The sequence below is a fragment of the Sinohyriopsis cumingii genome, chromosome 9 (genome assembly GCF_028554795.1).
Source record: "Sinohyriopsis cumingii isolate HCF-2022 chromosome 9, ASM2855479v2, whole genome shotgun sequence".
Lineage (NCBI taxonomy): Eukaryota > Metazoa > Mollusca > Bivalvia > Unionida > Unionidae > Sinohyriopsis > Sinohyriopsis cumingii.
Window position 1 is genome coordinate 74,927,882 of NC_142969.1, and position 288,358 is coordinate 75,216,239.

The window sequence follows — 288,358 nt, forward strand, 5'->3', positions numbered from 1 at the left end:
TAGTGTTAAGTGATTTTTGAACAAAAAATGTTGTGTTTTAAAAAAAAATGCCTTTGTGGTTTGCTTGGCTATAAGAATGTTTGATTGATGCTCTTTAACTTCTTACTATCCCTCTCATGACACTCATTGAACGTTGCGGCTCGAAAACCGTGGAGGGATGTTTTCCTTCACGTCCGCGCTTTGACTTTAAGAACCGGGGCAGTTTTCCAGTCTAGCCATCCACTGTCGACTCATCCTCCTACGAAGATGTGCTCCAAACTAGCTAAGCTAAACGAAGCCTACTGGAATTTGCATAGGGTCAGACACAGTCTGATACCGAAGCCAGAAGAGATAGAGAATGTGAGAATGTTAAAAGTCACTGAAGACCTGATAGAAGAGCTCTTCAGAGAAGAAGTGAACAGGGAGAAAGAAGAATGGACAGAGAAGTACAGACTTCAGAGACAGCAGCAACAGCAACAACAACAACAACAGCAGCAGCAGGAACCTGAACCTGACAGAGGCTTTGTCGATTGTCGTATCGATACCAAAGAGTTCTTCTTCTCTTTCCGAAGAAGCAGACCTATCGCCAGAAAGTCTATCCTCAGAGGACATCGCATTCTTAGAAACTAAAAGATTGCCATAGCAAAAAAAAAAAAAAAAAAACCAGCCCTTTTCAGGGCTACCCCCAATACTCTAGAAAAGAAATAACCATCAATTTGCCAATGTGTGTAGGTAGAGTAGTGTGAATATAAACACTAACTCTTTTTTATAGTGTGAGGGTATGTGTTTGTGTATAGGATTGTGTGTTCGTAAGTGCTCACGTACGTTGGTGTGGATAGTAGAATAAGATGGGTATTTTTTGGCTGTTTGAGGTGTGGGGAGAGTAGATTTGGGGGTTTGATTGGATTTCTTCGCGTATGTGAATAGTATATTGAAGTGATTAATGAAAATTTTTAGAATAGGAATGGGTAGTATAAAAAAGTGAGTGAGCGTTTCTTTTAGGTCCGCGCGTTGTTTTTTGGTCATGATCTAGGTAAGATCAATTTTATGTTTTTAGGGGGATGTTTTCCTTCACGTTCGCGCTTTCACTATAAATTGAAACTCGTTCGGCAGTCCAGCTACCTTTGTTGATTGATCAACACGAGAATGAACACCAGACTAGCGAAACTGTTGGAACTTCATGTGCATCTGGAATATGCCAGGCGCCTGTTGAACGAACTGGCCGCGGAGGCCATTGTCGAAGAGGGAAGGATGAGAGAGGAGGAAAGAAGAAACAAAGAAGAGGAGGAGAGAAGATACAAAGAAGAGGCGGAGAGAAGATACAAAGAAGAGGAAGAGGAGAGAAGAAACAAAGAAGAGGAGGAAAAGGAGAGAAAAAATTTCAGAATCCCAGAAACAGAAAATTGGGATTCTGAAGCTATTTATCCCGCCTCTGCTCTCACCCCCCAAAAAAGTAAAAAGCAACTGGAGAACAAGATGTGTATGTGGCGCCAGGCCTGGAAGGTGCCATCATTAACCAGGTGTCCATGAAGTTCCAAAAAAACCAGCCCTTTTCAGGGCTACCCAATACTCAAGGAAAGAAATAACCATTAATTTGCCAATGTGTGTAGGTAGAGTAGTGTGAATATAAACACTGACTCTTTTTTTATAGTGTGAGTGTAAGTGTTTGTATTTGTAACTGCTCACGTAAGTTAGTGTGAATAATATATTATGGGTTTCTTTATTGTTTCTTAGCGTATGTGGAGAGTATAGTTTGGGTTTTATTATATGAAATGAGAAAGTGGGGGATGTTTTCCTTCACGTCCGCGCGTTGTTTGGTCATGATCTAGGTAATATTAATTTTATGTTTTAGGGGGATGTTTTCCTTCACGTCCGCGCTTTTCGTATAAGCACACACAGTATTCGTCGTTCAAACCATTGTACAAAGAATAAAAAAGAAGATGGCTTCGAACCACCTTGACAAAATGCAAAAATTACAAGACGTTTTGGACAATTTAGGAATGATGGAGCAGATGTTAGTGAGACTCAATGAAGACCACTATTCCTATAGTCCCCATCGAGTAAAGATGGAGATCAACAATTTAAGAAAAGTAAAGGACATAATAAGTGGTGTCATGAAAGAGATAAAGGAGGAGAAGGAGGATGAAGAGGAAAGGATAAGGATAAGAGAATGGAATGAAAAAATTGAAAAAGAAGAATAAAATGAGAAGAGGAAGAAAGAAGACGAGGAAGAGAAGAAGAAAGAAGAGCAGGAGAAAAAAAGAAAGAAAAGAAGAGAAAGAGTGTAGGAGAGAAAATGAGAAGTTGGTTGAGAAAAAGAAGAAATTAGAAGCAGAAGAAGAAGAAAAACAAAAGGCCCTTTTCAGGGCCACCAATATTTCTCGAAAAGAGAATGACTTTCCATTGCCTACCCCTTTTTTTAAAAAAAATTTTTTTTTTTAAAAAAAAAAATCAAAAAAAATCCCATATTCAATTTCCCTTGAGGCTAGACAGTCCCACGATTTTTTTTCTCCATTTTCAATTCCCCTTGACGCTAGAGTGGCCCAGGTTTTTTTTCTCCATGTTAAATTCCCTTTGACGCTAGAGTGGCCCACGATTTTTCTCCATGTTAATTTTCCCTTGACGCTAGAGTGGCCCGGGGTGGGTCTGTAATACTAATTCCCATTGACGCTAGGGTGGCCCTATTCACTACTTTGGTGTCTACCAAATTAAAAAAATAAATTTTATGGATAACGTTCATTGTGTTACAAAACTCTCTTTTCACTGTTCTTTTATTACTGTTATGATCATTATTCCTATTATTATTAAAATCTATATTATTAAGTTAACGCTCAGTTTGCAAGTAATAGCAGTCAGTTTCGTATGTTTAATACTATTTGAAGGCGTTATATTCAATTTAAGTCTGTTAAATAAACTAAAATGCATGTCCGAAACTGTTTGTGTTCTGAGAAGGAAAATAAATGTTGAAAACATAAATAAAATCGAAAACTTAGTTCCCGGCTAGATAACGGAATGGTATTAAGTTTATCTAAAATATCTACTTTTTTTCTTGATCTCGGGAGGTATTTACATGCTGCTATTAATTAATGTATATTGTATCTTTCTCAATATCAAAGCATGCCCCAACTAAATCGTTATAGTTGTTTAAATAAATAGATTCGTGCTTTCAACATCAATCACGAAATGCACTATATAAAAAACACGTTTGCACAATATATGTTTAACACAATGTTAATGATAAAGGAAGAACGGGTAATAAAATCACCAAAGTAGATGTGTCTGAAACCATACATACATATATAAATACATGTATTATTTGATAATCTATGATATATAATAATTTGTGCGAGTAACTTAAGTTTCATGGAACAGATATTTTCAATGGAGGACCTGCCTGGTACCACAAGTGAAATTCTAGCAATCTGCCATTTCTAATACTTAAACAACTTTCCTTCACTGCCCAGTGAATAACATCATCGAGTGATGCAAGAACATACACTAGTTTTGAGATGTTATAGCTGAGACGAAGATTTAAACGTATGTTGATTGTTGTGCTTTTACGGGTTTTGTTTTTCGTTCCTTATTTGATGTAATTCATTTTAGACCACGTTTCTTGTTTGAAAATTATATTTACAGTAACAAGAAACATCATATATTTTGGCATCGACACTTTGCTAAGGAAAATAATTTCCTTCATCTTCCCTGTGTTCATTTTTAATTTCTTCCAGTTCTTCTTAAATTGTTCAGTGTCATTCTCTTGTTTTTCAAAACCACTTTTCTCTACATTTTTCAATATGATTACTTAGTTCAAATATTATGTGCCTGAATCATGCTGTATGCACATGGCATATTTAATGAACACAAAATACAGTAACAATGTAGTTATGGCAATATAAAGGGTGCATCGCAAGACGTATGTCGGGAATTATAAGAGTTTTTGACATAGAATAAAAGCTCCATTCGAAATTGATGGATTTGTAGGTAATAACAAAAACTAATATCAACTGTAGAAAACGCATGGTTTCTTGTTTATTTATTTATAAATCCAAGGGATAAATAAATCAATATACTGCACAGGTCTGGTTGTATTCTCATAGTTTGCGGTATAAAAGTCGCAAAAATGTGCATACAGAAACGAAGCGGAAAGAGGAAACATATGGTATTGTACAACTTTAATGAGTACGCATCTAAATAAAGCTACATATTGTATTATATGCAAAAATACAAATCAAATGCAGAAATAGTGTATATTGCGTACACCAAGAAACGTAACGAAACATCTTAATCTTAACGACAAGTGCGTAATATGAAAACAAAAACTAATGTTACGCTTCAGTTTTTTGAGGTATTTGGACATATAATTGAAGTCATTTGTATTAGTGCCTGTAACATTCTATCCACATCCACAAGTCCTACTTGAATATGTGAACACTGTATAGGGAAAATGATAACACTTTAAATCTCTGAACACTTTAAACAAAATGCCAGAATCTCACTGTTTTGCCGGTTTTGTTAAAACCTTTTTTGTCTTATATTGTTTGTTGTATTTGACAATAGCCTATCTAAAAGATTTTAATGATTCAATCTTAAAGCCAAGTAGGTGTTCGTTTTATAAAACATGAAACCTGTTTACATGTAATACATTTTCTTGCAATGGAAAATTACGGCAAAGAACATACACTCGGTATTTGCAAGCTCCTATACATCTGCTGATTATGTCTTTCCATTTTTTGATCATCATACGGTGTACATTACCGATTGAGATATATTGATTGCTCTGGCAGGTACTCATAACAAGTAACTAACCTAGATTAAGAGACCATCTGCTTTCAAAATATATGTAATTTCCTATGAACAATATTTGATGCAACTATGGCAATTACTTAATTTCTAAATTCTACTATGTTATTGTCGATTCAAAATATTGAGGAGGCATTGTATCCTCTTACATATATTCTTTGTCGATATCCAGGTCATTCGCTGTAGATATGTAACTATAATTTGTATCCAGACCAAATACGAGATATAACTTTATTAAACCATTCATATAATATATGCTCGGGATTGAAATGTTCTCTGGTGTTATTGTTTCTGCCTATACTCAATGTCGTCACTTTTTTCGACTACGTTGCCGTATCCATCCAGAAAACAAGTGAGTGCCTAGTCCATAAGGTAATTATAGGTTTTTGCATTTATATGGGAAAGAAAGAACGAGATATTTGGATGGATATACTGCATGTCCTTGCGAATGCAGTATATCCATCTGACAAAACGAGTTTACACTTTCTAAATGCAGTAACCATTTTATTATATGTTCATTTTGTATTCTACCTAAAGCACAATTATAGATTAAAAAATACACTACAAGACACAAAGTAGCTGAATTTATGATGTGTTACAAGCTAAATACACAAACGCAAATTCAGCTTTACTTAACAACACTATTATTAATGTGCACAAAACATGACACCACCCATATAAATTTGAACGTATTCGCGCGTTAATTTTCAAAACATTTGTGTATCTGACTGATTTAAAAGGAATTCGTTCTAAGTCAAACATAATTACTTAATCAATATTTCAGATGAAAATATAGAAAACAGAGAGCCTAAGGATATTCACGTACCATTCTGCAAATGAAAAAGCCAATGCCGAATACACCTCTCATTATGGTCAGTAGACCAAAGGCACTGAACATGATTTATTTTTGTTTCGAACATGATTTAAATAAAACAAATTATGGCTAAAATTAGATACTAGGTTTTTCCATAGGATTTTACTACAAGATGAGGTTATATATAGACAATAGGGGTTTTCCAAAAGATTGTCCCATAAGTTGAGGATATAAATAGATACTAGCCTTTTTCTATTTCTCAGTTGCCTAGAGAAGATAAACTCTTTCACTATTACCTCCAAACAGATTGTCTTTCAGTTGTATAAGTATTAGTGCGTGCTAATGATGCGATTTCATTGAAATAATGTATTCAATTGATGCTTTGTAGGATATACTCTAAGTACATATATCTTGATAATAGGCATGCAATACTCGGGACACAACTGTTTCTAAGCGAAGTACATAGTGAGATGGGCAGTTAGGGATAAACTCTCTTATCTGCTGAAGATGCTGAAAATGAGCTACGTTTGGCGTTTAGAACGAAAGTCTTTGGGGAAATGATACCACCTTCATAATTAATAAAGAATGCTATTCTAAGTGTAGATGATTATATTTTATGTTTCTCATCTGTGCCGGAAGGCATGAAGTTTGAGCACTTCACTTATTAAGGTGTAGGCTTCATTTATTTATCGTGTATAATAATTGTACCTGCCGGAGAATTGTCAATTTTTGCAAGGTGTACACAAAATTGTTAGCAGGTTTGTAAATTATGGCGAAAGTGGTCTGCCATTATTTATAGGAGCAATTTGCAGGGTTAAGGTCACACACTCTATGCTATCAAACTCATTTACTTTTTCGCTGTCTGCTTTTTTTTTGTTGTTGATTCGGTTTATTCAGTTATATCAAACTATTTTTATGCTATTTATATATTACTGGTTTCATAACAAAAATGATTTTGAAAAGTTGTGCCACTATTTCAATTAAAATATAATTTTAAATGACGCAAACATATGTCCGTGTGGACAACGTTTTTTAAATTGTTATCAAATGAAATATGTTTACATTTTATTTGACTTTTCTCATTTAAGCAACCAGTAAAATATTAACGATCAGGGATAGTTTTCAACAAGAAACAGGTATCTTCTGGAAACGTCTATGCGGCGTAGGCTCCACATACACCAGTTCTCATAATAAATACTATAGGTAACATATTCCAAATAGAAATTGGTCATAATAAACTGTGTGAATGAACATTTTTAACGTTCTTAACAAGCATCATCCAACTGAAAATATCCGACTTATGTGCATAGGTGACTCCATTTTATATAGGTTTAGGTGATGGTGTGTTTGATTCCGTTTAATTTATTGTCTTACTGAGTTTATTAAGAGACACACTGAAATAACTGCTTGATATGCCTAAATATGTAACAGTTTGTTTATGATTTCATTATTATACAAATATCCATGAACGTCACGGTAATTATTTTGTACAGAACTAATTATTAGAGCTTGTTTTGGAAGACATGTTCACATACAAAATAGCAGTCAAAGTACGTATTGAGTGTACAATGTGTAAGTAGACAAAAACAACAACGAGCAAGAATAATAATAAAAGGAAGATCATTATGATGGTCATGTAGAAAATGATTGAAGGACAACTATTCCCATCAACAGTAGCCATGATATAAGTCCAGCACCTTTTTCCTTTATAATTTATCTACAACAACTAAAAAAACCTCTGAGGATATATTATATTTTAACCTAAGAAATTTCAGTTTAGCTAGACAACCTCAGAATGCAGTTCACAATGAAAGTGACAGAAATTCAATGCAAGTTTAATGTTGATGCTAATGTTTTACGCGCTAACATGTACTCTAAAAGTATATAGAATTACAGGTTAATTTTTTGCTTTTAGTAAAAATGGAAACCAATTAAAATTTGAGAGGAAAGTATTTCATCCGGTTTCATGTTCAACCCTCTATACTTATTAAATGAAGCGTGTTACCAACTTTCATTATATATTTCTTAGTGAGCTATTGCGATATAGTAGTGGGACACAAATGCCATTGCCACAGTGGCCATGCCACTTGTGCAGATGCTCGCTTTCCCAATATTCCCTTGTACGTGTCATTCAGACCCATATTTCTATATTTAGTCCTATTTCATATTTCTCTCTCTCTCTCTCTCTCTCTCTCTCTCTCTCTTCCACATCATGAGTGTACATAGTGTAAGCTGTTGGCCTTCTTTTGTAAATTTATGTCAGCGATGAAATTCCCATAAATTAACTACAGACAGCGACAAGTTGAATCTAAGTATTTGCGTTTAATAATTAGGTTTCTGTTTGAATTATGGAAATTTGACAGAACTTAAGTGACCCTTTGATACTGCTATTGTAGCATATCTGCATTTTGCTTTCCCCTCATTGTTGTCAATACAGGTGTATTTGGCTAATAATTACTTGTTCATTTACGAGACATATAGTAAAAAGCAAGCTCACAATGATTCATTATTAATTTATTAGAAATACTTCTGAGTATCGTAATTAGATAACATCAGATTTTATCGGCTAAGTACGGTTTGCAAGAATTTTTAGAATACAAATTATGAGCGACTTCAAATATGTTGTAAAATTTCAATGCACAAGAAGAAACAATTAGTGTTATCTGTATTTATCTTATTTTGTGATATTTACCTTTGTCGTGATTTAGGATTACATATGGAGGTTTTGCATATCTTGCTTATTCCATGCTTCTAAGATGTAAACAAGATGTTTAATAGAATTCAGTTGAAGGCCATACATTGTCAACGATTAGCCAGCTTTTCGAGTTGGAATGATTCATATTCTTTTTGCATCGTTTCTGTCAGGTGAAAAAAATAATGTATGATCAATTGTGTTGTAGTTATCAGATAATGCACGCATATATGTATGTGAACTTTTAATAGGATTGTTTTGATATCATTCAGAATAATGTCAATATCTTTGAATTTTCACTTTGTATTCTAGGAAAAAAATAATTTGTTGATTTTTATTGAAATAGAGGGTTTCAATTGTTCCTTTTTTGTTACATTGTTAAATGATAAAATCTTAACAGAAACATGAGTTCCAAAACCTTTGCACATATTTGGATATTTCTTTTTCATTTGTTTGTGAATTGTCATTCATACAGATTATGGATACATAGACTGGGTGTTTGCCTTCATTAAAACAACATGGAAGAGCAACAAAATCAAACGTTCGAAAGGACTGTGATGCATTGAGCTGAGAACTTATTATGAAGGAAAACTTAATCCAACGGAATCAAAGATATAACGATGATACTGATGTTCCAACGGAACAATGCCTGAACATGTAAATCGGCTAGTGATGATATATCAGGTCGTCTGAACAAGGCCCGCCTGGCGAGCAAATATACTTTGTAATGACGTTATTAATATTAGTACTGTGGTGGACACTCACACTGAAGCTGACAAACAGCCGTGAGATGACGTAACTAGGAAACGTCTTGTACTCAAGTCATAGATGGAATATGTTGACTCGATGTCGCAAAAACCGTTCGCGTTTGCTTGGTGATAATTTCGTCTACCATAACTATCATAGGCATGCCTTTCAGATAATCTGTCGGAGGTATATCTAGAGCAGCTGGTGGGCTTTGGGCTGCAGCAAAAATAATCTCATTACGGCTACATAACCGAATACGTGTGATTCCAGGAAATAAAGGAGACTGGATAGGTCAATTATTAGCATTCTTGTTTGGCCTGACAAACCCGATACTGCAGGATGACTTATAGTTGCACTAGGTTCTCCGCGATGCATCCAGTGGAAGATTTCTTCCGAGTCCCACTCCTCACGTTACAATACGATTGTTGCACACTGAAAGCGCATCGCGATCAGATTCGGACCTGTGTTTATTATCCACGGGTATGTACACGCTGTGCATCCTCGCTTACTGCCAAGATAAAGTGATAGAGGGGTAGAATGTATGTACCACGGATTAGACTGCAACACGATCTCAAACTTCCATAATGGTACTACTGCAATAATGTGTACTTGTATGTATTGTACATATTTGAAGGTAACGTGCCTCTGCAAGATGGGTTTCTTATAAGTACATCAATTCAAATAATTCCGATGCAGTTTTAACACGAACGGTCAAGTGGACACTTCGGATATCACACTCATCTTTTTAATGCATTTGATTTTAAACTTCGAAAATTGTAGAAACAAATAAATTACAAATGTGTATCTTTCTTATATCTTACATATTTCTTTATACAATATTATACGATATTTTAAAATTATACTTCTGAATTCCAGAGAGAGAGAGAGATAAAGAGACTTGGTATGATGGTTTCAATATATTAATTAGGTGATGTTCTGTACATACATGTCAAGAAATAAAAATTATAAGAGCCCAGGCAGAGGCATATTTTGAAGATATGGGTCTGCTTATATTCAAGCATTTTATGTCTTTTGGTTTCGCCTCACCTGAGAAGCCCTTGAGATGCCATAACATTTTGAATGTGATGTAGTTAGGGACCTGATCTCAATATAAAAATGGTGATATATAATCACAGTTCCATTCACATGAACACTTCCTAATAATATTTTAAATTAAGATCATAACTGATTATTCGCTGTTTCTCTCTTGGGTACCATGGTGACATAGAACATTGCCTGCTAGATTCTCGACTGCAATGGTACGGATTTGACATATTATTAACCTGGACACATCCAACATGTAATATTCATGTATAAATTTCGGGGTGGGGTACATCAATCTTTTAATCTATGAATTTCCACTGACTTTGCAGGTCACGTGACTGGCATTCTGATTTATATTTTGTTTTAGTTATCCCAAATATGGACCTTTTTGACCTCAATGAAGTATTCATTTTAATTAATTGCTATATTCGGCAGATCTATGCAACATTAAAAACTGGCCGTTGCACCCAATAGCCTTAGTACTAAATGAAGTATTATGCTGCTGCCCTTTAAATACCAACACTAAAATAATGCCAGAAGATGCTGTATCAGATTTCGTAGCGAAATGAGTCATGCTTTAACCGACATTGATCAAATCAGCGCATTGTGGACGTCATCGAACCAGGTATATGTCGTTAGGTAATTTGCCTGCATACCAGGAATGCATCTCGATTGTTCTATTAAAGTTTGCATGTTTGCTCTACAAAGTCACACCTTGTCATCAACTGTCCATTGCCAAAGTTCCCCGGTGGACTGCAGACTCTGTATTTTGCTGATGATGCGAGGATGTTAAATGCCTGATAAATAAATAAATAAATAAGTACCTTATATGCCTGTCCATCGTACACAATAATTTTATTTGTTTCTCCCAGCAATTGATCAACAGTGTGAAATACGATGTCTCAGATAACGAGGCAGTATGCCCCTTACATCAGCTTTCAAATGTGTACATATGTCGATGTTATGTCGTCAGGTCACTATATTGTGCACATGTTGTGTTTTGAACTTCAACGTATTGGTCATTATTTGAACTGCATTTGTCTTATGCTCTTAACCTGTGTGTGTGTGTGTGTGTGTGTGTGTGTGTGTGTGTGAGAGAGAGAGAGAGAGAGAGAGAGAGAGAGAGAGAGAGAGAGAGAGAGTAGAGACAGTAAGAAAATAATGAATTCAATTAATTCCTTGGGAGCTGCTCTGAACATATCTGTCAAAATCCAAATATAATATCCCGAGAAGAGGTATTTAGTTTATTGCGAGGGACTGGAAGGCGGTAGGCGGGTTAATTGGCAATATATTTTATTTTGATATACATATTATGCAATTTAAAACTTTTATGCCAGTATTCAATATGAAAGAATGTGGGTCTATGTGTTTTCTTTTGTTCTGGTAATTTTATTGTTTAGTTTTATGTTATTTTCTTTTTTACCGTGCTGCGGAGTGGGGTGGGTGGGTGGTTCATTCGTGGATGTCATGATTTATTTGTGCCTATTTCCCTGTCATCGACCAAATCGAAATATTTATTTTCAAGTGTGTACCTGCTGGCCGCAAAACACATACCGTTCTCATTTAGTATTCATTTGTCAGTTTATGTTGTTATTGCTACAGTAAATATTTTAAAGGTATTTCGTTTTCTTTAGTGTCCATTGTCAAAACATAGGATTTGGACTAAATACTTTAATCTGCAATAAACATGTTCAATTGCAGCTGTATTAATGTAAGACTCGTATGTTAATGTTCCACATGGGTGGTGAGGGGTGGTGGGAAGGCGGGTGGGGATAATATGTTACTATAACCAAGGTGATTTATAATTACAGTTGTTTTCAACCGGAAGCTTATCATTCATATTCCAGGTGAAAATGATTACTTGTCACTTTGTCTTCTTCTCTGGGAACAGCATTGGTTCAGTGTTTAGTGTGGGAAGCAGGTAACGGATGCAGCTGCTCAATAAAATGGTCCACAATTGTTTGTCTCCTTGTTGCAATCTCAAATTAGCAATGGCTACACCGATGACACAATATACCACAAAGATTTGGCAGAACCAGACGATTTGCGTTTTAGGCACACGTTCTCCACACCACACCCACAAAGGTTGTTTCTGTAAATCTTGCAGAGAAGAACTGGGTGAAAGAGTGGTAGCAGTAGGTGATTCTGTGTGAAAGGGCATGATGGTCACTTCTTTTATAGTCGATGACTTGCGAAGCGTCTATCCAAGAATCAAAATTGGGAGGATATACATTCCAACGCACTTTGACTTCTTTGACACAACGTATGCCCACTTTACCGGTTCTGCGTTCGTGAATGCTTCCGATGTCGTACACGTCGTCTTCTTTTCTGGTGACATGTTGTAACTCGGGTAAGTAAAACGTTCCTTTTAACACTTCTCCGTTCATGTCTTCCAAATTATAGACGGCAGGGTGAAGGCCATGCACTCGTCCAGTGACATGAAAGAATTCGGTGGTCCAGTTGGGCAAGGAACCTTTGTCGAAAGTGCGTTTGGTTTTGCCAATGCACACCCAATATCCTACGGCCAACACTTCACTTTTCTTGGGGACAGCCACCGTCGGGGACGTACCAAACAGGCGATCAGAAACCAGCGCTTCGTTGTCGGGAGCCACATCCTGGGGGCCACGTCCAATGCCTCGATGGTAAGATTGGTTGTACGCTTGCACCAGGTGTGTTAAGATGTCGATGTACTCGAGAGTGTGGTGATGCGTAAAAAATATTTCTACATGCGTTCTTTCAAAGTGCGTTGAAAACGTTTCACGATGCTGGCTTTGGTTTCGGGATTTTCGGTTGTGACAAAATGAATGTCACGTTTCTTTAATTCTTTTTGGAAAGCTTGATTCCGAAATTCGGTGCCTTTGTCCATTTGCCATCGAAGAGGGTGACGACCGCTTTGTTTCAACACCCGTTGCAGAGCGCGAACTAACTCGCCTCTCGATTTGGAAGTCAATGGCACGACCCAGGCAAATTTGGAAAAGACATCGATGACACACAAAAAAATTATTTTTAGCCGCGATTGTAAGTGCTCAAATGAGAGACATCGGCTGAATTGGGTTGCCATTGATAATCGATGCCTTCCACTTGGGTGCGACTTCTGGAAAACATTAGTCAAATGGGTTTGTGTAAAGTGTGGGTAGTTTGTTCTTGTTACCATCGTTGAACTTGCAGTAAACTGAGACTTTTCAGTCGAGTTTTGGCAGCACGATACAATTTCTGAACTCCTTCGTAACCTGTACACTGGTATGGATCGTAGTAAATGCTGGCTAACACCTTCTCTTTTTTTTGTTTGCTAATAAGTCACCCACTCTTCGCTGATGCTACTTTGGACGGGGCGAAAGGGTGGTTTGGAAACGGATTGACGTGTCCGATGGGCCACGGGAATAGAAGTTGAAGCTAGTGGTGGAGGTGGTAATGAAATGACTTTGGTCTTCTTTTCGTTTTTAACTTCTGGTTTTAATACTCTTTTCTTCACTTCTGTCGAAGGTGGATTGGACATCATCTGTTTAACCCAAGCTTTCATTTATTCTCGTTGAGGTGTGGGGAAAGGGTCAAAAAGGACCCTGTAATATTACTAGAAATGGAATCTGTTGACGGTCTTTGAAAAACTTCTCGGATCTCTTCTTCCTCACGCTTTCTTGGGGTGACGTCTTTCATGACCACTGGGGATGGTGGTGGTGGTGGTGGTGTGGGGGATGAACTGTTCATTAAGGTCTTAAAATCTTTCAGAGTGGGTAGAGCGGTTTCGTCTAAAGCTTTCTGGTGAAAGGTTTGAAGTTGTTGCAAAAGTTGACCGTACGTTTGCGATTTTTCTGTTTCGGACAAATCGTGGCGATCCATAAACGACTGCAATTCGTGTTGTAATTTGGACATCTTGGTCAAATTGTAATTGGGAGGCAAATGCGGGATTCGTTGTTCTTGCCAGCGATGGGATTCCATCCATCGTTTGTTAGACACTAAAGCTAGTTTTCGTCTTTCCTTTTAATATTAAGGGTCATGTCTGAGATCTTGGGACTCCAGAGGTCCTTTTGATCTTGCACCCACGAGTCCTCTCAGCATGGTTCCCAATACTCCTTTCAGCAAAGGTCCTAACAATAGAGGCAAAATTCCTCCACGTTGGACCAGTATCTTCATTTGAAGAATGGGGATTGCCTTTTCAACAATTTGGCAAAGAACATGACGATGTTTGGCTAAGCATTGTTTCTGGCGTTTCGACAGAGGGATAGTGCCTTTCAAGACCTTCAAACAACATTCGCACACAGTATCGATGACATCTTCGGAGGCTGTTTGAATGAATTTTTTTTCGCGTGAGTGGAGAAGCTTTCGACAGGACAGGCAACATGTCCCCATGTTTGACTTAACGAGGAGGCAGTCCATTCCTTTTGTTTCTTTTGGGTTTAGCAGAGAGCACAACAACACTGAAATTCATGCTTTGTCTCAGACCTTTTTTATACTGGAACGCGTCACCACTGATTGTTTTTACGTCGTATCAACCTAATGACAGGCATCATGGCTTCGTGGAGGGGTTTGCAACGAACTAAATCGAACCAGTTCTTGCTTGGACAAATCCAGTAAACAATGTGGCATGCCCGATCTCTCGTGGACTTTGATTTTGGGAGCAGGTACTTTGTGAATAGCTGCTACTGCTGCTAAACAGGAGGAGAGTGTCACTGCTGGAAAAGTTCTTGGAGACATGGGTTTCCATGGTGTCATCAACGGAGAGGTGGATGAACCTGAGGCTACCGGAGACGCGGTCACCGTTGCTGCAGGTCGTGGATTGCAATGTAAGGTTGCGTCCAGACCGAAGTGCCTCTCTTGTGGGTAGAAACTGTTTTCTGTGGGCTTTTCTTTTTCTGGAGACTTCTCTGTTTCTTTTCATGTGGGCTTTTCGTTTTCTGGGGTTGTGACCTAGTCTTCACACCGTTGTTCGTTTTCTTCTTCTGGCTTCGTTTCGCTTTTTTTTGGAGTGGCTTTTTTCTTGGGGAGAATTTTGGGGGAATTAGGATCAGAGGGAGCGAATGATGATACCTCATAAAGTACCCCTCCCTCCAGGTTTCAAAATGATTTGCTTTTGGGTTTGGTTGTCGATACTGGGATCGGCCAGTTGTGTCAAGGCTACTTTGTTTCTATCACAGAAGCGTTTGGTTTGATGAGGAATCTGAATGATGCCTTGCAGTAATTGACTTGATGTCACCGTAAACCATGTAAGACTTCTTTGAGACTGGCTTCTAAGACACGAGCACGTATTTGTGGATTATTTTCGCGGCTGATGCCATTCAAGCCATGGCTCAATTTGACGGGAAAATGAGACCGAAGGGACGTCATGATGTCGGAGTGTGAGACAATCGAAAAATGTTTCAAGGTTTTTATAGATTTTTTTGGTTAAGTTGAGGACGGAGACATGAACAGGACAGGCCATCCGTCTTTACACCAGTGGTGAAACAAATGGTAACGAAATCGCAAATAATCGGGGGTAGTGGGTTTCAAATCGACGAGTAAATATGCGTGTGTAGTTTGAGTGGCATCGTCGTACGCCTGAGTTTGTCATGGTGTTCCTAACTGTTTGGCTAAGACTTGCACTTGCGATTTATGTCGAGGGCTTTTAAACATGACGACGTAATGAGCATTGAGACTGGTGGTGCGATGGGCTTTACTTTGTTGAAACAAATTTTGAGTGATGTAAATGACTCTGGTGATGATGATGCCCTTTCCGCGTAAAACACAGTTTAATTTCTTCTTCTTCTTCTCCTAACATGAAGTCGAAAATCACCAGATGGGTTTCCCGGGGGTCAGACACAATTCCGTTGTCTTCGATAAGAATGCTTTCCACAAACACGATGGAATCGCCTTGACATTCTCGCAAGAGACTGTACGCCGATTGCCATTCTTTGAAACACCACATTATTCGTTGAGGTGGACGATTGTCTCAAATGATGTTTATGTTCGATCAAACGTTTGACAAATTCGGTTTTGCCTGAACCGCTAGGTCCAGCAATGAGCATGTTAAAGGGATAACGAAGATACAAAGCCTCCCAACTGGCACGATCTAAGTGTTCGTCGATGAATTTGGAAGTGGAAGAAGTGAGAGCAGAGACATCAGAGGTAGTAATATTGCAAGGAATGTCACTTGTGATACGAAGATAGACAAAACAAGAGTTTATATACATTTTTCAGGACACGTTTATTGATGTTTCAAAAATAAACCACGAAAGACTAAAATACATAAAAGCCAAAGGGTTACGTACAACGATAAAATGCACATCAAAACGATCAAAGTGAAATAGAAACAAGTCTCTGTACAACATGTTTTGGGTAACCAAGATGTCCTAGGGACAGTGTGTAATGTTCTTATAGTCGGGTAATGTCTGGTTTTTCAAACGACATGGTAGGTCACTTCAATGACTTGGTCCCACTTAAAGTAGGTAGTGACAATTCGGAGACCATCGAATATGTTCCAGGTATGCTGAATCTTGTTGTTTCCACTGGCAAAGTGACACACCGCAACTGAAGCACTTGACTTTATCCCTTCGCCCAAGTAGAAAAATCCGGATGAACTGTCGATCTTGGACATTGTGCCTTATTATATGCTGACCAATATCGATGTGACCGTACGGCAAAGTGAAGTGGTTGGGAAGCCTCACTCGCTTCTCGTACACGATTTGATAGACTTTCTCCAAGGGTCGACTGACGATTTGGTGAGTGGGTAAAAGTACAATCTTGTTCGGTTGGTAGGTGGTCACTTCAAAGTTTTCATCATCTCCAGACTGTGAGGCTTCTTTCACTACGCCAAAGTTCACCACTCGACTGGTGCGATAATTGAGAGTCATTTCTTTCACTTTACAGTAAGTGTGCACCTCTCCTTATTTGTCCCGGTATTCGTAGCCGTAATTTTCAGGGCCGCCACTAACGAAACTTAAAATCTTCTCGTCGGGATGCTCGTCTGTCCAGGCTCCTAAACGGTCTCCTTCGTTGACCCGGGTGATCGATGTAGATGCAACTGTCCGTGTCAATGTACAGGACACGATCCCTTAACAGTTCTAAAACTTCGTACAATTTTAAGCGAGTATGGGCTGTCACATAAGCCGCAATGATAACATTTCCAAATTCGTCGGCTTATACAAAGTCCAGATCTTCTTCGTAATTGACTAAGATCAAATCCTCTCGAACGACATCCACGTGTTTCATGTATTTGGTTCAGTCGTGAATCATCTGGAAGTAACGGGAAGTTTCTATCAAATATTCTGTCATGGGTAAAGACGGTCGTTGTGCCAATTTGCCCCACAAACAATTTAACATCACTTTGGCAAACGATCGCCTGCCGTCATTTTTTTCGATGTGGTCTAAGTAATACCTTCCTGTTCCCAGTATTTCTCTTTGAATGTATTTTGGTCTTCGGGAGTGTGACACCAAGAAGGATAGCCGCTGGCTTCTTGTTTCAGTTTCAAAAAGGCACCCACGTAGTCTGCGGAAATGCCTTTCTGAGTTGAGTCACCCTTGTGGTATTGATATGTCTTGGGAAAGTGGTAAATTTCGTATACTTCTAATAGTTGGTATCCCATGTCCAGAGCATTTAACAATTCCACGCTGACCTACGTTCGGGTCAAGGCGCGTTCTTCCTCGGTGTGCTGATGAGGCTGGTCTTGGTTGCACATTTCGGCACAAGTACGGCACAAGTTAAACATCAGTTTTCCTTGGCAATGGTGAGGTAACACGGGCTAGTACAAGTCTGTGGGAGGGAAGGCTTTGCACTTGATCAAACCTTCGTATTGTGGAATGTGGTCCAGGTCAGTGTGTTCCGTCAGCAATTACGGGTGCCCTGCAGGAAAGCGACAATATTTGCACACGTAAGGATACATCGAACACACGTCCAAGTATTTGATTTCGTCTCCTTTCTCTTCGTTGGCGTGATACAGCAAACATGTGTCATTTGTCCGTCCTCCGTACACACTATCCCTCGGGTTCAGTGGGTCCGTCAACTTGTAACTTTCTACGATGCGTTTGTACTCGGGATCGGTTTTCAAACGGTGATCGCATTCGTGTTCCCACATTTCCACCACTTGTTATCCTTGCTGTTTTAACTTAAAGCGCCGCTGACAAGTGGCCTGGTACAATTCTTCCATGGTTAGTTGTAAAAACTGATTTTTACTGCCACGTTCAGGGTAGCAGACGGAAATAAGCAACCGTTGAACTCGTACACAATCTTGGGGTTTTCTAAATCTCAGCCATCTACCGAATACGTTCCGATGGTCTTTCCTCCCCGTCCGTTGCGGGCATGCTGAATCCCTTTGTCTTCCTTGTCGCACAGGTAATGTAACCAGCCTAGGGTTTTGACCGATTATTGACGTTTGACAAAGGTGGTCGCTTGAGGAATGATGACAGCCAGCGTGTTTTCAGGCATGAATTGTTGTCTGTACAATAAGGAACATGCTTTGGCAATTGTGCAAGCTTCTTTCAAAAGATCGAACCCTCGGTGTTCCATGACAGTTCTCGATATTTTCCAAAGCAACGCCGTAAAATGTCCACGTCGGAACGACAATACTTTAACATTTCTTCCTGACAATCGAAGGGGTCCGTTGCGTGAGCCTGTTACCAAGCTTAGAAAGCTTCTCGTTGTTCGGTACGCATGTTGTCGGGGTCGTAGTCTTCAGCCTCAGGCAAATCGGGTAGGACGGCATGTTGATTGGCTTTGGTATTGAAAAAGTGTGAAAAGTAGCCTTTGGCCAATTCTCTCATGCCAAACGTTTTAGGCATTCGACGCAAAGGCATGGCCAAGTAGCTCATCGAATCTTTAAACTGTACTTGTCCCACTTGCATGGAAATGATTTTGGCTCCGTTCAAAGTCACTTTAGGACGTGTGGTGCCTTGTCCCCTATAGTATCTGAGAAGAAACCGTCCATCGTATCCCGAGAATTTGTGAGCCATCACCGTGGCATGGCGATGACAATCTCCATATGGTTCAATGTCCTCTTGGTTCCACGTCTCGTCGATGGGGTCTAAGATCCATTGAGCGAATGTGGCTAGCGTGTTCGGTCCCCGAAAGATATTTTGACGTCCTCCAGGAATCTTAATGCAGTGAGGGAGATGACTAAAGATAGGTTCTTGGATGCACTTTTCGCACACTCGATGAGCCACGCAGAAATTAGGAATGTGAATGCCAGTCTCTTGCATGCATTCGAAATCGAAAAAGATGAAATTGGCTTTCTTCTTGTTCGCATCATCTTGCTGTTGGGACTGGTACTTTTGAATGTAGCATTGGTGTTCCAAGTCCACAATTTGGTGACAAATGTGACATCGTTTCTTTCCTGAACAGGTGTGCCTTGGTATTATTGGTACATCTGACTTGTCCACACGTAGTGCACAATCTCAGGAGTTGACAAGCACATTTCTTCTGTGAACCTTGTATGTATGTATGTATGTATGTATGTATGTATGTATGTATGTATGTGCGGACGTGGCTGCCAAAACATAACCTTCTCCAAAACATAAGCAAGGTTAAGTGAATTTCATAAAATTGCATGTTTACTTTATATCCAGAGGGATTTATTTTTACTCATGCTACAGCGACTAATATTACACGTCCCTTGTCCACAGGGAGGCAAAAGTTGAATGTGGGACCCCTATTTTGCCTCGAAGTGAGACAGTTTCAAAATGGCAACCATATCCGTTCTGCATTCTGCCTCCACTGCCAGACTGAACAACACGCCGTACTCATATCAGTTCCGTTCCACAACTTTCTCAATGGACTGAGTGATTTCGATGAAATTAAAAATATGAATATCACTACCACATCTGAGCTCTTCATCCTATTCACGTTTGTAAAAGCTTGCCTGAGCATCATGTGCAAAAGAATCTTTTAAAATATAGACTAAATTGAATCCAAAAATATATGATAATAGCTAGTCAGAATGTAATGGCTTTATAGATATGGGATAGCGTCAATGCATTATATCAATACAGGCGTACCAGTGTTATGTTATTATGTGAAACTAAAGTTACAAATTAACTGATAGGATAAACAATCACAGTTGTGTACGTTGTCTATTCATGTACTATGTTTGTGTACGTGTACCAATGAACATGTCAGTAATTATACGCATGGTTATGCCTATGTTGGAGTTAGTTGTTGTTGTTGTAGGGTTTAACGCCATTTTTCAGCACACGACAGCCTATGCATGGCGGCCAGTATTAATGGTGGAGGAAGAACCCGGGAAATTCCCAAAAAGAACCATCATCCTTCGAGAAGCTACTGGCAAGCTTTCGCACATACCCACATTGGCCGAATCTGAAACTCGAACCTAAGCAGACAGAGGTGAGATGGCAGTGATCCGTAACGGAGAGTGCTTTAGACCACTCGGCCACTCGGGGCCCTGTTGGAGTTACAATAGTTTGTAAATGAAACTGACAAACAATATATTAAATACACATTCAAAATGAAATTGTACCGTAAACATCATGTATGTTTAGAAAACCTTAATTCTTCCAATTCTTATCTACCTAATATATAGCGTTAAAACATTAATTCTTCCATATCTTATCTACGTAATATATAGCGTTTATTATAGAATGTTTTAGAAAAATAGGTTTTTGCAAGGCTTTAAAGACTGTTGTATGGGCCAGTAAGGATTTATGTCCTATCCGCTACACAGGAAGAACTGTATAAGGCCCAGTAATAAAACTGCTTTCTCATGTTCTGTCATGGGCTTTCTACACTGTATTGTACTAAGAAGATTGTTAACTGGCCTAAAATAAATTTAATTTCAATCCTAAATTCTGTATAATGAAGGCAGTTTATTTGGAGTTTCGTGGTCAACTGCTAATAACAATGACTATAGTCGTCTTTTATGGACGTCGGTTACCATATAGCCTGTAGGCAGACTCACTGCAAACATCTGCCAAATATTTCCGTCACCGTTTCTCAAACATTCCAAATTATATTTTTCTTTAAAAAAAAATAGCGGTGGAGAGGAAGCCACAGAGAAAACAATCTAGAAGTTATAATTATTGCACTCATGGTTTCCAAATACATGAAAATATCTAGCACTGCTCTAGCCCACATGCATATCATTGCTCTCTATCCCACAATGTTTTGATTGTGCATTTTTATAATTGCTGTTCTTGATTAAACTGCGACAAAACGTTCAAAAAATATGGGGATGAAATTTGAGTGTTGATGAAAGATTAAAATTGCTAGTAAATTCTACCGGAATACATTTATATCTGACCTTGATTACAAAGGCTACATATGATGCATGTTGACATGATTATTAACATTAGGTATCATCACACAAACCAGCTTATCCGATTTCAGTTGTCATAATCAATATTGAAGTAAGGAATCTGGAGAAGTGCATTGACATCAATGACTAGCTGCATGATTAAATACCACTTTTAATTGCCAGGAAACGATATTTTTTTAGAGACAATACTTCAGTGTCAAGAAATGGACCCAGGAACTGTCTTCACCCTATATTGCTTTGATAATTAAGCATATCATTTCGCGAATTTAATCTCCTATTTATAGATTAAACGTACTTGTAAATTCTACCGGAATACATTTATATCTGATCTTGATTGCAAAGGTTACATATGACACATGTTGACACAATTATTAACACCAGTTATCTTCACTAAAACTTGCTTACCCCGATTTCAGTTGTCATAATCAATGTTGCTTTTGAAGTATGAAATCTGAAGGAGTTATGCATCGACATCAATGACAATTTGCCTGATTAAATACTACCTTCAGCTGGCGGGGGACAATATTTCATAAGAGACCATACCTCAATGTCAGGATATGGGTCCAGGATTATTCTTCACCTCATAATTCTTCGAGATATATATATATATATATATATATATATATATATATATATATATATATATATATATATATATATATATATACATACATACATACATATATACATACATACATGCATACATACATATATATATATATATATATATATATATATATATATATATATATATATATATATATATATATATATATATATATATATGTGTGTGTGTGTGTGTGTGTGTGTTTCTGTGGGTTTGTGTATGGACGGTAGTGCAGGTCGCATTTTCTGCCTGCCTATAGATATGTCACTATGGTAAATATTTGTTTGTCGCGATCCAGTTACCAAATTATTGCTTTTTGGATGTTACGTCATCCATTCTCCCGATTTGTATACATGTAATATGAACCTATATCAGACCCAAAATAACTAAAGAGCAATGGGCCTGTCCTGGTAAACTGCGTGAAAATGTTTTGCGAAACATCTGTTTTAAAGTTATATTAAAGTTTACATTATTTAAGGATATCTGTAAACCTTTCATGCTTCTCCCATTTAAATATAACGATCTTGCGGTGCAGCTCTGAAATGTAGACTAAAAAAAATAGGGTTCATTCCACATATATTTATGCTTCTCCTAATCTTCTTCGTCGAGTCAGTTATAATAATTGTACGTCAAAAGTAGCATATAATCTTATATATATATATATATATATATATATATATATATATATATATATATATATATATATATATGTATGTATATATATACGTACTCGCATTGTATATCAACCTCCATTGAGTTATTTGTGTCTACGAAAATATGTTTAATGCCTTTTCATATTGTATGTGCTTCATTCGCAACCCAGATACATTATTTCTCCCAATTTCATCGAACAGCGCTATTTTGAGCACAACTCTGCTTATCCGGGGAGATAATAGGCGCCCGAAACAAGGTTACTTCTGCTTGGTATAGTGAAAAGTCATATACCCACCCTTTCTACGATAGGGTATAATAAGAAGGTATCAAATGTCAAAGGTATTTGCACTTTTTCTCACTATCAGCATCTACTTGCTAGTTGATTCACACAATCTAGTTGAATTCGTCCCAACACGAACAGACTTCAAAATATACGATATATATATATATATATATATATATATATATATATATAAATATATATAAAATATGTGAGCTACGAGAAACATCAGGTTAACTGAGGGGACGTTACATGCAGATCTATGCATACGTCTTGCTTTTAAGATGCCTTTTTGAACTTTAAATTTTGGTAGCAGGATTCTGATAATTATTAAAATCGTTCTAATACATTTTTTCTGATAATTATTACAGTCGTTCTAATAATTTATTTAAAATACCGCAGGTTTACAATTTGAGTAAAACACATCATTATTTCGTTGTGAAATCACCGTGAATCATTCTCCCCTTGTCATTCTATTGTGTAAGGGAATTTATTTGTATTTTCATTATTTATTTGGTGTGGACTATGTTAAATGATCCAATATTTGGATATTATTCTCACGTATTAATTATAATTCTTTTCTCATTCAAGTCATTCGTCATTAAAATTGTATTTATATCACCATCAAAAGTGTTATGTTGTAAATCCGAAATCCCACCCGGTTATCTTGTTACACCGTGATCACAATAATGTAGCATGTGTTGTTAATATATGCTTACTTCATTACTGTCCAGTTCTTTTCTTAGGGGAGGGGGATTTTTCGGGGATCTTGTTTTTTTTTTGTTCTCTCGTATTTTCCATTTTTCAATAATCTGTACTTTTTAGTATTCGAAGGTCAATAGCCAATCGGATTCCCATTGTCTTAATTGGTGATAATCTTCTGTACTCTAAACATGCAGGTATGCAATAGTAATATAATGTATGCTTCAACATAGACAATATTTTCAACCAATTCAAACAACATTGCATCTGTAATAAGATTGTATTTTCAGCGGTACGGTAGAGTCGAAATGCTTACAACAAAGTAGTTACTCTTCATAAATACATTTCACTGAGCTTGTTTTTGTTTTTTATCTTTTTATTACATGACATGTGTAACATATATTTAACAGTCCTTCCAATGCTTTATATTTGTTTTCAAAATTTATTTTTTAAAGAGCATAGAAGGTGACTACTGAGGAAGTGTTATACTTACACTCTCTATGTCTGTCTGTCTGTCTGTCTGTCTGTAAATAACCTTAGAAAATCCCCATGAGCGCATTTATCCACAGGTTACACGATATCCTGATAAATAATACCTTACCAGCAAGATCATCAAAAGATGTAAAATGCTTCAAGTTTACAATACGGGGTGTATCTCTCGAACATAATAGTACCCATTGCTATTGTACTTTTCTTTCTTCTCATTTTACTATCAATGGCGGAAAGTTTCGACCTTTTACCACCTGCAAATGATTGCGTCGGACCTATCCGTATCCCAAAGCTTGCAGGGGTTGTAAATATAAAGTACTAGCAGATAAGAGAAGATGACAGTAAAATACATTAATATATTGACAAAAAGAAACAAATCGTTTACACCCCATGGAGTTCTTATTTATTGCAATCGATTATTCTTGTCGATGTTTATCAGTATCAATATTCATAATGTTAAAGTTGTTGCTTCAAATCTTAAGGCCGTGTGTTTCCTTTGATCTCCTCTCTGTGTTTCAGAACATAAGAGATATAAAACAACAATGTTTGACTTTCTTGAATAACATTAAACGAATATAAATCAACATCACATTTAGTGAATATAATAACTGGACTTCATCTAACCCATTATCTGCCTCTGGTAATAGTCTTTCTATAATGATTCCTATATGCTTTGAAAGTTGCACTCCATGCAGGATCGAAAAATAGGAATTAAAATAAACGTGAAGCACATGGCCCTTTGTAATTCCTACACTGTAGTTGTAGTTATTATTATTTGGTTTAAACATTTTTCCTTGCCACATTTAGAGCACACGGGTTCGGGCTACAATTTCTCGCAACTCAGCAACAGCTTTTCTACCAATACATAAATAGGTACAACACAAGGATTAACAGTACGTGTATATACCTAATCGTGGGTCAGAAATACAGTGCATTAACACAAATATATATCAAAACATTAATCATGCTGGAATCGATAATGCCAACTAAGTGCATAAAAATACATTTAAAAAAGATAATGTGAGAGAATGTGTTGGAGGTAGGTGGGGAGGGCTATAATGGAATCATGTGGTGGAGACTGGAAGGAGCTAATGCCAGTAGATAATTTGTTTGACGTATACAATAATTTAAATTTTATCTTCAATATATGTCTGTGGATTTCGTAGATGTGAGTGTTTTAGTATTATTGCCAGCAGTAATAAGTTATAATTATAGTATTAATATTAACTTTTCTCCTTTAAATCAATAGACGTGTGATCTCAAATTGCCACTGAATGAATATGCATATATAATTTACACCGGTAGATGCTATAGCGTTTGAACACACTTTGAATGAATTGTAGTTTGTGTACCCAAAACTATTATACCTGAGGTTTACTTGTATAAATGCCAGCGTGTTGTAGCGAAGTTTAGTCCATTGGAGTAGTTGGAAAGATTGCAAACTCATTTTGCTCGCTTAATGCTGCAAAATATGCTGTGATGTACACATGGAGCCTGAAGCACATTCATCTTCACAGACAAATCTGAATCAAGTTCCTTTCTATCACTGTTCTAAACTTTGTCTTGATTATATTTGTTTATTTTTGATTAAAATATTAGCTGTTTATTCTTTAATACTTATGAGGAATATAGCTGCGTTTCCTAAAACATTACTATTCAAGGGCGCCCACCAATAAGGGAGTATCCCAATATCTGGCCCAGACTTACCTATATGACTGTCTAGTCTTTTCGAGAATCAATAACATGTTCAGTATAAACAGAAGTTCAAGTCCAATCCTCTATCATTTTCTCTTAATTAGAGCTCATATATAATAACATAATACTAAATCATACAGGACCATAAATAAATATGTTAATCAAAAACATAGCATAACATACACTTATGCTACAAATACAAATTTAATAACCATATGAACAAAATAATACCACTATTGACAATACAAATCGTACAAGACAAATTATTGTAATGTGTGTGTCCTTGTGTATGGATATATACATATACATATATATATATATATATATATATATATATATATATATATATATATATATAGAGAGAGAGAGAGAGAGAGAGAGAGAGAGAGAGAGATAGCTACCTACGGAGAGGTTAGATAACGGGTGGAGGCACAAACTCGGGAATGCAACTGAAACGATCTTCCCACTAGGGTATATGGGTCGCAGCGAGCAGACCATTCTCAAAGTCAAGGTGGAAGGACCTGACCCACCCGCTCCCTGTCAATCAAGATAACAACATATTGATTTAAATTATACAGTTGGTTATAAATTACCTATTTATTAACTCGTTCTATATTCGAACGAAAAGAAATGCAAGCGCTTTTCTCTCTCTCCCTCTCTCTCGTTCTCTATCCCTCCCCCCCCCCCCACACGCACACACACACAAACAAACAAACATAATCTCCGTCATAGTTAGAAGGATAGTAGCATGGGTTAATTGCCTGAAGGAGGCAATGATTTCAATATTTTATACCTACACTATACAGGAGTACTGCTTAAAAAAATAGAAAATAGTCGTTAATCCTGGCTAGGATCTGATATTCAATATATCCATTTTCTCTACAAACTGTACTATCTTCCCGCATAAAGTACAAATAATGTCTGTATCAAATTTAGATGCAATACATCATCATTTGAGGTAAACCATTCCATCTCTTCCACTTTCCTGACTTGCAAATTAATGAGCAAGCGGTCATACATTAAATTATCAAAGGTCGAAGACAGACAGGATCTGCTAACCCAGCGTTCAGTCATCGTTCATTAAACCATCTTCGAATGTTAAGCAATTAAGTGACACCATGGTTTATTGGCACCTAGGCAGGTAGCACAAGATCCAGAAGACCAATGTCACCCAGAACAACGTCTTCATACCAATTGTGCAGTATTTAGTAGAAGATGTCCTGCGCGAAGCAATCATCAACGGGAAAGATGAAGAGAAACAGAGAGTATTGCAGAGGCAGCAACAGTAAAATCAGAAGCAACAACAACATGAAGGAGGAGACGGGGTGGAATGCAAAATAGAAACGTGATATGTCTCATTCTTCCTTAGAAAAGAAAAGGTCTTGTTATGTGGTGAGGCGTTTGCTGAGACTTGACCGTTTCACACACAACACGTTAAAAGCTAGGGCCATTCCGCGAACCAAAACGGCCCTTTTCATCTTCACACACATCCGTAGAAAAGAGAGATAATAATCCTTTCTGTTTGTGCATGTGTATGTGTAAGTGTGTGTTTGTTTCCTTCCATATATCTGTATCATTCACCACTGAAACTAAAAACTCCCTTTTAACCTTTGTCTCTTCTGTTAGCATGTCTGTATGTAAGGGTATATTATTATGCATATAAACACAACATAACTTGGACTGTACACAGTTATGATGTCCTTGGATCGTAGGTATTTGTGCTAACTCGTACACCAGAATTTTTACATTTCATATTTCATTATTTATTTCATTATTTATTATAAACACTTTTATCCATATAAACACGTTTTCCTTATTAACACTTCTGTCACTAAGGCATTCCCAGGATAAAGTATTAAATCACTGTAACAAATGATTTCCCCGTGTCCCTGTATTGCCAGCCTCTCGCGTGTAGGTCTATGGAACATTTTAATATAGCATTCACCAGTTTCCCAATAATGTCCACTCGCATGCTGACCTAAGGCGAAATGTTAATTCCGTTATGTCCCCTAATTGTCCCCAATAACTACTAACATATATCCTATACATGTATAAACATGTCCTTGAATGTAGCTGGTACAGTCTACTGTGTCTAAACACACGTTGAACATATGACGATTGGTAGGTAAATATAGTACATTCACAGGCTTTCCTGGGCTGAAGGACATAGCCATATCTTTTTCTACCCAGGAAAATGTTTACCTTTTTCAACAACGGTGTGTCTTTTGAAATACATGTAAATAATTTAGCTTCTGTTTCTCATTTGATAGGTAAAACTAATGTGATTTGCTTTGTTAATGGGCATTCGTGTATGGAAATGGATGTCGGTGTGTAAACGTTATGCAATATTTACATAATGGGGAGGGGGTGCAAAGTCAAGACCTAAATTTAATTCATTTTTTGCTCAAAGTGTAAAGCTCATCTAAATGTAATCAACTTTGTAACATTTTGCTGACCAAATGATACACGCAGAACGGGTCGGCATACAAATTATCTCAGTGAGACTTTTAGCCAGATCGCAAACCCGGAGAGTTGCTAGAATTGGTTAAATGCTTTCAAACGTCGTATAATGACCCGACACAAGTCTTTCATGCAGCATGATAACGGACAATTCATCAGTCGGAAGATTATATAAGTCGCTAAATGCTATAACATAAAGCCCAGTCAAGAGACATTCAATACTGGTATAGGTGAAAAGAAACGAGCAGTTAACATAGTAATTGAGACTGTGTACAAGAGTATCAAGACGAAGCTGGCATAAATGTAAAACTGACGGCATGTGGAGCGAGAATGCATTATAGAAACGTCATTGATTTGCATCTTTCCGTTTATCTAGTTTGCAGCTTCGGTAGCTATGTGCTTACAGCGTCCGTCTAGGATGCGAGAAGTCGCTGGTTTGAACCCCAGCTGAGTCATACTAAAGACTTATAAAAATGATATTAGCAACTGCCTCGCTAGGCTCTCAGCATTAAGAGGTTAGTGTTACGACCTGTCGGCTGAGTGTCAGGATAATGTGCCTGGGGCCTGGGTGAGACACGATGCTGAATGTCTGAATTAACGTGCCCTAGTCCTATGCATCACAATAAACTGCCACACCGTATACATCGTAGTGATATCACTGAAAAATTGATACAGTTACATAAATAATCCAAATTACACACACACACACACACACTTGAAAATTGCATTTCAATACATTTAGTGGGTTAGAATTGCATATTACATTTTTGTGCCAATTAACAATTTTTACTTCATTACAATCAAGAAAAAACTTGTATAGAAAGTATTAACCCATTTTATTAGGACAATGCAGACATACATACATACATACATACTTATTATTTACATGCATGTAATGTCTGCATTATAGTTATGTAATATATATATATATATATATATATATATATATATATATGACAAGCAGAGCAAAGAGTATTGTTTCTTGGTCCTACAGGCGGTCACGAGATGATATGAAGTGATATTGCATACGGAGATCAAATTTTGCGTACACTTACAATTCCTCCCTTTCCGAAAATAAAACGAGCGTCCGTGAGGTTTGGAAGCCTTCACTTGAATTTCACGTCGTTGTGCAACTAGATTGGTATCGTAACACTCACTCCAAGATTCGGTTAACACTAAGTAAAGAATTAAAAAGGGTCTGGTCTGGCCTGTATTATCTCTCTCTCTCTCTCTCTCTCTCTCTCTCTCTATATATATATATATATATATATATGTATGTATGTATGCATGTATGTATACATAAAAGTTACAAAAGATATCATAGAAGACAATTGATTAATTCATGAAAACACTTAATGTTAGGTTTGGACTCGGCTGCAGACCATTAACCTGGTGAGAAACTGTATAAACTCTGCTTCGAAGAAACTCCTATTAAGCACATTGTCGCCAACACAGAGAAATAAAAGAGAAATGTATTAATTACGAACTTCATTTTACGTTATTGGAGGTTATGCAGTTATATATCGAACATAACTTTAAAATGAAAATCTTGCTTTAGTTAGTTCGTGTAACATGTCACATGGATCGGAAATCCGGAATCCACAGAAGGCTTCTAGTTGATACTAACGGTGCAGTTTCTCGACATCTCCTTCTTTTTACATTCCAGTATGTGGTTAGTGTTTAATCTGATGGATGTCATTTGGAATTTTGGGGGTTGAATGTGTGTGTGTGTGTGTGTAATCTTGGAAGAAGCAAAATCATATTAACTGAGCCACACAATTTGAAGTTCATAAAATAGTCCGTTATAAAAAATGTATTTCTAGTACTATTTTCGTTTTCAAAAAGATAGGAGACTGTTGGTCAATTATTCCGATAAGTGATCAATAACTACTCGGTAAACTATAATGCTATTGGCTAAAAAAAATTGCTGCATATTAACTGGGACACTACCTACCACTTGCATTCTACCAGCGGGCAAGCTCACGGTTACGAGTGACTCCCATTTTCCTCCTTTCTCGTGTAAGATATAAGAAACATTTGGATGTGAACGGTAGGTGACAAATATGACGTTATGTTTTGCCTTTTCGTTTTGCCTCTACATCCTTTCTGTTTTTGTTCCTATTTCCGCCCATCTTATGTTTTTTTTTTTAATATACCAATCTGATCATGTATTCTTAAAACTGTAAATGTTTCAAACATTCCCAATTGTTTTTTATTTCTTCTTTTTTTCTTTTGGATTTTTATTTAATTTCATGAATTGATTATTGATATTTTGCTGTTATTTCACATTACTAATTTACAATTTAGATTTTATGTTGCGATTCTCTTCGTCGCATACTCATGTATTTTAAGTATATGTTGTATTTGTCTCCGAAATGCGTATATCTTATTCGCTCATGGTATCTAAATATCTAAGGTTCTAAACGTCACAAGAATAAACCTTTAGACAAACGCAACATACACGAATGAAATCATTCACAGCTAGTAACTCTCTTTTAATATTAAATTCTCTGTAATTTCTAAATTTCTTTCTCTCAAATCAATCTTAATATTTAATTGAATAAATTTTTAGGAAATTAATTACTTTAACAAACTTAAAATTAATTACAAGACCGTATATGGCATAGTTCCGAGATCAGGGGGCAGGAGAGTAGCACACGATAATGCATTCATTTTGTCCTTTGTTTCCAACAAACAGGTCATTGGTAATTTATAACGTCATTTTCGAATATATTCACGAATCAGAAGTTTATATTTTATTTTTATTTTATTTTATTTTTGTTTTTGTTTTGGGGGCGGGATTTTTTGGGGGGTGGGGTGAATTTTGTTTTCTTTGTTTTGATTTTAATATTTTGGGTTGTTTTTTCATTCTAGAAAGAGAAAGGAAAATTGTGGCAGGCGTGGATTCTAAGTCTCGTTGAATACTGTGTAACCATCATAGTAAATATCACAGAAATTAACCATTGCAGTGGTTTTATCTTAGTGATGGTACTTATACAATATCGTGGTTTGATATAGTAAGGTGCAAATGCATGAATACCAAATATATGCACCAGTGGTTTTCCACGTGACTGATTGAGCTAATTTTTAGTAAATATTTGAATAGATTGCTTGTGTAATATGTTACCAAACTGCAGAGTTAACGATTCTTTCAATTCCTTGTATTTTATTTTATTCTTACCATGATCATGTGTTTCCCACACTGATTAAATTTTGGATAAGGTATTCACATTTGAAAGCGGAAGTGCATATTTTAGATGACGTTTATTGCGATGACATACCTGTATATAAACAGCTAGAAATTACTTTCTGATTGATACGGTGTCTTCAACTGTTATCCACAAATCACCCGGATGGCCGTCTACGACATCTACCTTTCTTTAATGCAAGTACATCGCGTACTTATATCGTTTTCAAACAGAAGATTCGTTATGGGTTTATGTCAATCCAGGTTATGTCAAGGTTAACACTTCCGTAGCTAATGCTCGCATGGAATCGCCATGCTCTGATTTCAGTCTGCCTTTACACTTTATAAGACCTTCTCCATTATTGGTGAACTGTTGTAGCATGTATTTACTTTATTGTTTATTATGCAGTCAATCCAATCCTTTCTAGGACGTATGAGTATAATTATATTAATGTCTGAAGAAAAGAAATATTTAGTTCTAAACAAATGTTTACTTTCCAATATAAACACCGTCGTTGGATCCTGTTATATGCTTTTCTTCTTTTTTTTTTTTTTTTTTTTTTTAAAAAGTTTTTGCAAGCTCAATAAAAAACAGAAACAATTGGGAAGACATATCTGGCGACGAAAATGTATCTTTTTACTGTAAATTATTGTACTGACATACATTTCAGGGATATATTTGTCTCGCAGATATAGCCGAGAAACTCCGAATTTGAACGCTTTAACAGTGTTTAATATGAGCGCGCACGTTCCGTAGCTAGATAAAGATATATATACAGTGACAGCTAATGTAGTATTTCCAGTGTGATTTTCTTGACTCGAAGCTCTTGCGAAATGCAGGAAAGTGCATTAAACTTTTTATAGTCACAAGTTCTTATGGCATTGGGCACTTAAGTAGCTACGGATAAACTATAAAATATAATTTTAAAAATACAAAAAATATGACAAAACCTGTTCTTATCACCTTATTGCCTTATCGCTTTTTTATAGATCGATCACTCTTGTCCCCATGTTAAAGTCGTTACTTTAAGATATCAAAGACGCGTATTTATGTTAATCCAGATTATATCTCTACTTGAGAGGAAGCATATTTGGGCTTTAATAAACCCAAACACTACTAAACGAAAAGAAACCTAGCAAAACATTGTTTTGTCTAAAATGTTTGACTTGCACCTGACTCTTGACTTGCCTCTACTAATAGTATCTAATTCTTCTGAACTGTTATTAAGATTTTAATTCCTTGCAGTGTGAAAATAATATGACTCCCATTACAAACGGCCGCAAATGGCTGAAAATAAATAATCGTACTGTGTACGGTTTTTATCGTCTGTTGGACATTATTATTATTATTATTATTATTAACTTCTCTCTTTGATGTCGATATAAATGAGCTCTAAACGTGTACGAGAACCAACCTGTATTGATCATTTACATGGTTTCAATACAAGTTGAACTGATGTTAGTTTGCGCCCAAGTATTGTGCAATAGCTGACTTATCCAGGCTGAATTACGTATTTATGGTTCTTGGTAAATAATAACGAGTCTCAACTACTTTTTGTATGTTCCAATAATAGGAGATAAATTTACTGATGTAAGTGCAGGAAGTCTTGAAATGCTATGGCAAGTTAAATAGCTGTCTTTAAAACAAATTTAATTTCTAAAACATCAAGCGCATTCCTCATTCAAAGTTTTAAGACCATCTTGATGAAATCAACATTGGAACAAAGAAATGAGAAATCCATGAATGTTTCATGTTTGACTGAAAGGAGCAATGTAAAATCAGAAGTTAAATAATGGAAACTAGAAAGAAGCAATAACTTATATATTCTAATACTTACATTTATCCATGCTGAACGCAAACATTACAATCAAGTTAGAATTCCTAGTGGTAACATGGCCATTTATTGCTCATTACACGCGCCAAAACATATCGATGTTTCCCAGCATAGTTAGTTTAAAAGTTAATCAAAACCTGCCGGGATCATATTGTCATTTCCGCGTCAATCAAAAAGTAGTTTCCAACCATATCTCACACTTACTTTACATATGTGCTTCCAGCACACTGCTTTCACAGCCACGACAAAATGCATCCAAACAAGAATGACTCTTTCGAAATTGTTCCATAACAGACAATTAGTTCCTTTCATGAGAATTTCACAATAAAGGCGCTTAAAACAAAATCACACATTTGGATATGTACTGCACCGTGCGGTACTGAACATCAATCATTTATCTTTCCTTGTTGACCCGTCATTTTATAAAAATCTTGAATAAGCATTGACTGTTTGTACATAGTTATTTGTTAAGACCGTCAACCTACGCTGTTCTAATCATGATTTCTTCATTGGAATCCACTCTAAAGAAGAACTTAACTAGATTAAGATGAATATATAGTCACCCTTCATGAATTAAGATTAAAGGTAAACTTAGTAAAGAAAGTCTATGCTTTTTACATGTAAAAAATGTAAGGGAAATAACTTATTCAAAGGGAAATAATCTTGACATTTTGATGAACATACAACCACCATTCAAGATTAAAAGTAAACTTGGTAAAGAAAGTGTTTACTTCTTAGATGTAACAAATGTAAGGGAAATAGCGTATTCAAAGGGAGATAATCTGGACACTAAAGTATATTTCAACAAAATTGATAATCTTCCAATGGTGCATACAAAATAGATTTTATCCACGGCATAGGTTCAAGAGCATTGATAAATCTCAAATACTGAGGTTCCACCGAGCCTGTGAAAGTCATCGTGACTTTCATAACGCGTGTTCCTCGCTTTTCGCAGACCTTTACAGAGAGGTAAATATGCACCATTCGACCACATCGAGCCCAACATGCTGTCAGTGCATGTAGCATGAACCGAAATTATTTATGGAGACAAGCAGCAGAGAGATTGAGCCCACCAACTATTTCGTTTCAACAGAACCCTTATCGAAAATATTTCTGATAGAAGGTCTTATTTCACAAAATAAACCCTCTATTCAGAAAACTATGATGACTAAATCCTCTTTTCTGGCTAGAAGGGTTATTTCATGAAAAATAACTCACTATAAAAATTATTTCTTGACCGGGGTTACGTCGACGAACTTCTCGTGGGGCTCAGTCTCTCTGCTGCTCTCAGCGAGAATATTTTTTAACTAAATAGTGCATCAGTGGAATTAAAAATTTAAGTTAACAATAATGGCTAACATTGGAGAAGCACATTCTGCTAGACTAGTTCGAGAGCGACTAGAAGCAATAAAAAATTTCTTCCTGTGCGAGATAGTGTCAGAGAAAAATTACAAGTGAGACAGCAAATTCAGGAAGGTTTCGCAGAGACCACAGGGGAATTATTTAAACCTATCACTGCATTCACTGGAAAGGTTTTAACTGCTATCAAAGGAAGAACTCCCGAGGAGGTTGCAATCGAGGGTGGAAAACCAGAGCAAGGTTTGCTTCAAGCAATAGAACAACTTAGTGAACAACAAGTAGCAGCCGCAGCTGATCCAGGTGCAGTAGGTCCACTTGCAACTATCAAGGAAACATTTATTAAAAAATTTACCGAAGATGGCATCAACGAAATAAGAAATATTCCACTGAGTAACGTAGAGGAACTTAAACAGTTTTCTGTTTGGATTGTTGATAATTTTCATCGCGGACATAAATTTCTAAAACCAGAAGCTGCTACAGGTATATCTCAAGCTGAGTGGGCTGATTATGTGTATAAAATAAATCAAGGCCTTTCCCGAATATCTAAAAATGATAATACTTATAATTTTACAAAAACAGGTATAATTGGGTATAATAAAGAATTACAAGATAAAAAGGAAGCAGAAAAACAAGCGAAAAAAGAGAAAAGCGAGCGAAAGAAAGTTACAGCACAGAAACATCAACCACTGCCTGAACAACAACAACAACCTAAACGACGTGGAAGACCTAAAAAAGAGAGACCAGCGTCATATTACTCTGCTCTAGAAGTAGAAGAGGTTCCGGAAGAAAGAGATGTTCTTGAAGATCTTGGGGTGCTGGAACCTAAAACTGGATCGGGTTGTATTCCCTGCCCTGGTAATATTCTCAATGATGTATCACGGTTAGAAGTTCTCATCGGAGGAAAACGAGCCGGAAATAACTCTCCGGAAATAATTAATGAAGCCGCAGATATCTGTCAGCGACTATTTCAACGTGGTATCATGGATACTCACATCTATCGAAAACTTATTGATGAACTCGTCGACAGCGATTAGAGAAATAACAATTAAATAAAATGATAGTACACACTTCTCATCGTAGACCAGTCATGGTCAGGATGATAAATTCACGAATACCTGTATACAGAATGACTTATGGAGACGGATTCGGCGATGTTGTTCAGGGTTTATTTACGAGAATGGCACCTAAAGCAATACCGATCGCAAAACAATTATCGATGAAAGCCATTGATGTTATTAAAGATAAAGCTATTAGCGCTGCTGGTAGCGCTGCCGGTAAAGCATTCACGGTAGTCAAGGATAGACTAGCACGACTGATACGTAGAAAACCTCCGCCGGTAAAATTACCAGCCACCGCAGACATGTCAGAGGATGTCAGTAAAGTAATAAATAAAGCCGCAAATCAAAAGCTAGCCGCGCTAGTCAACGAAATTCCTGAACAAATAAACACAAGTTTGGTCGTGGGAAGTGGTCTTCGTTTTAGACGATAACTTTTACAATAAAATGTTCAAACGTCAATCCGACCCAGCATTCGACATAAACGAACCGGTTCTCAAAAATGAATCAGTGCGTGATTATCAGTATTACTCTTATGACGCACGAGAGCCAAACAGACGAGGACGAATTGAACTTCAGGTTCAGGATACAAGTAGATATTTCCTGCCCGCTGAAGCGTTTATTGAAGTAGAAGGTGAAATTAAAAAAAAAAAACAGATAACACAGACTACGCGGCTGCATTTAAAGTCGGTTTTGTCAATAACGGAATTATGGCCTTGTTTGATAGTGCTACCTACATGATTGATGGAAAAAATATTGAATCGATTCAGAAGGATGTCGATGTTGCTACAACAATAATTGGTCTGGCAAGATATACTGATGATTATACAAGATCAGCCGGTCCATCAATGATGTTTGCCAAGGATGATTCTGATTCTCCTGTCAGTGATCAGTTTATTATTAGATGACCAGTAAATCGTGCTCATCCTAATCCTGCTGCTGCTGAGCTCGAAGATATGGTTGTTAAACCTACCGACCATTACAATTTAGGTTTTGCAATGCGTAAATTTATGTTGAGGGGAGATAGTAAAAAAATTTCTTGTGCGATTCCGCTGTCGCATATCTTTGGATTTTGCCGAGATGTCAGAAAGGTAATTTTCGGAGCAAAACATACAGTCGTACTTGTTAGAAAAGCCAACGATAATGATGCGCTATGGCGAGAAGCTGGTGCTGGTGATGGTGATGCTGGTAAAGTATTAATAACAAAACTATCACTGTGGATGCCGGTAATGGCTCCTGCAATTACTGAAGAACAGCGACTGCTTTCTTTTATGGATCAAGGTGGTAAAACGCTGCTATCGTGGCTTACAACAACCACAGATAGTATTCAAAGTACCATCAATGGTTTATTCACATGGCATATAGCATCACAGCAGGGGGTTTCAGCGCCGCGACATATTTTCATTGTTCTTCAAAATAATGCACGAGTAAATGATCAAACACGTTCGCATATGATATTTGATCAACTTGGTATCACTGACGTTTCTCTGAAAATAAACGAACATCAAGAACCGTCCGAGAATATAATGTTAAATTTTGATAACAACCATGTTGCACGTGCATATCATCGTTTGACAAAATATCTATCGCGTGATCTAAATATCGACACTGGTTTGCAAATATCACAGTTGGATTTTATCTCTCATTATCCAATCTATTACTTCTCGCTGGAGCATCTTGATCTAACCAGACAGTCTGTCGTTGATATTCACTTTCGGGCTACCGTGAATAGACCCGTAGCAGAGGGAGCAGCTATAGCTAATTACAGAGCCGTCGCGGTCATACTTTCCGATAAAGCAATTTTGCTTGAAGGTGCTGGCGGCCGAATGAGAGTCATCGATGCCCCAGTAGAAAATATGTAGTTTTTAAAAACATGTCAATTAGATCAATCTCGTATTAAATAAAATGTCATACAATCATGTTAATGTCACTCTGACTCCTGGTCAGGCGAAGAAATTACAATCGAAGAACGCGAGCATATGTTGGGTAACAATAACACTGAAACATGATCAAATAACGGGTGGTCCAAACAAACTGTCACTAACTAAAACTCAGCTAAACCATTTCAATAAAGCGAAACAATCAGCGACTGGAGTTCGACTTGATCTTTCTCCGGCTGCGGTCAAAGATATGGTTAAAAAATGAGGTATATTTCCTCTTCTCGCCGCGATACCAGTACTGATAGCTGCTGCTGCTCCCGCAGTCGCAAAAGCACCCGCGTTAGGAGCAGTTGGAACCGCTGCTGGAATGGCACTAAAGAAAGCCACTGGGCAAGGATACAAAAAAAAGGGATCCGGTCTAAGACTACCGGGAACTCCGGCGTCATGGTACCCAAAAAGGTTTTAAGTGTTTTCACACCGATGTCCAATTTTGATTTACTTGATGCTGTTAAACAATTACGTATAAAGAACTTCAGAGGCGTCTTTATGCGAGATCAATTACCAGCACGACCGAATAATCCAGAAACAGGAATTATTAATCTCGACAACAAGGAAGGTCCTGGAACTCACTGGGTTGCTTACGCGATCGATCCACGTGGAATTATCTATTTTGACTCGTACGGTTTAGCACCGCCAGTTGAGTTTTTCAGGTACGTCCAAATATTTTTCAACATTCCAGTTTAGCAGTCAACGCTGCCAACACAAACACTGATTGATTCTCCGATATGCGGTCTTGAAGCATTAAATGTTCTTGATGCAATCTCAAAATTAGCGAGTTCTCCTCACAAAGTCGTGCATGAATACACCACAGATGTGATTTCCAAATTTAAACAACCCCATAACTAATAATGGTTGATATTTACGGAAGATCAAGCAGAACAAGGGAAGAAAAAAAAGATATCGATTTATCAAAGTATGCGACCAAAGATGAAATTGATGATCTTTTGAATCTATCTGGAGTAGACCCAGATGAGGTTGTAATTTTTCAAGACCGACACGGCAAATTAAGAACCAGTAACATTAAGTGGAATGACATAATTCGCAGAGTTCTTGGAGCTGTCACGGACAACATCGTTGTATTCACTGACAGCGGCAGAGATTCGTCGATATCAATTGCAGCTCTCCGAGATGATATGCAAAAACTTACACTAGCCCATGTAGCGAAGACCGGTGATACAATGACAGGTGAACTCAGTATGAACGGTAACAAAATAACCGTTTTAAGAGATCCGGAAGGTCCCGAAGATGCCACCAACAAAAATATGTGGACGCCGTTGACGGTAAACTAACTACGTTGCGGGCTGAGTATGATGATCACATAAAAGCGTTTACAAATCTCCGTAGAAACTTTAGAAAAGCTGATGAGTCCATTGATAAGTTCTTTGGGGCTCCTCCAGTCATCGACATGACACTTTCTGAAATCAAGACCGACATTGACACGATCACAGAAACACAGCAGGATATCGTATCGGGAATTCCTGAGATCGTTAACAAAACCAGTTTGATTAAAGTCCCCACTGGAGTTACCCCCGGGCATATCACGAACATCGTATACACGGTATCATCTGGATTCACAACATGGTCCCGACAAAATAATACTATCAAATATACAGCAACAGCCACTGGCGTGCACAGGTTGTCTGTGTTTTCCGCCGCTAAATTTGAAATCTTCACAACGTTTCCATGGCGTCATTCCACCGACAGGTTTTCCGGGGTTGTAACTGTAATATTAAACAGCGGGACCGAAGAAATATTTATACTGGAAACCGCAGACAGGAAATTAACCGCAACATCTTACTGGTGGTGTTTGGAATTCGTCGCAGAAACACCTCAATTGGTTACCGCATAAATTAATAAAATGAAATCAGCATCAACGACAACACTAATGACAGAGTGATTAGACGCTCAGCAATATAGATACGATCAGGTACGCGAATGGCAATCAACGCTAAAAAACACTATTGACAAATGCGCAACAAAAATAAAAAAATACAAACGGCGTGTAACCGTGCTAGACACAATAGTGTATTCGGTATCCGCGGTAGTTGCATCCACGGGTGTGTTATTATCAGCGCTGACACCAGTGACAACTGCAATCGCGATTAAAATCACAATTTTAGCATCAACGACGATTGCAGGAGTTGCTAATATAATTGCAAAAAAAAATATCCTCGTGCGCGATAACAAAATTATACGAATATGAAAAGTTAAACAACGCGGCCACGAGCACCTACTCGAAATTGTCCTCGTTGATATCATCCAGCCTTGACGATACAGTTATATCCGATTCCGAATTCACGCTGATCGCAGCAGCATACAACGATTACGAGCGCACAAGGAATTTTAATTTGAAAACGATGAAGATAAATAATGACGGAGATACTTCAAGAGATAGCCGCGAATACAGCTCCGGTAAAAACATCAATGATAACAATATCTTCGACGCAGCCAGAGTTTAATATTAATTTTCCAACTGCAATTCCAGTAAGCGAAATCGCGTTGGCACAATTACGAGTATATCATAGTTGGCCCAACATCAGGTCGACATCATTTCACGGACAATCGCCGAATAATTCATTTGTATTTTCATATCAGAATAAACCTGACGGCACACCAGATTGGAACGTCATTGCGTTACCCACTGGGAGTTATCAGATCGAAGAAATCAACAAAGAAATACAGCGTCAAATGAAGCGTGTCACCTGAAAAGACTCAAAGATCAATATATCAGCACACGAGCCAACGTTGTCCACGATCATCGAAATCTCAACGCCGGGTTACGCCGTAGACATTTATAACAGTTCAATCAGAAAAGTATTAGGATGGCCTGAAAATCCACCGCAGACAGCACCGATACTACCAGCACCCGAAAAGTCTGATTACGTAACTGACGCGCAGTCATATCACACAATTACACCGCAATACAAACAACGTCTTGATGAGATACGCAGGGATAATTTACAAGGTAAGATTTTTCCTGTCGCGCGCGGTGTCGATATTGTGTTTAATTTTACTCGTGAAGACGACGCAGGGTGGGTGCGTGTTGGAGTTACTATGTATCTAAACGACATCGTTGAGCACCTGAAAGGTATTAATGACGCGCATGGAACGCACCGAGGGTATCTACGGCAACACCTCCAAGAACATATATCCTCGGTGACAGGTTCACGCAGAGAAATTATTAAACAAATTGAGATATTAAATCAACTTGCCTCAGATATGGAATATATTAACAAGCACGTGGTTCAGGCAGTAATCGGCAGCATATCCCCCGATACACAAAAATTTCTGAATAAGTACTCGCTGACCGAAGCTGAACTACCGAATTTTAAATTACCAGGATATGTTTCCCCGGTCATCTTACGAAAATACGTTACTGATATCGTCGATGACTACTTCGATGACATACTTGCACAATGGAAAAAAACACTACCAGAACCCGTTATCCTCAGACACGATAATTCTACAGCGAGCGATGGCAGACATATTTCTCCGGGCATCGTAAATATCACTGATGTCGTCGCGGTCAATCTTGTATGTGACGCAATCGACGGTAGTTACAACATAGACACAACAGTATCAGATCAAGCCCAGCAAGGGTTTATACTATACTCATTTACTCCTAGAGAACCACCTGGATTTTTGATTGTACAAGAGCCAATTAATCCAGTATTTCTGCGGTGTTTGAGTCCAACGCTGACAACAATGAATTTTAAAGTCACTGACCAACAGGGTAGACTTTTGGACCTACGAAATGAAACAATTAGTATTAATCTGCTGGTGAAATCCTAAAGGACTTTCAATGGAAATTCGAAGAATTTCAGAAACGATTTCCATCTTAAGACTTTCAATTAATAATATCATATCATAATAATGTCCAAAAAATCTTCGAATTACCAGAAGTATGATGATGAAAATCTCTCTGACAGTTCTGACGCTAGCGTAGAAACACAAAGTGTTTCCGACGACAGTGATTTTATTGTCAGTGATGAAGATGAAGATCTCTCTGACAGTGATTTTATTGACAGTGACAACGACGACGATGATAGCACTGTGGGAAACGCTAGCGTTTCCAGAGACATCACAATCAGCGACAGCACTGTCGTAATAAATTATATTAAATGATTAAAAAAAATATAGTATGTATCAGCACGTGAAATGTTCCATCGTTGACAAGCGCGCGCTTGAAGAATTCATCCGAAAAATATTTACCGGAAATCATTTACCGGGTTATGTTAAAATAATCATCGATAAGTACGGCAATGATGATTTTTTGCTGACAGATTTTCAGCTGAAGCAATTCCGCGAAAACAATATCACGATGATTAATTGTGACGCAGACCAAATCCTCAATTATGTTCACTCGTGCATTTCACGGGATCATCTCGATAAGATACTGCAGTAGAAATATCGAAGATATTTTCATCCTTTAGGATTTTTAAAAATGTCTTTGAAAATATTTTACTTTGTATATATTTTTTTACCACTGACAATTTCGCTGATTTTCATAGGGTATTTGCTAGTAAAAATCAGAGAAACAGACCAAAGTCATAGATTTGATAGGGTATTTGCTAGTAAAAATCAGAGAAATCGTCCAAAGTCACGGATTTGATAGGGTAATTGCTAGTAAAAATCAGAGAAATCGTCCAAAGTCACGGATTTGATAGGGTAATTGCTATAAAAACCAGTGAAAATCATGCAGTTTTGCATAAATTTCACATAATAATTAGTTCCTCTGCGGGATTTTATTTTTTATTATAGTATTTTTCTGCAACAGACCAAAGTCATAGATTTGATAGGGTAATTGCTAGTAAAAACCAAGGAAAGTGTCCATTTCATTGGATTTGATAGGGTATTTGCTAGTAAAAATTAACAAAACAGACCAAAGTCACGGATTTGATAGGGTAATTGCTAGTAAAAATTAATAAAACAGACCAAAGTCACGGATTTGATAGGGTATTTTGCTATGAAAATCAACAACCGCGGACAGTTGCATAATTTGGACAGTAAAAAAAAAATATTACTTTTTTGAACTTTCGATTTCACTTCTAGGTACCCGATTTCACTTCCAAGTAAAATGCAATCAAGATGAGGTATTTGCTTCCTCGTGAATGACTTCGTCATCCGTGACGAAGCTATCATTGACTTCATCCTTGATTTCATCAAGGGACATGCAATGTTTCAATTTTCTGACCCGATTATTTATTATCTTCTTTGTTTCTTACTCAGCTGCCAGTGCCAGCCTGATCTTTTCGATTGCACGAGATAGTGGAACAAATTTATTTATTTGTGCCTCCGCTACGCTGGCCAGCGATTTATACAAATTATTTTGGATCATCTTTATGAATCGATATTGAGCAGGAAGAATATAACGCCATGCGCATTTAGTTTCGTATAATGATTCAAAATCTGACAGAATAGTTTCAACATTTAGTAATATATTAAATCCTTGTTTTTCTAAATTTTTTAAATAGCATCAATCACATTATTGATATTTTCTCGATTCATATTGATGTATATTTTTATATCTTTAAAATAAAAAAACATCACATCTCCTTGAGCTTCTAGCTTATCATATGATAGGCTACCAAACTCAGGAGGGAGCGGAAACACTACCCCATATGAGCTCCTAAACTGCCAAATAACAGTCTAGAAAGCCCAGAAGGTGTGTTTGCGAACGACGAGACATTCCCCATTTGTGAACCTCCTAGCTTACCTTTTGATATGCTAGCAAGGCTCATATGGGGACAACACATAACACATAACTTATCCTAGTACTTAATTCTAACTTATCCTAGGGACGGCACAAACATATAGTATTCACAATATTTGCAGTAGAAGCTATTTACAGCAGTAGATGCTATTTACAGCAGTTGTATTTTACAATTGTATATATAACTTATCCTAGGACGGTACACAAACATATAACTTAATTCTAACTTATCCTAGGACGGTACACACATATAACTTATCCTAGGACGGTACAAACATATAGACAACACAGACAGATGCGGGCTTATATTCTACATCCAACGAAGTTGCACCACTACCCCTGAAATCAACCCTGTTTTGGGATAAAAGATTACTCCGGAACGGGGCGATAACGGAGAAAGTTGTGCAACTTCGTTGGGGTTCGACCCCCCATCTATTATAAAAACCCTATAAATCGGGCCCGTCGAATAATATGTCCGTAACGAGGATTCGAACGTGACATTTGATAGCGTCACCATTGTGCCACTTTCCAATCTGATAATACAGGGTTTAAAAATTACTGATGTACCTGTGAAATTTATACAGGTAGTTATTTACTTCCTTGTGCAGAAAATCGTCTGCTCGCACCTGTAAAGTGTTATAGCGCGCTGTCATCCTTGACAAGTCAAGGTGACAACGGGGAAATAATTGTATCATTGACTTTCACACAGTCGCTGCAGAGTTATCTCCGTTGGAAAATTCTCTCGATTACAGTAAATTACCTAACAATAACGAAATATAATTTTCTGATTATTATACTTTTTTGACAGAGCTGATTTGGTAATATTTTCTGCAACTTTTTGTACTGAGGGCGCACAAATACCAAAATGCTTGCCAGCTGCATATATCGATTGAAATATTATTTCTTCATTTGTATTTAAATTTATGGAAACAACCTTCCTGGCTCTTTTATTGTTACGGCCAGTATTACCAGCCTTGCAATTTTCAATCTGCGTCACAGCTCTCAGATTGGATAAATTATTATTAAGTTTATTATTATCAATATGATCAATTACAAGACCTTTGTTGATCTCTCCGTGAAAACACTCGAACACGGCCCTGTGAATATAATAGTTTTTACCCCCAGCCCTAAACATTAAATAACCAGCATTACTAACAGTACCAACTGGTTTTTTCAACCTACAGTGTCTCACTATTCCCTCACGTGATGCTTCATAATTTTTAATGATAGGATGCCGAACAAATTCTTGATTCATTTATACTATAATATATTTGTCTAATTTATAATTTGTTTGAAAACCTAGTTATATAATCACTTTCGGATTTTAGCGCGTCTCCGTTATTTTTTTCATTGTAATATCGCTTGAGTTCCCGGTATCGTTTTCCCCCGCACCCCGCACATAATTGTGTTTTACCTCTGACACCAATGCCAAAGCGCAGGCAGGGAATAGGTCCTGTGCTTCCTCGTTTGATGCTCTGTATATGTTCACCGCAGAATTCCTTTCTGCAGGACTTACCACAGACTGTTACAGATCCAACCTTTAACCACTTGCACTTATTCATTTGTATATACAATATTTTTTATTTAAATATTTGTCTTAAATGTAATATGACAGTATTTTCGAAATTATCCGCAGTTGGCACCGGTAGATTCGATCTTGACAGGCTAAACCCGGATCCACGACGACGGCATCTAACTGATCTGTTTAATATTATCAACGAGGGTAACAAAGAATTGCGCGACGACGGCGCATCTCATGTATGGTCGACATTTAAAATTATCCGCTATATTAACAAGGTCAATATCATTGACGAACTCTTCTTCGGTGATGAGGTCATCATCGATGCTACAATGACTGATGCCCGAGCAAAAACAATTATTGATTATATTGATTTTCATCAGGGTAAAAAGAAATATTTTTTCAGAATAAAATTTATCGTGAAAGTAGATTCCGATGAGTGGATTATCCGTGACAAACTTGACCCTGTTCTTGCTAACGGAAAGACCGCTTTGTTAAGTAAAGATTCCAAACCAGGAATGCTGACCGGGATTGATATATCATATTACGCTCGATCGTATCCTGTAACCGCAGTCATTTATGGAATATATCCGGTAAAAAAAACAAAAATTGATAAACTCACCCCGATGAAAACTTCGACGGTGTTGAATTGTGTAGCCGAGCGAGTAATGGAACATTTTAAAAACGCAAAACGAGGAAACGGTTTAACCGATTTGCCACGTGAAAAAATAACATCATGGGGTGAATCGGTTAAGAATACCGGGGCAACAATAAATGATGTTGCTGCGCTATCAAGTAAATTAAAATGTTCAATAACAGTAAAAACACTAACCGGGGAAATATTATATAATTCGAAGCATTATAAAAAGTCAGGATCACCGATTGCAATTATTGATCATAATTCGCACTCGTGGACTGATGCGGTTACAATATTCCCACGAGATCGTGTTGTCAAGTTTTATCGCGGAAACATATACGAGGTTATTTACGCGCTGAGTAAAACCGATCCTGTGTTGGTGTGGCTATTTAGGAGCTCTGAAGATGGCAACTATAATCAATTTGTGAGACCCAACGGAGAATTATACAGAACGGAATCGTTGCACCAGGAAACGAAAAAACTCGCAAAAACGTATATGAGAAATGCTAGCGAAGAGCAGTTATTGGTTAATTGTTTTACAGTTCCAAGTGTTGCCGCTCACGCCGCCAGAGAAAGAAATTCGTGGAGACCAACCCGAAGTCAGTTTCTTTCAGATATACAATTAAGTTGTGTCGAGTATGGTCATGGCGGGTTGTGGAATACCCGATATGACTACCTGGATATGATTTCCGTGGATATGATTGCCTGCTACCCAGGAAGCTTTCTCGGGAACGGCGAGTGCCGCGAATACTTTAAGCGATTCGGACATCCCACGAACTCGATGACACGAGTCGCCGTAAACGGCAGTTTACCCGATTTTGATTTGACAGGATTTGCTCGTGTGACTTCGTTTGAATTCGCCTCGGGACTTCATCCGATTTGTTATGTTTGGTTTGGCAGACACTTCGTTGAAAAGCGCTGGGTACCAATAGTGTTATTGCGATATATGCTTGACAGCGGCATGCTGGTATCGTTGACCGTCAGTGAAGCAATCATATGTTATCGACCGCAGACCTCAGTTTGGTTACCAACACCAGAACGTGTAACTCTCGATGAAGTTATCGAAGAATGGACACAAGCACGTCCAGAAACTCCTATTGATGCTATCCGCGAAGGAGCTCCTGAAATTCTCAAGATTAGACTCAAAATCAGTGAAAGCACAGCGAAAGATCTTGGACGAAGAATAATCGGTAAATTTACTCAGGGTGCAGCATTTGATCATAAAATGCATCACTCGCTTTTGATTATCGATGAAGCTGAATTGGATTTTATAATCGCCGACGCGGTTGCCAGAGACATATTTTGTAACAGGGAGGGTGTGTTCTTGTTCGACGGGAAAAAGTTGGGCACAATTGTAAGTTATATCGACGGAGAATCGCCTCAATACACACATTTGAGATCTTCAATGCTGGCTTTTGTTTCTATAAATTTGTTATCGATGGTAAATCGATTTCCTGACCCATACCATACTGGTATGGCAGTCAGAGTTGCAACAGATTCATTTTATATCAATAAAAAATATTCAGAATCACTGACCGATATAATGAAATTCTGCGGCGGAGATGAATGGAGCTCGTGGAGAATAAAAGCGGAGATGGTACACGAGTATTGTGAATCCGCTGATGTTGCAATCGAGGATGATTATTATAAATCCGAGATGCCAGAAATATCTTCCGCACCATCTGTGTATGATCCAATCACCAGACATAAAACTGTTTATTTAAACGGGCCGGGCGGGTCTGGTAAAACAACTCGAGCGATTTAATTATTTCGAAATTCAGATATGATTGTGCTAACACCTACACACAGACTTGCCAGGGAGATGAAACAGCGAGGAGTCAATTCTTGTACTTATCACAGCTTTTTAAAATACATCGGCGGTGTATGGACGTCAGGTCGAATGGGAACAAAATATATCAATGATATAATAATTTGGGATGAGATATGTACGGTATCGCTGGAAACGTTAAAAACATTTCTTGATTGGCTGCTAACGAAAAATACTGCAGTGATTATGTGCGGCGATCACGGTCAACCACCTCCGTTTGTCGGCGCATCTCCTCATGATTGGCTGAGGAATTTTGTTGATTATTACAAAGAAGTGTCTGATGATTACCGAGCACTTGATGCAACGCTGAAAGAATTTAAAACACTAATCAGGCTACAACCGAATAAAAATCAATGTGAAATCATGCGCGAGATGATTCCTGAAACTTCGATGAGTGACTTTTTACGCGTGTGGAAACCAGACGATTTGATAGTGGCATGTAGAAAGATAGTCAGAGACACACTTCAACAACAGCTATTTCGGTTGCAAAAAAAAGGTTTCCAATGCTGCCAACGCCGTTATGTTATTGACCAGCTGATACGCGGTTACAAAATATAGATGTTGATATTCCAGGAAAGACAGAGAAACAGAATTTAGTACTGAATGATATTGTGCTAGTTGACATCGATGCTGTCGAGGATGCACTAGCGATGAATAAATCTCCGTGGACGCTAGGATACGCAATGACCATTCATTGTTCTCAAGGACTGACTATCTCTGATACAACTGTCTGGATCGTTGATGATCGAATCGAATGGTCGAACTTAGTTTACCTAGCGGTGTCCAGAGTGAGAAGAATATCTCAACTGCGAAGAATTGTCTTGGAAGATTCAAATGCTGATAAAATTAATAATGAAAACAACAGCGATGATGGTGTAATAAGAAAAAAACTCGCCGGTTACAAACAGAGTGACAAAAAAAATAATCGCGATTTTGATCTTATGTTGAATTTATTAACGCGTTGAAACAACAGCAGAATAATCACTGTGCGAGCTGTAATTGTATAATGCTATGGCAGTATTCGAATAAAAATTCAAGACAATTTACCGTAGACAGAAAAGATAACAGTCGCGGCCATACACGTGATAATATCATGTTGACCTGTCTTGAGTGTAATCGACGTCGGGGTGCCAGCGCTAGTTAAGTCACTTCAGTGATTTTGGCGGCAATTGTGTGTCCTCGGGAATTACCTGAAGTTGCTCACGGATGAATCCGCGTTGAGGAGCAGTTGAATCTAATCTATGGATTGCTGGTCTGCCAGTGGATCTTGTCACGGTGGATATCTTATGTGTGGTAACACTCCACATGGGATCAGTCGCTCTTCGTTTACCACCTTCAAGTTCACCTGGTTCATATAAATATCTTACAGTAACATTACCCAGTATTTGCTGTTTTTCTTTCTTTCGTTGTAGTGGTATATTTTTTTTCGTGATCGCGATGAAAGGTTTCATGTTGGTTGTTCGAGTTATTTCATTATTTAGCGCAGTTATCACGCTTGGTAATCTTGCAACCCATTCGCGCGATCTCGTATCCTGAATAAATTCCTTCGCATATTGATATCCAAATAACCGCTCAGCAAGTGTTCGATTGAATCGCTCAACAATTGCCTGATCACGGTGAATTTCAGTGTGTCCTCGTCGTATGGTGACGTTATGTTGTTTCATCAACGATGATACTGCACCTTGAAATTCTTTGCCAGGATCAACTTGTAATAAATTTGGCCATCGCAGAGGTCCTCGACGATAAATTCTTTCAAACGCAGAAGCAACCTCAGATGCTGTTTTAGTCGTTAACGGTTCAGCATCTTTGTATCTACTGGCAACATCAACTATGGTTAGCGCGTACTTGTATGTGCGTCTTCGGATAGTATCATGTGGTAGAAATAATATATCAGCTTGATGAACCTCATTTGGCACACTAACATCGAAATGTGCAAAGTTGATTTGTTTAGGGCGTGGTAGATAAATTTGCCATATTGCCTGTCGGGATAACCAATTTTTGGCAGTAACCGACGTAACTTTTGCTGCACTGGCAAGTTTACTAATTGCTGCGTTACCTCTCCAGTATCCGCTTGGGGAATAATAAATCGACTCCATTGGAAATGCTTGCATTTCTATTAATTACCCAGCGCCTAATACAAGTTTAGATTTCATTGCGGATTTTACTAACCAGGATGCTAACCTCTCCTTGAAAGATTTATCAGGGATGGCATTTAACACGTGAATTAATTTCACGTCCGCGAGATGGCGCTGTTGCAAATCCTTGCTTCGGTAAGCTACATCATGAGCATGACACGCCTTATCAATAGCGTTTATCGGATACTCACCGGGTTTTGGTTGATCCTGATCATCAAGTCTGATATCAAGTCGGGTTCCTGGACCACAGTAATTATATCCTGGAAGATGTTTTTCTCCTGGGTATTTAGCCCACGGTGTTCCTGGTAATTTTCCTAACTTGGCTGCGATGTCACCGCCTCGTTTTTTTTATAAATCTAAATTTTTTGATACCGCATCGTTCACACTTGCCTGTAAGCGCTTGTCGATTATTTTTTGTTGTAATTGTTGTTGTATCCCCAGTTGGGGTATGTGCTCGGCATTTCACACAATATAAATTCATATTTATTTTATGATATATCTAATGGAAATCACTGACTTTTCCGCGACAAAGCGACGAGAGCCAATCAAACATAACTCAGTGCTACCAAATTCTATTCGAATGATTATTATAGGCCCATCTGGGTCGGGTAAGACGCAGTTGTTACTTAATTTAATAATGAAGTGGATGAAGTGGGATAAATTATATTTGATAGCCCCGTCTGTGGAAGATCAGCGGTGTTATCAAGTGCTGAAAGATTTTAACGAAAGTGCAAAGTCGATAAACGACGAAGATGTTATTAATTTTATAACTGATATCAGTGAAGCACCGAGTATCGATGATATCGATGGATCGATTAATAATTTAGTCGTGTATGACGACATCATGTTGGACAAACAATTAAATCCTGCCAAAATATTTTCCCGCGGCAGGCACAAAAACGTTGATGTGATATATGTAACTCAACGGTATACACAAATTCCGAAAGTGATCAGAGATAACTGTAACGTTCTTGCAGTGTTTAACGGTGTTGACGCACACACGTTACAAAATATTCATCGAACTTGGTGCGGCGGTGACATGGACTTTAATAAATTCAGAAATTTCTTTAGTCATGCTCAACGAAAACCACACGGATTTGTGACGATAAACATACATGATCCTCGGACACGGTATCGAGTTGGGTTGGATATAATTTTTAAATAGAAATCCTTTTAGGATTAAACATATTTACATAGCTAGCAGCAGAGAGACTGAGCCCCACGAGAAGTTCGTCGACGTAACCCCGGTCAAGAAATACTTTTTATAGTGAGTTATTTTTCATGAAATAACCCTTCTAGCCAGAAAAGAGGATTTAGTCATCATAGTTTTCTGAATAGAGGGTTTATTTTGTGAAATAAGACCTTCTATCAGAAATGTTTTCGATAAGGGTTCTGTTGAAACGAAATAGTTGGTGGGCTCAGTGTCTCTGCTGCTAGACATAATATTACCAGGTTTAATATTTTACGATTTCACCGTTACGGACAGTTGATGTAATGGCATGTGCATTGATTGCGATGGATGACATAACCCGCGAATCCTAGTTCGATTCTATATAGATGGAGAATCAAAACTGATCTGACAAGAACTGTAATTTTTTTTTTTGTATGTGGTTACTTAAAATTTGCCTTTAGACACAGTTGTGGACCTAGAAACTTTCAAAGACTGGATAAATTGTGTTAATAAGAATGTAGCATGACAAATTTTGTCGAAACAAAATGAATCCAATACTAGTTACCTGCACGATAATTATTCCAAAATTTCTATTGTTTTAGGTTCCTCGGTTGCTGCAAATTTTAGACCTTACGAATGTGTGTATGCGTGTGTGTACGTGTGCTTGTGTGTTGTGATGCATTATAGCATTGGAGCAGAACGTATATTTCTAACACTATTTTCGTTTTTAAAGTGATGAAAGACGGCATAAATTAATGTATCGACGAGGCATTACATACCGCCTGAATTATAACGGCATACAGGAGGCGTGGCATTACCTACCACCTGAATTATACCTGCATTCAGGAGGCGTGGCATTACATATCACCTGAATCATACCGCTATACAGGAGGCGCGCGCAACTTAAGGTATTTTGTAAAGGTGCGAGTTGTAGGTTTGGAGGTTATGATTAGCCTTTTCTTTTCCTTTCTCTTTTTCAATCTGGGTTTGTCTTTTGTTTCTTATACTTCACAAATCTAACTTTCGGAACGTGTTTTAGGGTAAGTAAGTATTTTCAAGATGAAGAATTTTATAAATATGTACACAGAGGATGAGATGAAAAACGGAAATTGTGTGGCATTGTTTATTACTGAAACTTAATGTCCGTTATTGAGAGTAACGTTAGTATGGTCCACCCGATGTGTTGATGCCTGAGAAGAAGGTGTGATTATTCCAAAATATATGTATTCATTTATATTTTACAGATATTTTGCATTTTTCATGTCCGAATGTGGCTTAATTTGTGATTCTATCTACTGCGTATTCATAAATTAAAGATCTATCCCCGAAATGAGTCGATATAAATTGCCAATAGAATTACTGGTATATAGTATCTTGACTCCAAAATGAGTTTTCGCAAAAACGCACACATATACGTATGTATATACATCAAATCTAATATGGGCGTCTCGTATGTGTTTTAACTAAATAACTTACGTCAGATCGAGTAATAGTCAGGGCCGACAAAGGGGGGAGGGCTGACCAGGGATATATCCCCGTGGCCTGGGGATATAGGGAGGCATTTGCTGAACAAAACTTTTAAAATTTCATGAGATAATCTTTATTTGAACAAGAAATATGAGAGGTCAGGATGTTACGTACCCCATGGCCCATTATCGCTCTCTACGGCCCTGGTACTTGTTAACACGAACGTTAATTTCTAGAAAGGGAGCACATACTAAAAATGGATCAAAATTTACCGAGTTCTTCTTTCGTTTCTTGCGTGTAAATTCATGAAAGATATAGCCAGTTTATAAAAATAGGATATATCTCAGGTGGCCTATTGCTTAGTGCGTCCGCCTCTGGTGCAGGGAGTAGCGGGTTCGAACCCCAGCCGAGTGATAACAAAGACTTATAAAAATGTTACTATCATCTGCCTCGCTAGACGCTCAGCTATATAAGTTTAGTGTTAGGACTGGTCGGCCTGGTGTCAGGATAATGTGACTGAGTGGGACATCATGCTACATTCCTGCATCATGATGCTCCAGTACGAGACATCACCGTAAACTGCCACAATGTGGACATCGTATAAATAGGACTGAAAAGTTCTTAAAGCAACGTTAACAGTCCAAATCACACACACACTTACAAAAGCAGGATCAACTCGAAGTGTTCATGGTCTCAAATGCATTGAGGAAATACATAACTCAAAAGAAGGTGTGCCGATTCCAAACTGTATTTATTTGTATGGTTTTTTTTCTGTATTTATATCTTCCTGTTATATTATATTCTTCCTTGTTATATTTAGATTGCGATTATAGAGTTTCATCTTGGCTTGAAAAAGGATGGTCCAATGGACACCATTTAATTTGAAAGGAAATGGCCCAATATACATCGTCTACCTCCCTGTACACTATTAATTCACAAAAGTACAAGATGTTATAATGAAAGCTGATACACATTATGCAGAAGTTAAAGTATTTATGTAATGTGTCCTAGTACATACTATTTATAACTAACCTGATAAAAGGTATTCATTCTTATAACCGAGAAATATGTTTTCAATATATTAATATATTTTCCGTTTATTTAAGGTTTTGCATCGTTCATGTAACTCATATGGCAATTGTATCAATTTTATATTTACAATTTTCCGCATTAATTTGAAGTCATATCTTATCTACTCATATATAATGAGAAATAACGTTTTAAGTCTCTTTCGATTGATCCTAAATTTTAAACAACCTATTATTATATTGTACGCAATCTATCCATTATAATGGTTGAAAAACAGATGTCACCAGTATGCGTCTTTGTAGTCATATTATATCTACTCATATATAAAGAGACACATCGTTTTAATTTTTCTTTAGATTGATCCTAAATTTTAAAACAACCTATTATTTTACTGTACGCATTCTATCCATTACAATGGTTGAAAAACAGATATCACCAGTTAAAAAGAAAACAAAGTTCTGGGTTTGAGAGAAAACCTTGATATTTTGCTCAGATTTGCATGACAGGTACCTCACTTTACCAAATGGAAGCAAACTTGAAACAAGGTTTTACAGAGGTGTAATATAATGTTATTGATACCTTTATGGGGAGGGTATGTGATTGTGCATTTTATTCATGGCTCTTAAATTCTGCTTATTCAACGAAAACTAGGTCCGAATCAATCCGAAGTTGATGTTTCGCAGGTTCACAAATGCGGACACTGTGTTGTACAAATACAATGCGTTACCTCTATTACATTATTTATTCAATATTAGTTTAGACTGGGGTGGGGCGAAGAAATAGATATTGCTGAAAAACGAAGTCACTCATTGCGTTCGTGGAACGTTTGTGTGGTCTATTATATGATCGCGGAGTTCTTTCCATTTCGTTAAACATTAGCTTTACCTCTCCCCCCACATCAGAAGTATATCCCATTTGTGCCTTTTGCAAAGTATTGTTTATTTTCCTTTACAAAATTGTTGCGTCCTGGAACTGATTACGTGATAGCATCCACTCAGATTAATTTACTCACTATGTTGTAAACTAGTGCAGACGTTTCCTTACAAGACGACAACCTCTTTTCTTCACGTTTCTTATCGTTTCGGAGAAAAGGCCGTGAATGTCGCTGTAATATTCTACAACTGCAAATTATTCGGCATACACGATGCAGATGAGCGTCGTGATTTGGAGTGCAAATAACTTGCAATTTGCTGAGTTTCGTAAATACACAAACACAAACACAAATTCCGCTAAGTGTTGCCGAAAGTCTCAACCCACCCAAGATCGAAGAAAAATAATCAGCCCATTAAGGGCCGAAGATAAACCCAATCAGATTGACAAATATGTGTCATTAAAGGAATGTGTGAGAAATAAATAGTCCATTGAAAATGTACTTAACAAATACAGGAAATTTTTTAACTGGAACGTTTTCAGCATTCGGGATAGTGTTCCATACTTTCGACGCGTAATTTTTGAATTATATTCTTCAGATTTTTTTTTTCTTCTAAATAAGGTTTGTTTGTTCTCTGTTACTTACATTTATTCATTTTATCGAGTCTGAATGAATTTATGTGATTTGATAGTTCCTTCATTGTTTATATAAAACAATAATTGGGCATTACAAAATATTGGGTTTTTCATTTATTATATATTGCATTTCTAGACTTCATGAAAGTTAATTATAAAAAGTCCATAATTACTGTGGGTGAGGGATTTAACATGGAATATGGAATAACGGCAAAGTATTCTGACAGCACTTTGACCTAATGAAAATAACGCTGCTCTTTAAAGTGCGGTTCATAGACTGTGGACTTAGAATTGAATAGTACTAATATTAGTACCCAACACATACCTCATAGACTGCGGACATAGAATTGGATAGTACTAATATTCGTACCCCTAATCATACCTCACAGACTGCGTACTATAATTGAATAGTCTCATATCAATACCCCAACAATACCTCATAGACTGCAACATAGAATTGAGTATTACTAATAATAGTTCCCCATCTCATGCCTCGTAGACTGCGGACATATAATTGAATAATACTAGTATTATTACCCCTTCTCATACCTCATAGACTGTGGTCATATAATTTAAGTGATCAATTGAGTCTGAACAATTCGTTTTTATTTCACAATCATGCCCTGTGTATTGTATTAAATGCGTAGTGTTTTGTTAGGGTTGGTAGCACTGATGAGAGTGAAAAATACATGCTTTGCAAATCATAAAAATGCATATGGCTGACTTCCATATCTGTACCTAAGCACATATTGTACTGTATTAAAGATACAGATATATGCTTCAAAGAGGTGGCACCCGTATCAAAGTCTGAAGGACTCAGTTCACAAACACCGTTGACTTAATTTCGTTTTCCTTCCAAAAGTATAACAAAAGAGTACATGGAACCAAAATAAGCAACTATAATATAATTGACATATTTTGTCTGGGTTGTGTGGAAGTATTTGTTGGTATTGACGTTGAAGTGGACTGGTGACAAAATGTGGTGTACTAGCGTACTCAAGTCCGTCTTCGGTAGAACGGTTTCGATATTTGTACCACGCAAGGGAACATCAAGGAAAACATTGAGATAAATAGGGCAGATATCGGGTCTGGAATGGGAATAGTTTATAACCAAGGCGATACTGTCTTGTTGGCATTTATGCGCACCTTGCAGAAAAAATGCTCGCGGTCAATTTAGACTGTTTCGTTTTGGGTAAGGGAAAATATTATGTTAACAAGAATTAGTGTCGCGTGAAAAGGTAACAACTGCAAATTTGTAAACATTGAAGAGACGGTTTAACAAGTCTCCAGTGTGTCACAAAGAATGTTATTTTGTCTGTTCTCTTGTTGTTTTTGTTGTTTTTATGTCTCTTGTGTTTTTTAAATTTATATTTGCTTAAAATAAAATTCTTGTAATGATTCAGACGATGCACCTTAGTTTTCAGTTTCTTTTCTTTTTTGTCGACGATGTTAATTTGATCTATGTGATTTTAACTTCACTATTTCATATCATTACACTAAAGATGACTAACAGTATTGACAAATATGAAATCTTATGGGAATCGATGCTAAATAGTACGTCTCATTCCAGTCCTTATTAAGCTTGTTTAAAAATAACTGATGTCATGGAGGTTGAACAGGATGCGGAATCACGGGCTTCTGTCTAGTTACTACACAATTTCAATAAAACTTCGACATAATGGGTGAAAACTGCACATTACAATTTAATTTTCTACCGTTATTTCTTGAATAAATCCATCCTTATATTTAGCAAATTTCAAAAGGAGGACTGGGATGTGTAATTTTCTACTAAGTTTTTAACTCATGAAAAGATATTGTTAGAGAATCGACTGCATATCCGGATGTAAAAAAAACCAGATATTTATTTTTCTGCTGCTGCTAACTAACGTCTTTTCTTCGACAGAATGGGTGAAAACTGCACATTACAATTTAATTTTCTACCTTTATTCTTGAATAAATCCATCCTTATATTCAGAAAATTTCAAAGGGAAGACTGGGATGTGTAATTTTCTACTAAGTTTTTAACTCATGAAAAGATACTGTTAGAGAATCGACTGGATATCCGGATGTAAAAAAAAGCAGATATTTATTTTTTCTGCTGATGCTAACTAACGCCTTTTCTCTGAAATAAACTGTTTTGAATTATAGCTGCTATTTATAATTTATAGTGATTATTTAAATGTATATTAAAAATCGATAATAAAATAATCAAATCTCAAACTGAAGGATCTTGTGTGATGAAATTAAACGACGGACGTACGCACCTCAAACTGCATCAAACACATGGGTAAACTGAAATAGTGGAGTGAAATCGGTATTCTGGCTCACCTATCCCGCTACATGGTCAAGGTGAGTGAGAACCATCAAAGAACTCTACAAATGTGTGGTTCTGGCTCACCTGTGCTTGAAGTGGGGTTCTGGCTCACATTTCATCACCTGTGCTTGTCGGAGTGTTCTAGCTCACTGCGTGCGATATTGTCCATGGACGAATGTGTAAATACCATCTGTGGAGTATCGTTTATTGTCGATGGTGTATAGTCCTTTTTTGTTGATGAGTAGGGTGGTAAGTTGATGTCGTTGTGATCGTAAAATTCAAATGGAGTAGTATTGTACATGTCCCTGTAATGACTGTCTATAATCATCGATAGTGGCAATGTGACCGATCAAATGATTTTCGTGTGACATCTTTGGCTTTTTTTTTTCTTGATAATACCATAAATCGAGTGTGAGGCAAAACATTCTGAATTCTTTGATGGGTATGCAACAAGTTTCATCTTTGCACTTTCCTAGTTTATTTGTGCTGTCTTTAGAGAGAAATGGCTTGTTTCTGAATATTCGTTGAAGTCAAAGAGATGTCGATGTTATTAGAGATCTGCATAAATATCTTCAGTGTGAATTTATTAGTCGAGCGAGTCAGTATAGGTCATGAGTAGCTTGGCTTTATCTCCGTATTGCCATTTGATGATGTCTTAATGAAACTCTAGCATGAGCATTTTAGAGAGATCGAGAATGGCTGGACCGACGTAGATGGGTATATAGAGTATGTTATGTGTTTTTCTGGATTCGATAGGGATGAATTATTCGTCAAAGATTTTCATGCTAACGAAGGCATCGTTGGTTAAGAACTTATGTCCTCATCATGGGTTACTGACGATTTCGATTTGCTTTCTGCATCTGATGTTCTCAGTAGATTTTCCAAAGGCACTGTTGTTCATGAGTTTAAATAATATTTTAACGAACTCCGCGTTGGCTTAAGCTAGTTTTTGGGTATTGAAGTCGACGTAGAATTTCATCCATGGAGATTGTTTAAACTTAAGAGCTCCATCGACTTGTTTAAGAATAAGTCCGTGTTCAGAAACATGTTCGAGTAGTTAATAATGTATCTTGTAGCGTGTTTTGTGATTGAGAACAGTTACGATTATTTTATTTTGTAATCTCTGATTCCAAATTGTGTTTTTTTGGAATTGTTATGGAGAAGGCATCAATGGTGTGATGATGAATGGTTCAGCGTAGAAGGCATAATCGTTATTATCGTCATGAAGATGAAATGGATACTCCAGATCGACTTCGGAGATATAGAACCACAAATCATCCTGATATCCTGCTTATCTTTTATGGATGAATTGTTATCCGGTGATCCAGTGTAAATCACCTAAGTGAAGGGATTGCAACATGGTCCAGTCATACAGATTAGATGAACCAAGATAGAGGACGTATATTGATAATTGAGTAGGATCGTAGATGGACATGCATTTGTTATTAGAGACGGCGTGTTTTTGGCTGATGGTGCAGATGACTTCGAATCATGCGCTCAGTGAACATGAACATGTCTAGATCTTGGAAGAGTTCAAGTTACACTTTACTCTTTTTGCGAAGATCATCACGGATTGTCCTGGTGAGGTGAAATAACAGAGTAGATCGAGCTGATAATGATCTAGACACATGTGCCTGAACCTTTCGAAGACGTCATTGATTAGAAGCACGTCTGTCTTCAGGTACAGGTCGTGATAATTTCCGGGAGTGTGTCATCTGAGCTGCTTCTATAACTTATTCGCGTACTGATACTCTTCCTATATGATACTAGAAATATGTAAGTGCGAATAGAATGTCTACGAAGCTAGTAATGAAGTTTCATTGAATTTGGACCACGCATCGTAGGGAAAAATTCCTTTTCGTTGCAGGAGAAGAGTACGATCTCCAAATTGTTTTTTTTAGATGCGTAGACTTAGGACAGTTTTGCGCGAGTTCTTCGACTGAAGACTCCATAACCTGGACGGAACCGATGAATCGAAAGGGACCAATTGAAAACGACATGTATCTTTCGTGATTGTTGGGGATGCAATGCATTTGATGTTTGTCCCTACTTCAGCAAGAATGGTCTTGATTCGTAGATGGCTGAGTGCTGAGATGATGAAGTGTCCATCGTATCCTCGTAGATTATGAGCGATGAGTTGAAGGAAGTCTGGATCTTTGAATCGTAGATTACAATCCACGTGAACAACCCTTCGATAGTGACTAGTGACTTGACAGTGATCTCTGAATTGTTTATCATGAAGTTGAAAGTACTCTATGCAGATGTGGCACTGCAGTACCGCTTTATGCTGCATCGTTTGTGAGGAGGTGAAGGAAGTGTGTGGTGTTTAATTTTTTTTGAGCTTGCAGATGCGTTTCCATTCCATGGCGAGTTGCTAAAAGACCCAGACGATGCAGTCCTCTCTTCGTTGTTGTTAATAAGACGAAGACAGACGTTCATCTGCAGAGCAGTAGGTTATTATAGCCGATCGCACAAGGGATTTGCGTATATTCTTCTTGAGTAAAAAAGTGGATGGGATCTGGAGAAGGTCGTGCATTTTTTTCAGGATCGCTTCTTAGTCAAAGACGATGTAAAAGGTACGCGCATATTTTTTAAAGTGGTGTTCCAAATGTAATGTTCCCTCGCGTGTCATCTGTGCAGTTTGTAATTCTTGGCAGTATCCCGATGAGACGTGATCCAGTTGTCTTTCTGACTGAAGAAAGACTTGTAATCATCGATAGAAGAAATACACATAATTGTTATGCTGCGCGTATTGAGATCAATATAACCAGCTGAAGGCTTTGATGTACAACAAACAATAAAGACAATTAATGCTGCTTTGTGAGGCAGGTTTTGGAGATCGCCAGTGGATAGACCACGAACTGTTTATCGCCCGCATTCTTATCATCGCTTTCGAACACGTTGACGTAGAGTCCTTTCGTTGAGTGTTTCTAGTTTAAAGACGTCTTTGATTACTGCGGAAAAAGGTGATGCCGGTAGGTTTAACGGTATCACAATACAGCATGTACTTGGAGACTCGATCATCATTGTCCACATCGGATGTAGCGCGGAGAGGACATCCCACACGAGACAGTAGTCATCGCTGTTTTTGACATTAGTGCATGCTTTGGTAGCAAAGATTTGCTTGTGGTGTGGTACGTACCTACTTCCGCGTAACGGTGTATATTTGGAAGTTTGAAACGAGATACAAATGAATCAGGCAAAGATCCTCGCTGATCCTGACTTTTGATAATCTTCGATGCAACGTTGGCTAAAGGACCAGGCGATGTCAAAGATGTGACTGAAATCATCACTGCGATACACGATGAGTGATTTGACCCTGATCCACACGTCGATGCTTTTGTGTTCCTAGACCAGATAACGTTGAGAGAGACACAAAGTTTGATTGCTATATGTGTGTGCAGGTCTGCTTGGACAGTTGGGTATAGAATGCGCTGAAGGAGTGATGGGTCGACTCCTAGCTGAAGAATATGGGAATGATGAGTCCTTGGTCATCTACTCCGTACGCCTTTTCAGTACGTCTAGACGGTGGAAGACGCGTGATCTTATCACGTTGTCGTTGAACGGATGGTAGATCGAGTTAGAGTACTTTTGTCTCAATATAAACACGACGGGATCGGCAGAGGATGTCATGCTAAAGTCGAAGAAATGTGTCCTTTGGAGCGGTTTCCGGTGTGTGTTTTGTATTTATCTCACATTTGCTTTAGATAGTGCTGAGTTGTTAAGATCTCATTTTCTGCGATATCCTTGTAGTCGACGACGAGCTTTAAAGTTTTCCGGACTCGTTCAATGAACTCTTATAGAGCTGCATCTTATCTAGGATACGGTACCAGAGTACCCAACATCAACTGAGCGATGTACCTGAGTCAAAGAGGGATATCATTACGAAGGATGAATTATCTTCCGGATCCGATTATACAGGCAAATTTTTAGTCTATCCTTGCGATGATAGAGATTCTATATAATATTATCCTGTATTTTATTTCTTTAATTGCTTGTTCATCTTGTCATTTCTTTAACTGCTTGTTAATTGTCTCATTTCTATAATTTTACCAAAAATGTAATATATGTTATATAAAACCATGCCTCTGCGCGGAACACAGAAGGGTATGTAGTTATCCCAGGGTAGTACGGAAAAGTCCAACAAGTCCTGTACGAGACAGTATTGCGCTCAGCAATATGCTCTGATTAGGCGAGGAAGTCCAGGGATTAAACTCTTCTTTGGACGTCTTTAAGCAGTTTGAGGTCGACTCCAAGTGTGTCAGCGCAGTGGAGGACGAAACATTCGGGCGATTAAATATTACTACGAAAAAGCCAGAACTACCCAAAAATTCAAAAATTATTCAGAGCTATTCAACGGGTTTCTGGCTACGATTAAGCATGATGCAGTGCAAAGTGCATCTCGTGTTTAGACGATACGAGACTATTGAGGAATGAGAGGTTAGAAGCGTATGCACGAAATTCAGACACACGATGAGATTTAGCATGATCGGATATTCGATTTGCTTGTTTGTCCAATGAGTGAAAGCTACGATGGACGGCCATCGTTTCGTGTTTGAATCACATAGGGTCGTGGTTCACATCGGATATTTCATCCTTCATCCCAATGGAGATAAATCGGATAATCGGAGATGCAAGTTGGATATAAGGTCCGATAAGTCGCAAACAATAATTTCAAAAACATGTTTTCACAACTTTTGGTTCTAGTCGGAGAATCTGTACAGCAGCTTGATGAGTTCTTCTGAATGCATGTAGGAGATACAATGAATAAACAGGAATTCTCTGTCGTAGGTGATGCTGAGTGTGCCACTGTCATAGAGTTTTCTTGCTGATCTGCTTTGAGCAAGACGACATCGTGCCCTATGACCACGAATTAGGCGAGCTTAAGGTTCACGCTGAAAACAGTGCTGAAATGGTAGCAATTGACGATGGCCTCTTCGAGATCTTCATAATTTTCAACGATGACATATGTCAGATATCACATCTGATTTGATACGCTCTCAACCATCTCTACGTCTTCCATGGTTCTATACTGAGATAATTTTAAAATCTTTTTCAACATTTTTTCACTTAGACATCTAATTCAGTGCTGTCCATTTAGATGCTCATCATATTAAATCTTCACGATACCATCTCTGGATAAGTCTGATCGTTGCTCTTGCGTCCGTAAGGCCTGTCAACGCGATGCTTCCTGTGATTTGGTTAGCATCAGTTCGATGTTCACAGACACGTGATTCCGGTAGACCGTGGTGATGCAAGATCTTTGTTTCTTGATACATTATTGTTTCGACTTCGTTGATGGCGTTGGGTGGATAATCCATCAAAATAGCTACTACAGTGATTGTCCCTGTAAGTTCCCACATATTGCGTTTTAATAGCATTTCCAGGGCTGAGATTGCAAGGGTCGGAGTGGAGACAGGCGCGCCACTCCTCAAGAAATTCCTTATACGGCTTGTGCTCGGATCGCCTCTGTCAATTAAAATCCAGTTCATGGCTTTCGCGATTAGGTTAGCTTCTACGTCCGGCGAACCATATTTCCACTAAAAGAAGAAGAGGTGAGGGAGGGCCACTAGTGCCTTAAAACAGGTCACTTTAGGTAGATGGGACTATGGATGGTAGCTGATCTATGAGAAGGAAAACTCCGATTCCACACCACCGCCGCCTTGCGGTTACATCTCTTGACGGGAAAGGCTAAGGGAGCAAAACCCCGACAGAAAATCCGGAGTCGGAGTCCATAAAGCGATCTGACATTGGTTTCAACGTGTTTCCGGCAACACCTTCGACACCGTAGATGCCAAGTTCTATCGGTCTTCGTAGTTCTCTTTTATATACCACCTACGTGGAGAGGGGGATATGCTGGATGGGCAACAGCTGAGTTTCAATACCATCTTGTCCAGGCTTCGTGAATCAACTAGAGAGAAGGATTAAGCGTCATTGTAAGTCTACGGCGTAACACGGGAATCCTCAGTTTACCTGTTCTAAGTCCAAGCTCAAATGGTGTGAAACTTGGCGCCATGGGTTGCTTCAGACGGTCGGATAGATCACCATGTCTAACTTAACAGCTACCACCCGCCTCAAGCTGGGCAGCCTTCATTCAGTAAAGTGCTGCCCCTACATGGCCTGTCTGTTTCACTGGGTACGTGGAGCTTATATAAGCATCACGACAAGCGGGTTACAAACTCTGTATCAGGCATGACCCAGAGATGAAATAAGAATTCTCAAGTTATTTGTTTCGCAAGTTGGAACATCAAGACCATATATCATGGATTCCCGCTGTCTTCAGCAGATTGACGACATTCGTAAGACTGTCGTCATTGACAGATAACTCCCCGACTGAACGTCAACTTAACCTGCCTCCAGGCGACCCGACTGACCGACAGTGGCACCACCAGGCAAACCAACTACACGTTCGTTTGGCACGGGAAGCCTTCCGGCTAACTTTGGCAGCGCGGTGTCGGATTCGCTGTAAAGAACACGATAGATGATGCCTTTATTGAGCCTCTGTAATCAGGCAAAGAGAGTATCCTTTCCAACGCGTCGTCACCTAACTGTACTGAAAGCCTTCCCAGACCTGTTAGTCTAGCTTGTGCGACTGTTCCTAGGAGCCTAGTCATTCCGCCTAAAGTCCTCAAATACGGAAATCTGCACTGCCTCAGCCGAGTCTCGTACTCCTCTGCCTCTGCTAGTTGCTTGGACACATCCGGCAGGACACGTGGGACATCAACATTGTCACTATGTAAAAGAACAAAGGAGAACGTAGCGACTTAAACAACTACCGGACATCACCAACATAATCAGTGTTGGAAAGCCTTTCGCCCGCGTCCCCCTGGCACACCTGCAGATCAATGACTTCTGCGTTTGCCCATATTCCCAGTGTGGCTTCCGAAGGGGCAGTTCAATTGTAGACATTGTCATATCACTACGCCAGGTGCAGGATAAGTGTTGTGAGTAGCAGATTCCCCTCTACATCGCCTATAAAGAACTGATGAAGGCGTTTGACCTGGTTAGTAAGAGCAAATCCTTTGTGTTGCTGCAGAATATATGTTACCCCACACTACTGCTCGCTGTCGTCATTTAGTTCCCCACGAACATGCAGATCACAGTGTGCTTCAATGGCGAAACATCCGAGTCCTTCTCAGTCAGCAGCACAATGATGCAATGATGCGTCCTTGCGTCGACGTTCTTTGCCTTCTTCTCCCTGCTCATCCAGTACTCCTTCAAGGACTTCAGCGAGAGAATATGCATGAAAACCAGGGCTAACGGCATGCTGTTAAACATCACACTTCTCCTTGCCAAGAACAAACTCATATAGATTATCATCCGTGATTTGCTCTTTGCGGACTATGTAGATTAGACATCACATACGGAAGATGTACTCCAGCAGCTGGTTTGTCGCCTCTCTCACGCTTGTCAGGTGTTTGGACTGACCATTAATCTGAAGAAGACGAACGCCATAGCCCAGGACGCAGACTCGCATCCCACCATGGACATCTATTGGTACAACCTGGAAGTTGTTGAGAACGTCTCATACCTCGGGTCCACCATTTCCATCTTGCTCTCTATTGATTCTGAGGTGAACTCCAGGATTGCCAACTCAGCAGCAGTTTTCTCACGAATGAACCAGAGGGACTGGAACAACTCCAACCTCAATGTGGATATCACACTGAAAGTCCGCCAGGCCTGTGTGCTAAATACTCTCCTTTACATCAGCTATTCATTGGCTACCTTTGCGAGCCACCAGAAGGACCTCAACAGCTTCCACCTGATATGTATGTGGAGCATTCTGCACATCTAATGGCAGGACAAAGTGTTCAACACAAAAGTTCAGGAATGCGCCAACATGAAAAGATTTTATCCATTATCAGCGAACGGCGCCTTCGCTGGCACGACTACCTCAAGGGAATGGACCCAGGCAGCATTCCCAAGGACCTGCTATCCGGCGAGCTAGCAGAAGGGGCAGGACAGCCTCGACGGCCACGTCTTGGTTACAAAGATATCTGCACGAATGACATGAAGGCGGTCAACATCAACGTCAAGGTCTGAGGAAGCTGTGCCGACGAACATTCGACCTTGCGCTTAGCTGTCAAACATTGGTTTCAGAAAACCAGGAAAGTAAGAAACACAAACCTCGCTGCAAAGAGAACAATCATACTCAACAAGCACCAGCGATCATCAACAGCACGTGCAACAGCGATTGTCACTCTAGGGTCTGACTCTTCAGCCACTCGCAAAGGTATAGATAGAACACCCAACCGAAGATGGATGGATGCGGAGAAAAAGAAAAGAAAAAGTGCTTCCCAAAGAGTTGAAATGGCCGTTAGAAATCCCTTGAGTCGTTTCGGTTTTGTGACAAGTAGTGGGAAGTCCATACAACGTTTGGCGACGCTGAGACCGTTCCTGATCACTCTCGTAAAGGCTTTGACGAATTCACCTGCTCGATTAGCATAATTCGTTTGAATAGATTACCACATTTTAGCGCAAGCATGTCCTCAGACCTGCATCGAACATAAGAATGCCTAACTCCAACGCGTGCTCGAAGACAACGTGGAAGAAACATTCTTTCAACGCGGGTGAATTGTTTAAGCAGAAGATCTGTATAAATACGCAGGCAAACATTTTCAACCACGTAGATTAACCGACCTAGATGTATACAATATATAGTCAGCAGATCTCGTTGATGTGTGAGATTATATCGTTTACAACGGACGTTTCCATTATGTCATGACAGTCATCGATGTCCTTAATAAATATGTTTGAGTCATTCCTCTCAAAAAAGGAAGTTCCCTTAGAAGCACTTTATAAAATCAAAGCAACAGAGTGGTTGTGTGTGTATGTGTGTTGTAAGTATGAATGTGTATATTGTGTGAAATTATATTATCATATGCACTGGTACGACCGTCGAAACTACATTTTCCCAACGAGCTATGACATTATTATCATCGTCCTCATCGTGAAATGACTAGACAAATGACCATTGCAAAATTACATTTTACTCACATACTTACGAAGGCATCTGAAATGTATTACGTAATCCCAAATAACATCAATGATCGATAATTCAGCTGCGGAGAAAGGTGCTAAACAAGATTTGAAATAGCTACACAAGTTTTCAAAGCAAATGGAAAATGATTTTTGTTTTCTTATGACAATACTGAACTGATTTAAAATCTGCTTGCAAACTTACACACACACACACACACACACACACACACACACACATATATATATATATATATATATATATATATATATATATATATATATATATATATATATATATATATATATATATATATATATATATAAACTATTTTCCGTGATAGGAGGGATCAATGAAATAAATAAATGAAAGTTCAAGTCAGAAATCAAAGACAAAAAGAATTTTAAAAAATTGGGATACAGCCGCGAGTTTCAAAACCGTGACCTCTTGTTTGACAGGCATGACACCTACAGCCGCGAGTTTCAAAACCGTGACCTCTTGGTTGACAGGCATGACACATACAGCCGCGAGTTTCAAAACCGTGACCTCTTTGACAGGCATGAATACCTACAGCCGCGAGTTTCAAAACCGTGACCTCTTGTTTGACAGGCATGAATACCTACAGCCGCGAGTTTCAAAACCGTGACCTCTTGGTTGACAGGCATGACACATACAGCCGCGAGTTTCAAAACCGTGACCTCTTTGACAGGCATGACACTTACAGCCGCGAGTTTCAAACCGTGACCTCTTGTTTGACAGGCATGACACCTGCAGCCGCGAGTTTCAAAACCGTGACCTCTTGGTTGACAGACATGATACCTACAGCCGCGAGTTTCAAAACAGTGACCTCTTGTTTAACAGGCATGACACCTACAGCCGCGAGTTTCAAAACCGTGACCTATTGTTTGACAGGGATGACACATACACAATGTGGGCGTTTATATACCGCACTCCAGATTGGTTAAAGGCAACGTACTGTTATATGAACTGAATATTATTATTAGGTAGTATTATTTGACATGTATCATTATTAGCAGTAGGAGTATGTTACCAATACACAACGCTTTATTTAGCATTTCGCTATTTTGCAACAATCAAGAAAAAGATACAACTGTCCGCATGTGCTTATCTCTCTCTCTCTCTCTCTCTCTCTCTCTCGCAAAAATGTGCAGTACATTATTAGTAGAAATTGCTCCTAAATATAATTACTCAGTTGCAACTTATCTGTAATTGTCAAACGTTTTGTTAGGCAATGGAACATGTGTTCATACTTTGATGGATTAAGCGGTTGCTCAAAGTCACCGAGATCAGAAGACAATCGACATTTGATTGCTAGCTTCAGTGATTAGTGAATTAAACGGAGTTTCCAGGTCGTATTGTTTGTATCATCTGCAACGTTAATTGGAGTTTCCTCTGACATTCCTCACCCTAATATTTTATATTTAGACATTAATGTTGATGTGAAGGATCAGAGTATATTGCCTATTAGAAAGTTGGAATTCACCACCACAAAGCCTGGTTCATCACACAGAGGACTCATGTGAACGCATAAGTCACGTTATACAACAATCCCATCGTTGACATTTGCTCCATTCTTGACGAATCTGACCTTCTCCAAATTTCTGTGACTGAAACAGGTTTCTGGTCGTTCTTCTTCTAATATATAGTTTGATAGGTATGTGTCATTTCGTTCATTTGCAAACATTATGTGACATTCAATTAATATTTAAAGTTTTTAACAACATTGTTATTAGTTTTATTCTTGATATCATCTGAATACATGGATGCATATTGTGAGATTTGTTGAGCCATGAGGCTAGCAATTGCAATTGACAAGTATTTGGACAAACTGCATCAACGCTCTGGTTCCGTCTTGACTGTAAGCGGTTTGAAGACATAACGATTATAATGCTCTCAATTTGTTTTAATTTAACTCATTTTCCTATTAAGTGCATGCAGATGTGACTCTAGGCAATATCGATTATGTATGTCATGTTCGCTGGTAATCAGCTACCTTATTCAACCAGCTCATGTTTGCGGTTAATTCAAAACTTTTGTTTGATAGGCTATTGGCTGGGACCCTACACCTCAATATAAATGTCCTAATATAAAACATGGGATGGGAATGGTCATAGGAGACAAGATAACTAAACCGTAAGTGGTATCAATAGCGCAGAATACCTCCGGTATGGTTAAAACCACCTTGCTTTCGAATCCGACATGTTGGCACCTTAAGTTTTCACTGGAGAAAGAATTAAAATCAAATATAGAACGTTTGATCATCGATTGAGGTAATATACCTTTATATATACCATGCCTTGCCTTGCCTATCAAACAAAAGAAGTTCAATTTGCATACCTGGATCGGTCATTGCAGGGTGAGAACACTGCTTTAAAATGAATCACATCGCCGCTGAGCGCGAATGACAGGTGACCGCTGTTTACTTGACATTTGGAAACGGTTCACAATTAATACTTCCAGTTCAGTACCCACGAATGTAGTTCTAGTCTATTTTTAGAACATTGTTTCCTCTCTCATTTTGGAGGTGATAGAGTTTTATTTATGCATTTTTGGTAGGGATTTAAAGGTAAATGTTTATTCTTGATAATGTGAGCTCAGGGTATTGTTCTGTGTGTATGTCGGCCACAGTGCACAGTGAGTTAATAAGGCCTTGGTGATGATCCGGAAGAGAAATATGTGTTCTGTTTACATGCTGCTATGTTGACGTCCAGCATCTCAAAAAAGAGCAGGTCAACCTTTGACGAGACCTTCACCATGAAGTCATCTTTGAAGGTATTTTAGATTAACATATGATTTGTATTGATTGTCACACAGTGGAAAGGTCAGTACTGAGAAACAAATGTTGAGAAAAGATAGTAAAATTAATTGTGTTCTATGTCCATTTACATGGGAAATTACAATTTCTGTTTGTACTAGTTGATCACTGAACCCAGGTGACCGTAAGGATTGACTCTATATATGTATATATATGTGTATATATATATATATATATATATATATATATATATATATATATATATATATATATATATATATATATATATATATATATAACTGCCAATCGAAATCACCAAAATATTATTTACTAATTAGAACGCTAGCTACATGTACTCTATGTCCAAGAGAACACAATCTCTAGATCCTATGCTAAATTGGTTACAAAATTAAGACTTCATAATAAGCCAAAATTATTGGAACATATAGCCAGCCGATATTTACGATACATTGCTCATGTTCTCGTGTATCTATAACATAATATTTTGCAGGAAGACATCTATGAAAGTTAAACAGTAAAAGAAAATATACCATTTTAGCACGATGTTCCACGGATTTCCATTAAGTCAAGACAGAGAAGCTAAACTCTATGAAACCATTTTTAAATACATTCAAAGATTGGGAAACATTTCAGAAGGAGAAAATGTAAAAAAGAACGATTATTCAAAGTTTGAAAAGAAACTAGGTATGCTTGCAAAGTGCCAATCTTTTAAAGAAGGAAACGAGAACGATGAGTATGCTACAGTTTTGCATAAAGTGATAACCATGTTTAAACTAAGCACAAGTGAGCAGTATGACGCTAACGGGTGTGCTCAGGAAAGTGGCCATGAACTTGCCCAGGATTGTACTCAGGGGTATGCTCAGGAGCGAGTTCTTCACCATATAGTAACAACATACCCCGAGTTAGTATATTGCAACAGGGATAATTCTCGTAAATTTAGTGGCCAAACACCACTTCACATGGCCATCGCTAAGGAAAACAAAGTGCTAGTGGAAATGTTACTCAAGGCTGCAAGAGACAGCAAACTCAAGGCTCCAAGAAATAACAAACGAGATGAATACAATGTCAAAAACCTACTTTCAGAAAACGCCACTGGATTGTGGTTCAAGAACAACGTTATGATGGGTAAATTACCTCTGTCGATTGCCGTATTGACTAATAATCAGGCTATAGTGAAATTATTACTTGAACAGGAGGAAACTGACGTCTGCAAAGAAAACAGTGCCGGTGACAATATATGTCATTCTCTTCTGAATTACGTTCAAATCTTTCCTGATCGCGAAGACAAAGCAATAGAAATGATGCAGTTTATCAAGAAAGAGAAAAAGGACTGCTGGAAACAGTTGCTATTGATGGTGAACGAAAATAAAGAAACACCGCTTATACTTGCTGCAAAATATGGACAAGTAGAACTTTTCAAGTATATAATCGAAGAGGTAAAACAAATCCCAAATGGATTTCTCGTTATCTAAGTAACTTAATTTAAAAACAATCAAGAAACTAACGAATAACACATTAAGTCCAGTGTATATATATATATATATATATATATATATATATGTGTGTGTGTGTGTGTGTGTATGGTCATAACAGGAAGCTTTATGTAATATATTGTTTCCAATTTACAAAGACTACAAAGTCAAATATTTATGTTTTTCTCTGCATCTGCGATTGATGCATTCATTACATGTGTATTTTCGCTACTACCACATACCAATAGTACTTCAGTCATAAGAATAAATAGAGATCCATGAACCTCATATGGCATCTTGTGCATTGAGAGAATAAAATAAAATAGGTGAACATTTTATCACATAATATAAAATTGAGAAACTGAAAAAAATATGCAAATTAATATTTGCAAATAATTGTTTAAAACGTGACACGCACATTCACACAAATATATATATCTATCCATCCATCCATCCATCTATCTATCTATCTATCTATCTATCTATCTATCTATCTAATGCATTCCTTAACCAAAAAAAACCTACAATACTTGCTTACCTGTGTATTGTCGCTATTACCACTTAATAGTAGTACTTCAGTCCCAAAAATAGATACAGATCCTTGAAGTTTATTATGACATCTTGTGCACTGAGAATTTAAAATAAATAGGTGACATTTTTGTGACATAAAATTGAGAAACTGAAAGAAAAATGCAAAAGAATATTTGAAAAAAATTGTTGTAAACTTGACACGCACACACACATATACACACACACAAACACACAAACACATATATGTGTATTTCCTCTCCTAGTGCTATCATGAGAGATTTGACAGATCCACTCATTTGTTTCCCGTCCCGACATTTCTGCCAACTTTTATATAGAAAAGATTTATCGTCTCTTTCAACAGGGATATTGCACCACGGACGACTCGTCAGGGCTTTTTGACGTGAAGCTTTACGACATGACGGATATAGATCATCAGCTGAAAGAACACAAAAGGCAAGAAGATGAGAAAGAAAGGGAAGCGCATTTGAAACACAGCGCAATAAAAGCACCCCCAAGAGAGAGGATAATTATTGAGCCATCGGTTTTTGATTTGATTTTTCATCATTCTTATAAAACATCACTGAGATTCATGCAGATACGACCAATACAGTGGATGATAATCAAAAAATGGAGATTCTATCGTAAATTTCTCTGCATTTGTTTGCTATTCCACATCATAGTAATATCTGTCTTAACGGCCGCAGCTGTGGAGAGGGTGAAGAGTCAGGGAAAGGTAACCATCAATCAAGGCTTGGGTACATGGTTCCCTGCTATATATGCCATCATCATGATAATAATTTCGCCTCTCTACATATGGGCAGGGTGCTTTAAGATTGTGCAAATTTGCAGGCGACAATTTCAATTCACTATCAAGCCATTATTAAACCCATATGCAAATGCTATCTTTCAGGCTCTTTTCTTTCTATTTGCTCTGTGCATTATATCCGACTTTGGCGCAACATGGTCTACTGATTATAACAATATGCTTTTGATTATTGCAGTGGTTATTGGCTGGTATCTGTTGCTTTTCTTTCTGCGAGCCAACAGCTTTTTCTGCTTTTTCACCTCCTTGGTTCAAAGAATACTGTTACAAGATATTACACGCTTTGCACCTATCATAGCTCTCCAAATTGTGGCCTTTTCGACAGCAATGTTTATGCTCCTTCATAACCCTTTCAGTCCGAATACTGATAGTTATAGCAGCTGGGAAGGAATGCTTATGCTGACATTTAAAAGTTTTCTAGGCGTTGCTGATATCCCAATTTCCGATTCTAGTCAGTCTGTGTGGCTCTCAATAGTGTTTGTAGCTTTCATAATTATGACTACCATTCTCATGCTGAATGCACTCATCGCCATTCTTTCCTCCACGTGTACAGACCTTCTTCAAAACTTTACTCCTGACATGCACCTCCGTCTACAGCAACTGGCGGTCATCCTTTTCTTTGAGGGGCTTTTACCGAACAGATTTACCCACCAGTATGCCAAAATGGTAACGAGGGAGGTTGAAGTTGATACATACGACAGGCAAAGAAAAAAGTATAGAATCATGACGAGGCATCTGATGAGAATAGATGTCATCGACGATGATGTAATAGATGGCAAGTCCGAAGTAACTGCTTTAGAAAAACTGGCTAAATTTGTGTATGACAAGAACAGTGTGAGCAATAAGTCACCACAATCTTCTCTTCATGGTCAACCCAGTGGTACGCAGACATTACAGCGCAGTATGACAAGTACTAAAAGTACCATGGCAAAGACGGTTGAACATCTAGATGTGAAGAGGCATCTTGACATATACCATCATCCTCATGTCGGGCAACATCAAACTATTTAAGAAGCCTTAGCACTGACGGCCATTTTGCGACAATCAACGCCCATATCTCTTTTAACAAATTAGCGCCAATTAACAAAGCATCTGAGAATACGTGATATTTTTATTTATCAATTTGCTATAGTTATCAACTTTTCATAGTGATCCACTCGTCACAGTTGCAATCGTGTGTTTCTGTCAAATGGGAACATATTCATTTCACAGTACCTTGCCCGAGAGGACAACGATTTGAAAACGTTGTTCAAAAGTTAAAAATATATACCTCTTCTTTCCAACTTTCGTCAGTGTAATGAAAACATCATGGGCTAATCATTTTGAGCATTGTGTCATGTTTGAAAAAAATATACAATATTTAAGTTGAAAAAAGTTACATCAAATGCAAAACATGTATCTTAGATAATGTTAAGATGTATGTTCCTTTCAATGTCTTTCAATGTACGCGATACAATTTCCATCATAATACATGTAAATAGTACAAAACAAAATATTTGTGGATTGAATAGCTGATGACTGGATAATTTATATTTATAATTTAACTTAATAAGCAAAATTCATTTCATATAAGCACATCATAATATTGTTTTATGGCCGACCTTATTCTAGAATAAATTTCATGACTCTCCATCTTTCACTCCGTCCTTGCATTCATCACATAATTTCGTTAGCACAGCTACTCCCAAAGTTTATGGTGAGTTAGCATGTAAAGTATAACTAGTATTGACATAGACAGACGATGTGCAAATGGACAACCATGTACAGTGGTAACCATTCTTGACATAAACAGGCGATGTGCACATGGGCAACTCCCTTTGCTGTTGTAGCGTTTGCTAAGTTATTCTTGTGTTTGTCTTTTACAGGTGTAAAACGCAATCGCGTTAGCATATACAGCCTCCCAGATGCATTTGCTGTCATGAAATTTGTTAAATAATACAGTGTTTATATTGTCAAATCATTGTTCCTACATGTATGAGGTTTGTTCTTGCTGTCTAGCCCCTAGATGTTGAGTATGATATATTAATGTGAACTCAGCGGGTCTCAAATTTAAATGGAAATCCATGAAACGTTGTTAATGCTATTACTATCATGTAAAAGTGTTCATATTGACTAATCATTGTGCCGCTGTTTGTTAGCTTATTTTTATTTTGATTTGGTACTTGATACAGGATATCAAACTTGTGAACACAAATAGACAGTGTTTAACTGATTGGCTTGACACTTTGTATATGTTATGGAAAACCACTTTTCTCACACTCTGTTACATGTATTGCCTTTTGCGGCTGAATGCGGGTTAGGACAGGATCTTGTGAATCCATGTTGCCTTGTAGCTTTTGTTGAATGCTCTGAAACCGTGTGCTTGATATGGTCACCTTCTCCAGATGTACATATTGAGAAATGTAGTTGATCAGTTGTGCTTTGTGAGAGTTATCACCCTTTCAGTTAATTCCATGATGGAATGAAACTTGTGAAAGCAGCTACTCTTGTAGTTTTTCGTATATTGCCGTGAATTGTAGAACATATGTTTGCCGTCCTCAGTAATTCATGCTGATCAATAATGTTACTCGCACTATCTTCAGAAATGTTTTCATTTTATGCTGTTGTTTGTATTTGATTAATTTTATATATTCATCCACAATTACTCATCATTCCTATAGTTTCAATTTTCTCATCATTCATCTTGGATCAAATTTTTCACAAGTTATCTCGTTTCAGTTTCATCATCATTCCTCTAGGTCAAATTATTCATCACCTATCTATTTGCCTTTACTCACCATTCCACTAAGTTTAGGTTGCAACGTATTACATTAGTTATCGCGTATGCGACTGTCTGTGCTCAAGGGCTGATGATACAAGGAATAAGTTCATAGCTCTTCTAATCTGCTACTATAATTTATTTTAAAGCAAATGGAAAAATTGGGGTTTTGCCAAATAAATTCACGTGAACGCCTCTTAAAATATTATAAATAACAAATGCACCAATCGTCTTATCAAGAATGTATAAAACCCCGACAACGCAAAATCATGTGTTTCAATAATGTTTATTTTGAAAGACCACATTAACCGCTCCTGGCTGACACTGGTGGTAAGGATTAAAACCCTAGCCAAATTGGTTGAGAATTCACCATCTTGAGCACAGAGCCAACGCATAAACCTTCTCAGTTAGTTACATCTTATAAAGTATATAGACTGTTTCTGCTGATACGTATATAAACATGAAACAGATTACAGTAATTATTTTTCTTTTTACTATTAGTTTGTTTTGTAAACAATAATTTTATGTGATAAATGCTATCATGCCTATTAATAATTTTACATTTACAATAATTAAACAATCGATGACATAGCTTGTTCGAATCAATTCAATAATTTGGTTATTTGAATATGTGGTTTACATGTTATTTGTTAAACTATATCCATCAACATCAACGAGAAATTCTACACAGCATTATTTGTACAATTTAGTGTAATTCAGAGTAATTTTTAAATAAAATGTATAAATAAAATGTTCTCCTCCTCTTTCCTTATACATATTTCAAACTCTTTAGAAACTACTGCAGTTTTGGCAAAGTCGCATCATCATATATAATGTTTAAGTAAACTGAATATTTTCATCTCCCGTAACCATGATATGATATTTCTGTTATTGTTTGCATTGAATAGGGACAAACATTTCAAGGAGTCAGCGGCTATAAACATTATCTCTACACTGATATTCACACTAGACTGTACACTTTATTTGAAAGAAGAAAGACAAAATCTACTTATTTATACATACAAAGGCATATGCATCCGACACAAAGGACTAAGATAATAATAACTTTTTAGATTTTTCTTGTAATAGTTATCTCCAATGTAGAGCTAGAATCCTTTTTAGTTGGAAATATCAGATTTAGACGAATGAAGCATAACTTAGTTAGACTATGTTTCTCTTTCTGGGAACACTACATCCAATATATTTTTATAAAGCACATTGCTGTGCATATTTAGGGTAATTATTATATTTAAATATCTCTAGAAATCTTAAGTCTTATAGTGACCCGATACGCCAACTCGTTCATGCAACATGCTAACTGTCAATGTTGCCAGTCGGATGATTATGTAAGCCACTGATACTTATTGATTTGATATAAAGTTCAATCTTGAGACATTCAATACTAAACACGATTTAAGGGAGTTTACTTTCAAACAAAAGAAGCAGTTTGCATTGAATAGGAACAAACATTTCAAAGAGTGAGAGGCTATAAACATTACCTCTGCACTGATATTCACAAGAATCAGTTAGCCTAGTAATTTAAACTGTAAATGAATAAAAAGACGAAACTGGCATCTATGTAAAACTGTCTGTCTTTGTAAGCGACGTCCATTACACAATAGTCGTTAAGCCACATGTGGTTAGTGCGTCAACCTCTGATGCGGGAAGTCGCAGGCACGAACTCAAGCCAATTTCTTATATAAATGGTATTTGCAGCGCCTCGCTAGTTACTTAGCATTACGAAGTTAGTGTTAGGGCTGGTCTCTCTGGTGTCAGGATAATGTGAATGGGTGGTACATGATGACATATATCTGGTACATGATGCCTCAGTGCTAGGCATCACTATAAATGGCCACAATGCAGACGTCATAGCGGTATGACTGAACAATATTATTAAAGGTTAGTTAAAATTCAAAATCAAACACACACACACACACACACACACACACACTGTTCATTTAGTTTTGATGACTGTGATTGCAATTGGTAGGAAGGCAATGTCTGCATAGTTAATGTTGATACACGTGAATAATTACATAATCCAATCCTGAATCCGCTCCATATATCTGACCCAGCACTTGCCTGGCCGGTATTTGTTTTCAAATGCATATACATTTGCACTGCCTCAGTATAATATAACATAGGGAAATATTATGCATTTTAATTTCCCATTTTGCATTTGATTTTAAAATTGCATTATTATTGTACAGACTGTGGTGTTCATTCTTAAAAAAGTGCTTTTCATATATGCAGAAGCCTATAATTATATTCTTTAGAACGTGACATTTCGAAAGTGCTTACTTCTGAAGTCTTATGGCAAGGTCCAGCAGCTCTTCCATGACATTCAGCTATTAGATTGTGAATCTCTTTGTATTTAGAAGGCGGATCACACATGAAGTAACACTGTCGCATGTACGCGAGAAAGAACGGTACGATATTCGAATGCAGAGACATCTTTGTAAATTACTCCCACAAAATAGTAATATAGAGTAAGATACACTATAACACAACCGAGTATTAGTCTATGTGTCATTTGAAATAATTCATGAATGATTTATATTCATAAAATAGTGATGTTCTATATATATATATATATATATATATATATATATATATATATATATATATATATATATATATATATATATATATATATATATATATATATATATATCTATATATATCTATATATATACATATATATCTATATATATCTATATATATATATATATATATATATATATATATATATATATATATATATATATATATATATATATATATATATATATATATATATATATATATATATATATACGTTGGTCGGGGCAGTCTTCCAATCCGAATTAGAAATTGCATGAAAAGGTATCGTAATCTGCAGAGTAGAACTAAACCGGATCTGGTCTGAATTACAACATCCCTCTCTCTCTCTCGCTCTTTCTTTCTTTCTCTCTATCTCTCTCTCTCTCTCTTTCTCTCTCTCCCTCCTTCTCTCTCTCTCTCTTGTATAGATTATATTTGTTATCAAATGTCATAGAAGACATTTGATTAATTCATCAAATCACATAATATTGTGCTATGGACGCAACGGCTGACCTTTAACCTGGTGAGAAACTGTATCCACTCTGCATCTATGCATTATTTCGATAACACATGAAAAGGAGAAACATATAAATTTGCAAACTTCATCTTTCATTATTGCAGATAAGGACGATATGATTCCAAAAATACGTCCAATTGAAAATCCTGCATTAATAATGAATTCTTAAAGCTCGAATCAGCCCAAATGTTCTAATTACTTGTGACAGAATTGTTACAGTCTGTCTTTCATTTCACATTCTAGTATATGCTTAGTGTTCAACCTTACGAATGTCTGTCTGTTCGATTTAGAATACATACTCTCTTTACCTGTGCGTGTGTGTGTGTGTGTGTGTGTGTGTGTAAGCTTAAAGTCTTTGAAAAGGAAAGTACTGTAATTAAGCCACACGAATCTGAAGTTAATAATAAGGTCCGTTACAAAAATGTATTTCTAATACTTTTTTCGTCAAAGCGATAGAAGACAGTGGGTCGATTATTCTGTGACATGAACAATAGCTACGCGGGTAAACTATTATACCATTGGCTGAAATGAATGTCTGTATATTAACTGGGACACTTCCTATCCTATGCATTCCACAAGCATGTCAAGTTACAGTTACGAGCAACTCTCATTTTCCTCCGTTCCCATGCAAGGAATAATACTTATATTGGGTGCACATGGTAGATGATAGTTATTATATTTTGTTTTCTCATTCACTTTTCCTCTACTTCATTTTGTCTTTGTTCCTATTTCTGACCGTATTATATTTTTTAAGTCCACCAAGCAGATCACGTATGTCTTCTATGACATTTCCTAACAAAACATTCCCAAAGAGTTTTTGATTACTTCGTATTTCTTTAAATATTTATTTCATTTTATAAATGATATGTTCAAATTATAGTCTGTGAAGATATATATATATATATATATATATATATATATATATATATATATATATATATATATATATATATATATATATATGAGTGAGAAACTGTGTACTAGTGTATATATTATGCAATTATTTATTTACTTTGCTTATTATTTATTGATATCTTACTGTCATCTTACATCAAAACGTAACTTTTGACAAAACTGGCACTTTTTGTACATGTGTACTTCCATCATATTGCTTTCACAACGGCAATATCAATAAAAGAATGACAGGCACATAAAATAAAACCTCTAAAGTTGGAAGTTGGATTTTTTTGTGAACTGCATTGTGTGGTACTGAGCAGTAATAGTTTGTCTTTCCTTGTCTGACCTGTCATTTTGTAATAACATCGACCTTGAATAATCTTTGACTGCTCGTGAAAAGGTAAAACCTGACAAACGGGATCCATCTCGATCACGTAATAAAATTGTAAGTTTACTGAAAGTTTGAAAATGTGGAAGAATTTTCCTCCTTCATATACAATCATTTGTAAAGATTAATGGAAAAGACATATTTTTGCTAAGACCATAAATCTAGTATGTCCTCTGCTAGGTTTATTGATCGCATTTTCTTCAATTAGATCCAATCAAAAGAAGAACGTAACTTAGAGTGTTTTTAATGAATACATAACCATCTTGCATGGATTCCGATTAGGAGTAAACTTTCTAAAAGTTGTATACCTGTTTGATGTGACACATACAAGGGAAATAACGTTTTACAAAGGGAGGCAAACTGGAAACTTCAAGGGAACTGACATAAACCTTTATTTCATCCCACTAAATACGATTAGGAACATTGTTATATCCAAAATACTGAGGCTTGGCCCCATTTATATTAGTCAATAAGACTTTCATAGCACGTGTTCGTTGTTTGTCGCAGATCTCTAATTAGAGGGAAATAGCACCATTCGACCTCTTTGGGCCGAACATACTATCGACACAGGTCGTATGATAGTACGAACCGATATTGTTTTAGCAGCAGGGAGGGCGAACAGACCAATGGTCGAAAAACGTCCAAACGTCGACAATAAGCCTTCCTACAAATGATCGGGGAAAAAGAAAAGCGTCGACAGATTTAAAACAAAGCGTCGACACTTTACTGAGAGAGTTTCTCTGGAATATTTCTAATTAATATTACTCAATTGTCGTTGGTGATTTTGTCTAATTTATTATGCACGTTATTTACGCAATTACGTCAACTTAAGGTCGCGCCCTCCCTGCTGCTATTAATTTATCCAAATATCTTATCAAGACCTACACGATATCGGGATTTAGGATCATATAAATTTATTGTTATAAATCCACGCGGAGTAGCTTGCGCTCATGAAAAGAAATTTCTAAATTTAATTATATCCATATCTCCGCTACCCCAAGTTTGATGAATATTACGCAACGTATGTGTGTCTACGCCATTAAACACAACTAAAACATTACAGTTATCCCTGATTACTTTCGGAATCTGTCCGTATCGCTGAGTAACATATATCACATCAGTGCTTTTATGTCTTCCTCGAGAAAATAGTCTAGCTGGATTTGATTGTTTGTCTAGCATCACATCATCGTATACGACTAAATTATTAATAGATGATCTACAGATGGTGCTTCAACAATATCGGTTATAAATTTAATGACATCGTCATCCAGTAATCGCGCATTTTCATTAAAATTTTTAAGCACATCGTAGCATCTCTGATCATCAACTGATGGTGCTACCAAATACAACTTATCCCATTTCAACCATCTCATTATTAAATTAAGCAGTAATTGCGTCTTACCTGATCCAGATGGACCTATTATTATCATCCTAATCGAGTTCGGTAACGCTGGATGATGCTTGACCGGTTCTTGTTTCCTTGTCGCTGAGAAATCAATTATATCCATGTTATATATAAAATAATTATGGATCTATATTGTGTTAAATGTAGAGCACGTACTCCTACAATCGACATAACAACGGTCAAAACAAAAAATAATAGATCGGCACTTACTGGTAAGTGTGGACGTTGTGGTACAAAGAAATTTAAATTTATTCCTGATGATAAACAACCAAAATCAGATATTATTTAAAAAAGGGAGTCAGAAAGCGAGTAGGTGATATTGCAGGCAAGTTAACAAAATTACCAGGAACTCCGTGGGCTAAATACCCAGGAGAAAAACATCTACCAGGATATAATTATTGTGGTCCTGGTACTCGACTTGATATCAGACTTGACAATCAGGATCAACCAAAACCACGTGTGTATCCAATAAACGCTATTGATACGGCGTGTCATGTTCATGATGTATCGTATAAAAGTGAAGATCTACAAGACAGACATATTGCAGATGTGAAATTAATTCATGCGTTAAATTCTATAAAAAAAAAAAAAATGTAAGAGAATCATTGGCTAATTAGTTAGTACCATCCGTGATGAAAGGTAAATTAGCGCTAGGTGCTGGTAATTAAATATAAATGGAGTCGATTTATTATTCCCCAAGAGGATACTGGAAAGGTAATGCAGCAATTAGTAAACTCGCCGATGCAACAAAGGTCACACGTGTTACCGCTAAAAAATGGTTATCTAAACAGGCAATACGGCAAATTTACCTACCACCACCGAAACAAAATCAGTACGTGTATTTCGATGTCAGCGTCCCTAATGAAGTTCATCAAGCTGATATTCTGTTTTTACCGCATGATACTGTACGTAGAAAAACGTGTAAATACGCGTTAACCGTTCTTGATGTTGCAAGTAGATGTAAAGATGCACAACCGCTATCAACTAAAACAGCATCTGAAGTAGCTTCTGCGTTTGAACGAATTTAACAACGTGAACCCGGACCACAAGGTGGTCTACAATGGCCACAGCTGCTACAGGTTGATCCTGGCAAAGAATTTCTTGGTCCAGTATCATCGCTGATGAAGCAACATAATGTTACCATCAGACGAGGACACACTGCAATGCATCGTGATCAGGGAATTGTTGAACGATTTACTTGTTGAGCGGTTATTTGGATATCAGTGTGCGAAGGAATTTATTCAAGACAAGAGATCTCGTGAATGGGTTGCAAGATTACCAAGTGTGATAGCCGCGTTAAATAACGAAGTATCTCGAACGACCAACATGAAACCTATTAATGCAATTACAAAAAAAATATACCTGCACAACGACGTGATTTTCAACGCAACCAGTATTAGGTAATACCACTGTAAGGTATTTATATGAACCCGGTGAACTCGAAGGTGGTAAAAAAAGAGCAACTGATCCTGCTTTGAGTGTTACCACACATAAGATATCCACCGTGAAATGATCCTCAGGTATGACCCGCAATCTACAGATTAGATTCAACTGCTCCTCAACGTGGATTTACACGTGAACAACTACACGTAATTCCTGAAGATACGCAATTACCACCCAGATCACTTAACTAGCACCCTTACGTAAATTACAATCAAGACAGGTCAACATTACATTTTCTCGTGTATGACCGCCACTGTTATCTTTTCTATCCACTGTAAATTGTCTTGGATTATTATTTGAATATCTCCATAACATCACACAATTGCAACTTGTACAATGATTATTCTGCTGTTGTTTCAACGTGATGATAAATTCATCATCAAGATCAAATTCTCGAGTATTTGTTTATCGCTTTGTTTATAACCAGCTAATTTTTTTCTTATTATATCATTGTCAATATTATTACTAGTTACTGACAAGTCCAAGACAATTCTCCGCAACTGAGATATTCTTCTGACTCGAGACACTGCGAGATAAACTAAGTTTGACCACTCAATACGATCATCTGTAATCCAAACAACTGTATCAGAAATAGTTAATCTCTGAGATGAGTAAATCGTCTTTGTATATCCTAGTGTCCACGGAGATTTGTTCAACGATAATGCATCTTCAACAGCGTTGATATCAACTGTGATAATATCATTTAATACTAAATTCTGTTTCTCGGTCTGTCCTGGTATATCAACATCAATATTCTGCCGCCGTGTATCAGCTGGTCGATAACATAACGGAACTGGCAATGTTGGAAACTTTTCTTTATGTAACTGAAACAATTCCCGTTGAAGTGTATCACGAACTATTTTTCTACTTGCAACTATCAGATCATTCGGTTTCCACGTCTGCAGAAAGTCGTTCATGGGTGTTTCTGAAATTATTCCACGCATTACTTCACATTGAATTTTATTCGGCTGTAGTCTGATTAATTTTGTAAACTGTTTTAATTCTTCATCAAGCGTTCTATGATCATGATTTATTTCTTCGTAATGATCAACGAAATTATTTAACCAATTGTGTGGAGATAGTCCAACAAACGGTGGTGGTTGACCATGATCGCCGCACATTATTACAGCAGCATTTCTTGTCAATAACCAATCAAGAAATGTTTTTAATGTTTCTAACGGCACCGTGCATATTTGATCTCATATTATAATCCTCGGAATATATTTTTCTCCCATTCGATCAGGAGTCCATGCATCACCCTTCCATCGGAAGAAGCTATGATAAGTACATGATTGTACTCCTCGTTGTTTCATCTCTTCCGCGAGTCTGTGTGTGGGTGTTAGCACGATCATATCTGAGTTCTGAAACAGTTCGATCGCTCGAGTGGTTTTACCAGAACCTGCAGGTCCGTTTAGATAAACCATTTTATTTCTAGTTATTGGATCGTATACCGATGGTGCAGATGATAATTGTAGTTTTTGATGTTTTTTTACAACAAGTATCTTTAACCGCAACATCAGCTGATTCGGAATAATCGAGTATATTTTCCTTTTTTATTCTCCACAAACCCCATGATGAACAAGTACCGATATGTAGTTGTTCTAGTAATCCTGAATATTTTTTTTTGAGATAAAACGAATCTGTAGAGACTCTGACAGCGAGTGTAGAAACTTTATTTATCATCGATAATAGATTTATTGAAACGTACGCGAGCATCGATGACCTTAAATGAGTATACTGAGGTGACTCACCGTCCATATAACTTACAATTGTACCTAATTTAGTTCCATTTGACAAGAAAGCTATTTCTCGACTTACTAACGTATTTCTGTTCGTTGTATCAGAGATTATAAAATCTAACTCAGCATCATCCATAATCAGTCTTGCACAATGTCGTCTGTGATCATATGCTCCTCCTTGGGTGAACTTGCCGATTATTTTTCTAACGAGATCTTTTGTAATTTTATTCTCGTAATCGGTTATATCGGGGTTTTCATCATGTGATTATTTATTTTGTTGTGGTAACCAAACTTCGGTTTGTTTCCGATATGAAATAATTGCTTCACTTACAATCAACAGTGTTAACATCTCACGATCAAGCATATACCGTAATAGTACTATTGGTGCCCACAGTTTTTCTGAAAAATGTTTTCCAAACCTGGTGTAACAAATCGCATTGAGATCTTTAGACATTTCAAATGACTCGATACAAGCAAATCCAGTTAAGTCAAAATCCGGTAATGGTCCATTTATCGATACTCGTGTCATCTCGTGCGTCGGAAGACCGAATCGCTCAAAGTACACAGAACAATCTCAGTATCCAAGAAAACTTCCAGGATAACATGCAACCATATCAACCGAAATAACATCTTTATGATCGTATTTAGCATTACACAATCCACCATGTCCGTATTCGACACAACTCAGTATTATATCGCCAAGAAAATCAGACCCAGCTGGCTTCCACGAATTTTTCTCTCTAGCAAAATGAGCCGCAATTGACGGAACAGTAAAACAGTTGCTCAATAGTTCGTCAGTATCATCAGTATATTGCAGCGCAAGATTTTCATTTTTTCGTGGAGAAGATCTGTTCGATAAATAACGCCATTTAGTCTTACAAACTGATCAAATTTATTTTTTTCTTCCATATCTGATTCGTCGTTAGAACTCTGAAACAGCCATACTGACACAGGATCGATTTTACTTATCTCGTTAATAAAATCAAACATATCTCCGCGATAATATTTAACAGTTCGATTTCGTGGAAACACTGTTACTGCGCCAGTCCACGCGTGCGCGTTATGATGAATAATTTCGATCGAAGCTCCTTTTGATTGATATTTTGATTCATATAATATTTCTCCTGTTATTGTTCTTACGGTTATTGGGAATTTTAATTTTTTTCCTAACTCATTGACATCTTTGATAGACGACCCGGTATCTTTAATCATCTCGCCCCACTCGTTTATTATTTTGCGTCTTTTATCTGTTAAACCGTTTCCACGGGCCGCGTTTGTAAAATGTTCTATTACTCGTTCAGCCACACAGTTTATTTTTGAAAATTTCATCTGCGCCAGTTTATTAATGCTGGGTTTTTCATTTATCACATAGATTCCATAAATAACTGTTGTCACAGGATACGCTCGCTCATAATAAGGTTTGTCAATACCAGTCAGCGCTCCTGGTTTGGAATTTCTACTCAGTATGACAGTTTTTTCATTATTGTGGACAGAATCATATTTGTCACGGATAATCCAATTATCTGTTTCTGTTAACACGACAAATTTTATTCTGAAAAGATAACTTCTATCATCGAGCTGCTATATAATGGTTGCCGCTCGTTTGTCATTCACCGTATCGTCGATGATATATTTTGTTGCGTATAATTTTGAACGTTGACCATACATGAGATGCACCATCTGCGTGAAATTCTTTCTTGGCGTCGTGAATTTTATTGATCAAACTTTTATTTTTCTTATCAACTAGATATTTTATTGGTAAATCAGAAGATATCCTGTCGAGGTTGAATTTACTTCTTTTCCAAGGCTTGATTCTGGATAATCTCTCAAACTCATCCATATTATATTTCAGACAAGTATTTAAATTGAAATATTATATATTCAATGTCTCAACAGAACAAGTGCAAATGGTTGATGATCGGATCACTAACTCCCTGCAATAAATCATGCAGGAAGGAATTTTTTGGACAACGCTTGCAGAGCGTTCGTAGAGGTTGTTTGAGACCGATACCGTGTCTGCGATGTGGTGTTGGAGTACGAGATAAAACAGAGTTATGTGCACGTTGTGGTGAAAAAAATATGGAGAAGTTAAGAGATATTATGATAAAAAACTAATGTCATCGACGGAGGTATAACATCCGTGGAGGACTATTTAACTAAATTTTCAGACAAATTATGATTTAAACAAATAATATTATTGTATAATGGAGCAAAATGAATTTGTCCCACATCATATAATAATAAACTACGAATAAAATCGTGATGGCATGATCAGAAATTGTCAGAAGAAAGTACCAGTTGGTTATATTAATAATGCTGGTTATCTGATGTTTACTATTGGGAAGAAACCTTATCTCTGTCATCGATTTGTGTATGAGTGTCACAAGGGGTTGATCAAAGACGGTCTTGTGATCGATCGTATTGAAGGGAATCCTCAAAATAATAATTTATCCAACCTTCAAGCTATTACACAGAGTGAGAAAAATACACGGGGTGGGACAGTTAAATACTCAAAAATCCCTAGAGCAGTTAGGTCCTTCAATACAGAGACTAGCGAAGTAATTATATTTCAATCAATGAATTCAACTGCGAAATACTTTGATATTAACTCGCGTTCGATACAAAAAGTCGCGGAAAATATATATAAATCCACTCTTTCCAAGAAATATAAACAGAAAATTATTTTCCAATATTGTTAATGAGATAAACTATCATCACTGTCAAGTAATTACGTAGAATTATATTTATTAACTATTCATTTAATTATTTATCTTTTTGTCAGAAATACCCACTAGTATACTACTTATTTTTCGACTCGAGCGAAAGGGAGATAATTCTTTAATATAGCTTTCTCCGTAGATTTCTGATTTTTACGGTCATAATTAGTCAATTAACCATCTACGTCGTAATTAATATCAATAATGTGACGAGTAAAGGATATTTATGTTTTTTTTAGCTTACAAAATAGAAGAATAAACGTAATTTACATCGTACAATGTAGCGAGTTATTTTTAAATCTGTTATGAGAAATCGAGGCATAGCACGCTGTTAGTACAGATATTTACAATCTGTTGAGAGACCGCTGTTATAATGCGAAAATATTTAAACCGATCTGTAGGTAATAAAACGTTCAATGGTGCAGCGGTAGGAAATGTACATATATTGTATCAAGGCAGAAAACGCTGTTTGAGTGCAGATATTTACAATCTGTTACGAGAAATCGAGGTAGAACACGCTGTTACATTTATATATGTACAGTGTGTTCAGAAACTGATCTGTAGGTAACTATAAAATATTTGATGGTGCAGTGGGTGAAAAATATTCAATTTTAGGATGCTTTCGCTATTATGATAAAAGACTCTATTTTTTTCAAGGCAGAAATCGCTGTTTTATTATATCCATACAGAAATATATACAATCCATTCAGAAATCGCTGTTTTATTATATCCATACAGAAATATATACAATCCATTCAGAAACCGATATAATAATTTCTGAAACATATATTTGTCAGATGATTCCGTGGCCTATTGCATGCGTGCAGAATTACTGAACTCGAGGCCCGGCGATCGAGTCCCCATAGATGACAATTATCGGTGGTTACGATTATTAGCAATTTTTATAATTAATTGGGGCCCCGCCAGCCCTCAAAACTCAACAGAAGAAAACAAAAACACCCCACCACGTCACCGGTGGTGGATACATGTTTTGTATCACCCACCGGCTGATTATGTGGAGGGTGTCAAAATCTGTTGAGAGTAGAGATGGCCACATATATGTCTGTGCTGTCCTTAATTAAGATTTATGTTAATACTGTCATTCATTCATTGTATATATTTCATGTACCTCCTGAACTCACTAGAACACTCGATTAGGGGTTCATGTGGGGATTGTCATTCATTGAATATATTCCATATATGTTTGTACTGTCATTCATTCATTGCATATATTCCATATATGTTTGTACTGTCATTAATTTATTGCATATATTTCATGTACCCCGTGAACTTGCTAAAACACTCGAATAGAGATTAATGTGGGGATTGTCATTCATTGTATATATTTCATATATGTTTGTACTGTCATTCATTCATTGTATATTTTTCCTGTACCCCCTGAACTTGCTAAAACACTCGAATAGAGGTTCATGTGGGAATTGTCATTCATCATACATGTTGTACTGTCCTTGAAACATCCTCCTGAACTCGCTGAAACACTCGATTAGGGGTTCACATGCGGATATATATATATATATATATATATATATATATATATATATATATATATATATATATATATATATATATATATATATATATATATATATATATATATATATATATATATATATATATATATACTGTATAATAATGAACTGCGAAATATTAATGATATTATTTCTGCTATTATAAAATTGGAAAAAGATGGTATTAATATATCTGATGAACTGAATCCTGAAAAAATAATTTCTGATTTTGAAATTTTACAAGAACGTAAGAACCAAGGAATACACACACTATCATCCGAATACAGGTTCATAAACCGAATTCAGGTGGCGATGTTTCAGTCGCTAACTACTATAAAAGATTTTCAAGTGAAGGAATTCGTTCCTCTTTCTGCTGCAGTAGAAAAAATTAGATCGGAGTTATCCCACGAATACGAGGCAAAGAAAACAATCAGTACTCGTATAAGACAATTAAGAAAAATTATGTCATATCATGAAACGACCGAGCACGTATAATATTTTATTTTATTAGAAATATTTCATTTTATTTTATCAGAAATATTTTATTTTATTTTATCAGAAACATTTTATTTTTTCTGAAATATTTTATTTTATTTTATGAAAAATATGTATTTTATTCAGAAACAGTTTATTTTTTCTGAAATATTTTTTTGTCAGAAATATTTTTTAAAAAATTTTGATCATTTTACATAATTCTGAGTATCAACTACCCCATACAAATTATGAAATTGATTGGTTTGCACGATTCTGAGTATCAACTAACCCATGAAAGTTACGAAATTGATTGGTTTGCACGATTCTGAGTACCAACTACCCATTAATATTCAGAAAAAATAAAATATATCAGAAAAATAAAATATTTCAGAAAAAATAAATATTTCAGAAAAAAGTAAAATGTTTCTGAATAATATATTTCTGATAAAATAAAAATATTTCTGATCAAAGATCTGTGAACAAAACTCATTACGATAAAAGTCTTTAAGATAGAAATCATTACGATAAAAGTCTTTGAGACTTTTCATGTAGGTTCACAATAAATTCCTCCCCTCGCAGGTCAATTAATCGTCCTATGTGGTCGGTGAGTTTGAAATTGAGGATTGGTTGGCTCTTGCTCGATCAAACTCCCAGGAGATACTTGTGGTGTGAACGTGTATAAAAAATATCCTTGTTGAGTCTGATTTGACTTTCCAAGATCGATTTGATAGCTGCCATCGTTTACGTCACAAACAAGATTGACTGCGATCGTTGATGTTATATTAACGATTCCTGGTGAAATATGTCTACCACCTCCGTACGGGTCATTGTTGTGTCTGAGGATAGGCTTGGGTGGTATCATCTTTCTCCATGCCTCAACAATTTCATGAAAGTTTTCGTTGATAAGATCATTGAGAGATTTTTTTAATTCATCCACGTTATATCCGGGGAATTTATAATTCGGTAGATCAGCTTCTTTTATTGAAAACGCGTTTAAAAAATGTTGCTTTTTGCCGCTCTTATCATCAATTACCGTCTGAATTACTCGTTGGTTAAGATATTCCATGTCGGATACAAGTTGATTTAATATTTCTACACGTGTAATGATTTTACAGCGTGAACTTGTTATATCAAAAAGATATTCTTGGAAGGACTGCCGTAGCTGCTCTTGTTGCTGTTTATGATGTTGATTTATTTCTTTAAAATACTCAATAAGTTCATCCATGTAAATATCATTAAAAAAACTCATCAGGAAATCTGAACCTCATTTCTTCAGGAATTTCAGGTATAAATCTCCAATTAATTTTCTTATCATCAAGGAATATAAAAATAACTAACACTGAATCTTTTATATCAAGTAGCTGAAAAGATTTAGCTGAATATCTTTATGTGTAGTAAACACCTACCGTTCCCACTGCTCATGAGTCAACGGTGGTGTACCCGGTTCCAAGTAATGGTCACGATCAGTATATTTACCTACAAGATCAACCGCGTTATCGTAATTTTTCAACTTGATATTTGTTTGCCACATCCTCTTTGAATTTTGCTTTACCACATTAGTATTTCGGCGGAGCTTCGGCTTCAAGTGACGTTTCTGGTGCATCTATGAAAACTTCTCCAGGCGATCTTGTTGTAACTTCCTGATAGCAGTGGCCGTCCTAGCAGATGCTTCAGCGGATCTTTCAACTGGCTGCTAACCGCCTTGTTGCAAAATTTTGTTGTTGAGCAGTACGCGCTAACGATGCAGTAACAGCTTTAAATAACTTTTTAGTGTCTTCTTCATATTCAATTTGTGCTTCCTGCTGCGCTTGTAGGTTTTCTCTAAATGAATCTCTAACAGGGATACATTTTTTGATTGCTTTTAATCGTTCTCAAGCTGTCCTTGCAGTGTGAGATTCCGGATGTACCATTTTATTATAACAATAATTTTTTGAATTAATAGCAGCAGGAAGGGCGCGACCTCAAGTTGACGTAATTGAGTAAAGCGCGTGCATAACGAACTAGAAAAAATCACCAACGACAATAAAGTAATATTAATTAGAAATTCCACAGAGACTCTCTCAGTGAAGTGTCGACGCTTTTTTAAATCTGTCGACGCTTTTCTTTTTTTCGATCATTTGTAGGAAGGCTTATTTTCGACGTTTGGACGTTTTTTTGACCATTGGTCTGTTCGCCCTCCCTTCTGCTTTTTTAGGGAGAAATTATATTACTATTCAGCTTTGATGATCTTTAATTCCACGCCTAAGAATAGCAGTGCCGGTCCATGCCTAATGGCACGTGCATGGATTGAATCATGCCGCAAACCACGAACCCATGCTCGATTCTAAATAGTGAGAGAATCAAAGCGGCGTTCACTACAACTTTAATTTTATTTATATGTAGTTACTTAAAATTCGTCTTTCCACATAGATGTGGACCATTCAACAATCAAAGGCTGGAAAAATTGTATTGAGAATAAACTAGAATGATGAATTTTGTTGAAAACAAAGAGACAAATGAAAAATACATCTTCAATTACACACACACACACACACACACATATATATATATATATATATATGTGTGTATATATATATATATATATATATATATATATATATATATATATATATATATATATATATATATATACACACACGTCATCATTGTTCTTGAGAATTTATGGAAGTATGGTTATTTTAATTGAATTAGAAGATGGTGCACCGATTCCAAAAGGCATGAATTTATTTGAAAGCTATCTTGTATTCTTCCTTTACTGATGAAGCTTTGTTGGCGATTATTTATGTCGCATAGTCATAACTTCAAGATCTATCCCCGAACAAATTAAATATAGAGGGGTAATATATTTCTTGGTTGTAGGACCTTTCTGTCAAATATTGAATTTTCGCAGCAGTTCGATGGCGACAAGTCTAATCTCTGCGTCTCGTATGAGTTTTAAAACAATTACGTCAAAACGGATGATCCTTAATACGAGAATAGCTTTCTAGAATGACGACACGTATTAAACATGTCGGCACAATTTTTAGAGTTTGTCTTTCCATTTTCTCGTTTAAATTCTTTACGGCTATTGGCAGTTTACACAAGCAGGATCCACACGTAGAATTCACGAATCACGAAGAATTCACGAATCACGAAGAATTCACGAATCACGAATAATTCACGAAGAATTCACGACTCACGAAGAATTCACGGCTCACGAATAATTCACGAAGAATTCACGAATCACGAAGAATTCACGAAGAATTCACGAAGATTTCACGAATCACGAAGAATTCACGGTCGCAAATTCATTGAGTAAGAATGCATAACTCAGCTGCTACATATAATGCAGAAGTTAAAGTATTCATATTTTTGTCAAAATTAACCTGATAATTTGCATTCTTTCTTATAACCTTTAAATAAATTTCAAATATATTAATGTATTTACCGTTTATTTAAAGTGTTGCATCCCTCATTCAAATCATATGATAACGATATCTACTTTATAGTTACAACTTCTATTACTTGTTCTGACTATTTTGAATTTATGTGTACACTTTTGTAACGAGACACTGATAGTTTAAATGTCATTAGATTGGTCTTAAATGTTTAAACAATCTGGCTATGCGTATACTCTTTTTGAGACATGGAAAGTAAACACTACTGTATCAAAGGTGGAGTCCTTTCCTGTGGTGGAAAGAGAATGCTCTTTGTTTTCGAATTATTCGTTTCCTCCTACGAGAAAGACCATTCATCTTGTCATTTAGTTGGACTAGAAAGAAGGTCTTGATCTGTTTACTCAAACTTGCACGACATTTGGCTCACCTAAAGAAATAGAAACAAATATCAACAAGCTGTCACAGTAGGAGTGGCCGTAGATTTTGATAACACAAATTCCTTGATGCATGGAAGGAAATATTTTGATATAATCCCTTGCTTATTAAGATATTAGATATCATTTGAAATTTATACTTGTACATTTACACATTCATTTGCTGACTACTTTTGTTAGTAATTTTGTTAGCGTACTATACACCTTCATTTCTGAGACTTACAATATTTTCTTGTGAATGGTTTCCATCTTTAAAATTCAGTTTGTGCATATTATTGGTGCCAGGTTTGTATCTGTGTAAATACAAGTGTACCACATTTAGGGTATTTTTTTCCCTGAGGAGTAATCAAATGTGAAAGTTGGGAATTATGCATACAAACATAAAACTTTATTTATTGATGAAGATGTCTGGTGGTGCCAGTACGTGGCTGCCTAGGATTTGAAAGGTTACACTTATTTAGACATACATACATTTAGACACACATTTAGGTATATATTTATTCTTGCATCTGATGAATAGTTGGTATATCGATATATTTCATGCAAGCTAACATGTGTATGATTAACGGTGGATTTACTAACTGGAATCACGATGATGATACACTTATGTTTGATGTTTTTACCAGAACATAGGATAATGCCCACAAGTATTATATCTCTGATAATTGGGTTGACTATCAATGGGGAGACACCAAATGTACAAATACTATAAATCACACTGGAGGTATTAAAACATGACTGACATTTTTTTGGACAAATCTTCCTCAAATAAAGTGTGCATATTACTGGATGTTATTTCAAGGAGTATGCATATATAAAGTTTCGAACTGTAAACGTGCTTTTAATGCAAACAAGGTAGTGTTATGTTTTGCAATAATTATGTGAATGCAATCATTTTATAAATACGTTTTATTCCAAACTTATAGTCGTGCGTAATATATTTTTGAACTGACGACTATGTAGCAAAATGAGACAATAAGTTTTCTAATCTAATTTAGAGATATGTTTGGCTTTGTAATTTACGGCTCACCAACACAAGCATTTTATTTGGTGAATTTGCCATGAATGCAACACGGTGGCAAACCTAGGCTAATATTAGACCCCGTATTGACTCAGTTGCCTGTCTTTCTGTTCTGTCATTGAATGTTTGGAATCGGAATGTGAGAAAATTATCAGCTCTTTCAACTGTAATTACCAAAATGACGCCAAGGAATATCATGTTCATTTCATTTAGAGTCAAGTAAGGAAAATGTTATGGATGTTAGGATATAGTCGAAATCACTGTACACTTTCGGAATGTGTAATCAAGCTTAAGAACCATGTTATAGGGTATTTAATTTGGATTTACAGACCTAAGAAAGTACATTTAGAACATTGACATATTAAAGTATATTTTTGCCATTTGTATTACTAGCCAAAGAGGACAAATGTATGCACCACCACTTGCGTGCTCTTTGTAGGGACCCTGTTTGTGACATAAATCCGAAACACGGTATCAACAACCATAACGCGGTGAAATGCAAAGGAGCTGGTGTGAGAAATGATATTCAAAAGCGGAAGTAATTTTACATTATACTTCGTCGTCATCGTTTAGTGGCTCTGACACACTTAAAATTCTATCAAAATCTTCAGCTGCATTTTCCCCACGAATTTAGAACTTCTACTTATAGCATGGCACTTCTCTGATAGATATACGATATCACATGCCCTCGGTATGCTTTCCTATGCTATTTTTCTTTACCCCAGAGAGAACAATTCATAGTTTGAACCATTTTGTTTAAGAAAAGTTACGAAAAGTTCTCTTATATAACTGTTTATACGATCAGAATGCTATTTTCATTATTGCGTATCTCATGTTTGTTGTGGACATTAGGAATACTGCGTCCATAACTTGTTTGAAAGTTTCATTTGTGAAACAGTAAACTCGTCCACAGTGTACAATTGATCATCTGTACTTTCAAATAGACTAAACAACTGCTTTATTTCATCAACAAACAAATCTAATATCTGATATGTAGTGAGTACCTCTTCAATAGCGTGGTCTTCAGTCCTTAACTGCCTCAGAACTGCAGGAGGTCCTAGGACGGCCCTCCCGTATAGGAGTTAAAATGGGGAAACCCTAAACTCGCTTGCGGAACATGCCGATATGCAAAATAGCATGGCAGAAATATACCGATTCCAATCCTTAGGAAGGCCTTCACACAGCTTGTTCAGAGTCCCGTTAAGCCGCTCGACGAGTCTGTTGCACTGTGGGTGATACTGAGTGGTAGTGAGATGCTTAGTCAACATCAGTCGGTTAACCTCATCCATCACGTGACTCATGAATTGCACCATTGATCGGTAAAGATCTCGTCTTGCACTCCGAATCGTGACCAAACTCCAAGCAAAGCTTCGGCGATGGTGTCCAAATAGATATTGCGTAACGCGACAGCCTTTGGATAGCGTGTAAGGTGATCAACGACCGTTAAAGTATAACGATTTCCTTGTGTGGACGCGCGTTTTATAGGACCAGTTAAATCAATCGTGACACGGCGGATTGGTTCATCGATAAGAGGCGTACTTCCCAAAGGAACGGGTCTATCACCTTTTTAGATTCCTTCCGCTGACACTTGTTACAGGAGAGACGAAACCGCTTAGCGTCTCCATTGACCCCTGGCCACTAGAATCCTTTGACAAGATGGTCATGCGTCTTAGCAGTCCACATGTATCGGTCCAAGATGCTTTCATGCGTGAGTTTCAATACTTTTCCTCGCTTTGCTGTTGGCATGACGACTTGCTTGAAGTGCTCGTGTCCCTTCATGTCGTGGCGGTACAAGATCGGCTTCTTCTACATAAACCACAACTAGAAATTTGGAGTTCTCTTTTCCTATCCTTTTGTAGCGTGCTCATACAACTGCGGCAGAGTTGCGTCTTCTACTTGAAGATTTTGCAACTCGGCTGGAAGCAAGTTATGAACCGGCAACGAAGTAGCTTCAAACGATGTCGACTTCGCCTGACGACTCATGGATCTTGTGTTCACATCACTCACCATTTCAGGTGTATAGGTTGGTGGGCTAGGTCTGGTAACACAAAACGACATCTCAGTACGACGTCATGTGACAATCCGGGTAAGCACGCTGTTTCGATTTTCCCCCTTCACGTACAGAGAATCGATGTCAATTATGACAACTGGTAACGAATCATGCGTGATGATGGCGTACTGTATAGTCCTGTAGCTTCACGTACTTCTTGTTCACAAGGGTGTGGAAACCACACACAGTGTCGTACAAGAGAGTGGCGTCTTCCCCAATGACGGCGGCTGATTCGAGGTTTATTGATTTACAGCTAGCCTCCTTCCCACGTTTCTTGCTGGCAAAATCATTCATCTGGGTCGATATGTCCCTGGTCGAGATTCATGATATAGTTATAATGGGTAATATTACTTTGCAAATATCGGTTAATCGATGTATGTATGTATGCATGTATGTATGTATGTATGTATGTATGTATGTATGTATGTATGTATGTATGTATGCATGCATGCATGCATGCATGCATGCATGCATGTATGTATGTATGTATGTATGCATGTATGTATGTATGTATGTATGTGTGTGTGTGTGTGTATGTTGGAGAGTGTGTGGGTGGATGGATGGATGAAGGCAGGCCGGCATGTAAGGATGTACGTATCGATGCAGGCAGGCAGGCTGGTTGGTATGTATGTAAGTATGTAGGTAAAAAGGTTGATAGGTAGGCATGTGTATGTGACCAGCTAATCGTTTTGTCCATGCCACATTTTGTATTGATACATTCCTCAAATTATCAGTTTCTTCATTTGTCAGGATTTTATCCTTCTGATGTGACTATGATTGCGGCTACTAAACCACTGAAAGACAAACAATATATGATCGCATCGGTCAGGAACATTAATGTCGGTTGTTACTCGCCAAATATCGTCGTTCATCTGCTTCATTACATTATCTGACAATGTTTCTTTCAGCGTTTGAGCGGTCGAGTCTTGATTCGTATTATCATTTGGATACGGTTTTCAGTTCCCTCGGCACAACCTGTAAGGTCAGTACTTTGAGGTAAAATTAGTTAATAACGGTTAATATTTCATTGTGAATTCCGGTGGATCACCTTCGTAATTTCATATCCATATACTACAAAAAGGATTGAGTGTGTAACTCTGGTCATGGTTCTACGTTCTACGTGAAGTAAAATTTATATTCTGTAAAACATACTCAATCTGTTCAAAAAGTCAGATGACATAAAAACAGCTTTATATTGCGTCAAGTTGAATTTGACCTTCAAACAGGTTGCTCATTCCTTTAAAAATCCCCTGGGTCTAGCTACTGTGTAATTGGCGTAACTTTGAATAATGAATTGATTTCAGCATTTGATTTCCAACATCTGTTATCTTCACCAATGTTTGTCATTGAAAACAGATAATTCTTCTTGCGCATGAATCTTTCCTTTATGGACTCGAAAAACCTATACTGCAGATATGATGCGTATCGTCTACATATCTATTGCATTTTGCTTTTGGTGTTTGCGACTATTATCGCATAGTTAACACGCCCACTTACCGAGAATGACAGTTTGATGTACTGATTAGCCTTAAAAGAGTAGCATACAAAGTCTTTGGAGCAATCTGTTCCCTACTTATAACTGAGTCCTTTTTTCACTACATGTGCTAGAAATTTAAACCTCATTAGTATTGTAGCCAGCATTTTTTAAAACTCTAATTGATTGCCTCGTATAGACCTTGATAATATATAATGCATACTGTTTGTATTTGACACAATGTAAATGCGGAATAAATGCTTTTCACAACACTATAATTTGTGTGACACTGTTTTCTTGTACGAAGAATTGGCAAAACCAAATATTACAATGTATGTCCAATATTTGCAGATGTTTTAAATTCCTATGACTACACCCCACCACCACGTGTGTGTAAGGGAAAGTGAAAAGAGTGAACGCAGAATTGGATATGGCAGAAAAGCTTTGTATTTATTTAAACCACATGACATTACGATGCATTAGACAAACTAATAAACTAGGATTATCTACAATAACCGACTATGCGCTGTTCACCGTACATTAACATTACATTAGAATATCATCTAACTCTTGATTTATCTTGCATGGCATCGTTCAGCCTGAACGTTTAAAACAAAATGGCCACCCCTACATGCTTTCACTTTCTAGTAGCGGCTTAACTTTCTAACTATACTGTCAACACGGGTGTGTTTGAGCATTCTTGCGGAGATTTTGAACGTGCTGTCATACACAATTCATTGCTTATTACCTTAGTCGTGCTAGCAGAAGCAAAACTATCCATTGAGTGATATGTATGCATATACACTAGTATCTATCTATCTATCTATCTATCTATCTATCTATCTATCTATCCATCTATCTCTCTATCTATCTATCTGTCTATCCGTTGACGAATTCACACTTGATTACTAAGCATCGTGTGATGTGTGGTCGAAGATAAAGTAAAGACGCTAGCCACATAGCAATTATATGTGATAGAAATGCAGAAATAAGAAAAAGTGTCAGTGTACGTTTTTGTCCTTATATATTAAGACTAATCCGAATACCGTAGTGGCGGTGAGATAATAAACCTCAACCAGCATATCCCTGGGAATGACTCGGTCTTGTAGCTGACTAGTTCATTAGAATGTGATTTTGCAAAGCTCTTGCTTGTGTGATACCAAGTCAGGAGCTTCTGCAATTATTGATGGCAAATTGTTCAAAGTCCCTACTGTTCATGAGGGAACAAAACTGAACTGTAAACAATTTGTCGATGCTGACTTTAATTGGAACTGTTTTCCTGTAATTAGCCATATTATGGCTATAAGCTAGGGTCAGGTATTGGTCCGCTGGTATGTCCGCTAGGTTGTTCTATATCATGTAAAACATGGTCAGCTTGGCCATGGTTCGCCTGGATTCGAGGGATTTCTACTGGAGATGGTTCAACATCGCGCTGACACTGCTAAAGTGGTTCCGTGGTACGTATGCTCCCTGCGTTGCACACTACTGGTATTACGGTACCAATTACGCAAGTCCAGGTGGGCGGAGCATAATGTGTAGGGACGATTGCTTTCAGAAATAAAGAACAACTCTAGCTGTGATTGGTGTATTATGTAAAAGTTGTACTTTCTGTTAGGCTTTGAAAAAAGTTAAGCCTCTTGACAACATGTGAGATTAGCTTAATTCTGATCTAGAACATATTTTGTATTTTTTATGATTTCTTTAAAACGTGGTACACGTGGCTGAAACTGTGTCTGTTGTGACTAGATACCTCTTACCCCTGTCTAGTTCCAGCACACTTGTCTCTCTTAAATGCAGTGGAGTACCTGAATATGCCCTTGTCAAATTGACAATCTAGCACTGCTCTCTGTGACATTGTGTGACATGCATGCTGAGGTAGGATAGAAAGTATATTTATTTCACAAAACATTAGCATATAGGTAGATGGAAAAACCATTGGTACCGTGATATCAAAAGGGAAGAACAGCCTCACACTGTATCCATAGTGACGCATACATGTGGGCGGCATTTATGAACTGTACTAGTTTGATGTAGGAAAACAAATGTAATGGATGCTGAATAGATTTTATCAAATATTGAAAGTTCTTTAAGAATTAAATGTATGAAATCTTCAGAAATTAGCACAAGTTGATTTTAGATGGGAACTTTTGATAACTATAGCTATGACAGATATATACTTGTGTTGCCTGATGCCTTTACGTTTGTGTTGTCAGCTCCTAGATTTGAATACATGACCACATACTGAGTATTTTACCTGAAAAAGATGAACACTCATGTGTAGAAAAGCAACTATCTTGTTCTTCTAAGGCATGCCATAAACCAGGATAGAGAAGAATCTAAGTAGATAGATCACTTGTATCGTGTAGGATGTTCTGGTATGAGTAATTTTAGGTAATTTATTAAAGATAGAGTATTTTTTCCCACTTCGATTTGAATTGTCCTGCTCTAATTGTCCATTTGTGTAAACTTTCCTGCCTTGAAATTGTTCACGCAGTTTATAAGTCAGCATTTCCCAGTGACACTTGTATAAGCCCAATTATAATCTACTATTAAATTTCAATTAATTCTATTTATTTCTGTCCAGCTGTTTTTGTGGACTTTCCATATTAGGTCCAATATTACTGAGTGATAACCATTTTAGTCACATAGTGCTCATTAATTCCATTCAAATCCACACTGTTCTAGAAACTTTGCATCCCATCGCAAGATTCCAAATTATCATGGGATCATATCGGCATGGTTATGGAAGGCTGCACACTGCGTACCGGCATTGTAGAAAATATGAACTATGTTACACGAAAGAGCTGCGTCATCTTAGAAATTAAAATTACATCACTCTTGCGGTCTCCACTGCATATGGAAGTCTAAACATTAGGTTCTCACTTTATCAATAATGTATTTTTTGGATAATTTAATTGCAATGAAGTCAATACAGGTTGTTAATGAACTCATCTATATTACATGGATAATATATTAGAGGAAATAAAATTAACACACCTTATGTATATCATTCAGTTAGTTCCCTTACACCAGACATAACATTTCAAGGAACAAAAACTCGCATTTTTAATGACTGGTTATTACAATAAAGAGAAGATTTGTGAAGTATTATATTAGCCCTCAATCTTGATGCAGATGGAAATAGAAGCCAATTAATAATTTCACACAGTAAAGTTTACCCTAATTTCACCCCCCCAATCCAACATAACCACTCAGAAGCTGTGATCTGCTATATTTGGTGACTGATTAGCTTACTGAATACATGTTATTCACAACAGAAAGGAGAGAAGCTTATTATTTGTGTTACTAAGAGTGTTACAAAGCGGATGTGTAGGTAGACCTATGTGTGAGGACTGGGGGGTTAGTGACCTCATGTATCTGCAGATAGTGTAAAGTGTTGAAATCCCGTTCTTTTAGGTGAATTGTAATTTTTGAAGTAGGAAAGGTACAGATCATTTGGTACATTGACATTTGACCTAGTTATTACATAATATGACATAATGTGATTTATCCCATATCACCCATGTGAAGTTCAATAAGTGCTAAGATGAATAAGACACAACTCATTGTTAAAATAATTAATTTTATTCAAAAGATGATTTTGCTAAAGAAGTAAAAGTATGAAAACAAGAGATAAAACAGCTCAATGACATTTCTATTCACATTCATACAAGACATAGATTAGTACCTCATAAAATTTGTTTTTCACAAGTGAGACTAAGTACTTTTGTTACTTATACAGTCCCGAACTAATTTACAGATTTTTTGGAAAAATTAAGTTTCCTATAGGTATAACGGTACCAGATGCGCAAGTCCAGGTGGGCGGAGCTTAAGGTGTAGGGAACATTGTTTTCAGAAAATAAGAACAACACTAGTAGTGACTGGTGCATTATGTAAGAGTTGTACTTTCTGATAGGCTTAAAAAATGTTAGGCTTCTTGACAACATGTGAGATTATGTTAATTTTGATCTAGATCATATTTTCTATTTTTTATGATTTTTTTTAAATGTGGTACACACGGCTGAAACTGTTTTGACAAGATAACTCATACCCCTGTCTAGTTCCAGCAGAGTTATCTCTCTTAAATATAATGGTGTACCTGGTTCTTGTCCTTGTCAAATTCACAGTCTAGCATTGTTCTCTATGACAGTGTGTGACACGCATGCTGAGGTAGGATAGACAGTATATTTATTTCACAAAACATTAGCATTCAGGTATATGGAAAAATAATTTTTACCGTGATACCTGCTAGACTAAGTTAGATGAGCACCGACGCCATATTGTCACGTGATCAAAACAAATGACCTCGGATGGAGAGATCTCGTTAATCTAACCGTGGCACATTTATTCCTTTAACATTGTTTGTTAGTGACACACTGCCAACTTTACTAAATATTTCGATTTGAACGAAGTATAGGTGAAATACACAACACAATTTTGTTAATATTGCACATTTCCCACAAGGTCATCCCAACAATTCCTTATCCAGTCGATTCCTTTATAAATCGCACGAGTCTCCAATATTTGCTAAGCCTTCTATGTCAATTGTAAACCCTTTGAATTGGCTTACTTTTTGTTTCTCTTTTGAGAATATGACGCGAGCTTCTTAACGCTTTAAAACGCACATGTCAGGGCGGGCCTAGGTACATTATGATATATTACCGTAATGCTGCATCATGCAGAGAGTTCAACTTACAGTACATCAATGGCTTGTTATTCACACGCAATCAATGTGTGTTTTATATATATATATGTGTGTGTGTGTTTGTTTGTGTGTGTGTGTGATTAGGATTTTTAACGTAGCTTTAAAGATTTTTCAGTAGCATCGCGACGACGACTGCAGTGCTGCAGTTTATAGTGATGTCAAGCACAGGGGCATCATGCCTCAGGCATGTAGAATAGTAGCATAGGTAAATGGTGTTATAAGCTCAATTTTAGGCTTTTCCATAAAACTATATTTTTAAATTTCAACCTTCTATCCAAATTATAATATACCCTATACCATAACCCGTTTTGCTTTTAAAGAACCAAACCTGTTATTAAAACAACTATACAAGTCAACATTTTTTGCGGAATCTGAGGCATTGAAAGGTATCTTTAGAAAATTGAGAAATAAAAACATGCAATACAGAATCATGTACAACTTATCATCTGTGTTATTTGCAATTAACAAATAGATTCCGCTGTCAGATAGAAAAAAACTATGTAGATGAGACTTTGCACGCCTAGTAATACGAAAAGAATTAGTGTACAAAAGACTGCAAACGTCTAAGTTAATACGTGAATTAGCGTGCTAATATTCTCACTCAGAAATTTTCTTTGTATCGGGTTTAAATCTATTCACTGGCATGATGCCCAGTAGGTAATGAGGACAACAACCATAATGGAAAGATAACTAACACAAACATTGGCTGGAACCTAGCAGAGAAAACTTAACATACAATAGAGATCCATATCTAATTAAAAACACTTTTTCCAATAGTGTCCTACCCAGAGAAGTATTACCTGCCGAAACAATGTATGTATGTGTGTATGTATGTATGTATGTATGTATGTATGTATGTATGTATGTATGTATGTATGTATCTGTGTATGTATGTATGTATGTGTGTATGTATGTATGTATGTATGTATGTATGTATCAAGAATGGAGGAATGGATGGATATTTCTGTATGTCTGTCTGTTTGTCTGCCTCTCAATATGTGTGTATGCATGTATTTATGTACGTATGTATGCATGTATGTATGTATGTATGTATGTATGTATGTATGTATGTATGTATGTATGTATGTATATATGTACGAAGACTGGAGGCAGGGATGGATATTTATGTATGTCTCTCTGTCTGTCTCTCTATATATGTGCATGCATGTATTTATGTATGTATGCATGCTTGAATGCATGTATGTATATATGTATGTATGTATGTATGTATGTATCATTGCATGTATGTATGTATTTACGTATGTATGTATGCATGCATGTGTGTGTGTTGGATTGCGTGTGGGTGGATGGATGGATGAAGGCAGGCAGGCAGGTAATGATGTACGTGTCCATGCAGGCAGGCAGGCTGGTTGGTATGTATGTAAGTATGTAGGAAATAATGTAGATAGGTAGGCATGTTTATAAGGCTAATATTTTGTATTGATACATTTCTCAAATTATACATTTCTTCATTTGTAAGAATTTATCCTTCTGATGTGGCTAGGCTTGCGGCTACAGAACCACCGAGAGACAAATATATACGATCGCATCGGTCAGGAACATTATTGCCGGTTGTTACTCGCCCACATGTCGTCGTTTTCCTGCTTCATTACATTATCTGACAATGTTTCTTTCAGCGTTTGAGCGGTCGAGAGTCTTGATTCGTGTTATTATTTGGATACAGTTTTCAGTTCCCTCGGCGCAGCTTGTAAGGTCAGTACTTCCAGGTAAAAATAGTTAATAACGGTTAATATTATTTTGTAAATTCCGGTGGATCAAGTTGGTAATTTCACAGCCATATAATACTAAAATGGTTGAGTGTGTAGCAGGTCAAGGTTTTACGTTCATTGCAGTAAAGTAAAATACATCTTCTCTAGAACATAATCGATCCGTAAAGAAAATCAGATGACATAAAAACTGCTTTATATTGCGTTAAACCGCTCCGGTGACCTAGTTGTTAGAGCGTCCGCCTCGGATGGGGGAGGTCGTGGGCTTGATCCCCGGTCGATGCATACCAAAGACTTACAAAAATGGTACAAACACCTGCCTCGCTGGGCGCTCATCATTAAGGAATTAGTGTTAGAACTGGTCGGCCTGGTGTCAGGATAATGTGGCTAGGTGGGACATCATGCTACATGTCTGCGGCATGATGCCCCAGTCCTAAACATCACTATAAACTGACACATTGCAGACATCGTAAATATATGACTGAAACATGATAAAGCAACTTTAAAAATCCAAACCAAATCACGTTAAGTTGAATTTGACCTTTAAACAGGTTATTCAGTCCTTTAACGATCTCTTGGTTCTAGCTACTGTGGAATGTGTCTAACTTTGAATAATGAATTGATTTAAATATTTGATTTCCAAGTGACGCTCTAAACATTTGTTATCTTCACCCATGTTTGTCATTGAACATAGATAATTCTTCTCCTTGAACACGAATCTTTCCTGTATGGACTCGAATGCTATCATCCACATGTTGACTGCATTTTGCAATTGGTGGTTAAGTCGATTACCACATAGCTAATACGCCCACGTACTGAGATTGACAGTTTTATGTACTGATTAGCCTACAATGAGTAGCATACAATATCTTTGGAGCAATCTGTTCCCTCCTTACAATTGAGACCATTTTTCACTACATGTAATATCAAATTAAACCTCATTATAATAATAGTCTACATTATTTAAAACTCTAATTGTTTGCCTCGTATAGACCTTGATGACCTATAATACATACTGTGTTTATTTGACACAATGTAAATACACAATAAATGCTTTTCACAACATTGTGATTTGTGTGACACTGTTTTCTTGTAAGAATAATTTTCTTAACAGAAGATCACAATGAATCTCTAATAGTTGCCATTATTTTTAAATTCCTATGACAACACCCCTCAACCATAAATGGGTAAACGACTGGAAGCAGAAATGGATGTGGTAGAAAAGCTTATATTTTATTTAAACAACATGATATTACAAGGTATTAGACAAAAGTAATAAAATGAGATGCGCTCCAAAAACCGAATATCCGCTGACCAACGTACATTATGTATTGAATATATTCTCACTCTTGATTTATCTTGCATGGCATTTGGATACACGATCCTAAATTCTGAATCTGTCCATCTCAGCCATTCACGCATAAACGTCGCGATAAAAATCTCGTCTTGTACAACCTGAACTTTTAAAAGAATGGCCACCCGTAAATGCTTGCACTTTCTAGTAGCCAGTACACTGTCTAACTATACTGTCAACACGGGTGTCTTTGAGTCTTGCGGAGATTGTGAATGTGCTGTCATACACAATTAATTGCCGATTACCTTAGTCGTGCTAGCACAAGAAAACCTAGCCATCTACTGCTAAGTATGCATATACACTAGTCTATATCTATCTATCTATCTATCTATCTATCTATCTATCTATCTATCTATCTATCTATCTATCTATGAACCTACCTAACAACCTACGTACCTATCTATCTGTCAATATATAAATACGTTGACGAATTCACACTTGATTACTACGAAACGTGTGGTGTGTGACCGAAGATAACGTAAAGACGGTAGCCACATGGCAATTAGTAATGATAGAAAGGCAGAAATAAGTAAAAGAGTGTCAGTGTACGTTTTTGTCCCTACATATTCAGACCAATCCGAATACCGTAGCGGCGGTGAGAAAATGAACCTCAACCAGCATATCCCTGAGAATCACTACGTCTTATAGCTGACTAGTTAATAGAATGTGATTTTGCAAAGCTCTTGCTTGTGTGATACTAAGTCAGGAGCTTCTGCAATTATTGATGGTAATTTGTTCAAAGTCCATATAGTTCATGGGGAAAAAGCTGAACGTAAAACAATTTGTCGATGTTGACTTTAATTGGAACTTTTCCTGTGATTAACCCTAGTTTGAATATATGATAGGTTCAGGAATTTGTCCGCTGATATGTCCACTAGGTTGTTCTCTATCATGTAGGGCATGGTCAGCTTGGCCTTGGTTCGCCTGGATTCGAGTGATTTCCACTTGAGATGGTTCAACATCGCACTTAACATTGCTAAACTGATTCTCTGCTTCGTCTGATCCCTGCATTGTACTCCGCTAGACTAAGTCAGGTGAACACCAGCGCAATATTGTCACGTGATCAAATCAAATGGCCTCGCATGGAGAGACCTCGTTAATCTAACCGTGGCCCATTTATTCCTATAATATTATTTTCTTAGTGACACAATGCGAACTTTACTAAATCTTTCGATTTGAACTATATCAGTCGTTATTGTGTGTTCAAGCTTACCAAGCAAATCGGCGTCGTATGTATTTTTACAAATATTTGAACAATTAAGCAAAGACGAATTATACGTGATATACACAACAATATTTTGTTAATTTTGCACATTTCCCACAATGTCATCTCAACAATTTCTTATCCAATCGATTCCTTTATAAACTGTACGTTGAAATTGATAAGAGGTTATGTATGACAGCATTAGTGTTCCAAAAGTTTAAGACGAAAATCTTTTCTCCATTTAGCCAGGGATGAGAATAACGATTGTTTTGCAAATATTGCACAGTTTACACTGCGTCATCCAAAATATTACAGTTGCAATGACTTGCGTACTCAATGTTACATACATATTAAATATCGTTTTCCATGACACACAAATTCTGTCAAATAGTAGTTTCGACATAATTAACCTCTTCTACGAATAGCGAAAGTTACGATATTTTGTCAAATATTGCATATTTCGACTGTACCAACAATCCATTTGCTATCGATAATTTGATAATTGTTACATATAATGTAATATGTGACAGCCTTAGTTTGGCCAACGATAAATACTAAAATACCAAATTCCGTCTATGAAGGGTGGCATATGTTGCCAAACTCTGAACAATTTAGACTGCATCATCTCAATGTTCCATTTGCAATACATTCTTTGATCAGTGTTGCATTGATATTAAAATATTGTTATATGTAACAACACATGTTTTGCCAAAAAAATCATGATTTAACTAGGAGTTCCTCAAAAATAGGAATAATTTGGTTGAATGATTCGGGGGCACTTTGTGAAAAAGGTACATGTTTTTGCAATAAAAGTACTTGATGCATCTTATTCAGTTTTGGATATCATCTTTCTGGAAACAGAGATAAAGTCATTTCATGATTTTATGTTAGATTATATAAATATTAAAAAAAAAAGAGGTTCAATATAAAGCAACACAGTTTAAAGGGACTCTTTAGGAAATGTTGGGTGAGTCAGAGGGGTTAAATCTTGAAGTGAACGGGTGGATAAAGGAACCATCTGTTCATGTGTAGCAAGCACTTATTAAACCAAAAGAGCAGCCTTCTCGTACTAGGATATGCTGGAGGCTGGGATTAAAATCGAGTAATGGGATCAATAATCTCATTTGACTGATTCATCAAAATGATTCCATGTTATGAAAATCGTTTTTACTCTGGAGTTCTGTGTTTCATGGACATATTTGTTTAAAAACAAATCAAGCATTAAATTAAACTATACATACATTCCAAGGTTTACGACGAAATCTTCATGGTATTAAGTTAAATCTGTATCCTTTTGTTAAGGGAACTGAAATTTAATATTGTATAATTAATGAGTGATAATATAACAAGTTAGTTTTTTAAAAAACAAATCAAACATTATATTAAACTATACACACATGTCAAAGGTCATGGTATTAAGTTAAAAATATATTCGCTTGTTATGGGAACTTCAGTGTAATATTTAATGAGTGACAATAGAACAAGATATGTGAAGCATTTATCGCACAAAGTTATTTTCAATAACATCCTTGCTATATCTATATTTCACACAGTATTCAATGGTTAAAAATTAATAATAAGGATTGTGTCACTTGAAAATACACTAAATTGATTATCTGGTACCTAGTGAGAATAAAACGTAACAGAAATGTTTCTTCAAATGTGCTAATTTGATTTTATAGAATGGAGTGTCTTCCTAGTTTCTACACCTATTGTAAAAGATAGAGGTCATCATCAAGAGGAAAAAACACAGTGCAGATAGAGAAGCACAGACAGTTAGAGGTATGATATACTATGGATATACAGTTACCGTTGGCAACATTCTGTATTGATTAACTTTGCACAAAGTTTGAATGTCTATCCTCAAAGTTTGCATTCAAGACCGTGATTAAGGAGTTGATCATTTTATGTTGATACTCACTTTATTTTAACATTAAGGATGTGGGTTGAAATAGTTTGACCTTGAGCGTTTTGGTAAACACCTGGTGTTGATCTAGATCCTGGCCTTGATTCAACATTAGCAGCAGCCACTTAAATAAGTTCTATTTTATTTCAAAATGATTGGTTGTTGTCGAGGTCATGATGTGGCTGCGTGTTTATGATGTAAAAAAATTATTTATATTATTTCTTAGAGTAAAATGATTGATTTTCGTTGGGGTTACATTGGGTGTACGTGATCTTTAACAGGTACATAATTTCGATGAGGTTCTGGAACATGTTCATGTGACCCACTTTTTGAGTTTTAGGATACGATATAACCCTTGCTTTAGAGAGATATTTTCTGTAGATGTTGTGCTCTTACGATGGACGCTGTATGTTGTGTTGTTTGGAGTTATTTCAAATTAATTTGCATCAAATAATTAATTCTTTTTTTACCCGAAAATACGTGTGCTCATATGAAATTGTTGAACAAGGACAGCTTTTCTAAAAATGTATTCAAATTTCCAAAACTGGAGTGATATTTCTTATTTCCACAAGGAACTGTAGACTTCAACAAATGTTGAATTTGTTGAAGTCTACAGTTCCTTGTGGAAACAAGAAATATGACGCCAGGTTTGGAAATTTGAATACATTTTATACATACACTAATATGTAGTGTTGAACTACATATTACATTATACGTCATCGTCTTCCATCTTCAATTATTCGTCGACACACGAATTTTGGATCATTATAACAATATAGTATTAGAACTTTACCAAAACGTATTCGTGTATTAGTCTTGTATTTTTTTTTTTTTTATTTGATTTTTAAAACCGTAAGTTCATATTTTTTGTTTTACTTTTACAGAATTCGCCCAATAAATTATTCTCTTTTTCAAAGTTTTTGTTTTCACTCTTTCTTGTGCTATAGTTTATTCACGCCTGTACACGTAACAGGTGAGAGACAAAGGTCCTATTGTTAAATTATGATTTCACCTTCACACATGACCACTTTTATTCTGTCAGTTTGGTAATGTCATAGTCAACAGAAAATTAAACTGGATCTGCATCAAGCATGGGGACAGGTCATACATTTACATGTGTGTGTACCAGGCATGAACACCTACTATTTGATTCATTCCTTAAAGGGAAGTAATTTCTCATATCCTATAGACAATTTCAGGATACGGTGGAATTCATTCTCATATCTGGTATAAATCAAAGACTAAAGATTCAATATATTGGACATTCTGATCCAAACAAGACTTGTGATTTACACATGGATTAATGCCAACCTTATCTGCAGGTGGGTCATTAAGTAGCACTAAATGAATACCCTCGATGGGTAAAGACTGTTCTTTTGCGAATGGCACGGATCCGGTGGCTAGGTCTAATAACCATTTACATATTGGAGAAATACATTAACAAAGCTGTATCTTACTCCCCGAATAAGAACACCTTCACTAGAATAAGACTTCCCAGAGAAAGGCAATTGTCGTGGTAATAAAACAGAGATGCTCATGTGAGCCTTACAATTTTAATAGGGATAGACGTGGTGGAATCGCCAATATTTGGTATAAAACCGTCGGTGTGAATGGTTGATAATTCTCCATAATAAAATCAGACTGGATTTTTTTTGACCCAACAACTGTATTGTTTTCGTTACTTGATTCCGAAAATTTGTGGTAGTTAGAGACTTTGAAGGACTAGAATGAGACTGACATAATGTTTTACCAAACAACTGCAAAGTAGAAGTCTAATTATCCATTGAAACGTGTAGAGTCATCAAAACCTTAACTTATCTGTAAATGTGGGGATGGAGGCTATTTCTTTGCCATTTCTAATTCTTTTAATCTAACTTACAGTTCCCATTTTATCTTTTTCTCCTTCTCTCTGTATTTCCATCTCTTTTCATATTTGCATTTGCCTAACTTCCCGTCCGTATGACTGTCTGATGTATTTCTGTTAATCTTCCTGTCTGTCTGTCTGCCTCTCTCGCTTTGTCAATCAACCTTTCCTCTTTCTTCAACTGCAATGGCATATATCCTCTTCATGCAATTGCACTTGTATTTGTTTCTCTCTTTTCTGCTTTTTAAGTTGAAATTTTTTTAATCAATGGTACTGATTCCACTTTGGATGGTATGGTAGAAGTGAGTATCTTTTAAGTAAACATCATCTGTTTCCTGTTTGTTAAGCGGACACGTAATTTCCTTTCTAAAATATGCATTGTTGTCAACAAGAAAAGGAATGTCCAATTGAATAAACAAATATCATACACTGTGATACACAGAAACCACTGAGAAATAATAGCGATGTATTATGTTTTCTAAATGAATGTCACTAGACATAGAGAACATATTCTTGATTTTTTGTACACGACATTTACAAACTGCAGATATAAATGGCTTAGCATCATAGAGAAAAGCCAACATACATACATACATACATACATACATACATACATACATACCCAAATATAGAGAAGAGACGAAATCAATACTATGAAATATGATTTGCGAAGAAAGTTAAAGAGAAACGGAGAGAACTGCAGAGGCAGCAACATTAAAATCAGAAGCAACAACAAACTGAAGGAGGAGAAGAGGTGGATGGGAAAATGGAAACGTGCGATGTCTCATTATTTTTTAGAAACGAAAAGATCTTGTGATGTAGTGAGGTTATGCTGAGACTTGACCGTCAGCCAACACATGGAAAACTAGGGCCACTCCCTAAACCACATCGGCCCTTTTCATCTTCCCACACATTTGTGGAAAGGGAAATAGTCATCCTTTCTGCCGAACACGTTATATTTGTGCATGTATATTTGTATGTATGTGCGTGTTTCGTTCATGGCAGACAACTGAAACTTATACCTTCTACACTTTCTCTCTTCTGTTGGATAGCATGTCTGCATGTAAGTGCATACTATTGTGTCTATAAACACTTCCTACATTTGACTTTATATAATTATGGTGTCTTTGGCTCGAAGAGATGTGTGCTGACTCGTGGACCAAAGTTGTTATCATTACATTTTCCATTATTTATTTTAACATTCTTTATATTAACTTGTGTCACTATTAACACTTTTTCCTTATAAATACTACAGTCCATATAGCATTCCCACGATAATCATTTTAACAAAGGATTTCCCTTTGTCCCTATATAGTCTCCCGCATGTAAGTCTATTTAACATTTTTATATGGCATTTCTCATTTTCCCCATGACCGTCCCTTGCACGCTGACCTAAAGCGTAATGTTAATTCCTGTATGTCCCACAATCGTCCCCGACAACTACTAACATATATCCTCTAAATTTATATAAACTAGGTCTAAACATGTCCTAGAATGCAGTTCGTACAGTCTACTATGTGTAAACACAGTTGATTGGATGACATTTTGGTGAGTTAATATAGCACATTCACGGGCGTACCTGGGGTGAAGAACGTAGCCGTGGCTTTGTCTACCCGGGTAAATGCTTAAGTGTTTCAACAACGGTCTGTCTTTTGAAATAAATGTAAATACCTTCGCTCGTAGTTCTCATCTAGAGCATTACAAAGAATGTGATTTGCATTGTTATTGGACATTCATGTATGGAAATGGGTGTCGGTGTATAGTCGTTATGCAATAAGTACATATTATGGCAGGACAAATTATGACTTCAAGATATGAGTTTCATTTGTTTGTTGCTCAAAGTTTCAAGGTCATCTAAATGAAATCGATTTTGCAACATTTACTGATAAAATCATACACACAGAACGGGTCGGCATACAAATTATCTCAGTCAGATTTTAAGCCAGATCGCAAACCTGGAGAGTTGCTAGAATTCGATAACTGATTTAAAACGTTGTGTACTGACCCGACACATCAGTTCGTTCAAGCAGCATAATTGAAAATATCTCAAGTCGCATCATTATGCAAGTCACTAACTGATGTAATACAAATTTCAATCGAGATATATTCAACAGTAGTATAGTTGAAAACAAACGAGCAGTTAACCTAGTAATTGAAACTATGTGCAAGAGTACTAAGACGAAACTGGCATTAATATAAAAGTGACTGCCTTTGTAAGTATGCATTCTAGAAAAGTCATTGATTCGCATATTTCCGTTCATTTAGTTGGCCGGTCCGGTACCTAAGTGCGTAGAGCGTTCGCCTCACATCAGGGAAGTCGCTGGTTTAAACTCTGGCTGAGTAATATTACAGACTTATAAAAATGGTACTAGCAGCTAGTCTCTCAACATTAAAAGGTTAGCGTTACGACTTGTCCATCTGGTGTGAGGATAGTGAGGATATATATGACAAACAGAGCAGACAATATTGTTTTTTGGTCTTCCAGGCGGTCTCGTTATCATATGAAGTGAAACTGTATATGGAGAGAAAAGTTTGCCTTGCTATCTTGAACATTTATAGTTCCTCCCTTTCCACAAATTAAACGAGCGTCCGTGAGTTAAGGAACACTTAACTTGACGTACACTTCGATTCTGCAATGCGATTGTTATCGTAACACGCAGTCCAAGGTTCGATTAACAGTAAGTAAAGAATTAAAAAGAGTCTGGTCTGGCTTGAATTATAACACTATCTCTCTCTCTCTCTCTCTCTCTCTCTCTCTCTCTCTCTCGCTCTCTCTCTCTCTCTCTGCATATCTGAAAATACTTAATGTTAGGCTTTGAACCATTAACCTGATGTGAAACTATATAAACTCTGCTTCGAAGAAACTCGTATTATGCACCTTGTCGACAACAGAGAGAAAATGGAAAATATATAAATTACGAACTTCATATTACGTTATTGGAGAATGTGCAGCTATATATCGAACATAAGTTCAAAATGAAAATCTTACATTAGCGAGTTCGTGTAACAGGTCACCAGCATCAGAAAGCCAAAATCCACCGAAGACTAATAGTTACTAGTAACAGTACAGTTTCAATATCTCCGTTTGTTTCCATGGTCTTGTATGTTGTTAGTGTTCCATCTCACGAATGTAGTTTGAATTGTTTGGTGTGTTTGTGTGTGTGTTTCTGTATGTGTCTCGGTACAGTGAATAACAACGAATGCAATAAGACATTCACTTCTTGGCCCACACTTATCCATAAAATTTTAATAATTGTGGTATTTGGTTTGTTTGCAGATCATGATATTAGTCATCGGGTAATGGACAATTTATCTGGTCAAGCTAATGTATGTCCTTGCACGTGTGCGTTGTGTTTCTACTTATGAATTGTACTTTTAATTGTGAGATATCCATTTAATTGTGCTTTTTACTCATCTATTGTACTTGCAACATCGCGGGAGTTTTATTACATGTATCTAGATCATGGTTGTAATATTTTGTAACTTAATTGTAACTGTTATGCAATACTTTGCAGTTATATGTTATAATCCGTTTATTTTCTATATTAGCAGGCATTTTCCCATGCTCGTTATGATAAATATTGTACGTTGCGTGGGATGAGGTTATTTTATATGTGAGTTACTCTCGCATTTCGACTCAATATGACATTTCCGATAAAGAAAGAATTTTAATTTTAACTGCTGTACACGCTTGAAAGCATTAGTCTGTACAATTCCAGTGAGCAACGATGTTTTCAATTTGTAAAAGATCCTCAAAGTTCTAGTGAATGTTCCCTTGCTAACTTTACATCGGCAATGTATTTGCTGTAGCGATTATTGCTTCTAATAAAAGTGTAGCGCACTTCCAAATAGCATTGCATTGAATGGAGCAATGAATTTGGTCATCAAACACTTCCAAATAGCATTGCATTGAATGAAGCAATGAATTTTGTCATCAAACACTTCCAAATAGCATTGCATTGAATGAATCAATGAATTTGGTCCTCAAACAATTCTAAATAGCATTGCATTGAATGAATCAATGAATGTTGTCATCAAACACTTCCAAATAGCATTGCATTGAATGAATCAATGAATTTGTTCCTCAAACAATTCCATATAGCATTGCATTGAATGAATCAATGAATTTGGTCCTCAAACAGATTAGGCTATCTTTGATCATTCTACAAGTTCTAACTACATTGAAGTGTGTGCTACTGAGCCATTTACTCTTTTTTAGATATTGGAAATTAAAGTGTCAGAACATTATGTAGAAACCTACTTCTGACAATGAGGTCAGTTACTTTTTATCTTCGTTGATATGTTTGCCTCAATGTTTCCTAACTCCTAGCGTGGCCCCGAGTGGCCGAGTGGTCTAAAGCGCTCACCGTTACGGATCACTGCCATCTCACGTCTGTCTGCGTAGGTTCGAGTCTCGGATTCGGCCAATGTGGGTATGTGAGAACGCTTGCCAGTAGCTTCTCGAGGGTAGGTTGTTCTTTCCGGGGATTTCCCGTGTTCTTCCGCCACCATTAATACTGGCCGTAATGTATAGCCTATCGTGTTTTGAAAAATGGCGTTAAAGCATGCAACAAAAACAATAACAAAAAATCCTAACACCTAAGACAACTCATATTTTCTGTATGGATATGTGCAGTATGTCGCATCGCTGCCATTCATTTTTTCTAAAACATCTGCCATTTGGTGATGTCATTTAATGAGGCAGATCACCAAGTCCATTTACTAATATTATGCCGCTGTTGTCATTGTTGTTTTTATACGGTTTAACGCCATTTTCAGCACAATATAGGCTCTACATGGCGGCCAGTAAAAATGGAGGAATAAGAACCAGGGAAAACCCCGGAAAGAACATCGGATGCACGAGAAGCTACTCACAATCTTTCTCACATATGCACATTAGCCGAACCCGAGACTAGAACCCGATCCGGTGGCCTGGTTGTTAGAGGGTCCGTCTCGGATGAGGGATGTCATAGGTTCGATCCCCGGCGGAGTATACCAAAACCTTATAAAAATGGTACGAACAGCTGCCTCGCAAAGCGTTTAGCATTAAGAGGTTAGTGTTAGGACTGGTCTGCCTTGTGTCAGGATAATGTGACTGGGTTGGACATTATGCTAAATGTCTCTGGCGTGATGTCCCGGTGTTAGACATCACTATAAACTGCCACACTGCAGACATCGTACCGATATAACGGAAAAAATTGTTAAAGCTACGTTAAAAATCCAAACCACACACACACACACACACACACACACACACTCGATCGTACCCACGCAGACATAGGTGTGATTGGGATGGCAGTGGATGTGTAATGGTGAGCGCTTTTGGCCACAAGGGGCTCTTTATTATTCTGAAGCACTTTGTTAGATGTTGTACTTCTGTTACTAAATGTAGTGGTGACTACAACCTTAGTAGATGTATGAAAAGCATGCATGTTAAAAGCGTAAGGCACCGACTCATTAAGAATGTGATCCACATGTTTTTTTTTTCTAATGGTTTTTAGGGAACATTTACCACGTTATGTTTTATGTTGTATATCATGTCAGCGTAACTGAAACTCCGCTTGTTCTCCAAGGACATATGCATTAACCCGACCCGGTCTAGTCTGCGCGAGGATTGGATTAAGATTATTACGCTCTACAACTCGACCTACTAAGCCTCCCACCATGCAGTGTTTAATGTTGCTATTTGGAAAAACAACAATGCATAATACAATATTCTTACCGCAATAAATGCATTTGTGTCAATAGATTTTGCATTGATAAAATGCATTCTTTGCCAAAATAATTGCACAAGTTACAAATCTTCCTTGGCCCATTGTACACCAATATTCCGTCACAATATCATAGAGAAGTTATAAAAAGACGTTGTTAGGGACTCATGCTATAAATACTTTTCCTCGTTTCTTATCATACAATATTATTATGCACTGGGTGGACCTCATTAACAGCAAACTCTTGTCAATAATGGACGAGGCGTACGAAAGTTTTGCGTACACACATACGAGTAATCTTAAGTCTTATATATATATATATATATATATATATATATATATATATATATATATATATATATATATATATATACATATATATATATAAATGGTATTTGCGATGGTATGTATTAGAGTTGTGATAATATGTCATTTTAGTAAGAAGGTATTGCAAGAAAAATCGGTCTTGACCAGTTGGTTTACAATGTTATTGAACATGCTAAGGAAGACATTATGTGTCAGTTCTAAAACAGATATAACATTGCTAATTTGATTGAAACTCCCAAACGTATGTACATCTACCTTCAATTATGTTAGCTTAGCAAACGAATTTATTTTGCCAAGGAGTCCAAAAGGAGGAAATTTGCCCTAAACGAAATCTTACGTGTGTTGAATTTCTGTACTCTATTATTGTATAAGTTATATTGTTGGCGTTCCTGATACAAATTAGTATCTTCTTTTCCTAGTTTATCCTTGTATATTTTAGATACCTACTTTACTACGCCCCGTGATCACAGATTGTAGCGAGCATTGCTAATAAACGGCTTACGTCATGATTGTCCAGTTTTTTTGGTGGGCGGATGTTGGGGTCATGCATTTTTGTTCTCTCATATTTTCCATTATTTAATGATCTGTACTTTTTAGTATTTGATGGTCAATAGCCAATCAGATTCCCATTGTCTTAATTGGTGATAATCTTCTGTACTCTAAACATACAAGTATGGAACAGTAATGTAATATATGCGTTAACATAGACAATATTTTCAACCAATTCAAACAACATTGCGTCTGTAATAAGATTGTATTTTCAGCCGCACGGAAGAATCTAAATGCTTACAACAAAGTAGTTGCTCCTCATGAATACATTACACTGAGCTTGTCATTGTTTATTAACGTTGTTGCATGCCATGTGCAACAGCTATTTAACAGTCCTTCCAATGTTTTATATTTGTGTTTAAAATTTACTTTTTTAAGAGCGGAGAAGGAGTCTACTGAATCCGTGCTAAACTCGCCCCCCCCCCCATCTCTCCATTAATGTAAATAAATAACTTTAGAAAATCCCCATTAATGCTTTTTTCCACAGGTTGGACGATATATTGACGGATAATATCCCACTAGAAATATCATCAGAGATGTCAGATTCTTATAGTTTACAGTACATATTGCTGTTGTACTTCCGTTCTCCTTTTATGATCAACGGCGGAATGTTTCGAACCTTTTACCACATGCAAATGAGTGCGTCACACCTATTTCGTATCCCAGAGCTTGCAGGGGATGTAAACATAAAGTACTAGGAAATAATAAAAAGATAACAAGAAAATACATTAATATATAGAAAAAAAGAAACAAATATTTTTACCCGATGGATTTCTTGTTTATCGCAATCGATTATTCTTGTCAATGTTTATCAGTATGAATATGCATTATGTCAAAGTTGCTGCTTCAAATCTTAAGGCCTTTGTTTGCTTTGATCTACTTTCTGTGTCTCAGAACGTTAGAGCTACGTACCAACAATGTTTGTCTTTCTAAAACACTATTAAACGAATATTAAACAACATCACATTTAGTGAATAAAATAATTGGATTTCATTTAATCCATTATCTGCCTCTGGTAACATTCATTCTATAATGATTCCCAAATTGATTGAAATTTGCACTCCATGCAGGATCGAAAAATAGGAATTAAAGTACACGTGAAGCACATGGCCCTTTGTAATTCCTGCACTGTACTTGTTGTTATTATTATTTGGTTTAAACATTTTTCATTGCCACATTTAGAGCACGCGGGTTCAGTCTACAATTTATCGCAACTCTGCAACAGCCTTTCTACAAATACATAAATAGGTGCAACAAAAGTGGGACATACTATCAGTACGTGCTTATACATATGCGTGGGTCAGATACGGTGCATTAACGCAAATGATTATCAAAATATTGATCGTGCTGGAATCGAAAATGCATAGTAAGTGCATAAAAAAAACACATTCAAAAATGACAATTTGTGAGTATGTGTTGGGGGGGGGGGGCTATGAAGAAATCACGTGTCGGATACAGGAACTGGCTCATGCCAGTAGTTAATATGTTTGACTTATACAATAATTTTATTTTGTTTACTCTCTTCGAAATATGTTTATGGATTTCTTAGATGCGAGTGTTTTAGTATTATTGCCAGTAGTGATACAATTAGTAGTCCTAGTAGTAGAAGTTATAATTTTATTATTATGCCTACTATTAACATTTTTCCTTTAAATCAAAAGACATATGATCTCAAAGTGCCATTGAATGAATAAGTATTTATCATTTACACTGGTAGAAGATATAGCGTTTGAACGCACGGTGAATTAATAGTAGTTTGTGTACCCCAAAACCATTTTACCTGGGGTTTACTTTGTAAACGCCGGCGAGTTGTAACGAAATTTAGTACATTGGAGTAGTTGCAAATAATCTAAATTTTTGTTTCTCGCTTTAGCCTGCAAATTTTTTTGTGCTTTGCACTAATCGCTTCATTCACACAGAGGTACATTCATCTCCATGACAAATCTGAACATATTACGGCAAGAAAAAGAAATGACACAACGACCAATCTTAATATCGGAAACATCAAGTTTTCGATCACTGTTCTACAATTTGCCTTGAGTATATGTCTTTTTTTGACAATTTTAGTTGTGTATTCTTTAATAAATGTGAGGAATATACTTGCGTTACCTACCACATTATTTTGTAAGGGCACCTACAATTAAGGAGTATCCCAACGTCTGAACTAGATTTACCTATATGAGTGTCTACTCTATTCGAGAATTAATCAAATGTTAGGTATAAATGGAAGTTCAAGTCTTATTCTCTATCATTTCGTCGTAATTAGAGCTAATACATAAATAATAATACTGAAACATTCAGGATTATAAATGAATATACCAATACAAGTAGAACATGCTACACACAAAACATTCATATCCATCTGAACATAACAATATCACTATTCACAATACAAAGCTTACAATACATATTACTATAATGTTTGTCCTTTTGTGTGGATATATGGACAGATAGATAGATAGATAGATAGACAGACAGACAGACAGATATGCATACAGAGAGAGAGAGAGAGAGAGAGAGAGAGAGAGGGAGAGCTTAAATAACGGGGGAAGTGCATTAACTCGGAATGGAACTGAAACGATCTTCCCACTAGGGTATATAATTCACGACGAGCTGATTCACAAACCCAAGGTGGAAGGACCCTGACCCACCCGCTCCCTGTCAATTTACACAGTTCGTTATAAATGACCTATTAATTAACTCGTTCTGTATTAGAACTAAAAAACATGCAAGCGCTTCTCTCTCTCTCTCTCTCTCTCTCTCTCTCTCTCACACACACACACACACACACAAACACATAAGCAAACAAACATTGTCTTCGTCATGTTTAGAAGGATAGTAGCATGAGATAACTGCCTCAATGTGGCACTCATTTCAATATTTTATACCTACATTACAATACAGGAGTACTGCTTGAAAATGTAGAAAATAGTTGTTTATCCTGGCCAGGATCCGATATTCAATTCAATACAAGTAGAACATGCTACATATAAAACATTCATATCCATCTGAACAAAATAATATCACCATTCACAATACAAAGCATACAAGACAAATTGCTATAATGTGTGTCCTTTTGTGTGGATAGATAGATAGATAGATAGATAGGTGAATATATCAATATATATATATATATATATATATATATATATAGAGAGAGAGAGAGAGAGAGGGAAAGCTTAAATAACGGGGGAAGTGTATTAACTCGGAATGGAACTGAAACAATCTTCCCACTAGGGTATATAATTCGCGACCGGTGGACCATTCTCAAACCCAGGGTGGAAGGACCCTGACCCACCCGCTCCCTGTCAATTTATACAGTTCGTTATAAATGACCTATCCATTAACTCGTTCTATATTCGAACTAAAAAGCATGCAAGTGCTTATCTCTCTCTCTCTCACACACACACAAACACACACAAGCAAACAAACATAAACTCCGTCATGTTTAGAAGGATAGTAGCATGGGTTAATTGCCTGAAGGTGGCAATGATTTCAATATTTTACACCTACACTACAACTCTGCATACAGGAGTACTGCTTGAAAAATGTAGAAAATAGTTGTTAATCCTGGCCAAGATCCGATATTCAATATATCCATTTTCTCTATAAACTTTACTTACTATCTTCCCGCGTAAATTACAAATAATGTCTGTATCAAATTTAGATGCAATGCATCATTATTTTAGGCAAACCATTCCATCTCTTCCACTTTCCTGACTTGCAAATTAAAAAGTAAGCAGTCATACATGAAATTATCAAACGTCAAAGACAGACAGGATCTGGTAACCCAGCGTTGAATCATCGTTCATTAAACCATCTTCGAAGGTTAGGCAATTAAGTGACACCATCGTTTAGCACATAGTCAGTTAGCGCATTATCCAGAAGACCAATGACACTAAGAACAACGTCTTCGTACCAAAATGTGCAGTATTTAGTAGAAGATGTCCTGCGCGAAGCAATCAACAACGGGAAAGATAAAGAGAAACGGAGAGTAACGCAGAGGCAGCAACAGTACAATCCGAATCAACACCAACATGAAGAAGAATGATTGCAAAATGAAAACGTGATATGTCTCATTCTTTCTTATAAAAGAAAAGATCTTGTGATGTGGTGACGCGTCTGCTGAGACTTGACCGTACCACAACAAGTTAAAAGCTAGGGCCATTCTCCGAACCATAACGGCCCTTTTCATCTTCACACTAATCTGTAACAAATAAAGATGATAATCCTTTCTGCCAAGCTTTTTATGTTTGTGCATGTGTATGTATATGTATGTGTTTGTTTCCATACATATTTCTATATCATTGACAACTGAAACTTAAAACTCATTTCTACCCTTTGTCTCTTCTGTTGGATAGCATGCCTGTATGTAAGGGTATAGTATTGTGTCTATAAACACTTCATAACTGGACTGTACACAATTAATGTGTTTGGGTCGTATATATGTGTGCTAACTCGTATACTCAAATTTTTACATTACATTTTCCATTATGTATTGTAACATTCTTTCGAAACAGTTTTATCCATATAAACACTTTTTCCTTATAAACACTTATGTCCCTATAGCATTCCAAGGATAAAGTTCCGAATCGTATTAACAAAGGATTTCCAATTGTCTCTGTATAGTCTCTCGCGTGTAAGTCAATGGAACATTTTAATATAGCATTCTCCAGTTTCCACATAACGTCCCCCTCGCACGCTGACCTAAGGGAAATGTTAATTCCTGTATGTCCCCCAAATTTACCAAACAACTACTAACATCTATCCTCAAAATGCATAGAAATTAGGTCTGAGCTTGTCCTTGAATTTGTGGGTAAATATATCACATTCACAGGCTTACCTGGGCTGAAGGACATAACCAAATTTTGATCTACCCAGGTAAATGTTTTCCCGTTTCAACAACGATGTGTCTTTTTGAATAAATGTAAATAAGTTTGCTTCTATTTCTTTTCTTCAGCAGTAACAATAATGTGATTTGCATTGTTCTTGGGCATTCGTGTATGGAAGCGGATGTCGGTGTATCAACGTTATGCAATATTTACATAATCTGGCGGGAAAAAGTGCAATGTCAAGACCTACATTTAATTCATTTTTTGCTCAAAGTGTAAATGTAATCAACTTTGTAGCATTTTGCTATCAAATGATACACGCAGAACGGGTCGTCATACAAATGATCTCAGTGAGACGTTTAGCCAGATCGCAAACCCGGAGAGTTGCTAGAAATGGGCTAAATGCTTTCAAACGTTTTATACTGACCCTATATACCAATTCCTTCATGCAGCATGACAACTGACAATTCAACAGTTGGAAGATCGCTAAATGCTATAACATCAAATCCAGTCGAGAGACAATCAATGTTAGTATAGCTGAAAACAAAAGAGCTGTTAACCTAGCAATTGAAACTGTACAAGAGTATCAAGAATAAACTGGCATGAATGGAAAATGTACTGCCTGTGAAAGCTAGAGCGCATTTTCGAAACGTCATTGATTCGCATATTTCCATTCATCTAGTTGGCATCTTCGGTAGCTAGGTGCTTTCATCATCCGCCTAGGATGCGTGAAGTCGCTGGTTTGAACCGCAGCTGAGTCATACTAAAGACTTATACAAATGGTACTTGCAACTGCCTTGCTATGCTCTCAGCATTAAGAGGTTAGAGTTACGACCTGCCGGTTAGGTGTCAGGATAATGTGACTGGGTGTGACATGATGCTGAATGTCTGAGGCAATGTGTCCCAGTCCTACGCATCACAATAAATTGCCACACTGCATATACATCGTAGTGATATCACTGAAAAATTGATACAGCTACATAAGTAATCAAAATAACACACACACACACACTCACACACACAAACACACAAACTTGAACATTGCATCTAAATACAATTGTGTGTTGTTTTTTAAATTGCATATTACATTTTTGTTCTAATTACCAATTTTTACCTCATTACAATCAAGAAAAAAAACATACAAATGCACATTATTACAACATTATAGTAGGACAATACAAATATACATACGTATTATATACATGCATGTAATGTTTGCATTGTACTTATGTACTATATATGTGACAAGCAGAGCAGAGATTATTGTTTCCTGGTCCTACAGGCGGTCTCGTGATGACATGAAGTGATATTGCATACGGAGAGAAATGTTTGCGTTGCAAACTTGTACACTTACAATTCCTCCCTTTTCGAACATTGAACGAGCGTCCGTGAGTTTTGGAAACCTTCACTTGACATGCAATTCGATAGGTATCGTAACACGCAGACCAAGGTTAAATAAACACTAAGCAAAGAATTAAAAAGGGTCTGGCATCGCCTTAATAATAACTCTCTCTCTCTCTCTCTCTCTCTCTCGTCAATTGATTAATTGATGTAACATGCATTAGTGAATTCCTGTAACATGAAGCATGTATCTGAAATCCAGAATCTACGGAAGACTTCTAGCTGCTAGTAACAGTGCAGTTTCTCTATCTCTCTTTCTTTTCACGTTCTAGTATGTGGTTAGTGTTTGATCTTACGAATGTCTTTTGGATTTTTTGGGGTAGAGTGTGTGTGTGTGTGTGTGTGTGTGTGTGTGTGTGTGTGTGTGTGCATAATCTTGGAAGGAGCAAAATCATATTTATGGAGCCACACGAATTTGAAGTTCATAATATAGTCCGTTACAAAAATATATTTCTAATACTATTTTAGTTTTCAAAAAGATAGCAGACAGTTGTTGAATTATTCCGAGAAGTGATCAATAACCACTCCGATAAACTATCATGCTATTGGTTGCTGCATATTAACTGGGACACTACCAACAACTTGCATTATACTAGCCGGCAAGTTCACGGTTACGAGAGACTCCCATTTTCCTCCCTTCTCGTGCAAGATATAAGAAAATTTGGAAAGTTGAACGGTAGGTGGAAAATATGACGATATTTTTTGCCTTATCATTTTCCTCTACTTCCTTTCTTTTTGTTCCTATTTCCGTCCGTCTTATCTTTTTTAATCTACCAATCCGATCATGCATTCTTAAAACTGGGAATGTTTGAAACATTCCCAATTGTTTTTATTTCTTCTTTTTTCTTTTGGATTTGTATTTAATTTCATGAATTGATTATTGATATTTTACTGTTATTTTTCATTAGTCATTTGCAAGCTATATTTTATTTTGCGATTCTCTTTGTCGCATATTCATGCATTTTAAGTATATGTTGTATTTGTCTCCGTAATGCGTATATCTTATTCTCTCATGGTATCTGAATATCTAAGGTTCTAAACGTCAAAAGAAGAAACATTTAGACAAACGCAACATATACGAATGAAAGTATTCATAGACGGTAACTCTCTTGTAATATTAAATTCTCGATTACTTCTATATTTCTTTCTCTCAAATCAATCTTAATATTTATTTGAACCAATTCTTAGGAAATTAATTACTTTAACAAACTGAAACTTAATGGCAAGACCGTACTTGGTATAGTTCTGAGATTACGGGACAGGAGAGTAGCACACGATAATGCATGCATAATTTCCAACAAACAGGTTAATGATAATTTATAACGTTATGTTCGAATGTATTCACGAATCAGAAGTATATATTTCAATTATTGTTTTGTTTGTTTTCTTTCTTTTTGGGGGGTTGGGGTTGGGAAGGTTTGCATTTTGTGCATTCTGTTTTCTTGTTTTGCTTTGGGTATTTTGGGTTGTTTATTCTTTCTGGAAAGAGAAGCAAAAATTGTGGCATGCGAATATTCTAAGTCTCTTTGAATACTAGGGAACCAGTATAGTAATATTACAGAAATGAACCATTGCAGTAGTGTTATCTTAGTGATGGTACTAATGACTATGTCGCGGTTTGATAACGTAGTAGCGGTATAGAGGATGGTAATAATATAGTATGGTGCAGATGCATGAATACCAAATATGTCCGCCAGTGGTTATCCACGTGACTGAATGAGCTAATTTTCAGTGAATATTTGAATGGCTTGCTTGTGTAATATGTTAACAAACTGCAGAGTTAACCATTATTTCAATTCCTTGTATTATATTTTATTCTTGTTATGTTTATGTTTTTCCCACACTGATTATATTTTGGATAAGGAATTCACATTTGAAAGCGGCAGTGCATATTTTAGATGACGTTTATTGCGATGACATTCCTGTGTATAAACAGCTAGAAAATACTTTCTGATTGATACGGTGTCTTTATGTATTATCCACAAATCAACCGGATGGCCGTCTACGACAGCTACTTTTCTTTAAAGCATGTACATCGCGTACTTATATTTAATTTTTTAAACGCAAGATTCGTTATGGGTTTATGTCAAGCTAGGTTATGTCAAGGTTAACACTTCCGTAGCTACTGCGCGCATGGAGTCGCCATTCTCTGATTTCATTCTGCATTTACACTTTATAAGACCTTCTCTCTTATTGCTGAACTGTTGTAGCATGTATTTAATTTATTGTTTTTGATGTAATCAATCCAGTCCCTTTTAAGACGTATGAATATAATCAAATTAATGTTTGAAGAAAGGAAATGTTTAGTTTTAAACAAATGTTTACTTTCCACTATAACCACCGTCGTTGGAACTTGTTATATGCTTTTATTGTTCTGCTTTGTTTTAAGTTTTTGCTTGCTCAATAAAAAAACAACAACTGTGAAGACATGTCTGGCGACGAAAATGTATCTTTTTACTGTAAATTATTGTACCGACATACATTTCAGGGATATATTTGTCTCGCAGATATAGCCGAGAAACTCCGAATTTGAACGCTTTAACATTGTGTAATATGAGCGCGCATGTTCCTTGCTAGGTAAAGATATATATACAGTGACAGCTAATGTAGTATTTCCAGTGTGATTTTCTTGACTAGAGAGTCTTGCGAAATGCAAGAAGGTACATTGAACTTTTTATAGTCACAAGTTCGTATGGCGTTGTACACTTAAGCAGCTAAAGACAAACTATAAAATACAATTCTGAAAATACAAAAAATAGACAAAAACCTGTCTTTATCACCATATTGCCTTATCGTTTTTTTTATAGATCGGGCACCCCTTTCCACTTGTTAAAGTCGTTATTTTTTATAACAAAGACGCGTATTTATGTTAATCCAGATTATGTCTCTACCTGACAGGGAGCAGATTTGGGCTTTACTAAACCTATACATTACTAAACGAATAGAAACCTAGCAAAACATTGTTTTGGTCTAAATTGTTTTACTTGTACCTGACCCTTGACATGCCTCTATTAACAGTATCTAATTGTTCTGTACTGTTATTAAGATTTTAATTCCTTCCATTGTAAATGGCAAAAATAGCTAAATAGAAATGATCGTACTGTGTACATTTTATCGTCTGTTTATTATTTTATATTATTATTAGTAGTAGTAGTAGTAGTAGTATTAACCTTTCTCTTTGAAATCGATATAAATGGGCTCTAAACGTGTTCGAGAACGAACGTGTATTGATCTGTTACAACTTGTACATGGTTTCAATACAAGTTTAACTGATGTCAGTTTCTGCCCAAGTATTGTGCAATAGCTGACTTATCCGGGCTTAATTACGTATCCATGGTTCTTGGTAAATAATTACGAATCTCAACTACTCTTTGTATGTTCGAATAATTGGAAATAATTTTTCTGATGTAAGTGCAAGAAGTCTTGACGTGCTCTGGCAAGTTAAATCACTTTAAAACAAATTTAATTTCTAAAACATTAAGTGCATTCCTCATTCAAGGTTTCAATGCCTTCTTGATGAAAACAACATTGGAACAAAGGAATGAGAAAGTCAGGAATTTTGACAAGAGCAATGTAAAAACAGAAGTTAAATAATAGAAACTAGAAAGACGCAATAACCTGTATATTCTAATTCTTACATTTATCCACGCTAAACGCAAACATTACAATCAAGATAGAATTCCTGGGGTAACATGTCCATTTATTGTTCATTACACGCACCAAAAATTATCGATTTTTCCCAGCATAGTTAGTTTAAGAGTTAATCATAGCCTGCCGGGATCATGGTGTCATTTCCGGGTCAATCAAAAGTAGTTTCTAACAATATCTCACACATACATGTGTGCTTCAAGCACACTGCTTTCACAGCCACGACAAAATGCATCCAAACAACAATGACCTTTCAAAAGTATTCCATAATTGAAAATTAGTTCCTTTCATGAGAATTTCACAATAAAAGGCGCTTAAAACAAAATTCCACAGTTGGATATGAACTGCACCGTGTGGTACTGAACATTAATCTTCTGACAATCGTATATTCATTATTCCCACTATGAAAACAAAGTCATATGAACAGCGTTCTTTTGCATACCAGGGCCCATCAACGTGGAATGAATTGCCCACTAAACTTAGACACAAAGACACAGTGATTACATTCAAGAGAGCTCTCAAAACTCACTTATTTCGACTGCAAGAACAAACTTAAAGACGTAATAATGTTTCCTACCTGAGATATTCTCAGCGTGTTTTTCATGTTTTTCTAATTTCATGTTGTTTGTTTTTGTAATAATATTAATATTTTTTTTACCTTATAGGTGTTGTCTAATGTTGAAAAGCGCTTGGAGCTTCTGAAGATTAGGCGCTATACAAAGTCCTCATTATTATTATTATTGTTATTATTATTATTATTATTTCCTTGTTGACCCGACATTTTATAATAATCATGAATAAGATTTAACTGTTGGTACATAGTTCATTAACGATAAATGGGATTCAAATCAAACAGATAATGAAATTGAAAGGTAAATGAAAAGTTATCTTGAAGATTTTGGAAGAAGTTTTCCCATTGATGTAGCTGAATGGGAGAAACAAATATTTGCTAAGGTAAACGGTCAATCTACGATGTTCTATTTATTGATGATATTGTCTTCATTGGAATCCAATCTAAAGGAGAACTTAAAGAGCTTTTGATGAACATTTAACCACCATTCAAGGTTAAAAGTAAACTTGGTAAAGAAAGTGTTTACTTCTTAGATGTAACAAATGCGAGGGAAATAACTTATTCAAAGAGAAATAATCTTGACACTACGGTATATTTCAAGAACTTTGATACTCCTCCATTGGTGCATAACAATAATTTTATCCACGGCATTGGTTCAGGGGCATTGCTAAATCTCAAATACGGATATTCCGCCGATCCTGTAACAGTCAGCATGACTTTCATAACCCGTGTTCCTTGCTTTTCGCAGACCTCTATAGAGAGGTAAATATGCACCATTCAACCACTTCGAGCCAAACATGCTGTCGGTGCATGTAGCATGAACCGAGATTATTTATGTAGACATAATATTAGCAGGTTCGCTTTTTTAAAACTGTAATTTTTTTGTATGTGGTGACTTAAAATGCGCCCTGTGACACAGTTGTGGACGTGGATAAATTGTGTTAATTAGAAAGTAGCAATACAAATTTTGTCGAAACCAAATTAAACCAATACTATTTACCTGCACGATAATTGTTTGAATATCTTTATTGTTTTAAGTTCTTCGGTTTCTGTAAATTTTAGACATTATGAATGTGCATGTATGCGTGTGTGCATGTGTGCTTGTGTTTTGTAATGTTTTAGAGCAGAACGTATATTTCTAACACTATTTTAGTTTTCAAAGAGAAAGATGATGGCATGACGATTATACCAATAATTGGATAGGTATTACCCAGGTAGATTAAATATGCAAATGTCTCTAAAGATTTGCTATGTAACGACGAGGCATTGCATACCGCCTGAATTGTACCGCCATACAGGAGGCGTGGCATTACCTGCCACCTGAATTATACTGGCATACATGAGGCGTGGCATTACCTGCCATCTGTATTATATAGGCATACAAGAGGCGTGGCATTACCTATCACCTGAATCATGCCAGTGTACAGGAGGCACTCGTATAAGAAGTTACTTTGTACAGGTGCGAGTGGTAGGTGCTCGTTTTGGAGGTTATGACTAGCCTTTTCTTTTCCTTTCTCTTTTCCGTTTTGATTTTTCAATCTGGGTTTTGTCTTTTCTTTCTTATAATTTTCAAATCAAACGTTCGGAACTTTTATGAGGATAAGTATGTATCTTCAAGATGAAGAATGTTACAAATATGTACACAGAGGATGATATGAAAAATGGACTCTTGTGGCATTGTTTTTATATGTACATACATATGCATACATATATAACTGAAACTTTATGTTTGGTATTGAGAGTTTATTAGTATGGTCCACCAGATGTGTTCATGGCTGCACATATAAGTAGCTATGTTAATGTCTGAGAAGAAGGCGTGCTTATTCCAAGCTATATGTATTTATTTATATTTTAGTTATGTTTCATTTTTCCTGTTATAATGTAGCTTAGTTTGTGATTCTTTCTACTACATATTCATAAATTAAAGATGTATCCCTGACAATAGTCGATATAAATTGACAATATATTTATCAGTATATAGTATCTTGAGTCCAAAAGGAGTTTTCGCAATAATCTAATATTGGCGTCTCGTATGTGTTTTAATTAAATAACCTACGTTAGATCGAGTAATAGTCAGGGCCGACAAGAGGGTGAAGGTCGACCAGGGATATATCTCCGGGACCCGGGGATATAAGGAGGCTTTAGCTGAATAAAACGTTTAAAATTTCATAAGAGAAAAACTTTGTTTGAACAAGAAATATGCGAGGCAAGGATGTTACGTACCTCAGGGACTATTATCGTAATAATTAACACGAGCTTTAATTTCTAGAAAGGCAGGATATACTAATAATGATGAAAATGTAGCGAGTTCTTTTTTCGCTTCCTGCGTGTAAATTCATAAAAGCTATTAGTAGTTCACAAAAGTAGGTTATAGCTCCGGTGGCCTAGTTCTTAGGGCGTTCACGGGTTCGAACCCTAGCCGAGTCATACCAAAGACATATAAACATGATACGAACACCTGCCTCGCTAGACTCTCAGCATTAAAAGGCTAGTGTTAGGACTGGTCGGCCTGACGTCAGGATAATGTGACTGAGTGGGACATCATGAGACATGTCTGCAGGATGATGCCCCAGTGTCTGACATCACTAATTGCCACTATATGGATATCATATAAAAAGAACTGAATAATTTTAAAGCAACGATACAAATCCAAATCACACACACACACACACACACACACAAAAGAAAAGGCCGTGAATGACGCTGTCATGTTCTACAACTGCAAATTATTCGGCATACACGATGCAGATGAGCATCGTGATTTGGAGTGCAAATAACTTGAAATTTGGTCTGATGAAATTGGAGACTACGATGAATATGATGGAAAAATATCAAAATCCTATCACGGAGGACATTGCAGAATTGTGGCATAGAATATTTACCTCTACGAATGGGGGAATGTAATCGCATAGAGTGTATAAATAAAATAGGATGTCTCTCGACAACGATGGATTATTTGATTAGTTGCTGATGGAAGGGAGACGTTCGTGTTGTCGGCACTAACAAACTATGTCCTTTTATTTATTTGCCCCAAATATAGGCTTGAAGGACGCTATAACGTGTGCTACATCTATGTATAGATATAATATTCCCCAGATTGATATTATAAAACGAATGGCGATAAATACATTTCTGAGTTTTGTAAGTACACAAACACAAGCGCAAATTCCGCTAAGTGTTGCTGAAAGTCTCAACCCACGGCAAGATAAAAAAAAATCAACCCATTAAGGGCCGAAGCGAAACCCAATCAGCTTGACAAATTTGTGTCATTAAAGCAAAATTGTTTGAAAAGTGTGAGAAATAAATAGTCCATTGAAAATGTACTGAACAAATGCAGGAAATATTTCAACTGGGACGTTTTCAGCATTCGGGTAGTGTTCTATCCTTCCAAAGCGTAATTTCGGAATTATATTTTTCAGAATGTTTCTTAGTAAGGTCTGTTTTTTCACTCTTACTTATGTTTATTCATTAGATCGAGTTGATAGCTCCTACATTGTTTGGCATTAAAAAAATATTGACAGTTTTCATTTATTATATATTGCATTTCTAAATGTTATGAAGTTGTATTATATAAGTCGATAATTACTGTGGGTGATGGATCTAACACGGATTATGGAATGACATCAAAGTTTTCCTGACAGGACTTTGAACTAATGGAAAATAACGCTGCTCTGTAAAGTGCGGTTCGTAGACTGCGGACATATAATTGAATAGTTCTAATATTAGTTCAATTACTCATACCTCATAGACTGCGGATATATAATTGAATAGTTCTAATATTAGCACCTCATCTCATACCTCATAGACTGCGGACATAAAATGGAATATTAATAATATTAGTTCCCCAACTCTTGCTTCGTAGTCTGAGGACATATAATAGAATAGTACTAATATTAGTTCCCCATCTCATGCCTCATAGACTGCGGAAATAAAATTGAATAGTTCTCATGCCTCATAGACTGCGGACACTGCGGACACATACTTGAATAGTTCTAATATTAGTACACCTACTGATACCTCATAGACTGCGGACATATAATAGAATAGTACTAATATTAGTTCCCCATCCCATGCCTCAAAGACTGCGGAAATAAAATTGAATAGTTGTAATATTAGTACCCCTACTCATACCTCATAGACTGCTGATATATAATAGAATAGCACGAATATTAGTACCCCTACTCATACGTCATAGACTGCGGACATATAATTGAATAGTATTAAGATTAGTACCCCTAATCATACCTCATAGACTGCGAACATAGAATTGAATAGAACTAATAGTATTACTTGAACTCATTCCTCATGGACTGGGGACATATAATTGACTAGTACGAATAATAGTACCCCTACTCATAACACATAGACTGCGGACATAGAATTGAATAGTATTAAGATTAGTACCCCTAATCATACCTCATAGACATCGGACATAGAATTGAATAGTACTAATATTGATACTTCTACTCATACCTCATAGACTGCGGACATATAATAGAATAATACCAATATTAGTACCCATAATCTAACTTTATTGACTGCGGACATATAATTGAATAGTACTAATATGTGTACCGCTACTCATACATCATAGTCTGCGGACATAAAATTGAACAGCAAGCATATTAGTAACCTATCTCATGCCTCATAGACTGCGGACATATAATTGAATAGTACTAATTTTAGGATCCCTACTCATACTTCATAGACTGAGGGCATCTAATTGAATAGTGCGAATATTAGTACAACTACTCATACTTCATACACTGAAGGCATATTACTGAAGTTATAAGATAGGTCTGAACAATTCGGTTTTATTTCACAATCATATGTTGTGTATTGTATTAAATGCGTAGATTTTTGTTGCGCGTGGGGTGGGGTGGCACTGTTGAAAGTGAAACATACATGCTTTGCAAATTATAAAAATGCATATGGCTGACCTCCAAATCCGCACTTAAGCACATATAGCACTGCATTAAAGATACAGATATACGCTTCAGAGAGGTGGCATCCGTATCGAAGTCTAAAGGACTCAGTTGACAGAACACCGTTGACGTAGTTTCGTTTTCCTTTCAAAAGTATAACAAAAGAGTACTATGTAGAAGCATTAGTAACTATAATATAACTGACAGATTTCATCTGGGTTGTGGTAGTGGTGGCAGTGACGTTGAAGTGGATTGGTGACAACATGTCGGTGGTAATAGCGTAGATAAGTCCGTCTTCGGTAGAACGGTTTCGACCTTGGTCTCACGAGTGGGAACATAAAAGTCATCGAAATAAATAGGGCAGATAGGAGTGGTTTATACTTAAGGCATAACTGCATTATCGGCATGTATGCCCACCCTGCAGAGAATGTGCTCGCGGTTAATTTGGACTATTACATTTTGGGTTGGAGGAAATATTAAAAAGAATTGGCGTCATGTCGAAAGGCAACAACTGCAATTTATTTTAGACATTGAAGAGATGGTTTAACAAGTCTCCACTGTGTCACAAATAATCTTATTTTGTTTGTTGTATTGTTGTTTTTCGTTGCTGTTTTATGTTTCTTTTTGTATTTTGCTGATTTTTTTTTTGCTTAAATTAAAATTAATGATTCGGACGATCCATCTTAGTTTTCTGTTTCTTTTCTGTTTTTTGTCGACGACGTTAATCTGATTTATATGATTATAACTTCACTATTTCCTATCATTACACTAAAATTATTGACAAATATAAAACCTTATAGCATTCGATACAAGATAGACAAATGCACAACGAAATTAAAAATTTCAAAGAAATACAATAATATTTAAAAAGAAACAAAATAATCATCTATTTTGATATTTTGATAGCTGATATTTTTTAAATTTATTTTGAGTGTATAAATGTATATTAAATGTATATTAAAAATCAATAATACAAATTTAAATTCAAAAGATGAATGAAACTGAAGGAGACCTTGAGCGATGAAAATAAACGACGTACTTACGCACCTCAAACACCATCAAACACATGGACAAACGGAAGTAGTAGAGTGGATTGGGGATTCTAACTCACCTATCCCGCTACATTGTCTAGGTGAGTGAGAACCCTCAAAGAACTCTACAAAGTTGTTACGAGGGTTCCGGTTCACCTGTGTTCATATGGGATTCTGGCTCACTTTTCATCACCTGTGCTCGTAGCAGTGTTCTAGTTTACTGTGTGCGCTAATGTCCATGGGCGAATGTGTAAATACCATCTCTGTAGTATCAATTATTCTCGATGAAGAACAGTCGTTTTTCGTTGATGAGTAAGGTGGAGAGTTGATGTCGTTGTGATCTTAAAATTCTCATGGAGTAGTATTGTAGATGTCCCTGTAATGACTGTCTATAATGGGTTTTAGTGGAACTGTGACCAATAAAATGAGTTTTGTCTCTCCTCTGGCTTCTTTCCTGATAGCATGATCAGTGAGCGTGATGCAAAATATTCCGAATTCTGTGATGGTATACCAGAAGTTTCATCTTTGAATTTTACAAGTTTTTTTATCGTCTTTACATAGAAATTGCTTGTTTATGAATAATTGTTAAGCTGATTAATATATCGATTTTGTAAGAGATCTGCGTAGATATCTTCAGTGTGATTTTCATAGTCGAACGAGTCGATATCATTCATGATTAGTTTGGCTTTATCTCAGTATTGTAGTTTGCTGATGTCGTAATGAAACTCTAGCATGAGCATTTTAGAGAGATCGAGAATGGTTGGACGGACGTAGATCGGTTTATCTGGCATGCTATGTGTTTTTCTGGATTCGATAGCGGCGAATTCTTCGTCAAAGATTTTCATGCTAATGAAGGCATCGTTGGCTACGAGCTTATTTCCTCTTTGTGGGTTGTTGACGAGTTTTATTTGCTTTCTGTGTCTTATGTAATAAGGTATATAAGGCACCCAAGGTATTATCAGGTTTGACACCGTCGAGTATCCACGTAAGCATTCTTTGGCTGCTACTAATTCTTATTTGGACCCTAAATTTCTTGATTGCAACAGCTTCGGTAAGTTGTATGTGGATCTAAAATTAGAATCAACTCCTTTGTATTCCCAAATCTTTTCCAATTCCACGAGCCAGCACAAGATTTGTCGAACATATCATATAAGCCTTGGCAATGCGAGTATTCGGACGATTATGAAAGGAATATGTCTCAGCGATTATCTGTGTGTTCTGAGAGATTTGGAACATATCCCACATTGTTTCTTTATACATTATTGTGGCGACTTCGTAGTTGGCTGTGGTTAGATAATCTGTCACAACCAGCCTACCTTGCTCTGCTACAGTGATCGTTGATGTTAGGCTTCCACATCTTGCAGATAATATTGCGTTTCCAAGGTTAAAGTTCCCGGGGTAAAAGTGGGCAACAGGCTCCCCACTCCTCGAGAAATACCTTATACGGCTTGTTTCTCTGATTTGTTATATCAACGAAAAATTCAGCTCCTGGCCTTCGCGAGTGGCTTAGCTTCAACCATGCTGCAAATAACAGAAGAAAACGTGACGGCGGACCACTGGCACCTTAAAACCGATCGCTTTGGGTAGATGAGACTCTGGATGGTAGCTCATGTAGGAGAAGGAATACTCCGATTCCACACCATCACTGCCTTGCGTAGCCTTACGCTTATACACACTCAAGGCAAAGGCTAAGGGAGCAAGCACAAATACGTAGTCCGAGGCTGCCATTGGTTTCAACGTCTTTCCGGTCACTCTTTCGACCCCGCAGGTGCCAAGTTGTATCGGCCCTCTTAAATCCCTTTGGTCCTCCAGCAGCGTAGATATGTTGAATCTGCTAAATCGGCAAAAGCTAGGTCGCCATACCACCTTGGCTAGGCTTCATGAATCAACTGAAGATGACATTTCATCGTCATTGTAAGGCTACGGCATAACACGGGAAGCCTCAGTTAAGCTGTTCTAAGTCAAAGGTGAATTGGCGTGGAGCTTCGCGCCTTGGGCTGCTTACGACGGTGGGATAGATCACCATGTCTCACTTGACAGCTACCACACGCATCAAGCTGGGCAGCCGTCATTCAGTAAGGTGCTGCCTCGCCGTAGCCTGCCTGCTTCACTGGGTACGTGGAGGTTAGAGAACAATCTCGACAGGTTGGCTACAAACTCTTCACCAGGCAGGACTCAGAGAAGATATAAGGAGGTTCAAGTTCTTTATTTTGCAAGTTGGAACATCAGGACCATATGTCCTGGATTCACCACAGACATGCAGCAGATCGACGACGCTCGTCAAACTGTCGTGATTGACAGATAACTCTCCTGAGTGAACATTGACATTGCTTGTTATCAGGCGATCCGACAGGCTGACATCAGCACCATCAAGTAGACCATCTACACAATCTTTTGGCAAGGGAAGCCCTCGGACGAACTTAGCACGGTGTCCGCTTCGCTGTAAAGCACACGCTAGATTCCTTCAGTAAACCTCTGTAATCAGGCCCTGAGATGATCTTTTCTCTCCGGCTGTCAACGTCTTCAGGACCAGTCAATATCTTCAGCGAATACGCCCCAAACATATGCTACACCCCCATGAGGAGAAAAATAACTACCCCGGGGCTCTGGCTCAAGCAATATCCAGTATCCCCAACGCTGATTGATACTAGCTACTAGGAGACTTCAATGGTAGAGTGAGAGCTGACGACGAGGACTGGTCCACAGAATGGGTACGATCAACGAGAATGGTCAACAACTGCTTGAGATCTGCTGCTCCCACAGCTTATGTTTGACAAACAGTTTTTTCAAGTGCAAGGTGATCCACCAGGTGTCATGGAGACACCCACGTTCCCACCACTGGGACCAGCTAGATCTCATTATTACTAAGCATGCGTAATTGGCCAGAGTCCTTCTCATTCTCAGCTAGTACTGTGACTACTGGAACACGGACCACTCCCTTGTGGCCAGCAAAGTGCGAATAATACCCAAGAAGCTGTACCAACCCATGAAGAAGGGTAGCCCACGCATCAACACCTAATGTGCAAGCAGCCTGGAAAAGACACAGCAGTTCATCACTAAACTTCAGGAGTCTTCAGCCAAAGTGACACCTGACGACACCATAGATTCCAAGTGGCCCATCTCCATGGCGTAATGTAAAATTCATCAATCACTGCCTACGGGGAAGAAGGAGCGCAAAACTGCCGACTGGTATGAGGAAAAATGTGAGGAGATGAAGCCCGTGACTGAGGCGAAGAGGAAACCATTCCTGGCATGCAAGGCTGCACCTAATCCTAGCACACATCAAGCCCTAACTATTTCATAGAAGCAACGCACACCTACTGACATAAACAAATACATCAGTATACAGGCGGCTGCCAACACCGGGGATGCAAGACGCATATACTAGGATATCAAGAAGGCCACCCACTTCCCGAAGGACGGCTCCCTTCAAGTCCAAAACGGACCAGGTCGTCACAAACCAGGGGAAACAGCTGAAGCGACGAGTTGAGCATTATCTCGAGCTGTATGAAACCCAAAACGTCGTCACCGAACTGCGCTGGACGCCATCCAAGACCTGTTAGTCGTGAAGGAAATATACACACCGTGCAACCTGGAAAAGCCCGAAAGACAATCAGTTGCCTAGCTTGTGGGAATGTTTCTGGATGCGACTGCATCCCGCGTGAAGTCCTCTAAACATAAAATCATCATTGCTCCAGGCGAAACACTTACTCCTCTGTCTCTGCTGGTTACAGTTACACATACCCCAGTACATGTGGGACGTCAACATTGTCACTTTGTAAAAGAACAAAGGAGACCGTATCGACTAAAACAACTATCAGGGTATCACCCACCTCAGCATCGTCGGAAAGTCGTTCTCCCGTGTCGCCCTGGCAGACATGCAGACCTTTACCTCCCGCATCCAACCAGATTCCCAGTGTGGATTTCAAGCCTGCCCGCCAAATGTAGACACGGTCATAACGCCAGCTACAGAAGAAGTGTCGTGAGTAGCAGATGCCCCTCTACATTGCCTTTACAGACCTGTCGAAGACGTTTGACCTGGTCATTTGGAGCAGATTACTCGTGCTTGAGCGGGAGATATGCTGACCCACACGAATGCGCAAAGTCTTCACTTAGTTCCACGAGAACATACACAACACAGTGTTCTTCAATGGCGCAACATCTGAGGCCTTCCCAGTCAGCAGCGCAGTGAAGCAAGGCTGTGTTCTTGCGTTGATGTCCTTTGCCATCTTCTTCTCCATGCTCCTCCAGTACTCATTCAAGGACTTCAGCGAGGGAATATACATCCACACCAGGGTTGACGGATCCACACCAGGGTTGACGGAATGCTGTTCAACATCGCCTTGTCCTTGCGCTTAGACTAAAGTCGTAGAGGTTCTCATCCCTGACTTGCTCTTCGTCGACGATGCAGCCTTGACATCACATACGGAAGATGGACTTCATCAGCTGTAAATTGTTTGGTCTGGTCATCAATCTGATGAAAGCGACAGCCAGGGCGCAGGATGGAGAATCGATGGGTACAACCTGGAAGTTGTTGACAACTTCACATACCTCGAGTCCACCATCTCCAGCTCGCTCTCAGTTGCTTCTGAAATGAACGGCAGGATTGCAAACTCAGGAGCAGTTATGACAAGACTGAACAACAGGGTCTGGAACAACCCCAACCTCAATGAGAAGACAAAACTTAGAGTCTGTCAGGGTTGTATGCTAAATACACTTCTCTACATCAGTGATTCATGGGCCACCTTTGCTAGGCACGAGACGAAACTCAGCACCTTAGATGCATGCAGAGCATTCTGCACATGCAATGACAGGACAAAGTGCTCAACACAGACGTTCTGGAACGTGACTTCGCTGGGTCGACTACGTCAAGAGAATGTAACCAGTCCGCATTCCCAAAGACCTGCTATACAGCGGGCTAGCAGAAGGTGCACGACTGCCTGGACAGCAACGTCCTCGTCAGAAAGATGTATGCACTAATATTATGAAGGCTGCCAACATCAACGTCAACGAATAGGGAGGCTGTGATGACAACCATTCCACCTGGCGCCTAGCCGTCCAACATAACGCTCAGAAATCCGAAAAGTGAGAAACACAAACTTCGCTGCAAAGTGAGAAAACAGCCTCAAAAATCACCTACGATGATCTACAGCACGTGCAACAGAGACTGTCACTCTAGGGTCGGACTCTCCAGCCTCTCACGAGGCCAACCGGAAGCGACACCATCTCTCCCGAAGGCGGACGGATGCTTAGAATAAGAAAAAGAAAGTGATTTCCAAAGACAACTGACCGTCAGAAATCCCTTGAACCGTCTCAGGGTTGTGACTTGTGGTGGGAACTCCATATAACATTTGGTTTTGCACCGTGGCAGTCCGGTAGTGAACAATTAGACTACCGTTTACATTCATCCGATCATAGTAATTTGAGTTATCAATGCTAAATCATTCTACAGTTTGAATTGTATTTAACGAGTAATTGCCACTCGCATCTCGATCAACTCAGATAGAACGATCGAAATAGATTAGATGATATACCGTAGTTACTCTCGTATTAAGCTCGATGTAACCTCCCACATTAACAGCACCAATTCTGCAATAACATGTAACTGACTCCATCGTACTAAGTCGTGCCCAAATACACCCTGCACGGGATGATATGTCCTGTTTACAGGGCTAGATAACCGAGACATCGATACCATCGCTAGAGACCAATGTAGTGACATCTCTGCCTACCAATTAAAAGACTGCTAAAACTGAGCAACGTCGAACTCCAAATTTTAAGGCTAGTCATGGCGATGCGGAGACCGTTCCGGATCGTCCTCCCAAAGGCTTTGACGAATTTCACCTGTCCGATTAGTCTAACTATTTCGTTTCAAATCAACACCACATGCCAAAAATGTATCGAGAAGTGGGACGCCTTACGCCAACTCATGCACAATACAACGTGGAACAACAATCCTTTCAGCACGATCAAGCGGGTTAATTGTTCACTCCTCTCCTGAATAAAATGGATGAGGACAAAACAACGAACGATATCAAACCAGGTCAGTTATTGGACAGGCTCAAATCAACTCAACAACATCATCACACTACCCATCACTTAGTCGACATTTCCGAGATGATGAGACGTGCAGAAGCTAAATGAAATAGAGAAGTAAGGAAGGCTGAACTTTAAAAATGAAGATTGAAGACAACACACAGTCGCCGAACTCGAAAAACAATGAAAAAAGAAAAAGCTGCCTCTCTGCAAAAATTCAAAGAGGAACAGATGAACGCGAAAGAAAAGGAGATGGTAGAGCTTGAGGAGTAAAAAAAAACACAAGGAATTTTCGGAAAAGTAAATGAGACAATTAACATAGTGTCTTAGTTGATTTAGCTGTTAATATCGGTTATCTGTACGCTCTTCCTAGAGAATAATAGTTCGAGGATATTGTGACTCATGAACTCCAGGACTACGATGCCTACACAGCTTTAGAATCATCTGCTAAAAAGACGAAAACATTTAACGAAACAATGATACAACAAATCAAGATCAGCGAAACAGGATACCGCTCTGGATCTACACCCATGTTTCCCATGACGGTGGATTTATCAGATCCTGCACCGGAGGCCTCTTCTATCCCACACGGATTAGGGAACAATCGATTCAAAGAACTGGAGTCCGCAGAGCCTCCTCGGGAAGCAGCTACGAAGAGTTCACCTGTGCAATCACTATCAACGGAGGCAAAATCTGAGACAGCTTCTTTATCTTAACAGTCAACAACAATCGGTTACCATACAGTGTCGTGCTTAAAATAACGATCCCGATCTCTCCTGGCGTATACAATATCATCCACATCGCCGTGGAAATTTTCTGGCTGATCACCTCCATATGAGACGTCGCGGATAATATTAAAATCGAACTTAATTGCCCTATGCTACTGATTCGCATCACTCTCGCTGAACATTACCTTGTACGATTCGACACCGCCAACTTCATCGAATCTATCATGTGTATTAGTGGGGGGGGGGGACGAATCCTGACTCAAAATGGCGTGTACGAAGGAAATCTGCCTGTCAGTACCGCCGATCTCAACAACCTCATCACCAACTGCTCGATCATTGTTTTTAGTAGTCTCAGCATCCATTATGATTTATTCCACCTCGATTAACGTGCGTCCATGCTCATTCTTGGATCTTCAGGATCCTGTCATATATTATCCCATCACCAACACATACAAGATATCAGAATACACCATGTACCTAAAAGACCAATCCGAAAATACTGTCGACGACAAAAACGAAACGATTTCCTATTATCTACATGTGAGACGAAGAAACGCCTTAAAATGATCACAGATTAAAATTAAGATACGATGAGACATTCACGAGTACATCTACGGAAAATGGTCGGTGAAATTTTATCCACGCTGTTTCTTCCGTACGAGCAACCCTTTCAGGCATTGACGCAAAGCTGCTCACGTCGCGTTAAAGGTCAGCCGAAGTGGGAACCACCGGAGCTGCCTCTGCAGCGGTGAGGGAGGTATGATAAAAATAGCCAGGCAGCTCATGCCGGTGACCATTCAGTAATCGACGTCGTCATCGATGAACTTATATATGTTTAGGGAGGCTAAAAAGGCTCTATAAGAAAACGGCAATGAATCCTCAGCGATGGATCCGAAACATTTTACAGGACCTCGAAATAATGGTCTGTTTGCAAAGCAAACTGGGTCCATCATTCATGTCATCATATCCTGGTATGGCTTCAAAAGATTATGGTAATTTTTTATAACAGTAATATATCATAACATCATGTATTCGATACTCAACCCCGATTATTTTTGTCCCAAGATTGATAACCCCCGTGTACGAGTACGTGGATTATCAGGACACAAACATCACTAATCTCAATGGTATCACCCAGACGCGTGACGAAAATGTATACCTTCTCTATCATAAGGCTTTCTGGAAATTCGCGTAAAGTACAAAGTAAGACCAACTATAAGCGGGTTGTGTGACCAATGCATGGGTCACGCTCCAAAATAGCGGTTTGTCGTTCTTCACGTATGTGCAGTACCTACTGAACAATAAGACCAAGGAAGTTATCTCTGGCTGCTTAACTGAAGCCAGTATCATCCTGTACTTGATCATCAATAGCGATGACTACATGTTATCGTGCGCTATTAGCATGTGATGGTTCCGAAATACCAATAAGAGATCAACAGTCAACAAAGACTTTCGCACGGTTGAAACTTCAGTGAATGCAGGAGCAGATGCATATATTTTAAATTATATGACCTTCAACGCTGCAGGATCTGCTGTAGTGAGAAATTATATATCGTCCACGCTGGTACAGGCATGAACCTCTACCTAAAACGTGGGATTCGCAGCTCAACGAGCTCTGACCGACGTTTGTCAGGAGATTTTCAAGAGATTTGTATTCTGCATTATCTCATCTGCATCTTCGGCGTATGTTGAGATATTCATAGTAAGTTCAGATGTGTCACGCAAACGCTGCTGCTGATAAGAGTCTTACCCGCTCAATACATGCACAAGGCAGCGGAAAAAAATAACGGACAATTCAACTTGATGTGGTTGTCCTTGTCAATCCCTAAAATCACACCCTTCACGACGCACATTCTCTGGATGTGACCAATAAGAAAAATGAATATCCATGTTTGGACATGCCCAGAAAAAATATCATCTCAACGATGCGAGGGTGGCTCCGTTGCCACCGCTATCGTTCCCTCCTTCAAAACCAAGGCTCCTAAGTTATTCGCTAACATCCAGGACCTTTAGGACTATCTGAACTCACGGCAGCTATCACCGTACCGACTCAAAAACCGACCCTTGGACATGGCGTACGTCGAAAACTAGGAATCGTGACCTGCTCTGTATGATACAACAATATGATAAAACGAAAACATTAATAACAGTTAATATAACTTCATCATGTCTTACGTTCCATTCGAAGTAACGCTGTCTCCACAGTAACAGTAAAAACAAAGTATCGATATGGCTGCCAGTCATAAAAACATGCCTCTATCCGCTTGTAAGTCTCAGCATTCCTCGGAATTTGTCTCCTGATGGCGACACAGCGGCAATCCACTTCCGTGCCTAACATAATAAAGGTCGGAAAGGTTTCATTCTGAACTTATCCGCGGCACAACTGTCCACACAGGGAGGATTTATTGCACATCTGCTCGCTGGCATCACGCCAACTTCCTGCCAGGATTGATTGGCATCAGGAAATGACTCGAAATGCCAGGCACCACCAGAGGCAAAGACATGAGGGAAAAGGGTCTTCAGCTAGATCGATTGGAGATCATCTCAGCCTCTCCATCTTTATGTGGGGTCTTTTCCAAAGATCAACACCTCCCACAGATCAGACACGACTAAAGCTGCGTAGTTAATCTTCCAAACTATTGCGAGAGAACGGGTACATGCTGGGTACAACCTCTGTGTCTGGTACTGCGTCGATTTCGTCCAAAAAGACAGGAGGGACAACATCCCGTTAAAGTTGTTTTTCAAATTTCAAAATAATATCCACTCCTCATATAGCCATCATGATCGTGTGATGTCTCAAGTGTTAAGCCAAACGGAGGGTGTCGACTGCGTCGAAATTGTTACCAAACATAATAGACACATGATCAACGTGAGGTGTACCATGTGTGGTTCTAAAATAGAACACATCATCACCGGTAAAGCTTAGTGCCATGGATTTGCAAACGACATGCACTATTACAATCACTGCGAGATCGATAGATGTCCATGCTATCATCGGAAAACGACCTAAACATCGTGGTGGACGGACATCGTTGCTAGGACATAAATATACAGGGCAATGGAACCCCTTAAAGCAACAGCTGGATGATCAAGATCAGCCGCTCACAGTTCCAAAAATTCTGCAACGCTGTCTATATTCCATCGCGATACACCAGAATATATGTTTCAGACATCATCCCGGCCATTTACAAAGGATGCAATTGACTCATTCTGAGATACTTAGAAACACTCAAGCCAAAATATTTCAGAGAACTAGCAGACCGAGCTCTCGTCAAATACATATTTGGCTCTAAACATAAGTTGGGAATAGGTGTAAAAGAAGCAGAAGATCTGCATAAATCCATAGGCAAAACGTTTTCCACGACGTAGAGTAATCGACGTAGACGTAGACAAGATATGGTCAGCAGATCTCGTTGGTGTGTGAGATTATATCGCGTACAACGAACGTTTCCATTATATCATGACAGTTATCGACGTCGTTATTAAATATGCTTGAGCCATTCCTCTCAAAAGAGGAACTTCCATTGTAGAAGCACTGTATTGTACAGCATCATAGCTACACCAAAACCTCATATTTCAGGCAGATGATATAAGTACAATTTATAACAAAACCGTCTCAGGGTTGCTTGCAAAAAAATCACCTTGTATAGCTGTCATTATCCTCTCAAGACCTGTGTCGAAGACATATTTAACAGAATTATCAAAAGTCACATGTGGGAAGGATTTACCAGCGGTGATACAAACCGATAATTATATTTCCTAAATGTTCCGAACTTCACACGATCTACCAACTGCACTGGAATCACGTTATTGAACCAATAATAAAACTCATTTCGATGGGGCTCTCACACATGAAAGGGCGTCAATTGTTGCTGATGTAATACTGCTGATTCTAGATCTGCATTGGACGCTGATGACAGTGACTACGCTTCCCCCACATCCCATTCCTCCTCTTCACTCTCTTCACAATAATTCATCTCAGGCACATAACTCATATCCTTTTTTGCATATGCTATCAACTTCTTCGAATGATCTTACCATTCCTGAGACGAATCCTTACATAATTCCCTCACTGGATTAGAGCTCTTTTTACTTACACACGACTTGCCTACACTCCAGTGATAACACGGAGGAGACATCTTCACTATGCTACAAGCGCTCCACTATTGAGCCAGAACGCCCCTTCGAAATGAAAAGAAAATATATACAGCATTCAAATTTGGTTCAAGACAGTGTAGTGCACTTTGAACTGAATAGTATTATTAAGTAGTATTATTTGACATGTATTATTATTAGCAGTAGGAGTATGTTACCAATACACAACATTTTATTTACCATTGAACAACAACCAATACAAATCTACAACTGTGCGCATGCACTAATATCTCTCTCTCTCTCTCTCTCTCTCTCTCTCTCTCTGTCTGTCTGTCTCTCAAACGCTTGCATATCAGTATTACTAGAAACGGATTATCAGTAGAATTACTCAGTTGAAGCCTTCCTGTAATTTTCAATAACACGACAAAAGTTTTGTTCGGCAATGAGACATGTTTTCATACTTTGAAGAATTGATTGATTAAGTGGTTGCCCTAACTCACAGAGATCAGAAGACAATCGACTGGTGTTTCGGACCTTCGGTGATTAATAATGAAACGGAGCTTCCAGATGTCATTGTTTGTATCACCTGGAACGTTAATTCGAGTTTCTTCTGACCTTCCCCACCCAATATGTTATATGCAGACAATAATGTTGAGGTAAACGATTACAGTCTATAGCATACCAGAAAGTTGGAATTCACCACCACAAAGCCTGATTCATCAGACAGAGAACTCATATCAGCCCAGAAGTCAAGTGATACAACACAACCATCGTGTTGACAGTTGATCCATTCTTGATTAATCTGAATTTCTCCAAATTGCTGCGGCTGCGACAAGTGTCTGTTCGTTGTTCTTGTAATGTAAATGTTGATACGTACGTGTCCTTTCATTCTTTTACAAACTGTATGTGATTTTCAAATAATATTTAAGACTTTTTTTAATTGGTTTTATTGTTGATATCACGTGAATACATGCATGCATGTTGTGAGATTTGTTGATTCAAGTGGCTAGCAATGCAAATGACAAGTAGTTGATCAAATTGCATCAATGCTGTGGTGTCGTCCTGACACTAAGCGGTATGAAGACCCTAGAACAGAAATGAATATATATATATATATATATATATATATATATATATATATATATATATATATATATATATATATATATATATATATATATATATATATATATATATATATATGCACATTTGATTAATTATCAAAGAATATAATTCGAAAAATATAAAAATGCCTATTGAAACAAACTTGTTCAAATTCATTTCCACATATGGTTGCTAAAAGTTTCACTCGATCCCCAAATCTCGTTCATGCTTCTTTGTTTATATTTTTTATTTTTTTGTTGCGTAAATTTATTTGGAGCATTTTGTATGTTTTACACTAGCCTTGTTTAAAAGTTTCAGTTTCCTTTATGGGTCTACAGTACGTAGGCGCAATTTTCCATATTTTGATTCTTTGCATAATTTCAGTTATGTTCGTACTTATTGGGAATGAAGTCATCCATATCACCAAAAACTAAAAATATTAATTGATTTCGGGTACCTGAAATATTATTTTTGCAACTAAAATCACCAAACATAGTATGCATTCATTAGAACGCTAGCTACATGTACTTTATCAGCAAGGAAAAACAATCTCTTAGTCCTTGATTCGATAAATTACAAGTCATAATAAGCCAAACTTATTGGGAAAATGTGCAGCCAGCCGATTATTACCATACATTGTTGTTACTCTCATGTATCTATAACATGATATGTTGCAGGAAGACATCTATGAAAGTGAAACAGTAGAAGAAAATATACCACTTTAACACGATGTCACACGCCTTTCCAATAAATCAAGACAGAGAAGATAAACTCTTTGAAACCATTTTTGAATACATTAACAGATTGGGAAAAGTTACGGAAGGAGAAGAAGTAACACAACAAGATGAATCAAAGTTTCAAAGGAAACTGGGTATACTTGCAAAGTGTCCATCTTTTAAAGAAGGAAGCAAGAAACATGGTTATGCGACAGTTTTGCATAAAGCGATCACAATGTTTAAGTTAAGCAAAGTGGAGCAGTATGACGCTAACGAGTGTGCTCAGGAACGTGGCCATGAGCGTGCTCCGGATTGGGCTCAGGGGTGTATTCAGGAGCGAGTTCTTCACCATATAATAACAACATACCCCAATTTATTAGATTGCCACAGGGATAATTCTCCAAAATTTTGTGGCCAAACACCACTTCACATGGCCATCTCTAAGGAAAACAAAGTGCTTGTGGAAATCCTACTCAAGGCTGCACGCGATTACAAGCAACATGCAGACGGTGTCAAAGAACTACTTTCGCAAAACGCCACGGGTTTGTGTTTCAAAAACAACGTTATGATGGGTCAATTACCTCTGTCGATTGCCGTATTAACTGACAACAAGGATATAGTGACATTATTACTGAAACACGAGGAAACTAACGTTTACCAACAAAACAGTGTCGGTGACAATCTTTGTCATTCTCTTCTGAATTACGTTCACATGTTTCCTGATCGCGAAGACAATGCAATAAAAATGATGAAATTCATCAACGAAGAGAAGAAAGACTGCTGCAAAAAGTTGCTATTGATGGTGAACGAAAATAAAGAAACACCGCTTATACTTGCTGCAAAATATGGACAGGTTAAACTTTTCGACTATATAATCGAAGAGGTAAAAGTAAAAATCCCAAATAGTCTGAGTAATTTTCTCGTCATCTAAGTAACTTGATTTAAACACAAACAAGAAACTACCGAACACATTAACTACAGTGTGTGTATACATATATATATAGTCATAACATACAGCTTTTTGTGATATATTGTTTCCTATATGTATAGACTAATGTCAAGTACATGCTACTTATGCATACATTCAACAACAACAAAAACCCACTACAATAATTGCTTACCTTTGTATTTCCGCTACTACCACTGAATAGTACTTCAGTCATAAGAACAGATGCAGATTGTTGAACCTTATATGATATCGTGCATTGAGAGTTTAAAGTGAATTTTTGTGACATAATATAAATTTGACAAACTGAAACAAATATGCAAATTAACTAAGATGTGAAAATAATTATTTTAAATGTCACACCCACAACCAAACACACACACACACACACACACACACACACACACGCACACACACACACACACGCACACACACACACACACACACACACACACATATATATATATATATATATATATATATATATATATATATATATATATATATATATATATATATATATCTGCTCACCCTTCCTATAATAAGTGATTTAACAAATCAACTCAAGCGTTTCTCATCCCGACATTTCTGCTAGCTTTGCTCAAGACTAAATTCATCTTCTTTTTCTACAGGGATATTGCACTTCGGACGACTCGTCAGGGCTTTTTGACGTGAATCTTTATGACATGACAGATATAGATCATCAGCTGCGAGAATACGAGAGGCAAAAATATAACGAAAAAATTAATGAGCATTTGAAAGACAGCGCAATAAAAGCACCACCTACAGAAAAGAACATCAGTGCTCCATCGATTTTTGATTTGATATTTCATCATTCATATAAAACATCACTGAGATTCATGCAGATACGACCAATACAGTGGATGATCATCAAAAAATGGAGACACTATCGTAAATTCCTATACACTGGTTTGCTGATCCACATTGCATTAATAGCTTTCCTAACTGCTGCAGCTGTGGAGAGGGTGAAGAGTCAGGGAACGGTAACCATCAATCAAGGCTTGGGTGCATGGTTCCCTGCTATCTATGCCATCATCATGATAATAATTTCGCCTCTGTACATATGGGCAGGGTGCTTTAAGATTGTGCAGATTTGCCGGAGACAATTTGAATTTACTATCAAACCATTTTTAAACCCATATGCAAATGCAATCTTTCACGCTCTTTTCTTTCTATTTGCACTTTGCATTATATCCGACTTTGGCGTAACATGGTCTACTGATTATAACAATATGCTTTTGATTATTGCAGTGGTTATTGGCTGGTATCTGTTGCTTTTCTTTCTGCGAGCCAACAGCTTTTTCTGCTTTTTCACCTCCTTGATGCAAAGAATATTGTTACAAGATATGACTCGATTTGCACCTATCATAGCTCTCCAAATATTGGCCTTCTCGACAGCAATGTTTATGCTCCTTCATAACCCTAACAGTCAGGCTACTGATAGTTATAGCAGCTGGCAGGGGATGCTTATGATGACTTTTAAAAGTTTTCTAGGCGCTGCTGATATCCCAATTTCCGATTCCAGTCAGCCTGTGTGGCTCTCAATAGTATTTGTAGCTTTCATAATTATGACTACCATTGTCATGCTTAATGCACTCATCGCCATTCTTTCCTCCACGTGTACAGACCTTCTTCAGAACTTTACTCCTGACATGCACCTCCGTCTACAGCAACTGGCTGTCATCCTTTTCTTTGAGGGGCTTTTACCGAACAGGCTTACCCACCAGTATGCCAAAATGGTAACCAGGGAGGTTGAAGTTGATACATACGACAGGCGTAGAAAAAAGAATAGAATCATGACGAGGCATCTGATGAGAATAGATGTCATCGACGATGATGTAATAGATGGCAAGTCCGAGGTAACCGTTTTAGAAAAACTGGCCAAATTTGTGGACGACAAGTACAATGGGAACAGTAAGTCATCCCAATCTTCTTTCAATGGTCAACCCAATGGTACGCAGACATTACAGCGCAGCATGAGAAGTACTAAAAGTACCATGGCAAACACGGTTGAACATCTAGATGTGAAGAGGCATCTTGACATATACCATCATCCTCATGTCGGGCAACATCAAACTATTTAAGAAGCGTCAGCACCGACGGCCATTTTGCGAAAAACAATGTACATATCTCTTTCTACAAATTAACAAAGTAGCTTAGGATACAGGATAGTTTTATTTATCAATTTGTCAAAGTTTTCAACTTGTAATCGTTATCAACTTGTCATAGTTATCATCTTATCAAAGTTGCAATCGACTATTTCTTTCAAATGGGAACATCTTCATTTCACTGTAACATGCACGAGAGGACACACATTTGAAAAGGTTGTTCAAACGTTATACCTCTTCTTTTCAACTTTCGTCAGTATAATGCAAACGTCAAGGGCTTATCATTTTTAACACTGGGTAATGTTTGAGAAAATATACAATGATTAAGTTGAAAAAAGGTACAACAAATGCAAAACATATATCATAGATAAAAGAAGATATCTTTTTGTTTTAAGGTCTTTCAAGGTACGCGGTAAAATTTCAGTCATAATACACGTGAATATTAAAATATAAAATATTTATGGATTGAAAAGCTCATGACTGGATAATGTATAGTTATAATTTAACTTAAAAAGCAAAATTCATTTCATATAAGCACAGCATCATATTATTTTATGGCTGACCTTATTGCATAATAATTTTTCATGACTCTCTATCTCTCACTTCGTCTTTGCATTCATCACACAATTTCGTTATCACATCTACTCCCAAAGTGTATGGTGAGTCACCATGTAAAGTGGTAACTATTATTGACATAAACAGACGATGTGCAAATGGACAACTCCCTTTGCTGTTGTAGTTTTTGTTAAGCTATTATTGTGTCTGTCTTTTAATGGTGTAAAACGCAATCGCGTTAGCATATACAGTCTCCCAGCTGCATTTGCTGTCATGAAATTTGTTAAATAATACATTATCATCTGAATGTGTGCATATTGTCACATCATTATTTCCTACATTTATGAGGTTTGTTCTTGCTGTCTAGCCGCTAGATGTTGAGTATGATATATTAATGTGAATTCAGCAGGTCTCAAGTTTAAATGGAACTCCATGAAACTTAGGAAATGCTATTACTATCATCTAAAAGTGTTCATATTGACTAATCATTGTGGCCCTTTTTATTAGCTTATTTTTCTGTTTGACTTGGTACTTGATACAGGATATCAAACTTGTGAACACAAATAGACAGTGTTCAACTGGTTGGCTTGACACTTTGTATATGTTATGGAAAATCACTTTTCTCAGACTTTGTTACATATATTGCCTTTTACGGCCGAATGTGGGTTTGGACAGGATCTTGTGAATCCATTTTGCCTTGTAGCTTGTTGTTGAATGCTCTGAAACCTTGTGCTTGATATGGTCACCTTCTCCAGATGTACATATTGAGAAATGTAGGTGATCAGTTGCGCTTTATGAGAGTTATCGCCCTTTCGATTCTCTCCATGATGGAATGAAATTTGTCAAAGCAGCTACTCTTGTAGTTTTTCGTATATTGCCCTGAATTGAAGAACATATGTTTGCCGTCATTAGTTAGTCATGCTAATCAATTATGTTACTCGCACTATCTTCAGAAATGTTTTCATTTTATGTTGTTTTTTGTATTTGATTAATTGTATATATTCATCCTCATCATCGCGACATTTACTCATCATTCATTTAGTTTCAATTTTCTCATGATTCTCTAGGATCAAATGTTTCACAAGTTATCTCGTTTCAGTTTCATCATCATTCCTCGAAGTCAAATTATTCACCACCTGTCTAGTTTCGTTTACTCTATATTCCACTAATTTCCTTTACTCACCATTCCACTAAGCTTAGGTTGCAACGTGTACATTATTTATCGCGTATGCGGCTGTCAGTGCTTAAGGGCTGATGATACAAGGAATAAGTTCATAGCTCTTCTAATCTGCTACTATAATTTATTTTAAAGCAAATGGAAAAATTGGGTTTTTGCCAAATAAATTCACGGGAACGCCTCTTAAAGTATTATAAATAACAAATTAAATGCACCAATATTTTATAAAGAATTTTTTAAAACCTGACAACACGAAACCATGTGTATGAATAATATTTTCTTTGAAACACCATATTAACAACTCCTGGTTGACCCTGGTGGTAAGGATTAAAACCCTAGGCAAATTGGTTGACAATTCATCATTTTGAGCACAGAGCCAACGCATAAACCTTCTCCGTTAGTTACCTCTTATAAAGTATATAGACTCTGTTTCTGCTGATATGTATATAAACATGAAACCGTTTACAGTAGTTGTTTTCTTTTTGTTCTTAGTGTACCAACCAGCTTAACAATTTTCAATATAACATCACGTTCTTTGCTTTTGTAGACTTTTTTATTTGTCACAGTTTATATAATCAGAATGTCCTGATCCTGCAAGTAATGAAATATTGGCAGCATCGACAGAACCTTCCACAAAGCTGACAAGGAGTTGAGAGCACGTGTAAGGAAAATGTTTAAAAAGTATAAATCATCAATCTGTTTAATACATTATCATCGTTGCTCCAATACTGTTTGTAAAACAATACTTTTATGTGAAAAATGTTATCATGCCTATTAATAATTTTGCATTTACAATAATTGTACCATCGATGACATAGCTGGTTCCAATCAATTCAATAATTTGGTTATTCGAATATGTGGTTTACCTGTTATTTGTTAAAATATATTCATCAACATCAACAATAAATTCTACACAGCATTATTTGTACAATTTAGTGTAATTCAGAGTAATTGTATAATAAAATGTATAAATATAATGTCCCTCTCCTCTTTCCTTACCCTTATTTCAAACTCTTTAGAAATTACTGCAGTTTCGGCAAAAGTCGCATCATCACAGATAATGTTCAAGTAAACTGAATAGTTTCATCTATCGTAACCATGATATGATATTTCTGTTATTATTTGCATTGAATAGGAACAAACATTTCAAAGAGTGAGAGGTATAAACATTACCTCTGCATTGATATTCACAAGAATCAGTTAGCCTAGTAATTTAAACTGTAAATGAATAAAAAGACGAAACTGGCATCTATGTAAAACTGTCTGTCTTTGTAAGCGAGGTCCATTACACAATAGTCGTTAACCCACATCTTTCAGTTCATATATTTTGACCGATCTGTTGGCATATGTGATTAGTGCGTCAATCTCTGAAGCGGGAAGTCGCAGGCTCGAACTCAAGCTACACCATGCCAATGTCTTATATAAATGGTATTTGCAGCGCCTAGCTAGTTACTTAGCATTACGAAGTTAGTGTTAGGGCTGTTCTCTGGTGTCAGGATAATGTGAATGGGTGGTACATGATGACATATATCTGGTACACGATGCCTCAGTGCTAGGCATCACTATAAATGGCCACAATGCAGACGTCATAGAGGTATGACTGAACAATATTATTAAAGGTTAGTTAAAATTCAAAATCACACACACACACACACACACACACACACACTGTTCATTTAGTTTTGATGAATGTGATTGCAATTGGTATGAAGGCAATGTCTGCATAGTTGATTTTGATACACGTGAATAATTACATACTCCAATCCTGAATCCGCTCCATATATCTGACCCAGCACTTGAGTGGCCGGTATTTGTTTTCAAATGCATATACATTTGCACTGCCTCAGTATAATGTAACATAGGGAAATATTATGCATTTTAATTCCCATTTTGCATTTGATTTTAAAATTGCGTTATTATTGTACAGACTGTGGTGTTCATTCTTAAAAAAGTGCTTTTCGTATATGCAGAAGCCTATAATTATATTCTTTAGAACGTGACATTTCAAAAGTGCTTACTTCTGACGTCTTATGGCAAGGTTCAGCAGCTGTTCCATGACACCCAGCTATTAGATTCTGAATCTCTTTGTATTTAGAAGGCTGATCACACATAAAGTAACACTGTCGCATGTACGTGAGAAAGAACGGTACGATATTCCAATGCAGAGACATCTTTGTAAATTACTCCCACAAAATAGTAATATAGAGTAAGATACACTATAACACAACCGAGTAGTAGTCTATATGTCATTTGAAATAACTCATGAATGATTTATATTCATAAAATAGTGATGTTATATATATATATATATATATATATATATATATATATATATATATATATATATATATATATATATATATATATATATATATATATATATATATATATATATACACGTTGGTTGATGGATAATACGTATTTATGTTAGATATTACTCACACGCTAAAACGAAGTATAATGGAAAAATACCGCTGCTCACCGTTACAATACAGAAAGACAAACACACACACTCATGTGTGAAGTGAAAGTGTATAAGGAGAGAAACTATTGCCATGTATTATATTTCATTTTCAATTAAACCCTTTCTTAACCTTGAAAGAAGGTCAGAAAGTCGGGGCAGTCTTCCAATCAGAATTAGAAATTGCATGAAAAGGTATCGTAATCGGCAGACCGAGGTTCGATACACAGTAAGAGTAGAACTAAACCGGATCTGGTCTGAATTACAACATCCCTCTCTCTCTCTCGCTCTTTCTTTCTTTCTCTCTCTCTCTCTCTCTCTCTCTCTCTCTCTCTCTCTCTCTCTCTCTCTCTTGTATAGAATATATTTGTTATCAAATGTCATAGAAGACATTTGATAAATTCATCAAATCACATAATATTGTGCTATGGACGCAACTGCTGACCTTTAACCTGGTGAGAAACTGTACCCACTCTGCATCTATGCATTATTTCGATAACACATGAAAAGGAGAAATATATAAATTTGCAAACTTCATCTTTCATTATTGCAGATAAGGACGATATAATCCGAAGAATACGTCTAATTGAAAATCCTGCATTAATAATGAATTCTTAAAGCTCGAATCAGCCCAAATGTTCTAATTACTTGTAATAGAATTGTTACAGTCTGTCTTTCATTTCACATTCTAGTATATGCTTAGTGTTCAACCTTACGAATGTCTGTCTGTTCGATTTAGAATACATACTCTCTTTATCTGTGTGTGTGTGTGTGTGTATGTGTGTGTGTGTGTGTAAGCTTAAAGTCTTGAAAACGAAATTACTGTAGTTGAGCCTCACGAATCTGAAGTTAATAATAAGGTCAGTTAGAAAAATGTATTTCTATTACTATTTTCGTCAAAGCGATAGAAGACAGTGGGTCGATTATTCTGTGACATGAACAATAGCTACGCGGGTAAACTATTATACCATTGGCTGAAATGAATGTCTGTATATTAACTGGGACACTTCCTATCCTATGCATTCCACAAGCATGTCAAGTCACAGTTACGAGCAACTCTCATTTTCCTCCGTTCCCATGCAAGGAATAATACTTATATTGGGTGCACATGGTAGATGATAGTTATTATATTTTGTTTTCTCATTCACTTTTCCTCTACTTCATTTTGTCTTTGTTCCTATTTCTGACCGTATTATATTTTTTAAGTCCACCAAGCAGATCACGCATGTCTTCTATGACATTTCCTAACAAAACATTCCCAAAGAGTTTTTGATTACTTCGTATTTCTTTAAATATTTATTTCATTTTATAAATGATATGTTCAGATTAGAGTTTGTGAAGATATATATATATATATATATATATATATATATATATATATATATATATATATATATATATATATGAATGAGAAACTGTACTAGTGTATATATTATGCAATTATTTATTTACTTTGCATATTATTTATTGATATCTTACTGTCATCTTACATCAAAACGTAACTTTTGACAAAACTGGCACTTTTTGTACATGTGTACTTCCGTCATATTGCTTTCACAACGGCAATATCAATACAAGAATGACAGGCACATAAAATAAAACCTCTAAAGTTGGAAGTTAGATTTTTGGTGAACTGCATTGTGTGGTACTGAACAGTTATAATTTGCCTTTCCTTGTCTGACCTGTCATTTTTGTAATAACATCAACCTTGAATAAGCTTTGACTGCTCGTGAAAAGGTAAAACCTGATAAACGGGATCCATCTCGATCACGTAATAAAATTGTAAGTTTACTGAAAATTTGAAAATGTGGAAGAATTTTCCTCCTTCATATACAATCATTTGTAAAGATTAATGGAAAAGACATATTTTTGCAAAGACCATAAATCTGTTATGTCCTCTGCTAGGTTTATTGATCGCATTTTCTTCAATTAGATCCAATGAAAAGAAGAACGTAACTTAGAGTGTTTTTAATGAATACATAACCATCTTGCATGGATTCCGATTAGGAGTAAACTTTCTAAAAGGTGTATACCTCTTTGATGTGACACATACAAGGGAAATAACGTTTCATAAATGGAGACAAAATGGAAACTTAAGTATATTTCAAGGGAACCGACATACCATTTATTTCATCCCACTAAATACAATTAGGAACATTGTTATATCCAAAATACTGAGGCTTGGCCCCATTTATATTAGTCAATAAGACTTTCATAGCACGTGTTCGTTGTTTGTCGCAGATCTCTAATTAGAGGGAAATAGCACCATTCGACCTCTTTGGGCCGAACATACTATCGGCACATTTCGCACGATAGTACGAACCGATATTGTTTTAGGGAGAAATTATATTTTCATTCAGCTTTGATGATCTTCAATTCCACGCCTAAGAATAACAGTGCTGGTCCATGCCTAATGGCACGTGCATGGATTGAATGATGCCGCAAACCACGAACCCATGCTCGATTCTAAATAGTGAGAGAATCAAAGCGGCGTTCACAAAACTTTAGTTGTATTTATATGTAGTTACTTAAAATTCGTTTTTCCACACAGATGTGGACCATTCAACAATCAAAGGCTGGAAAAATTGTAATGAGAATAAACTAGAATGATGAATTTTGTCGTAAACAAAGAGACAAATGAAAAATACATCTTCAATTACACACACACACACACACACACACAAAAACACACACACACACACATATATATATATATATATATATATATATATATATATATATATATATATATATATATATATATATATATATATATATATATATATATATATATATACAGTGACAGCTATGTAGTATTTCCAGTGTGATTTTCTTGACTCGAGAAGTCTTGTGAAATGCATGAAGGTACATTGAACTTTTTATAGTCACAAGTTCGTATGGCATTGTACACTTAAGCAGCTAAAGACAAACTATAAAATACAATTCTGAAAATACAAAAAACAGACGAAACTTGTCCTTATCACCATATTGCCTTATCGTTTTTTTTATAGATCAGGCACCCCTTTCCACTTGTTAAAGTCGTGACTTTAGATATCAAAGACGCCTATGTATGTTAATCCCGATTATGTCTTTACCTGACAGGGAGCAGATTTGGGCTTTACTAAACGTATACATTACTAAACGAATAGAAACCTAGCAAAACATTGTTTTGGTCTAAATTGTTTTACTTGTACCTGACCCTTGACATGCCTCTATTAATAGTATCTACTTCTTCTGTACTGTTATTAAAATTTTAATTCCTTCCATTGCAAACGGCGAAAATGACTAAATATAAATGATCGTACTGTGTACATTTTATCGTCTGTTTATTATTTTATATTAATATTATTATTATTGTTATTATTATTATTATTATTATTAACTTTTCTCTTTGAAATCGATATAAATGGGCTCTAAACGTGTTCGAGAACGAACGTGTACTGATCTGTTACAACTTGTACATGGTTTCAATACAAGTTTAACTGATGTCAATTTCTGCCCAAGTATTGTGCAATAGCTGACTTATCCGGGCTTAATTACGTATCCATGGTTCTTGGTAAATAATTACGAATCTCAACTCCTCTTTGTATGTTCGAATAATTGGAAATAATTTTTCTGATGTAAGTGCAAGAAGTCTTGACGTGCTCTGGCAAGTTAAATCTCTCTACAACAAAATTAATTTCTAAAACATCATGTGCATTCCTCATTCAAGGTTTTAATGTCTTCTTGATGAAAACATCATTGTCACAAAGGAATGAGAAAGCCAGAAATTTGTACAAGAGCAAATTTAAAACAGAAGTTAAATAATGGAAACTAGAAAGAAGCAATAACTTGTATATTCTAATCCTTACATTTATCCACGCTAAACGCAAACATTACAATCAAGTTAGAATTCCTGGGGTAACATGGCCATTTATTGTTCATTACACGCACCAAAAATTATCGATTTTTCCCAGCATGGTTAGTTTAAGAGTTAATCATACCCTGCCGGGATCATAGTGCCATTTCCGGGTCAATCAAAAAATAGTTTCTAACAATATCTCACATATACATGTGTGCTTCAAGCACACTGCTTTCACAGCCACGACAAAATGCATCCAAACAACAATGACTCTTTCAAAAGTATTCTATAGTTGAAAAGTAGTTCCTTTCATAAGAAATTTTACAATACAATGCGCTTAAAACAAAATTCCACAGTTGGATTTTTAAAGCAACGATACAAATCCAAATCACACACACACACACACACACACACACACACACAAACACACATCCATGCAAAAGTAGGATCAACAGTGTTATTGGTCTCAAATGCATTGAGGAAATACATAATTCAAAAGAATTTGTGCCGATTCCAAACTATAATTATTTTTATGTTTGTTCTGTATTTCTATCTTACTGTTATATTATATTTTTCCTTGGCTACTGATGTTGATTAATTCATTCCATCACGGCTTGAAAAAAGATGTTCAAATGAAAACCAATTATTTAAAACGAAAAGGCCCAATATTCAACGTCTTCCTCCATGTGCACTATTAATTCACAAATGTTCAAGATGTTATAATGAAAGCTGAGACACGTTATGCAGAAGTTAAAGTATTTATGTAATGTGTATTCATACATTCTTGTTATAATTAACCTGATAATTAGTATTCTTTCATATAACCGAGAAATATATTTCAAATATATTAAGTTATTTAACGTTTACTTAATGTTTTGCATCGTTTATTTAACTCATATGGCAATTGTATCCATTTTATATTTACAATTTTCCGCATTAATTTAAGTCATATCTTATCTACTCATATATAATGAGAAATAACGTTTTACGTCTCTTTCACTGATCCGAGATTTTAAACAACCTATTATTGTATTGTACGCAATCTATCCATTACAATAGTTAAAAAACAGATATCACCAGTTGACAAGATAACAAAGTATCTGGGTTTGAGAGAAAAACCTTGGTATTGTGCTCAACCATGCATGACTGGTGCCTCACTTTATCAAAATTGAAGCAAACTTGAAACAATTTTTTACAGAGGTGTAATATAATGTCATTGATACCATTATGGGGAGGGTATGTGATTGTGCATTTTATTCATGGCTCTCAAAAAAGCTGTTTATTCAACGAAAACTAGGTCCGAATCAATCCGAATTTTATGTATCGCAGGGTCACAAATGCAGTCACGGTGTTGTACAAATACAATGGGTTACCTTTATTAAATTTATTTTTGGTCAATATCATTAAAGTTCACCGCCCTATCACACGAGAGTACTGTCCAACCGATCTAGTATATGATCGCGGAGTTCTTTCCATTTCGTTAAACAGAAACTTTCCCTCTCTCTCTCCCACGTCACAAGTATATCCCAGTTTTGCCTTTTCCAAAGTATTGTTTATTTTCCTTTAAAAAATTGTTGCGTCCTGTATCTGATTGCGTGATAGCGTCCACTCAAATTAATTTACTCACTGTATTGTAATCGTTGGTCATCGAAATCATCAGCACTTTTGTGCCACAATCCACAATGGCTAGTGCAGACGTTTCTTTATAAGACGACGACCTCTTTTTCAAGCGTTTCTTATCGTTTCAGAGAAAAGGCCGTGAATGAAGCTGTCACGTTCTACAACTGCAAGTTATTCGGCATACACGATGCAGATGAGCATTGTGATTTGGAGTGCAAATAACGTGAAATTTGATCTGATGAAATTGGAGATTACGATGAATTTGATGGAAAACTATCAAAATCCTATCACGGAGGACATAGTGCAGAATTGTGGCATAGAATATTTACCCCTACAAATGGGGGAATGTAATCGCATAAAGTGTTTGAATGAAATAGGAGGTCTCTCGACAACGATGGATAATTTGACTAGTTGCTGATGGAAGGGAGACATTCGTGTTGTCGGCACTAACAAACTATGTTCTTTTATTTATTTGCCCCAAAAATAGGCTTGAAGGACGCTATAACGTGTGCCACATCTATGTATAGACATAATATTCCCTAGATTGACGTTATAAAACGAACTGTCGATAAATACATTTCTGAGTTTCGTAAGTACAGAAACACAAACTCAAATTCAGCTAAGTGTTGCTGAAAGTCTCAACCCACGGCAAGATCGAGAAAAGAATCAGCCCGTTAAGGGCCGAAGCGAAACCCAATCAGCCTGACAAATTTGTGTCATTAAAGCAAAATTGTTTGAAAAGTGTGAGAAATAAATAGTCCATAGAAAATGTACTGAACAAAAGCAGGAAATATTTTAACTGGGACGTTTTCAGCATTCAAGGTAGTGTTCTATACTTTCAAAGCGTAATTTCTGAATGATATTTTTCAGAATGTTTCTTAGTAAGGTCTGTTTGTTCTCTCTTCTGTTTATTCATTAGATCGAGTTAATAGCTCCTACATTGATTGGCATTAAAAAATATTGACATTTTTCATTTATTATATATTGCATTTCTAAACTTTATGAAATTGTATTATATAAGTCGATAATTACTGTGGGTGATGGATCTAACACGGATTATGGAATGACATCAAAGTATTCCGACAGGACTTTGAACTAATGTAAAATAACGCTGCTCTGTAACGTGTGGTTCATAGACTGCGAACATATAATTGAATAGAACTAATATTAGTACCCTTACTCATACCTCATAGACTGCGAACATATAATATAATAGTACCAATATTAGTACCCTTAATCTTACCTCATATACTGCTGACATATAATTGAATAGTACTAATATTTCTACCGCTACTCATACCTCATAGTATGCAGACATAAAATTGAACATCAAGCATATTAGTACCCCTATTCATACCTCATTGACTGCGGACATAAAATTGAATAGTACTAATATTAGTACCCTATTCATACCTCATCGACTGCGGACATATAATTGAACATCAAGCATATTAATACCCCTATTCATACCTCATTGACTGCGGACATATAATTGAATATTACTAATATTAGTACGTTATTCATACCTCATTGACTGCGGACATATAATTGAATAGTACTAAATTAATATCCCTACTCATACTTCATAGACTGAGGGCATCTAATTGAATAGTACGAATATTAGTAGAACTACTCATACCTCATACACTCAGGGCATATTATTGAATAGTACGAATATTAGTAGAACTACTCATACCTAATACACTGAAGGCATATTATTGAATAGTACGAATATTAGTAGAACTACTCATACCTCATTGACTGAGGGCATCTAATTGAATAGTGCGAATATTAGTAGAACTACTCATACCTCATACACTGAGGGCATCTAATTGAATAGTACGAATATTAGTAGAACTACTCATCTCATACACTGAAGGCATCTAATTGAATAGTACGAATATTAGTAGAACTACTCGTACCTCATTGACTGACGGCATCTAATTGAATATTACGAATATTAGTTGAACTACGCATGCCTCATACACTGAAGGCATATAATTGAATAGTACGAATATTAGTGGAACTACTCATACCTCATACACTGAAGGCATCTAATTGAATAGTACGAATATTAGTAGAACTACACATACATCATACACTGAAGGTATATTATTGAATAGTACGAATATTAGTAGAACTACTCATACCTCATACACTGAAGGCATGTTATTGAAGTTATAAAATAGGTCTGAACAATTCGGTTTTATGTCACAATCATATGTTGTGTATTGTATTAAACGCGTATTTTTTTTTGGGAGGGGGCACTGGTGAAAGTGAAAAATACATGCTTTGCAAATTATAACAATGCATATGGCTGACCTCCATATCCGCACCTAAGCACGTATAGCACTGCATTAAAGATACAGATATACGCCTCAAAGAGGTGGCATCCGTATCAAAGTCTGAAGTTCTCATTTGACAGAACACCTTTGATTTCGTTTTCCTTTCAAAAGTATAACAAAAGAGTACTATGTAGAAGCATTAGTAACTATAATATAACTGACATATTTCATCTGGGTTGTGGTAGTAGTGGCAGTGACGTTGAAGTGAATTGGTGACAACATGTTAGTGGTAATAGCGTACATAAGTCTGTCTTCGGTAGAACGGTTTCGACCTTGGTCCCACGCGTGGGAACATAAAAGTCATCGAAATAAATAGGGCAGATAGGAATAGTTTATACTCAAGGCAATACTGCATTATTGGCATGTATGCCCACCCCACCGTGCAGAAAATGTGCTCGCGGTAAATTTGGACTATTTCATTTTGGGTTGGAGGAAATGTTAAAATGAATTGGCTTCATGTCGAAAAGCAACAACTGCAAATTTTAGACACTGAAGAGACGGTTTAACAAGTATCCAGTGTGTCACAAATAATCTCATTTTGTTTGTTGTCTTGTTGTTTATTGTTGTTGTTTTATGTTTCTTTTTGTATTTTGGTATTGATTTTTTTTTTGTTGTTGCTTAAATTAAAACTCTTGTAATGATTCAAACGATCCACCTTAGTTTTCTGTTTCTTTTCTTTTTTGGCGACGAGTTTAATCTGATTTATATGATTATGATTTCACTATTTCCTATCATTACACTAAAATTATTGACAAATATAAAAATCTGATACCATTTGATATTAGATAGACAAAAATGCACAATGAAATTAAAAATTTCAAAGAAATACAATGATATTTAAAAAGAAAAAAATAATCATCCATTTTGATATTTTGATAGCTGATATTTTTTTAATTTATTTTGAGTACATAAATGTATATTAAATATATATTAAAATCAATAAGAAAACATTTAAATTCAAAAGATGGGCTTGTGAGATGAAAATAATTGACGTAAGTACGCACCTCAAACAATATCAAACACATGGGCAAACTTAAGTAATAGAGTGGATTGGGGATTCTAACTCAAAGAACTCTACAAATGTGTTACGAGGTTCATTGGGGGTTCTGGCTCACTTTTCATCACCTGTGCTCGTAGGAGTGTTCTAGTTCACTGTGTGAGAAAATATCCATGGGCAAATGTGTAAATACCATCTCTGTAGTATCATTTATTCTCGATGAAGAATAGTCGTTTTTAGTTGATGAGTAAGGTGGAGAGTTTATGTCGTTGTTATCTTAAAATTCTCATGGAGTAGTGTTGTAGATGTGCCTGTAATGACTGTCTATAATGGGTTTTTAGTGGAACTGTGACCAATGAAATGAGTTTTGTCTCTCCTTTGGCCTTTTTCCTGATAGCATTATCATTGAACGTGATGCAAAACATTCTGAATTATGTGATGGTATACCACAAGTTTCATCTTTGAACTTTCCAAGTTGTTTTATTGTTTTTACAGATAAATTACTTGTTTATGAATATTCGTTAAGGTGATTGTTATATCGATATTGTAATAGATCTGCGGAGACATCTTCAGTGCGATTTTCATAGTCGAGCGAGTCAGTATAGGTCATGAATAGTTTGGCTTTATCTCAGTATTGTAGTTTGCTGATGTCGTAATGAAACTCTAGCATGAACATTTTAGACACGTCGATAATGGTTGTACGGACGTATATCGGTTTATCTGGCATTTTATGTGTTTTTCTGGATTCTATAGCGGAGCATTCTTCGTCAAAGATTTTCATGCTAAGGAAGGCATCGTTGGCTACAAGCTTATTTCTTCGTGTTGTTGTTGACGAGTTTTATTTGCTTTCTGTGTCTTATTTATAAGGTATATTAGGCACCCGAGGTATTATCAGGTTTGACACCGTCGAGTATCCACGTCACAACCAGTTACCTTGCTCTGCTACAGTGATCGTTCATGTTAGGGTTCCACATCTTGCAGATAATATTGCGTTTCCAAGGTTAAAGTTCCCGGGGTCGGAGTGGGCACAGGCTCCCCACTCCTCGAAAAGTACCTTATATGGCTTGCTTCTCTGATTTGTTAGATGAACGAAAAACTCATCTCCTGGCCTTCGCGAGTGGCTTAGCTTTCAAGTCCGGCGAACCATGTTGCAAATAACAGAAGAAAACGTGACGGCGGACCACTGACGCCTTAAACCCGATCGTTTTGGGTAGATGGGACTCTGGATGGTAGCTCATCTAGGAGAAGGAATACTCCGAGTCCACACCATCACTGCCTTGCGTAGCCTTACGATTATTTCTGCTCACGGCAAAGGCTGAGGGAGCAAGCAGGAATACGTAGTCCGAGTCTGCCATTAGTTTCAACGTCTTTCCTGTGACTCCTTCGACCCCATAGGTGCCACATTGTATCGGTCTTCTTAGTTCCCTTTGGTCCACCAGCAGCGTAGAAATGTGGAATCTGCTAAATGGGCAAAAGCTCGGTCGCCATACCACCTTGGTTAGGCTTCGTGAATCAACTGAAGATGACATTTCATCATCGTTGTAAGGCTACGGCATAACACGGAAAACCACAGTTGAGCTGTTCTAAGTCAAAGGTGAATTGGCGTGGTGCTTCGCGCCTAGGGTTGCTAACGACGGTGGGATAGATCACCATGTTTCCCTTGGCAGCTACCAAACGCCTCAAGCTGGGCAGCCGTCATTCAGTAAGGTGCTGCCTCGCCATGGGGTGCCTGCTTCACTCGGTACGTAGAGGTTAGAGAACCATCTCGACAAATTGGCTACAAACTCTTCACCATGCAGGACTCAGAGAAGAAATAAGAGGATTCAAGTTCTTTGTCTTGCAAGTTGGAACATCAGGACCATATGTCTTCGATTCACCGCAAACGTGCACCAGGTCGACGACGCTCGTTAAACTGTCGCGATTGACAGATAACTCTCCTGAATGAACATCGACATTGAAAGCCATCACGCAATCCGACAGGCTGACACCAGCACCATCAGTGAGACCATCTAGACACTCTTTTGGCAAGGGAAGCCCTCGGACGAACTTCGCACGGTGTCCGCTTCGCTGTAAAGAAGACGCTAGATTCCTTCATTAAACCTCTGTAATCAGACCCTGAGAGGAACTTTTTTCTCCGGCTGTCAACGTCCTTGGGCCCAGTCAACATCTTCAGAGAATACACTCCAAACCTCTGCTCCACCCCCATGAGGAGAAAGATAACTACCACGGGGCTCTGGTTCAAGCAATATCCAGTATCCCCAACGCTGATTGATACTAGCTACTAGGAGACTTCAATGGTAGAGTGAGAGCTGACTACGAGGACTGGTCCAAAGAATGGGTACGATCAACGAGAATGGTCAGCAACGGCTTGATATATGCTGCTCCCACAGCTTATGTTTGACAAACAGTTTCTTCAAATGCTAGGTGATCTAGCAGTTGTCATGGAGTCACCCACATTCCCACCACTGGGACCAGCTAGATCTCATTATTACTAGGCGTGCTTAACTGTCCAGAGGCCTTCTCATTCTCAACTAGTACTGTAACAACTAGAACACGGACCACTCCCTTGTGGCCAGTAAAGTGCGAATAGTACTCAAGAAGCTGTACCACGCCCAGAAGAAGGGTTGCCCACGCATCAACACCTGATGTGCAAGCAGCCCGGAAAACACACAGCAGTTCATCACTAAACTTCAGGAGACTTTAGCCAAAGTGACACCTGATGACACCATAGATTCTAAGTGACCCCACCTCCATGGCGTAATGTAAAATTCATCTATCACTGCCTACAGGGTAGAGGGAGCGCAAAACTCCGGACTGGTAAGATGAAAACTGTGAAAAGAAGAAGCCCCTGACTGAGGCGAAGAGGAAACCATTCCTGACACGCAAGGCTGCACATAATTCTAGTATATATCAAGCCCTAGGTATTTCAAAGAAACAACGCACCGCATACCGCCCGCTACTGCGGAAACACCTACTGACATGAACAACTACATCAGTATACAGGCGGCTGCCAACACCTGGGATGCAAGACGCATATACTAGGGTATCAGGAAGGCCACCCACTTCCCGAAGGACAGCTCCCTTCAAGTCCAAAACGAACCAGGTCATAAAAAAACCAGGGGAAACAGCGAACTGCGCTGGATGCCATCCAAGACATGTTAGTCGTGAATGAAATATACACAACGTGCAGCCTGGAGGATACCGAAACGCCATCCATTGCCTAGCTTGTGGGAATATTTCTGGGAGCTACTGCATCCCGTCTGAAGTCCTCTAAACGGAACATCATCATTGCTCCAGGCAAAACACGTACTCCTCTGTCTCTCCTGGTTACAGTGACACATCCTCAGTACACGTGGGACGTCAACATTGCCACTTTGTAAAATAACAAAGGAGACCGTAGCGACTCTAACAACTATCAGGGTGTCACCTCAGCATTGTGGGAAAGTCGTTCTCCCGTGTCGTCCTGGCAGACTTGCAAACCTTTACCTCCAGCATCCAAACAGATTTCCAGTGTGGATTTCGAGCCTGTCCGCCAACTGTAGACACAGTCATATCGCTACGCCAGCTCTAGACAAAGTGTCGTGAGTAGCAGATTCCCCTCTACCTGTCGAAGACCTTTGACCTGGTCATTTGGAGCAGATTATTCGTGCTTCAGCGGGAGATATGCTGCCCCACACGAATGCGCAAAGTCGTCACTTAGTTCCACGAGAACATACACAGCACAGTGTTCTTCAATGGCGCAACATCTGAGGCCTTCCCACTCAGTAGCGCAGTGAAGCAAGGCTGTGTTCATGCGTTGATGTCCTTTGCCATCTTCTTCTCCATGCTCTTCCAGTACTCATTCAAGGACTTCACCGAGGGAATATACATCCACACCAGGGCTGACGACATTCTGTTCAACATCGCCTTCTCCTTGCTATTAGACTAAAGTCATATAGATTCTCATCCGTGACTTGCACTTCGTCGACGATGCAGCCTTGACATCATATACGTGAGATGGACTTCATCAGCTGTAACGTGTTTGGTCTGGTCATCAATCTGAAGAAAGCGACCGTCAGTGCGCAGGATGGAGAATCAATGGGTACAACCTGGAAGTTATTCACAACTTCACCTACCCCTAAACGGGATGATTTGTCCTGTTTATAGGGCTAAATAACCGAGACATCAGCGCCATCGCAGGAGACCACTGCAGTGGCATCTCTGCCTATCAATTAAAAGACTTCAAAGACTCAGCGACGTCGAACTCCAAATAGGATTTTAAGTCTTGTCATGGCAATGCGGAGACCGTTCCGGATCGTCATCGCCAAGGCTTTGACAAATTTCACCTGACGATTAGTCTAATTAATTCGATTGAAGAGAACACCACATGCCAGGGCTATGGTGTTTTCAAAATCGTATCGACAAGTGGGAAGCCTTACGCCAACTCATGCACAATGCAACGAGGAACAACAGTCCTTTAAGCCCGATCAAGCTTGAGAATTGTTTACACCTCTCCTGAATAAAATGGATGAGGACAAAACGACGAACGATATCAAACAAGGTTTGTTATTGGACAGGATCAAATCGACTCAATAACATCATATTGTTGCAGTAGATCACACTACCCGCCACTTATGTCGACATTTCCGAGATGATGAGACGTGCAGAAGCTAAATGAAACAGAGAAGCATGGAAGGCTAAACTTTAAAAAATGAAGATTGAAGACAACACACAGTAGCCTAGCTCAAAACAGCAAGAGAAAAAAAAGAAAAAAAGCTGCTTCTCTGCAAAAAAATTGAAAGAGGAAAAGATGAATACCAACGAAGAGTAGATGGCAGAGTTTCAGGAGTAAAAGTAAAGTTTCACACGGAATTTTCGGAAAAGTTAAAGAGACAATTAAAATAGTGTCTTAGCTGATTTAGCTGTTAATATCTGTTATCTGTACGCTCCTCCTAGAGAATAATGGGTCGACAATATTGTGACTCATAAACTCCAGGAGTACGATGCCTACACAGCGTTAGAAGCATCTGCTAAAAGGACGAAAACATTTAACTAACCAATGATAAAACAAGTCAAGATCAGCTAAACAACATATCGCTCTGGATTTACACCTATGTTTCCCATGACGGTGGATTTATCAGAACCTGCACCGGAGACCTCTTCTATCCCACACAGATTAGGGAACAATCGATTGAATGAAATGGAGTCCGCCAAGCCTCCTCGGGAAGCAGCTACGAAGAGTTCACCTGTGAAATCATTATCAATGGAGGGTCAAGGCAAAATCTGAAGCAGCTTCTTTATCTTCACAGTCAACAACAATCGGTTACCATACGTTGTCGTGCATTACAAAACGATCTCGATCTCTCCTGGTGTATACAATATCATCCACTTTTCGCCGTGGAAATTTTCTGGCTGATCACCTCCTTATGAGACGTGGACGACAATATTAAATCGAACTTAATTGCCCTATGCTACTGACTCGCATCACTCTCGCTGAACAATATCTTGTACGATTCGACATCGCTAAATTCATCGAATCTAACATGGGTATTAGTGGGGGGACGAATCCTGACTCAAAATGGCATGTACGAAGGAAATCTGCCTGTCAGTACTGCCGATGACAACTACCTCATCATCAACTGCTCGATCATTGTCTTCTGTGGGCTCAGCATCCACTATGATTTATTCCACCTCAATTAACGTGCGTCCATGCTCACTCTTGAATCTTCGTCAAAATCCTGTCATTTATTATCCCATCACCAACACTTACACGATCACAGAATACAGCATGTATCTAAAAGACCAATCCGAAAATACTGTCGGCGACAAAAACGAAACGATTGCCTATTATCTACATGTGAGATAAAGAAACGCCTTAAAATGATCACAGATTAAAATTAAGATGCGATGAGAAATTCACTATTACATCTACGGAAAATGGTCGGTGGAATTTTATCCACGCTGTTTCTTCCGTACGAGCAGCCCTTTCAGGTATTGCCGCAAAAGCCGCTCACGAGCACGTGTATTATCAGGAAACACACATCACTAATCTCAATACCATCACCCAGACAAGTGACGAAAATGTGTACCTTCTGTACCATAAGGCTTTCTGGAGATCCGATTAAAATACAAAGGAAGACAAACTATAAGCGGGTTGTGTGACCAATGCACGGGTCACGCCCCAAAATAACGGTTTGTCGTTATTCAAGTATGTGCAATACCTACTGAACAATAAGACCAAGGATGTTATCGCTAGGTACTTAACTGAAGCCAGTATCATCCTGTACTTGATCATCTATAGCGATGACTACATGTTATCGTGCGCTATGAACTTGTGATGATTCAGAAATACCAATAAGAGATCAACAGTCAACAAAGATTTTCGTACGGGTGAAACTCTAGTAAATGCAGGAGCAGATGATATATTTTAAGTGATATGACATCCAACGCTGCAGGATCTGCTGTGGTGAGATATTATATCTCGTCCACGCTGGTACAGGCATGAACTTCTACATAAAACGTGGGATTCGCAGCTCAACGAGCTGTGACCGACGTCAGCCAGGAGATTTTCAAGAGATTAGTATTCTGCATTATCTCATCAGCATCTTCGGCGTATGTCGAGATATTGATAATAAGTTCAGATGTGTCATCAAACGCTGCTGCTGAAAAGAGTCTTACCCGCTCAATACATGCACAAGACAACGGGAAACAATGGAATCCTTATCAACGGAGGAGCTAGGCAAAGTCTGGAACTGTTTCGTTAACTTCACAGTCAACAACTATCGGTTGCTATGCGTTGCCGCGCTTAAATAAAAAACTATCCCGATCTCTCCCGGCGGATACATTATCACCGACATCGACGTGAAAATCTCGGCATATCACCTCCAGATGAGACGTCGTGGCCAACATTAAACTCGAACCTAATTACTTTACGCTACTGACTCGCATCCTGTGTGTTAGTGCGGGGACAACTCTTGACTCAAAATGGCGTGTACGAAGGAAATATGTCCGTCAATATCGCCGATGACAACAACCTCATCATCAACGGCTCGATTGCGCAGGGACAATTTTCTTCCGTAGGCTCAGCCTCCACTATGATTTATTCCACATCGATTAACGTTCCTCCAGGCTCATTCTTGAATCTTCGTCCGAATCTTATCTTTTACTATCTCATCACCAACACTTACACGATCTCAGAAAACACCATGTGTCTCAAAGATCAATCCGGAAATACTGTCGATGATAATAACGAAACAATAGCCTATTATATACATGTGAGACGCAGAAATGCCTTAAAAGTGATAACAGATTAAATATACTATGAGACATTCACGTGTACATCGGCGGAAAAAGGTCGGTTGAATTTTATCAACGCTGTTTCTTCCGTACAAGCAGCTCCTCCAGGGACTGCCACAAATGCCGCTCACGTACCATTAAAGGTCAACCGAAGTTGAGGGAAGTAGGATACAAAATAGCCAGCAAACACATCCCGGTGACCACTCAGTAATCGACGTCGTCAGCGATGACGCATATATGTTTAGGTAGGCTTAACAGGCTCTTTAAGAAATCGGCGTGGATCAGCAGCGATGGATTGGAAAAATTGTACAGGACCCCGAAAGAATGGTGTGCAAAGTACATTGAGTCCACCGTTGCGTGCCATCATATCATGGTATGGCTTCAAAAGATTATGGTATTTTTTTATAACAGTAATATATCATATCATCGTGTATTCGAGATTAAACCCAGATTCTCGTCGTCTCAACTATGATACCCCCCGTGGATGATTCCAATACTGAGTGCCCAGACGCGCGACGAAAATGTGCACATTCTTTCCCATAAGGTGCTTCTGGAAATTCACGTATGTTACAAACTAACAAAACTACTAGCGTGTTGTGTGGCCAATGTACGGATCACGTTCCAAAATAACAGGTGGACGTTATTCAAGTATTTACAGTACCAAGTCAACAATAAGACAAAGGAAGAAATTGTTGGTTACCCGAAGCCAGTACCATTCTGTACTTTATGATATACAGCAATGACTACATGTTATCGTGCGCTATTAACATATGATGGTTCAGAAATCCCACCAAGGGATCATCAGTCAGCAAAGACTTTTGCTCGGGTGCAAACCCAGTGAATGCCGCTGCACTGACAGAGGCATAAGCCGCTAACGTTATCATACACAGACAAGCCGTTGCATGAGCAGATGCGTATATTTTAGGTGACATGACAGCCAACGCTGCATGATCTGCTGTGGTGAGAAATTATATCTTCTCTACGCTGGTACAGGCACGAAACTCTACCTACAACGTGGGATTCGCAACTCAACGAACTCTAACCGATGCCAGTCAGGAGATTTTCAAGACATTTGAATTATGTATTCTCTCTTCAGAATCTTCGTCGTATGTCGAGATATTCGTATTAAGATCAAATATGTCAAACAAACGCTGCTGGTGAAAAGAGACTTACCCGCTCAATACGTGCACAACTCAGCGGGAATCGAGGATGAACAATTCAACTTGATGGGGTTGTCCTTGTGAATCCCTGAAATCACACCCTTCATAACGCACATTCTCTGGATGTGACCAATAGAAAAATGAATATATATGTTTGGACACGCCCAGGAAAAATATCATCTCACCGATGCGAGGGTCTCTCCGTTGCCACCGCTATCGGTCCCTCCGTCAAAACCAAGTTAACAACAGTTAATATAATGTCATCATGTCTTACGTTCTAGACGAAGTAACGCTGTCTCCATAGTAAAAACAAAGTATTGATGTGGCTGCCACTCATAAAAGACCTGCCTCATGGCGACACAGCGGCAATCCACTTCCGTGGCTAAATAAAATAAAGATCGGAAAGGTTTTATTCTGAACTTATCCGCGGCACAATTGTCCACACAGTGAGGATTTATCGCACTGCTCATAGGCATCACTGCAACTTCCTGCCAGGAATAATTGGCATCAGTAAATGACTCGAAATGCCAGGCACCAAAAGAGGCAACGACGTGAAGGAAAAGGGTCTTCAGCTAGTTCGATTGGAGATCATTTCAGCCTCTCCTTTTTTATGTGGGGTCTTTTCCAAAGATCAACGCCCCCCACAGATCAGACACGACTAAAGCTGCATAGTTAATCTTCCAAACTATTGCGAGAGAAAGGGAACATACTGGGTAGAATCTCTGTGTCTGATACTGCTTCAATTTAATCCAAAAAGACAGGAGGGACAATCTCCCATTACAGTTGTTTTTAAAATTTCAAAATAATATCCAATGATATAGCCATCATGATCGTGTGGTGTATCAACTGTTAAGCCAAACGGAGGGTGTCGATCACTTCGAGATTGTCACCAAAAATAATAGACACATGATCTAGTTGAGTTATGCCATGTGTGGTTCTAAAATAGAACACATCATCACCGGTAAAGCTTAGTGCCATGGATTTGTAAACGCTATGCACTATTACAATCACTGCGAGATCGATGGATGTCCATGCTATCATCAGAAAACGAGCTAAACATCGTGGTGGACGGACATCGTTGCTAGGAAATAAATATAACGAGCCATGGAACCCCTTAAAGCAACAACTGGATGATGAAGATCAGCCGCTCACAGGTCCAAAATCTCTGCAACGCTGTGTATATACCATCGCGATGCACCACGATATAAGTTTCAGAGATCATCCCGGCCATTAACGAAGGATGCGATTGATTCATTCTGAGATACTTAGAAACACTCAAGCCAAAACATTTCAGAGAACTAGCAGACCGAGCTCTCTTCAAATACATCTTTGGCTCTAAACATAATTTGGGAATAGTTGTCACGGAAGCAGAAAATCTGCATAAATCCATAGGCAAAACGTTTTCCACGACGTAGAATAATCGACGTAGACGTAAACAAGATATGGTCAGCAGATTTCGTTGGTGTGTGAGATTATATCACGTGCAACGAACGTTTTCATTATATCATGACAGTCATCGACGTCGTTATTAAATATGCTTGAGTCATTCCTCTCAAAAAAGGAACTTCCATTGTAGAAGCACATTATTGTATACCATCATAGCTACACCAAAGCCCCATATCTCAAGCAGATGATGTAAGTGCAGTTTATAACAAAACCGTCTCAGGGTTGCTTCCGGAAAAAAGGTCACCTTGTATAGCACTCCTTATCATCTCAAGACTTATGTCGAAGACATATTTAACAGAATTATCAAAAATCACATGTGGGAAGGATTCACCGGCGGTAACACAAACAAATAATTATATTTCCTAAATTTTCCGAACTTCACACGTACTACCAACTGCACTGGAATCACGTTATTGAACCAATAATAAAACTCATATCGATTGGGCTCTGACAAATGAAAGGGCGTCAATTGTTGCTGTAGTAATACTGCTGATTGTAGATCTGCACTGGACGCTGATGACAGTGACTACGCTTCGCCCACATCCCTTTCCTCCTCTTCACCCTCTTCACAATAATTCATCTCAGGCACGTAACTCATATCCTTTTCTGCATATGCTATCAACCTTTTCGAATGCTCTAACCATTCCTGAGATGCATCCTTACTTAATTCCCTCACTGGTTTAGAGCTCTTTTCACTGACACGCGGATTGCCTACACTCCAGTGATAACACGGAAGAGACATCTTCATTATATTACAAGCGCTCCACTATTGAGCCAGAACCCCCCTTCGAAATGAAAAGAAAATATATATAGCATTCAAATTTAGTTCAAGACATTGTAGTGTACTATGAACTGAATAGTATTATTAAGTAGTATTATTTGACATGTATTATTATTAGCAGTAGGAGTATGTTACCAATACACAACATTTTATTTAGCATTGAGCAACAATCAATACAAATCTACAACTGTGCGCATGCACTAATATCTCTCTCTGCCCCTCTCTCTCTCTCTCTCTCTCTCTCTCTCTCTCTCTCTCTCTCTCTCTCTCTCAAATGCTTGCATATCATTATTAGTAGAAACAGATTCTAAGTAGAATTACTCAGTTGAAGCATTCCTGTAATTGTCAATAACACGACAAAAGTTTTGTTCGGCAATGAGATATGTTTTCATACTTTGAACAATTGACTGATTAAGCGGTCGCCCTAACTCACAGAGATCAGAAGACAATCAACTCTGGTTTGGGACCTTCGGTGATCAATGAATGAAACAGAGCTTCCGTGTGCTACTGTTTGTATCACCTGGAACGTTAATTCGAGTTTCCAGTGACCTTCCTCAAAAAGCCTGATTCATCAGACAGAAAACTCATATCAACGCAGAAGTCACGTGATCCAACAAAACCATCGCTGACATCTGATCCATTCTTGATGAATCTGACTTTCTCCAAATTGCTGCGACTGCGACAAGTGTCTGGTCGTTCTTCATGTAATGTAGATGTTGATACGTACGTGACCTTTCTTTCTTTTACAAACTGTACGTGACTTTCAAATAATATTTAAGACTTTTTGTAATTGGTTTTATTGTTGATATCACGTGAATACATGCATAAATGTTGTGAGATTTGTTGATTCACGTGGCTAGCAATGCCAATGGCAAGTAGTTGGTCAAATAGTATCAATGATGTGGTGTCGTCGTGACTGTAATCAGTTTGAAGACCCTAGAACAGAAATGAATATATATATATATATATATATATATATATATATATATATATATATATATCTGCACATTTGATTAATTATCAAAGAATATAAGTCCAAAAATATCAAAAAGCCTATTGAAACAAACTTGTTGTTCAAATTCTTTTCCACATATGGTTGCTAAAAGTTTCACTCGATTCCCAAATCTGGTCCATGCTTCTTTGTTTATATTTTTTATTATTTGTTGCGTATATTTATATGGAGCATTTTTTATGTTTTACACTAGAATTGTTTAACAGTTTCATTTTCCTATATGGGTCAAAAGTACGTATGTGCAATTTTTCATATTTTGATTCTTTACATCCTTTCAGTTATGTTCGTCCTTATTGGGAATTAAGTCATCCATATCATCAAAAACTAAAAATATTATTTGATTTCGGGCACCTGAAAAATTAATTTTACAACCAAAATCACCTAAAATAGTATGTATCCATTAGAACGCTCGTACATGTACTTTATCAGCAAGGGAAAACAAACTCTTAGTCCCGAGTTCGATAGGTTACATGCTAACGGTAATAATAAGCCAATATTATTGGAACAATGTGCAGCCAGCCGATTATTACGATACATTGTTGTTATTCTCATGTATCTATAGCATGATATGTTGCAGGAAGACATCTATGAAAGTGAACAGTAGAAGAAAAGATACCACTTTAACATGATGTCACACGCCTTTCCAATACATCAAGACAGAGAAGCTAAACTCTTTGAAACCATTTTTGAATACATTAACAGATTGGGAAAAGTTCCAGAAGGAGAAGACATAACAGACAAAGATGAATCAAAGTTTCAAAGGAGACTGGGTATACTTGCAAAGTGTCCATCTTTTACAGAAGGAAGCAAGAATCATGGTTATGCGACAGTTTTGCATAAAGCAATCACAATATTTAAGTTAAGCAAAGTGGAGCAGTATGACGCTAACGGGAGTGCTCAGGAACGCGTCCATGAGCTCGCTCCGGATTGGGCTCAGGGGTGTGTTCAGGAGCGAGTTCTTCACTATATAATAACAACATATCCCGAGTTATTACATTGTCACAGGGATAATTCTCCAAAATTTTGTGGACAAACACCACTTCACATGGCCATCTCTAAGGAAAACAAAGTGCTTGTGGAAATGTTACTCAATGCTGCACGTAAGCAAGATGCAGGCGGTGTCAAAGAACTACTTTCACAAAACGCGACGGGTTTGTGTTTCAAAAACAACGTTATGATGGGTCAATTACCTTTGTCGATTGCCGTATTGACTGACAACAAGGATATAGTGAAATTATTACTTGAACAGAAGGAAACTGACGTTTACCAACAAAACAGTGTCGGTGACAATCTTTGTCATTCTCTTTTGAATTACGTTAACATCTTTCCTGATCGCGAAGCAAAAGCAAAAGAAATGATGCAGTTCATCAAGGATGAGATGAAACACTGCTTTAAAACGTTACTATTGATGGTGAACGAAAATAAAGAAACACCGCTTATTCTTGCTGCAAAATATGGACAGGTTAAACTTTTCGACTATATAATCGATGAGGTAAAAATAAAAATCCCACATAGTCTGAGTAATTTTCTCGTCATCTAAGTAACTTGATTTAAACACGAACAAGAAACTACCTAGTAACACATTAAGTACAGTTTATATATATATATATATATAAAGTCATAACATACAGATTTTTGTAATATAATTTTTCTATATGTATTGACTAGTGTCAAGTATTTATTTATGTGTTTTTCCGCATATGATACTTATGCATTCATTCAACAACAACAACAAAAAACTACAATAATTGCTTACCTTTGTATTTTCGCTACTACCACTTAAAAGTACTTCAGTCACAAAATAGATGCAGATTGTTGAACCTTATATGATATATTGTGCATTGAGAGTTTAAAGTAAATATGTGAACTTTTTGTGACATGATATAAATATAACAAACTGAAAGAAATATGCAAACTAATCTGTGAAAAAATATTTTAAATGTCACACACACACACACAAACAAACACACACACGTACACACACACATATATATGGTATATATATATATATATATATATATATATATATATATATATATATATATATATATATATATATATATATATATATATATATCCGCTCACCAGTGCTGTAATAAGTGATTTGACAGATCCACTCATGCCCGAGATTTCTGCCAACTTTGCTCTAGAATACATTAATCTTCTTTTTCTACAGGGATATTGCACTTCGGATGACTCGTCAGGGCTTTTTGACGTGAATCTTTATGACATGACGGATATAGATCATCAGCTGAAAGAATACGAGAGGCAAAATGATGAAGAAAAATTTAATGAGCATTTGAAAGACAGCGCCATAAAAGCACCACCTACAGAAAAGAACATTAGTGACCCATCGGTTTTTGATTTGATATTTCATCATTCATATAAAACATCACTGAAATTCATGCAGATACGAGCAATACAGTGGATGATCATCAAAAAATGGAGATACTATCGTAAATTCCTCTACACTGGTTTGCTGATCCACATTGCTTTAATAGCTTTTCTAACTGCTGCAGCTGTGGAAAGGGTGAAGAGTAAGGGAACGGTAACCATCAATCAAGGCATGGGTGCATGGTTCCCTGCTGTCTATGCCATCATCATGTTAATATTTTCGCCTCTGTACATATGGGCAGGGTGCTTTAGGATTGTGCAGATTTGCAGGAGACAATTTGAATTTACTCTCAAACCATTTTTAAACCCATATGCAAATGCAATCTTTCACGCTCTCTTCTTTCTATTTGCACTTTGCATTATATCCGACTTTGGCGCAACATGGTCTACTGATTATAACAACATGATTTTGATTACTGCAGTGGTTTTGGGCTGGTATCTGTTGCTTTTCTTTCTTCGAGCCAACAGCTTTTTCTGCTTTTTCACCTCCTTGATGCAAAGAATATTGTTACAAGATATGACTCGCTTGCACCTATCATAGCTCTCCAAATAGTAGCCTTCTCGACAGCAATGTTTATGCTCCTTCATAACCCTAACGGTCAGACTACTGATAGTTATAGCAGCTGGGAGGGAATGCTTATGCTAACTTTTAAAAGTTTTCTAGGCGTTGCTGATATCCCAATTTCCGATTCCAGTCAGCCTGTGTGGCTATCAATAGTGTTTGTAGCTTTCATAATTATGACTACCATTGTCATGCTTAATGCACTCATCGCCATTCTTTCCTCCACTTGTACAGACCTTCTTCAAAACTTTACTCCTGACATGCACCTCCGTCTACAGCAACTGGCGGTCATACTTTTCTTTGAGGGGCTTTTACCGAACAGGCTTACCCACCAGTATTCCAAAATGGTAACCAGGGAGGTTGAAGTTGATACATACGACAGGCGAAGAAAAAAGAATAGAATCATGACGAGGCATCTGATGAGAATAGATGTCATCGACGATGATGTAATAGATGGCAAGTCCGATGTAACCGTTTTAGAAAAACTGGCCAAATTTGTGGACAAGTACAGTGTGAACAAAACTTCATCACATTTCAGCGCAGTATGACAAGTACTAAAAGTACCATGGCAAACACGGTTGAGCATCTAGATGTGAAGAGGCATCTTGACATATACCATCATCCTCATGTCGGGCAACATCAAACTATTTAAGAAGCCTCGACACAGACGGCCATTTTGCGACAAGCAACGCCAATATCTCTTTAAACAAATTAACAAAGTTGCTTAGGATACAGGATAGTTTTATTTATCAATTTGTCAAAGTTTTTAACTTGTCATCGTTATCAACTTGTCAAAGTTGCACTCGAGTATTTTTTTCAAATGGGAACATCGTCAATTCACTATATCATGCACGAGATTTGAAAAGGAAGTTAAAACGTTATACCTCTTCTTTCCAACATTTGTCATTATAACGAAAACGTCATGGGCGTATCATTTTTAACACTGAGTCATGTTTGAGAAAATATACAATGATTAAGTTGAAAAAATGTACAACAAATCCAAAATATATACCAGAGATAAACGAAGATATATTTTTATTTTAATGTCTCTCAAGGTACGCCGTACAATTTCCATCATAATACACGTGTATATTAAAATATAAAATTATGGGTTGAAACGCTGATGACTGGATAATGTATAGTTATAATTTATCGTAATAAGCAAAATTCATTTCATATAAGCACAGCATCATATTATTGTATGGCTGACCTTATTGTATAATAATTTTCATGACTCTCCATTTTCACTCCGTCCTTGCATTCATCACACTATCTCGTTAGCACAGATACTCCCAAAGTGTATGGTGAGTTAGCATGTAAAGTATAACTAGTATTGACATAGACAGACGATGTGCAAATGGACAACCCCCTTTGCTCTTTTAGTGTTTGTTAGGTTTTTATTGTGTCTGTCTTTTACAGGTGTAAAACGCAATCGCGTTAGCATATACAGTCTCCCAGCTGCATTTGCTGTCATGAAATTTGTTAAATAATACATTATCATCTGAATGTGTGCATATTGTCACATCATTATTTCCTACATTTATGAGGTTTGTTCTTGCTGTCTAGCCGCTAGATGTTGAGTATGATATATTAATGTGAATTCAGCGGGTCTCAAGTTTAAATGGAACTCCATGAAACTTAGAAAATGCTATTACTATCATCTAAAAGTGTTCATATTGACTAATCATTGTGGCCCTTTTTATTAGCTTATTTTTCTGTTTGACTTGGTACTTGATACAGGATATCAAACTTGTGAACACAAATAGACAGTGTTCAACTGGTTGGCTTGACACTTTGTATATGTTATGGAAAATAACTTTTCTCAGACTTTGTTACATATATTGCCTTTTACGGCCGAATGTGGGTTTGGACAGGATCTTGTGAATCCATTTTGCCTTGTAGCTTGTTGTTGAATGCTCTGAAACCTTGTGCTTGATATGGTCACCTTCTCCAGATGTACATATTGAGAAATGTAGGTGATCAGTTGCGCTTTATGAGAGTTATCGCCCTTTCGATTCTCTCCATGATGGAATGAAATTTGTCAAAGCAGCTACTCTTGTAGCTTTTCGTATATTGCCCTGAATTGAAGAACATATGTTTGCCGTCATTAGTTAGTCATGCTAATCAATTATGTTACTAGCACTATCTTCAGAAATGTTTTCATTTTATGTTGTTTTTTTGTATTTGATTAATTGTATATATTCATCCTCATCATCGCGACAATTACTCATCATTCATTTAGTTTCAATTTTCTTATCATTCTCTAGGATCAAATGTTTCACAAGTTATCTCGTTTCAGTTTCATCATCATTCCTCGAAGTCAAATTATTCACCACCTATCTAGTTTCCTTTACTCTATATTCCACTAATTTCCTTTACTCACCATTCCACTAAGCTTAGGTTACAACGTGTACATTATTTATCGCGTATGCGGCTGTCAGTGCTTAAGGGCTGATGATACAAGGAATAAGTTCATAGCTCTTCTAATCTACTACTATAATTTATTTTAAAGCAAATGGAAAAATTGGGTTTTTGCCAAATAAATTCACGGAACGCCTCTTAAAGTATTATAAATAACAAATTAAATGCACCAATATTTTATAAAGAATTTATTAAAACCTGACAACACGAAACCATGTGTATGAATAATATTTTCTTTGAAACACCATATTAACAACTCCTGGTTGACCCTGATGGTAAGGATTAAAACCCTAGGCAAATTGGTTGACAATTCATCATTTTGAGCACAGAGCCAACGCATAAACCTTCTCCGTTAGTTACCTCTTATAAAGTATATAGACTCTGTTTCTGCTGATATGTATATAAACATGAAACCGTTTACAGTAGTTGTTTTCTTTTTGTTCTTAGTGTACCAACGAGCTTAACAATTTTCAATATAACATCACGTTCTTTGCTTTTGTAGACTTTTTATTTGTCACAGTTTATATAATCAGAATGTCCTGATCCTGCAAGTAATGAAATATTGGCAGCATCGACAGAACCTTCCACAAAGCTGACAAGGAGTTGAGAGCACGTGTAAGGAAAATGTTTAAAAAGTATAAATCATCAATCTGTTTAATACATTATCATCGTTGCTCCAATACTGTTTGTAAAACAATACTTTTATGTGAAAACTGTTATCATGCCTATTAATAATTTTGCATTTACAATAATTGTACCATCGATGACATAGCTGGTTCCAATCAATTCAATAATTTGGTTATTCGAATATGTGGTTTACCTGTTATTTGTTAAAATATATTCATCAACATCAACAATAAATTCTACACAGCATTATTTGTACAATTTAGTGTAATTCAGAGTAATTGTATAATAAAATGTATAAATATAATGTCCCTCTCCTCTTTCCTTACCCTTATTTCAAACTCTTTAGAAATTACTGCAGTTTCGGCAAAAGTCGCATCATCACAGATAATGTTCAAGTAAACTGAATAGTTTCATCTATCGTAACCATGATATGATATTTCTGTTATTATTTGCATTGAATAGGAACAAACATTTCAAAGAGTGAGAGGTATAAACATTACCTCTGCATTGATATTCACAAGAATCAGTTAGCCTAGTAATTTAAACTGTAAATGAATAAAAAGACGAAACTGGCATCTATGTAAAACTGTCTGTCTTTGTAAGCGAGGTCCATTACACAATAGTCGTTAACCCACATCTTTCAGTTCATATATTTTGACCGATCTGTTGGCATTTGTGATTAGTGCGTCAATCTCTGAAGCGGGAAGTCGCAGGCTCGAACTCAAGCTGCACCATGCCAATGTCTTATATAAATGGTATTTGCAGCGCCTAGCTAGTTACTTAGCATTACGAAGTTAGTGTTAGGGCTGTTCTCTGGTGTCAGGATAATGTGAATGGGTGGTACATGATGACATATATCTGGTACATGATGCCTCAGTGCTAGGCATCACTATAAATGGCCACAATGCAGACGTCATAGAGGTATGACTGAACAATATTATTAAAGGTTAGTTAAAATTCAAAATCACACACACACACACACACACACACACACACACTGTTCATTTAGTTTTGATGAATGTGATTGCAATTGGTATGAAGGCAATGTCTGCATAGTTGATGTTGATACAGTTGAATAATTACATACTCCAATCCTGAATCCGCTCCATATATCTGACCCAGCACTTGAGTGGCCGGTATTTGTTTTCAAATGCATATACATTTGCACTGCCTCAGTATAATGTAACATAGGGAAATATTGTGCATTTTAATTCCCATTTTGCATTTGATTTTAAAATTGCGTTATTATTGTACAGACTGTGGTGTTCATTCTTAAAAAAGTGCTTTTCGTATATGCAGAAGCCTATAATTATATTCTTTAGAACGTGACATTTCAAAAGTGCTTACTTCTGACGTCTTATGGCAAGGTTCAGCAGCTGTTCCATGACACCCAGCTATTAGATTCTGAATCTCTTTGTATTTAGAAGGCTGATCACACATGAAGTAACACTGTCGCATGTACGTGAGAAAGAACGGTACGATATTCCAATGCAGAGACATCTTTGTAAATTACTCCCACAAAATAGTAATATAGAGTAAGATACACTATAACACAACCGAGTAGTAGTCTATATGAATGATTTATATTCATAAAATAGTGATGTTATATATATATATATATATATATATATATATATATATATATATATATATATATATATACACACGTTGGTTGATGGATAATACGTATTTATGTTAGATATTACTAACACGCTAAAACGAAGTATAATGGAAAATTACCGCTGCTCACCGTTACAATACAGAAAGACAAACACACACACTCATGTGTGAAGTGAAAGTGTATAAGGAGAGAAACTATTGCCATGTATTATATTTCATTTTCAATTAAACCCTTTCTTAACCTTGAAAGAAGGTCAGAAAGTCGGGGCAGTCTTCCAATCAGAATTAGAAATTGCATGAAAAGGTATCGTAATCGGCAGACCGAGGTTCGATACACAGTAAGAGTAGAACTAAACCGGATTTGGTCTGAATTACAACATCCCTCTCTCTCTCTCTCGCTCTTTATTTCTTTCTCTCTCTCTCTCTCTCTCTTGTATAGATTATATTTGTTATCAAATGTCATAGAAGACATTTGATAAATTCATCAAATCACATAATATTGTGCTATGGACGCAACTGCTGACCTTTAACCTGGTGAGAAACTGTACCCACTCTGCATCTATGCATTATTTCGATAACACATGAAAAGGAGAAATATATAAATTTGCAAACTTCATCTTTCATTATTGCAGATAAGGACGATATAATCCGAAGAATACGTCTAATTGAAAATCCTGCATTAATAATAAATTCTTAAAGCTCGAATCAGCCCAAATGTTCTAATTACTTGTAAGAGAATTGTTACAGTCTGTCTTTCATTTCACATTCTAGTATATGCTTAGTGTTCAACCTTACGAATGTCTGTCTGTTCGATTTAGAATACATACTCTCTTTATCTGTGTGTGTGTGTGTGTGTGTGTGTGTGTGTGTGTGTGTGTGTAAGCTTAAAGTCTTGAAAACGAAATTACTGTAGTTGAGCCTCACGAATCTGAAGTTAATAATAAGGTCCGTTACAAAAATGTATTTCTATTACTATTTTCGTCAAAGAGATAGAAGACAGTTGGTCGATTATTCTGAGAACTGAACAATAGCTACGCGGGTAAACTATTATACCATTGGCTGAAATGAATGTCTGTATATTAACTGGGACACTTCCTATCCTATGCATTCCACAAGCATGTCAAGTCACAGTTACGAGCAACTCTCATTTTCCTCCGTTCCCATGCAAGGAATAATACTTATATTGGGTGCACATGGTAGATGATAGTTATTATATTTTGTTTTCTCATTCACTTTTCCTCTACTTCATTTTGTCTTTGTTCCTATTTCTGACCGTATTATATTTTTTAAGCCCACCAAGCAGATCACGCATGTCTTCTATGACATTTCCTAACAAAACATTCCCAAAGAGTTTTTAATTACTTCGTGTTTCTTTAAATATTTATTTCATTTTATAAATGATATGTTCAAATTATAGTCTGTGAAGATATATATATATATATATATATATATATATATATATATATATATATATATATATATATATATATGAATGAGAAACTGTACTAGTGTATATATTATGCAATTATTTATTTACTTTGCATATTATTTATTGATATCTTACTGTCATCTTACATCAAAACGTAACTTTTGACAAAACTGGCACTTTTTGTACATGTGTACTTCCGTCATATTGCTTTCACAACGGCAATATCAATACAAGAATGACAGGCACATAAAATAAAACCTCTAAAGTTGGAAGTTAGATTTTTGGTGAACTGCATTGTGTGGTACTGAACAGTTATAATTTGCCTTTCCTTGTCTGACCTGTCATTTTTGTAATAACATCAACCTTGAATAAGCTTGACTGCTCGTGAAAAGGTAAAACCTGATAAACGGGATCCATCTCGATCACGTAATAAAATTGTAAGTTTACTGAAAATTTGAAAATGTGGAAGAATTTTCCTCCTTCATATACAATCATTTGTAAAGATTAATGGAAAAGACATATTTTTGCAAAGACCATAAATCTGTTATGTCCTCTGCTAGGTTTATTGATCGCATTTTCTTCAATTAGATCCAATGAAAAGAAGAACGTAACTTAGGAGTAAACTTTCTAAAAGGTGTATACCTGTTTGATGTGACACATACAAGGGAAATAACGTTTCATAAAGGGAGACAAAATAGAAACTTAAGTATATTTCAAGGGAACCGACATACCATTTATTTCATCCCACTAAATGCAATTAGGAACATTGTTATATCCAAAATACTGAGGCTTGGCCCCATTTATATTAGTCAATAAGACTTTCATAGCACGTGTTCGTTGTTTGTCGCAGATCTCTAATTAGAGGGAAATAGCACCATTCGACCTCTTTGGGCCGAACATACTATCGGCACATTTCGCACGATAGTACGAACCGATATTGTTTTAGGGAGAAATTATATTTTCATTCAGCTTTGATGATCTTCAATTCCACGCCTAAGAATAACGGTGCCGGTCCATGCCTAATGGCACGTGCATGGATTGAATGATGCCACAAACCACAAACCCATGCTCGATTCTAAATAGTGAGAGAATCAAAGCAGCGTTCACAAAACTTTAGTTGTATTTATTTGTAGCTAGTTAAAATTCGTCTTTCCACACAGATGTGGACCATTCAACAATCAAAGGCTGGAAAAATTGTGATGAGAATAAACTAGAATGATGAATTTTGTCGTAAACAAAGAGAGAAATGAAAAATACATCTTCAATTACACACACACACACACACAAACATATATATATATATATATATATATATATATATATATATATATATATATATATATATATACGTCATCATGTTTCTTGAGAAGTTATGGAAGTATGGTCATTTTAATTGACTTAGAAGATGGTGCACCGATTCCAAAAGGTATGAATTTATTTGAGAGCTATCTTGTATTCTTCTAGTACTAATATTAGTACCCTTACTCGTACCTCGTGGACAGGGTACTAACATGAGCATATACGTGTTAATGGAGCAAGCCGGGTGTGAATCACACCCGGCGCTCTTTTAGCCTAATAATAACACTTTAAACACATTCCTTGCATAAAATCCAATAAATAGAGTAGTCCTCTTATTTAATACCGGAAGTATCGAAAATCATTGTAGAAATAGTTGTAAAATCTCGTTTACTTTTTTCAGCCGATATTTTCCTTTAGATCGTCCGCCATGTTATTTCAAATAATGATTACTTCCGTTCTCAGCCTCGTCTGTTTGTGTGCCATATTAGGACATTGACGCCTTATTTGGAAATGTAAACAAATCGTAGTAAAAATTTGGCGCCGTTTGGGTCAGAAAATCTGCGCTTTAAAAGTAAATACGGTTTATCGGCAACTTTGAAATTCAACCAAGAAGCGATTATTCGCACTCGATTGATAATAATATAGCGTAAAATATCCAAAATATGTTCTGGCAAGCCTTACGTAGAAAAGGGGTCACGGCGAGAGTCTCGCGTTGTCTGTCATGGTGGACAGGATAAGGTTAGAGTAACCATACCAATTTATTTTATCGTGTAATGGCTTAATAAAGTCAAAATAATCCAAATTTCTTTCACAACATGATTATACTTATGTAGTTGATTTCTGCACTGTTTGTTTTTCTGACTTTAGTGATGATTATTTTTGCTCCATTACATGATATGGGATCAGTTCGTAGCCTCAACCACAACAAATCAAGTTGAGGCTACGACATCGTAGCTAGTATTCTTCCTTTACTGATGAAGCTTTGTTGGTGATTATTTATGTCGCATAGTCATAACTTCAAGATCTATCCCCGAACAAATTAAAAATAGAGGGGTAATAGATTTCTTGATTGTAGGACCTTTGCGTCAAATATTGAATTTTCGCAGCAGTTCGATGGCAACAAGTCTAATCTCTGCGTCTCGTATGCGTTTTAAAACAATTACGTCAAACCGGATAATGCTTAACACAAGAATGGCTTTCTAGAATGAGGACACATATTAAACTTGTCGGCACAATTTTTAGATTTTTTCTTTCCTTTTTCTCGTTTAAATTCTTTACGGCCGTTGGCAGTTTACACAAGCAGGATCCACGCGAAGAATTCACGAATCACGAAGATATCACGAATCACGAAGAATTTACGGTCACAAATTCATTGAGCAAGAATGCATAACTCAGCTGCTACATATAATGCATAAGTTAAAGTATTTATATTTTAGTCAAAATTAACCTGATAATTTACATTCTTTCTTATAACCTTTAAATAGATTTCAAAATATGTTAATTTATTTACCTTTTATTTAAAGTGTTGCATCCCTCATTCAAATCATATGATAACTATATCTACTTTATAGTTACAACTTTTATTACTTTTTTGACTATTTTGAAGTTATGTGTACTCTTTTGTAACGAGACACTAATAGTTTAAATGTCATTAGATTGGTCTTGAATGTTTAAACAATCTGGCTATGCGTATACTCTTTTTGAGACATGGAAAGTAAACACTAGTGTATCAAAGGTGGAGTCCTTTCCTGTGGTGGAAAGAGAATATTCTTTGTTTTCGAATTACTCGTTTCCTCCTACGAGAAAGACCATTCTTCTTGTCATTTAGTTGGACTAGAGAGAAGGTCTTGATCCGTTTACTCAAAACTTGGACGACATTTGGCTCACCTACATAAATAGAAACAAATATCAACAAGCTGTCACAGTAGGAGTGACCGTAGGTTTTAATAACACAAATTCCTTGATTCATGGAAGGAAATATTTTGATAGAATCTCTTGCTTATTAAGATATTTTATATCATTTGAAATATATACTTGTACATTTACAAATTCGTTTGCTGAGTACTTTTATTAGTAATTTTATTAGCGTATTATACACATTCATTTATGAGACTTACAATATTTTCATGTGAATAGTTTCCATCTTTAAAATTCAGTTTGTACCTAGTATTGGTGCCAGGCATGTATCTGTGTAAATACAAGTGTACCAAATTTTGGGTATTTTTCCCTGAGGAATAATCAAATATGAAAGTTGGGAATTATGCATACAAACACAAAACTGTATTTATTGATGAAGATGTCTGTTGGTACCAGTACGTGGCTGCCTATGATTTGAAAGGTTACAATTATTTAGTCATATAGACATTTAAAAACATATGTAGGCATATATTCATTCTTGCATCTGATGAATAGTTGGTATATCGATATATTTCATACAAGCTAACATGTGTATGATTAACGTTGTATTTACTAACTGGAATCACGATGATGATACACTTATGTTTGATGTTTTTACCTGAACATAGGATAATGACCACAAGTATTATACCTCTGATAATTGGGTTGACTATCAATGGGGAAACACCAAATTTACAAATACTATTAATCTCACCTGGAGGTAATAAAAAAATGACTGACATTATCTCTTTTTTTGGACAATTCTTCCTCAAATAAAGTGTGCATATTACTGGATGCCCTTTCAAGGGGTTCGCATATATAAAGTTTCGAACTGTAAACGTGCTTTTAATGCAAACAAGGTAGTGTTATGTGTTGCAATAATTAAGTGAATGCAATCATTTTATGAATAAGTTTTTTTTCAAACTTATAGGCGTGCGTAATAGATCTTTTGAACTGACGACAATTTAGCAAAATGAGACAATAAGTTTGCTAATCTAATTTAGAGATGTGTTTGGTTTAGTAATTAACGGCTCACCAACACAAACATTTTATTTGGTGAATTTGCCATGAATGCAACACGGTGGCTAACCTAGGGTAATATTAGACCCCGTATTGACTCAGCTGCCTGTGTTTCGGTTCTGTCATTGAATGTTTGGAATCGTAATGTGAGAACATTATCAGCTCTTTCAATTGTAATTACCAAAATGACGCCAAGGAATATCACGTTCATTTAATTTAGAGTCAAGTAAGGAGAATGTTATGGATGTTAGGATGTAGCCGAAATCACTGTACAATTTCGGAATGAGTAATGAAGCTTCAGAACCATGACATAGCGCATCTAAGTTGGATTTACAAACCTAAGAGAACACATTTAGAACATTGAAATATTAAAGTATATTTTTGCCATTTGTACTACTAGCCAAAGAGGACAAATGTATGCACGATCGCTTGCATGCTCTTTGTAGGGACCCTGTTTGTGACATAAATTCGAAACACGGTATCAACAACCATAACGCGGTGAAATGAAAAGGAGCTGTGTTAGAAATGAAAATCAAAAGCGGAAGTAATTATACATTATACTTCATCGTCGTCGTTTAGTGGCTCTGAGACACTTAAAATTCTACCAAAATCTTCAGTTGCATTTTCCCCACGAATTTAGAACTTCTACTTATAACATGGCACTTCTCTGATAGATATTCGATATCACATGCCCTCGGTATGCTTTCCTATGTTATCTTTCTTTAGCACAGAGAGAACTATTCATAGTTTGAACCATTTTGTTTAAGAAAAGTTACGAAAAGTTCTCTTATATAACTGTTTAAACGATCAGAATGCTATTTTCAATATTGCGTATCTCACGTTTGTTGTGGACATTAGGAATATTGCGTCCATAACTTGTTTGAAAGTTTCATTTGTGAAACAGTAAACTCGTCCACAGTGTACAATTGATCATCTGTACTTTCAAATAGACTAATCAACTCCTTTATTTCATCTGCAAACAATTTTAATATTTGATACGTAGTGAGTACCTCTTCAATAGCGTGGTCTTCAATCCTTAACTGCCTCAGAACTGCAGGAGGTCCTAGTACGGTCCTCCCGTATAGAAGTTAAAAGGGGGAAACCCTAAACTCGCTTGCGGAACTTGCCGATATGCAAAATAGCATGGCAGAAATATACCGATTCCAATCCTTAGGAAGGCCTTCACACAGCTTGTTCAGAGTCCCGTTAAGCCGCTCGACGAGTCTGTTGCACTGTGGGTGATACTGATTGGTAGTGAGATGCTTAGTCAACATCAGTCGGTTAACCTCATCCATCACGTGACTCATGAATTGCTCCCTTGATCGTCAAGATCTCGTCTTGCACTCCGACTCGCGATCAAATTCCAAGCAAAGCTTCGGCGATGGTGTCCAAATAGATATTGCGTAACGTGACAGCCTTTGGATAGCGTGTAAGGTAATCAACGACCCTTAAAGTATAACGGATTCCTTGTGCGGACGCGCGTTTTATAGGTCCAGTTAAATCAATCGCGACACGGCGGATTGGTTCATCGATAAGAGGCGTACTTCCCAAAGGAACGGGTCTATGACCTTGTTAGATCCATCCGCTGACACTTGTCACAGGAGAGACAAAACCGCTTAGCGTTTCCATTGACCCCTGGCCAGTAGAATCCTTTGACAAAATGGTCACGCGTCTTAGCAGTCCTCATGTATCGGTCCAAGATACTTTTATGCGTGAGGTTCAATACTTTTTCCTCGCTTTGCTGTTGGCATGACGATTTGCTTGAAGTGCTCGTGTCCCTTCATGTCGTGGCGGTACAAGATCGGCTCCTTGTACATAAACCACAACTAGAAATTTGGAGTTCTCTTTTCCTATTATTTTGTGCGTGTTTATCCAACTGCGGCAGAGTTGGGTCTTCTTCTTGAAGATTTTGCAACTCGGTTGGAAGCAAGTTATGAACCGGCAACGAAGTAGTTCAATCGATGTCGACTTCGCCTGACGACTCATGGATCTGGAGTTCTCATCACTCACCATTTCAAGTGTATAGGTTGGTGGGCTAGGTCTGGTAACACAAAACGACATCTCAGTATGACGTCACGTGACAATCCGGGTAAGGACGCTGTTTCGATTATCCCCCTTCACGTACGGAGAATCGATGTCAATTATGGCAACTGGTAACGAATCATGCGTGCTGTTGGCGTACTGTATAGTCATGTGGCTTCACGTACTTCTTGTTCACAAGGGTGTGGAAACCACACCCAGTGTCGTACAAGAGAGTGGCATCTTCCCCAATGACGGTTGCTGATTCGAGGTTTATTGATTTACATTTAGCCTCCTTCCCACGTTTCTTGCTGGCAAAAGCATTCATCTGGGTCGATATGTCCCTGGTCGTGATTCATGATATAGTTATAATGGGTAATATTCCTTTTCAAATATCGGTTAATCGATGTATGTATGTATGTATGTATGTATGTATGTATGTATGTATGTATGTATGTAGGAGAGTGTGTGAGTGGATGGATGGATGAAGGCAGGCCGGCATGTAAGGATGTATATATCCATGCAGGCAGGCAGGCTGGTTGGTATGTATGTAAGTATGTAGGTAAAAAGGTGGATAGGTAGGCATGTGTATGTGACCAGCTAATCGTTTTGTCCTTGTCACATCTTGTATTGATACATTTCTCAAATTATCAGTTTCTTTATTTGTCAGGATTTTATCCTTCTCATGTGACTATGCTTCCGACTACTAAACAACTCAGAGACAGACATATATGATCGCATCTGTCAGGAACATTCATGCCGGTTGTTATTCGCCCACAGGTCATCGTTTATCTGCTTCATCACATTACCTGACAATGTTTCTTTCAGCGTTTGAGCGGTCGAGTCTTGATTCGTGTTATCATTTGGATACAATTTTCAGTTCCCTCGGCGCAACCTGTAAGTCAGTACTCTGAGGTAAAAATAGTTAATAACGGTTAATATAACATTGTGAATTCCGGTGGATCACCTTCGTAATTTCATATCCATATACTACAAAAAGGATTGAGTGTGTAACTCTGGTCATGATTCTACGTTCCATGCAGTGAAGTAAAATTTATATTCTATAAAACATACTCAATCCGTTCAAAACGTCAAATGACATAAAAACAGCTTTATACTGCGTAAAGTTGAATTTGATCTTCAAACAGGTTGCTCAGTCCTTTAAAAATCCCCTGGGTCTAGCTACTGTGTAATTGACGTAACTTTGAACAATGAATTGAGTTCAGCATTTGATTTCCAACTTTGTTATCTTAACCCATGTTTGTCATTGAAAATAGATAATTCTTCTTGCGCATGAATCTTTCCTTTATGGACTGGAATAAACTATATTGCAGATATGATGCGTATCGTCCACATATCGACTGCATTTTGCATTTGGTGGTTGCGACGATTACCATTTAGTTAACACGCCCACTTAGTGAGAATGACAGTTTGATGTACTGATTAGCCTATAAAGAGTAGTATACAATGTCTTTGGAGCAATCTGTTCCCTGCTTGTAACAGAGTCCTTTTTCACTACATGTACCAGCAATTTAAACCTCATTAGCATTGTAGCGAGCATTTCTTAAAACTCTAATTGATTGCCTCGTATAGACCTTGATACTATATAATGCATACTGTTTTTATTTGACACAATGTAAATACGCAGTAAATGCTTTTCACAACACTATAATTTGTGCGACACTGTTTTCTTGTACGAAGAATTGGCAAAACCAAAGATTACAATATATGTCCAATATTTGCAGATGTTTTTAAATTCCTATGACTACACTCCACCACCACGAGTGTTTAAGGGAAGGTGAAGAGAGTGGATGCAGAATTGGATATGGTAGAAAAGCTTATATTTTATTTAAACCACATAACATTACGATGCATTAGACAAATTAATAAACTGTGATTATCTCAAATATGCGCTGTCCACCACACATTAACATTATAGTTAGAATATCATCTAACTCTTGATTTATCTTGCATGGCATTGTTCAGCCTGAACTTTTAAAATAAAATGGCCACCCCTAAATGCTTGCACTTTCTAGTAGCGACTTAACTATCTATCTATCTATCCGTTGACGAATTCACACTTGATTACTAAGCATCGTGTGATGTGTGGTCGAAGATAAAGTAAAGACGCTAGCCACATGGCAATTAGAAGTGATAGAAATGCAGAAATAAGAAAAAGTGTCAGTGTACGTTTTTGTCCATATATATTCAGACTAATCCGAATACCGTAGTGGCGGTGAGATAATGAACCTCAACCAGCATATCCCTGGGAATGACTCGGTCTTGTAGCTGACTAGTTCATTAGAATGTGATTTTGTCCAAAGCTCTTGCTTGTGTGATACCAAGTCAGGAGCTTAGGCAATTATTGATGGCAATTTGTTCAAAGTCCCTACTGTTCATGGGGGAAAAAAACTGAACTGTAAACAATTTGTCGATGCTGACTTTAACTGGAACGTTTTTCCTGTAATTAGCCATATTATGGCTATAAGCTAGGGTCAGGTATTGGTCCGCTGGTATGTCCGATAGGTTGTTCTCTATCATGTAAAACATGGTCAGCTTGGCCATGGTTCGCCTGGATTCGAGGGATTTCTAATGGAGATGGATCAACATCGCGCTGACACTGCTAACCTGGTTCCGTGGTACGTATGCTCCCTGCGTTGCACACTGCTGTTATAACGGTACCAAGTACGCAAGTCCAGGTGGGCGAATCATACTGTGTAGGGACGATTGCTTTCAGAAATAAAGAACAACACTAGCTGTGATTGGTGTATCATGTAAAAGTTGTATTTTCTGTTAGGCTTTAAAAAAAAGTTAAGCCTCATGACAACATGTGAGAGTATGTTAATTCTGATCTAGAACATATTTTGTGTTTTTTATGATTTTTTTCAAACGTGGTACACATGGCCCAAGCTGTATCTGTTGTTGCTAGATACCTCTAACCCCTGTCTAGTTCCAGCACACTTGTCTTAAATGCAGTGGAGTACCTGAATATGTCCTTGTTAAATTGACAATCTAGCATTGCTCTCTATGACATTGTGTGACATGCATGCTGAGGTAGGATAGAAAGTATATTTATTTCACAAAACATTAGCATTTAGGTAGATGGAACCATTGGTACCATGATATCTAAAGGGAAGAACAGCCTCACACTGTATCCATAGAAACGCATACATGTCGGCGGCATTTATGAACTGTACTAGTTTGATGTAGGAAAACAAATGGGTGCTGAGCAGTTTTAGTCAAATATTGAAAGTCCTTTAAGAATTAAATGTATGAAATCTTCAGAAAATAGCACCAGTTGACTTTGGATGGGGACTTTTGATAACTATAGCTATGACAGATATGTACTTGTGTTGCCTGATGCCTTTACGTTTGTGTTGTTAGCTCCTAGATTGGAATTCATGACCACATACTGAGTATTTTACCTGAAAAAGATGAACAATCATGTGTAGAAAAGCAACTATCTTAAGGCACGCCATAATACAGGATAGAGAAGACTCTAGGTACACTTGTAGATAGAGCACTTGTACCATGTAGGATGTTCTGGTATGAGTAATTTTAGGTATTTTATTAAAGATAAGGTATTCCTTCCCACTTCGATTTGAATTGTCCTGCTCTAGTTTTGTGTAAACTGTCCTGCCGTGAAATTGTTCACGCAGTTTATAAGTCAGCATTTCCCATTGACACTTGTATAAGCCCAATTATAATCTATTATTAAATTTCAATTAATTCTATTTATTTCTGTCCAGCTGTTTTTGTGGACTTTCCATATTAGGTCCAACAGTACTGAGTGATAACCATTTTAGTCACACAATGCGCACTAATTCCATTCAAATCTACACTGTTCTAGAAACTTTGCATTCCATCGCAAGATTCCAGATTGTCATGGGATCATATCGGCATGGTTATGGAAGGCTGCACTCTACACACCGGCATAGTAGAAAATATGAACTATGTGATATGAAAGAGCTGCGTCATCTTAGAAATTAAAATTACATTACTCTTGAGGTCTCCACTGCATACAGAAGTCTAAAAATTAGGTTCTCACTTTATCAATAATGTATTTTTGGATAATTTAATAGCAATGAAGTCAATACAGGTTGTTAATGAACTCATCTATCTTACATGGATAATATATTAGAGGAAATAAAAATAGCACACCTTATGTATATCGTTCAGTTTTTTCCCTTACACCAGACATAACATTTCAAGGAACAAAACCTAGCATTTTCAGTGACTGGTTATGACAATAAAGAGAAGATTTGTGAAGTATTATATTAGCCCTCAGTCTTGATGCAGATGGAAATAGAAGCCAATTAATAATTTCACACAGAAAAGTTTACCCTAATTTCACCCCCCTCCCAATCCAACATAACCACTCAGAAGCTGTGATCTACAATATTTGGTGACTGATTGGCTTACTGAATGCATTTTATTCACAACAGAAAGGAGAGAAACTTATTATTTGTGTTACCAAGAGTGTAGGTTGACCTTTGTGTAAGGACTGGGGGGTTAGTGACCTCATGTATCTAGGGACAGTGTAAAGTGTTGAAATTCCTTTTTTTTAGGCGAATTGTAATTTTTGAAGTAGGAAAGGTACATATTATTTTTTTACATTGACCTTTAACCTAGTTATTACATAATATGACATAATGTGATTTATCCCATATCACCCATGTGAAGTTCAATAAGTGCTGAGATGAATAAGACACAACTCATAGTTAAAATAATTAATTTTATTTCAAAAGACGATTTTGCTAGAGAAGCAAAGGTATGAAACCAAGAGTTAAAACAGCTCAATGACATTTCTATACACATTCATATTAGAAGTAGCTTAGTACCTCATACAATTGTTTTTCACAAGTGAGACTAAGTACATTTGTTACTTATAGTCCCGAAATATTTCACAGATTTTTGAAAATAATTAAGTTTGCTATAGGTATAACGGTACCAAATGCGCAAGTCCAGGTGAGCGGAGCATAAGGTGTATGGAAGATTGCGTTCAGAAAATAAGAACAACACTAGTAGTGACTGGTGCATTATGTAAGCGTTGTACTTTCTGTTAGGCTTAAAAAATGTTAGGCTTCTTGGCAACATGTGAGATTATGTTAATTCTGATCTAGATCATATTTTCTACATTTTATGATTTTGTTTTAATATGGTACCCACGGCTGAAACTGTTTTGACAAGATAACTCATACCCCTGTCTAGTTCGAGCAGAGTTATCTCTCTTAAATACAATGGTGTACCTGGTTTTTGTCCTTGTCAAATTTACAATCTAGCATTGTTTTCTACGATAGAGTGTGACATGCATGCTGAGGTAGGATAGACAGTATATTTATTTCACAAAACATTAGCATTCAGGTATATTGAAAAATAATTTTTACCGTGATACCTGCTAGACTGTCAGATGAGCACCGACGCCATATTGTCACGTGATCAAATCAAATGACCTCGGATGGAGAGATCTCGTTAATCTAACCGTGGCACATTTATTCCTTTAATATTCTGTTTGTTAGTGACACACTGCGAACTTTACTAAATATTTCGATTTGAACTACATCAATCTTTATCGTGTGTTCAAAGCTCACCAATAAAGTCGGCGCCGTGTGTATTTTTTAAAATATTTGTACAATTAGGTGTCTACGAAGTATAGGTGAAATACACAACACAATTTTGTTAATAGTGCACATTTCCCATTAGGTCATCTCAACAATTCCTTATCCAGTCGATTCCTTTATAAATCGTACGAGTCTCCAATATTTGCTAAGCCTTATATGTCAATTGTAAACCTTTTGAATTGGCTTACTTTTTGTTTCTCCATTGAGAATATTACGCGAGCTTCTTAACGCTTTAAAACGAACATGTCAGGGCGGGCCTAGGTACATTATGAGATATTACCGTAATGTTGTATCATGCAGAGAGTTCAACTTACAGTACATTAATGGCTTGTTGTTCACACGCAATCAATGTGCGCGCGTGTGTGTGTGTGTGTGTGTGTGTGTGTGTGTGTGTGTGTGTGTGTGTCTGTGTGTGTGTGTGTGATTAGGATTTTTAACGTAACTTTAATGGTTTTTCAGTAGCATCGCGACGACGACTGCAGTGCGGCAGTTTATAGTGATGTCTAGCACAGGGGCATCATGCCGCAGGCACGTAGAGTAGTAGCATAGGGAAAGGGTGTTATAAGCTCAATTTTAGGCTTTTCCATAAAACGATATTTTTTAAATTTCAACCTTCTATCCAAATTATAATATACCCTATACCATAACCCATTTTGCTTTTAAAGAACCAAACCTGTTACTAAAGCATATTATGCAAGTCAACATTATTTTGCGGAATCTGAGGCATTTAAATATATCTTTAGAAAATTGAGAAATAAGAACATGCAGTACAGAATAATGTACAATTTTTCATCTGTGTTATTTGCAATTAACAAATAGATTCTGCTGTCAGAAAAAGCTTATATAGATGAGACTTTGCATGCCTAGTAATAGGAAAAGAATTAGTGTACAAAAGACTGCAAACGTCTCAGTTAGTACTTGAATCATCGTGCTAGTATTCTCCCTCAGAAATTTTCTTTGTATCGGGTTTCAATCTATTCACTGGCATGATGCCCAGCAGGTAAGGAGGACAACAACCATAAATGCAGGATCATTAACACAAAAAATGGCTGGAACCAAGTAGAGAAAACTTAACATACAGTACAGATCCATATCTTATTAAAAACACTTTTTCCCAATAGTGTCCTACCCAGAAAAGTATTACCTGCCGCAACAATGTATGTATGTATGTATGTATGTATGTATGTATGTATGTATGTATGTATGTATGTATGTATGTATGTATGCATGCATGCATGCATGCATGCATGCATGCATGTATGTATGTATGTATGTATGTATGTATGTATGTATGTATGTATGTATGTATGTGTGTACGAAGAATGGAGGCATGGATGGATATTTATGTATGTCTCTCTGTCTGTCTCTCTGTATATGTGTATGCATGTATTTACATATGCATGCATGCTTCAATGCATGTATGTATGTATGTATGCATGTATGTATGTATGTAGCATTGCATGTATGTATGTATTTAGGTATGTATGTTTGCATGCATGTGTGTGTGTTGGAGGGCGTGTGCGTGGATGGATGGATGAAGGCAGGCAGGCAGGTAATGATGTACGTGTCCATGCAGGCAGGTAGGCTGGTTGGTATGTATATAAGTATGTAGGAAATTAGGTAGATTGGTAGGCATTTCTATAAGGGCAGCTAATATTTTGTATTGATAAATTTCTCAAATTATCCGTTTCTTCATTTGTTAGCAGTTATGCTTTTGATGTGACTAGGCTTGCGGCTACAAGACCTGCGAGAGACAAATATATATGAGCGCATAGGTCATGAACATTATCACCTGTTGTTACGCGCCCACAGGTCGTCGTTTTCCTGCTTCATTACATTATCTGACTGTTTCTTTCAGCGTTTGAGCGGTCTAGAGTCTTGATTCGTGTTTACATTTGGATACAGTTTTCAGTTCTCTCAGCGCAGCTTGTAAGGTCAGTACTTGCAGGTAAAATTAGTTAATAACGGGTAATATTACTTTGTAAATTCCAATGGATCACGTTCGTAATTTCAGAGCCATATACTACTAAAATGGTTGAGTTTGTAGCAGGTCAAGGTTTTACGTTCATTGCAGTGACGTAAAATACATATTCTCTAAAACATAATCGATCCGTTCATAAAATCAGATGACATAAAAACTGCTTTATATTGCATTAAACCTATCCGGTGACCTAGTGGTTAGAGCGTCCGCCTCGGATGCGGGAGGTCGTGGGCTTGATCCCCGGTCGATGCATACCAAAGACTTACAAAAATGGTACAAACACCTACCTAGCTTGGCGGTCAGCATTACGAGGTTAGTGTTAGGACTGGTCGGCCTGGTGTCAGGATAATGTGGCTAGGTGGGACATCATGCTACATGTCTGCGGCATGATGCCACAGTCCTAAACATCACTATAAACGGACACATTGCAGACATCGTAAATATATGACTGAAACGTGCTAAAGCTACTTTAAAAATCAAAATCAAATCACGTCAAGTTGAATTTGACCTTTAAACAGGTTTTTTAGTCCTTTAATGATGTCCTGCTTCTAGCTACTGTTGAATGTGTCTAACTTTGAATAATGAATTGATTTAGATATTTGATTTCCAAGTGACGCTCAAAACATTTGTTATCGTCACCCATGCATGTCATTGAAAATAGATAATTATTCTCCTTGAACACGAATCTTTTCTGTATGGACTCGAATCAACTATACTGCGGATGTGATGCGTATCATCCACATATCGATTGTATTTTGCAATTGGCAGTTACGTTGATTATCACATAGTTAACACGCCTACTTACTGAGAATGACAGTTTGATGTACTGATTAGCCTAAAAAGAGTTGCATACAATGTCTTTGGAGCAATCTGTTCCTACCTATAACTTTTTTTCCTTTTTTCACTACATGTACTAGCAGTTTAAACCTCATTTGAATAGTAACCAGCATTTTATAAAACTCTAATTGATTGTCTTGTATATACCTTGATGACCTATAATAATACTGTTTTCATTTGACACAATGTAAATACACAATAAATGCTTTTTCACAACACCATGATTTGTGTGACACTAATTTCTTATTCGAAGAATATTTTTAGCAGAAGATCACAATCACTGTTTTCTTGTACGAAGAATTTTGTAACCGAAGATTACAATGGATGTCTAATATTTGCCAATGTTTTTAAATTCCTATGACAACACCCCACAACCACAAATGGGTACGGGAAGGTTGAAAGACTGGAAGCAGAAATGGATTGATAGAAAAGCTTATATTTTATTTAAACAACATGATATTACGAGGCATTAGACAAAAGTAATAAACTGGGATTCTCTCCAATAACCGACTATACGCTGACCAACGTACATTATATATATATATAATATCATCTAACTCTTGATTTACCTTGCATGGCATCCGGACACACGATCCAAAATTCTGAATCTCCTTGAAGATAGACATTCAAACTCTCGTCTTCTACAACTGAAGCTTTAAAAGAATGGTCACCTCTAAATGCTTGCACTTTCTAGTAGCCAATAAACTATCTAACTATCCTGTAAACACGGGTGTATTAGAGCATTCTTGCTGAGATTGTGAACGTGTTGTCTGTCATACACCATTAATTGTCGATTACCTTAGTCATGCTAGCACAAGCAAAACTAGCCATCTAGTGCTAAGTATGCATATACACTAGTATCTAATATAACTATCTAACTATCTATCTATCTATCTATCTATCTATCTATAAACTGACACTATCTAACTATCTATCTACCAACCTACCTACCAACCTATCTATCTGTCGATATATAAATACCATGATGAATTTTCACTTGATTACTAAGAAACGTGTGGTGTGTGGCCGAAGATAACGGAAAGGCGGTAGTCACGTGGCAATTATTAATGACAGAAAGGCAGAAATAAATATAAAAATGTATAAGTGTACGTTTTTGTCCCTACATATTCTGACCAATGAGAATACCGTAGTGGCGGTACGATAATGAACTTCACTGGCATAGACTGAGACTCAATAGGTCTTATTTGTAGCTGACTAGTTCAATAGAATGTGACTTTTGAAAGCCCTTTTTAGCGTGAGACCAAGTTAGGAGTTTCTGCAATAATTGATGGTAATTTGTTCAAAGTCCATATTGTTCATGGGGAAAAAGCTGAACGTAAAACAATTTGTCGATGCTGACTTTAATTGGAACTTTTCCTGTGATTACCGCTAGTTTGAACATATGCTAGGGTCAGGCAATTTGTCCGCTGATATGTCCATTAGGTTGTTCTCTATCATATACGGCATGGTCAGCTTGGCCTTGGTTCGCCTGGATTCGAGTGATTTGCACTTGAGATGGTTCAACTTCGCGCTTACATTGCCAAACTGGTTCTCTGCTTCTTTTGATCCCTGCATTGCACTCCGCTAGACTAAGTCAGGTGAACCAGCGCAATATTGTCACGTGATCAAAACAAATGGCCATTTCGTTAATCTAACCGTGGCCCATTTATTCCTATAATATTATTTTCTTAGTGACACAATGCGAACGTTACTAAACTTTTCGATTTGAACTATATCAGTCGTTATTGTGTGTTCAAGCTTACCAAGCAAACCTGCGTCGTATGTATCTTTAGAAATATTTGTACAATTAGGCAAAGACGAATTATAAGTGATAAACATAACAACATGTTGTTAAAATTGCACATTTCCCACAACGTTATCTCAACAATTTCTTATCCAATCGATTCCTTTATAAACTGTACGTTGAAATTGATAAGAGGTTATGTACGACAGCATTAGTTTTGCAAAAGTTTAAGACGAAAATCTTTTCTCCATTTAGCCAGGGGTGAGGGTAACGATTGTTTAGCAAATATTGCACATTTCACACTGCGTCATCCAAAATATTCTGGTTGCAATGAATTGCGTGATCAATTTTACATACATATGTCAATATCGTTGTCCATGACACCCAAATTCTGTCAAATAGTATTATCGATATAACTAACCTCTTCTACGAATAGCGAATGTCACGATATTTTGTCAAATATTGCACATTTCGACTGTACCAACAATCCCTTTGCTATCGATAATTTGATAATTGTTACATCATAACTGATATAATGTAATAGGTTGGCCAACGATAAATACCAAAATATCAAATTCCGTCTATGAAGGGTGGCATACGTTGCCAAACACTGAACAATTTAGACTGCATCATCGCAATGTTCCATTTGCAATACATTCTTTGATCAGTGTTGCATTGATATTAAAATATTGTTATATGTAACAACACAGGTTTTGCCACAGAAATCATGTTCTAGCTAGGAGTTCCTTAAAAATAGGAATAATTTTGCTTGAACGATTCGGGGGCACTTGGTGGAAAGGTATATGCTTTTGCAATAAAAGTACTTGATGCATCTTATTCAGTTTTGGATATCACCTTTTTTGGAAACAGAGATAAAATCATTCCTGTTTTATGTTAGATTATATAAATATTAGAAAACAGAGGATCAATATAAAGCAACACAGTTTAAAGGGACTCTTTAGGAAATATGGGGTGAATCAAAGGGGTTAAATCTTGAAGTGCACGGGTGGGTAAAGGAACCCTCTGTTCATGTGTAGCAAACACTTATTAAATCAAAAGACCAGCCTTCTCGTATTAGGATATGCTGGAGGCTGGGATTAAAATCGGGTAATGGGATCAAAAATCTCATTTTGACTGATTCTTCTCAATTGTTCCATATTATCAAAATCGTTTTTACTCTGGAGATCTGTGTTTCATGGACATATTTGTTTCAAACCAAATCAAGCATTAAATTAAACTATACAGACATTCCATGGTTTATGACGAAATCTTCATGGTATTAAGTTAAATGTATATACTTTTGTTAAGGGAACTGAAATTTATTATTGTTTGATTAATGAGTGATAATAAAATTATATATTTACTTTTAACAAAGCAAGGCTTATATTAAACTATACACACATGTCAAAGTTCATGGTGTTAAGCTAAAAAAATAGTATTTTGTTGAGGGAACTTATATTTAATATTGTATATTTGATGAGTGACAATAGAACAAGGTATGTGAAGCATTTATCGCAAAAAGATGTTTTCAAAAACATCATTATTATATCTATATTTTTACACAGTATAAAATGGTTACAAAATTAATAATAAGTATTGTGTCATTTGAAAATACAATGAATTGATTATCTGGTACGTAGTGAGAATAAAATGTAACAATTTATTTTCTTGAAATCTCCTAATTTGATTTTATAGAATGGAGTGTCATCCTAGTTTCCACACCTATTGTAAACAATAGAGGTCATCATCAAGAAGAAAAGTTCCAGCGCAGAGAGAGAAGCAGATACATATATGGGTATAATATACTATGTATTTACAGTTGCAGTTGGCAACATTCTGTATTGATTCTTTTTGCACCAAGTTTGAATGTCTATCTTCAAAGTTTGCATTCAAGACCTTCATTCTGTATTGATTCTTTTTGCACAAAGTTTGAATGTCTCTCTTCAAGGTTTGCATTCAAGACCTTCATTCTGTATTGATTCACTTTGTACAAAGTTTGAATGTCTATCTTCAAGGAGGTTTGCATTCATGACCTTCATTAAGGAGCTGATCATTGCATTTTGATACTCACTTTATTTTAACATTAAGGGTGTGGGTTGAAAATGGGGTATTTCGTTTCAGAAGGCAATAGCTAAATACTTGCGTTATTTAGTAGCAATAGCTGTTTAACTAACAGTTATTTGTCTTTCCAAATTCTCGATAAAAGTATTTGTTACTGAGTCTGAGATTTATACGACAAGTACTAACTTTTACTTAGAGCTAATTTCAAACGTTACAGCTCAAAACGTTTTGTTGATTGCAGTTCCGACACCTGAATAAGTCGTATCATAAATTGGGCATAACAGAGAAGTTCGCAATGATGACCGCTGTGGAGGAGCATGTGCTACCATCAGCGTATGTTAACACATTCTGGGAGGTGTCTGCACACTACATCAATATATACAGAAAATGAATCTCTTCCGAACGTAACACAACCTACCTTTTAAATGTCCTGTCACACACTCTGGGCAGATATATTAAAATTGAATGCGTTCAATTAATTAGCTTAATTTAAGAACGTTTATAAAATTAATTTGTAAGATAGTTGTGCCCTCTTCGTAGCATTATACTGTTTAATTTTACATTGTTACAATTGCCCAGAGTCTTATGCTTTAGTCAGGTGGTTAGTTTGTCCAGATTTTGGAATGTAGGTGTAGGTAAATCACATTGATGACATAATTTATTTACAGCACGTAAGGTAATGACGCTACATATTGTGATTTGAAAATATTGTATTAATGGTATTTGATTATGAAATATTAGTCTTTATTGTGAGATTGGTTTGGTTGTAGGCTTCACACTTAGTCAAGGTCCTTTCTTTTTAAAAGTCGATTAATTTATAATTGCAATTCCTAGTGAATCATCGTAGTTTAGTGTATCATTAGGGTGAGACTTCATTGTCTTGAGTTTGTGTATAAAAAATCGTATGATTTATTGTTATATCATCCATAATCCAAAGGTTGATAGTTCAAAGAAATTGTTTGTGACAATACTCCATTTAATATATTTCCTTGTCTTTGAATCAGGCACTATTAGCCACTTGTCATAGCTCAGTCATTATTAAAAAAATGTCAGTCATTATTAGCCACTTGACATGGATCAGGTATTATGAAGCACATGGCATAGGTCAGGCGTAACAAGATAACCTGCTTGGAGTCTTACACTCCGTCAGAAGCACACTTGGTTACCAGTCACACTGATCAGTCAATCAGTCCGTATTCAGTTAGTCACCAACCACCATGTAATTATTTGGTCAATCAAGCAGTCAGCGACAACCAATCGGTCAGCAACGCCTGATCACCTGCTACTCGACCAGCAACAATGTTCACTCAGCTCTACGGCTACTATGGTTCAGCTTTACAACTGCTTTGGTCAACTTCTATGGTTAGTTCTACAGTTTATACCTCGTCGAGCTGAAAATACATCTAACACAGTGTACTATGCATGAAACAGGCATATATGATGAAACGTAGTGACGCTATATACGGTAAGTTATGGAGATTACATTATAGGCACACTAATTACAAAACTATAAACAGGTTCATAAGTTAACCTACACTGCCCGGTACTAAACTTTTCTTAAAAATGCAACTTACATTGCTAATATAAATCTCTTGCTAAGTCACAAACAGGAATATAAAATATTTCAATTACACGGCGTAAGCCGAAGCAACATGGAAATCTACAAAAATAAATACACAATAAATTAATAAATAATTAACATGCCTCTACAGCTGAAGATATGCAAGTCCTTAGGTAGACCTCTCACTGACAAGACGTTCCCCAATTAAAGATGTAACCTTATGGTGAGTCATTTATACACAGACGATGCAGTCATACATCATATGTGCGCAGGAAGTATTCGGATTTTCACATCGAAAGCACCTCGCACGTGCGACATATGATGAACAGAACTCACTGTTTCCAAATATTGTACAATATACATAAATCACCCTCGGGTATCGTTGTACACAACACAAAACCAAAAAAAATAAACGAAACCCGAGTACATGGATTTAATAAATAAAGGGATGTATACAGTCCCGTGGTACCAGGTATTAATAGCCTTTTTCAGGTCTTGTTACCCCTGATGTCAAAGTATCTGCGTCATAATAAGGATTGGCGTCTAGAGTTAATTAATCAATATTGTTGAGTAATTACACTTTATTAGTGCCAGCTAAGTCATGAAAGCCATGGCCACATTAAAAAAAAATAATGGAATTTGGTGTTTAGTTCAGATCTCTACCTTGGCCGGTGTAGATGAAGAAGCTAGCCAATAGCTTCCCATGGGTCGGTGGTTCTTCCCTTGGTTTTCCTGGGTTCTTCCTCCACCAGTTAAGCAGATAAATGCCAATAATTTCACAATAATTTCACACCAACAACAATAAATCAATCATACGTAAGCAAATATTATGTCCACTTGGACGCATTTGTATACACTTTTCTTACATATTTTGGCTCTGAAGCTAGATCGACGTGTTTGTTTTGAGGAAACACATTTTGAAAAAAGTCCACTGAATTACTTAGCCTAATACATTTTGTTTTAATTTTTGGTTGTAGCCTATACAGTCGTATAGCTTGTGGCTTTGCAGTCGATGTTTTGAAATTGAATAGATATTATGGCGTGTTTTAAAAAATATTCATATGAATTTTTATATATGTTTAGGAACTTCATGTAGATCACAGCTTACCAGGGTGAAACAATTGTTCCTTTATGCATGTTTGGCCACGGATGAAAGCCCCATCGTAAGTGACGTGTCCAGCAGTTCAACAGAACATGAAGCATCAATTCACGGTTGTACTTGTACACTGTATCTACACAAACATACCCAGACTTACCAAACGTGGACATAAGATATAAAACATGAAGCATAAATTTGTTTAAAAGGCATAACACCGTAATATAAATTTAGAGGTAGAGACAGTGGGAAATGTATGCATTTTAAATTGAAATTAAATACAGATAAATATTAAATTGTCATACTTTTCAAAATCTTCTACACTACACGTTTTTTCTACCATGTAATTAAGTTTATGAGGAATATACTAGCCACTACCAGTTCTATTTACAAGTTCTTTAGATTGATTAACAGGAAATAATTGAAATTTTAAGTGGATAAAAGATGAATAAAATTTAAACCCCGTTGTAGCTAAATAGTAATTGCACACACTTAATTATTGGGAATGTAACCATTATAACCAAGTTCTAGTAATTACCATTTAATCTGTAATGGATCTAAATGACCCATACAATTTCATAGATGAACTTCAGTTTTGAATAAAATATTATACAATTAATAATATATTTAGAAATACTGGCATAAATTGTAAATGACTGATATGGTATGATCTAACTGCATTGTAAAATGTGCATTATGAATCAATGCCATGATATAACACTCATTTTATCCTGGTTTGTTTTCATATGCTTTATTTGGGATGCCTTTCCTGGACTTAAATGATACTATAACTTAGTGGCCAAACATCCGTAGACACAGATTTAGGTTGAAATTATATGTCTGGTTGATCACCCACATGCAGCTAGTTCATTATACAATTGTCAATTTTATAAGCAGTTACCTATCACAGATAACAATATTTTATGATTCAGCGGTCAAGTTCAATATTTGATATTTTATTGTAGACACGTTAAAGCATATAAGACCACTTCTTTAGTATGACTAATAGAAGACATCATTATGATAATCAGATAAAAATGGTTTCATCGATTTTTTTCTCATGTTCCCATCAGGTGTTTTGAGAGATTGCAGATTCGGGGTACGTCCAGTAGTTATGACACGTTAAAAAAATAGACTATTCATATTTTAAGAAGCTTGAGTTTGCCGTAAGGAAAGGAAGAATGTACATTTTAAAACTGGGGTGCGACATGAAAGGAAAAATTATCATGGAGGATAAAACATAGGTTTCCATCTGCTGATATTGTGCAACAGATGAATTACGCCAATCAACCAGGGGTCAGTAACTGACCTAGCATCGAATCACCACCAGATAAAGAGATCAGAGAAGATCAAAATCCAACAACACAACCCTGATTTTAAATACAGAAGAAGATTATCTCCCCTTTCTAAACGTTTAAAGATTTCTATTGTAGCGAAATTGGATGTGGATTTTCAGTGGAGCTTGCAAATAAATCAGTTATAGCTCAACTTCCAGTTCTTCGTTACAATAACTAACAGTATATTGATGTTCGTAAGATAATGCAATAATACAGTGAAACGATAGACGAAATCTATGGCTGCACAGATCATCATCCAGTGCATCATACAGGTGTTGATCAATTGACCAAAGAGAGATTTAATGGTGAAAAGGATTACATGGAGGCGCTTAAGATACCATAGAAAACCTGAGTGATCTGTATTCCTTTACGTGAAATCTGACATACAGCAGCTAATGTCTTGACAATGGTTTATCTGAAGCTCTTTCGCTTGGAGTTTTGAAACTGGCTGTATGAATAGACAGCCAATTCGTAGAAGGTGGCATGATGTGAACTCTGACATGAGAATCATTATGATGTAGATAACAATGTATTTTTCTTGTTTTTTAAATCATATTGTTGAGGCAATGCCTGATTTCTTCAGACTTTGTGATCCAAACAGTACTCCAACCATGAACATACCTCCAGTCATTATAACAAACACGTGTCTTCAGCAGACTATGGATCATTTTATTGAAATGTATGTCTTCTCAGGGCACAAGATTTACATGATTGTTGAAGAATCTGTCAACGATTCACTGATCCCCATTCAAGTTAAAGTTAGCAATGAGAAAGTTGAAACTGAATATGTTTTCAAGCGAGGAAAAAGACAGTTTTAATGCCATAGAACACTGATCGTGTGCAACAGTATGGCCGTATAGTATTACAGGTTGGGTTACTGTACATTGAGCTTTTGGATCTGATGCACAGAAATGACAGGGACAGGTTACTTATTTGCCATAAATATATGATGTTGATGTAAATGAGTCATAACAGCAGAAGTAAATATGCTTTATAAACCTTGTGCCTTTTTATGCCATCAGCAATCACCATATAGAATATGCGCTGCATATCAAATTATCTATGGCGTTTTCGTAAACATCAGGGGGAAGATATATTGCCATATACCAGCAGATCTAGCAATAAAGCACCTTGTTAAAAAGACCCAAAACAAAGCGCTTAAAAGACTGGACCCAATAAACAAGGAAAAAAAATCTACTGGCCATATCTAAAGCAGGAGCAGTCTTCGACAAGATTGCAGATGGTTCTGACAGTGTATATGCTGTAAAAGTCAGGGCAGTTAATCACAAACAACATACGAATCATTAAAATTCTAAAAACAATCAGTAAACCTCTATCATGTAATTTTCCAGAACCATGATATGCCATAATACATACAAAGAGAGGCCCCTTTTAAATCAGTATAATACAATTAAATGACACACACAAAGTTATTGCCTCTTGTTCTGTACTTAAATCAACAGGGATGCACTAATACTACACTTGCTAACCAATGATGATCAATCAATAAGATCATACTAATTTTCCCAGCATGCATGTGTTAGATGATGGAGAATGGATGGTTTGTTTAAGCAAGCAATATGTACAATTGGTTTCTAGTGGTTTTTCAAACTATGGCAGAAAAGAAACAAACGTTGCTTGTTTGTTCTATAGTGATAGTCTCCAGCAGGTAAGTTATGTGTCTATCTATTTTTTCCTTCGATATAATTCCCATATTCTAAAGCTATTAACATCACATTTTCCATATTTCGTCTCTACGCATCCATAGGCTCCTCCTGCTCATGTCACAAGTTTAAGCTCATTTGAGAATGATGGATAATTTGTTATTAAAGTCAAATTCCAAAGTCGAGATGAGTGTGTGTGCTATGCTATGCATATTCGATTTCATTGTGTCTGATTTGATATATATTTATTTCAATTTAATTGTTTGTTTATCAGATTTATTTTTCTTAGCTTTGATTACCCGCTATTGCAATGTAAATTTATTCACTGAAGATGATACTTTTCGAGAAAATAGTTTGGCCAGTCAACTGTTTTAGTAAACACCAGGTGTTGATCTAGATCCTGGCCTTGATTCAACATTAGTAGCAGCCACGTAAATAAGCTCTATTTTATTTCAAAATGATTTGTTGTTGTCGAGATCATGATGTGGCTGCGTGTCATGATGTAAACAATTTTTATTTTATTTTCTTAGAGTAAAATGATTGATTTACGTTAGGGTTACATTGGGTGTACGTGATCTTTAATTTCGATGAGGTTCTGGAACATGTTAATGTGACCCACTTGTTGAGTTTTAGGATACGATATAACCCTTGCTGTGGAGAGATATTTTCTGTAGAAGTTGGGTTCTTACGCTGCACGTTGTATGTTGTGTTGTTTGGAGTTATTTCAAATTGATTTGAATCAAAGAATTAATTCTTTTTTTTTACCCGAAAATACGTGCGCTCATATGAAATTGTTGAACAAGGACAGCTTTTGTAAAAATGTATTCAAATTTCCAAATACCGGAGTTATATTTCTTGTTACTACAAGGAACTGTAGACTTAAACAAGTTCAACATTACAGATAACAGTATGCATCATCGTCTTCTTTCTTGAATTATTCGTCGGGACACGAACTTGATATCATTATAACAATATGGTATTAGGACTTTTAAAAAAATGTATTCGTGTATTATTCTTGGATTATTTTTTGCTTTGATTCTTAAAACCGTAAGTTCATATTTTTTTGTTTTATTTTTACAGAATTCACCCACTAAATTATTCTATTTTTCAAAGATTGTTGCTTTCACTCTCTCTTGTGTTATTGTTTATTCAAGTCTATACACCTAACCGGTGAGAGACAATGGTCCTTTTGTTAAATTATGATTTCACCTTCACATATGACCACCTTTATTCTATCATTTTAGCAATGTCATAGTCAACAAAAAATTAAACTGAATCTGCATCAAGCATGGAGACAGGTCATATATTTACATGTGTGTGTACATGTGTGTGTGCAGCCGTGTGTCTGAGTGTTTGTGTGTGTGTGTGATTAGTATTTTTAATCTAGCTTTAACAACTTTTGGATTTATCGCTACGATGTATATTGTGTATCATGCTATAGTTATGTCCAGAACATGGACACCGCGCTGCGGCCATGTACCATTATGTCCCACCCAATCTCATTATCCTGATACCAGGCGAACAGTACTAGCATTTAAGCTCTTAATGCTGAGCTCCTAGTGTTTCAGCTGTTAGTACCGTGTTTATAAGTCTTTCTCATGACTCAATTGGGGATTGAACCCGCGTCCTACCTCATACAATGTAGATGATCTAACTACTAGGCTACCAGAGCGGTGAACACCAACTTGATTGGTCTGAATTACATTTTATTTCATACAAGTAACAATTATTGCATTCAGCAATTTACCTAGAAATGTTTTATATATGTCCATATGAATAATATCAAATGCGCTGCTGTACATCATTCAGGTGAAATGCAATTTAACCAGATATATCAACTTTTGCATATTCCTTTTAAACGATATGCACAATATATCAATATATTGGATCTTGTCTTGCAATCTGTTTTATACCTGTTACACTTCCACGTGAATCATCGTAGCAATAATCACAGTTTAAATTTATCTGTGTTGTGTGGACAGTCAGAATAATTATTCCAAAATTAGATCTGAAGCTAATTTAAATTGTTAGATATCCTTTCATATCCTTCTCGTCAAGTTTAAAGATGAGCCATTGTTGTTACAAACATTTTGTCTTCAGCATTAAAGCCATCCATTCCTGATCGACCATCCCCTTGCACATACTCTGAAGTAAAATGAAAACAAATATTGCATTATTCTCAAAAGGTGTCCATTACTATATTGCAGAATATCAGTATTCTAAAATAGAACATTCTGAACAATATATGGCCTTCCATGTGATACGGTACGGTGGCTAGGTCTAATTACCATTGACATATTTAAGAAATACATTAGCAAAGCTGTATCTTACTCGCCAAATATGAATACTTTCACTAGAATAAGACTTCGCAGAGAAAGGCAAATGTCCTGGTAATAAAACAGAGATGCTCATATGAGCTTTACAATTTTAACAGGGATACCCTTGGCGGATTGGCCAATATGTGGTGGATAATTCCCATAATAAAATCAGACTGGATTTGTTTGGACCCAGCAACTGTATTGTTGTCGTTACTTAATTTGTGCTAGACAGAGATTTTGAAGGACTAGAATGAGATTGATATGATGTTTTACCAAGCAACTGCAAAGTGGAAGACTTATTACCCATTGAAACGTGTAGAGTCAATGAATAATTGTCAGTTGTAGAGGAGAATATTCATAGTTTTGACACATTGATCATCCCAGTAGTTCTTGATGTCACTTTGGACAACATTATTGAACTCAATTAGTATGTGCCGTTAGAGGTTATCGCCATCTTGGACAACCTTCATGACTCATCGCCACACATCGAATATTATTTTTCTCTTGCAAATGCGTTTTGTAGCTCCAACTCATTTGTCGACACCAACATATTACACTTCAAGATACAATCCTTTACCAAAATCAGGACCTTGTTGTACAATCAGTGAGGTGCAGACTTCACGAACACTGCCAACAGGTACATTTCGTAATTATTGAGCTCAATGCCCTCTTGGCTATTTCAGATTGAAGCATTTGTTACAATGAGGAAAGTATTAATCTACTTTTTTCGAACGGTGGCACTAACCGAATATTTCTGGAAACATCAAAACCTGAACTTATCTGTAAATGTGGGAGTGGGGGCTATTCCTTTGCCATTTCTAACTAATTAAACCTAAGTTACATTTCCCATGTCTTCTTTTCCTCCTTCTGTCTGTATTTCCATCTCTTTTCTCATTTGCATTTGCCTATCTTCCTGTATGTCTGACATTCTTATGTATTTCTGTTAATCTGTCTGTCTGTCTCTCTCGCTTGGTCAGTCAACCTTTCCTCTTTCTTCAACTGCTATGGCATATATCATATTCATGTTATTGAATTTACATTTGTTTCTCTTATTTATATTTATGAATTTGAAAATTTCTTAACTTCAGTTCCATTTGGTTTTTTAAGTTCAATTATGTTGCTTTCGTTTCAGAGGCAGATATAAACTTTCTAATCAGACTTAAGTCACCTATCCCAAAAATTAGCCTGCACCAAATATTGGAGAAAAAAAATGTGTAATTCCTGAAACGTTAAAAATGCCGTAGCCTCAGAATGACCATACTGTCTGGCAAGCTGGAACATTTCAAACTTTTTCCAGGACTATAACGAGATCTATTCTTTATATGATGTCATTTAAACCTGTTGATTTCACTTTGAATTTCTCATCTGTGTGAATAATACCAGGAACATAGATTAGTTTGAAACAAAGTGAATTTAAATTTAAAAAACAAAATGCATGCTTTCTTAAATATTTTCGACAACTTTGTATGATATACTAGTCTCAAAATTCTATTAAGAATATCAGGTATTAAGCTAAGTGTGTGTTGTGTTGTGTTGTCATTTGGATTTTTAACGTAGCTTTAACAATTTCTCAGTGATATTGCAATGGCACTTTATAGTGATGTCAAGCACTGAAGTATTCATGCCGCAGACATGTAGCATGATGTCCCACCCAGTCACATTATCCTGACACGAGACCGACCAGTTGTAACACTATCCTCGTAATGATGAGAGCCAAGCGAGGCAGTCGTTAGTACCATTTTTGCTCATCTTTGTTATGACTCGGCCGGGGATCGAACCAACGACCTCCCGCATCCAAGACGGATGCTCTAGCCACTAGGACACTGGAGCGTTGATTAAGCTAAGTAAATAAGAGTGAAACCAAACAGGTTCAGTAAATTTCAACAAATATTCATCTTCCTAACAAGAAAGACTAAAACTAAATTACAATTGTTTCCTGTATATTGAGCGGACACGTAGTTTTCTTTCTAAAATATGCATTGTCGTGAGAAAAAAGGAATGTCCAAGTGAAAAAACGAATGTCGTACACCGTGATACACAGAAACCACTGAGAAATGTTAGCAATGTAATATATTTGCTAAATAAATGTCACTAGACATAGAGAACATATTCTTTCTTTTTTGCAGATGACATTTACAAACTGAAGATATTAACGGCGTAGCATCATATAGAAAAACCAACATACATACATACGTGCGAGAGTGCGTACGTACATACATACATACATACATACATAACATACATACATACATAGATATATACATACATACATATATACATACCCAAATATAGAGAAGAGACGAAATCAATACAGGCAAAAGACATCAGTCTCAGAGCACCATCAACTGCCAAGAATTCCGACCAGGAGCAAAACAGTAACAACATGCTACATACTAAGTTCCTTGGGTACCTTTCTGCGATTGGTAAAAACAGAAAACTATAACCCTTTGAACTTACTCAATATGTCATTCCCCCACAATAATGAGAAACATGTGCCACAAATACAAACTGAACCTTAGATAACTATTACAACTGCGAAATTTCATATGTCTAAAGGGGGGGGGGGGGCAATTAACGCAGGAATGGAACTGTAACGATCTTCCTATTAGGGGATATGATTTGCGAAGAAATGTGAAGAGAAACGGAGAGAACTGCAGAGGCAGCAACATGAAAATCAGAAGCAACAGCAACAATAATGAGGAAAAGACGTGGATGGCAAAATTGAAGCGTTCGATGTCTCATTGTTTTTTTTTTGGAAACGAAAGGGTCTTTTTGATGTAGTGAGGTTATGCTGAGACTTGACCATCTTCCTTCACGTGGAAATCTAGGTCCACTCCCCAAACCACAACGGCCCTTTTGATCTTCACACATATATGTAAAAAAGAGAGATAGTCATCCTTTCTACCGAACACATTATATTTGTGCATGTATATTTGTATGTATATGCGTGTTTCGTTTTCACACTTTCTCTCTTCTGTTGCATAACATGTCTGCATGTAAGGGTACAGTATTGTCTATAAACTCTTTCTACATTTGATCATACCGAAATATTATGTGTTTGGATCGAAGAGATGTGTGCTGACTCTTGGACCAAAGTTGTTATCATTACATTTTCCATTATTTATTTTAACATTCTTTATATTAACTTGTGTCACTATTAACACTTTTTCCTTATAAAGACTACAGTCCATATAGCATTCCCACGATAATCATTTTAACAAAGGATTTCCCCTTGTCCCTATATAGTCTCCCGCATGTAAGTCTATGGAACATTTTTATATGGCATTTCTCATTTTCCCCATGACCGTCCCTTGCACGCTCAACTAAAGAGTAATTCTAGTTCCTCTATGGCCCTCAATCGTCCCCGACAACTACTAACATCGATCCTCAAAATTTTTATAAATTAGGTCTAAACATGTCATAGAATGAAGTTGGTACAACCTATTATGTGTAAAAACACGCTGATTGTATGACATTTTGGTACGTTAATATAGCACATTCACGGGCTCACCTGGGCTGAAGGATGTAGCCTTGGCTTTATCTACCCGGGTAAATGCTTAAGTGTTTCGACAATGGTCTGTCTTTTGAAATAAATGTAAATACTTTTGCTTGCAGTTCTCATCTAGAGCAGTACAAGTAATGTGATTTGCATTGTCATTGGGCATTCGTGTATGGAAAAGGGTGTCGGTGTATCTTCGTTATGCAATATTTACATACTATGGCAGGAAAAAGTATGATTTCAAGATATGAGTTCATTCATTTGTTGCTCAAAGTTTCAAGGTCATCTAATTGAAATCGATTTTGCAACATTTTACTGATAAAATCATACGCTCAGAACTTTTCGGAATGCAAATTATATCAGTGAGATTTTTAGCCAGATCGAAAACCCGTAGAGTTGCTAGAATTCATAACTGATTTAAGACGTTGTATTCTGACCCGACACACCGGATTGTTCAAGCAGCATAACTGACAATATCTCAAATCGGATCACTATGCAAGTCACTAATTTCAATAATAAAAAGTTCAATCGAGATACATTCAACGTTATTATAGTTGAAAACAAATGAGCACTTAGTCTAGTAATTGAAACTATGTGCAATATTACTATGACGAAACTAGCATTAATGTAAAATTGACTGCCTTTGTAAGCTAGTATGCATTGTAGAAAAGTCATTGATTCGCATCTTTCCGTTCATTTAGTTGGCCCTTCCGCTACTAAGTGCTTAGAGTGTCCGCCTCACATCTGGGAAGTCGCTGGTTTAAATCCCGGATGTGTCATATTAAAGACATATACAAATGATACTAACAGCTAGCCACTCAACATTAAGATGGTAGTGTTACGAGTTGTCGATCTCGTGTCAGGACAGTGAGCCTGGATGGGACCTGATGCTGCCTGTCTGAGGTATTGTGCCCCAGTCATGTGCATCACCAAAAACTACCACACTGCATGCAGACATTGTAGTGATTGTACTGTATAATTGTTACAGCATGCATAAATAATCCCAATTACACACACACACACACATACACACACACTTAAAAATTCCATTTCAGTACGTTTGGTGGGGTAGAATTGCATATCACATTCTTGTACCAATTAACAAATGTACTACATTACGATCAATAAATAAGTACAGGTGTACATCATTCCAAAACTACATTAGTACAATACAGACATACATGCATAGTATATATGTAAGCATGTATTATCTGTGTTGTACTAATGTGTGTGTGTATATATATATATATATATATATATATATATATATATATATATATATATATATATGACACGCAGAGCAGAGAATATGGTTTTTTGGTCTTACAGGCGGTCTCGTGATCATATGAAGTGATATTGCATATGGAAAGAAACTTTTGCCTTGCTATCTTGAACACTTACAGATCCTCCCTTTCCGAAAATTGAACGACCGTCCGTGAGTTATGGAAAACTTTACTTGGCGTACACTTCAATTGTGCAGTACAATTGGTATCGTAACACGCAGTCCAAGGTTCGAATAACATTAAGTAAAGAACTAATCAGGGTCTGGTCTGGCCTGAATTATAACTCTCTCTCTCTCTCTCTCTCTCTCTCTCTGCATATATGAAAATACTTAATGTTAGGATTTGGATGCGGCTGCGGACCATTTACCTGGTGAGAAACTGTATAAACTCGGCATATAAGAAACTCGTATTATGCATTTTCTCGACAACAGAGAGAAAATGAGAAATATATAAACTGCGAACATCATATTACGCTATTGGAGAATGTGGAGCTATATATCGAACATAACTTCAAAATGAAAATCTTGCATTAGTGAGTTAGGGTAACAGGTCACCAGCATCAGAAAGCCAAAATCCACCGAAAACTAATAGTTAATAGTAACAATACAGTTTCAATATCTCCGTTTGTTTTCATGGTTTAGTATGTTGTTAGTGTTTCATCTTAGGAATGTCGTTTGAATTGTTTGGTGTGTTTGTGTGTGTGTATGTGTGTGTCTGTGTGTGTCACAGCACAGTGCATAGCAACGAATGCAATAAGACATTCACTTCTTGGCTCACACTTGTCCATATAGTTTTAATAATTGTGCTATTTGGTTCGTTTGCAGATCATGATATTAGTCATCGGATAATGGTCAAGTTATGTGGTCAAGAAAATGCATGTGCTTGCACATGTGCGTTGTGCATGTACTTTTGAATTGTACTTTTGATTGAGAGGTATCCATTTAATTGTGCTTTTTACTTATGTATTGCAGTTGTAACGTCGCGTCTTTTTTTTTTTTTACATGTATCTCGATCATGGTTGTAATGTATTGTAGTTTAATTCTAACTGTTATGCAATACTTTACAGTTATATGTTATAATCCGTTTATTTTCTGAGACACAGATAATGATTTTGTATTATTTTTAACTGCTGTACCAAAAGGCACAAGACCGGCTGCTCATCTTCTTGTCTTTGTCAGGATATAATTTAACAATGTGACTAATTTATCTGTCTTTGTCTTCATACGTTTTATAAACATTCATGAAATCTCTAGAATAGTTTTCAAACCACAGTAAATACAAGCTAAATTACAGCAAATGCCAGTCTTGCTACCCACCCCCCGTGCACCACAAATTCTGTCCACAAACTGTTAAAGAAAACAACTATAGAGGCACATGTTTTACACCTTTATATGTAGGATATTTTCCATACATCCCGGGTGAACCTTCTCTGATGTATTAATTGATTGATCTTATGATCCTAATAGAAAGGTTTTCCAATAATTTCTGTCTTTCAGGCGGCCTTCATAAATAACTATACATTGCAGTTCCCCATAAAACTGCAAAGAGGCACACGTAAGAGCGAATCATTTTCACTATGGCTTGGATACACGAATTATGATAATGAAAGTAAGGACGGCACTTACACACATCATGTAAACTCATGCTTCCCAGAAATAATCAGATTTAGGTATACTGGTTCATGACTGATACAAAGGTGTTCAATGGAACAGCTGGAATCAAGGAACTACAATAATGTTCATTATTTTCTGATTCATCATAAAAGAATTAGAAAATGCATGAGGCCACATGAGGATAAAAACACCCACAGGTTAAGTAGAAAGTTTAAACGCATTGTATTTGGTTTCCTGTGCTTCTCCTCTCCTCTATTATATTAATAAAAGGTTTGTTTGAGCAAGCCAGGAAACACTAGTATATACTAGTTCAATGTTTCCATACTCGGAACATAATCTGCTTGGTTTCCACACAACGATAATATTAAGATCTCGTTAAGCTTCGAGAGGATTTCAGAATGGTGGTTAATTTTATTGGTTACACGCTTGAAATCTTTAGTCTGTACAATCCTAGTGAGCAACGATGTTTTCAATTTTTTTTTAAATCCTCAGAAATCTAGTGAATGTTCTCTTCGTAACTTTACATAGGCAATGCATTTGCTGCAGCGATTGCTCTTTCAAATAAAATTGTAGCTCACTTACAAATAGCATTGCAATGAATGAATCAAATATTTTGGTCCTCAAACAGATTAGGCTAAAGTTGACCATTCTGCAAGATCTAACGACATTGACGTGTGTGCTACTGAGCCATGGACTCTTTTTTAAATATTGGAAATTTAAGTGTCAGTTAGAAGATTATGTAGAAACCTTCTTCTGACAAGGAGGTCAGTTACTTTTTATCTTCGTTGGTAAGTTTGTCACCATGTTTCCTAACTCCTAGCGGGGTCCCGAGTGGCCGAGTGGTCTAAAGCGCTCTCCATTACGGATCACTGCCATCTCACCTCTGTTTGCGTAGGTTCGAGTCTCGGATTCGGCCAATGTTGTTATGTGAGAAAGCTTGCCAGTAGCCTCTAGAGGGTCGGTGGATCTTTTCGGGGATTTCCCGGGTTCTTCCTCCACCATTAATACTTGCCGCCATGTATATCCTATCGCGTGTTGGAAAATGGCGTATGTATTGATATGTGCAGTAAGTCGCATCACTGCCATTCATTTTCTCTAAAACATCTGCCATTTGGTGATGACATTTAATGAGGCAGATCACCAAACTCATTTACTAATAATCAGACGCTGTTGCTGTTGTGTTTTATTTATCGCCATTTTCAGCACAATATAGGTAATACATTTGGGCCAATACAAATGAATAAATAAGAACAGGGAAAGCTCCGGACAGAACAACGACGCACGAGAAGCTACTCACAATCTTTCTCACATATGCACATTAGCCGACCCGAGACTCGCCCCCGCTCAGGTGGCCTAGATGTTAGAACGACCGCCTCGGATGTGGGATCGATCCCCGGCCGAGTCATACCAAAACCTTATAAAAATGGTACTAACAGTTGCCTCGTTTAGCGCTTAGCATTAAGAGGTTAGTGTTTGGACTGGTCGGATGGTGTTAGGATAATGTGACTGGGTTGGACATCATGCTAAATGTCTCTGTCGTGATGTCCCGGTGTTAGACATCACTATAAGCTGCCACACTGCAGACATCGTAGATATATAACTGAATCATTGTTAAAGATACGCTAAAAATCCAATCCACACACACAAACACACACACAATCGAACCCACGGAGACATAGGTGACATTGAGATGTCAGTGGATCTGTGATGGTGAGCGCTTTTGACCTCTTGGCCACTTGGGGCTCCTTAATATTCTTAAGCACTTTGTTAAAAAATTACGTAATGTTGTTCTTCTGTTACTAAATGTAGTAGCCACTACATCCTCAAAGATGTATGAAAAGCACACATTTTAAAAGCATAATGAATAGAATCATTAAGAATGTGTTTTTTATGGTTTGAAGGGAATTTTAACCACGTTATGTTCTCTGTTATATATCATATCAGCGTAACTGAAGCTTAGCTTGTTCTCCATGGATATATGCATTTACCCGACCCAGTCTAGTCTGTGCCAGGGTTGGATTAAGATTCCTACGATCTACTAAGCCTTCACCACGCAGTGTTTAATGTTGCTATCTGGAAAAAAACCAATGCATAACACAATATTCTTACCGCAATAAATGCATTTGTGTCAATAGATTTTGCATTGATAAAATGCATTCCTTGTCAAAATAATTGCCCAATTTCCAAATCTTCCTTGGCCCATTGTACACCAATATTCCGTCACAAAATCTTAGAGAAGTTATAAAAAGGCGTTGTTAGGGACACATGCTATAAAACTTTTCCTCGTGTATTATCATATAATCTTAATATGCACGAGGTGGACCTCAGGAACAGCAAACCCTTGTCAATAATGGATGAGGCGTACGAATGTTTTGCGTACACACATACGAGTAATCTTAATCCTTATATATATATACATATATATATATATACATATATATATATATATATATATATATATATATATATATATATATATATATATATATATATATATATATATATATATATATATATATATATATATATATATATATAATGGTATTTGCGATGGTATGTATTAGAGTTGTGATAATATTTCATTTTAGTAAGAAGGTATTGCTAGAAAAATCGGTTTTGACCAGTTGGTTTATAATTTTATTGAACATGCTAAGGAAGACATTATGTGTCAGTTCTAACACAGATATAACATTGCTAATTCAGTTGAAAATGTCAAAAATATGTACATCTACCTTCAAATATGTTAGCTTAGGAAACGAATTTATTTTGCCAAGGATTCCATTTGGAGGAAGCTTGCCTTAAACGAAATCTTACGAGTGTGTAGAATGCTGTACTCTATTATTGTATAAGTTATATTGTTGGCGTTCCTGATAAATATTAGTGTCTTTTTTTAAAATTATCCTTGTATATTTTAGTTACTTACTTTACTACGCTCGTGATCACATAGTGTAGCGATTATTGCTAATAAACGGCTTACTTCATGATTGTTCAGTTTTTGGTGGTGGGGGGTGGGTATGTTGGGGTCATGCCTTTTTGTTCTCTTGTATTGTCCTTATTCAATAATCTGTACTTTTTAGTATTTGAAAATCAATAGCCAATCAGATTCCCATTGTCTTAATTTGTGCTAATCTTCTGTACTCTAAACATGCAGGTATGCAATATTAATGTAAAATCTGCTTTAACATAGACAATATTTTCAACCAATTCAAACAACATTGCGACTTTAATAAGATTGTATTTTCAGCGGTACGGTATAATCTAAATGGTTACAACAAAGTAGTTGCTCCTCATAAATACAGTTCAATGAGCTTGTCCTTGTTAATTAACGTTTGTGACATGCCATGTGCGACAACCATTTAACAATCCTTCCAATGTTTTATATTTTTTTTTTTTAAATTTACTTTTGTTTTAAGACCGGAGAAGGAGACTACTGAGTCCGTGCTAAACTCTCTCTCTCTCTATCTCCATTAATGGAAATAAATAACTTTAGAAATTCCCCATTAGCGCATGTTTCCACAGGCTGTACGATATCTTCACGGATAATGCCCAGCTAGAAATATCATCAAAGATACAAATTCTTAAAGTTTACGTAACGATTGCTGTTGTACTTCCGGTCTACTTTTACGATCGACGGCGGAATGTTTCGAACTTTTACCACATGCAAATGAGTGCGTCAAACCTATTCCGTATACCAGAGCTTGCAAGGATTGTAAACATAAAGTACTAGGAAATAAAAATAGATAACAAGAAAATACATTAGTAAATAGAAATAAAGAAACAAATCTTTTTTACTCAATGGATTTCTTGTTTATTGCAATCGATTATTCTTGTCAGTGTCTATCAGTATGAATATGCAATATGTCAAAGTTGCTGCTTCAAATCTTAAAGCCGTGTGTTTCCTTTGATCTACTTTCTGTGCCTTAGAACGTAAGAGCTACATAACAACAATGTTTGACTTTCTTGATTACTTTTAAACCAATATTAAACAACATCACATTTAGTGAATAAAATAACTGGATTTCATTTAACCCATTATCTGCTTCTGGTAACAGTCATTCTATAATGATTCCCAAATTGATTGAAATTTGCACTCCATGCAGGATCGAAAAATAGGAATTAAAGTAAACGTGAAGCACAAGGCCTTTTGTAATTCACGCACTGTACTTGTAGTTATTACTATTTGGTTTAAATATTTTTAATTACCACATTTAGAGCGCACGGGTTCAGTCAACAATTTCTCGCAACTCTGCAACAGCCTTTCTACAAATACATAAATAGGCGCAATAAAAGTGGGACGTACTATCAGTACGTGCTTATACATGTGTGTGGGTCAGAAATACGGTGCATTAACGCAAATGATTATCAAAATAGTAATCGTACTTGAATGGAAAATGCATAATAAGTGCGTAAAAAAACACATTCAAAAATGATAATGTGTGAGCATGTTGTTTTTTTATGGGGGGCTATAAAGAAATCACTTGGCGGATACTGGAAGTAGCTCATGCCAGTAGTTAATTTGTTTGACTTATACAATAATTTTATTTTGTTTACTCTCTTCGAAATATGTTTATGGATTTCTTAGATGCCAGTGTCTTAGTATTATTGCCAGTAGTAATACAATTAGTAGTCGTATTAGTAGAAGTTATAATTGTATTATTACTATTAACTTTTCTCTTTTAAACAATATACATATGATCTCAAAGTGCCTTTGAATGAATAAGTATTTATCATTTACACTGGTAGAAGATATTGCGCACGGTTAATTAATTGTAGTTTGTGCACCCCAAAACCATTTTACCTGGGGTTTACTTTGTAAACGCCGGCGAGTTGTAACGAAGTTTAGTACAGTGGAGTAGTTGCAAATAATCAAAATTTTTTTTTCGCTTTAGCCTGCAGAATTTTTGTGTGCTTTGCACTAATCGCTTCATTCACACATGGAAAGAGAGGTACATTCATCTCCATAGACAAATTTGAACATTTTACGACAAGAAAAATAAATGACACAACGACCAGTCTTAATATCGGAAACATGAAGTTTTCGATCACTGTTCTACAATTTGCCTTCATTATATTTTTTTGGTTGACAATTTTAGTTGTTTATTCTTTAATACATATGAGGAATATAGTTGCGTTACCTACCACATTATTTGGTAAGGGCACCCAAAAGTAAGGAGTATCCCAATGTCTGGACATATTACACAATTAATTTTACTATATGTTCTCTACATTTGTTTCTCAGTACTGACCTTTCCACTGTGTGACAATCAATGCAAATCATATGTCAATCTAAAATACCTTCAAAGATGACTTCACGGTGAAGTTCTTGTCAAAGGTTGACTGCTCTTTTTTTAGATGATTGACTGTCAACATAACAGCATGTAAACAGAACACATATTTCACTTCCGGATCATCACCAAGGCCTTATTACTCCCTGTGCACTGTCGTCAAAACACATACAGACAACAACACCCTGAGCTCATATTATCAAGAATAAACAGTTACCTTTAAATTCCTACCAAAAATGCAAAAATAAAACTCTTCTATCACCACCAAAATGAGAGAGGAAAAAATGTTCTAAAAATAGACTAGAACTACATTCGTGGGTACTAAACTGGAAGTATTAATTGTGATGTAATTCCGTCTGAACTAGATTTACCTTTATGAGTGTCTACTCTATTCGAGAATGAATCAAATGGTAGGTATAAACGGAAGTTCAAGTCTTATTCTATATCATTTCGTCGTAATTAGAGCTAATACATAAATAATAATACTGAAACATTCAGGATTATAAATGAATATACCAATTCAATGCAAGTAGAGCATGCTTCACACAGAACATTCATATCCATCTGAACATAATGATATCACTATTCACAATACAAAGCTTACAATACATAATACTATCGGTAGATAATTAGACAGACAGACAGACAGACAGATATATAGATAGATAGATAGATAGATAGATAGATAGATAGATAGATAGATAGATAGGTAGATAGATAGATAGATAGCGAGGGAGAACTTAAATAATGGGGGAAGTGCTTTAACTCGGAATGGAACTGAAACGATCTCCTCACTAGGGTATATAATTCGTGACGAGCTGATTCTCAAACCCAAGGTGGAAGGATCCTGACCCACCCGCTCCCTGTCAATTTATACAGTTCGTTATAAATGACCTATTAAATAACTTGTTCTATATTCGAACTTAAAAAAATGCAAGTGATTCTCTCTCTCTCTCTCTCTCTCTCTCTCTCACACACACACACACACACACACAAACACACAGAAACACATAAGCAAACAAACATTATCTTCGTCATGTTTCGAAGGACAGTAGCATGAAATAACTGCCTCAATGTGGCACTCATTTCATTATTTTATACCTACACTGCAATTCAGCATACAGGAGTACTGCTTGAAAAATGTAGAAAATAGTTGTTAATCCTGGCCAGGATCCGATATTCAATATATCTATTTTCTCTACAAATTTTACCTACTATCTTCCCGCGTAAATTACAAATAATGTTTGCATCAAATTTAGATGCAAAACATCATTCTTTTAGACAAACCATTCCATCTCTTCCACTTTCCGAACTTGCAAATTAAAGAGTAATCGGTCATACATGAAATTATCAAACGTCGAAGATAGACAGGATCTGGTAACCCAGCGATGAGGCATCGTTCATTAAACGATCTTCGAAGGTTAGGCAATTAAGTGACACCGTGGTTTATACGCACCTAGTCAGTTAGCGCATTATCCAGAAACCCAAAGACACTAAGAACAACGTCTTCGTACCAGTTGTGCAGTATTTAGTAGATCATGTCCTGCGCGAAGCAATCATCAACGGGAAAGATGAAGAGAAACAGAGAGTAATGCAGAGGCAGCAACAGTACAATCCGAACCAACACCAACATGAAGAAAAAGGATTGCCAAATGGAAACGTGATATATCTCTTTTTTGAGAAAATAAACGTTCTTCTGATGTGGTGACGCGTCTGCTGTGACTTAACCGTACTACAGAAAGTTAAAACCTAGGACCATTCTCCGAACCACAACGACCCTTTTCACCTTCACACACATCTGTAGAAACGAAAGAAGATAATCCTTTCTGCCGAACGTTTTATGTTTGTGCACGTGTATGTGTATGTGTGTGTTTGTTTCCATGCATATTTCTATATCAAAGACAACTGAAACTTAAAACTCATTTTTACCCTTTGTCTCTTCTGTTGGATAGCATGTTTTTATGTAAGGGTACAGTATTGTGTCTGTAAACACTTCATAACTTGGACTGTACATAATTATGGTGTTTGGGTCGTAAATATGTGTGCTAACTCGTATACCCAAAATTTTGCATTACATTTTCCATTATGCATTGTAACATTCTTTCGAAACATTTTTATCCATAAATCAACGTTTTCCTTATAATCACTTATGTCCCTAAACATTCCAAGGATAAAGTTTTTAATCATATTAACAAATGATTCCCCATTGTCTCTGTATAGTCTCTCGCGAGTAGGTCAATGGAACATTTTAATATAGCATTCCCCAGTTTCCACGTAACGTCCCGTCGCACGCTTACCTAAGGGGAAATGCTAATTCATGCATGTCCCCCAAATTTACTAAACAACTACTAACATCTATCCTCAAAATGCATAGAAATTAGGTCTAAGCTTGTCCTTGAATGTAGCTGATAGAATTTATTGTGTGTAATCACACGTTGAACAGACGACGATTTGTGGGTAAATATATCACATTCACTGGCTTACCTGCGCTGAAGGACATAGCCAAATCTTGATCTATCCAGGTAAATGTTTACCCGTTTCAACGACGATGTGTCTTTTTGAATAAATGTAAAAAAAATTGCTTCTATTTTTTTTCTTGAGTAGTAAAAAATAATGTGATGTGCATTGTTATTGGGCATTCGTGTATGGAAACAGATGTCGGTGTATCAACGTTATGAAATATTTATATAATCGGGAGGGGGGTAGTGCAACATCAAGACCTAAATTTAATTCATTTTTTGCTCAAAGTGTAAAGCTCATGTAAATGTAATCAACTCTGTAACATTTTGCTGACCAAATGATACATGATCTCAGTGAGACTTTTAGCCAGATTGCAAACCCGGAGAGTTTCTGGAATTGGCTAAATGCTTTCAAACGTTTTATACTGACCTTACATACCAATTCCTTCATGTAGCATGAAAACTGACAATTCAACAGTCGGAAGATCGCTAAATGCTATAACATAAAATCCAGTTGAGAGACATTTAATATTAGTATAGTTGAAAACAAAAGAGCTGTTAACCTAGCCATTGAAACTGTACAAGACTATCAAGTATAAACTGGCATGAATGTAAAATGTACTGTCTGTGAAAGCTAGAGCGCATTTTAGAAACGTCATTGATTCGCATATTTCCGTTCAACTAGTTGGCATCTTCGGTAGCTAGGTGCTTACATCATCCGCCTAGGATGCGGGAAGTCGCTGGTTTGAACCGCAGCTGAGTCATACCAAAGATTTTTACAAATGGTATTTGCAATTTCCTTGCTATGCTCTTTGCATTACGAAGTTAGTGTTATGACCTGTTGGCTAGGAGTCAGGATACAGTGCCTGGGTGTGTCATGATGCTGAATGTCTGAGGCAATGTGTCCCAATCCTACGCATGACAATAAATTGCCACACTGCATATGCATCGTAGTGATTTCACTGAAAAAATGATACTGCGACATAATCAAAATAACACACAACACACACACACACACACACAAACAAACAGATATTAGTACAATTGTGTATTTTTCTTATATTGCATATTACATTTGTCTGCTAATTACCAATGTTTATTTCATTACAATCAAGAAAAGAAAAAACATACAGATGTACATTATTACAACATTATAGTAGGGCAATGAAGATATACATACGTAATGTCTGCATCGTACTTATGCACTACATATATGGCAAGCAGACCAGAGATTATTGTTTCCTGGTCGTACAGGCGGTCTCGTGATGACATGAAGTGATTTTGCATACGGAGAGAAAATTTTAGGTTGCAAACTTGTGCACTAACAATTCTTCCCTTCCCGAACATTGAACGAGCGTCCGTGAGTTTTGGAAACCTTCTCCTGACGTGCAATTCGATAGGTATCGTAACACGCAGACCAAGGTTAAATAAACACTAAGTAAAGAATTAAAAAGGGTCTGGCATGGCCTTAATAATAACTCTCTCTCTCTCTCTCTCTCTCTCTCTCTCGTCAATTGATTGATTCATGTAACATGCATTAGTGAATTCGTGTAACTTGAAACATGTATCGGAAATCCAGAATCTACGGAACACTTCTAGCTGCTTGTAATAGTGCAGTTTCTCTATCTCCCCTTCTTTTTACGTTCTAGTATGTGGGTAGTGTTTGATCTACGAATGTCTTTTGGATTTTTTGAGGTAGAGTGTTTGGGTGTGTGTGTGTATAATCTTGGAAGGAGCAAAATCATATGTATGGAGCCACACGAATTTGAAGTTCATAAAATAGTCCGTTACAAAAATGTATTTCTAGTACTACTTTCGTTTTCAAAAAGACAGAAGACAGTTGTTCAATTATTCCGAGAAGTGATCAATAACTAGTCGGATAAACTAGCATGCTATTGGTTAAAATAAAGTTGCTGCATATTAACTGGGACACTACCTACAACTTGCATTATACTAGCGGGCAAGTTCACGGTTACGAGAGACTCCCATTTTCCTCCGTTCTCGTGCGAGATATAAGAAAATTTTGGAAGTTGAACGGTAGTTGACAAATATGACAGCATTTTTTGCCTTATTATTTTCCTCTACTTCCTTTCTTTTTGTTCCTATTTCCGTCCGTCTTGTCTTTTTTAATCTACCAATCCGATCATACATTCTTAAAACTGGGAATGTTTCAAACATTCCCAATTGTTTTTATTTCTTCTCTTTTCTTTTGGATTTGTATTTAATTTCATGAATTGATTATTTATATTTTACTGTTATTTTGCATTAGTCATTTGCAACTTAGATTTTATTTTGCGATTCTCTTTGTCGCATATTCATGCATTTTAAGGATCTGTTGTATTTGTCTCCGAAATGCGTATATTTTATTCGCTCATGGTATTTAAATATCAAAGGTTCTAAACGTCAAAAGAAGAAACATTTAGACAAAGGCAACATATACGAATGAAAGTATTCATAGGTGGTAACTATCTTTTAGTACTGAATTCTCAATTGCTTCTATATTTCTTTCTCTGAAATCAATCTTAATATATATTTGTAAGTCTTCTTAGGAAATTAATTACTTTAACAAACTGAAACTTAATGGCAAGACCGTATTTGGTATAGTTCTGAGATTACGGTACAGGAGGGTAGCACACGATAATGTATGCATAATTTCAAACAAAGACGTTATTGATTTGTGATTTGTGATTTGGATTTTTAACGTAGCTTTAACAATTTTTCAGTCATATTGCTACGATGTCTGCAATGTGGCAGTTTATAGTGATGTCTAGCACTGGGGCATCATGCCGCAGACATGTAGCATGATGTCCCACCCAGTCACATTATCCTGACACCAGGCCGACCAGTCCTAACACTAACCTCTTAATCCTGAACGCCAAGCGAGGCAGCTGTTAGTACCATTTTTTAAGTCTCTGGTATGACTCGGCCGGGGATCGAACCCACGACCTCCCGCATCCGAGGCGGACGCTCTAACCACTAGGCCACCGGAGCGGTCAGACGTTATTGATAATTTACAACGTTATGTTCGAATGTATTCATGATTCAAAAGTATATATTTCAGTTATTGTTTTGTTTGTTTTCTTTCTTTTTGGGGGGTTGAGGAGGGTTTGCATTAAGTGCATTCTGTTTTGTTTGTTTTACTTTGTGTATTTTGGGTTGTTATTTTCTTTCTGGAAAGAGAAGCAAAACTTGTGGCATGCGAATATTCTAAGTCTCGTTGAATACTGGGGAACCATTATCGTAAATATCACAGAAATGAAGCATTGCAGTGGTGTTATCGTAGTGATGGTGCTAATGACGATGTCGTGGTTTGATGACGTAGTAGCAGTATAGAGGATGGTAACAATATAGTATGATGCAGATGCATGAATACCAAATATGTCCGCCAGTGGTTATCCACGTGACTAAATGAGCTAATTTTCAGTGAATATTTGAATGGCTTGCTTGTGTGATATGTTAACAAATTGCAGAGTTAACCATTATTTCAATTCCTTGTAATATATTTTATTCTTGTCATGTGTATGTGTTTCCCACACTGATTATATTTTGGATAAGGAATTCACATTTGAAAGCGGAAGTGCATATTTTATATGATGTTTATTGCGATGACATACCTGTATATAAACAGCTAGAAAATACTTTCTGATTGATACGGTGTCTTTAACTATTACCCAAATCAACCGGATGGCCGTCTACGACAGCTACTTTTCTTTAAAGCATTTACATCGCGTACTTATATTTTTTTTTTAAAACGCAAGATTCCTTCTGGGTTTATGTCAAACTAGGTTATGTCAAGGTTAACACTTCCGTAGCTAATGCTCGCATGGAATCGCCATTCTCTGATTTCAATCTGACTTTACACTTTATAAGACTTTCTGTCTTATTGCTGAAATGTTGTAACATGTATTTAGTTTATTGTTTTTATGTGGTCAATCCAATCCCTTTTAAGACGTATGAATATAATTATATTAATGTTTGAAGAAAGGAAATATTTAGTTTGAAAAAATGTTTACTTTCCAATATAACCACCGTCGTTGGAACTTGTTATATGCTTCTATTGTTCTCCTTTGTTTTAAGTTTTTGCTTTCTCAATTAAAAGAAAACAACTGGGAAGACATGTCTGGCGACGAAAGTGTATCTTTTCACTGTAAATTATTGTACCGACATACATTTCAGGGATATATTTGTCTCGCAAATATAGCCGAGAAACTCCGAATTGGAACGCTTTAACAGTATGTAATATGAGCGCGCACGTTCCGTTGCTAGGTAAAGATATATATATATATATATATATATATATATATATATATATATATATATATATATATATATATACAGTGACAGCTATGTAGCATTTCCAGTGTGATTTTCTTGACTCGAGAAGTCTTGCGAAATGCATGAAGGTACATTGAACTTTTTATAGTCATAAGTTTGTATGGCATTGTACACTTAAGCAGCTAAAGACAAACTATAAAATACAATTCTGAAAATACAAAAAACAGACGAAACTTGTCCTTATCACCATATTGCCTTATCGTTTTTTTATAGATCAGGCACCCCTTTCCACTTGTTAAAGTCGTGACTTTAGATATCAAAGACGCGTATTTATGTTAATCCCGATTATGTCTTTACCTGACAGGGAGCAGATTTGGGCTTTACTAAACCTATACATTACTAAACGAATAGAAACCTAGCAAAACATTGTTTTGGTCTAAATTGTTTTACTTGTACCTGACCCTTGACATGCCTCTATTAATAGTATCTACTTCTTCTGTACTGTTATTAAAATTTTAATTCCTTCCATTGCAAACGGCGAAAATGACTAAATATAAATGATCGTACTGTGTACATTTTATCGTCTGTTTATTATTTTATATTATTATTATTATTATTATTATTATTATTATTATTATTATTATTAACTTTTCTCTTTGAAATCAATATAAATGGGCTCTAAACGTGTTCGAGAACGAACGTGTACTGATCTGTTACAACTTGTACATGGTTTCAATACAAGTTTAACTGATGTCAATTTCTGCCCAAGTATTGTGCAATAGCTGACTTATCCGGGCTTAATTACGTATCCATGGATCTTGGTAAATAATTACGAATCTCAACTCCTCTTTGTATGTTCGAATAATTGGAAATAATTTTTCTGATGTAAGTGCAAGAAGTCTTGACGTGCTCTGGCAAGTTAAATCTCTCTACAACAAAATTAATTTCTAAAACATCATGTGCATTCCTCATTCAAGGTTTTAATGCCTTCTTGATGAAAACATCATTGTCACAAAGGAATGAGAAAGCCAGAAATTTGTACAAGAGCAAATTTAAAACAGAAGTTAAATAATGGAAACTAGAAAGAAGCAATAACTTGTATATTCTAATCCTTACATTTATCCACGCTAAACGCAAACATTACAATCAAGTTAGAATTCCTGGGGTAACATGGCCATTTATTGTTCATTACACGCACCAAAAATTATCGATTTTTCCCAGCATGGTTAGTTTAAGAGTTACTCATAGCCTGCCGGGATCATGGTGTCATTTCCGGGTCAATAAAAAAATAGTTTCTAACAATATCTCACATATACATGTGTGCTTCAAGCACACTGCTTTCACAGCCACGACAAAAGGCATCCAAACAACAATGACTCTTTCAAAAGTATTCTATAGTTGAAAAGTAGTTCCTTTCATAAGAAATTTTACAATACAATGCGCTTAAAACAAAATTCCACAGTTGGATTTTTAAAGCAACGATACAAATCCAAATCACACACACACACACACACACACACACACACACACACACACAAACACACATCCATGCAAAAGTAGGATCAACAGTGTTATTGGTCTCAAATGCATTGAGGAAATACATAATTCAAAAGAATTTGTGCCGATTCCAAACTATAATTATTTTTATGTTTGTTCTGTATTTCTATCTTACTGTTATATTATATTTTTCCTTGATGTTTAGATTGCGATTAATTCATTCCATCACGGCTTGAAAAAAGATGTTCAAATGAAAACCAATTATTTAAAACGAAATGGCCCAATATTCAACGTCTTCCTCCATGTGCACTATTAATTCACAAATGTTCAAGATGTTATAATGAAAGCTGAGACACGTTATGCAGAAGTTAAAGTATTTATGTAATGTGTATTCATACATTCTTGTTATAATTAACCTGATAATTAGTATTCTTTCATATAACCGAGAAATATATTTCAAATATATTAAGTTATTTAACGTTTACTTAATGTTTTGAATCGTTTATTTAACTCATATGGCAATTGTATCCATTTTATATTTACAATTTTCCGCATTATTTTAAGTCATATCTTATCTACTCATATATAATGAGAAATAACGTTTTACGTCTCTTTCACTGATCCGAGATTTTAAACAACTTATTATTGTATTGTACGCAATCTATCCATTACAATAGTTTAAAAACAGATATCACCAGTTGAAAAGATAACAAATTATCTGGATTTGAGAGAAAAACCTTGGTATTGTGCTCAACCATGCATGACAGGTACCTCACTTTACCAAACATAAGCAAACTTGAAACAAGGTTTTACAGAGGTGTAATATAATGTTATTGATACCTTTATGGAGAAGGTATGTGATTGTGCATGTTATTCATGGCTCTCAAAAATGCTGTTTATTCAACGAAAACTAGGTCCGAATCAATCCGAATTTTATGTATCGCAGGGTCACAAATGCAGTCACGGTGTTGTACAAATACAATGGGTTACCTTTATTAAATTTATTTTTGGTCAATATCATTAAAGTTCACCGCCCTATCACACGAGAGTACTGTCCAACCGATCTAGTATATGATCACGGAGTTCTTTCCATTTCGTTAAACAGAAACTTTCCCTCTCTCTCCCACGTCACAAGTATATCCCAGTTTTGCCTTTTCCAAAGTATTGTTTATTTTCCTTTAAAAAATTGTTGCGTCCTGTATCTGATTGCGTGATAGCGTCCACTCAAATTAATTTACTCACTGTACTGTAATCGTTGGTCATCGAAATCATCAGCGCTTTTGTGCCACAATTCACAATTTCTAGTGCAGACGTTTCTTTATAAGACGACGACCTCTTTTTCTCGCGTTTCTTATCGTTTAGGAGAAAAGGCCGTGAATGAAGCTGTCACGTTCTACAACTGCAAATTATTCGGCATACACGATGCAGATGAGCATTGTGATTTGGAGTGCAAATAACGTGAAATTTGATCTGATGAAATTGGAGACTACGATGAATTTGATGGAAAACTATCAAAATCCTATCACGGAGGACATAGTGCAGAATTGTGGCATATAATATTTACCCCTACAAATGGGGGAATGTAATCGCATAAAGTGTTTGAATGAAATAGGAGGTCTCTCGACAACGATGGATAATTTGACTAGTTGCTGATGGAAGGGAGACATTCGTGTTGTTAGCACTAACAAACTATGTTCTTTTATTTATTTGCCCCAAAAATAGGCCTGAAGGACGCTATAACGTGTGCCACATCTATGTATAGACATAATATTCCCTAGATTGACATTATAAAACGAACTGTCGATAAATACATTTCTGAGTTTCGTAAGTACACAAACACAAACGCAAATTCAGCTAAGTGTTGCTGAAAGTCTCAACCCACGGCAAGATCGAGAAAAGAATCAGCCCGTTAAGGGCCGAAGCGAAACCCAATCAGCCTGACAAATTTGTGTCATTAAAGCAAAATTGTTTGAAAAGTGTTAGTAATAAATAGTCCATAGAAAATGTACTGAACAAAAGCAGGAAATATTTTAACTGGGACGTTTTCAGCATTCAAGGTAGTGTTCTATACTTTCAAAGCGTAATTTCTGAATGATATTTTTCAGAATGTTTCTTAGTAAGGTCTGTTTGTTCTCTCTTCTGTTTATTCATTAGATCGAGTTAATAGCTCCTACATTGATTGGCATTAAAAAATATTGACATTTTTCATTTATTATATATTGCATTTCTAAACTTTATGAAATTGTATTATATAAGTCGATAATTACTGTGGGTGATGGATCTAACACGGATTATGGAATGACATCAAAGTATTCCGACAGGACTTTGAACTAATGTAAAATAACGCTGCTCTGTAACGTGTGGTTCATAGACTGCAAACATATAATTGAATAGAACTTATATTAGTACCCTAACTCATACCTCATAGACTGCGAACATGGCTTGCTTCTCTGATTTGTTAGATCAACAAAAAGCTCATCTCCTGGCCTTCGCGAGTGGCTTAGCTTTCAAGTCGGGCGAACCATGCTGCAAATAACAGAAGAAAACGTGACGGCGGACCACTGGCGCCTTAAACCCAATCGTTTTGGGTAGATGGGACTCTGGATGGTAGCTCATCTAGGAGAAGGAATACTCCGAGTCCACACCATCACTGCCTTGCGTAGCCTTACGATTATTTCTGCTCACGGCAAAGGCTGAGGGAGCAAGCAGGAATACGTAGTCCGAGTCTGCCATTAGTTTCAACGTCTTTCCTGTGACTCCTTCGACCCCATAGGTGTCACGTTGTATCGGTCTTCTTAGTTCCCTTTGGTCCACCAGCAGCGTAGAAATGTGGAATCTGCTAAATGGGCAAAAGCTCGGTCGCCATACCACCTTGGTTAGGCTTCGTGAATCAACTGAAGATGACATTTCATCATCGTTGTAAGGCTACGGCATAACACGGAAAACCACAGTTGAGCTGTTCTAAGTCAAAGGTGAATTGGCGTGGTGGGATAGATCACCATGTTTCCCTTGACAGCTACCAAACGCCTCGGTACGTAGAGGTTAGAGAACCCTCTCGACAAATTGGCTACAAACTCTTCACCATGCAGGACTCAGAGAAGAAATAAGAGGATTCAAGTTCTTTGTCTTGCAAGTTGGAACATCAGGACCATATGTCTTCGATTCACCGCAAACGTGCAGCAGGTCGACGACGCTCGTTAAACTGTCGTGATTGACAGATAACTCTCCTGAATGAACATCGACATTGAAAGCCATCACGCGATCCGACAGGCTGACACCAGCACCATCAGTGAGACCATCTAGACACTCTTTTGGCAAGGGAAGCCCTCGGATGAACTTCGCACGGTGTACGCTTCGCTGTAAAGAAGACGCTAGATTCCTTCATTAAACCTCTGTAATCAGACCCTGAGAGGAACTTTTTTCTCCGGCTGTCAACGTCCTTGGGCCCAGTCAACATCTTCAGAGAATACACTCCAAACCTCTGCTCCACCCCCATGAGGAGAAAGATAACTACCACGGGGCTCTAGTTCAAGCAATATCCAGTATCCCCAACGCTGATTGATACTAGCTACTAGGAGACTTCAATGGTAGAGTGAGAGCTGACTACGAGGACTGGTCCAAAGAATGGGTACAATCAACGAGAATGGTCAGCAACGGCTTGAGATATGCTGCTCCCACAGCTTATGTTTGACAAACAGTTTCTTCAAATGCAAGGTGATCTAGCAGTTGTCATGGAGTCACCCACATTCCCACCACTGGGACCAGCTAGATCTCATTATTACTAGGCGTGCTCAACTGGCCAGAGGCCTTCTCATTCTCAACTAGTACTGTAACAACTAGAACACGGACCACTCCCTTGTGGCCAGTAAAGTGCGAATAGTACTCAAGAAGCTGTACCACGAACAGAAGAAGGGTTGCCCACGCATCAACACCTGATGTGCAAGCAGCCCGGAAAACACACAGCAGTTCATCACTAAACTTCAGGAGACTTTAGCCAAAGTGACACCTGATGACACCATAGATTCTAAGTGACCCCATCTCCATGGCGTAATGTAAAATTCATCCATCACTGCCTACAGGGTAGAGGGAGCGCAAAACTCCGGACTGATAAGATGAAAACTGTGAAAAGAAGAAGCCCCTGATTGAGGCGAAGAGGAAACCATTCCTGACACGCAAGGCTGCGCATAATTCTAGCACATATCAAGCCCTAGGTATTTCAAAGAAACAACGCACCGCATACCGCCCGCTACTGCGGAAACACCTACTGACATGAACAACTACATCAGTATACAAGCGGCTGCCAACACCGGGGATGCAAGACGCATATACTAGGGTATCAAGAAGGCCACCCACTTCCCGAAGGACAGCTCCCTTCAAGTCCAAAACGAACCAGGTCATCAAAAACCAGGGGAAACAGCGAACTGCGCTGGATGCCATCCAAGACATGTTAGTCGTGAATGAAATATACACAACGTGCAGCCTGGAGGATACCGAAACGCCATCCATTGCCTAGCTTGTGGGAATATTTCTGGGAGCTACTGCATCCCGTGTGAAGTCCTCTAAACGGAACATCATCATTGCTCCAGGCAAAACACGTACTGCTCTGTCTCTCCTGGTTACAGTGACACATCCTCAGTACACGTGGGACGTCAACATTGCCACTTTGTAAAATAACAAAGGAGACCGTAGCGACTCTAACAACTATCAGGGTGTCACCTCAGCATTGTGGGAAAGTCGTTCTCCCGTGTCGTCCTGGCAGACTTGCAAACCTTTACCTCCCGCATCCAACCAGATTTCCAGTGTGGATTTCGAGCCTGTCCGCCAACTGTAGACACAGTCATATCGCTACGCCAGCTCTAGACAAAGTGTCGTGAGGAGCAGATTCCCCTCTACCTGTCGAAGACCTTTGACCTGGTCATTTGGAGCAGATTATTCGTGCTTCAGCGGGAGATATGCTGCCCCACACGAATGCGCAAAGTCGTCACTTAGTTCCACGAGAACATACACAGCACAGTGTTCTTCAATGGCGCAACATCTGAGGCCTTCCAAGTCAGTAGCGCAGTGAAGCAAGGCTGTGTTCATGCGTTGATGTCCTTTGCCATCTTCTTCTCCATGCTCTTCCAGTACTCATTCAAGGACTTCACCGAGGGAATATACATCCATACCAGGGCTGACGGCATTCTGTTCAACATCGCCTTCTCCTTGCTATTAGACTAAAGTCATATAGATTCTCATCCGTGACTTGCACTTCGTCGACGATGCAGCCTTGACATCATATACGTGAGATGGACTTTATCAGCTGTAACGTGTTTGGTCTGGTCATCAATCTGAAGAAAGCGACCGTCAGTGCGCAGGAAGGAGAATCAATGGGTACAACCTGGAAGTTGTTCACAACTTCACCTACCCATAAACGGGATGATTTGTCCTGTTTATAGGGGTAAATAACCGAGACATCAACGCCATCGCAGAAGAAAACTGCAGTGGCATCTCTGCCTATCAATTAAAAGACTTCAAAGACTCAGCGACGTCGAACTCCAAATAGGATTTTAAGACTTCTCATGGCAATGCGGAGACCGTTCCGGATCGTCATCGCCAAGGCTTTGATGAATTTCACCTGACGATTAGTCTAACTAATTCGATTGAAGAGAACACCACATGCCAGGGCTATGGTGTTTTCAAAATCGTATCGACAAGTGGGAAGCCTTACGCCAACTCATGCAAAATGCAACGAGGAACAACAGTCCTTTAAGCCCGATCAAGCTTGAGAATTGTTTACACCTCTCCTGAATAAAATGGATGAGGACAAAACGACGAACGATATCAAACCAGGTTTGTTATTGGACAGGATCAAATCGACTCAGTAACATCATATTGTTGCAGTAGATCACACTACCCACCACTTATGTCGACATTTCCGAGATGATGAGACGTGCAGAAGCTAAATGAAATAGAGAAGCATGGAAGGCTAAACTTTAAAAAATGAAGATTGAAGACAACACACAGTAGCCTAGCTCAAAACAGCAAGAGAAAAAAAGAAAAAAAGCTGCTTCTCTGCAAAAAAATTGAAAGAGGAACAGATGAACGCCAACGAAGAGTTTCAGGAGTAAAAAGTAAAGTTTCACACGGAATTTTCGGAAAAGTTAAAGAGACAATTAAAATAGTGTCTTAGCTGATTTAGCTGTTAATATCTGTTATCTGTACGCTCCTCCTAGAGAATAATGGGTCGACAATATTGTGACTCATAAACTCCAGGACTAGGATGCCTACACAGCGTTAGAATCATCTGCTAAAAGGACGAAAACATTTAACTAACCAATGATAAAACAAGTCAAGATCAGCGAAACAACATACCGCTCTGGATTTACACCTATGTTTCCCATGACGGTGGATTTATCAGAACCTGCACCGGAGACCTCTTCTATCCCACACAGATTAGGGAACAATCGATTGAATGAAATGGAGTCCGCAAAGCCTCCTCGGGAAGCAGCTACGAAGAGTTCACCTGTGAAATCATTATCAATGGAGGGGCAAGGCAAAATCTGAAGCAGCTTCTTTATCTTCACGGTCAACAACAATCGGTTACCATACGTTGTCGTGCATTACAAAACGATCTCGATCTCTCCTGGTGTATACAATATCATCCACTTTTCGCCGTGGAAATTTTCTGGCTGATCACCTCCTTATGAGACGTGGACGACAATATTAAAATCGAACTTAATTGCCCTATGCTACTGACTCGCATCACTCTCGCTGAACAATATCTTGTACGATTCGACATCGCTAAATTCATCGAATCTAACATGGGTATTAGTGGGGGGACGATTCCTGACTCAAAATGGCATGTACGAAGGAAATCTGCCTGTCAGTACTGCCGATGACAACTACCTCATCATCAACTGCTCGATCATTGTCTTCTGTGGGCTCAGCATCCACTTTGATTTATTCCACCTCAATTAACGTGCGTCCATGCTCACTCTTGAATCTTCGTCAAAATCCTGTGATTTATTATCCCTCACCAATACTTACACGATCACAGAATACAGCATGTACCTAAAAGACCAATCCGAAAATACTGTCGACGACAAAAATGAAACGATTGCCTATTATCTACATGTGAGATAAAGAAACGCCTTAAAATGATCACAGATTAAAATTAAGATGCGATGAGAAATTCACTATTACATCTACGGAAAATGGTCGGTCGAATTTTATCCACGCTGTTTCTTCCGTACGAGCAGCCCTTTCAGGTATTGCCGCAAAAGCCGCTCACGTCGCGTTAAAGGTCAGCCGAAGTGGGAACCACCTGAGCTGCCTCTGCCGCGGTGAAGGAGGTAGGATAAAAAATAGCCAGGCAGCTCATGCCGGTGACCATTCTGTAATCGACATCGTCAGCGATGACCTTATATATGTTTAGGGAGGCTAAAATGGCTATATAAGAAAACATCAATCAATCATCAGCGATGGATCCGAAACATGTTACAGGAACTCAAAATACTGGTCTGTGTGCAAAGCACACTGAGTCTATCGCTACATGACATCATATTATGGTATGGCTTCAAAAGATTATGGTAATTTTTTATAACCGTAATATATCATATCATCACGTATTCGGTACTCAACCCCGATTATTTTCGTCCCAAGATTGATAACCCCCGTGTACTAGCACGTGTATTATCAGGAAACACACATCACTAATCTCAATACCATCACCCAGACAAGTGACGAAAATGTGTACCTTCTGTACCATAAGGCTTTCTGGAAATCCTATTAAAATACAAAGGAAGACAAACTATAAGCAGGTTGTGTGACCAATGCACGGGTCACGCCCCAAAATAACGGTTTGTCGTTATTCAAGTATGTGCAATACCTACTGAACAATAAGACCAAGGATGTTATCGCTAGGTGCTTAACTGAAGCCAGTATCATCCTGTACTTGATCATCTATAGCGATGACTACATGTTATCGTGCGCTATGAACATGTGATGGTTCAGAAATACCAATAAGAAATCAACAGTCAACAAAGATTTTCGTACGGATGAAACTCTAGTAAATGCAGGAGCAGATGATATATTTTAAGTGATATGACAACCAACGCTGCAGGAGCTGCTGTGGTGAGATATTAAATCTAGTCTACGCTGGTACATGCATGAACTTCTACATAAAACGTGGGATTCGCAGCTCAACGAGCTGTGACCGACGTCAGCCAGGAGATTTTCAAGAGATTTGTATTCTGCATTATCTCATCAGCATCTTCGGCGTATGTCGAGATATTCATAGTAAGTTCAGATGTGTCACGCAAACGCTGCTGCTGAAAAGAGTCTTACCCGCTCAATACATGCACAAGACAACGGGAAACAATGGAATCCTTATCAACGGAGGAGCTAGGCAAAGTGTGGAACTGTTTCGTTATCTTCACAGTCAACAACTATCGGTTACCATGCGTTGCCGCGCTTAAATAAAAAACTATCCCGATCTCGCCCGGCGGATACATTATCACCGACATCGACTTGAAAATCTCGGCATATCACCTCCAAATGAGACGTCGTGGCCAACATTAAACTCGAACCTAATTACTTTACGCTACTGACTCGCATCCTGGGTGTTAGTGCGGGGACAACTCTTGACTCAAAATGGCGTGTACGAAGGAAATATGCCCGTCAATATCGCCGATGACAACAACCTCATCATCAACGGCTCGATTGCGCAGGGGCAATTTTCTTCCGTAGGCTCAGCCTCCACTATGATTTATTCCACATCGATTAACGTTCCTCCAGGCTCATTCTTGAATCTTCGTCCGAATCTTTTCTTTTACTATCTCATCACCAACACTTACACGATCTCAGAAAACACCATGTGTCTCAAAGATCAATCCGGAAATACTGTCGATGACAATAACGAAACAATAGCCTATTATATACATGTGAGACGCAGAAATGCCTTAAAAGTGATAACAGATTAAATATACTATGAGACATTCACGTGTACATCGGCGGAAAAAGGTCGGTTGAATTTTATCAACGCTGTTTCTTCCGTACAAGCAGCTCTTCCAGGGACTCCACAAATGCCGCTCACGTACCATTAAAGGTCAACCAAATTTGAGGGAAGTAGGATACAAAATAGCCAGCAAACACATCCCGGTGACCACTCAGTAATCGACGTCGTCAGCGATGACCGCATATATGTTTAGGTAGGCTTAACAGTCTCTTTAAGAAAACGGCGTGGATAAGCAGCGATGGATTGGAAAAATTGTACAGGACCCCGAAAGAATGGTGTGCAAAGTACATTGAGTCCACCGTTGCGTGCCATCATATCATGGTATGGCTTCAAAAGATTATGGTATTTTTTTATAACAGTAATATATCATATCATCGTGTATTCGAGATTAAACCCAGATTATCGTTGTCTCAACTATGATACCCCCCCGTGGATGATTCCAATACTGAGTGCCCAGACGCGCGACGAAAATGTGCACATTCTTTCACATAAGGCGTTTCTGGAAATTCACGTATGTTACAAACTAACAAAACTACTAACGTGTTGTGTGGCCAATGTACGGATCACGTTCCAAAATAACAGGTGGACGTTATTCAAGTATTTGCAGTACCAAGTCAACAATAAGACAAAGGAAGAAATCGTTGGCTACCCGAAGCCAGTACCATTCTGTACTTTATGATATACAGCAATGACTTCATGTTATCGTGCGCTATTAACATATGATGGTTCAGAAATACCACCAAGGGATCATCAGTCAGCAAAGACTTTTGCTCGGGTGCAACCCCATTGAATGCCGCTGCACTGACAGAGGCATAAGCCGCTAACGTTATCATACACAGACAAGCCGTTGCATGAGCAGATGCGTATATTTTAGGTGACATGACAGCCAACGCTGCATGATCAGCTGTGGTGAGAAATTATATCTTCTCTACGCTGGTACAGGCACGAAACTCTACCTACAACGTGGGATTCGCAACTCAACGAACTCTAACCGATGCCAGTCACGAGATTTTCAAGACATTTGAATTATGTATTCTCTCTTCAGAATCTTCGTCGTATGTCGAGATATTCGTATTAAGATCAAATATGTCAAACAAACGCTGCTGCTGAAAAGAGACTTACCCGCTCAATACGTGCACAACACAGCGGGAATCGAGGATGAACAATTCAACTTGATGGGGTTGTCCTTGTGAATCCCTGAAATCACACCCTTCACGACGCACATTCTCTGGATGTGACCAATAGAAAAATGAATATATATGTTTGGACATGCCCAGGAAAAATATCATCTCACCGATGCGAGGGTCTCTCCGTTGCCACCGCTATCGGTCCCTCCGTGAAAACCAAGTCTCCTAAGTTATTCGCTAACACCTAGGACCTTTAGGACTATCTGATCTCATGGCAGCTATCACCGTACCTACTCAAAACCCGACCCTAGGACATGGTGTACGTCGAAAACGAGGAATCGTGACCTGCTCTGTATGATACAACAATATGATAAAACGAAAACATTAATAACAGTTAATATAATGTCATCATGTCTTACGTTCTAGACGAAGTAACGCTGTCTCCATAGTAAAAACAAAGTATCGATGTGGCTGCCACTCATAAAAGACCTGCCTCATGGCGACACAGCGGCAATCCACTTCCGTGGCTAAATAAAATAAAGATCGGAAAGGTTTTATTCTGAACTTATCCGCGGCACAATTGTCCACACAGTGAGGATTTATCGCACTGCTCACAGGCATCACTGCAACTTCCTGCCAGGAATAATTGGCATCAGTAAATGACTCGAAATGCCATGCACCAAAAGAGGCAACAACATGAAGGAAAAGGGTCTTCAGCTAGTTCGATTGGAGATCATTTCAGCCCCTCCTTTTTTATGTGGGGCCTTTTCCAAAGATCAACGCCTCCCACAGATCAGACACGACTAAAGCTGCATAGTTAATCTTCCAAACTATTGCGAGAGAAAGGGAACATACTGGGTAGAATCTCTGTGTCTGGTACTGCTTCAATTTAATCCAAAAAGACAGGAGGGACAATCTCCCATTACAGTTGTTTTTAAAATTTCAAAATAATATCCAATGATATAGCCATCATGATCGTGTGGTGTATCAACTGTTAAGCCAAACGGAGGGTGTCGATCACTTCGAGATTGTCACCAAAAATAATAGACACATGATCTAGTTGAGTTATGCCATGTGTGGTTCTAAAATAGAACACATCATCACCGGTAAAGCTTAGTGCCATGGATTTGTAAACGCTATGCACTATTACAATCACTGCGAGATCGATAGATGTCCATGCTATCATCAGAAAACGACCTAAACATCGTTGCTAGGAAATAAATATATCGGGCCATGGAACCCCTTAAAGCAACAACTGGATGATGAAGATCAGCCGCTCACAGGTCCAAAAACTCTGCAACGCTGTGTATATACCATCGCGATGCACCACGATATATGTTTCAGAGATCATCCCGGCCATTAACGAAGGATGCGATTGACTCATTCTGAGATACTTAGAAACACTCAAGCCAAAACATTTCAGAGAACTAGCAGACCGAGCTCTCTTCAGATACATCTTTGGCTCTAAACATAATTTGGGAATAGTTGTCACGGAAGCAGAAGATCTGCATAAATCCATAGGCAAAACGTTTTCCACGACGTAGAGTAATCGACGTAGACGTAGACAAGATATGGTCAGCAGATCTCGTTGGTGTGTGAGATTATATCGCGTGCAACTAACGTTTTCATTATATCATGACAGTCATCGACGTCGTTATTAAATATGCTTGAGTAATTCCTCTCAAAAAAGAAACTTCCATTGTAGAAGCACAGTATTGTATACCATCATAGCTACACCAATGCCCCATATCTCAAGCAGATGATATAAGTGCAGTTTATAACAAAACCGTCTCAGGGTTGCTTCCGGAAAAAAGGTCACCTTGTATAGCACTCCTTATTATCTCAAGACTTATGTCGAAAACATATTTAACAGAATTATCAAAAATCACATGTGGGAAGGATTCACCGGCGGTAACACAAACAAATAATTATATTTCCTAAATTTTCCGAACTTCACACGCACTACCAACTGCACTGGAATCACGTTATTGAACCAATAATAAAACTCATTTCGATTGGGCTCTGACAAATGAAAGGGCGTCAATTGTTGCTGTAGTAATACTGCTGATTGTAGATCTGCACTGGACGCTGATGACAGTGACTACGCTTCGCCCACATCCCTTTCCTCCTCTTCACCCTCTTCGCAATAATTCATCTCAGGCACGTAACTCATATCCTTTTTTGCATATGCTATCAACCTTTTCGAATGCTCTAACCATTCCTGAGATGCATCCTTACTTAATTCCCTCACTGGTTTAGAGCTCTTTTCACTGACACGCGGATTGCCTACACTCCAGTGATAACACGGAAGAGACATCTTCACTATATTACAAGCGCTCCACTATTGAGCCAGAACCCCCCTTCGAAATGAAAAGAAAATATATATAGCATTCAAATTTAGTTCAAGACATTGTAGTGTACTATGAACTGAATAGTATTATTAAGTAGTATTATTTGACATGTATTATTATTAGCAGTAGGAGTATGTTACCAATACACAACATTTTATTTAGCATAGAGCAACAATCAATACAAATCTACAACTGTGCGCATGCACTAATATCTCTCTCTGCCCCCCCCCCTCTCTCTCTCTCTCTCTCTCTCTCTCAAATGCTTGCATATCATTATTAGTAGAAACAGATTCTAAGTAGAATTACTCAGTTGAATCATTCCTGTAATTGTCAATAACCCGACAAAAGTTTTGTTCGGCAATGAGATATGTTTTCATACTTTGAACAATTGACTGATTAAGCCGTCGCCCTAACTCACAGAGATCAGAAGACAATCAACTCTGGTTTGGGACCTTCTGTGATCAATGAATGAAACAGAGCTTCCGTGTGCTATTGTTTGTATCACCCAATATTTTATTTGCAGACAATAATGTTGAGGTAAAGATCACAGTCTATTGCATACAAGAAAGTTGAAATTCACCATCAAAAAGCCTGATTCATCAGACAGAAAACTCATAACAACGCAGAAGTCACGTGATCCAACAAAACCATCGCTGACATCTGATCCATTCTTCATGAATCTGACTTTCTTCAAATTGCTGCGACTGCGACAAGTGTCTGGTCGTTCTTCATGTAATGTAGATGTTGATAAGTACGTGACCTTTCATTCTTTTACAAACTGTACGTGACTTTCAAATAATATTTAAGACTTTTTGTAATTGGTTTTATTGTTGATATCACGTGAATACATACATAAATGTTGTGAGATTTGTTGATTCACGTGGCTAGCAATGCCAATGGCAAGTAGTTAGTCAAATAGTATCAATGATGTGGTGTCGTCGTGACTGTAAGCAGTTTGAAGACCCTAGAACAGAAATGAATATATATATATATATATATATATATATATATATATATATATATATATATATATATATATATATATATATATATCTGCACATTTGATTAATTATCAAAGAATATAAGTCCAAAAAAGTCAAAAAGCCTATTGAAACAAACTTGTTGTTCAAATTCTTTTCCACATTTGGTTGCTAAAAGTTTCACTCGATTCCCAAATCTGGTCCAAGCTTCTTTGTTTATATTTTTTATTTTTTGTTGCGTATATTTATATGGAGCATTTTGTATGTTTTACACTAGAATTGTTTAACAGTTTCAGTTTCCTATATGGGTCTACAGTACGTATGTGCAATTTTCCATATTTTGATTCTTTACATCCTTTCAGTTATGTTCGTCCTTATTGGGAATGAAGTCATCCATATCATCAAAAACTAAAAATATTAATTGATTTCGGGTACCTGAAAAATTATTTTTACAACCAAAATCACCTAAAATAGTATGTATCCATTAGAACGCTCGTACATATACTTTATCAGCAAGGGAAAACAAACTCTTAGTCCCGAGTTCGATAGGTTACATGTTAACGAAGTCATAATAAGCCAAAATTATTGGAACAATGTGCAGACAGCCGATTATTACGATACATTGTTGTTGTTCTCATTTATCCATAACATGATATGTTGCAGGAAGACATCTATGAAAGTGAACAGGAGAAGAAAAGATACCACTTTAACATGATGTCACACGCCTTTCCAATACATCCAGACAGAGAAGCTAAACTCTTTGAAACCATTTTTGAATACATTAACAGATTGGGAAAAGTTCCAGAAGGAGAAGACATAACAGACAAAGATGAATCAAAGTTTCAAAGGAGACTGGGTATACTTGCAAAGTGTCCATCTTTTACAGAAGGAAGCAAGAATCATGGTTATTCGACAGTTTTGCATAAAGCAATCACAATGTTTAAGTTAAGCAAAGTGGAGCAGTATGACGCTAACGGGAGTGCTCAGGAACGTGGCAATGAGCTCGCTCCGGATTGGGCTCAGGGGTGTGTTCAGGAGCGAGTTCTTCACTATATAATAACAACATATCCCGAGTTATTACATTGCCACAGGGATAATTCTCCAAAATTTTGTGGACAAACACCACTTCACATGGCCATCTCTAAGGAAAACAAAGTGCTTGTGGAAATGTTACTCAATGCTGCACGTAAGCAAGATGCAGGCGGTGTCAAAGAACTACTTTCACAAAACGCGACGGGTTTGTGTTTCAAAAACAACGTTATGATGGGTCAATTACCTTTGTCGATTGCCGTATTGACTGACAACAAGGATATAGTGAAATTATTACTTGAACAGAAGGAAACTGACGTTTATCAACAAAACAGTGTCGGTGACAATCTTTGTCATTCTCTTTTGAATTACGTTAACATCTTTCCTGATCGCGAAGTAAAAGCAAAAGAAATGATGCAGTTCATCAAGGATGAGATGAAACACTGCTTTAAAACGTTACTATTGATGGTGAACGAAAATAAAGAAACACCGCTTATTCTTGCTGCAAAATATGGACAGGTTAAACTTTTCGACTATATAATCGATGAGGTAAAAATAAAAATCCCACATAGTCTGAGTAATTTTCTCGTCATCTAAGTAACTTGATTTAAACACGAACAAGAAACTACCTAGTAACACATTAAGTACAGTTTATATATATATATATATATATATATATATATATATATATATATATATAAAGTCATAACATACAGATTTGTGTAATATATTTTTTCTATATGTATAGACTAGTGTCAAGTATTTATTTATGTGTTTTTCCGCATATGATACTTATGCATTCATTCAACAACAACAACAAAAAAACTACAATAATTGCTTACCTTTGTATTTTCGCTATTACCACTTAAAAGTACTTCAGTCACAAAATAGATGCAGATTGTTGAACCTTATATGATATGTTGTGCATTGAGAATTTAAAGTAAATATATGAACTTTTTGTGACATAATATAAATATAACAAACTGAAAGAAATATGCAAACTAATCTGTGAAAAAAATATTTTAAATGTCACACACACACACACAAACAAATATATATAGATAGATAGATAGATAGGTAGATATATCCGCTCACCCGTGCTGTAATAAGTGATTTGACAGATCCACTCATGCCCGAGATTTCTGCCAACTTTGCTCTAGAATACATTAATCTTCTTTTTCTACAGGGATATTGCACTTCGGATGACTCGTCAGGGCTTTTTGACGTGAATCTTTATGACATGACGGATATAGATCATCAGCTGAAAGAATACGAGAGGCAAAAAGATGAAGAAAAAATTAATGAGCATTTGAAAGACAGCGCCATAAAAGCACCACCTACAGAAAAGAACATTAGTGACCCATCGGTTTTTGATTTGATATTTCATCATTCATATAAAACATCACTGAAATTCATGCAGATACGACCAATACAGTGGATGATCATCAAAAAATGGAGATACTATCGTAAATTCCTCTACACTGGTTTGCTGATCCACATTGCATTAATAGCTTTTCTAACTGCTGCAGCTGTGGAGAGGGTGAAGAGTAAGGGAACGGTAACCATCAATCAAGGCATGGGTGCATGGTTCCCTGCTGTCTATGCCATCATCATGTTAATATTTTCGCCTCTGTACATATGGGCAGGGTGCTTTAGGATTGTGCAGATTTGCAGGAGACAATTTGAATTTACTCTCAAACCATTTTTAAACCCATATGCAAATGCAATCTTTCACGCTCTCTTCTTTCTATTTGCACTTTGCATTATATCCGACTTTGGCGCAACATGGTCTACTGATTATAACAACATGATTTTGATTACTGCAGTGGTTTTGGGCTGGTATCTGTTGCTTTTCTTTCTTCGAGCCAACAGCTTTTTCTGCTTTTTCACCTCCTTGATGCAAAGAATATTGTTGCAAGATATGACTCGCTTTGCACCTATCATAGCTCTCCAAATATTAGCCTTCTCGACAGCAATGTTTATGCTCCTTCATAACCCTAACGGTCAGACTACTGATAGTTATAGCAGCTGGGAGGGAATGCTTATGCTGACTTTTAAAAGTTTTCTAGGCGCTGCTGATATCCCAATTTCCGATTCCAGTCAGCCTGTGTGGCTATCATTAGTGTTTGTAGCTTTCATAATTATGACAACTATTGTCATGCTTAATGCACTCATCGCCATTCTTTCCTCCACTTGTACAGACCTTCTTCAAAACTTTACTCCTGACATGCACCTCCGTCTACAGCAACTGGCGGTCATACTTTTCTTTGAGGGGCTTTTACCGAACAGGCTTACCCACCAGTATTCCAGAATGGTAACCAGGGAGGCTGAAGTTGATACATACGACAGGCGAAGAAAAAATAATAGAATCATGACGAGGCATCTGATGAGAATAGATGTCATCGACGATGATGTAATAGATGGCAAGTCCGATGTAACCGTTTTAGAAAAACTGGCCAAATTTGTGGACAAGTACAGTGTGAACAAAACTTCATCCCAATCTTCTTTCAATGGTCAACCCAATGGTACAAATACATTTCAGCGCAGTATGACAAGTACTAAAAGTACCATGGCAAACACGGTTGAACATCTAGATGTGAAGAGGCATCTTGACATATACCATCATCCTCATGTCGGGCAACATCAAACTATTTAAGAAGCCTTAGCACTGACAGCCATTTTGCGACAATCAACGCCAATATCTCTTTTAACAAATTAACAAAGTTGCTTAGGATACAGGATAGTTTTATTTATCAATTTGTCAAAGTTTTTAACTTGTCATCGTTATCAACTTGTCAAAGTTGCACTCGAGTATTTTTTTTCAAATGGGAACATCGTCAATTCACTATATTATGCACGAGATTTGAAAAGGAAGTTAAAACGTTATACCTCTTCTTTCCAACATTTGTCATTATAACGAAAACGTCATGGGCGTATCATTTTTAACACTGAGTCATGTTTGAGAAAATATACAATGATTAAGTTGAAAAATGTACAACAAATCCAAAATATATACCATAGATAAACGAAGATATATTTTTATTTTAATGTCTCTCAAGGTACGCCGTACAATTTCCATCATAATACACGTGTATATTAAAAGATAAAATTATGGGTTGAAACGCTGATGACTGGATAATGTATAGTTATAATTTATCGTAATAAGCAAAATTCATTTCATATAAGCACAGCATCATATTATTGTATGGCTGACCTTATTGTATAATAATTTTCATGACTCTCCATTTTCACTCCGTCCTTGCATTCATCACACTATCTCGTTAGCACAGATACTCCCAAAGTGTATGGTGAGTTAGCATGTAAAGTATAACTAGTATTGACATAGACAGACGATGTGCAAATGGACAACCCCCTTTGCTCTTTTAGTGTTTGTTAGGTTTTTATTGTGTCTGTCTTTTACAGGTGTAAAACGCAATCGCGTTAGCATATACAGTCTCCCAGCTGCATTTGCTGTCATGAAATTTGTTAAATAATACAGACATCAGCTGAAGGAGTTTTTATTGTCAAATCATTGTTTCTTACTTGTATGAGGTTTGTTTTTGCTGTTATGACATATTAATATGACCTCAGCGGGTCGCAAGTCTAAATGGAACTCCATGAAACATAGGAATTGCTTTTACCATCATCAAAAAGAGTTCATATTGACTAATCATTGTTTCCGTTTTTGTTAGCTTATTTTTCTTTTTGAATACCAAAATTGTGAACACGAATAGACAGTGTTCAACTGGTCGCCTTGACACTTTGTATATGTTATTGAAAATCACTTTTCTCCAACTTTGTTACATGTATTGCCTTTTGAGGCTGAATGTGGGTTACGACAGGATATTGTGAATCCATTTTGCCTTGTAGCTTGTTGTTGAATGCTCTGAAACCTTGTGCTTGATATGGTCACCTTCTCCAGATGTACATATTGAGAAATGTAGGTGATCAGTTGCACTTTATGAGAGTTATCGCCCTTTCCATTCTCTCCATGATGGAATGAAATTTGTCAGATCAGCTACTCTTGTAGTTTTTCGTATATTGCCGTGAATTGTAGAATATATGTTTGCCATCATCAGTTATTCATGCTGATCAATAATGTTACTCGCACTATCTTCAGAAATGTTTTCCTTCAATGTTGTTGTTTGTATTTGATTAATTTTATATATTCATACTCATCATTCCTCTAGTTTCAATTTCTCATCATTCCTCTAGTTTCAATTTCTCATCATTTCTATCGTTTCAATTTCTCATCATTCCTCTAGTTTCATTTTCTCATCACTCCTGTAGTTTCAATTTTCTCATCATTCCTCTAGTTTCAAATTGTTCACAAGTTACCTCGTTTCAGTTTCATCATCATTCCTTGAGGTCAAATTATTCACCACCTATTTAGTTTCCTTTACTCTATATTCCACTAATTTTCTTTACTCACCATTCCACTATCTTTAGGTTGCAACGTGTACATTATTTATCGCGTATGCGGCTGTCAGTGCTTAAGGGCTGATGATACAATGAATAGGTTCTTAGCTCTTCTAATCTGCTACTATAATTTATATTAGAGCAAATGGAAAAAATTGGGTTTTTGCCAAATAAATTCACAGGAACACGTCTTAAAGTATTATAAATAACAAAGTAAATGCACCAATCTTTTCATAAAGTATTTATTAAAACCTGTCAATACGAAACCATGTGTTTGAATAATATTTGCTTTGAAACACGATATTAACAACTCCTGGCTGACCCTGATGGTAAGGATTAAAGCCCTTGCCAAACTGGTTTACAATTCATCATTTTGAGCACAGAGCCAACGCATATACTTCTCCGTTAGTTACCTCTTATAAAGTATATAGACTCTGTTTCTGCTGATATGTATATAAACACGAAACAGTTTACAGTAATTGTTTTTCTTTTTACTCTTAGTGTACCAACGAGTTTAACAATTTTCAATATAACATCACGTTTTTTGCTTTTGTAGACTTTTTTATTTGTCACAGACTATATAATCAGAATGTATTGATCATGCAAGTAATGAAATATTGGCAGCATCGACAGAACCTTCCACAAAGCTGACAAGGAGTTGAGAGTACGTGTAAGGAAATTGTTTAAAAAGTATCAATCATCAATCTGTTTAATACATTATCATCGTTGCTCCAATACTGTTTGTAAAACAATACTTTTATGTAAAAAAATGTTATCATACCTATTAATAAGTTTACATTTACAATAATTGTACCATCGATGACATAGCTGGTTCCAATCAATTCAATAATTTGGTTATTTCAATATGTGGTTTACATGTTATTTGTTAAAATATATCCATCAACATCAACAATAAATTCTACACAGCATTATTTGCATAATTTAGTGTAATTCAGAGTAATTGTATAATAAAATGTATAAATAAAATGGCTTGCTTCTCTTTCCTTACCCTTATTTCAAACTCTTTAGAAATTCCTGCAGTTTCGACAAAGTCGCATCATCATAGATAATGTTCAAGTAAACTGACTATTTTCATCTATCGTAACCATGCTATACTGTTTCTGTTATTGTTTGCATTGAATAAGGACAAACAGTTCAAAGAGTCAGCGGATATAAACATTATCGCTGCACTGATATTCACATTAGACTGTACACTTTATTTGAAAGAAGAAAGACAAAATCCATTTATTTATACACACAAAGGCATATGCATCTGACACAAATGACTAGGATAATAATATTTTTTTTAGATTTTTCTTGTAATAGTTATCTCCAATGTAGAGCTAGAATCCCTTTTAGTTGGAAATATCAGATTTAGACGAATAAAGCATAACTTAGCTAGACTATGTTTATCTTTCTGGGAACACTACATCCGACATATTTGTTTATAAAGCCTATTGTTGTGCATATTTAGGGTAATTATTATATTTAAATATCTCTAGAAATCTTAAGTCTTATAGTGACCCGATACGCCAACTCGTACATGCAACATGCTAACTGCCAATGTTGCCAGTCGGATGATTATATAAGTCGCTAATTCTTATTGATTTAATATAATGTTCAACCTTGAGACATTCAATACTAAACATTATTTAAGGGAGTATAGTTTAAAACAAAAGAAGCAATCAGCCTAATAATTTAAACTGTAAATGAAGACGAAGAAGAAACTGGCATCTATTTAAATCTGCCTGTCTTTGTAAGCGAGTGTCTATTATACAATAATCATTAACTCGCATCATTCAGTTCATGTAGTTGACCGCATTGTTGGCCTATGTGGTCATTGCGCCCTAATCAGTTGCGAGAAGTCGCGGGCTCGAACTCTAGCCGCACCACCCGAATGTCTTATAAAAATGGTATTTGCAATGCATCGCTAATTACTCAGCATTTCGAAGTTATTCTTAGGACTAGTCGCTCTGGTTTCAGGATAATGTAACTGGGTGGTACATGATGACATATATCTGCTGCATGATGCCTCAGTGCTAAGCATCACTATAAATACCCACAATGCAGACGTCAGAGCGGTATGACTGAAAAATATTATTAAAGGTTACTTACAAATCCAAATCACACACACACACACACACACTGTTCATTTAGTTTTGATGACTGTGATTGCAATTGGTAGGAAGGCAATGTCTCCATAGTTAATGCTGATACGAGTCAATAATTACATACTCCAATTCTTAATCCGCTCCATATATCTGACCCAGCACTTGCCTGGCCGGTATTTCTTTTCAAATGCACTTGACACCCAGCTGTTAGATTCTGAATCTCTTTGTATTTATAAAGTGGATCACATGACACCCAGCTATTAGATTCTCAATCTCTTTGTATTTATAAAGTGGATCACATGACACCCAGTTATTAGATTCTGAATCTCTTTGTAATTATAAAGTGGATCACATGACACCCAGTTATTAGATTTTGAATCTCTTTGTAATTAGGAAGCGGATCACATGCCACCCAGCTATTAGATTCTGAATATGATTGATTTAGAAGGCGGATCATATTACACACAACTGTTAGATTCCGAATCTCTTTGTGTTTAGAAGGCGGATCACATGACACCCAGATATTAGATTCTGAATCTCTTTGTATTTATGAAGCGGATCACACATGAAGTAAGACGGTCACACGAACAGGAGAAAGAACGGTACGATATTCCAATGCATATTTATCTTTGTAAATTACTCGCAATAAATAGTAAAAGAGGGTAGGATACAATATAACGCAACCGAGTATTAGGCTAAAAGTCTGTTAAAATAATGGATGGATGATTTATATTTATAAAGTAGTAATATATATATATATATATATATATATATATATATATATATATATATATATATATATATATATATATATATATATATTAATATTCACACGTTGGTTGATGGATAATACTTATATATGTTAGACATTACTAACAATCTAAAACGAAAGATAAGGTAAAATTACCGCTGTTCACCATTACAATACAGAAACACACTCACGTACACACACACACACACACACAAACACACAATAATATATATATATATATATATATATGATGCGAAATTGTATACAGTGAGAAAATATTACCATGTATTTTATATCATTTGCAATTAACCCTTTCTTAAACTTCAACAACGGTCCGAGAGTCACGTCAGTCTTTTATTCCCAATTAGAAATTGTTTGCAAGCAAAGGTATCGTAATCGGCAGATCGAGGTTCGATAAACAGTAAGTGGAGAACTAAACCGGATCTGGACTGAATAACAACATCCTCTCTCTCTCTCTCTCTCTCTCTCTCTCTCTTGTATAGATTATATGTGTTAGGAAATGTCATAGAAGACATTTGATTGATTTATCAAATCACATAATGTTGTGCTATCGACGCAGCTGCTGACCATTGACCTGGTGAGAAACTGTATCCACTCTGCATCTATGCATTATTTCGATAACACAGGAAAAGGAGAAATATATCAATTTGCAAACTTCACCTTTCATTTTTGCAGATTAAGACGATATAATTCGAATAATACGTCCAAATCAAAATACTGCATTAATAATGAATTCTTTAACGTCGAATCAGCCCAAGGATTCTACGTACTTCTAACAGAATTGTTACAGTATGTCTTTCTTTTCACGTTGTAGTATACGCTTAGTTTTCAACCTTACGAAATGTCTATTCGATTTATAATACATGCTTTCTCTCTATCTGCATGTGTGTGTGTTTGTGTGTGTGTGCGTGTGCTTGTGTGTATGTGTGTGTGTGTGTTTGTGTGTGTCGAGGGTAATTATATCTCTGCCAAACCAAAGGCCTCTTTGAAATCGCTTCAGTAACGTGTCGATATATTTGTGAATAAAAGACAGAGAGAAAGTAATTTTTAATCATATTGTTTTACAAAATTCAGAGCGCCGTTCTAGACATTTCTCTGGCCTTGCTGATCAGTTACTAGTCTATTATTAACGCATATTCGCAAAAATGAGTAAACGATACTCCAGAAAAGCTGACAATAAAGTAACAGCAACAACATTATTTGTCCAAAAGCAACCTCAGTAAAATTTCAGCATGGGTAAAAGTCGTTGTTGTTGTGGGGTTTAACGCCATTTTTCAGCACGATAGGCTATACATGGCGGCCAGTATTAATGGTGGAGGAAGAACCCGGAAAACCCCGGAAAGAACCACCGACCCACGGGTAAAAGTCACACTGTTAAATAGTTAGTAAATATGATGAAACAAAATAAACGACAATAAGTGCATGCGAATGATTACAAATAAGTGTATGAGAATGATAACAATAGGTGTATGAGAATGATACAAATAAGTGTATGAGAATGATACAAAGAAGGGTATGAGAATGATAATAACAATTGCATGAGAGTGATTCCAACAAGCTCATGACAATGATACAAATAAGTGAATGATAATGATACAAATAAGTGTATGAGAATGATAAAAATAAGTGCATAAAAACGATACAAATAAGTGTATGAGAATGATACAAATAAATGTACGCGAATGATAACAATAAGTGTATGAGAATGATACAAATAAGTGTATGAGAATGATACAAATAAGTCTATGAGAATGATACAAATAAGTGTATGAGAATGATACAAACAGGTGTATGAGAATGATATCAATACGTTGATGAGAATGATAACAATAAGTGTATGAGAATGATACAAATAAGTGTATGAGAATGATACAAATAAGGGCATGAGAATCATAACAATAAGTGTATGAGAGTGATTACAATAAGCGCATGAGAATGATACAAATAAGTGTATGAGAATGATACAAATAAGTTGATGAGAATGATAACAATACGTGTGTGAGAATGATTACAATAAGTGAATAATAATGATACAAATAAGTGTATAAGAATGATAACAATAAGTATATGAGAATGGTACAAATAAGTGTATGAGAATGATACAAATAAGTGTATGAGAATGATAAAAGTAAGTTGATGAGAATGATAACAATAAGTGTATGAGAATGACTACAATACGTGTATGAGAATGATAACAATAAGTGTATGAGAATGATACGAATAAGTGTATGAGAATGATACAAATACGTGTATGAGAATGATACAAATAAGGGTATGGGAATGATTATAATAAGTGTATGAGAATGATTACAATAAGTGTATGAGAATGATAACAATAAGTGTATGAAAATGATACAAGTAAGTGTATGAGAATGATAACAATAAATGTATGAGAAAGATTGCATTAAGTGTATAGGAATGATACAAATACGTGTATGAGAATGTCTACAATAAGTGTATGAGAATGATACAAATAAGGGTATGAGAATGATACAAGTAAGTGTATGAGAATGATAACAATAAGTGTATGAGATTGATTACAATAAGTGTATGAGAATGATAACAATAGGTGTATGAGAATGATAACAATGTGTGTATGAGAATGATTACAATAAGTTTATGAGAATGGTCACAATAAGTGTATGAGAATGATAACAACAGGTGTATGAGAATGATAACAATAAGTGTATGAGAGTAATGCAAATAAGTGTATGAGAATGATAACAATAAGTGTAAGAGAATGATAACAATAGGTGTATGAGAATGATAACAATATGTGTATGAGAATGATTACAATAAGTGTATGAGAATGATTACAATAAGTGTATGAGAATAATGCAAATAAGTGTATGAGAATGATAACAATAAGTGTTTGAGAATGATAACAATAAGTGTATGAGAATGATTACAATAAGTGTATGAGAACGATTACAATAAGTGTATGAGAATGATAACAATAAGTGTATGAGAATGATAACAATAGGTGTATGAGAATGATTACAATATGTGTATGAGAATGATTACAATAAGTGTATGAGAATGATTACAATAAGTGTATGAGAATAATGCAAATAAGTGTATGAGAATGATAACAATAAGTGTTTGAGAATGATAACAATAAGTGTTTGAGAATGATAACAATAAGTGTATGAGAATGATTACAATAAGTGTATGAGAATGATTACAATAAGTGTATGAGAATGATACAAATAAGTGTATGAGAATGATAACAATAAGTGTATGAGAATGATAACAATAGGTGTATGAGAATGATAACAATATGTGTATGAGAATGATTACAATAAGTGTATGAGAATGATTACAATAAGTGTATGAGAATAATGCAAATAAGTGTATGAGAATGATAACAATAAGTGTTTGAGAATGATTACAGTAAGTGTATGAGAATGATAAAATTAGGTGTATGAGAATGATAACAATAAGTTCATGAGAGTGACAACAAATAGTTTTGTTAATTCATTACTCATGCAGGTTTTTGTCGTTTTCGCCTGAAATGTCAGTAGGAAACACATGTTCGTGGCGGGGGGGGGGGGGGGGCTTTTTCTGAATACATCATAATACATCGACTTCCAAGAGATGTAACGTTAACCTAATGCCTAGTTGTGTTAGAAAGATTGTTTTTCATTGGTTATTTCACGTGCGTGAGCAGAAGGGTAAAAGTTGAAGGTTTTTTTGACCTAACGTACCCATGATTTTTGTATCAAGTCCACTCTTTATTCCAAATGCCCATCGTATCCTACTTTTTGCAGAAGTTCGTAGAATGCAGTTTAGACCGGTCTGCTTTAGATCTGAGGCCAAAATATTTAAACTCCGGATACAATATTGGATTCCGAACACGGACGAGTTTCGGGTGGGTAGAATTCAATGCGGTCCAAAAATGTAGGTTTTTCCCTCTGTATTTTGTAGTGTAACTATAACGTCCTGATTATTTGGTATCATTGTAGAGCCACATCTGTCTACTTTTATATTGTATCACCCACTTTAGTTTCTCATACATGATCTTGACGCTACAGAGCTCGGCAGTAGGTAACTACCTCCTGACGCGTAAACGCGGTGCCAGGGGTTCATGAGTTAAAAAAAGAACGTCCTGCTCTGTATTATAAACAGAATAAAGTCTTATAGACTCCAGCTGTCGTAAAAGACAGGAATACGCCATAGAAGACCACCCATCTTTAGAGCATATGATTCTCCTTCATCATGTTCATCGCAAGTAACCAAATATGGAAATGTAAATCATACGTCAAATTACGTGTTTATCTTAACTGGTCAATACCAATCTATTCAAAGCAACTTTACAGTTTTTCCGTAATCTAAATGAATAATGATACCATACGTTTGTGTAATCGTTTTTGGGTGGGATTTGGTAATGTATTGTAGTATAAGCTTAGATTAACCGAAGAATATTTTAATCATACTTCTAGCAATAATTCCTGAAACGGAAATGAACGTATAATCTGACCACATCTCGAGGAGACGAACACATATAATGTGAAACAGATGGAAGAAATCCATTAATTTAACTGAAAGAATAATTTGGCAATATGGTGAGGAAAACCAATGACTGAAAGAGGACTACAATGTACAGCTGTAATGATAGGCAACGTCATAGACAATGTGGAGACTATTTTCCAAACATTTTCGACTTGTATAATCGACCATTACAAACCAAACTGTCTTGAAGTAATACGCTCTCAGAACGCCCCTAGCTTGATGTTCAAGAGCAATGAATGTTAGGATGGGTCTGTTTAGACTATCGGTCGTCGAATGGACTGGCAACGTTTTTAACAGGAATACACAGACATTAGAAGCAAAGCAGTGGCAAGGACAATTTCTGTCACATGTTCTTGAAGCCCCGTTCAAGTGGCCTAGTGGTTAGAGCGTCCGCATCGGATCCCCGGTCGAGTCATACCAAATACTTACCAAAATGGTACTAAGAGCTGCCTCGCTTGGCGCCCAGCATTAAGAGGTTAGTGCTAGGATTGGACGGTAATGGTGGTCAGAATAATATGACTGGGTGGGACATCATGCTAGATATCTGGTGCATGATGCCCCAGTGCTGGACATTACTATAAACTCCCACACTGCAGATATCCTAGTTATATGACTGAAACATTGTTAAAGCTATGTTAAAGATGCTAATCACACACGCACACATACATGAAGCACATTCACACCTTCCTAAGACAGAAGGCATGACAATACAAATGATGATGTTTATAAAAGAAAAGAAGAAAGGCTGTTGCAAATAGTTGTGATAGATGGTGAACGATGATAACGAAACGGCTCTTACACTTGCTGCCATACGAGAACAGGTTGAGATTCTAAAGTATATTATCGCATAGGTCAATAAATAATTCAAGTACTGTTTTGCGTTACTTATGTTAAGCATACATACCGTGAGACAGTCATTAAAATATTTACACGATAACAGCCCATCGGTCAACTACTTCACTTTTGTACCTATTGTTACCGTCTATAATACTTGCTTGACTATGTATGGTCGATGCTATATCTTATGTATGGCGCCTCAAAAGTAAACATTGATGACAAGAACGGTGCAATTGAAAAATTATAATACAAGAGTAATATACAATGTGAAGATAATGAATCAGTCTTTCTCCTACGATGCCTATTGTTGGGTTAATGGCCTCCGCAAATAAAAAGCATATAGTCTGAACTTTCAACAGATCTTAACAACGTTTCTCCCGACACAATGGAAATTCTTAGCTCGCTTCGAGTTACTTGTTCAAGTGTATCTGATCAAAACTTCGAACCAACGTCAGTCATCATTGACTTCAGCAGTTCGTGTTGCACAAAACCGCAGAGTTCGATGCCCTGCCTGAAAAACTAAAGAAGAACGACTAAGCCTTGTTAAACGAAGACATATTTATGCACTCCTATCATGGCATGTATTACGCCTGCGTGCACATGAATGTATTTCTTTCCACATTAGCATTATGTGACACGTTCGTGCAGGAATATTTTTGTAAAGAATGTTCGCAATTGATTACAGAAATATGTTTGTCAAGAATGATCGCACTTGAATACAGAAACTCGAATACAATTCATAATTTAATGCATGCAACATAAAATTAAAATCAACTTATCTAAACAGCTAAAAAATTGATTAACTTGAAACAAACTATATTCTACAAAATAGCATGACGATATTACGATATAGGTACAACCGTCCATAACATTTGGAAACCTTTATGAAATATCCAGTATACTAGACAAGTATATTACATAGAAGCTTTAACAGTATAAGATATATTTTCAATTTTTGCATACCACTGGATATGAGTATTGATTATACGACGTGGATAGCGTCCCTACAAAACTCGTCTGTATTGCAACAACATTCTAGTTTGTAATTATTATGGACGCAAAGATAAATACCCAGTCTTAAAACAGAAACGCGTCTGTTGAAGTATAACATATTGAAGAACCGACGTAGCTATTTTTTTAGATAAATATATTAGTTTCGTGTTTTAAATTTTAAACGATTGATCGTATTTAACGATCAAAATGTTTAGGCCATGTCCCTAATCTGTAGGCGACAACAAATCTAATTCATAAAACTAACAGTAATATAGATACAGACACATAAAAAAACCTCAGCATGTCATTTTCATTTTTGTACAGTATTAAACTATACAGCCTGTTGAACTTTTTCTTTACCTTTTGTGCCTCGTCACAAATATGTCTTCTTTCACTCAAGATGTGTTCGACTTATATACTGTATTGAAAAGGATAAACCGACATGCGGATTGAATTATCTTATATTTTGATGGTACATGGCCTAATCAGAGGATACAATTTGGTAAGATAATCAAACGTAAAATGAATGAGCGTAAAGAGCAATGTGAACATAAATATCAGTATCAGCACGCCTAGCAAAGAAAATTATCAGATAACGTTTGCGTAGCATCGAATATCAAAGTGGAATTCTCATTTTAAGAGCAAATAGTTCTATACAACAGATACAAAATCACCTCATGTCCATCGTAACTGTTTGCCAGAATATAATTTAGTGAAGTAAACCATTAACAAGTTAATGTTTCACTACTTTTATACGTTCTCAAAGTATTGGCTCAGTCTACCACAACAACAACATGTGCACAATGTGTCTTTATTTTAAACGAAATCATGCCCTACATTTCCACTGCATTATTTCTTTATCGATCTCTGCTAAAAGTGGTATGATGTGCAAATTGTTTCAATGGTACCCATACACTTCTAAGGTCGTTTTCAGGCCACAATTGAAAGTAGCTCTCCTATATCTACCGTCTATTCGCCTCCCCTATAAGCGCATGAAAAATTGTATCGTCACACAATACAATAAGTTAACAAAGCAAATAATTATATTCATATCTCAAGATCAAGATAATATATGTTTCAACATGTCTTGTGCATACATATTGCTTTGCTTAAAAAAAATCAGTCAACTCCTAGCTTGCACCTTACTGAAGAATTACGTCTTGGAACCATGCCATGATGTATTGATGTATATATAGATCGATTGATGTTTCAAAGCAAAAGAGTCTTTCTGGTACTTCGTCTTTTCAGAGTGCCTGAGCGATAATTTTTAGCGGCACTTCAGCATACGGATATATATAATAAAAAAAATTTAAGTTTGCATTTGGAACGTGAAGTTTGACCACAGTCTCAAGCATAAAATAACTAATCTGGTTTTGATTACATTCATCATTTGCTTATGAGCGGATTTTGCATCAAAAGCAGCATTTTCATATTTTATATCAATACTCCATGCTTATTGTTCCATCTACGATATAATTTATCTACGCCCACGCGGTTCCAATATTTGCTAAGCCTAATATGTCAAGTCTAAACCCTTATAATTGGATTACTCTACTTTTTGTTTCTCTTCTGAGAATAGGGTGTGAGCTTCTTACCGCAGTTTTAAAGCGCGCATATCAGGGTGGGCCTAGACACATTAGGATATTTTAGCCTAATATTGTATCACGAAAAGCAGTGCTTTCCAATCTTTTTGACACCATTGTCCACTGAAAAATGTCTGCATGTGCATCATCGGACTAGTCGCCCCATTCGGCAAATCTGTATTTTATTTATAGTGTGTGTGTGTGTGTGTGTGTGTGTGTGTGTGTGTGATTGTTTTTTTTTTATTTTTAAAGTAGATTTAACAATTTGTCAGTCATATCGCTACGATATCTGCAATGTGGCAGTTTTTAGTTATATCTAACACTGACGCATCATGCCGCATACATGTAGGATGATGTCCCACCCAGTCACATTATTCTGATACCAGGCCGAACAGTCCTAACACTAACCTCTTCATGCTGAGCGCTGAGCGAGGCTGCTGTTACTACCATTTTTAAAAAGTCTTTGGCATAACTTGTCCCGGAGTTCAACCCGCGAAATCTGGCGTCCAAGGCGGACTCTAACCACTAGACTACGTGAGCGGTACTGTACCAGGTTTAATACGTTTTCACAGGAGTGCTGCCCAATTGGTAAAAAATGGCAAGGACTGAAAATCCAGCATCACTGACACGCTTAAGTTACTCAAAAACTCTTGGATATATCGCCCTAATGTTGTAATATATAGAGAGTTCAAATAATAGAATACCAATGGTTTGTTATTTACACGTAATGACCATATCAGAATAGTATGCTGCACGTCCCAGTTAAACAATAAGCCATAAAAAAGCATGCAATGTTAAGTTAGAACACGCTGCTGCGTTAAATAATCATATACAATTTACCATTGGAGTTATTTCCGATTTACAAAAAGATTCCGCTGTCAGATTGAAAAAGCCTATTTAGATGAGACTTTGCACACCTAGTACCGCAAAAGCATTAGCGTACAAAAGACTACTCCAGTCTCAGTTTGTATGTGAATCATTGTGCTAGTCGTCTAAATCTGCAAATATTTTTTGTCGGTGTTTCAGTCCTTTAACAGGCGTGCTGCCCTGCGGCTAACCAGGACTTCAACCGGAAATCCAGCATCCCTGACTTATTTGAAGTACTCACACACGCTGGAAACAAGTAGATTAAGCCTAACATATATAAATGTATATCTGATCACAAACAATTATGTATGTATGCATGTATGTATGTATGTATGTATGCATGCATACATGTATGTATGAGTACATGCATGTTTTTTTCTGTCTCTTTGTCTTTATTTATCTATGAATGTGTGTGTGTGTGGATGCGTGCATGTGTGAGTGCGTGCGTGGTCTGATGAATGGATGGATGGAGGCAGGCCGGCAGGTAAAGATGTATGTATCCATGCAGGCAGGTTGGCAGGCAGGTAGGTATGTATATAAGCATGTAGGTAATTAGGTAGGTATGTAGGCATGTGTATGTAACTATTTAACTTTAGTTCACATTACCGCTTTTTCTATTCACACATTTCTCATATTAACTGTTTCTTCATTCGTCGTGATTTAACCTTTCTGATGTGACCAGGCTTGCGGCGACAAGATCACCGAGAGACAAAATAGATAAGATCGAGTCGGTCACGATTGCCTAGCCTTACTTACCCATGTGTTGTCGTTTCAATGCTTCCTTACATTAACTTACAACAATATTGCAGCGTTTGAACGTTCGAGATTCATTATTCATGTTATCTTTGTAGAAACGATTTGTTTATTCAAACCAATGAAATAACATTGGACGAAAACAAGAAACATGTGCATATTGTTTGCAATTATTTATAAAGGGGTCCGAGTGGCCAAGTGGTCTAAAGCGCTCTTCGTTGCGGATCACTGCCATCTCACCTCTGTCTGCGTGGGTTCGAGTCTCGGATTCAGCCAATGTGGGTATATCAGAAAGAGTGCCAGTAGCTTCTCGTGGGTCGGTGGTTCTTACCGTAGTTTTCCCGGGTTCTTCCTCCACCATACTGGACGCCATGTATAGCCAATTGTGTACTGAAAAAATGGTGTTAAACCCTACAACAACTACAACAACACAATTATTTAAACAAAGATGTACCCCTTCGCTATGTTAACACGTGATAATTCGAAATGCTATTGGCAAAAGAGACAAATCAGTAGTTACAGCTTCGTAGTGGTTGTATTTTAAATTTGAGTCTTAATTTCGGTCAACAGTTTACAGTTTCCTGGGCACAACTTGTTAGGCCAGTAATCTGAGGTAAAATAGTTAATAACGGACAATTTGTAATTTGAGGTAAAATAGTAAATAACGGGCAATTTGTAATTTGAGGTAAGATAGTTAATAACGGTTAATTTGTAATTTGAGGTAAAATAGTAATAACCGTTAATTTGTATTTGAGGTAAAATAGTTAATAACGGTTAATTTGTAATTTGAGGTAAAATAGTAAATAACGGTTAATATTACTTTGTTAAGTCTGGTAGACCAAATTCACAGCCATATTCTGCTAAAAGGATTGAATGTGTAGTTGGTCTAGGTTTTACGTTCAATTCAGTTAAGAAAAAATCTATCTTCTGTAAAACGTACTCGATCCGTCCAAAAATGCAGATGACATTAAAACCAGTTTTATATTGCATCAAGTTAAATATGACCTTCAAACAGAATACTCACTCTTTAAAAATCTCATGGTTTTAGTTACTGTGTAATGTGTGTAACTTTGACAAATGAATTTATTTTAAATATTTGATTTCCAGCTGACGCTAAAAAGTTGTATTTTCTTCACTTATGTTTGTCATTGAAAATAGATAATTCTTCTTTTCGAGCACAAATCTTTTCAGTATGGACTCGAATCAACTATACTGCGGATATGATGCGTATCATCCACATATCGACTGCTTATTGCAATTGGCGGTTACGTCGATTACCGCATAGTTAACACGCCCACTGACTCAGATTGACAGTTTGATGTACTGATTAGCCTAAAAAGAGTAGCATACAATGTCTTTGGAGCAATCTGTTCCATACTTACAACTAAGTCCTTTTTTCACTACATGTACTAGCAGTTTAAACCTCATTAGAATAGTAGCCTACATTATATAAAACTCTAATTGAATGCCTCGTATAGACTTTGATGACATACAACACATTCTGTTTTTATTGGACACAATGTATATACACAATAAATTCTTTTCACAATACATGAATTTTGTCACACTGTTTATATATTTGCGAACTGTCTTATTATCATAAGAATACAATGATTGTCTAATAGATGTCGAAGTTTTAAATTCCCATGGCAACAACCCAGCACCACGTGTGGATAAGGGAAGGTTAAACAAGTGGATGTATAATTGGATATGTTAGAAAAGCTTATATTGCGTTGAAACTACGCTAGTTTACGATGCATTAGACAAACATAAAAGACTGCAATTCTCTCCAATAATAGACTAGGCGCTGTCCAATATTCATCATAGGTAGAATACTATCACGCAGTTGCTTTTTCTTACATGGTATTCGAACATATTATCCTAAATTCTAAATATATCCATCTCAGCCATTGATGCGAAAGCATCTTGATTAAAACCTCGTCTAGTACAGCCTAAACTTTTAAAAAGATAAATACTCCCTAAATGCCTGTACTTGCTAGGAGTGACTAAACTTTCTAACTATATTGTCAACACGGGTGTGTTTGAGTATTCTTGTAGGGACATATCATTGCTGGCATACACAATTAATTATTGATTAACTTAGTCACATTAGCACAAGCAAGACTATATATCTAGTGCGAAGTTTGCATGCACACGACTTGTCTACGGGTATGCAATTGTTTGGATATCAGAGTAAGTTTTCCTCAAAGCAAACCTGGCGCTATTCATTGATTTAAAAGTATATATTTCATTTGCATTCCATCATAGTACTCCAAGCCCCCTTGTCATTCATATACTTGCATTGTTCATATAGGAGAATGTGGCGTGCCTCTTTCAAAAAACTAGCCAGCGCGTAGCGGGATTTATGCCACCGCTGGAACTTATTTGTTTCGTTGGGGGATCTTTGTTAGTTTAACGCCATTTTCCAGCACATGATAGGCTATATATGGCGAACGGTGTAACTGATAACGGAAAAACTCCCCAAGATAAAGGATTTATCCACGGGAAGCAAGTAGCGTGCTTTATTACATGCACCAGTTTGTATTGTCTGAGACTCGAAACCACGCCAGGAGAAGACAGATCGGAGTGATCGATAAAAGTGAGTGACTTGTATGGGTTGGTCACTTGGCACCCTGATACAATTTTGAACTGGATGGATAGAATGAATAAAGTTGTGATCCACGTTAAGTGGTACTTGTGTGTTTTATTGAAGAGACAATGATAAATAAATTTCACGTAATGTGTCATTCTTAATATACAAACAAACAAACATGTACCAAACAAACGAACAAACATTACCAAAACAAAAGAAGAAACGATATAAAATTCTTATAGCAGGTATTAATTCCAACGTATATAGACTGCATAGTCTTGACTGTACCAACTATCGGTTGCATATGCCACTTAAAATTTAATTTATTCAGGCAAGTAACACAGTAACTGACACAATAACAGATCCGTTTTACTGTTCCCAACATTTCCTTATTATTATCTCCTTATCTCCGCTCCGCTCCGTTGACGTTAGTGGTCAGAGAGTCCGTCTCAAATGCAGGCGGTTGTGGGTTCAAACCCGCCCGTGTCATACTGAAACTTATTAAAAGAATACTAGCAGCTTCCGCGCTTGGCGATTAGCATAAAAGGTTATTAGGTGCCCCGAGTGGTCTAGTGGTCTAGAACGCTCACCGTGCCGGTTCACTGCCATCTCACCTCTGTCTGCGTGGGTTCAAGTCTCAGGCTCGGCTAACGTTGGTACGTGACAAAGCTTGTCAGTAGTTTCTCGTGAGTCGGTGTTTCATCCCGGGGATTTCCAGGGTTCTTCTTCCGCCAGTTATACAGACCGCCATGTATAACCTATATTTTGCTGAAAAATGGAGTTAAACACAACAACAATAACATACATGGTTATTATTAGGTCTAGTCGGCTTAGTGTCAGGATAATAAAACTGGGTCAGACATGATGCCACATGTCTGCAGTAGTATGCCCCATTGCTTGATATAACTATAAACTGAGACGATGTAGACATCTTAGCGATATGTCTAAAACTATTAAACCTAAGTTAAAAATTCAAAACGCACAATCTCAATCACACTTAAGCTTCATGGTGAGGTTCATCACGTTCTTATAACATAATTTACTATTGAGAAACACAATAAAATTGATTGACTAAATTGTGGAAATAATTGCTCAAAGCATCAATTAATGAAATGTTAATAAATCATTTTCCCTGAATCTATTCAATCTTTTGAGCTGTAATGATCATTTTAGAACTCCACTCATCTCAATCTGTAGTGATCGTTTCAGAACGCCACTCATCTCAAGCTGTAATAATCGTTTCAGAACTCCACTCATCTCAAGCTCTAATGATCGTTTCAGAACTCCACTCATTTCAAGCTGTAATGATTAATTTAGAACTCCACTCATCTCAAGCTGTAATGATCAATTCAAAACTCTACTCATCTCAAGCTGTAATGATCAATTCAGAACTCCACTCATTTCAAGCTGTAATGATTAATTTAGAACTCCACTCATCTCAAGATGTAATGATCAATTCAGAACTCCACTGATCTCAAGCTGTAATGATCAATTCAGAACTCTACTCATCTCAAGCTGCAATGATCAATTCAGAACTCTACACATCTCAAGTTGTAATGACAAATTCAGAACTCCACTCGACGCGAGCTCTAATGATCAGTTCAGAACTCCACTCATCTCAAGATGTAATGATCAATTCAGAACTCCACTCGACGCGAGCTGTAACGATCGGTTCAGAACTCCAAACTTTCAATAACCGCGACAATGGTATAAACGTTATTATAGGAACATATACGTTATTTTTCTCTGGACAGATATCTACTCTGACGAATCGTGTGGCCTTCTGAACGTAACAATGTATTACATGCAAAACGATAGGTCAGCAGGTGAAAGTATACGGGAAGAGAGAAAAGAATTAACAGGTTATATCGCATGTAAATGACAGCGCTAGCAAAGTGTTGTATCCGATGTTTGATCTGATATTTCGTCATTCCTACCAACACATTCAATGACACTCATGAATGAATGATTGATAAACAGGACGATCATCAATAATTGGAGGTACCATCAACCCTACAACAACATAAAATAATCTTATTTATGTTGTTTCTAACTGCGCCTTCAGTAGACAGGGTGTCAGGTAATCAGAGAACAGCAAGCATCCAACAGAGTGTGAGCAGGCTTTTCCTGCTAAAATGCCATCATTATAAAGTTAGAGTTGCGTCTGTACTTGCTAGTTAGTGTTTCTAAGAGTGTGGATTTCTGCTAGTAAGTAGTACGAATCGCTTTGCACATATCATTTCTCTAACAGGTTTCGCCTTCCCATCAGCAATTTTATATTTTCCTTCATGTCACTAATAATCAAATTATTGAAAAGTATGGCAATTGGTGGATGATTGTTTCTTTTGACTTTCGACATTTACATTGTGCCAGTTCCTTGCGCCATTAAAGGTATGCGATTCACAATATCATTTTGCGTTCAATAATCACGGCAACCATTTTAATGCTTTATCCACTGGCTGTGAGTGTTTCATCCATATAAATGGACCTCCTTAATCAATTTGCTTCTGAAATCCTCCTCCGTCTACAACAACTGTCGGTAGTCATTCAAAGGGGTATTAAAGAACCGGATTAACTAAGTCTTTGCACAAAAGGTAACCAAACAGAAGGCTGTGAGACACAGATTGCTTAATAGGTAGCCAAACAGTAGGCTCTGAGACACACTTTGTCTAAAAAGCAACCAAACAGTAGGCTCTGAGACACAATCTGCCTAAAAGGTAACCAAACAGTAGGCTCTGAAACACACTTTACCAAAAAGGTAACCAAATAGGCTATGAGACACACTTTGCCTGAAAGGTAACCAAACAGTAGGCTCTGAAACACACTTTGCCCAAAAGGTAACCAAACAGTAGCATCTGAGACACACATTGGCTAAAAGGTAACCAAACGGTAGGCTCTGAGACACACTTGGCCCAAAAGGTAACCAAACAGTAGGCTCCGAAACACACTTTGCCTAAAAGGTAACCAAACAGTTGGCTCTGAAACACACTTTGCCTAAAAGGTAACCAAACAGTAGGCTCTGAAACACACTTTACATAAAAGGTAACCAAACAGTAGGCTCTGAGACAAACTTTGGCTAAAAGGTAACCAAACAGTAGGCACTGAGACACACTTTGGCTAAAAGGTAACCAAACAGTAGGCTCTGAAACACACTTTGCCCAAAAGGTAAGCAAACAGTAGACTCTGAGACACACTTTGCCTAAAAGGTAACCAAACAGTAACATATGAGACACACTTGCCTAAAGGTAACCAAACAGTAGGCTCTGAGACACACTTTGCCCAAAAGGTAACCAAACAGTTGGCTCTGAGACACACTTTGCCTAAAAGGTAACCAAACAGTAGGCTCTGAAGCACACTTTGCCTAAAAGGTAACCAAATAGTTAGGCTCTGAGACACACTTTGCCCAAAAGGTAACCAAACAGTAGGCTCTGAAACACACTTTACATAAAAGGTAACCAAACAGTAGGCTCTGAGACAAACTTTGGCTAAAAGGTAACCAAACAGTAGGCACTGAGACACACTTTGCCTAAAAGGTAACCAAACAGTAGGCTCTGAAGCACACTTTGCCTAAAAGGTAACCAAATAGTTAGGCTCTGAGACACACTTTGCCCAAAAGGTAACCAAACAGTAGGCTCTGAGACACACTTTGCCTAAAAGGTAACCAAATAGTTGGGCTCTGAGACACACTTTGCCTTAAAGTTAACCAAATAGTAGGCTCTAAAACACACTTTGCCTAAAAGGTAACCAAACAGTAGCCTCTGAGACACACTTTGCCTAAAAGGTAACCAAACAGTAGGCTCTGAGACACACTTTGGCTAAAAGGTAACCAAACAGTAGGCTCTGAGACATAATTAAGACAAAGGTCAGGAACCTGATGACAACTGATGTCCTGGAAGACAAGTATTTAAACCAATCAATGGAATCAACAATTTTGCAAAACTGGTCAAACTTTGCGTGTGCCAATAATACTGGAGATGACACGATACCCACATCAAATGTATTCAATCGCATAACGACATTACAATATTCTCTTTATCATGAACTCCTCAAAATGTAGACTTTTGATAGCAGCACCAGGAATATTCATTGTCTGCACAGGTCAAAAAAAAAACCCCCTAGAATATCTGCTAGCATCCCGCACTTTCTAGACCACCACTTTGTGTGAGAGATATCGCGCAGAACGCTAACGATGATGTTAATACTAGACACTGATTATCACTCCTTGGCGAAGGAGCTCGTGGTAAACAAGTTTCGTCATCAGCATGACATAGTTCTAATAGTTTCTTTTCATCAAATGTGACTTTTAACCTTTCTCGCAGCAAATATGTTTGCTTTTCATAACCAAATTTTATAATCAAAACCTAAACATAATAGTTTGGTATAAGGTTCATTTTGTTTTATTTTCAGGAAAATAAAGAGTAACAGTTTTAAACAAAAAGAGCAAAATAAATGAACAAGCATGCTTAGTTGTAATGCAGTTTTATCACGCTGCTCTAGACGCACCGTACATCCAGAAAAACTGTTCAGACTTTATGGTCTGAACCTAAGTAGCAGAACAAAGAATAACAATCAAGTTTAGTAAAATTCCACACATTTATTTCCTAAAGAAAATGAACATATGTTATTGCGAATTAAACCCCACATTATCCTAAAATTTACAAGCCCAAAGTATAGAATGTTTTGACTAACTTCCAGTATTGAACATGCAGATTTGTCAGCCGTCTGAAATAAGCTACTGCGTCAACAATCTTTAAGTATTAGTATGATAAATTCCTGAATGTCCTTGAATGAATTCACAATAATCCCAGAATAATAATTTTGTTCTCAAGGCTATGATCATTTTCTAAATCAAATTAATAGTTCAGATAAATAAATCGTCTCGAATTATAACTGAACATAACTAAACCACAAATTGCACTAAACATTTGCAAAGGTATTCATTAAAAATTCTGACATAAACAACCCTTATATAAAACCCTAAGACACGATAAAAGAATTAGCATATTAGAATATTATCAACTTCTAGGAAATGCTAGTGCTTGAGCCAGACATCAAACAACAACCTATTTATAATGTACAAACAGGACCCAAAGCGGGAATACCTTCTAGAACCTTTCTAAGTCAAGGGCCATGTCAACATATTTACATTATCAAAAAGTACTGTTATATAAACGTTAGTAATATAATATCATGGTATCTTAATCTCTAATATCATGCTATCTTAATCTCTAATATCATGTTATCTTAATTTCTAATATCATGCTATCTTAATCTCTAATATCATGCTATCTTAATCTCTAATATCATGTTATCTTAATATCCATTTTCCCGTGAAGACCTGATCTTTAATAAAATAACAAACGTGTCCTTCTCCAACGGGAGATCTGAGGATCTTCTATTTTCTGTTTAACAACAAATGAGTATCATTTGTCAAACTGATTAGATTATGAGTAGTAAAAAGAGAATCACTGTGATCAGTATCTCTTGACTAATCCTAAAGTACTGTATAATCATATATAAACGTTAGTGATATAATATCATGCTGTCTTAATCTCTCATATCATGCTATCTTAAATCTCTAATATCATGCTATCTTAATCTCTAATATCATGCTATCTTAATCTCTAATATCATGCTATCTTAATCTCTAATATCATGCTATCCTAATCTCTAATATCATGCTGTACAAATCTCTAATGTCATACTATCTTAATCTCTATTTTCCCGTCAAGACTGATCTTTAACAAATGATTATCGTTTGTCAAACTCATTATAGTATGAGTAGTAAAAAGAGAATCACTGTGATCAGTATCTCTTCACTAATCCTAAAGTACTGTATAATCATATATAAATGTTAGTGATATAATATCATGCTATCTTATTCTCTCATATCATGCTATCTTAAATCTCTAATATCATGCTATCATAATCTCTCATATCATGCTATCTTAAATCTTTAATATCACGCTATCTTAATCTCTAATATCATGTTATCTTAATCTCTAATATCATGCGATCTTAATCTTAATATCATGCTATCTTAATCTCTAATATCATGCTATCCTAATCTCTAATATCATGCTGTACAAATCTCTAATGTCATACTATCTTAATCTCTATTTTCCCGTGAAGACCTGATCTTTAACAAATGATTATCGTTTGTCAAACTCATTATAGTATGAGTAGTAAAAAGAGAATCACTTAATAGTATCTCTTGACTAATCCTAGCAGAAGCAAATGCAACCTGATCAAATGCCCGAACAATAAGTGTGTCAGCTAAAGGGAAAATTTCCTAATCAATATTATTCCCAAAATCAGTTTTAGCCATAGATCTAGTAACTGTACATACCTACACTAAATTAGGAATTAAAGCTTCAACATGTTTGACTTTCTGATCAAAGCAAGGCTTGTCATTTACAAATCAGCTTAACAACAATCTTGTCATCAGCTGGGTCATTAAGGACTAATGTAAACAATGGGGTGGAACGTTAACAAAACCGCACTCTATATCGGAATAAGAATAATTTCAGTGGAATAAGACTTCCCAGACAAAGACAAATTACCTGGTAATAAGAGACACTGAGCTGCTCATGAGAAACCTGAAATAGTAATAGGAAAAACTCGACGGCAAGACCAATAAGTTATACAAAAAAATCTTTTCGAATGAATGGTTGAAATTTCTCGATAATAAAATCAGACAAGGGCTTGTTTGCCCCAGCAAATGTATTGCTATCATGGCACGACCTTGATCCTCAATCTTATCAATAAGATCATTCGGAATAGCTCTGCCTTGATTGTGTCCCTTTTGTAATTGATATGACTCAAAACAGCGTGCTCTTTCTTATTGCAATAAGTGCACCTAGGATTGCTAAACAGCCTTACCAAAAATTTGATTCCCAAATATTGTACTAGACAGAGATTTAAAATTGCTCGTATGAGACTGAGATGAGGTTTGACCAAACAAATGAAAGTTTGGAAGACCTATTAACAAAGAAAATTTTGAGTCAAGGAGTCATCGCCAGCTATACGAGCAGAATGTTCAGAGTTTCACATTTTTGTCTCTCAAAGTAGTTCTTGACGCCACTTTGACGCAATTCTTGAACTCTTTAAATAGTTTGTTGTTTGAGGTTATCATATGTTCTATTAATCTTCTTAGCTGAGCATCACCCATCGAATACTGTCGTTTTTCTCTTGCAAATATGACAACTGTTTTGGTCAATTTTTTTTATTATTATTCTTAATCCTTGGTCAATATACATCAGATACCACCACACAACACATTATTTGTCATAGTACTTTACTTAACAAAGCCATTATCAGGGCCTTCATGCACTGACGGTGAAGTTTAGACTTTTTCTTCAAACGGGGGCACTAACCTATTATTTCTGGAACAATCAAAACTTGAACCTGTCTTTAAATAAAGAGAGAGGTCATTCCACTTGCAATTTCTAAATTGCATTTCCCTTTCATTTTATTATCTTTCTATCTGTCTTTCAATATCTTCTTTCATTTGCGTCTCAGGCTTCAAAATCAAACATAAAGTACTATTCTCAGACAATTCGTCTCCGTAAAACAATTGGTCAAAATTAGTTTCATTTATTGCAGCGTAACGAATCCTTAGCATAATGAAGATAATCTCGTATTTCAGGCTGATACAATTCATCCTTTTCCAAGGACTCAAGCCCTTACAGGGTGGGATTTAAAATAAAATGATCTGATTTTGGTTTCACCATGGATTTCTAAAGTACGTGTATAATTCGTGGGACATAGATTACTCCAAAACAAAGTGTATTTAAATTTCAAAAGCAAATTTTAAGGTTTCTTAAATAGTTTAGCGAAATTTGTATGACAGACCAGATCCCCCATTATGTTACAAGTCTATGGTTTTAAATGAAGGAATAGAAAAGAGGGATACCAACAAATTATGTACAATTCAACAAAATAATCTATTTTTCTAGAAACAAGCAAGACTCTGAAAGAAACTTGCAGTATTGTGAACTAAATCACAAATAATCCTTAATGTTATATCGTATGTCAAAATCTATCGAGTTCCAAACAAAATACAGTGGTGTTCAAAACAAATTCCATTATTGAATGTGTTGATGTGCGTGTAGTCTCAAATGTGATAATGCTCCATATCCTGGATTGTGCGATGTGTTAAGAATCTCGAAAGATATATCACAATAATATCTTTAAAAAGGTCAATGCATTAATTTACAATATTTGCAAAATAAGGATTTGGGACAAGAACAAATAATGAACACTTAATAATTTCCAAATACATATTTTTGACAAAAGACATTTAGACACTAAAGATATAAGGGCATATAACCATTGCACTGTGTGTAGCAGCGGCTGCACTAAAAGATTCACTTATGGGGCTACACATTCGCATTAATTTCAATAACGTGTGGTCCATTTTATTTTGCAAATTACGATATTTATTGGTTAATGGACGCTGCATGTTGATATATATATATATATATATATATATATATATATATATATATATATATATATATATATATATATATATATATATCTGTGTTTGTGCGTGTGTGTGTGTGTGTGCATTTTTCTGCTTGTGAGACGTACGTTGACACCGTTTGTTTTACATGCGTCTCTTGCTCGACTACGATCGTAACTTAATTGTAATTTATAACAATTAATGTAATAATGAGTCATACCAAAGACATACAAAAATGATGCGAAGAGATGCCTCGCTAGGTGCCCAGCATGAAGAGGTTGGTGCTAGGATTGGATGGCCTGGTGGCAGGATAATATGACTGGGTGGGACATCATGCTTCATGTCTGGGGCACGATGCCCCAGTGCTGGACATCACTATAAACTTCCACAATGCAGATATCGTAGCGATATGACTGAAACATTGTTAAAGCTACGTTAAAGATGCTAATCACACAGACACACATGCATGAAGCACGTTGACATCTTTCTTAAGACAGAAGCCGTGACAATACAAATGATGATGTTTATAAGAGAAAAGAAGACAGACTGCTGCAAATAGTTGCAACAGATGGTGAACGAAGATAACAAAACCGCTCTTATACTTGCTGCTAACCGAGAACAGGTTGAGATTCTAAACTATATTATCGCATAGGTAAATAACAAATAATTTAAGTATTTGTTTGGTTACGTATGTTACATACATTGAGACAGTCGTTAAAACATTTACACAATAACAGCTCATAGATCAGCTACTTCTCGTTTGTGCCTATTGTTACCGTCTATCATACTTGCTTAACTATGTGTGTTCAATGCTTTATCTGATGCCAAGAACGGTGCAATTGCAAAATTATAATACAACAGTAATATACAATGTGAAGATAATGAATCAGTCTTTCTATTCTGATGCATATTGTTGGGTTAATGACCTCCACAAATGAAAAGCATACAATTTGAACTTTTAACAGATTTTAACAACATTTTTCCTACACAATGGAAATTCTCAACTCGCTTAGAGTTACGGGTTTAAGTGTGCCTGTTCAAAACTTCGACACAAAGTCAGTCATCATCGACTTCAGCAGTTTGAGTTGCACAAACCACAGAGTTCGATGCCTTGCATGCAAAAAAAAAATAAAGAAGAACGACTAAGCCTTGTAATAAAGAAGACATGTTTATGCATGTACATAATGATATGTATTACGCATGCGTGCACATGAACGTATTTCTTTCCCCATTAACATTATGCGACACGTTCGTGCAGGACATTTTTGTAAAGAATGTTCGCCATTGATGACAGAGATATGTTTGTCAAGAAAGATCGCACTTGAATACAAGAACTCGAATACAATTCATAATTTAATACATGCAACATAAAACTGAATCCAACTTATCTACACAGCAATAAAACTGATTAACTTGAAACTGACCATACCATATCCAATAACATGGCGTTATTATATATAGGTATACCGTCCATAACATTTGGAAACCTTTATGAAATGTCCAGTGTACAAAACAAGTATATTACATAGAACCTTTAACAGTATAAAATACATTTTCAATTTTTGCATACCAATAGAGCTGAGTATTGATTATGTGACGTGGATAGCGTCCCTACGGGACTCGTCTGTATTGAAACGACATTCTAGTTTGTAAGTATTAAGGACGCAAAGAGAAATACCAGTCATAAAACAAAACGCGTCTGTTAAAGAATATGATATTGAAGAACAGTCATAGATGTTTGCTTGTTTTTAAAATATATTAGTTTCCTGTTTTAAGTCTTAAACGATTGATCGTATTTAACGATCAAAATGTTTAGGCCATGTCTCTAACTTGTAGGCGACAACGAATCTAACTCATAAACCTAACAGGAATATAGATACAGACAAAATACAAAACCTCAGCATGTCATTTACATTTTTGTACAGTATTAAACTATACAGGCTGTTGAACTTTTTCTCTAGCTTTTGTGCCTCGTCACAAATACGTCTTTTTTCAGTCTAGTTGTCTTCGACTTATATACTGTATTGAAAAGGATAAACCGACACGCGGATTGAATAATCTTATATTTTGATGGTGCATGGACTAATCAGAGGATACAATTTGATAAAATAATCAAACGTAAAATGTATGATCGTAAAGAACAATGTGAACATAAATGTAAGTATCAGCAAGCCTAGCAAAGAAAATTATCAGATGACGTTTGCGTAGTATTGTATATCAAAGTGGAATTCTCATTTTAAGAGCAAATAGTTCTATACAAAATGAAACTCAATCACCGCATGTCCATCGTAAATGTTTGTCAGGATAAGATTTAGTGACGTAAACAACTAACTAGTTAATGTTTCACTACTTTTATACGTTCTCAAAGTATTGGCTCAGTCTACCACAACCACAGCATGTCTACAATGTGTCTTTATTTTAAACGCAATCATGCCATACATTTCCACTCTATTATTTCTTTATCGTTCTATGCTAAAAGTGCTATGTTATGCAAATTTTATCAAAGGTGCCCATACATTTCTAAGGTCGTTTTCAGGCCACATTTGGAACCAGCTCACCTATATCTACCACCAACTCGCCTCCCATATAAGCGCATGAAAAGTTATATCCTCACACAATACAATGAGTTAACAAAGCAAATAATTATATTCGATATATCAAGATCAAGACAATATCTGTTTCAACATGCTTTGTGCATACATGTTGCTTTGCTTAAACAGTAACAGTAAACTCCTTACAGAAGAATTACTTCTTGCAACCATGCGATGATCTATTCATGTATGTATAGATCGATTGATGTTTCAAAGCAAAATAGTCGTTCTGGTTCTTCGTTTTATTGGAGTGCCTGAGCGATAATTGTGTGCGGAACATCAGCATACGGATAAACAACTTTGCATTTGGAACGTGACGTTTGACCGCAGCCTCAAGCAGACCATACCTAATATGGTTTTAATTACATGCATGACTTACTTATGAGCGTATTTCACAAGAAAAGCAGCAATTTCATATTTTATGTCAACACTCCATGCTTACTGTTCCATTTATGAAATAATTTATCTACGCCCTCGCGGTTCCAATCTTAGCTAAACCTTATATGTCAAGTGCAAACCCGTATAATTGATTACTCTACTTTTTGTTTCTCTTCTGAGAATAGGGTGTGAGCTTCTTACAGCAGTTTTAAAGCGCACATATCAGGGTGGGCCTAGACACATTAGAATATTTTACCCTAATATTGTATCACGAATAGCAGTGCTGTCCAATGCGCATCTACGATCATGAAATCATATACAATTTTCGATACGATATTAGATAGAGTCAATGGTCTATATAGCTGAAACGTTGCACACTAGTTACCGAAGGTGCATTAACGTACTAAATACTGGACCAATCTCAGTTTGTATGTGAATGATCAGGTTAGTCGCCTCATTCAGCAAATCTGTATTTTATCTATAGGGTTTGTGTGGGGTGTGTGGAATTTTGGGATTTTTAAAGTAGATTTGACAATGTGTCAGTCATATCGCTACGATATCTGCATTGTGGCAGTTTTTAGTGATGTTTAACAATGAAGCATCATGCCGCAGATATGTAGGATCATGTCCCACCCAGTCACATTACTCTGATACCAGGCTGATCAGTCCTAACACTAACATCTTCATGCTGAGCGCCGAGCTAGACAGCTGTTACTACCATTTTTAAAAGTCTTTGTTATGACTTGGCCGCGAATACCGGCGTCTGAGGCGGACTCTAACCACTAGGCCACGTGAGCGGTACTGTACCAGGTTTAATACCTTTCCAAAGGCGTGCTGCCCAATTGGTAAAAAGGAAAAGGACCGGAAATCCACGCTTGAATTACTCCAATACTCTAAGATATATCGCCCTAATGTTGCAATATGTAGCGGGTTAAAATACTAGAACATCAATGGCTTCTTATTTACACGTAATGACCATATCAATATATTATGATGCATGTCCCAGTTAAACATTGAGCGATAAAAAAAAAAAACATGCAATGTTAAGTTAGAATACGCTGCTGCGTTACAGAATCATGTATCATGTTATTTGCGATTTACAAAAAGATTCCGCTGTCAGATTTACAAGGCCTATTAAGATGAAACTTTGCACACTTAGTAACCGGAAAAGCATTAGCGTACAAAAGACTACTCCAATCTCAGTTTGTATGTGAATCATTGTTCTAGTCTCTAACTCAGCAAATCTTGCGTATCGGTGTTTTAGTTCTTTAACATGCGTGCTGCCCAGTGGGTAACCAGGACATCGACTGGAAATCCAGCAGCCCTGACATGTTTCAATTACTCAAACACGCTGGAAACTAGTAGATTAAGCTTAACATATATAAATGTACATCTGATCACAAACAAGTTTCCAAATAGAGTCCATCCCCGAAAAGTAATACCAGCCGAACTAATGTATGTATGAATGTATGTATGTATGTATGTATGTATGTATGTATGTATGTATGTATGTATGTATGTATGTATGTATGAATTTATGTATGTATGTATGTATATATATATGTATGTAAGTATGTATGTATGTATGTATGTATGTATCTATGTATGTATGTATGTATGTATGTATGTATGTATGTATGTACATGCCTGTCTGTTTTTCTGTCTATCTGTCTGTATTTATGTATGAATGTGTATGTATGCTTGGATGTGTGCATGCGTGCGTGGTCAGATGGATGGATGGATGGAGGCAGGACGGCAGGTAAAGATGTATGCATCCATGGAGGCAGGTTGGCATGCAGGTAGGTATGTATCTAAGTATGTAGGTAATTAGGTAGGTATGTAGGCATGTGTATGTAACTATTTAATTTTAGTTTTCATCACCACTTTTTCTATTGACACATTTTTCATATTATCCGTTTCTTCAGTCTTGATTTAACCTTTCTGATGTTACCAGGCTTGCGGCGACAAAATCACCGGGAGACAAATTAGATGAGGTCGAATCGGGCACGATTGCCTAGTCTTACTCACCCATATGTTGTCGTTTTAATGCTTAATACATTAACTTACAACGATATTGCAGCGTTTGAGCGTTCGAGATTCTTGATTCATGCTACCATTGTAGAAACCATTGGTTTATTCAAAGAAATGAAATAAAATTTGACGAAAACAGGAAACATGGGCATATGGTTTACAATTTTTATAAGGGGCCCCAAGTGGCCGAGCGGACTAAAGCGCTCTCCGTTGCGGATCACTTCCAACTCACCTCTGTCTGCGTGGGTTCGAATCTCGGATTCAGCCAATGTGGGTATATGAGAAAGATTGGCATCAGCTTCTCGTGGGTCGGTGGCTCTTTCCGGGGTTTTCCCGGGTTCTTCCTCCACCATACTTGCCGCCATGTATAGCCAATTCTGTACAGAAAAATGGGGTTAAACCCTACAACAACAACTACACAATTATTTAAACAAAGATGTATCCCTTTGCTATGTTAACACGTGATAATTCGACATGCTATTGGCAAAAGAGACAGATTAGTAGTTACAGCTTCGTAGTGGTTGTAGTTTAAATTTGAGCCTTCATTTCGGTAAACAGTTTTCAGTTCCCTGGGCACAACTTGTTAGGCCAGTAATTTGAGGTAAAATAGTTAATAATGGTTAATTTGCAATTTGAGGTAAAATAGTTAATAGCGGTTAATTTGTAATTTGAGGTAAAATAGTTAATAACGGTTAATTTGTAATTTGAGGCAAAATAGTTAATAACGGTTAGTATTACTTTGTTAAGTCTGGTAGACCAAATTCACAGCCATATTCTGCTAAAAGGATTGAGTGTGTAGCAGGTCTAGGTTTTACGATCAATTCAATTAAAGAAATAATCTATCTTCTGTAAAACGTACTCGATCCGTTCAAAAAGTCAGATGACATTAAAACCAGCTTTATATTGCTTCAAGTTAAATATGACCTTCAAACAGAGTACTCACTCTGTAAAAATCTCATGGTTCTAGCTACTGTGGAATGTGTTTAACTTTGACTAATGAATTGATTTTAAATATTTGATTTCCAACTGACGCTTAAAACTGTTTGTCATTGAAAATAGATAATTCTTCTTCTCGAGCACAAATCTTTTCTGTCTGTATGGACTCGAATCAACTATACTGCGGATATGATGCGTATCATCCACATATCGATTGCATATTGCAATTGGTGGTTACGTCGATTACCGCATAGTTAGCAGGCCCACTTACTGAGATTGACAGTTTGATGTACTGATTAGCATAATAAGAGTAGCATACAAAGTCTTTGAAGCAATCTGTTCCCTACTTATAACTCAGTCCTTTTTTCACTACATGTACAAGCAATTTAAACCTCATTAAAATAATAGGCTACATTTTTTAAACTCTAATTGATTGCCTCGTATAGACTTTGATGACATATAACACATACTGGTTTTATTTGACACAATGTATATGCACAACAAATGCTTTTCACAGCACTATGATTTTTGTCACATTGTTTATATATTTGCGAACTGGTTTCTTATCATAAGAATACAATGATTGTCTAATAGATGTCAAAGTTTTAAATTCCCATGGCAACACCCAGCACCACGTGTGGATAAAGGAAGGTTCAACAAGTGGATGTATAATTGGATATGGTAGAAAAGCTTATATTGCGTTGAAACTACGTTAGATTACGATGCATTAGACAAAAATAATAGACTGGAATTCTCTCCAATAATAGACTATGCGCTGTCCAATGTTCATTATAGGTAGAATACTATCACACACTTGCTTTTCTTACATGGTATTCGGACATATGATCCTAAATTCTAAATATATCCATCTCAGCCATTGATGCGAAAGCATCTTGATTAAAATCCCGTCTAGTACAACCTAAAATTTTAAAATGATAAATACTTCCTAAATGCCTGTACTTGCTAGGAGTGATTAAACTTTCTAACTATATTGTCAACACGGGTGTGTTTGACTATTCTCGTGGGGACATACCATTGCTGGCATACACAATTAATTATTGATTAACTTAGTCACATTAGCACAAGCAAGACTATATATCTAGTGCGAAGTTTGCATGCACACGACTGGTCTACGGATATGCAATTGTTTGGATATCAGAGTAAGTTTTCCTCAAAGCAAACCTGGCGCCATTCATTGATTTAAAAGTATATATTTGATTTGTATTCCAGCATAGTACTCCAAGCACCTTTGTCATTCATATACTTGAATTGTTCATATGGTATAACGGTACCAATTGCGCAAGTCCAGGTGGGCGGAGCTTAAGGTGTATGGAACATTGTATTCAGAATTAAAGAACAACACTAGCTGTGATTGGTGCATTATGTAAGAGTTGTACTTTCTGTTTGGCTTAAAAAAATGTTGAGCCTCTTGGCAACATGTGAGTTTGTGTTAATTTCTATCTAGATCATATTTTGTATTTTTTATGATTTTTTTAAAATATGGTACACCTGGCTGAAAATGTGCTTGTTGTGACTAGATAACCCTTACCCCTGTCTAGTTCCAGTAGAGTTATCTCTCTTAAATGCAATGGAGTACCTGGTTATGTCATTGTCAAATTGACAATCTAGCATTGTTCTATATGGCAGTATGTGACATGCATGCCCAAGTAGGACAGAAAGTATATTTATTTCACAGAACATTAGCATTGAGGTATATGGAAAAACAATTGGTACCGTGATACCTAAAGGAAAGAATAGCCTCACAGTGTATCCATAGAAACGCATACATGTGGGCGGCATTTATGAACTATACTAGTTTGATGTAGGAAAACAAATGTGTGCTGAACAGTTTTGGTCAAATATTGAAAGTTCTTTAAGAATAAAATGTATGAAATCTTCAGAAAATAGCACAAGTTGGCTTTGGATGGGGACTTTTGATAACTATAGCTATGATAGATATAGACTTGTGTTACCTGATGCCTTTATGTATGTGCTGTTACCTCCTAGATTGGAATGCATGCAACAAAATAAGTTATGGAAACATAATATAGTTGATTTTGGCCAAATCTTGGCTATTTTACCTGCAAAAGATGAAAAATCATGTGTACAAAAACAGCTTTCTTGTTCTTGTAAGGTATGCCATAAACCAGGATAGAGAACACTCTAAGTACACTTGTAGAGAGATCACTTGTACCATGTGGGATGTTCTGGCATGAGTAATTTTTAGGTAATTTATTAAGGATATGGTATTCCTTCACACTTTGATTTGAATTGTCCTGCTCTAATTGTCCATTTTTTTTACACTTTCCTGCTTTGAAATTGTTCATGTAGTTAGTTCAGTTCTCTTGCATTCCCTTTTGTTGAAGTAGCAGTGAATACCAACAAACAAGAACAGTTTCCTTAAGTCATCATTTCCCATTGGCACTTGTATAAGCCCAATTATAATCTACTATTGACTTTCAATTAATCCTATTTCTTTCTGTCAAGCTGCTCTTGTGGAATTTCCATGTTTGGTCCAACATTACAGAATGATAACCATTTTAGTCACACAGTGCGTATTCATTCCATTCAAATCCACACTGTTCTTCAAACTTCGCATCCCATCGCAAGAATCCAAATTGGCATGAGATGATATCTGCATGGTTATGGAAGGCTGCACTCTACATGCCGGCATTGTAGAAAATATGAACTATGTGATATGAAAGAGCTGCGTCATCTTAGAAATTAAAATTACATGACTCTTGAGGTCTCCACTAAATATAGGAGTCTAAATGTTAGGTTCTCACTTTATCAGTAATGTATTTTGAGATAATTTAATTGCAATGAAGTTAATACAGGTTGTTGATGAACTCATCTATATTACATGGATACTGTATTAGAGGTTACCACACCTTATGTATATCATTCAGTTATCTCCCTTACACCAGTCATAGCATTTCAAGGAAATAAAATCTCACATTTTCAGTGACTGGTTATGAAAATAAAGAGAAGATTTGTGAAGTATTATATTAGCCCTCCATCTTGATGCAAATGTAAGTAGAAGCAATTTAATAATTTCTCACAGTAAAGTTTACAAGTTTAAAAACTGATAAGGTATGTTCTGCTTGGATCTGAGATAAGTTTATCTCTATCTTATGCCAATTATTATTAAATTCTTATGTAGAAGAAATATACTTTATATGTATCTGTATTATCTAAATTATTCACCCTTTTATATTAGATGGAAATGAACACAACTTCACTTGAAATTTGAGTACCTGTAAGGGATGTTATAGCACAGTTGCCTTTGGGCTGTCCTTGGACCTGTTGGGCCCTGCCCCATATATTTGTCCAAGGTAAGGTCATCAAACTTTCACTTCTCATTTCTCGCATTGCTGATTTTGCCTCCTTTAATTCCTTTATCATAAGCTACCTCTCCCTTTTAGATAAACACTTTCCTCCTGTTTTTAACTCCATTTGATGTGCTATACTTAGTGTTTATATTTGGCATTTTTCTGTATTTTATTCCCCTAATTTCACCCCCTAATCCAACATAACCACTTATAAGCTGTGATTTACTATATTTGGTGACTGATTGGCTTATTGAAACAATTTTATTCACATTACAAAGGAGGAAAGCTTACTATTTGTGTTACAAAGAGGATGGGTAGGTGGACCTTTGTGTGAGGACTGGTGGTTAGTGACCTCTTGTATCTGCAGATAGTGTAAAGTGGTCAAAGCTTATACTTTATAATAAGATTGGGTCATGTCCACCGGTCTCTGGTGTTAAGTTCTGCACCTACCAAACAAATATAAATTCCTTTCTTTTAGGTGAATTGTACATTTTGAAGTAGGACAGGTACATACTATTTGGTACATTGACCTTTGACCTAGTTATTACATAATATGACATAATGTGATTTATCCCATATCACCTATGTGAAGTTCAATAAGTGCTGATATGAATAAGATACAACTCATAGTTGAAAGAATTCATTTCATTTCAAAAGTTGATTTTGATGGTGAAGCAAAAGTATGAAAACAATAGTTCAAACAGCTCAATGACATTTATATACACATTCATATAAGACATAGGCTAGTACCTCATCAAATTGTTTTTCACAAGTGAGACTAAGTATATTTGTTACTTATACAGTCCCGAACTATTTCACAGATTATTGGAAAAATTAAGTTTTGCTATAGGTATAACGGTACCAATTGCGCAAGTCCAGGTGGGCGGAGCTTAAGGTGTATGGAACATTGTATTCAGAATTAAAGAACAACACTAGCTGTGATTGGTTCATTATGTAAGAGTTGTACTTTCTGTTTGGCTTAAAAAAATGTTGAGCCTCTTGGCAACATGTGAGTTTGTGTTAATTTCTATCTAGATCATATTTTGTATTTTTTATGATTTTTTTAAAATATGGTACACCTGGCTGAAAATGTGCTTGTTGTGACTAGATAACTCTTACCTCGGTCTAGTTCCAGTAGAGTTATCTCTCTTAAATGCAATGGAGTACCTGGTTATGTCATTGTCAAATTGACAATCTAGCATTGTTCTATATGGCAGTATGTGACATGCATGCCCAAGTAGGACAGAAAGTATATTTATTTCACAGAACATTAGCATTGAGGTATATGGAAAAACAATTGGTACCGTGATACCATATAGGAGAATGTGGCGTGCCTCTTTCAAAAAACTAGTCGGCGCGTAGCGGGATTTATACCACGGCTGGAACATGCTTGTTTCGTTGGGGGATCTTTGTTAGTTTAACGCCATTTTCCAGCACATGATAGGCTATATATGGCGAACGGTGTAATTGATAACGGACAAACTCCCCAAGATAAAGAATTTATACACGGGAAGCAAGTAGCGGGATTTATTACATGCACCAGTTTGTCGAGTCTGAGACTCGAATCCACGCCAGGAGAAGACAGATCGGAGTGATCGATAAAAGTGAGTGACTTGTATGGGTTGGTCACTTGGCACCCTGATAAAATGTTGAAATGGATGGATAGAATGAATAAAGTTGCGATCCACGTTAAGTGGTACTTGTGTGTTTTATTGAAGAGACAATGATAAATAAATTTCACGTAATGTGTCATTCTTAATATACAAACAAATAAACATGTACCAAACAAACGAACAAACATAACCAAAAGAAAAAAAAAACGATATAAAATTCTTATAGCAGGTATTAATTCCAACGTATATAGACTACATAGTCTTGATTGTACCAACTATCGGTTGCATATGTCACTTAAAATTTAATTTATTCAGGCAAGTAACACAGTAACTGACACAATAACAGATCCGTTTTACTGCTTCCCAACATTTCCTTATTATTATCTACTTATCTCCGCTCCGCTCCGATGACGTTAGTGGTGAGAGAGTCCGTCTCAAATGCAGGCGGTTGTGGGTTCAAACCCGCCCGTGTCATACTGAAACTTATTAAAAGAATACTAGCAGCTGATACGCTTGGCGATTAGCATAAAAGGTTATTAGGGGCCCCGAGTGGTCTAGTGATCTAGAACGCTCACCGTGCCGGTTCACTGCCATCTCACCTCTGTCTGCGTGGGTTCAAGTCTCAGGCTCGGCTAACGTTGGTACGTGACAAAGCTTGTCAGTAGTTTCTCGTGAGTCGGTGTTTCATCCCGGGGATTTCCAGGGTCCTTCTTCCGCCAGTTATACAGACCGCCATGTATAACCTATTTTGTGTGAAAAATGGAGTTAAACACAACAACAATAACATACATGGTTATTATTAGGTCTAGTCGGCTTAGTGTCAAGATAATAAAATTGGGTCAGACATGATGCCACATGTCTGCAGTAGTATGCCCCATTGCTTGATATAACTATCAACTGAAACGATGTAGACATCTTAGCGATATGTCTAAAACTATTAAATCTAAGTTAAAAATTCAAAACGCACAATCTCAATCACACTTAAGCTTCATGGTGAGGTTCATAACGTTCTTATAACATAATTTGCTATTGAAAAACACAATAAAATTGATTGAATAAATTGTGGAAATAATTCCTAAAAGAATCAATTAATGAAATGTTAATAAATCATTTTCCCTGAATCTATTCAATCTTTTGAGCTGTAATGATCATTTCAGAACTCCACTCATCTCAATCTGTAGTGATCGTTTCAGAACTCCACTCATCTCAAGCTGTAATGATCGTTTCAGAACTCCACTCATTTCAAGCTGTAATTATTAATTTAGAACTCCACTCATTTCAAGCTGTAATGATTAATTCAGAGCTCCACTCACCTCAAGCTGTAATGATCAATTCAGAACTCCATTCGTTTCAAGCTGTAATGATTAATTTAGAACTCCACTCATCTCAAGATGTAATCATCAATTCAGAACTCCACTGATCTCAAGCTGTAATGATCAATTCAGAACTCCACACATCTCAAGTTGTAATGATTAATTTAGAACTCCACTCATCTCAAGATGTAATGATCAATTCAGAACTCTGCTCATCTCAAGCTGTAATGATCAATTCAGAACTCCACTCGACGCGAGCTCTAATGATCAGTTCAGAACTCCACTCATCTCAAGATGTAATGATCAATTCAGAACTCCACTCGACGCGAGCTGTAAGGATCGGTTCAGAACTCCAAACTTTCAATAACCCCGACAATGGTATAAACGTTATTATAGGAACATATACGTTATTTTTCTCTGGACAGATATCTACTCTGACGAATCGTGTGGCCTTCTGAACGTAACAATGTATTACATACAAAACGATAGGTCAGCAGATGAAAGAATACGGGAAGAAAGAAAAGAATTAACAGGTTATATCGGATGTAAATGACAGCGCTAGCAAAGGGTTGTATCCGATTTTTGATCTAATATTTCCTCATTCCTGCCAAGAAATTCAATGACACTCATGAATGATCGATAAACAGGACGATCATCAATAATTGGAGGCACCATCATATTTTCGTGTGGATTTATTTGATATTCCTAATGGACAAAAGCGCTCTCCGTTACGGATCACTTCCATCTCACCTCTGTCTGCGTGGGTTCGAGTCTCGGATTCAGCCAAAGTGGGCATGTCAGAAAGCTTGCCAGTAGCTTCTCGAGGGTCGTTGGTTTTCTCTGGGTTTTCCCGGTTTCTTCCGCCACCATTTACACTGGCCGCCATATTTAGCCTGTCGTGTCCTGAAAAATGGCGTTAAACCCTACAACAACATAAAGTAATCTTATTTATGTTGTTTCTAACTGCGCCTTCAGTAGACAGGGTGTCAGGTAGTCAGAGAACAGCAAGCATCCAACAGAGTGTGAGCAGGCTTTGCCTGCTAAAATGCCATCATTATAAAGTTAGAGTTGCTTCTGTACTTGCTAGTTAGTGTCTCTAAGAGTGTGGATTTCTGCTAGTAAATAGTACGAATCGCTTTGCACATATCATTTCTCTAAAAGGTTTCGCCTTCCCATCAGCAATTTTATATTTTCCTTCATGTCCCTAATAATCAAATTATTGAAAATTATATCAATTGGTGGATGATTGTTTCTTTTGACGTTCGAAATTTACAGTTGTGCCAGTTCCTTCCTCCATTAAAGGTATGCGATTCACAATATCATTTTGCGTTCAATAATCACGGCAACCATTTTAATGCTTTATCCACTGGCTGTGAGTGTTTCCTAAATATAAATGGACCTCCTTAATCAATTTGCTTCTGAAATCCTCCTCCGTCTACAACAACTGTCGGTAGTCATTCAAAGGGTTATTAAAGAACCGGATTAACTAAGTTTTTGCACAAAAGGTAACCAAACAGTAGGCTCTGAGACACAGACTGCTCAATAGGTAGTACAACAGTAGGCTCTGCGACACACTTTTCCTAAAAGGCAACCAAACAGTAGGCTCTGATACACAATCTGCCTGACAGGCAACCAAACAGTAAGCTCTGAGACACACTTTGCCTAAAAGGTAACCAAAGAGTTGGCTCTGAAACACTTTGCCTAAAAGGTAAGCAAAGAGTAGGCTCTGAAACACACTTTACCAAAAAGGTAACCAAATAGGCTATAAGACACACTTTGCCTAAAAGGTAACCAAACAGTAGGCTCTGAAACACACTTTGCCTGAAAGGTAACCAAACAGTAGGCTCCAAAACACACTTTGCCTAAAAGGTAACCAAACAGTAGGCTCTGAAACACACTTTGCCTAAAAGGTAACCAAACAGTAGGCTCTGAGGCACACTTTGCCTAAAAGGTAACCAAATAGTATGCTCCAAAACACACTTTGCCTAAAAGGTAACCAAACAGTAGGCTCTGAGACACACTTTGCCTAAAAGGTAACCAAACAGTAGGCTCTGAGGCACACTTTGCCTAAAAGGTAATCAAACAGTACGCTCTGAGACATAATTAAGAGCAAGGTCAGGAATCTGATGACAACTGACGTCCTGGAACTCAAGTATGTAAACCAATCAATGGAATCAACAATTTTGCAAAATTGGTCAAACTTTGCGTGTGCCACTAATGACACGACACCCACATCTAATGAATTCAATCTCATAACGACTTTACAATATTCTCTTTATCATGAACTCCTCAAAATGCAGACTTTTGAGAGCACCACCAGGAATATGCATCGTCTGCACAGGACAAATAAACCTAGAATATCTGCTAGCATCCCGCACTTCCTAGACCACCTCTTTCTGTGAGAGATATCGCGCAGAACACTAGCGATGATGTTAATACTATACACTGATTATCACTCCTTGGCGAAGGAGCTCCTGGTAAACAAGTTTCGTCATCAGCATGACATAGTTCTAATAGTTTCTTTTCATGAAATGTGACTTTTAACCTTTCTCGCAGCAAATATGTTTGCTTTTCATAATCAAATTTTATTATCAAAACCTAAACATACTAGTTTGGTAAAAGGTTCATTTTGTTTTATTTTCAGGAAAATAAGGAGTAACAGTTTTAAACAAAAAGAGCAAAATAAATGAACAAGCATGCTTAGTTGTAATGCAGTTTTATCACGCTGCTCTAGACTCACCGTACATCCAGAAAAACTGTTCAGACTTTATGGTCTGAACATAAGTAGCAGATCAAAGAATAACAATCAAGTTTAGTAAAATTCCACACATTTATTTCCTAAAGAAAATGAACATATGTTATTGCGAATTAAACCCCACATTATCCTAAAATTTACAAGCCCAAAGTATAGAATGTTTTGACTAACTTCCAGTATTGAACATGCAGATTTGTCAGCCGTCTGAAATAAGCTACTGCGTCAACAACCTTTACGTATTAGTATGATAAATTTCTGACTGTCCTTGAATGAATTCACAATAATCCCAGAATAATAATTTTGTTCTCAAGGCTATGATCATTTTCTAAATCAAATGAATAGTTCAGATAAATAAATCGTCTCGAATTATAACTGAACATAACTAAACCACAAATTGCACTAAACATTTGCAAAGGTATTCATTAAAAATTCTGACATAAACAACCCTTATATAAAACCCTAAGATACGATAAAAGAATTAGCATATTAGAATATTATTAACTTCTAGGAAATGCTAGTGCTTGAGCCAGACATCAAACAACAACCTATTTATAATGCACAAACAGGGCCAAAAGCGGGAATACCTTCTAGAACCTTTCTAAGTCAAGGGCCATGTCAACATATTTACATTATCAAAAAGTACTGTTATATAAACGTTAGTAATACAATATCATGGTATCTTAATCTCTAATATCATGCTATCTAAATCTCTAATATCATGCTATGCTAATCTCTAATATCATGTTATCTTAATTTCTAATATCATGCTATCTTAATCTCTAATATCATGCTATATTAATCTCAAATATAATGTTATCTTAATTTCTAATATCATGCTATCTTAATCTCTAATGTCATGTTATCTTAATTTCTAATATCATGCTATCTTAATCTCTAATATCATGCTATCTTAATCTCTAATATCATGTTATCTTAATTTCTAATATCATGCTATCTTAATCTCTAATATCATGTTATCTTAATATCCATTTTCCCGTGAAGACTTGATCTTTAATAAAATAACAAACGTGGCATTCTCCAACGGGAGATCTGAGGATCTTCTATTTTCTGTTTAACAACAAATGATTACGGTTTGTCAAACTGAATAGAGTATGAGTAGTAAAAAGAGAATCACTGTGATCAGTACCTGAAAGGTACCCAAACAGTAGGCTCTGAGACACACTTTGCCTACAAAGTAAATAAACAGTAGGCTCTGAGACACAGACTGCCTGAAAGGTAACCAAACAGTAGGCTCTGAGACATAATTAAGAGCATGGTCAGGAACCTAATGACAACTGACGTCCTGGAAGACAAGTATTTTAGCCAATCAATGGAATCAACAATTTTGCAAAACTGGTCAAACTATGCGTGAGCCAAGCATACTGGAGATGATACGATACCCAAATCTAATAAATTCAAACTCCTCAAGATGCAGACTTTTGACAGAAACACCAGGAGTATTACAAGTATATTGGCTAATAGAATTCACAGAACGCTAGCGATGATGTTAATACAAGAAACTGATTATCACTCCTTAACGATGCAGCTTGTGGTAAATTAGTTTCGGCATCAGCATGACATAGTTCTAATAGTTTCGTTTCTTCAAATGTGACCTTTCATCTGATCTCGCAGCAAATATGTTTGCTTTTGATATTCAAATTTTATAATCAAAACCTAAACATACTAGTTCGGTATAAGGTTCATCTTGTTTTATTTTCAGGAAAATAATAAGTAATAGTTTTAAACAAAAAGAGTAAAAATAAATGAACAAGCATGCTTAGTTGTGATACAGTTTTAGCACGCTGCTCTAGATGCACCGTACATCCAGTAAAACTGTTCAGACTTTATGACCTTAACCTAAGTAACAGAAAAAAGAATAACATTCAAGTTTAGTAAAATTCCACACATTTATTTCCTAAGGGAAAGTAACATATTGTATTGCAATTTAAACCCCACATTATCCAAAACTTTATATCACAAGCCCAAAGTATGGAATGTTCTAACTTCTAGTATTAAACTTGCAGATTTGTCAGCCGTCTGAAATAAGCTACTGCGTCAACAATCTTTACGTATTAGTATGATATAATCCTGAATGCCCTTGAATGAATTCACAATAATTCCAGAATGATGATTATGTTCCCATGGCAATCATAACTTTCTAAATTCAATGAATAGTTTAGATACATAAATCGTCTCAAATTATATCTGAATATAACTAAACAACTATTTGCACTAAAACTATGCAAACGTATTCATTACAAATTCTGACACAAACAACCCTAATATAAAAACCTAAGTCACGACAAGAGAATTAGCCCATTAGAATTCGAATGTTGGTAATTTTACCTTAGGATGTGTAAACGCATTCACATAAAGAATATTATTAAGTTCTGTCAAATGCTAGTGCTTGAACCAGACATCAGAAAGCAACCTATTTATAACTTACAAACAGGACCAAAAGCGGTACACCTTCTAGAACCTTTTTAAATCAAAGGCCATGTCAACATATTTGCATTATCCTAAAGTACTGTATAATCATATTTAAACGTTAGTGATATAATATCATGCTATCTTAATCTCTCATATCATGCTATCTTAAATCTCTAATATCATGCTATCTTAATCTCTAATATCATGCTATCTTAATCTCTAATATCATGCTATCCTAATCTCTAATATCATGCTATCTTAATCTCTAATGTCATACTATCTTAATCTCTATTTTCCCGTGAAGACCTGATCTTTAACAAATGATTATCGTTTGTCAACCTCATTATAGTATGAGTAGTAAAAAGAGAAACACTGTGATCAGTATCTCTTGACTAATCCTAGCAGAAGCAAATGCAACCTGATCAAATGCCCGAACAATAAGTGTCAGCTAAAGGGATAATTTCCTAATCAATATTATTCCCAAAATCAGTTTTAGCCATAGATCTAGTAACTGTACATACCTACACTAAATCAGGAATTTAAGCTTCAACATGTTTGACTTTCTGATCCAAGCAATGCTTGTCATTTACAAATCAGCTTGACAACAATCTGATCTGCAGCTGGATCATTAACGACTAATGTAAACGATTGGGTAGAACGTTAACAAAGCCGCACTCTATACCGGAATAAGA

At 36.8% G+C, this 288,358-nt stretch overlaps 3 protein-coding genes across 8 annotated transcripts; all 3 read left to right on the forward strand.

Moving 5' to 3' along the window:
• Positions 1–30,170: 30,170 nt before the first annotated feature.
• LOC149792041 (transient receptor potential cation channel subfamily V member 3-like) lies at positions 30,171–205,967 on the forward strand. Of its 6 annotated transcripts, none has more exons than XR_016423470.1 (6): positions 111,327–111,739; positions 195,247–195,322; positions 199,646–199,745; positions 200,253–200,344; positions 202,656–202,735; positions 203,742–205,967. XR_016423470.1 is itself a non-coding variant. In XM_089970536.1 (5 exons), the coding sequence occupies exons 4-5, from the start codon at positions 144,749–144,751 to the stop codon at positions 147,784–147,786; spliced, it is 2,343 nt and encodes a 780-aa protein (XP_089826662.1). In that variant the 5' UTR covers positions 30,171–30,247; positions 102,644–102,719; positions 106,974–107,073; positions 144,697–144,748; the 3' UTR covers positions 147,787–150,519. The 6 variants fall into 6 exon arrangements, 4 of the variants coding, with proteins under 4 accessions (XP_089826662.1, XP_089826665.1, XP_089826661.1 ...); XR_016423469.1 differs by lacking the exon at positions 111,327–111,739 and adding an exon at positions 122,474–122,557; XM_089970536.1 differs by lacking the exons at positions 111,327–111,739; positions 195,247–195,322; positions 199,646–199,745; ... (1 more) ...; positions 202,656–202,735; positions 203,742–205,967 and adding exons at positions 30,171–30,247; positions 102,644–102,719; positions 106,974–107,073; positions 144,697–145,618; positions 146,314–150,519.
• LOC149792042 (transient receptor potential cation channel subfamily V member 3-like) lies at positions 69,178–72,829 on the forward strand. Its single transcript, XM_089969324.1, has 2 exons — positions 69,178–70,105; positions 71,034–72,829. Exons 1-2 carry the CDS (start codon positions 69,212–69,214, stop codon positions 72,504–72,506), a joined length of 2,367 nt encoding a protein of 788 aa, XP_089825450.1. The 5' UTR covers positions 69,178–69,211; the 3' UTR covers positions 72,507–72,829.
• Positions 205,968–242,005: 36,038 nt separating the features above from the next.
• On the forward strand, positions 242,006–245,036 carry LOC149792043 (transient receptor potential cation channel subfamily V member 3-like). The gene is made up of 2 exons (XM_089969519.1): positions 242,006–242,957; positions 243,502–245,036. Exons 1-2 carry the CDS (start codon positions 242,006–242,008, stop codon positions 245,034–245,036), a joined length of 2,487 nt encoding a protein of 828 aa, XP_089825645.1.
• The last annotated feature ends 43,322 nt before the right edge of the window (positions 245,037–288,358 follow it).

Excerpts from the sequence above, each read along its gene's own strand:
- LOC149792042 (XM_089969324.1), top strand. The coding sequence starts at position 69,212 with ATGTTCCACGGATTTCCATTAAGTCAAGACAGAGAAGCTAAACTCTAT. Across the intron at positions 70,106-71,033 it reads TCAAGTATATAATCGAAGAG|GGATATTGCACCACGGACGA; the intron begins GTAAAACAAATC and ends CTCTTTCAACAG.
- LOC149792041 (XM_089970536.1), top strand. The coding sequence starts at position 144,749 with ATGTCACACGCCTTTCCAATAAATCAAGACAGAGAAGATAAACTCTTT. Across the intron at positions 145,619-146,313 it reads TCGACTATATAATCGAAGAG|GGATATTGCACTTCGGACGA; the intron begins GTAAAAGTAAAA and ends CTTTTTCTACAG.
- LOC149792043 (XM_089969519.1), top strand. The coding sequence starts at position 242,006 with ATGTTGCAGGAAGACATCTATGAAAGTGAACAGGAGAAGAAAAGATAC. Across the intron at positions 242,958-243,501 it reads AAAAATCCCACATAGTCTGA|ATCCACTCATGCCCGAGATT; the intron begins GTAATTTTCTCG and ends GTGATTTGACAG.